General features: G+C 38.3%; 2 long non-coding RNA genes and 1 pseudogene across 2 annotated transcripts; 1 reads left to right on the top strand and 2 right to left on the bottom strand.

Moving 5' to 3' along the window:
• Nucleotides 1-73,587: 73,587 nt before the first annotated feature.
• Nucleotides 73,588-173,699, bottom strand: LOC140611268 (uncharacterized). The gene is made up of 4 exons (XR_012012545.1): nucleotides 173,650-173,699; nucleotides 86,420-86,468; nucleotides 84,776-84,939; nucleotides 73,588-73,682 (listed from the first exon to the last, which is right to left on the bottom strand). It is a non-coding gene; the product is annotated as an uncharacterized lncRNA (long non-coding RNA).
• A 10,624-nt stretch (nucleotides 173,700-184,323) lies between these two features.
• LOC140611266 (uncharacterized) lies at nucleotides 184,324-204,990 on the top strand. Its single transcript, XR_012012544.1, has 3 exons — nucleotides 184,324-184,474; nucleotides 184,996-185,038; nucleotides 204,560-204,990. It is a non-coding gene; the product is annotated as an uncharacterized lncRNA (long non-coding RNA).
• Nucleotides 204,991-241,952: 36,962 nt separating this feature from the next.
• On the bottom strand, nucleotides 241,953-265,902 carry LOC140611217 (transducin-like enhancer protein 6; annotated as a pseudogene).
• Between the last annotated feature and the right edge of the window lie 22,456 nt (nucleotides 265,903-288,358).

The following is a 288,358-nucleotide window of genomic DNA, read 5'->3' as shown; positions in this document are numbered from 1 at the left end:
GCAAGGTTCTTATCCCTGTGGGGTTGAAATTCTAGTGCTGTTTCTATTCTCAGACAAATTGCTAAGTCCCAATGAGTTTCAGATATAAAATGAAATGAAGACTTGCAGGTCTTCTCAATACAATTACCTAAATATTCTCCATAGTCCGTTTTTATATTTATATGTTTGTGTTTAGATTATTAATCTATTTTTCCCAGCTCACATCTACAGTGTGAGAAATGGACTGTAATTGTATTCAGTGAGGTCATGCCACACCAGAAAGCTGTGGATTTGGGACTGGGATATTGATGGTGTTTCAGGTGATCAATGAAGTAGTCACAGTACCCTTTCCCCCTTCTGAATGTGGGACTATATTCAACAGAGTCCAAGCAAGAAAACAAAACCTACCTCTGTTTATGTAACTCAACAGAGAGGACTAAAAATGGGGAATTAGTTATAATGATGTCCAAAAGAGAAAAAAAAAATGAAAAGGAGTTGCAATCTAGACATGAGTATCTGGAGGAAGCTCCTACCACCTTTAGGATTGGATGGACAAAGGAACAGAGTCAGAGGAGCCCATGAGATGGTGCCTCCAGCAGAAACACTGGAGCTCTCTGGAAGGCACCTACCCTAAGCAGTTAGAGACAGAAAAAAATATCCTGGCTTTCCCTCTCTTCCTGCCCTCCACCACCCTGCTAGCACCTATCTTTTCTTGAGTCAGCAAGAAAGTTGGAAATGTAGTTAGAAAGGTCATGCCTCCAGTAATGAAGAGAGAGTAATCAGCAAGCTAAAGGACATGAGGAAACAAACAAGCAAATGATCAGATAGGAACCAAATGAAAATTAAGACAAAGGAGACTGACACATGGAAATCAGAATATTGAATTTATTGCTGAGAAAGCTCTTTGGAGAGTATGACTTCAGTCTGTGGGCAAAACTGTTCCCTATGATTGCCCTGAATTAGATAGATTTACCTACCCTGTGTACTGGGCTGAGCTGGACCTCCAAAGGCCACCCCTCAAGGTGGGTGGCTCATTTTGTTGATGAAGTATATGTTCGTTAGAAGGATATGGTTCATATAGTTCTTTTCTAATGCATGGAAATTAATTCACTATCTTTGCCAATATCACAGTAATCACCTTTGGGAAATTGCAAGTATAAAAAGACTAGACTTTCAATCACAGGTTATGATGTCTGTCAAATCAAGGCAAAGTGCAACCAAAAGCTTTTCTTTAGAAATAAGAGAAAATTATATGATAATTTTTAAAAGACTTGTTTGACTTTGTGTTTCTATGGTGACTGCAGGGAGATGTTCAGAAGCAACCAATTTCTTGAGAATGTACTAGAGAATGACATTTAATAGTGAAAGGAAAGACAGCCAAGTATTTGTATTATGAGCTTAAACTCCAGGTTGCAGTCAGTGGGAAGTGAAATGATAAAAGAATAAGCTGGTGGAGGTGTGGAGAGTGAACTGAAGGGGGAGGAAATGGAGGGTAGGGGATTTGTCTGTGCATCGAGAGTCATGAGGACAGAAATGACAAGGCTTCAAATGGAAGTGGTGGCTCAAGGAAGGTTCAGTTCCTTGGATATATGTAACCATTTGTCCTTCAGGGATCTTGGATCTTGCATGCAACTATTCACATTTTCTGTTTATTCTGGGATCACATGTCATTCCTACTACTGCTCTCCATTCTCCAAGCCCATGCCAAATAATCATACCATTGCTTTCCAGAGAGCCAAGACATGGTCTCACCATGCTCCCCACAGAGCACTCTCACGGCTACTTTCATTTATTCCTATCAGCAACTTGCTAAGGAACATAAATTTTATCCCTCTATTGCTACACAGGCATAGCTTCTTTCTTAAATGGCATCTTTGTCTCACCTATTCCAACTCTCAGTTTCTTCTTCTAAAAACTAGGTATGCTAATAACAGCCATAATAACAACTATAGTTGTTAAAGTCTTAAATGAGGTAAATGGTGTCCCTTATGCCAGGCCAGCTAAGTAGTAGAAATTTTAAAAATGGCTATTATCACTATTCTTTGGGCTGAAGCCTGTTGGACATGAGAAGTCAATACATGCCAGTTCCTGTCCTCTTCCCTTCTTCTTTACCTGATCTGCTTTCTCATCTCTTCAAAGTCAAGCTCAAATTTGGCTTCCTTCTATCTAATTGGTTCCCTCACCTATCCCAAGCCGTATCAGGATGGATCTATGTACATGTTTGTGTCTTAGACTAGCTGGAAAATCACCAGAAGTTTGGTTTCATGACTTACCTCTGTATCCCAGTTTACTCACATATACTAAGTGCTCAATAAACTGTTTCACAGGTGAGAACATATATTTACTTGGTGAGTGAATTCCCAACACAGAATCTAGGAACTGTAGCCATTCTTTATGTGTAAAGGTGTGGTCCTTTAAGATAAGAAAAGCAAATATTATGAGCAAGGGGGTCCTCTATTTCCACTGCTATAGCAATAGAAGCCTCTAGAAATACTGAAGGGATTTCACAAGATAACATGCACACAGTATTCACCACTAAGCATGAGGCTAGTAAGCATTCAAGAAACATTAGCTCCATGAGCTTATTCAGAAGCTATGTTCTAGTGTTGCCATCATAGATGGGGCCAAATTAATCTCTTTTCCTACTAAATCAGATGAGCTACCTCCATTTCCTGAGGGCTGGACAAGCATTCTGACAGCTTCAGGGAGACCAGATAAAGTCCAGACTGGAGACACTGCTCCGTGCAGTCATCCTTCATAATAGAGCCACTTGACCAGGAGGCTAAGAGGAAATATGACTGAAAATTCTAAAAATCTAGATCCCGGGAAGCAAGATTCTTCTCACAAAATTTCCTGTTCTCTATGTTCCAATGAGTGTGCACATCCTTTAAAAGTAAATCAAAAGCATTATCTATCAAAGTTACTGGAGGTTTTGTCTGTTTGTTTGCTTGCTTGTTTGTTTACTTAAAAGTTCTGCAGTGCAGATGGAAGTTGCCTTAAGACGACTGTAAAAAGTAGCCCAAGACTGGATAGAATTCAGCCAGTCAGGAAAGAAATCAAACTGTGCCCTAAAAAAAGTACATAGAGGACGTAGATACAAAAGTTGTAAGGAAGGCTGATCAGTTGCTTCTGAAGTCTACTTGAAAAGCAAGATAGTACAGTTCCATGTTGCCCAAAGGACAGCTCCAGAAAACCTTCAATTGTTACCATATCCTTATGCCACCTCTAGTTCTTCCTTCATGTTTTTCTTTGAATCAACTCACTTAACATTTTTATTGTAGAAAGGAATCTTATGTAGCTACTGCAAATAAAAAAGAAGTAACACTTCTCATAAGGAGAAGGCAACTGTGAAAATAAATTCAATGGAAACAAAGCTATGTTATTAAATGTAACAAAATTTAATGGGGCTCAGTGTCTCTGTTCAACAAACATTAGCAAGCCTTCACAAAGGCACAGGTGGACACTGAACCAAGACCATCTTCTCGTTGGAGTGTGAAAGAATGAAAGAGAATGAAGAGGGAATGATTCTTCCAGCATGAAACCCTCTAAACTCATCTCAAGGATCACCAGTAAGAGTCCTGCACTTTGGTGTTGGCTCACCAGAAAGAAGAGAAAACGAAAGTAGGTAGTTACCCCAGTTCCACCATTACTAATTCACAGCTCCACCTCATGCAGGAACTTTCTCTCTTCCTTGACCTCCTGACATCCGTTTCTGTTAAATGGGAGAATAATTCCTATCTGGAAATAGAGTCTACCTGGCAGGATTTTTGTGATGACTATGTAGGGCTGAGCATGGAACACCCACAGTGTCTGGCTCTGAGCTCCATGAACATCAGCTCTCTCCTTTTGAATCTGCAAGGAATGTGAACGGGTGCACAAATCTCTAGAAAATTCATGACTGCAGAGTTCTGCTAGAAGGCCCAGTGTTTTTCAGTTGTTCTTTACGGAAGTGAGACAACTCCCAGCAGCCCACTTAGCTAGCCTCTGTTGTTGGGGTGTTTCTCATACATGATTGCTTCTCCGCATCAGTATTTGCATATGAGAGATCCTTCACTTTTCTTTGCACACCGGGCAGTGGTTCAGGGTGAGGTGGAAGCAGGCACAGGACCGATCGCTCCCGCAGACTGTCTGATGCGAAATGGCACGGCCTTTACCTGTCCTCCTCTTTTCAGAAATGACCTTCCTTCTTTCCTCTTCATTTTTGTACAGAACCAGCTACATACAAGGACTTTGGAGTCAGGCAGAGCTTGATTTTTCTTAACCCCTCTGTGTAGGAGTGTTCTTGTCCATGTGAGGATGATGTTCCTGCCTTCCCTGGGGTGGGAGTTGAAATGAGACCCAAGGGAGTGTTGAACTCGGCCCTTAGTTGGCTCTGAGAAAAAACTCTTTCCTTCTCAGCTTTCCTAGCAGAGGAGCACAGGTTCTGGCCACCAGTGACTTTCCATATCTTGGCTCTTGACGTTCTCACCTAGACAGTCAGGTGGACTGATGGCAGAAGAAGCCACGTATCCCATGATGCTTTGTACTGGGCCTGTGATTCCCTTTGAAATATTTCAGAGACATCCTAATATCCCCTGTGTGTAAGTTAGCATAAGTAACATATTAGGTATAGCTAGAATTTTGATTACAGGTTTTAAGATTTTATTTATTTATTTGAGAGAGAGCAAGAGCATGTGCATGTGAGTGGGCAGAGGGAGAGGGACAGCTGACTCCCTGCTGAGCAGGGAGCCAGACTTGAGGCTCCATCCCAAGACCCTAAGATCATGACCTGGGCCAAAGTCAAACACTTAACAGACTTAGCCATCCAGGAACAACTCCCTCCCCCCCGCCCCCAAACACACACAACCATACTTTAGAAGAAAAATCTTAAACTAGATATGTGATGACAGTGAGAACTCTGTGTCATCTGATCATCTGGGCTCAAGAATAAGCATGACACCTTAGGAAAACACATATTTGTAGACTCTGGGCTTAAAAATCCAGGGAAAAAAGTCTTGATTAATTTACCAATAATAATTCAATTCAGGCTTAAAATCCCAAAGGCAGCTCCTGAGGAAATGTTACATGTTAGACTTCAACAATACAAGATAATAGATGGTGTTCATTTAGTTATATATTATAAGGGCTCAGATTTTAATTACAGATGGTGTTTTCAATAGGTTTAGCATATAATTTCTCACTGATCACACAAGGCAGCACAAACTGGTGGCCCCAAATTAGTCTGGCAGATTTCTCTAAAGCACAGTCATTAAATGGAACGCTTGCCACCAAGGCAAGATGGTCACACATGTGTAGATAACACACACTCCCTCCCCCAGGTGGGTCTAGTTTCATGTGCTTCTTGAGGTAAAAACAGGTCTGGGATTAGGTACAAAGCAAGGTTATATTTATGTAAGTGGGATGGATATGTAGCTCTATTTGAGATTGCAGCTTTAGTTTTTATCAAACCTCCTGGGAACTAAAATGGGTAATGATGAGTCTTGTTTGTAAAAGAAGATGAAACAGTCACTTAGTCTTTGATATAAATCAAAAGGTGATGCACAGGACGGCTTTGGCTTCCTGAAAGACAAGTAGAAAATAAAATCTGCCTTCTTAATACAGGACAGACCAAACCCAAACAAAATAATCTTTCCTTTTATTCCCAGAAACCTTCTCAGTGATACCTGTCCATAACCTTTTATGTTTAAGTACAGAGGTACTAGCAACTGTGACAGGTGGGGGAACTTTCTGGAATTTTAAAGATAAGGGAGGATGAAGTCCTAGTGGGCACAGGTTGTATTTAGCATTTTTTAAAGATTATTTATTTATTTATTCATGAGAGACACACACTCATACACACACAGAGGCAGAGACAGAGGCAAAGGGAGAAGCAGGCTCCATGCAGGGAGCCTGACACGGGACTCGATCCCGGGTCTCCAGGGTCATACCCTGGGCTGAAGGTGGTACTAAATCGCTGAGCCACCCAGGCTGCCCTCTGTTTAGCATTCTATCCTTCCTTTCCTTTTGAGAATCATACACTCTTCTCCTCCTATGATAATTTCTGATGGTGCCAACAGAGCACTATACACATCACACTAGGAACCACTAAACCTTTCCTGAGTATCTTCAATCCCATTTCCAGTCTCCAAAGCTTACTTACTATTGCTGACTGAATTTATTCCTAAAATCCCATGGACCATCTTCCCCAATCCACAAGTTAGTAAATGCTCTCACTCTTTCTCTCTCACTGGTTCTGTTTTGTTTTGTGGCTTTAAGTTTGTCAATATGGAAGAGTTCTAATATAAAAGATTTGGGAGAAGTGAAATGGTTTGTATAATGTATACTCTATAACCTGACATACACACAATCCCTCTTGGATTGGCCCTACTGCCTTTCCAGACAAATCTTTTAAGATTTTATTTTTTATTTATTCATGAGAGACAGAGAGAGAGAGGCAGAGACCTAGGCAGAGGGAGAAGCAGGCTCCGAGGGGAGCCTGATGCAGGACTTGATCTCAGGACCCCATAATCACAACCTGAGCCAAAGGCAGGCACTCAGCCACTGAGCCACCCAGGTGCCCCCAAATCTCTTGATCCTGCAGCCCACTTCACACCACCCACATGCAAGTGCAGGCTTTTCCTTGCAAACACTTTCTACTTCTTCTTAATATGGGCCTCTATATATACTGTTTCTAATCTCTTGGAACTCTCCTATTTCCTACAAGTGTTCTAAAGAGAGGAAATAACACACACAAAAGCCAACTTTGCTTGACTCCTATTCAAGCTTGGCATCTGGGTTTCAGCTTAGATATAACTTCCAACATGACTGGGAAGTTGTCCCAGCGCCCAAAAAAGATGCAAAATTTATCTTCTGCAAGCTCTCACTCTACCATGCTTACCTTATATTTTAACATGTATCTCCCTGGTTGTAATTATGTATTTATTTACTTACTTCCCCAATAAACAAGAACTGTGTTATGTTCATTTGTATATCTCTAATGATGATGCCTGGAAAAAGACCTCAAATATTTGTTGAATGGATGAATGTCAAACATTACTAGCTAGAAAATCAATATCTGGATCTAGAATCTATAAATTCTAAGAAGTGAGTACTTCCCCTATTAGTTTATTTAAAAATATTTTAAAAGTGTATTAAGTACCATAGAGTTTAACATTGTCAAAGGGCTTCCTTTTACCTGGACCAACTGATTTTCAAAAGAGGAACTGAAGATGGAAGAAGATTTTCATTGCTCAGAGAATATGGGCAAATGCATACTTTTATCTTCTTTGAAAATTCTAGATTATTTAAATTTGTCCATTTTTTCTAATTACCTAAAAATTGGTAAACATCATGGTAAATCCACTCACTTAGGGAAGGTAGGCTCCTATGGCTCCCACCATAGTTCCTTGTTGGCGGGACTTCCTTTCTATATGGGAATGATAGTTTCAAGATGCCTTTGCAGTGAGTTCCTTAGGTGACCTATGATCAGTCAGGTTGAGACACCTCCATGAGACTCAGAACCTAATTATGAGCACTATGATGAGGTAACAGCCTGCAGGGAGAGTGGAGCTTCTGCCAAGCATGATGGGGAAGGGGTATATGGTTCTTATGAGGGCAGCTCAGGAGCAAGTCCCCAAGTAGCTGGTACCAAGTAACATGAAGGTCAGAAGAGGGATTTCATTCAGAACATTCCATGCTATGACTGAGCATTTCTCCTGGTCATACCATCTTGGTTATATAGATCCAAGCTTAGGTCCTGGTCCTAGAAATGCTGTAAACTACCTCGTGGTTTGTGATCATTTCCTCTCTGCCTAGCCAGCATAGGTAGATTCTGTTATCTGCAAGAACCTAGGTCTTCCTCACAACTTTTCACAAAATAACCTTAACCTTACTACCCACATGGTTTATCTGTGAAGTAGTGTAATCTACCTGAAATAATAGTGTTTCTGGAGATGAGAAAGTCAGGGTTTGGGGAACTGCATCAGCCCATAATAAGTCATGTCAAGGAAAGAAGGACTAATTTAATGAAGTGCTAGGATGAAGGTTCCCATTACAACTTATGCATCACCAAGAAACAGATTAACAGGGTGTATTATTTCTATTATATTTTCCTCATGAAAAGGTTCCCCCCCCCCTTAAATTATTATACAGCATGCTACCTGGTATATTTGCTTTTGAAGGAATGATTTTGAAACCAACATTAGTGAGTAAAATAAACAGATGGGGAGATTTATACTATGAGGGGCAAAGTATTACATTACATTTGAGTTAAAATGAATGGATAGAGAATGTCAACATTCTTGAATTAGAGCTTAGAGGCATTTATCTCACTTCCCAGAGAATATAAGCAAATGCATATTTATGTCTTCTTTGAGGATTCTAGATTATTTAAATTTGTTTAATTTGGGGCTCCTTTTACCTCTGAACATGTGCTATTTATTTCAGGCCCCTGACAGCAGCCCTTTATTTAAAAATTAATATCTTCAGTAGCAGCCTTTACATAGGTTCAAATAAAAAATAGGTGCTTATCTACTTAATTTAGTTTTATGCTGCAATGAATTTCAAATACCTTCCCTATTTTTAGTGCATCATTGCAGCAGTATGTTTTTAAAAACTTAATTGTTTTAATGTTAGATGGTTGATCAATTTTCATCTGACTTTTGTTTTTGCTGAGAAGGAAAAGGAATATAGAACTAATCAAAGCACTGAACTGGCTGTTTACCTAATAGGAAGTAGACATTTAAATTTAATGTGAATGGTGAATATGTAGGGTTTCTAAACCCTATTGTTTCCTAATGCACAGGTTTATATACATAGTAAGCTCATTCTCTCTCTCTCTCTCTCTCTCTCTTTTTTTTTTTTTTTTTTTTACTTCACAGTATGTCCACAGATGAGACATGCAGAATTATTAAGGGTGAAGTGCCTTAGCAATCATCTGGATTAGCCTGCTCTTTTAACAGATTAGGATCTCAAATACCAGAAAAAAAAAAAGGAAAAAGTCATCGAACTAAAGTCACATAATGGACAAGTATCAGGTTCTTGTCTCTCTGTGCAATGATTTCCAAAGATAGACCCTCAATTTCCCCCTTCTCTCCATCCCAGAAATCTGTATTTTCTTTTCCTTCCAAAGTGATCACCACCACTTCTCTTCAGACCCCTTCTTATTTCCTCTAAAATTTTGCTAAGAAGAAGGAAGAAGTCAACAACCTCACCTATCCTCCTATTGGACATTACTGACAATATTTTGCTCAGGTTTAGGACATGGTTTTTCCTATAAGGGCACAAATTTTCATCTGTTTTTCTCTGCTCTATTTCCAGAACCTAGAACTGTGGCTATTATTTAATAAATACTGAATGGAGGACTTAATTATTAAATGAATGAATTAATGAGTAAATGAATAGGTGGATGAATGAACACATGAATGAAAGAGGCAGAGACAGATAAATTAGAGTAGGAATAAAGGATCCACACATAATCTGGGTAAGACTTCCAGGCACTAACCTCACCCATCTCTAACAAGAGAAAGGCAAGGACCAAACAGGGTGGACTCAAGAACCTACATAAGTGCTAGCAAAGAAGGTTGTCACTGGGGCTCATTTCTCCATTGAGCAACTTTTCCCCCTCTGGTATTAACTTTCTCCCTTTGCTGAGAAAATTGTCTGAACAATTCATTTGATTCATCTCCTTATAGTAGACATTAATAAATTCTTAGACCAAAAGGATGAACCGAACATACTTCCTGGATTGGAGAAGCTTCCCCCCTGGGGAGGAACTGAGATCCAAAACTAGACTATCTGTACTCTGATGTCATAAAGACTGTGCCTTCAGTCCATATGGGATAAGGCAAGTATACATACATATAGTCATAAATATAGAGGTAGGAAGTAGATAGGAAAAGAGATGAAAATCTAAGAAAGGTCGAAAAAAAGAAGCAATATTTAATGTGGGCCTTGGGAGATGAGTTAAAGTTAAAGATGAATAAGAAAAGATAAAAGAGAAAAAAAGCATTCTAGGCAGAGGACACTCCTTGAACCAAATCACAAACAGTGATCCATACACCTGTCCCTGGCCCTCTCTCAGTTCCTCCACCCAGCCCTAGACTCATGTAATATCAATAATGTTTGGTAGTTTCCCAAAGTTGAAACCAAGGATCTGTCACATCCTCCTTTTGCTGGTGCTCTCCCCATCAACATGTCAGATCCTTTGTAGCTTCAGTTGACAACACCTCTTTGAATCTCTATCACAATCCTGGTCCTTGCTACACTAAACTTTCTTTTTTTTTAAAGATTTTATTTATTTATTCATGAGAGATACACACACAGAGAGAGAGGCAGATACACAGGCAGAGGGAGAAGCAGGCTCCATGCAGGGAGCCCGATGTGGGATTCGATCCCGGGTCTCCAGGATCACACCCTGAGCTGAAGGCAGGCACTAAACTGCTGAGCCATCCAGGGATCCCTACACTAATCTTTCAAGTGGCCTTCCAATCCATACTACAGGGAAATCATCTTGCTTGAAAATGAACCAATTTATTTCCATATTTCAAACATTTCAAAGGTGTTGTGGACTGAACTGTAACCCTCCCCAATGCATAAGTTGAAGCCTTAACCCTCAATGTGACTGCATTTGGCAACAGGACCTTTAGAGAGGTAATTAAGGTTAAAGGACATCACAAAGGTGGGTCCTCATATAATAAGAGGAATATGACTGGTATCCATATGAGAAGAGGAAAAGATGCCAGGGGTGTGCACCTATAGAAGAAAGGCTATATGTGGTCACAACAAGAAGACAGCCACCTGCAAACCAAGCCAGTCTTGATGGCACCTTGATCTTGGACTTTTGGTCTCCAGGACGTCAGAAAATAAATGTCTGTTGTTTAAGCCACTCACTGTGTGATATTTGTTCTGACAGCCCTAGCAGACTAACACAAATAGGTTTCCATGTATTTTACCCAAATGCATCTAATATCCACACATTTAATTTGGCCAGCAAGGTCCTACATGATCTGACCCTCACCTCTATCTCCTGCCTCACCTCACACCACAGTCCCTTCACACTCTATTGCCTCCAGAAATAGGAGTCCTTTACCCCCTTATGTATTCCTGACTTTGTCAAGTCTCCTGATTATCGGTGCTCTGTTCCCATTCTTTTCCATTGAATAAGATGTCTGTTTGATTCACATCTGTTTCCTTCACTAGGGTGCAAGTTTATAACAGTAGGAACCACACTTGTTTCTACTACCACAGTATCTTGTGCCTAGCATCTAACTTCATACTTTGGCATGAAGTTTCTGCTAATATTTGCTGGAGTAATACATTATACTTGTAAGTATATTAGGCCAGTTTAATCAATTTGAGAATAGGATAGTTGGTTACAGCATAGGATTAGGGGAATAGCTGGAAATGAGAAAAGATGGCTGTGGTTAAGTTGCCATACTAAAGAATATTGGCAAAATTTCAGAAGTCTGAAGATACCAAGTATCTTCAGATACTTAGGATCTCTTTAACGTTCCTGGTGAGCATATCAAATGGTATAATTGCTTTGAAAAACTAGCTTGGCTTCATCTTCTAAAGCAGTGCTTCTTAACCATGGGTGATTTTGCACCCACTGCCCTTAGTCATATTTGGCAATGTCTGAGGTTATTTTTGGTTGTCACAACTGGGGTGCAGATGCTACTAGCAGGCAGTAGGTACAGACCAAGGATCCTACACTGCACAGGATAGCTCCCAAAACAAGGAAATATCTGGCTTAAAATGCCACTCGCTAGTGCCAAGTTTAAGAATCACTACACTATACAAAGTACAATAGTCCTCTATCTTATGACATAGCAATTTCACACCTAAATTCTCAATGTGTTTTCCACATTCATAAGAGGAGACATTACAAACTGTTTATCTACTCAAAGAGAAAAAAAAATTGAATTATATCATACACCCATTAATAGGAGAATAAATAGTGGCATATTCACCCAATGGAATATTATGCTGCAATGAAAACAAATGAACTAAAAGGGTATAGGACAAGCTGGATAAATCTTAGCAATATAATAATAAGTGGGGAAAATTATATTTTTTATAATGTTAAAATGAATTAAAAATATGGGTAATAGTTTTATAAATATATAAAAGTATATTTTGTAGAAGTGTAGAGAGGCATTAAAATTACTGCCCCCCCCCCAAAAAAAAAATAAAAATAAAGGAAAGGAGTGATGAGCCCAAGATTCAGGACAGTGGTTTTTCAGTTTTCAAATGACAAGAGGATATAGTGGGTTGGGAAGTCATGTGGTTAAAGTGCTAGCTTTTGCTTGGGGTGGTAAGTTTGTGGGTGTTTATTATATTATTAAAAATCAGTATCTAGATACAAAAGCAGATCATGCACAGCTTAGGAATAACAGTGTGTTGTGAATCAAGGAACAAGATAAAATAAACTCCAACCCAGGACCAATTTAAAAACAGAAAATTCCCAGATATAGACTGGTGGTTCTTACAGAATGCTCTGAAAAACTGCCTTACAATAAGGAAGAACCTTTTATATGATTTAAATTGGTCTTCTGCCTATGATGTCATTTGGAAAAAAAAATATCTGCCTCTAAAATAAAATAAATGAAAAGTTTGAAAACACTGCTGTAAGTGAGAAGTCACTGACTGTTGTAAAAAGGAGGCTGCAATATCCCAAGATCTGTGACATGAAAAATCACACACTATAAAAAGGAGGCCCTTCTAAGTGATATTCACATTTCAAAGAAGAGGGTAATGGTAGACTCCAAAGAAATGACTCACAAATGGTGTAAACTCAAAAACTAAAGACAAGAAGGAAAGGGAAAGAAGATACTTTAAGGTACCTCAACCCCAAACACAGCATGGAAGTAAAAAGAGATTGGAAGAGCCAGATACAGACATGTAGTCAAATCCCTAGTAGTGCAGTGCTTTTATACATCAACATATAAAGAAGCTAATAGCCAGCCAGACCACCTGCTCTCTCATCTTTCAAAGAGAAATTATCAGCTAGGTAAAAGGAGTTTGAGAGGAGACTTGGAAGAAGTGACAAAATAGACCACCAACTGTTATGTGTTATATCTAATTGTTTTTCTTCATAGAGTTTACCTAAAAAGAATCCATTAATAATAAGCTGTCATTTCTTTCTGTAATCGCTTTGCTAACAACAGATTATTCCCCTAAAATTGGAGGAGGAGAAAGTTGAGATTATGTGTCTACCCTTTTCCCCATGAACAATCAGAAAACTCTGGAAATGCTTATCTCCTTATAAATAACAATGAAAGATACCCACTCACATTCACCCAAAGTCTACTTTGGGCCAGATGCATTCTATAAATCATCCTATTTAGTACTTCCAAGAGTGATGAAAAGTAGATATTATCCTCCTTGTTGAAATGAAGGGATAGAGGCTCAGAAAGGTTAACAGACTTATCTAGAGTCTCAAAGAGTAGGAGTAGAGACTTATTGTCAGTCTTATCTTGAACTTCATTAATCCTCATATCTAAGCCTTATGGCCTACATTTCACCATTCCCATGTTATAGATAACAGTTTAAATCCATACATAGTTTAGAGTCTTGTGTTCTTTTCACCTATTTAAACCTTTTCCTTTAGTAATATCTGAGGTTTCTAAATATCACTTTTGTCATAACTACAACATGACTATTTGCAAAGCCATTTGTAGTTTACAAATGTTTTTATGCGTCCTTAATTTCCATCTTCTCAACAGTCAAAGAGGAGGTTATTTTTTCTCCTAATGTTATAGATATAGACATTGAAATTCAGAATAGTTCAAGGAAGAGCTCACAGTAAAAGTCATGACTGGAACCTGGACCAGATGCAAGTGATGTTGCTATAGGAAAAAAAGAGCAGTTGAATGCATTGTTAAAGTAAATCCTATACACAAGCCCCTGGATTAGGCAAGAGATAAGCTGAGGAACTGACACTGTATGGTAATGCTGAGAAGACAGGCACAAACAGCAACTGACCAGGGTTTTTCTGGATTTAAATGTTTAGTTGGTCTTCAGATGGGAGCCAAATGATTAGAGATACAAGAACATTCAGCAGATTAGTTGTCAGTGAGGTTTCCTAGTCGGTACCGTTTCAGGCTTTCCAATTTCCGTGAGCTTCTAGGATTGTGTTAGTCCCATGGTTCTGCTTCTGGAACCTGTCAAGAAATGAGCCTACTTGCAAAGGATCATAAATGAAAGAAAAGCACTTCTGGATCTCCTCCCATGGATTCCTCTTCCCGCCCCTTCCTCCGTTGGAGAGCACTGGAAAACACTCTGCACTGATAGCCTGCTGCTTGGACAAGAACAGAGCCACATGCAAACATGCCAGGCAAATGCTCCATGGCTGGCACACACAGCCCAGGACCATCTGCTGAGATGGCTTCCAGCCTGCTGAGAAGATAGTGAGCTAGTTCCCTTGAGGCAAAGAAGCTAAAAATGAGCTTGTAAAGTCTTTGTCAAACTAAATATAATAACTTGTCTCCCAATCTTCCTAAACAAAGAATAATGAATCATACCTTGCTGCATCATCCTTTCAAATTTCAGAGCCCTCTGTACTCTCCTGAGAGAATTTCTGTTCTCTGATTAGCCTTTTTAACTTCTGATTCCTAGTGTTTAAATGGGATTTATAAGTTTTATTGAAGGTTGGGGCACCATCTTTCCTTATAATTATGTACCTAGGGTAGTATCCAGCACATTGTAGCAACTGTTTAATAAACATGACAGGTGAATGAATATAATATGATCACTTAATACAGCAAAAGATGTCAATACTGAGCTTATTTCAGACTAAATACCTAAATTTCAAAAGAGAATGAGTAAGAATTAGTAGCAATGCTAAGATTTCTTAAAGCATCACTTTCTAATTTTAGAGATGTACATTCTCCACCTATGTATTTTTGGTGGGAATAAAAGGGACTACCAGGCATCCAAATTATTTTTCTAAATTTGGAGAATCCCAAAAATTTACTTAGAGGGATCATATGCATACCTGTTTTCTGGTTATATCTTGGTTCTGATCCATTTTGCAAACCTCCTCTTCCCACTGACTCTATGCACTATACAATGGCCTTCCAAGAGATCCCCTTCCAAGTTCATTTAATCAAATTTGGTTTCAATGATTCACAGATAAGAGCATACTCTGGTAGAGGGAGTATTGCCAACAAGCAGAGTTCCTTGATTTCCTATGGGGTAATACATGCTTTGGAGAGGAAGTAAGGGAAAACTGTAGTATCTGGTGCTTGAGAAAGTTTTACCTTGCAGCCTGGTAACATGAGGGAATCAGGCATTGTATGCAGTAATTTCTTCACTTATGCACAAATTCTAGATGACTTTGACCCCGGGCCCAGTTACATCAATCATTTTTTCTTTCCTCAACAACTATTAATTGAGTATGCACCATGTACTATGATCTATGCTAGATACTCAAGATGTGAGAATAAGGTAGATGAGGTCCCAGCTTCCAAAGGTTAAAAATGTCAGTCCTGAGATCCAGCTGCTTGGGCTTGAATACTGATGTTATCACTTCCAGCTATAAGACCTTAGATAATCAACTTAACCTCTATATGCCTGTCCCATCTTCCAGTAGTATTAACAGGACCTGCCACATACCACTGTTGTAATAATTTTAATAATACCACCACATATATTCTTGGATTTAATTCATTTAATACTAACATGTAAATCTCTTAAAATAGTGACTCACATAAAAAAAAAGCAGTTACTAAATGTTAGTAGTAGTTCCTGTTATAAATGTATTATTAGCAAAATGATAAATGTTGGTAACAGAAAAGGCAAGAGGGAAACATTCTACAATTTGAAAAGTGACATAAGCAAGGATATTCAGAAGCATGTTGAAAACCTAAAAAAGTCATCCCAAAGCAAGCAATGTCCAAATTAAGACATGAATACTGAATAAGAACAACTAGTTTGAGTAGGAAGGGTCAAGGCAAAAGAGAATAGAATGTGTACAAGTCTGGAAGATCAAGAGGCCACATCAGGTTGACAGGCATGAACTACATTCAGAATGGTTATAGGAAAAGCCAAATGATAAATGGGGTGGTGGGGGTAGGGCAACAGAATAGTCAGCCATAAAGCTGAAACGTAAGCAGGAGCTAAGGTCATGTTGAAGACAATGCCCAAGAACCATGAACATTCAACTCCAGAATTTTAAGCCAAGGGGAGTTATTATCAGATTTGAACTTAAGCAACAACAGTGGACACAGTCTGGAGAACTGTTGGGAGACCCAGGAGGAGTAATTCAACTAATGTTTCACTAATGGAGTCAATTTATGTTGGTGAGGGGAGGGGGGGCGGAATTATAGGGATTTCACTCACTGAGAAGTGATAGGTATTTAAGATACATTTGGGGAGCAGAATAAGGAGACCTTAGCCATCTATTCAAAGTAAGAAGAGAATAGGAAAGGGAGAAAGCACACATAAAACCCCAGATTCCCTTACCGACCATGTGGTGAAAGGTGGTGCCACTTGGAATATGAAAGCAGAAGGAAGAAACAGATTCTGCGTTGAGGAAAATGGAAGGTAAATTCACTTGGGGACAAATGGAGTTAGGTGCCCTGGATGCATCTAGATGGTTAATTCCAGTAGGATTTTGGATATATGGGTTTCAAGATAAGGAGAGAAGTTTGAGCTGGTGATTTAGAAATGAATCTCCATAGCAGAGAGAGAATCGAAGATTTCATTCAAGAATAATATGTTGATTGAGATGACAGCCTAGGACAGAACCCAGAGGGGTAGCTATCATTGAAGGTCCAGGAAAGCCCATAAAAAAAAAGAGTAAGAAGGAACAGGAAGAGGATTAGAGGAAGCCAAGAAAAGGCAGCAATATCAAATCCAAAATGTAGAGATTTTAAAACGAGGTAGTCATCAACCCTGCGGCATGTTGCTGAAAGCTTAAGAATGGAAACTGTCAGTTGATATAGTGGTATCCAGTTAGAAAACCAGTATAAGTGATGCTGAAGATGCAAAAGCCAGGTAATAGGTTGAGGAGGAGTAATTGCAAGATGAGGAAGTAGAGACAAGGAATATTGACAATAAACTTTAATGATTTTGGCTATAAAGAACAGGAAAAATACACTGGTATTTGAAGGAAAGAATGGTATGGAAGACAGATATTTGATTTGTCCCTTGTTTTCTCACAACCTTTTCTCTGACTTTGGCAAAGCATATACTTATGCCAAGTCCAGCCATTGCTCAAAGACATTATATAAGCTATGTTCATAGTTTGGAGGCCACATAGGAAAAAAACCAAGTCTACCTTGGGCCCAGAATGGTGATCTGGAATACATCATGATCTTGCAGACTTAAAGCTTGTAGATATTCATGTATAGCCATAATACATTTAAAGTGATAAGGTATTTATTTCATTAATTTTAGTACAGATGACTTATTATGAAACCATCTACAAAGTTTCCTTAGTTTATACTTCTTTTATATTTTTGTCATCATTTGATAATGGGATGCCAAAATATTTGATTACAAAATATGTATTTTTATGTTTCTTGTAACATGCAACGTTATTCTCCTTCATGATTCTTATTTTTTTTATTTTATTATTAATATGTGTTTGTGCTTCAATATTTTGAAACCAGATGATTTAGTTTCATGAAATCCATATTTGGGGAATAATTAGACACGTATTAACATCGGATGCCTGGGTGGCTCCAATTGGTTGGGCGTCTGCCTTCAGCTCAGGGTGTGATGCAGGGATCCAGAATCGAGTTCCACATCGGGCTCCTTGCGGGAAGCCTGCTTCTTCCTCTGCCTGTGTCTCTGCCTCTCTCTCTCTCTGTGTCTCTCATGAATAAATAAAACCTTTTTTTTTAAAAAAAAAAAAGACATGTATTAACAAATATATAATAATATGTAATTGAAAATTATTTTTAGGGATCCCTGGGTGGTGCAGCGGTTTAGCGCCTGCCTTTGGCCCGGGGCGTGATCCTGGAGACCTGGGATCAAATCCCACGTCGGGCTCCTGGTGCATGGAGCCTGCTTCTCCCTCTGCCTGTGTCTCTGCCTCTCTCTCTCTCTCTCTCTCTCTCTCTCTCTGTGACTATCATAAATAAATAATAATAAAAAAAGATTATTTTAAAATTAAATATACCAATAGTGTTGCCTTTTGGAGAGATTAAATGAATAAAATCAGTTCAAATTTATTACAGAGGACATTTCCAAAAAAACAACAAAAAAGTTGGTTGAGATTTTCCTATCTGGAGTGTACTTAAAAATCAACAACTTCTTGCAAATTTATCAAGATAAACACCTAGATCAATGACTTTTTTTCTGGAAATGACAGCAAATGACATCTATTTGCATCTGATAAATTTAATTCTAATGGTAAAACTTTGAGGAGTTTTCTCTGTTATCAGAATATGATACTAGCTCAGAAGCCCAGCGTTGAGATAATGAATCCTTTTTGAGATCACTGGACATAAAGCTGGATCTCCTAGATGGAAGTTTCCATCTCTACATTCAATGAGTAAAGTATATTAGCTCAACCACCTCTATTTCAGGAAGGACTTTAAAAAGCTTGAATGTACTTTTTTAGTTAATTAAAATGTTCTAGTACTATTACAAACATTAGCAAAGACGTTTTGGAAAGGCAAGGTCTTAATTCATGAATTAAATTCATTAAAAAGTTAATTATACAATTTTGGTAGAGCACATACAAGTATTCATTGTAAAGTTCTTTAAACTGTACTATATGTCCAAATGTTTTCAAAATAAGGCATTGGAAAAAAATAGGAAGTTTGAAATTGGCATAAATACAACAGTTCATCTATGAAGATAACCACTAACAAAATGCAAATATATAGTTGAAATACTAAGTTAGCAGGAAATGAAAGGATTATTAATCTTATAAATGAAATGGAAAACAAAGCAAATGCAAAAAAATAAGTAATAGACATAAAAAATATGGAGGAAATAAGACAATATATCACAATAATGTTGAATGGCTACATCCTTTCATTAAGACAAAATAATAGCTAGCTATATGATGCCTAAAGTAAATACAACTAAGATGACATGTAAAGAAAAGTTTAAAACAATAAAAGAAGAAACAAAGAAAAAGAAATATTCAATAATTCTACAAAAAAACGAATTATTTAAATATGTGGGTTACTTTTGAATACAAACCAAAAAGGGATTAATTCCTTCTGCCTTTACAGATATTTCCCTTTTTTTTTTCTTCTTCTTTAAGCAAGTTAGGAATCAAGTTGAGCACAATACCAAGCAGTAACTTAAAAGGCTGGAGTTAAAAGCCTTAGTTCACTCTCAAGTGAATTTTATGAGCTTTGGTGTATTTCTCTCCGGAGTCAGGTTTCCTTTTTCTGCATCCTCTACTGTGAAGTGCTGTGTCTTAAATCTCAAAGGGAACAACATGTTTGATTTCCATTTCTTAAAGGACTTCCAACATTTTGCATTTAGGATGTTAACAGCTTTCATGCTATAGCACATTGATTTACCAAGTGCTCAATCCTCCTACCAACCCCGAAGTGTGGGGATAATCCCTTGTTATTGAACACCAAAAACAACCAGATGGAAGGTGGAAGACCCAGCCGAGTGGCCCTTTTGCTTACAAGGTATCACAACTACCTGAGAGCTTCCGGTACCAAAGGTATTCTCACCAAAAACCTCAACAAAACCAGAGATCTGCACGTGTCTCCATCTCTGACCATACCATATTAACTCTATGAAGGCTGTGTGGGATCAGGCTAGTTAACACCAAATCTTATAAAAAAAAAAAAATAGGGAACATTGGCAGGGGGTGCCTGTGAAAACCTTTTACTCTAGAATACATGGAGCTATTACAATTTAGTTCAGATGTCAAGATAAATGTAACATACATCTGCTCATAAATCTTGATGATGCACTAATAGAGGAAAAAGAAACAGCATTAATTAATTTTCAGTGGGTATTACATGTTGTTCTTAAAAAAAATAAGACAATAGTCTAAACATCTAAGATGACTTCCCAAGATTTATTAGGACTATTCAAGTACTAATAATTATTTTCTGTACCAAAACATAAAAATATTTAAATGTTTATTTTATGCCAGACACTATAATGATTTAGAAAGATTGTGTTATTTGGTCTTAGTGACCTTCTCACCAGTGAGTAAGCCCAATTGTTATCTCTTTTTATAAAGGAGGAAGCTGTAGCTCTGAGAGCCTCAAGAATGGACTTTTTTGTGACCTTAACAAATTTTAGGGCCAGGACATGGAGCAGATTCTGTTTGACACCAATCAAGTGATTTTTCCCATCAAGCTGTATAGGCTCCCCAAGAATGTCATGCTGGCTTATAAAAGTTGTATCACATACAGGGTTTGTCAGATATTAAACTTTCTCCTTCTAAATCCTAGCACAAATCATTTCTGAAAAAGAATCTTTGTAAAATATGGCATACTGCCAAAATTTCATAACCTTGGAATTAGAGTTGAAAGTATGGTAGGTTCCATATCTACTTCATATAATAATTTTAAAAAGTTTTTATTATTATATATAATAATATTCTATTATTAAATCAGTGCTTCTTATATTATTTTTTCTTCCCTGTTAGTTTTTCTTCTACTCAATGTCTTTTTCCCCAATGACTACATTTCTTTGGACTCCTTAAAGATAGGGAGATAATATATTCACAAATAATAGTGAACACCAGGGTTTTTTTGCCCTTAAGTTATTTCTGATTCCCTTGATAATTTAAGAGAACAAAGAAAGCTTAGCTCTTATTTCCAGGTTACATCAAAACAAATCATTTTAAAAGAGCAAATCAATTTTATGAATTGGGGATTTGTTCCAGACTTAAAAGAGTAAACAAAATGTAACTAAGTGCAGCCATAAGTTTCACAGTCATAATTATGATCAATATCATATATGTGGAAAATTCTGAAAAGTTATTATAAGCACTTATCCAGAAACTGCTTATCTGGCAAACCCTATCTATTCTTGAAACAGCCAAGAAAGGAGAAATAAAGACATGTGAGCAACCAAAAGAGAATTCTGGAAGTTACAAAATGCAGAGGCAAGGCAGGTGCTGCAAATGAACACAGGAGGATGGGGGAAGCCAATGGAACTGGTGGGAGCCATGAGAAAGTTACATTTCAAGGGGCAACAGTGATTTAGCTTCAATGGATTTCCACCATGTAGGAATAGGAGATAAAGGTCATTGGATCTCCCAGATTCCAAACAGAAGCAGGACTTCTGTGAAATTTCCTCATATTTAAAACATGGTGCAGACCAGAAAAAAGTCTTCTCCGCCATCCAAACTGGAACCAAGATAAACCAGTGGATGACTCTGAGATGGATTTCCTACCCTAATGAAGAATTGAAGCCTGGGCAGTACAAATAACTCACCCAAAGTCAGATATTTAGAAAGAGACTGAACTAGAAATAGAACCCAGGTTTGCTTATATCATCCTTATTTATGTCATAGTCTCAAAGGAGAAAACTGATGCAATTTTTACTGTGACTGTTTCTCCAGCACAGAATGGCAAGGCCAGAATTGGGCCACCATAAGGAATGAGTACAAGTCAAGCAATCTATATAGAGTGCTCCCTGCCCTGAAGCCCTCCTCTGTCAACAGTCACAGCTGCATTATGCTTTTGAATGGCATTTTCTACTCAGGAACAGCCTTTTAGCAGCAGTCAAGGGCATTTTTACTGAGGCACGTTCACCACTAAGTAAATCCAGAACCAGGCCTAGGGGAAGAATCACTGTTCATCATCATTGAGACATTATGCAAGGATAAAGGGAAAAAAATCTACATTTATTATTATCAAGTCATATGAAGGCATTTTTCTTCTCAAAGTGTTTTTCCAAATTATTTTAAAATACCAATTCTTACCTGTGATCTTATCTCATTACAAGTCATTGACAATTCATGCCTCCTTTGCAACTTGAATTCAAGATCTGAAAGCACTTACTCACAGCCACTTAAGCACTTACAGACACCCAGATTAAGAATATCTCATATGCTGAAATTCTCCAAAGGAAACTTTCATGGTCTGTCATGTACAATGACTTTTGTCCTTCCACCACCAGCCCTTGGCCTCATCCCAAGCCCATGGACTCAAGAACTTGATATATTCTCCACATTTTCCCCCGAATATGTTAAAATAAGTTCAAAATTAAGAAAAATAAAGCCTGTCCTCATGTCATCCAAAAATCCTCTTTTTTAACACACCCTTTGAGAAACTGATATAAACAGAGCTATTAGAAGCTCTAATGTTGTCACAGTTCCCTGATTCTTGACAATGTTACTTCATTATAGTAATATATCAAGAGTAAAAGGGAAATATGTTTCATTCATTACTGCAAATATTAAAAATAATAGCAAAAACACATAATGTTTAATATGTGTCAGACATTCTCACCATGACCCTATCAGATAGCAACTACTATCTCCATTGTACAGAAGAGGAAACTGAAACACAGGAAAGTTAAGTTGCCCAAGATTATCAAGCTAGAAAGCAGCAGAACCTAGGCTTCAACCTGGGCGTCTGTCTTCAGAGTCCTAATGCTTACTAAGACCATACTGTGTCACCACGAAGCATCAGGAAGCTCTGAAAGTCCGGTTCCCTCATATCTGCCATGGTAAACAGATACACCATGAGGAAGCCAGAGTCCTAGAGGTCCACATGGATTTGCGTCCTGTACTTGAGGCTCTACTCAGGTCATACCGACCATAAAAACAAAAAATTCAGGGCCAACTTTAATCAAGGTCCTGTGAACTTTGTCTTATTTCTGAGGTCACTGCAAGGCTCTGGGAACAATTCCACAGTGAAGATAAAGCCTGTCTGTGAACAGAGAAGATTACTCTGCTAACCCCAAAATACTCTTTTCCATCTCCAAATGGAATCCTGCTGAGATGGGGGCGGGATTTTGAATATAAAGCAGGCAGGGGCAAGAGCAGGACACTACTTTCTAGCCCAGCGGGCTACCTGCCAAACTCAGGCAGAGAAAGGGGAGAATGGGACAGGGCAGGGGCTCATAAAATGTCCAAACTCAAGTTATATATATATAGCAAGCAGTTCTCAGGCTCTCTCTTTTTATCCCTTTGGTAATCACCTGAAGTAGGTATTATTGTCATTTGACACATAAAGAAATTGAGGTTCTGAATAGCCATGTCATTTGACTATGATCAACTCTGTTGGTAAATAAGACAGCCAAAGAGCAGAACCTGAGATCTGTATGAATAAGTCCATGCTCTACAATAGGGGGGGGGGGGGGGGGAACTGCCAGTACTCCCAGACTTCAATCATTCGTGAAAAAAATGAAAGCAATATTAAGCCTAGATAGTGTGAAGGCATTTTCTCAGGACTCTGTTTATCTTTAAATCTGCATTTACATTGTCCATATGGCTCTGTGAAATGATCTCCATTTATATTCAGAGAAAATAAATATGTTGGTATTAAGTATGTTGGAACCAGGAATTATAGCATAAAAAGAAATAAAGCACTGGCCCTGGAGTTTCTCAAGGCAGGTATCCCTCACACTCAAATCCCCAGATTTATAATACATCAGTTCTCAAAATGCTAGGAACAACCATGAGCAGAAGCCAAACTCAAAGCATTGGATTACAAATCTCAAAACTTGAAGTGTCAGAGAGTATTTACCTCAATTTGCCTCCCACCCAAGGAGGTCAAAGGGGAAATCAGAGATCAACAAAGTGAAGTGCCCAAGGTCAAATAGTAAATCTGTGTGACAAGGACTAGAACCCAGGCCATCCTTCCTCTATTTTGAGGTTACAGTGTAGGAATTGTTAACTACAGTGCAGGGCTCTAAGCTCAGATGAGCCAGGTTTCAAGTTCTGATACTAATGCTAATTTGTGACTTTGAGCAAGTTATTTAACCTTGGATACACCTCAGTTTCCTTGTTAGCAAAATGGAGATTGTAATGGTGCCTACTTAATAGAGTTATGAAGCCTAAAAGCCAGAGTTTTCCCACACATAAACACTTAGCACACAGTTTGACCCAAAGTTGTGTTTAATAAATGTTAACAGTTTATTATGATGCTCATGAAAATGCATTATAAACTTTAAAGTGCCAATGGATGTTATTTATTACTGCAGCCTAATTTCCCTAACAAGGTAACATACCATTCTATATAAATCTTTTCTTCCTTATGCAACCTAACAGCATTTAGGCAGTTACAAGATAATCTGTAAAGCCATCTTGTTTCTCATCTTTTTTAATGTAAGAAATGCAAACTGCACACATAATCATTTCTAATATTCCTACATACTGCAGTCCAGACTCAGATAGTAAATGTCTCCTTTCACAATACTGCAGATTAGTCAATAAAACGAATGGTCTTCTCTGACAATAGTCTTTATTCAAAACAAAATTGAAAAATGTAAGGGGAAAAAAACCATGTTTTGGTCTTTGTCTAGAGTTCCTAGTATACAGCATCTAAAATGCTTGGGATTTCTAGAGTGACAGAGGTGTCTTTTGTTACTTATAAAAAGACCACACTTGAGTTTATGTGAATGAGAGGACCCACAGTAAGGCCCCCAGATAGCCTCAGATTAGGGGCTGTTCAACAAGAAAGATCAAAGATGATTCGAGAGTTGTACTTTTAGCACCATGCCCCCAATCTCCATCCAGGTAGAGGGGGCTATAGACTGAGTTCCATCACATGACCGAGAGTTCACCATTCATGCCTCTGTAATGAAATCTTGATAAAAACTCTGAAATACTGAGGTTCAGAGAGCATCCAGGTGGGCAAATACATTAATATTCTGGGATGGTGGCCTACCAGCAGAGGGCACAGAAGCTGTGCCTCCTCATTCTCCCGGTCCTAAACTATAATGGTGTAACTCTTTCCTGAGTTTTGTTAGTTGTTCTAAGAAATTATCAAACCTGAAGGGAGGCCATGGGAACTCCCCAATTTGTACTGAGCCAGGCAAGGGTGAAGGTGGTGTGGGACACCTGGGATTTAGGGCTGGTGTTGGAAGTAGGGGCAGTCTTGTGGAACTCAACCCTCAACCTTGGGGTGTCAGAGAATTACTGTTGGAACAATGCAAGAGACAACTGCCTTGGTTCTGAATTTTCCTTCACATGTTGGTAACTAGACTATGGTATGAACTCTAGTTTTTCTACCTCCTTTGTGATTTCTAGATTCCTCAACTGGAACAAAAAGAGAGACTGTCTACCCCCTATGTCCTCAAGCTGGGTTTGAGATTATGAAGATACAAGGCAGTCACTGGATATGGTAACACGGAGACAGAATTTGAGAAGCAGTCCGAATGACCTCCTAAGAACTTTTCTTGTTTGAGTCATCCTTGGTTTTGGCAAAACCCTTCTAGTTGTAAATTGAGCAAGAAGTGTTGGCTTCCAAGGTATTGTATGGGGATACAATTCAGCCAGAGACCCAGGTACTTCTAAGGCAGTGTGTGGGTAGGACCAGATCACTGGGTTTCAGTCTTGGTTCTGCATCTTACAATTTAAATGACCTCATCAAGGTCATACAGCTAAGGGGCCCCCATTTCCTAGTTCATGCAATGAGGCAGTTGCAGTTGCATGGATCTTGAAAATGTGTTCTAGGAGCCACCTGTGTTTGACTCACCTAGGTTGTTTATGAAGGCAGTTTATGTTCCCTCAGATCTGATGGCTCAGAATATCTGGATTTGGGGCCTTTTATTATTTAGAATCTATTATTGCTGACAAGTACCCCAGACAATTTTGATACCCAATAAAAATGGGCAACTATAATACTTAACCCCTTTCATTATATTATGGCATTTTATTGCATCTACTTTATCAAAATGGTTCTTAATTAGAGAAATGATTTATCTTTTTGGTGAGGATATTCACAAGGTAAGCATCATATATTGTAATACTAATATGTTTTGCCAAGTAGTAAGGCTAATTAGATAAAATCAACTCTTCTACAATGTGTCAACCTAGAAATTCTCTCTGATGAGTCCCCAGAACCTCCTCGTATAACTTCATCTTCGGGATGGCTTCTTTTGTGGGAGTTTTTTTTCAAAAAGTGGCATAATTTTTCCATTTAATTGGCCCACATAATTTCAGTCTCAGAAGTAAATGTCTCTCACAATTATATACAAAGCCAGGTGCAATCTTGTTGACTGATGCAGTAATTTCAGACAATGAGCAAATGCACTTAATGTAGTTAATGCTATGATGCATTAATTCAAACATCATAGATGTGCTCCACAGAGTAACAAAGGAATTTAAGTGATTCTGATATTAAAAATGCAAACACTTCTGAATCTAAAGATTAGCACTGACTCCTCAAATCTGTATCTTTTGAAGCCATCTGCTCTGCCAATTTCAGATTCTTGTTTTTTCTTTCTTCTTCCCTCCCTCCCTCCCTTTTGTCCTTTATTTCATGCAGTTTTTAGGTTGTTACCTTAATCACTTAGAGGAGGTCAGGGGTCTTATGCTCATTTTAAAGTCCCTGGCTTCTACACAGACCTTTTTACAGGTAGTAAGTATACTTTTTGAACCCTCTCAAATTGACATGTTGGGAAAACATAGAATGACTTCTATCGTCTGTTGGATCTGCATTCCAGCCTGTCTCATTTAAATGGCCATTAAACTGACATCCCAATGCATTTTATCTATGCCATTTGTCATAAGGTAATTTAAGGCAATTCCAGTTGGCGAGGAAAATTTGGTGAATCCCAGATTCACCAAAGATACCGTGTTGGGTAACTTAACATCAAGACTGTTCTGGATGGTAAAAGTCTTTCATTTTCATTATTATGAAAGAAGTCTCCTTAAGCTCTGATTAGATTTTTATGAACAAGAATATGTTTTTTCATGGTAGAACAGACTTCCCAAATGTGGCCCTAACCTCTTGGGACAGGATGGATAGGATGGAGGCACTCCCAACTTTGAGAGTATCATCACAGCGACACACCATCACCCTCCACCATAAAAAGGGACAGTATACACTGGACTGAGAACCTTCCTACATATGCTCTCAATCAGGGCTACTCAAACTGTGGATGGATAATAGGGGTGGTCTGTGAGTTGCTTGGTACTGGTCCACAGAAAGGTAAGTACTGAAATTGAGCAGAAATCATACAGAAACTGTAATAGAGACTTGAGTGGATAGTTTTATACTTGTTGAATCTAATACTATAAAAAAGGAGCTTGTACTTTGTATCTTCTGTAGTTTCATTTTTAAAAGCTTGTTTTGTTGCATTTTAAAAGTATATTAGTCTGCAATGGATTCAAAATTTTAAAAACAACAAAACTGACCCTTCCCCACAGTTAATTTGGGAAGCCTCTCTACATAGGAGCTTGCATTCCCTTCTCATGAGAAGTCTCAAAAATAATAGAAGTCCCAGGCCATGATATGCCAATCTGTAGAAAATCTATAGGGCTAGCAATCCCATTTATAGGATGTAGATAACCCATATAAGAGATGCAGCCACAGAGAAATAGTGGGTGATCTTGTGCTAAAATTTGATCAAGAGCCAGAACTCAGAATCTTCAGGATGAAAGAAGTATTCAGATGGCAGGAGACATAGGGCAAAGGTGAATTATACCAAAGTTGCAGGAGCCAAATGTGAGCCTCAGGTTGTTGAGCTGGATAAGTCCTTCACACCTCTGGGAGATGTACTGGACCCTTTGAGGAGATTGGTTAAAATACACTTACAAGTGGAAGCCTCCTGAGTTCTAATACCTTCGCTCAGAAGTCTTTAGCAGTGACTGCTGTTTTGGGGGCAGAGGTTGGGGGCTATAGAGACAATGTGTATCATGAGCAGGGGATGTTGATGTGCTCAACACTTCCCTAAATGGAAACTCATCCACTGTGGGAGCTGAGCATCCCAAGTATGGGGAGGCTCCTGATAACACACACAAATACTGGACCCAGTCCAGGAGCCTTAAGGGCTTTCTAAAATGAGTCCAGGGACCTCCCCCTAGACCCATGCTCACAGCAGTGATTCTCTAGGGGTGGGGGCTAACAGAATTCACAGGGAGGAGAACAGAGTAGTGCCCTTCAGCAGGACATGTCACATGACCAAAATCAAGAGCAAATACTCATGTGCTGAGTTGATACCCATTGCCTACCTCCACAGCCTTTGCAAATTAATCAAAATGCAGCTTTGCTAATGATGAGGATGACTATATCCTCTAGGTAAGTCACACGAACACAAAATAAAGTCCAGGAGAACACTTGATTTTACTGCTTTAGATATTACGTGCAAACACACAAACATGCCGTGCAATGAGAAACAGTAAAGCAGGTTACCATGCTGTCCCTACCCATCAATCTACTGCCCTCCCCCCGAGATGCACACTTCTCTTCACAAGCTTCTGGATAACTTAAAGCTCCAAGAAAAGATCACTTCCCCACTCAGGGTCTGAAGAGCTTACCCAAGGCTACACAGCTACTTTTAAGAATCCTCAAATGACAACCAGGGTCTTCCAACCTCAAGCCTCACACACTTTAAGTGTCTCTGATCTATTTTAAAAGTAAACAAATTCTGTACTTACTGACTCCAATTGAAGGCAGAAATTTCTTTAATTATTTATGCTCAGCAAATGCATTCCATGTCTTGGATCCTGTGAGAAACCTGATGAAATGTCAGCTTCAAATACATTTTTTTCTCAAAATATTAGAACTTGGTATTGCAATTTAAGTGTGTATGTCTGAATAAACAGGCCAATGGTTAATAATAATTATATATTCACAGAAACAAGCACAGAGATCAGTAAAGGAAAAATAATGGATCCAACATAGTTTCTCATTAAAAGCTGGGCATCTTCCAAGTGGTTATACGACAGCTCAGGAAAGTGTAGGACTGATAGACATGGAAGGAGTTGATGCTACCCTAAGCTGGTACATTGGCTTCAAAATGCCAAAGACTTGTATGTTTTCCAGAACCGCAAATCTCTGACAGACCTATTGCTGGGTGGGGATTTTATTGGTGACAGGGATAAAATGTCTACTTCTTGAGTATTCTTAGTTTTTGCCCTACTCCTTCCTTCCCCAGGGAAAATTTAGTCTTTGCTTTCCAGGTCTGACCCTTCTGTCTATTGTTGGCATGGACTTTTGCCTGGCATGACCTTTTCTGACTTTAAGGATCATTAAATTGATCCATGATAGGAGAAATTGTACAAACCTGAAGATCTTGTGGGCCTAACGTTGGGAATGGAAAGAAGTACTGAGCACGAAGAAGTAAGAGTAAGGACTCAGGGAGGGAAAGGAGAAATTTAATTGCCTATACAGGCTTTTGAGTCTGCTAACAGTGTGTATGCGATCAGGACAGACAGGGTCTGGTAGGTGAAGTATATTTAGAAAAATGCAAAAAGTGGGCAGCCCAGATTTAGCGCTACCCTCAGTCCAGGATGTGATCCTGGAGACACAGGATTGAGTCTCACGTTGGGCTCCCTGCATGGAGACTGCTTCTCCCTCCCCCTGTGTCTCTGCCTCTCTCTCTCTCTCTCTGTCTCTCATGAATAAATAAATAAAATCTTAAAAAAAAAGAAAAATGCAAAGAGTGATTATGAAATTCTATTGTGATGATGACCTAGAACATGGAAATCTGCTTTATTATTCAAATCTGTAACATAAGATGATAAGGAGGAACAGAGGCATTTTTAACCAATGCATGCGGAGACATGTCTTGACAGGTCCACTCCAGGATTAGTTCTCTGGAAGACTGTACCTGTTTGACATTGCTATTTATTGTTTGATTGGAGCCCAGGCACTGTGACATTACACATTAACTTGCAGATTTATGTCAGATAGAAAAGATATCCCCCCAACACTCAGGTTTTAAGGTTTTATAGCCTTATTGGACCTCAACCAATTTTGTATCCAACCTAGCAAACTTGGGCTAAAATTTTTTAATTCCTATCAATGCTAAATTCCTTGAATATTCTTATAACCAGCCTCACTATCTCATCTGTTTCCTTATTAATGAGTTAAATAAATTTGACACATGTTCATACTTTATTTGTATTACAGTCATGTTTTTAACATTTTGAAAATTGTACTTTGACAGAGTTAATATTGTAAAACTCCTTCCAATATCACTACCATTTGCTTTTATATTAAAGTCTCAAATTTTTTTCGTTATTTTTTCAGCTGCTAAACCATTTCTTTAAACACCAATAAAAAAAAAGTCCATTCCAGTTGCACGTAAGTTATAAGTCCTTTACATTTTTCCCAGCATGGGAGGCTGCATTTGGGGATGTCCAGAGACTGGGGGGTCAGGAAGCCTCATTTCTGGTAACTGCTTTATCTAACACTCTAAGAAACACTCATTCCTTCTCAGAGGCTCAGTCTCCCCATCTGTGTAATAATCTTGACGTTACCCCATTTCTAGATGTTCTCTGTTCTAGAGGCTTTTATTGTGGCCCTCTTATCTACATGATAATGCTTCCTCAGTTTCCCCTCTTCTTCCACAAAGTTGGAAGAAAAATCACCTTTGAGCCTCTACACCAACCAGCAGAGGTTGTACTGTGTCCTGACTAGAGAAGAAATTTCTCAGACCAGAGTGAGGCCCAGCAGAGAAAATCATAGTGAATACACAAAAAAGCAAAGAAAAGTAGCTGAAGGCTCTCCCAACCCTGCCAATATGTAAACCCCTTAGCAGCCTGCAAATGATTTTGTATTCACATCTGGGAGGGGGGAATAAAATGAAAAAACATTTCCATTGCCATCACTGATAAATATCGTATTTAGGTGCCAATATCAGCATAAACACATGTGGATCTGTACTCATTTTCCAGTCATTTAGAGTGTTTATATCTGTTGAATATGTATTATTAAATTAATGCTGATTGGAGTTAGGAGGCAATTTAGATTGAAATATATTTCATTGTGCTGTAGGTAAAGCTGAGTGTGGGAAGCAAATTATCTGGCAAATTGAACTTGCTGCACTCCAAATACCCATTCCTGGTGAATACTTGATTTCCTGATTATCTGCTTGGTTTCCTTCCCAGTGCTGACAGGCTTCTTCCAGAGCTGCCTCATGGGGAGGGAAACCAGCCTGAGGGGTGGAAGAGGATACAGGGGATGTGCTTTGGGTCCTGATATAGGGGCAGGGCACTCTTCATGGTCTTTTAATAAATAAGTCATGGATTGAGAGACAGGGGGCCAACTACCTGTGGGTTTAAATGAAGCCAGAGTTTTTTGTTTTTTTGTTTTAATTAAGTCAAGGGAATACGAAGCAGTTTTAATAGAGAAGGAACATGGATCCAAAACAACTTGGTAGGGGCAGCCCCGGTGGCGCAGCGGTTTAGTGCCGCCTTCAGCCTGGGGTGTGATCCTGGAGAGGAGGGATCGAGTCCCATGTCAGGCTTCCTGCATGGAGCCTGCTTCTGCCTCTGCCTGAGTCTCTGTATCTCTCTCACTCTCTGAATAAATAAATAAATACATCTTAAAAACAACAACAACAACAACAACAAAACAACTTGGTAGGGAAAAGATAGAGAGAGATCAGACAGAGTCAAAGCTCAAACAAACACAGGTCTGATATAGCTTAAATGGGGGAAACTGGCAGATTTTGCCTTTTAGCAAAGACTCCTACAAACTGCTAGGGTTTCTTGGGTATGACCCCTCCAAACATTCCTACTGTCCCCCCTTCCTGTGTCTTCTCACATCACAGGAGGGCAGGCCATCCCAACAATGCTTCCCAGAATGCTGTTCTCTGGCTCAACCCTAACCAACACCCATGGGTGGGGTGGAATGTGGGAGACCCAGAGTCAAGGAGACTCAGGCACTTCTTTAAGCTTCATGGTAAGAAACATGTTCTCTGCATTGAGTTCCATGCCCCAAAAATAGAGGCCTCTGTTACAAGGAAGATCAGATGCAAGAAAGAATCAACACAATAGCCAGTCCCCACCATGATGCTATGCCTGGCCAACAGTAAAAATAATACTATTTGATCTATCTATTTGCAGTGGAATTTGCCACATTTTCCACCATTAGCCATTAGCTTGGTGGCTGCATAGGCTCATCCCAAGAAAAAGAAGGAATTGATAGAATGGCCATTTCAAGAAAGTCCTATTCAATTATCTAGATAATTTTTGGCAAATAGAAATACAGACAACAAGATCTTCTACTTTCTTGGTAGATTTTTCTACTTTTACTTGAGGATTTTAGGTTTTGCCTAATTTGACCCGGTGGTCTGACCATATATTAAGAAGAAATAGAATAAGCTCCATTTTTATAAAGACCACCTGTGGTTCCACTAAAAAAAACAAATAACCATGGTACAAATGACAATAGCTATTTTCTCAGTGCCTAAGATGTGGCAGGCACTTTAAACGTTTACACAAGTGGGATCCCTGGGTGGCGCAGTGGTTTAGCGCCTGCCTTTGGCCCAGGGCCTGATCCTGGAGACCCGGGATCGAATCCCACGTTGGGCTCCCGGTGCATGGAGCCTGCTTCTCCCTTTGCCTATGTCTCTGCCTCTCTCTCTCTCTCTCTCTCTCTGTGTGACTATCATAAATAAAATTAAAAAAAAAATTGAATGTTTACACAAGTTATCCTCATTTCCTTCTCAGAGCTCGTGAGGTATTCTCTGTTCTCCTTTCCATTTTATAATTGAGGAAACTGAAGTGTGGAGAGATAAATTATCCCATTCAAGGTCATATAGGGGGCATTTTTGTCAAGAGACTAACAACTGTAACAGGTAATCCTAAAATCCTTGTAATGTAACACACTGAGGAGGTAATTCTTTTTGCAATAAAGCCCAAGTCAAATATTCCAGGTCAAGTCACCCCCACTCCTGTTGGGTGGCTCTTTTTCAAGTAAGGACTCAGGAATCCAGACTAGAGGCATTTGTGGAGCTAAATGTCCTGTGAAAACATCACAGGGGTACAATAAAATGGAGAAAGCAAACTATATTTTTAGAAACTTTCTAGGTCAGGATGTGACATGCATCATTGCCTCCCACATTTTTTTTCCCGGCATAAAATAAAATGGTCTCACCTAGATACAAAGGAGCTCAAAACTGTAATGGTTGGCTGGGCAGCCAGTTTCCAGCAACAATTCACCATTCTGAGCAGAGGCCATCAGCTCTGGCAATCAGCCTCCCTCTCTTCCACAGCTAGCACATGGTAGATCTTACATTTGAAATTCAGCTCTTTAAGCCCCCGCTGAATCAGTTTTGGGCACCAAACTTTGGGAGACCAGCATTGTTTTTAAGATACAGAAGTCTATATCCAAAAGAAAATTTCTAAGGAAAATGTTGTGCATCACAGGTGCTTGAAGCATCCAGCACATAAGTAAAACCAGTCAGGGGAAGAAAAGTGAGATACACTAGTTAAGGGCAACTGCTATTCAAGTTCAAGGCTGTGGGGGTGGGTATGTTAGTATGTTGGGGATTACGGAACTGTATCTAGGAGCAAGGACAAATACAGATCTACTATGGTTGAATTTTTTGGAGGGGGCAAGAAAGAGAAGATAGAGAGGACAGCAATGTGAACTTTTATGAGAAAGCTCAGATTTTCAAATGTTATTTCTGCTACCATCTCATTATCAGAAGAATTAGCATTGAAAGAGAGGTAATTTTACAGAAATGGGCCTAAGGGATTGCAACTGGTGTCCTGAAACACCTGGTGAGAGGCCTTCTAGCTAAGAGGAGGGGACTGCTCTGTGGCAAAGGCTGACCCACAGTCTTCCCTCAGAACACTCTTTGGCTCTATCTAGATGTCCCATCTAACATCCTCCAGAAACTCCTTCAAAAACCACTCTTCCCTCCATGAATCCCAATGCTTAGCCAAGTTTTGCCTCTGAATATTCTCATCTCTGTCTTTTCTTTTCTTCCTCTTCTCTGCCCATTGGAGATTCCTTCCACTCCTGGTCTCAAATATCATTCTAATGATGACTTACGAAACTTTGTCTTTAACTCTCCTTCTCCTTTAAGCTATAGGATGACCTTTACAGGAAGCGTCATCGCAACAAAATTCTTCACCCTGGCCCTCACCAAATCTGGTTTCACATCTTGATTTCCTTAATTGCATCACTTTGACTAGTGCTTCCCAAACTATTTTTTGGGGAGGGGGCACCTTTTATGTATTTAATTCTCTTTTCTCTCTCAGATTAATAATCTTTGGAGTTAATGCTCCATGAATATTTTTATATTTTTGCTTGGCTTAAGCTTTCTGTAAACTGAAAAACTTGGATAAAAGATGATTTAATGGCAAATAGACCCTTGGAAGCTGGAAATAGCATATTGCTCTGAAGAGATTTAGAGTCTTATCTCTCATGAAGCCATTGACTTTCTTCCAAACTAGGGAAGCTAGATATCTCATTTCCTTTGCTTCCTGGAGAATATTTACTTATGTTCCAGAATAAAGGTCTCTCTCTTTCTCTCTCTCTCTCTCTGGAGGGGAGGAGGAGCCAATATATCAATCACCATAAATAAACTCAAAGTCTCATAATTTCTGGGTTCCTCTCTCACCTTCATTGTATCACCCCAAGAGGGTTGGGGCTCGGGGAATGGGTACTAAAATACTTTTTCTGAGCAATAAACAATATGTTCTATGATTCAGAGACCCTGTTTTTTTTTTTCTGTAAGAATACTATACATATATTGCTGTTATATACTATATATATATGCATGGCCTCTCTCCTGTACTCTGCACAATTAGGGACTCAATGGATGGTGCAGTTGATTATCTTTCTATCTTCTTTCCACCTTTAAATTTTAGTCCTCATTTGTGTTTGAAGTTTTTAATAGCACAGTCTCCAGAAATCTCACCTTTGTTGATAAGAGCTCTTGTCTCATTATGGACCAGCTGAGGATACTGATACCACTTATCCTTTTCTCCCATCGTGCTCTTACCTGCAGCCTTCTCTACTAGAAAGTGGAAGATTGAGGGGTTATCATGGATAATTCAAGTCACAGAATGCTTTCCTTTTGATTTGAATTACCTGGATAATTGCCTTAAAAATAGTGTATTTGAGGCTTTGACTTCTTCTTAAAACAAGTAGTGAAGTATAGCATTTATAGATGATAAAAGGAAAAACTGAGATAACAGTTGAAAGTAAATCAGTTCGTTGGCTATGTAACTTTGTTATTATTGAGTACTTGCTTTGTTTCTCTTTGCACTACAATCTTGAAATCATTCTATCTCAGTTTTTTTTTAAGATTTTGTTTACTTATTCATGAGAAACAGATATATATATATATATATATATATATATATATATATATACCAATACATGTATGAAATGAAAAAAAGAAAAGAATTGCATGCTTAAAGAACAGATCTTAAAATTTCTCATCTCAAGAAAAACGTTTTCCTAACTATGTGTGGTGATGGAATTTAGCTACATTTGCTATGGTGATCAATTCACAATATATACAAATACTAATCATTATATCATACACCAAAAACTATTATAAAGTTATATGTCAACTATAACTCAACTGAAAATAAAAGAAGCAGCAGCAGCAGCAGCATGCAGGAACATCTCAGAAGTACAACAGTCCAAAATGTGAAGCCAGACAGCCCAGGTATGAATATTGGTTTTGACATTTATCATCTATCTGTATACCCATCAGCAACTTAAACTCTGTGGTTCAATTCCTTCATCTATCAAGACTATGGTATCACAACTTCACAAATATGTTGTGAAGATTCAAGAAGTTGGCATAGGTGGAAAACTTAGAAAACTGCCCACATACACTAAGTGTTCAACAGAAATGAGCTGTTGTTATCATCAAAGGCTATGAATTTTAGCTCCCAGGCTCTCTTCTCTCTCATAAGGGTCATCCTGGTCCCTTCCAACTAATTTGGGACAAAGTCCAGATCAAGTGGGCCCATAATTATTTGGGGAACAGGACTAGGAGCCTTAGGTAGACACTCAACTGTCCTGAACCCAGGTAAGCAGATTCATATGTAGTATCAGTACTCCCTAGAGAATCTTTACAAAGGCAGCCCCCCTTTGCCAGTTCTTAGATTAGATTAGATTAGATTAAGCTCTTTCCTTACAGGCAAAAATGAGTGAAGTTTCAACATGCCCTTATTATTTATACAGCTCCTTCTAAGCGTCCATAAGAATTCTTTGGAAGATTTCTCTTTAAAAATGTGAAACAATTTGATACTTAAGAAGAAGGGCGTAAGGCAAAAACTATTTAAATGAGCCCCAAGAAGTAGTATCACTGCTATTACTACTTCTATAGACTAAACAAACTGAATTTAGTGGGAGAAGAAGGCTTGAAACAGCCTCCAGATGCCCCCCAGAAATGAACTATGTGAAATATAAAATCAAAGGCATAAAGCACAGAGACCAAATTTTATTACATAAAGTCACTCTATCAATTTTCCATAAAAGCTTCTAATCCTTATCCTTACTTTTAGCTTCTCTGCTCACTGTGACATGGATCACTGCAGTTTGTGGGCCTACACCCATCGGTGGACTTTGAGTGGCACTAGCATGTACCACCAGCTGGCTCCAGTCAAACGTCAACATTAACCTATTTACAACTCCTTAATGGAGATAATATGGGTAGAACTTGGAATAATGCCCAGCACATAAGTAAGGGTTCAATGAATGTTAACTATAACATCCAACTATCCAACTCCACCCTCTCCTTCACCCTTTCTTTATAAAGAAGTCTCAAGTCTCGTTAAATTCATCATTTATTTTCTGTACTTATCCCTCCTTCCCCATTCCCATAGTCAGAGCTTCAGTTCTGTGTCAACATACCCTTACTATCACATAGCTATACTATTTCAATAGTATTCTAATCAGAAGCAAAAACAGCTCTCGAATATGGAACTTGGGTGTTTGGATTGTCAGTGATTGCAAAATCACCAGAAAAAAATAAAGAGCACACTTAGAGAGCCCACTGGGAAAGAAGTATGTATGGTCTGTTTGAAGAAAACACTGAGTTGAAGCAGTGCACAGCTAGAAGCCCACTAGACAGATGACTAATCCACCAACTCCCCATGGGACCGTGTCCACAAAGTCTAAGTTATGTCTCATTTTCTTCAAACACCAATTTCCTTCATTCATTAGATATGATACAGGAAAAGACCAAATAAAGGAGCATATCATGACTTCTTCATACATTCTCAGGCTGTAGCTCAGAACGGCATAGAAAGGTAAAGCAGGCAAAGGGCAGGAGTAAACATATTCCATTAAGGATAGGCTGGGTAAGGCTGAGCCCTCCTCTGCAAATACAATGATGTATCCACTGGGAGTGGTCACAGTGTTATAATAAATATATACCTCTCTCTGCCTCACACTGAACAGCTCCTGGAATCACTTTCAGTGACTTTGCCCAAAATCAATCTAGAAAGACTGTTGGAGTAGTAGAGGCCTCTAGGGGCAGGACTACCAGGTCATGGTGCTTAGAGTCCTAGAACTCAAGCCCCATGATGTTCCTAATCTACAGGTGGAGATTTAAAAGACTGAGATATAGAATAGCATGGTCCAATGGCAAGATCTCCTGAGGAATTTAGCAGAGAGATTTCACAAGTTCTTAACAGGTACCAGATGGACACCTGGATGCAGATGTCTATTACAGTGCTAGAAATACAGCTTAGTACAGAATCCAGCCTTGGAGAGAAGGTATACACAGAAAAATGACATGTTAGGAGATTGAGGGCAGATCCTAGTGGCATCTTTGTATGTAAGTGGGGAAGACAAGGAGAAACAACATTTAGAGAGGAAGAAGAAACCCACAAAAAATAATCAAATAATGAGAGTAAGGTATCAGAGAATTTATTTTCAAAAATATTATAAGAGGACAGGGATATTTACCTGTAGGAGAAATAAAAAATGGTGAGGAGCAGGAAGTTATTGAATTTAATTATTAGGAGGGTATCAGGGACCTTTGAGAAAGCAGTTGGAGGAAACAGGTAGTCAAGGAGTAAAGTGAATGGTAAGACGGATGACTTAAAAATGAGATAGAGGAGCACCTGGGTGGCTTAGTGGTTGAGCATCAACCTTTGCCTCAGGTTGCAATCCGGGGTCCTGGGATTGAGTCTCCCCACAGGGAGTCTTCTTCTACCTCTGCCTATGTCCCTGCCTCTCTCTCTCTCTCTCTCTCTGTTTCTCATGAATAAGTAAACAAAATCTTAAAAAAAAAAACAAAACTGAGATAGAATGATTTCAAGATTGTAGTGCAAAGAGAAACAAAGCAAGTACTCAATAATAACAAAGTTACATAGCCAACGAACTGATTTACTTTCAACTGTTATCTCAGTTTTTCCTTTTATCATCTATAAATGCTATACTTTACTACTTGTTTTAAGAAGAAGTCAAAGCCTCAAATACACTATTTTTAAGGCAATTATCCAGGTAATTCAAATCAAAAGGTACCTATTGGTTACCTAGCTGGATAATACAAAGGAAAGCATTCTGTGACTTGAATTATCCATGATAACCCCTCAATCTTCCACTTTCTAGTAGAGAAGGCTGCAGGTAAGAGCACGATGGGAGAAAAGGATAAGTGGTATCAGTATCCTCAGCTGGTCCATAAATGAGACAAGAGCTCTTATCAACAAAGGTGAGATTTCTGGAGACTGTGCTATTAAAAACTTCAAACACAAATGAGGACTAAAATTTAAAGGTGGAAAGAAGATAGAAAGATAATCAACTGCACCATCCATTGAGTCCCTAATTGTGCAGAGTACATGAGAGAGGCCATGCATAGCAGCTACATTCTCCTTAATAACCAGCTCCAATGCCAAGCCAGTCAAGCCAACACTCTGCTGCTTTTAGAGTGTTACATTACTAGACATTATTCTCCTACGTAGGATGGAACTTGGGAGTCAAACCAATTAATCAAACCTCTCCATGTCTTCAAGAACAAGAATTTTGGCAGCTTGAACTAAATGTTAGATGAGAGCTTAAAATCCTGCATATGAAAGTTATTGATTTTTTACTCAGTGAGGTTAAAAGAATGATTATAGTTAGACAACTCTTACTCTTAGGAAGCAACCTGAACTGCTTTGCCTACTCTTCCCTGACTCCTACTGGCCCCTTCATCTGGATAGAAGGGATTCACCTCCACCTACACATAATTCTGTTGCATGTAGCTCCTTTTCAATTTTGGCATTTCTGTATAAAGGTCATCTTCTTAACAAGACCATCCTCAATTACCATGTAAATACCACTTCATTTCCTCTGATCCCTGCTTATTCCCTTCAAACCAATTGTGTAAGGCATTTAACATTTTCTGCCTCTTTTTTTTTTTTTTTATAGCCAACCCCCCTCCATTCACATATATCCCACGTAGGCATAAGCCCTGTTTTTTCACTACTGTGTATTTTGAGAAATATTGTTGGAGGGAAATGGACAAGATGAAGTGAGGAGAAGAGGAGATTAAGGGAAACAGGAGTTGTAGTTGAGAGAGAAAGAAGGAGAAAGAGGTTGTATTAACTTCCAGTGTCTGAAGTACCAAGTTAGTACAATCCCACGGGCTTAAAATAATAGATTTATTATCTTACAGTTCTGTAGGTCAGAAGTCCAACGTGAGTCAACATGGCTAACATCAAGGTGGCAGCATGGTCACATTTCTCCTGGTGCCTCAAGGGTACAATCTGTTCCTTGCCATTTTTAGCTTCTTCCTTCCTTGGCTCCTGGCCTCCTTCCAGCAATGGTAAAACCTCAACCTCCCCTTCTCTAATTCGGATTCTAACTGCCCCTTTCTTAAAAAGATCCTTGTTATTACCATGCACACACCTGGATAACTAAGGTACTCTCCACAGCATTTCAAGATCTATAATCACACTGCATGTGCAGTCTCTTTTGCCATGTAAGATAATTTATTCACAGATCTGAGGATTAGGATATGAACACTTTTGGTGGTTCATTATTCTGTCTACCACAGAGGAGGAAAGGGAAAGGAGGAGAAGGAAAGGGAGGGGAGAAAAGGAGGAATGATTCTCTCCTCCTAACCCCTCACTCTACCTAAAACCTGATCCCTGAAAAAACTTTCCATTATAACACTATGTATTTATGAATCTGTTGGTCACTCTTGCCTTCAACCAAATTTTTTGAGTTCAGACTGAGGTTAACAAAATACCTTGATCAGTACAAATTTTTTATTCATTCTTTATTAATTAAATATATCATCTTTAATTATTTCAGACTTAATGAGCATGTTTGGTGGATGCCACAGCAAAATGAGCAATTGTCCATTCAAAAACAAGATAAAAGTTATGTTAGAAGCCTCTGGGAAATAGATCAAGTGGCAACAACTGGAAGTTATTCGATGTTTCTAACGGTAAGTGGCATCTACTTGTTTTTATGCTTGACATATTATTAGCTCAACTCAGTTGAAATGGACAATCCAAAAAACTGTCCAACATGTTCTTTCCAGTCTAAATAACACCAAACAATTATTATTATTGCTTTTCCCCCTCCATGAATTCCCCTATCTGCTTATACATTATGTAGAAAAAGCAATCAAGAGCAAACCTTGATGAGATCCCATAAATATAACTGATTAGAAATGGGTACTAGTTCTTCATAAAACAAGAGATTCTTTAACAATATCCAGCCTAAGTACTGAACAAGTGTTATCTAGTAGGATAAGCATCCCTAGGAGTCTTATCTTGAAATTTTCCAACTTATAGCTAGCTAACAGCTAATTTGCTAAATAGAAATTCAGACTTTTCTTAAGATTAAATTATCTCAATATCGTTTTTTTTTTTTTTTTTTCTGAGGCCAAGATTCTCCTCAAAGCCTCATGCTGGCTTTCAAATTAGGATGTGTTCTACATCCAGCAATCTCAATAAAACTCTCTCCTGCCTTTCCAGACCGTGGGCTCCATAGTTGATGGAGTATTTCATTATGTTGCCTGCAATTCTTGACAAGAGGTAGGAGAAAGAGGAGGAGGAAGACACTCTAAGAAATAATTGAAATGAGAAATGTCACCTTGAGTTTAGTGTCAGTGAGCTAACAACACTCAGTCTTGGCTGGAAAGTAGACAGTGGAAGTAAAATGGCATTTACAAAAAATACTAATCTTGTGCACGAATAAATCTATCTTTCATTAATATTTGATTTTTTTTTTTTGTTCCTGTATTGATTGCCATGACATGGCTGTCACCCAGCTGAGTCCCATAACTTCTATTGCAGGCAATTTCCTTACAGAATTACTTTCCTGAAAGGGCTGGATGTTATAGCAGACTTGTCAAACTGCACACATGTCAACAGCATTTGGTAGTGACCGTTCAATAATTAATTTACTAGGCTGACTGTCAGAACAATTTGAAAAGTCCCTGTTTGCTGTTCATGCTTCTTGAGGCCAACCAGCCCAGAATCATCATGACTGGGCCATGACAGCCCAAGTACTAGGCTATGCGATCTGATAAAAAAATCAACTCTAAATGTGTCCTGAAGAAAATGAGTTAAGAGTCATGGAGGTTTAGAGCTCAGAGGAATCATTATCCGTTACTCACTTTATGAATGATCCACTAACCATTCAATTCTTCAATTTTATAGAATTTGGGGCATCTACATTTGTAAAGCACAATGAGAAAAGTTTGTTAGCTGGGATATGAAAACACAGTTTTTATACACTATCATACACTGTGTGAGAAGGAACCAGCAAAACAAGACGTCAAATGATGAAGACCTGCTCAAGTCAGCCCTGCAGAGTTTGCTCTGCCTCACAGCACATGTGCATAAGACTGAGAACAAGCACGCTTATTTTTTAAAATAGTCATTCCAGTGAAGTCTTGCTGACTGGATAGTATTTCTAGTCCTGGCAGACTTAAAACATGACTGCAAATTATTTGATACTCCTCCCATTGAGAGGTGAGTCTAAGTCCTTCCCTTGATTCTGGGCAGTCTTTTGGCTGCTTCAACTAATTAAGTACAATAGGAGTAACACTATATGACTTCTAATATGAGGCTATACAACTTCTACTTTGGTCACTGGAACACTATGTACTGCAGTCATGAGCTTATTTAAGAAGCCAACTACCCAAATGGTACAGCCTGTGGGGAAGCCCAAGTCACCTGAGGGGTCCACATGTAGGCACTCTGGTTAACAGTCCCAGCTGTGTTTAGCTGTCCAGAATCATCCCAGTTCAGGTATGTAAATGAGAAAAATTGTAGGTGGTTCTAGCCACAAGCCATCAAGCCTTCCCTGTTGAGGTTACAGACATTGGAGAACAAAGACCAGGCCCATCTCAGAAACCTAGTAGTGGGTTGAACACATTTACGTTCTCAAGGAAAGATTGTGGGGTAAAGTGGGGGTACAGATAAATGAAAGGGGTCAGGAAAACAATTGGCATTCATTCATAAATAAAATAGTTAGTTACAGATGCCCAGAAGAATTCCTGAAGAGAAATGAGGGATCCCTGGGTGGTGCAGTGGTTTAGCACCTGCCTTTGGCCCAGGGCACGATCCTGGAGACCCTGGATCGAATCCCACGTCGGGCTCCCGGTACATGGAGCCTGCTTCTCCCTCTGCCTATGTCTCTGCCTCTCTCTCTCTCTTTCTCTCTCTCTCTCTCTGTGACTATCATAAATAAATAAAAATTAAAAAAAGGAATAAATAATCCTAAAAAAAAAAAAGAAATGAAAGTATCTTTGAAGGAGTAAAGTATGTGGCATTTCACAGCTACTCAAATACCTGCAAATAATTTCAGAAACACTACTTGAGGTTCTCATTTTGAGACACAATTTGTTCCTTACAACAGCTTTTCAATTGAATATTTAAAAGTCCCCTTCAGTTTAGTATATACATAGGCTGTGTGTACATGAATCACTATACAATGCTAACCGGCCTCATAAGATATTACATGTCAGTCACAAAGCTATGGTGGAAATTCATGAAGACTTGCTGCCTGCCCATATTTACCATTTTTACTATGCAAAGCACCTGGATCATCCAGGATTGGAAAATCTTTCACAATGGTGGAAAAATCATGTTATAATTTAGATCATATTACTGATCTGCTGAGAAGTCCCCAGAAGCATTTCATTGCCTGATTACTACAGTTTAATTTGTGTTTATTACCCATCATGGTATTCTATAATCTTCCTCTAACTTACTCATCCATATAATACTTTCTTTTATTTTCATTAACTAAAAAGAAGAAGACCTGCCATGTGTCAGGACCCATTCTCAGGACTCCATTGGTGAATAATGATAGAGAAAGTCCCTGCTCCAACTAAACCAATATTCTCATGGAAGAAGTCAGAATACATAGAAAATAAAATACTTCACAACCTTGATTAGTGCCATGGGGAAAAGAGGTGATAAGATGGATTTATTGGCTAGTGTGATTATGGAAAATAATAGATTTTTCTAAATTTCTATTAAAAAACTTTTGAAGAGTCAGCAAAGAAGAGAGAACATTACATAATGCTATCATGTTTTTGTTTTAAAGTAATTTACAGATCTACTTCAACCCTTCAATAAAGTACTCTTGGAAAAATGAGAGAATTTTCCCAAACAGCACCATAAACACACTAAATAGAAATGATAATTTCTTAATGTCAAATTCCCCACTATATTCAATCCAGTTATTCTCCAAAAGTCTATTAGGACTGATTTGTTCAAAACAAGATGTTAATAAGGTCCCATCTTTACGGTAAGTTCTATGTTATTTTAATCTAGAAAAGACCTGCCAGTCCTCTCTCCCTCTTTCCCCATGTTATTGACTAGTTCAGGATACTGGGCTAGTTCTGGATTTGCTTAAAGGTTTTATCATGGTGTTATATAACATGTTCTTTCTTCCCTGTATTTCATTAAAACTTGAAATTAGGCATAAAGGCTTGATTGTATTCAAGTTAGACATTTTTGAAAAGACTACTTAACAGAGTGCCTTGTGCACTTCATATTATGTCATGTCAAAAGGCACATAACATCTAGATGATCCCTCAAGCTCCTGGGGTAAGGCAGTGACAACCTGATTCTGCCTTCAAAGAGTGACAGTTCCTGACTTGCAACCAGCAGGTGGTACACAAAGGTAGTATGGCACCATACACATATCCTTATCAATCTTTCATTGATGAAACAATTTAATTGATGATCCCTGACTAACTAATTACCATTAGGTAATTTTAAAAAGGTCATTTTTCTAATTCTTTTGTCTTCTATATTTATTAGCCAAGCAATCTTCTAAGGAGACCCTTCTCTTATCAGATGGAGCTATGTGATCACCCTGACATGTAGCTTGCAGAGGAGAGCCAGAATAAATACCTCTTTACCTTTACAGCACTAAGGAATTTTTTATTGTTGTCATTATTTGGCTTTAATTTGGATTTGTTTTTTGAGAATTACTATGGACTTATAATTTTATATATTAATTATGCTAAAATAAATTATACTTTTCTTATTGTTATTTAAATTGTGACTGTGAATACTAAGATCCCCTCAAACAGGCTTCTTATCCTTTTTTTTTTCTTTCTAGTACATCTATGAGATCTCAGTGACACCCAATGCATTCTCTCCATAAGAAATCAGCCATTTCTCTAAAAAGGCCTTAAGTATTTCAGTAAGAAATAGTATTTAAAGAATAAAATCTAAATTCCATGCATTCTCAATGGTCCTGGGAAGTTATTGCTTCCAGCCTTTTTTAATGCAGAGATAGCAAAATTATCTTTTAAAAATTATGAGTACATACTGAAACTTCCAAGTCACATTAAGCCCTAAAAGGTTTACTTAATATTATTTTATAATTGTACCTCTTTTCTCTTGCATTAGAAATCATGGTTTCTAATTATAATAACATAATTATTTACTTACCCTGTAATTTAAATATAATGGTTTCAAGATAGCAAAACCAGCATTATTCCTACAAACACAACTGCTCCGTGCTGTTTAAAATTACCTTGCAGTTATGGTCCTTAGGATATATCTCAATAACGATACAGTCACTCAGTTGCTACTTTATCAGAAATCACTTCAAAGAGTCTCTTTTAGGGATGCCTGGGTGGCTCAGTGGTTGAGTATCTGCCTTCAGCTCAGGGAGTGATCCCAGGGTCCGGGGATTGAGTCCCGCCCGCATTGGGCTTCTGCATGGAGCCTGTTTCTCCCTCTGCCTATGTCTCTACCTCTCTTTCTGTGTCTCTCATGAATAAATAAAATCTTTTTTTTAAAAAAAAGAAGGTGTCTCTTTGTGGATATATTATGTTTTTTTTATTTACTTGGATTCATTTGCTCAAATGTTCTAGTTTAGTGTTTTATTTGTTTAGAAATCTTAAAAAATATCCCACTAGCCATGTGTAGTTAAACTAATTTATTCTAACGTCATTTAATAAAAATAATTTTATCTGTGTGGGTTTTTCACAGCTGTAATCATCTGCAATATCATCTGTTATGTCTGGATTTCTTATCTTTGCTAAGAGATTTTTCTCATGGTTGTAGGTTAGATTTTCTTGCTATTTTGTATGCTTTGTATTTTTGATTGGATGCTAAACACTGGATATTTCATGTTGTTAGTTGTCAGACTTAGCTTTATTCCTTTAAATAGTATTAAACTATTTTCCAGCTCTCAGTTACTTTGAAACAACTAAATCTATTAAAACTTGCCTCTACCCTTTATTAGGGAAGATATAAAGCTGTCTATCATCTAGGGCTAATGTTACCCTGTCTCTTAAGGTTACAACCTGAAGATTCAAATCAATTCCCCATGTACTGGGAGACTTTCCAAACTGGTTGTTACAACAGAAAATATTCCCAACTTGGAAGCAGCTGTAGAGTCATGATCCTGTCTCTGCTCAGCAATTCTCTCCCTGACCTTATCCATAATTTTCTGTTATGCACACCAATAGAGAAAGATGAATACCATATGACTTCATTTTTTATGTGAAGTTTAAAAACCAAAACAATAACCAACAACAGAAAGAAGAAACAGACTCATAAATGCAGAGAACAAGCTGGTGTTTGCCAAAGAGGGGGGTGGCGGGGTTAGAGGATAGGCAAAATAGGTCAAAGACATTAAGAAGTACAAACCCCCAGTTATAAAATAATTAAGTCAGAGGGATGAAAAGTAACGCATTGGGAACATAGTCAATACTGTAATACACTTATTACGGTGAGCATTTTGTAATGTATATAATTGTTGAGTCACTATATTGTGCCCCCTGGAAATAATTTAATGTTGTATGTCAACTATACGTCATTTTAAAAAAAGAAAAAAGGCCAGTACTCAGCCAAAAATCAGAAGGGATACCTCTACAAATCACCAGAGCTCTCTCTCTGTTTAGCACCATCTTCTCTGATATCCTGCCCTCACAAATTCTTGCTTCTTTGGGGTCCCAGAATTCTCTCTCCTATGTGTTGCTTGAAAACTGCCTGTAGGCAACTGGGCTCACCTCAATTTTTCCTCTTCAGGGATCACAGTCTTGTACTATCTGTTGCACAATGACTGAAAAACCATCATTTCAGAAATTTTGTGTTTCTTTGTCTTTTGTCTTGTTATTTAAAGTGGCACAGTGAATCTGGCCCTTCTTATTATATCATCTCCAGAAGTAGAAGTCTTTATAAATGCTTTTTTTCCTCATTTTCCCATCATTTATTGTTAGTAATTTCTGCTTGTTTTTAATTTTAAGAATTACAATTTTCACTGTTCTTAGATTTACATGTTTCAGAGTAAGAATACTAAAAATAAACTCATAGTAGTTTCATTTATGCCATTATGTCCTCACATCTATCCTCTAGATAACCATTTTATTAGTTTTTGATTCATCCTTTCAGTATTCAGAGTTTTCTGGAATAGTCTCATATGATGTAAAGAGACAATTCTGCAAAGACCCATGGAGATAGCATTCAAAACAGAGACATTGTCAAATACAAATGCCCTGATACTTTAAAGAGCATGGCTTACTAAAGAAAAAAAAAAAAGGAAAATTAAACCCCATAGTGTGACCAATGTATTATGGTGAGGAAAGAAGAGAAACCATTTATTTAGGGTTATAGAAGTCAGTAGAAATCTTATCAGGCTGGCCCTTGTGTGTGAGAATAAGAACCTTAGTTACCAATCTCAATCCAATAGGAGACAACTGAAGCATTTTAACCAGAAGAGTGATAGGATAAGGTTTTCATTCTTAAATTATAACTCTGATAAAGGAAGTATAGAGAATGGATAGCTAAAAGGGCAAGAATACCAGTAGGGAGACAAGTTTGGAGGCCATCGTAACATTAGGTGACATGATAATTTTATCCAGGTAAGTAACGAGAACACAGAAAGCAAACAGTAAAAGTCTTCAGATTACATATTTGCATCAGGACAGGAAATACTGATGACTTACATGTAGATGGTGAAGAGAAGGAAGGAATAAGGATGATAAAAGTGATTTTTAGGTACTTGGCTTGAGGAACTAGCTTGAAACTTGGTTTAAAATACCTCAAGGGGAAACAGGCTTGTGGGACCAAGAATTCTATTTGGGCCATGTTAGAGGTCGATAAGATTTTCAAGTACATAAAACAAGTAGAAGGTTGGAGATACTGGTCTGGAGCTCAGGGACTAAGGAATATAGAAAAAATTTGAGGGCAGCCCAGGTGGCTCAGTGGTTTAGCACAGCCTTCAGCCCAGGGCCTGATCCTGGAGACATGGGATCGAGTCCCACATTGGGCTCCCTGCATGGAGCCTGTTTCCCCCTCTGTCTGTGTCTCTGCCTCCCCGCCCCCCGCCCCGCCTCTGTCTGTCTCTCATGAATAAATAAAATCTTTAAAAGAAAACTGAGAGGCAATAGGCAAATCACTAAGTCAAAGCTTCCAGGGAAATTGTATTCAGACATAAGAGGGATTAGACCCAAACCCTTAAGACATATCAATATTCAAGAGTCTAGCGGAGGAAAAGAATACAGGAAGAAGAAGAGGAAGGAGGGGGGAAGGGATGGGGATGTCAGTCAGATGGGAGAAACCAGGAAATTATGTCATGGGAGTCAAAAGTAGAATGTGGGTCAAGGAGATAAGGTTAATTGTGCCTAACTCAGATCTGCAAAGAGCAGAACAGAGCAATCTCAAAAAGTAAATATGCTAGAATGGTTGATCAAGAAGACGGCCTAGAGAAAGAGGTCACCTGATTATCTCCAGTTCCTGTGATAGTAAATTATATTTATTACAGTTGAGATCCACACTATCCCCAATGCTTCCTACAAGTTCTCTTTAACTGATACATTCCAAGAGGATTTCCTTTCCTGATACTTATGAACACTATGATACCACTTTAGAAGAAGGAAACTGATCATTCTGAAACAATACATCCTATAAAAAAGATAAAGAAGGATTTGATGATGATTATAATTGGTAATTAGAGTCATAGGTGATTTTTTTAAGGTATAAAGTGAAAGGAATGGAGCACTGGTTATATGCCAGACATAAGATATACTTTACCATACTCTAAACCATTTAACCTTATAGCAACCATGGAAAATTAGAAAAGAAAGTATGGCTCAGTAAGTTTATCAAGTCTCTATTCCTTGATCTAAAGCAAATTTGTGGCAGAATCAACTCTCTAACAAAGTTTACTTTAAAGCCCACTGCACCTGACCTTCAAAATGATAAGTGAAGCCACTGTTTTAAAGTGCATGAAATATTCCTTCCTTTAGCAAATAACCATTTCTGGTGGGCAATGCCCCCTCATCAGACTTTATCTATGGCACTGAACCCTTATGCAATGCACAGAGAATTGGCTAACTGTCAGCTTCATTAGGAAAGGTCAATGACAAACAAAAATCCCTCCCCAAAACAACAGAAACCCAGGAAGTATGTTTTCTGAACACCATGCAGACTAATCTATATGCGACATCATGCATACACACACAAATTCCCAAAGTAAAGGTAGTTTTAAAATAGTATAAAATCATGAAAAGAATGCATTGAATTTAGGGGAGAAAACTTGCTAAGCACAAGCAAAAAAATCATAGCAGAAGAGATTCTATGAAATTCATCATCTCAGTGGAGGGGGTAAAATTTATAGATATACACACATATATTACAGAAATTATTATGCAAAAGAAAAAGAAATGTTGGGCTTTATTTAAATGGCATTGAAATAGCAGTACAAAAGGAAATCTCTGAGACTGGAAATCCCAAGCATTTTATTAAACAGATGTAGATACTGTGACCCAGAGAAGTTAAATGACTCGTCCAAGGTCAAGTGGTTGGTTAGTACTCAAAAGTAGAAATCAGGTGTCTCTCATTCCATGATTGAGCCTTTTCAAGACTTTATGAATTGAAACCCATGTGTATGCATAATTGATGATATTCATTTATAGCTCACTATAGTCATGCAGATTTAATTAAAATTAAAATGAGCTTCCTTGATTCCTGAATATCTACAATTCTAACTTCAAAAGGGAAAAAAACATTCTTTATTTCCATCACTATCACTTTTTTTTTAACCAAACCAAATAGCAGACCCCACATGTTCAGGAAGAATTTTTAAAGTGTTTTGTAGTTTAAATGGATGTGATAAGGCATGGCATTGTCAAGAGAAATTACTGTAGACCTATCAGTATGGAGAGGCTGGAATGCAAAAAAGATATATATTCTCAAAGGGGGGACATCAAAAGAGGTCAAAGAGCAAGTGTGCACATGGGTAGAGTTTTCTTGCCCTTTTCAAAGAACACTTGGCTTTTGAACTGCCCAGTTGCACACTACAAAGGTTTTAGAGTTGTCTAAAATCTTTGAAGGTTTACAAGAAGTCACTTGGCACTAAGGACTGCATATTATGAGCAAGTCACTGAAGCAGGCAAAGCTAAAAGCTTTCAACTACTCCAGAACAATGGCACTCATCCTACTGACCTTTAGTTGAAATGCTTCTATGGAAATCAAACAAAAAGTAGGATATCTGAGAAACCCCCTCAATTTCATTGCGAATCATGAGACAAAGTCAGTGTAGCAACAAGACAATGGCTGAGTAGAGCATCAGGTACCTAAATTCTATGCTCATGTCTGTGACAGTTTGATATGCGATCCTGTGCCTTTTGTGATCCAAGTGCCTTTTTCTCTCCAAGTAAAGTTCCTAATTACCAAAATAAGGAGGTTATATCAACCTAGTAAACTGGTCACACTCTTTGGGCCACTCTAAACAGTGGATAGGTTGTTCCAACCAATATCAAGTCCTAATCTCCTGCTGTCTATCAGAAATGCATTTTAAATATAAAGACACAAATAGGTCAAAGTAAATGGATGGAAAAAGAGTATGCAAACACTAATATTGAGAAAGCTGGATAAGAGAGAGATATATTAGATTGTGGGTTAGTTATATTGCCAGATAAAAAAGCAAAGTTTTTCATAATGATAAAAAGGGTAAGTTTATGAAAAGGACATAAAAATCCTAAGTGTGTATGCACCCAATATCAGAATATATATATATATATATATATATATATATATATATAAAACTGACACAACTAAAAGGAGAAATAGATATATCTACAATTATAGTTGAAAATGAACACTTAAAAAAAGAAAATGAACACTTAACTCTCTCAGTGATCAGTAAACAAAGTAGACAGAAAAAGTCAGTAGTAATTCTTATATATACAATGGAATATTACTCATCCATTAGAAACGATGAATACCCACCATTTGCTTCGATGTGGATGGAACTGGAGGCTATTATGCTGAGTGAACTAAGTCAACTGGAGAAGGACAATCATCGTATGGTTTCACTCATATGGGGAATATAAAAAGTAGTGAAAGGGATCATAGGGGAAAGGAGAGAAAATGAGTGGGAAAAATCAGAGAGGGAGACGGAACATGAGAGACTCCTAACTCTGGGAAATGAACAAGGGGTAGTGGAAGGGGAGGTGGGAGGGGGGTTGGAGAGACTGAGTGATGGGCACTGAGGGGGTCACTTGACGGGATGAGCACTGGGTGTTATGCTATATGTTGGCAAATCAAACTCCAATAAAAAATATACAAAAAAAAAAAAAAAAAAGAAGAGTAGAACAACACTATCAACTAACCTGACCTAGCAAATATGAAAGAATATTGCACACTTAGCAGGTTATATTTTCAACTATACATGGACTATTCACCAACATTGATAGATAATAGTTGAGAATTTTTCACAATTGAGAAAACATGGATTTGCTGATTTAGGAAGGACAAGGAGTTTTGAGAAAAATTAATAACAAATTCACAAATATTTTATAGTTAAACTATAGGATACTAAAGGAAAAAAAACAGCTAAAAAAAAAACAGAGAAAAAAAAGATCACTTAAAAAAGAAGAGTAGTAATTACAAGAACAGAAGACTTCTCTGCAGCAAGAATGGAAACCAGACTACAGTAAAATAACATGTTCAAAGGTCTGAAAGTAAATGGTTGTCAATTGGAATTATGTATCCAGCAAAAATCTCTCTCAAGATAAAAATGCTATTTTCAGATAAACCAAAATACAGAGTTCGCCGTATAAACCTTTCTTAAAGGAATTTCTAAAATACATACTTTTGGAAAAAGAAATATTGTACCAGAAAGGTTTGAGATATAAGTTATGAATGGTGAGCCAGGTAAACTGATGATTATGTGGGTGAATCTAAACAAGTAATGACTGTGTAAATGAATAATAGTGCTTGAAATTTTAAAACAGGTAAGATTTTAATACTGAACAGTAGCAGTATATAATCCTTGCAAAGGTGATTAGAATTTAAACATCCAAAGGTCCCTGTGTTGTCCAAAAGAATAAAGCTCTCTACTAGTTTACAGATTCATAAAATTAAGAATACATAGAAAAATGTCCAATTGTGAAATACAAATAGTTTTCTCTAAGTTTCTAGGTCTCTAAATTTTCTCTAAAGTACAAACAGTTCTAAAATTGATGTTGAATCTGAAGTTTGCATGGGTCAGCAAGAAAGGAAACCTAGAATTTTGGAAAGATCACAGAGTCCCAAAACCTCATGGACAGCAGAGAATCAAATAAATTGAAGAAATAAAAATTGGGGGTTTGATTTATATGAAGATTTGAATCATACTTAGGGGTAAGTTAACTGGACAAATATAATAGGATGATCACAGCAAAATGGGCCTATGTAGGGAGAGGAGGTTAGAGAGGCAAGTGAAAGAATCAGGATAAAAGCAAGGAAAGACATGGTTATTAACTGACAAACTGGACTTTCATCTAGATGCTGTAGATTCAAGAAGGTAACAAATGAAGACTTCAATCTCACTTGGGTTTTCTGGGAGGTACCTTGCGGTCTGTGGAAAATACAGGATAAGACTAGTGTTGGGGAAGATCGTTGAAAAGACAGGACTGCTGACTGACCTATGAGCTAGACCTAGACATTAGGCAGCTCCTCATTCCTCTGTCCTAGAAATGTGGGTTCCGCTTGCCTTTCCCATTCCCAGAGGCTGCTCCAAAGACACAGCCTTGAGATAGTGATGTGGTATTGAAAACACCTGCCCAATATATGAGCCTACACCCAGTTAGTGCCTCTTTGTAAACTTCTAAGATTTGGCACACGGGTACAGGGATCCCTTCACCCTGCTGCTCAAGACAAACCTCAGATGTAAGTTTCCTTTGCTTATTAAAACTGCCACCTACCAACCTGGAGCGACTCGTCTCCTTCTTGGATCTCTCCCTGGTCTCCACCATAGGGAGGGCCAGTTTCAGATTATACGTGGGAAGTTCCCAAAAGTGTTGTAAACCAACAACCAGGCAAGAAGCATGACCTCATTCATCCCTTCCGCCTCTGGAAGGCTGTCTGTGATAGAACCCACCTCCGTTTGTTCCACCACAGTTCTTAAACTCCAGAACCACCACTTCACAAGAGCCAGGCCCTAAAGCATGACAAACCAAGTTTTATTTCTAATATTAATAAGAAACCAGGAATGGCTAGTCCTCATCAAATCCTCAGGCATATTAATGTATATCACCCAGAATCTAGTGCATATTAACCCATGTCAATGCAAACTAAATAAACATTTTAGAATCTCTAACGGTAAAAAGATAGTTTTACTCGACCCCAAGTTAGGACAGTTGCCCAATAAACACACTATTCACAAGGAAGAAACTGTTAAGGAGAATGAACAGTTTTTACAGGGTTATAAAGGTTTTCCATCTTGCAAAAGCTCAAAACATTAGATTAGCAGATAGGCAGGAATTACGAGTTTTATCATAAAGAATGCAGGGAGTAGGAGTATTAATCGATATCTCAAAGACAAGATAGTTTTCCTTTAGGCCACTCATACACAAAGCAGATGTTCAACGCACGCATGTGTGGCAGGCCATAAATCAGGCCTTTGGTTTAAACAAAGTTTATCAACAGACACGTTGACTTAGAGACCTAAAATTGCATCCCTTGTATATCAGGCCTTTAGAGAGTTTTTCTCTTATTACCCAGAGAACCATTAAAACACAACCGTGACAAATCGGAAACAATTCATATTATACCTAACACACAAAAGACTCAGCCACCAAGGTCTTTTTTAAAAGTTGACTAAAAATTGTTCCTTTAAAGTCAGTTCTGAGAACTTAAGCAATAAAAATAGTCACTACAGTCATCAAACCCCCACCCTTTACTCCCCTAAAATACTCTAAGCACCATAGGTATAAACTGCCTTAGAGAAAAAAAACTACCAATTCCACAAAAAGAATATGCAAATAATAGGAATTCCATTCTGTTTTAAATATTTGCAAATAGATTCAAATAAGAATGTCATGGAGAGAAAAAAATCCATAATAAGTTCAAAAACGATGTTGACAAGTTGATGATTTTAATAGTGAATGGGATAGTTGGCTAAGCCATTTGCTATCTTCACTCAGTGCCCACCAGATACCACTGATGTCTGCTGCAAACACTCCATTAGCAGAACCAAAGGCCAGAAAACTCTACTACTGCCTTTTTACAATATACCTGATCTAAAAACCACATGGCAATTCTCATAATGCAATATAAATCTGTGGTGACATATGCATACGTGCACCATAGGCCAGATAGGAGAGCTCGAGGAGGCTCTCAGCAGAACTCTCCCATAGCATTTAATTACTCCTTAATCAACTCTATCATTTCCTAATCCTACCATCTAAACTGTCCATAAAGTAGCAATTTCCTAAGAATCCTCTATGCCAGGGGTCAGAAAACTGTGGTACATGGGCCCTATCTAGCCCACCACTAGGTTTTGTACATAAATGTTTATTGGAGCACAGCCAGGACCATCATTTGTCTACATCATATTGCCTACAGCTGCTTTCCTTCTACAAACTGAGTTAAGTAGTTGCGACAGACACCATATGGCTCCAAATGCCTAAAATATTTACTATCTGGAGGTTTATAGAAGTTTTTCCACCCCTGGCTTACACAACTGGGCTATGAAAATGATGGAGGAGAGAACTTAACAGCAAAGGACTAGGCATTGCTCAGCACGGCTTTGCATTTTCATGCCACCAGCCACCCTCAAGATGAAAAAGTAGGTGGTATATGGTATTTGTGAATGTAATGCTGGTGCTATATGGAATAGAGTTAGAGAACATCTAACCTAGCAAACGTGTCACAATTCATCTCTGGGGAGCCCAGACAGAACTTATGAAATAATCAGAAGATGCTTACCTCTAAATACTGCTGTCAGCTCAGAACCCTTTCCACACAGTTATCTAGGCAGCCAATAATTGATTGGGATTAGCATAAAAGATGAAGGGTTTTCACCATCTCTGGTCTAATTAATTCCCATGTTGTTTTTTTAAACCATTATCCTTTAATCTGTCCACAAAAATCTGACTTCCACTAACTTCTGTTGGGGCTCATTGGCCTGTAAAAAGTTGAACTCTTCTTAGAAATAGCAGTTTTACCAAAATTGGGAAAGTATATGTGTGAATGTGTGTATATAAAAACTGAAAAAAGAAAGGATTATAAGTGACTAAAAAAACTGATACAGAAGCAGAGGGGATTATTGGGAAAGTTCTATTTTCATAAGATAATTTCCAGTTATGTCTTTGTGTAGATTTTTCATTTGTTTGTTTTGGAGCAATAAGAACTCAAGGCACGGGTTACTGGTATGACAAACACTAGAAACTCTAGAAATGTGTGATCTTTCAATGAAGTTCTCGGGCTAATTATGAGTCGATATGGCTGTCTCCACTGTACATCTTACCTGTCTGAAACTTGCCTCTCGTGCTCCTGAAGGTGGGACATGCTGTGGGAAGGTCACTGCTGTCCTCCACAGGGTGAACACATTTCCAGCACAGGCACAGAGTACTGAGTAGCTTAGGGCTGCCCTCAGGTGCCTCCTGATGGAGCCTCTTGGGTTCCCTTCTCATTTACTCTTTATTTCTTCTTCATTAATCTACGCATATGCTCAAGACTCCTCTTCACTGCTTTTGATTCTAGGCAAAATGTTTAATCTCACTGAGCCATAGATTGTGACATTGTAAGGATCAAGACTAGGAAAACCAAGTCTTTAAAATCTGAGTCTCTAGAAGGAGGAGCCTTGGAGTCCATGCCTTTTCACTGACAACACATTCTAATGATAGGGCTAGTTTGGAAAACATGGCATTGTTAATGCCACGACCTCAAGTATGTATTTGAATCACTTGAATGCTTATTAAGTAGTCTCAAACCAAACCCAGTGACACTGACTCTCTTAGTGTTTGCACATTCTGGTACAAGTCATCTGCAGAAAGCTCTTTGAGACTAAAGCCTCACCTCAAGCCCTGATGCTCACAGTGTGGTCCTTGTTCACCAGGGTCAGCATCACCTGGAAGTTTTTTAGAACTCCACAAACTACTTAGGCCTTGCTGCTTCTTAATCAATGTGGACATTAATAATCACCCCAGGTGCTGCTTTGGACCTAACAGTTAGCGAAGCACTGACTTAAGTCCAACACTGAACCATAGAACCAAATTCTAAAAACTGTTCTGTACTCAAATGTTCATAGCTTGATTTAAAATGTTACCTGACCCACTTAATCCCACTTTCTAAATGAAAAAATTGATACACAGGAAACTTTAACAGGGAAAAAAGATGTCTGTCTTCAAAGCCAAGGCTGGCATGGCCAGGTGATGTGACACCTGCTCTGAGAACCCACTTCAACAGCCCAGGAGCTCTGACTACTTTCTGGTTCAGGATGCCTATGAGAGGAAGCATCACCCATTTGGAAGTTGGCAGGAACAAGTCCTTGAATAGGAAAAATGGCTTCTCATCCTAGGCCTTAGCTTCTCTATTTGTAAGAGGGGGACACTAGTGCCCACTTCAAGTTTGCAGAGAGGAAAAAATGATGCATATAAAACAGAGCATGGCATGAGGCAGAGTCCTATTGGAGAAAGGGAGTCAGTAAACTATGCAGAGGGGCAGTAGCAAAGGCCCCTGAACTTATAGTTTTAGTCCTCACTGGCATGCTTGTCTTGCCTACTGTTGTCTAAGAAGGGGGAAAAATACTTGTATTGCATTGGTATCACATCTGGAGATATATAAGGGAGGATAAAAGACAGGATCGTTTATGGGACAGGACAAAAGACATGATCATGGAAAATATTGTTCCTAGAGAAGCCACTTCTTATTTGCAGCCTTGTTGGCCTCTTCTTTTATTGTTCTTGATCCAAACTCTGAAATGGCCTCACATTTACTAACAACCTGAAATAATAAGTCTCTGACCCAAATCTTAATGGTTAAGGATTTTTCAATCTTAAACACTTATAACCAGCAGGACTATTTTTTTCTTGCCCTCTGCTTCCTTGCTTTTAACAGAAAATGAACACTGAACTACAGGTACATCAACACTTTTTCTTCCTATATGAATTCAAGCATGCATTGATCAAGCACTTATTATCTCCCAGGTACATGCTAAACTCTATAGATGCTTACTGTTTCATTATTTCGTTTTACCTTCATTAAAACCCGATATATTAAGAACTCATTTTATAACCTTTCTGTAGAGGAGAAAACTGAACCATGGTTAGGTAAAAAACTAACCAAACAAAAAACCTTACAAAGATCACTCCACTTAAGTGACAGGGAGAGCTATTAAGCTAAGTCTGACTCCAGACCCAATGTCCTTAACCATCAAGTGGGGCAGCTACTGTGTGCCTGGAATTGAGGCCATGAAAAGGGTTTATGCAGCTTTTGCCCTCAGAAGCTTGTGGCCTAACAGAAGACTGCAAATGCTAATTTAAGGATGGTAATTCCTCTCACAACTCATAAGCATTTTTACTTGCCTATAGGAAATATAACTAACTAATCCTAATTGTCTTTCCACTGAGTCTGGACTTGGTCACATAGGACTCCTAAAAACCCACCAGAAATCACTTGAAGTTGGAATTTGAGATGGCACTTTTTTTTTCCTATTCTTGCTCCAGTGGCAATAAATCTAAACTGGTTTATCATTATTGCATGCCACGCACATTTGACCTATAATAGAAGCATAGGAAGGTATTGATAGTATATGCAACTAACCATATTAGGTATTAAAGATTCTTGGTACACAGGCATAAACCTGAAAAACCTAAATAATAAACCTAAAAACCTAAATATTACAATATTACTGTCATTTTCTTAGTTTGTCAGGAAAGATAAGTTTACTTTACCCAAATTACTGGTACACAGCACCTCCTAAAATCACTAGAGTTTATGTAAATCACTTGCTTGAATTTTAACTTTTCAGGAATTAAAAAGAACAGGTTAAAAAACAACACAACAAATATGGGACTAAAACTAAGGCTGAAATGCAGATATAAGACAATGGCATTTGATGTCAGAGCCAGTAGGCCAACGAAGCGGAAATCTACCTTAGTGAACATATTATAATCCACCTTTCTCCAGTTAATTGAAAATGAGTTAATGCACAGGTGGGCTGAGGTAAAATTAGCATAAAAGAAAATCACTTTTCTGTTTATATAATTTGCATGCCTTTGTAATCAGTGAAATGACAGATCAGACAAGGAGCCTACCTGCTGCGATGCAATCTTTAATCTCTGTCATATATTAATCATCCCCCTGTAATATAATAAAGCTGCTTCTGTCATGATGGCATCGAATGTAAATAGTTCCAATTACTGGTAATTCTCAACTGTTTTGCAGAAGAAACCATGTGGTATGATACATGGGCTTTAGAAGGAAACAAAATAATAAAAGAAGGTAACTGAATTTTGCATCCAGGTTGAAACTTTTCTGGTGTCTCCCCAGATTCCGTGCTTACTTTTCTTGGATTATTTTTAAAAGCCAGAGCAACACAGATGCAGACCCATGGGAGGAAAACATCCTCTGGTTTACAAGGTTCAGGGTGATTTTAATAGGCTGAAAATGAGTAAGCAACTTGTGCTGTTAATTTCCTCCAGGCATTTTCCACGTTTTTACCATTATAGCGTGAGGCCTTTGAATAAAAAGGTTCTATTTGAACCAAATATTCTGCTGCTCTTGTGGCACAGAAGAGAGAAATCAAAATATCTCCAGCAGTGAAAGTGAGTATAAGACATGAAACTAATGTCATACCTGCCTAGCATCGTGATACGCTTTCCTCAGAGGTTCCCCCAAATTCCATCAGCATTTAAACCTTCTGACATTCTCAGCAAATAAATGTTTGAATGCTTCTTGAGAAGAAGTTCTTCAAAGAGAGATGACTTCTGGGATTCCAGAGAAAAGTTGTCATCCAGGATGGAAGGCTCAGATAAGGGTGACAATACCATTGCATTAGCTCTTCTTTCACCATTGGCAAACCTCACTAAAGGATCTCAATACTTTTTCACATTAAGCCTGGTGGCAGAGATCGCTAGTCATTTTTAATGCTTCCCCTCTCCCCCATTGGAAGCCACTTTAACCTTCTCCCCTCAACCCTCAGGATAACCATTAACAATGAACTGAAGTGGAAAGTAGGAAGTGAAAGACATTTGCTATCTTTCTCTCAGATTGAAATTGCTAACTAGAGACAATATTCCTGCGGCTCTGTTTTGAACCCCTTGTTCATTTGAAAAGGTACAATATCACCTTCTCAATTAGAGATCAAAAGGGGCAGGGGATGAGATTTTTTAAATGTTCCGACTTCTCCTGCTCCTATCTGCCCCTCATTTTCTCTTTAAGAAATAATAAAACTAATTGTAGAAACTCAAGGCAGGGAGTATGAAATTCACTACCAATGTTTACAACTGAAGATATTCCATAAGATTTTTTAAAGATTGTTTAGTTTTCCCTTATTTGTTATTTCTGTAACCCTGTCTCAGTTAACTAAACCTTCCATAGCTTGAAACATATATAGTATGTTCCAACTTCTTATTAAAAATATTTATCTTAGTTAATTTCAGGATTTACACAGTGAATATTTTGGTGGCCTATTAATGGTATTACAGCAAAGGACTTAAACACTACCTTATAAACATTTCCCCTCAAAATTAAGGACCCAGATGTAGACAAATCCAAAGCAGAAGGCAAATCAGATATTATTATCTAAGTCAGCATCTGTCATTGAGTGTCTCTGATAAAGACCAAGTTAGAGCCTCCAGAGAAAAACGTTCTAGGGGGATCCCTGGGTGGTGCAGCCGTTTGGCGTCTGCCTTTGGCCCAGGGTGCGATCCTGGAGACCCGGGATTGAGTCCCACGTCAGGCTCCCGGTGCATGGAGCCTGCTTCTCCCTCTGCCTATGTCTCTGCCTCTCTCTCTCTCTCTCTCTCTCTCTCTCTGTGACTATCATAAATAAATAAAAATTTAAAAAAAAAGAAAAACATTCTATTATTTCATCTCCCCAAATCCAAGAATGCTCAATTATTCCTGCAAAACACATGATGAGAGATGGACCTACCTCATAGGACTCTCATGTCCATTTATCCAATCAATTGCATAGACTAAGATAAATGTGGCATTTGCCTTTTTGTCACATGGTAACCATAAATCCAAAGGCCCATACAGTTGAGCTTAATTATGACCAAACATATTAGCAAATCTTTTTTGCTTTGAAGAAAAAGACTAGAGTATCTCCTCCTCGGTGATTATCCCAGTTTGAAATCTATACCTGCATCCCAGATAACCGCTATCCATCATTCAACCTCTTGCATGTCCTGATTCAATGCTGGTGTGCACCACTCAACTCAATATTTCATCATTATTTTGAAGTCTCTGATTGATTAACATTGATTAAACACTACTAGATTGTAGTGTTTTTCATGGTAAAGACAACTTCCTTCTGTGTATAGCACAGATTTTATTCATACTATATATTTCAATTGGCACTTATTACATGATAAATATTTGCTGATATGATTAAGATTACCTCCCATTAATAAATTAATTGCCGTTAATAAATATGTGAGTTATTTAATTATGTCTCAAAGGACCTGATGAACCTAAACATATCAAAGTTCTAATTGTTCTAAATTGAGAGAGTTTTAGAAGGGAGTACAGCTAACAATATCTTTAGAATATCATAATGAAAATACTGAATTTGTCTAATTGTAAGACCATCATGGAAAATTTAAAAATTATGTTAAGCTAGGGGAGGTGTTTTACTGAAGAGAAATAAAATCACATATGCACAGAAAATCACAAATGCACACAAATGTTTAATGAAGCTATATGCATAAGAGTCAAAAACTGTCTCTCTGTGTGACTATCATAAATAAATAAAAATTAAAAAAAAAAAAAAAGGGAACCCTGGGTGGCGCAGCGGTTTAGCGCCTGCCTTTGGCCCAGGGCGCGATCCTGGAGAACCGGGATCAAATCCCACGTCGGGCTCCCGGTGCATGGAGCCTGCTTCTCCCTCTGCCTATGTCTCTGCCTCTCTCTCTCTCTTTCTCTCTGTGACTATCATAAATAAATAAAAATTAAAAAAAAAAGAGTCAAAAACTGGATATACTGAAATGTGCATCTGCAGAACGGATAAACAGACTGTGCTGTCTTTATAGAATACGATGTAAAGAAGTGCATATATATATGCATATGTATATGCACATACATGCATATGTATATATACATATGCATATATACATATGCATATATACACACACATACAGACCCATTAATACATATATGTATATATATATACACACACACACACACACACACACACTCATATATGCAATATAGATAAACTTTTAAAAAACATGATATTGAGAGGAGGAGGCCAAATCCAGAAGAGTAGATACTCTATGATTCTATTCATGTGAAATTTTAGGACAAGCAAAACTAATCTCTAGTAACAGAAAGCAGATTAGTGATTATCTTCAGCAGAGGATGGGAAGGGTGACCACGAAGGAGCTCAGGGTACATTTAGGGGTAATGGAAATGCCCCATATTTTACTGTGGTGGTGGTTACATGTGTGTATACATTTGTCAAAATTCATTGTACTGCATACTAAAAGTTTGCACAATTCTTTGTATGCGAATTATACCTCAACAATGTTGATTTAAAACATCATGCTAACCTAAGAGAAAAGAAAAGCCTATAGTCACAAATGTTTGTAGGCCTACCAAGCAGGATAGAACCGCATGCTTTGACAAATGAGACTCATCTGGGAGTAGAAACCCCTGTCTCTCCTAGAATCATATTCAGAGAGTTGACTGATGGAACCAAGAGTAACAGCAATCATTTTTAATTTGTCTTATGTCGGATTCTAGCTGCTGTTTTAAAAATAGAGAGAAGCCGAATAAAGTTTTCAAATGGGCACATAGTTTGCAATCACACTGAGGTTTACAACCCTCTGAGTTATTGTGACACATTAGCATTTTAGAGCTTGACAAGTGGAAGCAAATACTCCTAGCTCTATTTTCTGGGAAAGTGAGAGCCCTTGGAACACCTTGGGGAGGTGGCAGGATTGGCCTTTGTATTTACCTTATTTTGATTGTAGTTTTATTTGGAAGAGAGGATAATGGCCTCATGTGGCATCCACGACGTACACCAGAACACTGGCCAAATGCACTAGAGCCCAGGGAAAGCAAATTAAAGAAACACTAGACGAGTCTCTCATTCCGGTGGCCCTAGAATGTAGCTTTATGTAGAAGAGCTGCCCATGCTCATAAAGAGCTTTGTAGGCCTTGGTAAAAAATGAAATGGAAAGCCATTTAAGGATATATCATCTAGAGAGAAGCTTATTCATGTCTGCATTTTTTAAAAAAGAATGACTTTGGATTTTGCATGAAATAGAGATGAAGAAGAAGAGTGGATGCTGGGGAGACCATTTGAGAGGCTATTGAAATCATTCCAGGGAAAAGATTGTGGTTTTGAAAAGGTGATAGCAGTATTGTGGAAAAATATTCATAAAGTAGAATTGACAGGACTTGTTAAATTAACTGAATTAGGGAGGTGAGGAAAAAAATGTTAAAGATGATATCTAAATTTATAACTCCTATAAATGGAAAGGTGATGATGTCATTTTTTACAAAAATAGAGTGGAGAAAAGGAGAAGAAATTTTATGATTATGTAACTTACTCATTCCAGTGAAAATTAATTAAACTGATCTAATTATAAATAAGATACATTTTTTAAAAGACCAAGATGATGTTACTCAAAGTGATAGTCTACACCAAAGATAAATATTAATTCTGATGATAATAGCAATAATACTTAATTTTATTGATTTCTGAATACCAAGTGTGCTAGGCAGGCTTTTTGCATTCATTATTTCATTTTCGATTTCATAAATAGCCCTATGACATGGATATTCTTATCCTCTTTTTACAGATGATTTAACAGTGGCATAGAACAATTAACTTTACCTGTGGTTGATAACATCAATGTTCATCAATATCTAATTCTCCTTTAATAAGGTCCTCAAGGATTGCCATCCCTTGCCCACTTGAAGTGTATCAATGTGACTTGCTTTGGCCATTGGAATGTGAGTGGAAGTGAAGTACCATTTCTGAGTGGAACCATGGAAGAGCCTCTATGTGACCCTGTATGTTCTCTCCTCCTTTGCTGGGTTGACCAAAGAGGCCATGTGTCTAGGTGGTATAGCTCTACATGGATGGTGGTATAGCTCCTGTGAGATTGTCCAGTAAAGACAATATTGACCTGATTCTCCCCTGGGGAGAGTCAACCCGTGCTGGACATGGAACATGTTGTGTTAAAACACTAAGACTCTGGAGCTATTCCTTACTGCAGCATAATCTAATTTATTCTGATTTAAATAAGTTTTACAGATTCAGGAAATAGATTAAGTTAGTACTAGAAAGCAGCCCTTTAACCACTAAGGCATGTTTACAAAACAAAGAAATTATCTCAACAATGAGGCAGCTTATTATCAGATCATAGACTTAGTAAAGGAGATGAAAGCAAGGCAACTAAGCAGCTTCAGCTTGCACACTATAGATCCTCCCCTATGAAAGATATCTTCTTTTATCTGCACTGTCTTTATCTACCTGCATTGGACTTCCTGCCTTATTTATGGAAAGCCCACATTAGTGTGAATTCAAGTCAAATAAACCAGTGGAGAGCATTACTAGCCCTAGACACCCACTCTAGATCTAGATCAGAGGAGAAAGCCTAGTTACCAAAGGATCATTTGGCCAATATACAAAATTTGTTCACTGCTCACCAACCACCCCCCTTTTTTTTGCAGAGCCTTTGCAATTTTTTAAGACTTTATTTTTTAGAGCAGTTTTAGGTTCATAGTGAAATTGAGGGTAAGGTAGACAGACTTCCTATATATCCTTGATTCCAGTATATACAGCCTTCCCCATTACCAACATCTTTCACCAGAGGGCACATTTGTAACAAGTGATAAATCTACACTGACACATCATAATCATCCAAAGTTCATTGTTTACATTAGGGTTTACTCTTGGTGTTATACATTCTGTTGGTTTGGACAAATGCATAATGATATGTACCTATCAGTATATTGTACAGGGTATTTTCACTACCCTAAAAATCCTCTGCTCCAACTATCCATCCCTTCTTCACCCCAAACCTCAGGCAACCATTCATCTTCCTGTTGTCTCCATAGTTTTGCCTTTTCTAGAACATCATACAGTTAGAATCACATAATATGTAGCCTTTTCAGATTGGTTTCTCTCAGGAATATGCATTTAAGTTTCTTTCATGTCTTTTTATGACTTGATAGTTCATTTAATTTTAGTGCTGAATAATATTCCATTGTCTGAATGTACCACAGTTTATCTACTTGTTCACCTGCTAAAGGATATCTTGGTTGCTTTCTAGCTTTGGCATTTATGAAAAAGGTGCTCTAAACATCTATGTGCAAATTTTTGTGTGGACATACGTTTTTAACTCCTTTGATTAAAAATTAAGAAGTACAACTACTAGATCATATAGTAAGAGTATGCTTAGTTTTCTAAGAAACCACCAACTGTCTTCAAAAGTGGCTATACCATTTTGCATTCCTACTAGCAATGAAAGAGTGTTCCTGTTGCTCCACATCCTTGCCAGCATTTGGTTGTCAGTGTACTCATTGTAATTTTATAAAACTTAATGAAAGATTCAACAGTTTTAACAAAAATGTACAACTTTGGCTATTAAATATAATATTTAGAAACATATTAAATATCTTTTATCATTTGGAACTAAAATCTCAGTGTTGATATGGTAGTTTTCTTTTGATCCTAATTTATTTATTTTATGATATACTTTGGCTACTTTTGATTTGTTCATACATTTTTAAATTTAAATTAAAATTTATAATTAATTTTTAACAAATTGGCTTTCAGTAGACTACTCTTGATAAAGTGACATTTGGGAAATTAATTTTTGGAAGTTATTTACTTCTACCATCCTGAAGGATGCTCCAAAATTAGAAATAAAAGCAATTCATAAATTTAGCTAATGGTGCAGTGATGAAGGGGCATATGATGTGGATGAAATAGATACCTTTGTTTTTTTCATTTTTGTCTCTTGGAATGCTTTCCCCCTTCTCTGATAATAGAATAGTCAGTAGTTTAGGTGGGAATAATTCCTCCTACTGTTGGCCACAGGATTATGCTAATACTTCTAGCCAATCAACCATTACACTTCTGATTCCAAATCCTGTATTTGCTCTTCATTTATGAATGACCAAATCTCAACTCAAAGAAGACTAAACAAAAAAGACATTTACTGATTTATAAACCTGGGAGCTTAAAGGAGCATCTAGGTTCAGATATGACTATATCCAGAAGCTCAGATGCCTCTTTCTTTGCCTGACTTCCTTCTGAAAGACAAACCATGCATCTGGAGGTATCAATAATAAACTTGGCTCCCAGGTACCATCTGTTCTGCAGCATGGTTCCAGCCTGTCTCACATAGTTGGCAACCAGACCCACCAAGAAGGATCGGTGAGTTTAGGGAGGGAAAGCCAGCTTAATGAGTATTCTAGGCCCTACACTCTCATTTGTAAACTTGGAGGAAAACCAAACAAACAGTAATAAGTCATTAAATATGAGATGACAGGCATCTTTACAAAACAAGTCAAAAGCAAAATAAAAGCCTTATTTATTGAAGAAAAAGGCAGTTCTCTTAAGAGTAGCTGTGATAAAATTCTCACCTGCTAAATCTTCCTGATAAAATGGGCATTGGGGTCATATTAGGCAATTGGTCAAATGTCTCTCTGCTTCTGATATCCTATTTTTCCCTTAGCATCTGAGTTTTGTCTATTTGTTCAAAGTCATTGGGAAGGGATGGAACTTCCCCTTATGTAATTAGCATGCTGTCAATGAATGAGTTAGAAGATCTTCAAACAAACCTCAAGTAGGAACCAACTAAAACTCAAGATATTTATGGAATTCCTACTGAATGCTAGGCGATGTGCTAGGCAGTCAGGATCAAACAGTAAGCAAGGTAAGATAATAGTTCTATGTTCTGAATAATCTACAGCAATTCTGATAAAGAACTCTAAATTCAAGAAGAGGGTGCAGGAGGAACAAAAAGCAGCCACTGAACCTACGAGGTACATCAAGGAAGGCTTCTCAGAGGAAGCAACAGCTGGAAGGATGGCTGGGAGTTATCAATGGAAAAAAAATATATGGAAGGTGGTAGTAGAGAGATCCAGAGAGAAGAAGCATGTACCAGATTCAAAGGCAAGTTTGCTTAGCTCTGTTGAAGAGTGGAATAAGTAAAACAGGAGTTTCAAAGGTAAATTGGAGGAGTGGCAAAAATGGGGATAGGGAGAAATCTGAGATCAGACTCTGAGAGATTTTCAATGGCACCATAAGAACTTTAAACTTTATCCCAACACAGTTGAGATGGTACTGACAGGTCTTAAGCAAGGGAACACATTCAGATTGTACTTTCCAAAGATCTCTCTGTTACTCTGTGTAAAGTAGACTGGAGGAGGGGGCACAGGTAGTCAGTTATTCACTATGACAGGCCTGAAGTGCATTCTGAAATCTTGTGGTGTCTTCAAATATTGTCTCAAAATTTAATGCAAATTTTTCATCTTTAATGCAATATATTCTTCTTTGTTTTGCTATTACAAGATATTCCTGATATTTACTGTAGTAAACCTCATTAATTGAGTAATAAAAAGTCATTTCTCTCCTCATTAACAGAATCAGAATTTCATTCAAGATGACAATGTGAAAAGTTCCAAGTACAGGATCATAATTAGTCTAAGCCAATTGAGACAATTGTGAATTCTGATGTATAATTGTCCCTATCTGTGAGGACAAAATATTGTCCATTTTCAGCAACTGAGGGTAAGATGGAATATTTAGGGAGAGGATCCTGGAAAGATTTTTTTCCCAGAGGCAACTAACATTGCCCAACCACATTGTACACAGCCTTGTCCATTGAAGTACAGTAGCTGTGTTGCAATACTAGGTGCAAGAAAAAAGACAAAAGCTGAAATGCAAAAGAAGGTGAAAGAATGGCTACTAGAGTAAAAAGACAGACAAAAATCTAAGTCCCTAAAAGTACCATCTAATGCTATAGATCTTGTTATGTAAGCAAATTATACTATTTATTTGTTTAAACCACTGGTTTTGTTACTTGCAGCTCAGTGTATTCCTAATTAATATACTAACCCTGAAGTAGAAAAAATGCTCCACTACAATAGATCTAACTTTATTGTGAGGTTTGATGTATTACCAGACACACTAGGCCACGATGTCAGGGACCACATGTATCCGAGACAGAAAAGCATAGTCTTGGGAAAACATCAACATTTCAAAGACTAAGAAAAATAAGGGGAATTCTTTTATCCTATGTCTGAGTTTACCTGAGCTCTCTGTTTAGGGAATAGCCATGACATTCATACATGCAAAGTGCTTTTTAGATTGAAGGTAAGAGGTAGTACACCAGCACAAAGAATATTTAACGTTCTTAAAGAGTTTTTCTATTTGTTTCCTTTGGGGCTCATGTACTTTTGTTCAAGAGCCTCTGAGTGGCCTGATGTATCAGCTTTCAGTTTTTAAAATAAGTTATGCAAGCAAAGACAAGAAGGGAAGGTGTCCTCTCAATGTGGTTTTCCTTACAGCGTTGACAACAGAGCAGCGTCCTTGCATCTAGTGGATGGACCAAAAGGGGTAGGGTGGTGGGGTGGGAGGGATGAGTCTGTTCCTGTATTTCTGTTATCTGAACATTCTTCCACTGCCCAAGAGTCCTAACGGTGACTGCCTTTTGGATAGCACAGGCATGATCATTTGATAGCTACTTATGAGCAAGTACTGTCTTTTCCCAGACTCCAGACAATTAATCTATTTCTCTAGTATTTAAAGACACAAATACAACCATTAGGAGGAAAGGGACTGTTTATATGATAAATGCAGAAATGCTGCAGCTTCATATGATTTATTATAGATGAATGTGAGAGGGAATATAAAAACTATTCCATTAATTTCATTTCCATTTTAGTAGGAAAATGTTATGTAGGCTTAGCTGCCTTGAAAATTATCTTCTCATTCTCTCAGGAGAGTGATTTGCAAAACTATACAATGGCTGGATGTGTTTTGGCATTAGCAATGGAAACATCCTTATGAAGCAAGTTCTCCTTGCTCCCTAAGCCCCAACCTCCTATAATGATTTCTGGGCAGTGAAAGATAGGTGTTTGGAGCCTTCTCTAACTCTTCATATCCCTGGTCTAATTACAGTGTCATTATCCCTTCCCACTAATTATACCTAGGTTATCACTTCATTCATTCACATTTAAGTCCATCTGTTCCTTGAAGGGGCTCAGTAATGTCTATACATGGAAACACTAATATTCTGGTTATGCTTTCATATCAGTAAAGCTCTTTTTAATGCCTTCATTGCATTTCAAAAACCCAGATTTGTAAACTGGACATTTAGAAGGAGTTGTTTTAAATTCATATCAATTCTACCAATTCCCAAAAATATCCTCATGCCAGAAATTCCCAGTCAAATCACAAGTTCTCACTCTATTTTAACATAACTGGCAGAAAAGCATTTTGCACTAAGCAAATGAGTAATAGTATTAAATTCTTGTTTTACCACGAACTTTACACTGTCTCAAGATTTATAAAACATTTTTTTTAATTTTAACAGCTGTACAACCCTTTGTGGTAGAGATAATGTTTTTGTATCTCTAGTATATAGGTAATATAACCAAGGATTTAAATTTCTTAAGATAATACATCTGGTAAATGGTGAACTGTGAATCTGGACTCAAGTGTTTAGATCCAGAGTCTAGGCTTTTAACTGAACTATGTGTTGCCTCACGTGGATATTTTCAAGAAAAGCTCTGTTTTCAAATGTATCAGTTATTGGTCCTGTATTTTCTTTGGTTATTTTGAAGAACAGATGGAATTTGTAGAGGAGTTGACATTTTTGGTGATCAGCCCAGCATCATTTTTACCCCCCTCCTTCCATTCAAAAGCATTATTTTATCCAGGTATGCACTCTGCTCTCATGACTGTAACTCCATCTGCATCTCAAGAAGTGATCCTTGATTAATCCAAGCCAATTGTGGTATTCTTGTCCTCTTTGATGGTAATTAGATTTCAAGCTTGCACTAGTCTGCTGTGGAAATTTGCTTGGTAATCATCCTTGGCCCAGGGATGGGCTCAACATGTAAGGAAGACTAATAAGAGTGAGGGAAGGAAATCCATCCTATAGTTGGATAAATTATCCTTTCCTACTAGAACAAAGCAGTGCTTTGCAGCTAGGGTTGCAGATGGCACCCATCTTATAACCATGAAGAAACCCAAGCTGAGAATGAAATTGATACAGAGGAGGAAAGAATCAAGAGAACAGTAGGGAACAGCTAAATCTCTCATCACTGGAACCTGGTCACACACCTCTTTCTACTAAGGCAATTTGAGTCACAGTATCTTTATAGCTCAATACATCTTGATAACAAAGATAGCCACTCACTTGGTATCATTTCAGAGGCATTGAGTGGCAGACTGTACCTATGTACCCGCTCCACCATCTACTCCAATAGATAAAGTTCCTAAAACTACAGGCAGTCCTTAATCTCCTGATGATGCTGATAGTCAACTAGGTCAAATTAATGCCTTATTTGAGGGGGATATTTAAGTGCATCAGGTTTACAGTTTAGTTCACGTTAACTTGGCCCTGCTTGACATCTTACCTCCCCATTCTCTAACCTCATTATACCCTGTTCTCTCCCTAACCCCTGCACTTCTGCCTTACAACCTTCCTCAGATCTTCCAATTTACCACATCCTCCTCTACCTCAAGTCCAGTGCGGCAACCATGCCACACACACAGACCTTTTGTTCATCTCAGCCGTTTGAGCTCAGCTAATACTTCCTCGGGGAAAAATTTCTCTGGTCTTTCTTATGTAGATTATCACTCCTTTGTTTTGGTTTTTTTTTTAACAATAAATTTATTTTTTATTGGTGTTCAATTTGCCAACATACAGAATAACACCCAGTGCTCATCCCATCAAGTGCCCCCCTCAGTGCCTGTCACCCATTCATCCCACATCCCATCCTCCTCCCCTTCCACCACCCCTAGTTCGTTTCCCAGAGTTATGAGTCTTCATGTTCTGTCTCCCTTTCTGATATTTCCTACCCATTTCTTCTCCCTTCCCTTCTATTCCCTTTCACTATTATTTATATTCCCCAAGTGAATTAGACCATATAATGTTTGTCCTTCTCCAATTGACTTATTTCACTCAGCATAATACCCTCCAGTTCCATCCACGTTGAAGCAAATGGTGGGTATTTGTCGTTTCTAATGGCTGAGTAATATTCCACTGTATACATAAACCCCATCTTCTTTATCCACTCATCTTTCGATGGACACCGATTACCACTCCTTTGAACCACTCTGGGCAATAAGGTAGCAGAGACTGTGAGTTGTTTCCTTATACATGTTCTTTTCCTCTTTCTCAGAAGTAGTACCCTAGATTTTTAGCTGAGCACACAGATGACCAAACTAAAGACTATATCTCTTGCCTCCTTTTCATCAAGGAGTGGCCACATTTTAAACTTCAAAGCTGATGCTGTCAGTGCTTGGTCCATTTATGCTCAGCAGCCAGCACTTCAGTACATTCTAACTTCATCTTACTGCAGTCACCAGATACTCACTGACTTGAGGGCAAGTGCCTGAAGCTGGCTGGAAATTCTGGGGAGTTAACAAAGCCAGGAGCAGCCTTTAGTCATTGTAAGATTGAAATAGGAGCATAAATACCTCAGCTTCCTCACCTTGTGCTTGGTACAACTCTGAATCATTTTCTGTACTACTTTCTGGAATCCCCCATGGAATTAAGCCTTAGTTGTCTATAGTGGTGACCTGTACTAGAACATGTTCTTTATTACTTCTCTCCTCTTCTCACTCCCCCACAACCCTACCAGTGCTTTCTGGGATCACTTCCCAAATAAATTATTTATACTTGAGTCCTTGTCTTAGGGTTTCTTCTAGAGAAACCTAATCCAGGACACAGTACTTTCTCCCTCCAAAGTTTTCCCTGACCTTACCAAAATAAATGTGGTCACCTTGCTTTTCTGGATCCATTTATACTTATTTTGTATCTGTCCTGTGACATTTTTATTATTCTCCATTTTGTTGGCTCATAGTTAGAATCTAAATTCCTTGAGTATCACATTAAAAGCTTAAGTTCTGGGATCAGACAAACTTGAAATCTCGACTCTACCTCTAACTAGCTTTGTAATCTCATACCATATCTCTCTGGGTATGTTTCCTCATTAATATAACAAAAATAATGATGATATCTACCTTTCAGTATTTTCGTGAGGTAATCCAAGTAAAGCATTTACAAAAATGCCTTCAAGCTATCAGTCAATAAATGTTGGCCACTACCATATTATTAGTAATAGTATTAGTATTTGTTTTGTTCTTGGCATCTCCCACAGTATATAATACAAGACATATTCAGCACATAGTAAACATTAAATTTATATTTGTTAATTAAATAATAAAATGGTGAAATAGAGTAGCACATTTTATTTCCATAATCAGCCTTGAGACTTGATTTGACCAATGAATTTTTATAGTACATACAACAGAAGTACTGTTAAACCACTCAATCCTAAAGATTTCTCACAGATGTAAATATAAACTACAAGTGATCTTCCATCTGCTCCATGAGCAATATACAGTTTGTCATTTTCCTGAGAAGTTCAAAGTCACAAAACACATGTTAGAGATCTCTCTTCTCCTTTTCATATACTCAGGATATGTTTAAAGGGATATACAAGCTACAGTTAGCACCTCTTTAGAGATAGTGGGTTTAGGAGCAATGCTGAAGCATTTATCTTTCACCTAGCCATGCTCTGCATCATGCCAGAGTGAGCTTTATAAACCATACCTGACCAGGTTACTCCTCTGCTAACACATCCTCAACAGTTTCCTATATCCTACTCTAAATATGGCTTACAACGTTGTCAGTTCATGGCAACATCTCCAGTCAACATCATTACAGCAAGGTAACTCTAGCCAAGTTAAACTTCTTGTGATTCCTCTGAAGACCATGCTAACTATTTTGTCAGAAATGCCCTTCTCCACCCTCTTTTTCTTTGTGGGAGGAGGAGAGAGCGAGTTGGTAAATACCTGCTTACTTTCTAAGACTCAGCTTGACCTCCATCAAGAAGCCTTCCCTATCTCCAGACTGCCAATCAGCAAAATTGACCATTTCCTTTTCTGTCTCCCCCAAAAAACCTGTCTTAGGACCTATGATGCTGGATGATATATATATGACTTATGTCCCACAATAACCAGGTAATCTCTACTATAAATAAATAATTCCTAGTTCCAGCCAAGTTCAAATGTACTTGGCATCTAAATCAAAGGATTTTTCTACTGTTCACATGGAATCATTTCAGACAGTACCCACTTTAGATAGATAAACCTGAGTCCTTCATTTCCCTTCTTAAATCTACCTCTTCTGCCTTCACCCAACTTCCTGATTTCATCAAACCACTCCCTCACTCTCTGTGTTTCAGAGCAGCAAGAACCCTGGCCTTAGATCTCTGAGGCTGGCAATGGTTGAGCCTCATATTGACAAGATCAATTCTCTTATGAATTATTTTTTTTTATTTTTTATTATTTTTTCTTATGAATTATTGAGCAAGTTATTTAATGTTTCTGTGTCTTAGCTTCCTTAACTACATATAGGATAAAAGCACATACTTCATAAAGAAGTTGTGAGGATAAATGAGGTACTATATAAAAAGTGCTCAGAAGAGTTCCTGGCAAATAGTGCTCAATAAATGTCAGCTATTATTTGTTTTGATAATATTATTATGATGAATAATTAATCAGATTAAAAGCAGTACAAATATTGATCACCTCTCAAATGATAAATTCCATGGATGTTTATGTTAAAAGATACTTACTTCCACCAAGCAGAAGGATGGAGGAGAATGGAAAGACAAAAGGGGATGAGACTATCTTGGACCACACATTTATTTGCTAATATAGGTACCCTATTCCTCCTCCCTCCAAGCAATCTAAGAGACTGTATGTCAGCTTTGGAAAGGAAGGGTTATGTCTTGCTTCTAGTTGTATCTCTAGCATCTAGCATGATACTAGGTCCAGAGTAGGGCATCAGTAAATGATTATTGTACTTTACAGTGACACCTGGACAACAGCCTCTCTACCTAGCATTGGCACCAGTAAACAAATTCCATTCCAGGGCTGAAGGCCCTGATCATGTATTGATTACATGTTATGTTTTAGGCTCTTTCATTCCTGGCTAGTGTTATATTCCTACTCTCATTTTCACAGAAGCACTGAGACTGTTTATCCAACCTGTTAAAAACTCTTTCATGACCATATTCACTTTTGTTTTTGATACCTAGAAGAGTATTTACATATAGAAGATGCTCAAAATAGGTATTTGTTGAATGGGTCCACTGACACTATCAGCTCTACAAGACTTGTAAACTAAGAAGTCAAAAAAGCAGAACCAGGACTTCCAGAAATAGGTTGTTTTAAAAGTGATTATGCACACCCCCAACCAAGAAGAAGGATTAGGAACTAGCTAGGGGCTATAACTCCAGAGCAAACAGATATATTCTCTAACATAAGCAGATGCCAAGGTAATTTCTGATTCTAACTCTTTTCTATTATATATTAATTTATTGCTGTATATTTACCTCTTCTCTCTTAAAAAAAAAAAAAAACTTTAAATGTACACATAGGAGCTTATGACAACAAAGACCAAAATTTATCTTCTCTATACTTGGGAAAATAATGAAATAACTGGAAAGCACCCCCTCCATAAAATATCTTTATGGGCAAATGCAAACTAACATTTATTATAGAACTAGGTATGCAAAGAGAAGCAGCAGAATAACTTTTAAATCAAACCTTGCACTCTTGCTTCTGATTCATCCCCTAACAGAGCAAATCTGAAACCAGATTTCTTGCGATCTCCCCATTTTTAAATGTTAGTAACTTATTTTAAAACATTTATGGCATCATGTTGTCTAAATAAAACATACCTGGGCCATATGGCTTCTATTATGGATAAGGAGACATAGAATGAAGACTCATTCAGAAGATACTGGGAGGCTGACATCATTTCAGGAACCGCTATGTTAATAAAGAAGAAAATAATACTGAGAATGTTTAACAACCAAAACCAGGTAAAGACAGATGGATTTATTCTCATTTGGCTGAGGGAATTCAGCTTCACTACCTGAACTAGCCATAGAAGTCAACACCAGGTTTGTCTCTTATTTTTCATTCTCTTTTTCCAGCTTTCTGTTACCTTTGGGTTAGAAGCTAGGAAGGAAGATTCTGGAATGGGAGGGTGGTGAGAGTGGACTTGGTTTTGAAATCAATGGTGAATCATGAAAAGTTTGTTAGCAGAAAGAATAGACAAAAGCAAAACAGTGCCTTGGAAGTATTCCTGGGGAAATGTATACAAAAGATTGAAGGAAAGAAATATTGAAAGAGATGGATTTGATAGACATCAAGAAAGAGAAATTGGCAAGACTTGGTGACTGAACAATTTGGGTCAGAGAAGGAAGAGTTATGGGCTTTTACACTTGAATGAATAGTAGCAACGATGGAGGTATAGATCTTATTTATAAAGCTCATATCTCATATCTTAGGGCTTATTGCAGGTCACTTCTGTTATTTAAGTTATTGGAACAGCAAGAAGTTAATCTGAAAGGCAGAGAATTAGATACAGTTCCTTTAAGGGGAAAGTGTAGAGCTAGGAAATAAGAAGATAATTTAACTTACATACTGGGAGAAAATAACTTTTTTATTAAAAGAATCAAGTAATTGGCAATAGTGTTCATATTTCAATGATTTAAAAAAAACACAATTCACACATCGATTTAAAGCCATCATATAGCTTTGTTTATTTTAAACTGGATGTTTTAGTATCAAGCAGGAATGTTTTTGCCATTGGTTATCTTATCTTAAAGATCATGTTAAATTTCCATAAATTAAAATTTGTGTACAACCTTCATATTTTTAAAGACAGCTTAAAAAATAATAATACAGCTTAAGATCTCTGGGGACATTACTTTTAAACTAGGATATGATTACAGATCCATTCAACTTTTACAGTTCCATTCCATGATCATCCTTCTGCTGGTGGTGTTTCTCAATTCAACTTTTTATTTTTTTTTTATTTTTTATTTTTTATTTTTTTTATTTATGATAGTCAGAGAGAGAGAGAGAGGCGCAGAGACACAGGCAGAGGGAGAAGCAGGCTCCATGCACCGGGAGCCCGATGTGGGATTCGATCCCGGGTCTCCAGGATCGCGCCCTGGGCCAAAGGCAGGCGCCAAACCGCTGCGCCACCCAGGGATCCCTCAATTCAACTTTTTAAATACTGGAATGATGTGTCAGACTTTTGATGTTTCTAGCCACATCCATGCTCTGATAATAACTCTCCCTTCCACCAAATAAATGAACACATGTGTGAAATGTAACTCATCCTCTTGGTCATAGCTGATTGGACCAGAGGTAGTCATATGACCCAAGTGAAGCCATTAGATGTTTTCTCCTAATTTGGGGCACAGGACAAGACTGGACCATTTGGCTATGGCAGGAGATTTGAAATAAGATGTGGATTCAGTGGCCAAAGGCACCATCTTGGGAGTAGCTATGAGGGCTAATATGCCAATGAAGCAGAAGAAGCCCTTCCTCTTCTGAAGGTAAATACAGAAATAGAAACAGAGAACTTGTGGCTCCAGAGAAGGTTAAGAATGAAACTTTGTGGCTCTCAGTGACATTCCTGTCCTGCAGAAGACCAAAGTGCATATACTTTCTATGCTTGAATTCTAAGATAAATCTCTGAATCATAGCAAACACCTGAAAGTTAGCTCCAGGGGTTGAAATTTCCCAAATTAAAAGAAGCTTTGCAACCATATAAGATAATTATGCTGGGTTTTTAGGGTTTGGGGGTAATGAAGTCTTGATAAGCACCCCTCCTTGATTTTAGCAACCCTCCCTGTTAGATTTTTCTGCTGCTCTTCTTCTCTGAATTCCTAGTCTTCCACTAATCTGCAAATGTTCCATAGGGATAGTTAACTCTTTCCTGCCTATGGTGTGTATAATTAACTTGAATCTTTCTAATAATTAGAATACTCTAATGAGCAAGGTGCAACATAGATTGATGCTTTGCTACCATAACCAACTAACATTCTGGTGTAAAAAATAACTACTAATCTAGTCAGATTAGCAAATCAACAATGTGAAAAAAATGGCTTGCATTAATTCCTTCTATCTCTACTCATTTTTTAAAAAGATTTTTTAAAATTTATTTACTCATGAGAGAGAGAGAGAGACAGGCAGAGACACAGGCAGAGGGGGAAGCAGGCTTCATGCAGGGAGCCTGACATGGGACTCAATCCTGGGACTCCAGGATCACACCCTGGGCTGAAGACAGCTCTAAACCGCTGAGCCACCCGGGCCGCCCCTATCTCTACTCATTTTTATGACTAACATGTCACCCCATGGATATTGTTAAGCAACCTATAAAAGATATAGTATCTTCTACTTTCATCTATTTATACATAAATTGCATCTTTCTGGCAATACCTTTAGCAATTTATAGACCTTTGCTGAATCACAAAATCAGTTAATGATTCTGGGAGACTCTTGCCAAAAGATGTTTAATACTTCCATTCTTCTTAACCAAGTTGACAAAGTCAATCCTTGGAACAGTGTGAGATTGCAAGTGTATATACCTGTGATTGTGTATTTTTCTTCCCATTTAAAATTTTCCAACCAGTACTATTGTCCTCCTTGACATTATAACTAAGGGAAAAGTCCTTGAAAGAGATGCTCCCATTATTTCTGGTCTCCTGATTTTGATAGCCTGGTGGTTATATAATCTTTCTAATATTTGAGATGCATAATGCATCAAGCTCTTTGACTGCCAAAGGAGCATCAGAGACAGATGGGATGTGTAATGAGAGAGAGGCAGTTGAGACAGATCTTGCTCAAAGCTGGCTGGTGGGGATAGTGAACTTACATCAGCATTTTTTGAGCTCTGCAAAGAATGCCACGAACTGCAAATGGGGGGATCCGGAAAAGGATCCATAAGCATGGTAGATCCAAAGCACTGGGGCCCTGACAGGTTAGGGCCCGACAGAGCTAAGCCTTGCGTTAAGTAGTTTAGAAGAAAGGCAATGCCCTGTTGAATTACCTGCCTCTCACATTCTTTGTGCCTTCCCCAAATTATGAAACATAAATACTTAGATCATTTGGTTGTATCACTTTCACCAAATTAATTGTGATGAACCTTGTTTGGATCCTGAGAAGGCAGTCTGAATATGCAGGCACCCTGGCTACCTGGGAACCAATAGATTTTGCTGTGGAAATTAAAGAAGAGAGGGAAGGAAAAAGGGATAGAAAAAAGAAAGAACAGATGTGAAATGCAAGAGTGAAATGATGAACAGAAGGAAGGAAGATGAGGAGGGACACAGAAGAATGGAGTAGGGAAGAGAGGAGAAAGAAACTGGTAGGTGTGGGATTTAACATAAGAAATGGGGCAGAAGGGGGTGGGAAGGAAGGAGATTAAGGGTGGAAATTGGGAAGAAAGGAGAGGAAATAGAAGGAAGGCAGAGAGATGGCAAGAAGAAAGGAGGAAGATAAAGTAACTTAAAGAAAAAAGAATGAAGAAAGGTGGAAGAAACAAGCAAAAAGGCAAAAGAAGAAACAGAAAATGAAGAGAGGGAAGAAGAGAAGGATCAGTCCACATAAGGTATCATGTCTAGTGTTCTAGTTGTCCTGAAAGCTAACTAGAGGAATTGGAGTGGGGAGACTCCAAGTCCCTCTGACCTGCACCTTCAGACTGATCAAAGAGAGAACTCTGGGTGATTTTGAAAAATGCAAAAAAATCATCTATCTAATAATGAGATAGTGGGGAAAGAAAAAAGTATCTTCAATCCTATTTCCCTTGGACTTGCACCCATGCTTCCAGGGAGGATATTTCTACCAATTAGGTTCTCCTACAGGATGGCCATGGCTGATGACAGATGACACTGTTAGCTACCCTTCAGGGACCAGGGCTTTCAATGTTCTGGTGGCTACCCAGGTGATATCTGAGGAATGCAAGGTGTGTCAATTGGGTCTGCAGAAGACTTGTATGGAGAAAGGAAGTGATACACTCACCACAATAATACTAGCTCATGACCAAGGATTAGTCTACTCACTATACTATTTCCCCCGGATTTTGTCATCCAAGGCATGAGCCTTGCCTGGTTAATTTCCCCCAATCTTGTAATAGCTCATTTATTTCCTCTGGGCATATTTTACGCTGGAAACTAATTTAAAAAGTGTGGAATCATTACTGGATGAACCTTTAACTTACTTCAGAAGGAAAAGTTTAGTAATAATACCAGGAACCAAAATGTTCTTGTGGCCAAAACCTGCTAATCAGTGCAAGAGCATTATTTTTACTATTTTATCATAGCACTTAGTTCGTAAACTTGTTATTTTTTTCTCCTTTCCTCATTCCCAGGTGAGTATAATGGGTCAAGTCTGTGCCCCACCCAAATTTCCTTTATTGGCTAATGCACTATCCCCAGCTGCCTGTATGTATTGGATCTCAGCTGCTTCTGTCTCCAAATCTGCAATACAAGAACTGTCCTTGGCCGAAAGGAGCCACCGCACCTGGAGATAGTCCACTTCTCTCCAAACAGAGTTGCTTCCTGATTAACTGACTTGGGGGGTACAAAAGTCTAGGTCCTTTGCCCCATGGTGGTGACCATGTCATGGTGCTATTAGCCACATCTCTTCCCCAGGTACCAATAATTTTTGTTCTCTGTATCTTCTTATTTTGCCCATATTTTTCCTTCAGTCCTCTCAAGTGCCCTCCCTCAATAAACTACTTGCACAAGATTTCTCATCTCAGGCTCTGCTTCTCAGGAATCTGAACTTAGAGAGATTACCACCAACAAAACTGCATGCCTAAAGGCAGGGAATTCTGAAAATACTCAACAGCATCCTGTTAACAATGTCTATTTGCCAAACCATTCCCATGTCTATAAAGTAACATTTTATGAATTGCAGCTGCCTCCAAATTATTTGAACCAAAATACTTCCAAAATACTTGAGTTGGAGGCCCCATGAAGATCCATGTAAAGGCTAACTTACCTAGAAACTCATTTGCATACTGTTAGAAAAAAGGTATTGTCAAAGAATACTTCCATAAAGTTTTCTTCTGCTCAATTCCTTATTCACTTGGTTTAGAAAATACTGCACTGATGTTGCAATAATATGAATGCATAACTTCTGGGATGAGTAGGAAAGCAAAGTACCCCAAATTACTTAATATAACCCTTGTGGTGATAACTAAACACTTTCCTCAGCATTTTACCGTTTATTGACTACATTTTATTTCTGCTTCAATAAGAAGCTGTCAAGTACTCTGAGAATTTCACAAATTCACTTTACCCTACTGACTACACTTTGCCATAAATTAATTACTGCAAGTGCATAATATTTATTTCTGCCTAAGGCAGTCTGCACTGGTATGTCTTATTAGCATTCATTGAGGAATATAAAAATAAAGAGTATAGTTGGCATGAAAAAAACATTTATGTCTTCACATCTCCAGCAATGAGGCTTAAAAATAATTTTCTACTTTATTTCTTCATTGAGTTTGTGCTATAGGCAGCCCCCTCACATTTTTAAGTTGGTTGTGTAAGGAAAATGCAGGTCAGGGGTAATTCAAGCTCTGTCTCCCATTGAATACCACAAAGTAAAACACTGTCGATGTTTTATCAATTTGAAACCAGTTTCCAGTTATTTCTATAAATCTATACTCTAAACTGTGATGCCACAAAGGGTAAGAGACATGTCTATTTTTTTTTACCTAATTCGTTTTTATGTCCCCAACAAAACACCCATAGTGACTTGCAATCAAATAGGTATCATTAAATGCTTGTTGAATGAATGAAGCCAAAAGATAGAACAAAAATCATTGGTATCTGAGGAATAGATTTGGCTACTAGCACTATGACACGGTCAAAAAAGTGTTAAGTACTTACCTGGCATTTACTTATCTTCTCTGAAGTACTGGGGATCTGAAACGTCCCTGGCAAATCTAAGTACTATAAGTGTTTGACCTCATTGACAAAGTGTTTGGGGAAATTCAGTAGTGGGATCAAATATCTCTCAGGTGGTTCTATTTCAAACTCTTCTATAAACCATGTTTCCATGAAAACTAACTTGAATAAGCCAAATAAAACTGGATCTTCCTGTACAAAATGATTTAAAGCATCTTGTTGCTCTTTGCTCCTCAAAGTGTGATTCATGAGAAGCATCAGTGAGATTACCTGGGAGATTGTTAGACATTCAGAATCTTAGACGCAACCCCAGACCTACTGATTATCCGGATCTCCCTATTACTGGGTAATTATGTTAAAGGTTAGGAGGTACTCTTGTAGCAGGGCTGTCAGCAAGCTAAGCATGGGCCCAGGTTTCCTTTATCATTTTTGGGTGCTCTCATTTCCAACAGCCAGAACCTGTGTGTCTCTTTCTAACAGCCCTGACCTCAGACTGTCAGAACTTGCTTTTCTTTTGCACACAGAAACATAGTGCCTAAGAATGCATGCTCCCCAAGGGTCAGTCCTTAACCAATAACTGATAAGTGAAAGTACAAATAATCCACATCACTAGTCCCTGAATGGACAACTTTGTTTTCAGAGATGCTCTGTGGGATTAAGACAAAGTAAAACTCCATAGGACTGTGTTTGATATCATACTCTTCTTTGGCCTTCTTCCTTTACTGGTCCTATTTCCTTATTCTCCTCTTATTCCCTTATCTCTGTAATGATTTCAAATTAATCACTTTCTCACAAATTCTCAATTAAGGGTCTATTTCTGGGGATCACAACCTGAAACACCTATCTATCAACAATATGCTGGGAAATTTTTAAGAACTAATTCTCTGGGTAAAAAAAAAATCTCACATTTTTAGTTTTTGTCAGTTGCCATAGTGTAAATACTCCTACCACTAAAGATTTCAAGCTATAAATATAAGGTCATGGAATTAAGAAATGCTCAAAATCTGTTCTCACAAGCCAGTATGAACTGGTTCTAGCATAGCACTGCATATTTTCATAGCCCACCTCATTTAAAACCAGCAACCCTTTCCCAAGCTCTCTTGAAGAACAATTATAACAGAATTATATAACAGAGCACAAGCAAATCTTTCTAAATATCCATCTATCTGTCTAAAGAATCACAGAGTACAAAAAAAAATGCTTCAATTTACTGATTCAACAAACATTTACTGAGCAATAACTATGTGCCCATACTTGTAAGGGCAGAAATAAAATCAAATAAGACATACATTATGTCAGTATGTGAGAACTTCACATTCTAGAGTAACAAATAAATAGTTTCAAACTGTGAAAAATACTAATAAAAAAAGGAGTCAAGGTAGAGTAAGGACTGAGTGAGTATAAGGAAACACACTTGAGACAGATTTGCCAATACAGGTCCTTGTGAAGAGCAGCTAGTTAGGTGAAGACCTAAAGCAGAAGGAAGCCTTGGCTTTGAAAGAGTGGGAGGAAAAGCATCCCAAGCAGAGTTAATAATAAGGGCAAATACCCAGAGACAGGAAAGAGCCTGGGATGTTTAAGGAACTGACAATAAAAACCTGGCATTGCATCAGACTGCGGGGGAAGGGGATTAAAACAAGATTAGGTAGTTAATGTCCATATCAGGCTGAGCCTTACGGGTCATGGTTAGAAGTATGGCTTTTATTCAAAATGCAAAGAATTACTATTAAAGAGAACTGGGCAGGTCGAGGAATGACTGATCTAAATTATGTTTTAAGGGATTCAGAATGTGTGTAAAGTAGATTGACAAGAGTGGAAACTGCAGGACCAATTAGGTGGCAAGACATGGCCCAGGAGAAAGATAATAATGTCCTCGATGTGGAAGTGGCAGCATAGATTCGGAGATGTGAATGAGCTTCAGATACATTTTGGAGATGGAGTTGAGAAGATTTGATAATGGACTTGATGTGGCCACTGAAGACAAGAAAATGAGTTAAATGTGTGACTGGAGATTGAAGGCTTAAACAACTAGGGACATTCACGTTTTATCTCTTTTGTTGTTGTTGTTGTTGTTGTTGTTGTTGTCTTTTCCTAAAAGAAGGACCAGTTCATTTAGCTATCTCGGTCCTTTTTTGCCCCACCTATACTTCCCAGAATTTTTCAACTAAAGATGGCAACATGTCTCTTTAAAATTTATATGAATTCAGATTCTCATGGTTTTGTCCAATTTTCTCCACTCACACATCTATTAACTCAATAAAGTCCCATAATCAGAACTGAGAATAATTGACAAAGAATTCTCAGTAAATACTCAAGTAAAGAGAGATTAACTCTAAATATGTATATTACTCTTCTGTCCCTGTCTTAAAGGAGCATGAATTTATCCAATAATGATATGTCATGCTTCTCAGACTTTAATGCATCAGCATCACCAAGAAAGTACTTAAACACAGGTTGCTGGGGCCCACCTCCAATTTTCTCATTTAGTAAGTCCAGGGAGTGTTTAAGAATTTCTATTTCTATAAAGTTCCCAGATGATGATGATGGTGGTAATGTTCTGGCATCTGCACTTTGAGAGCCATATAGATATACTATCCAAATTGCATTCAGAGGTATCCAAAATATACAAACAAGGAAATGGCACTACTTATGTATTATTTTTAAGATGTTTTCAGTCCTAATGTAATTTCTTTCTCTAGGTCTTAGGTAGTGAATTTCTCAATCAGACTGTTGACCTGCATGCGCACCTGCTGTATAAAGTGAGAACTGCAAGCCTTCAGAGAAGCAGAACATTCTGGGCACAGTGGTAACTTCTCATTACAAAAGACGAAAACAGATGAGTTCATCAGGAAGCCCCTTCAACTCCACGGAGGCTCATCATTCCTATTTCACGAGTTCAGACAAGCAGTTAATCTGCTGGAAACATGGAAAATGAACTGGCTGTAACAATCTATTCATGCCAGAGGGGACCTTACATTAAAAAGAGGATGCTCATGTATTATCATTAAAGACATCTAGGTTGTTCATTCAAGTATTTATATTGTAATGTTGTGTTTAGTGAGCCTGCTAGTCTTTCTCTTCTATGTGAAAGAGAGCCACAATAAAATTATCTTATGAGTGTACGCTACATTATAGTTTGTGAGGCTTTTAATGGATAATATATTTATTTTTAACCTTAGAGTAATCTGGTATGATAGAAATTATTCTCTCCACTTTGCAGATGAAGAAAGTAAAGCTCACAGAAATGAAGGACTTTCATAAGTTCACATAGCAAGGTGGTAGCTTAATTGAGACTTAAATTCAGGTCTTTTAACTCTTTGTGCAATGATCTGACTCCATGAGAAGTCTTCATGACTCTGTGGCTCCATGAGTTGATGGATTGACTTCTAACTCATGACTCTATAAATTAAAGAAAAGCCCTAATCTGATGGTTAATGTCCATACAATCATTAGACTAAACTCATCCTATGAAACACTGACTGAAGTCTTTACTTATGAGGGGCCAGTGGGTCTGAGTTTCTGATCACCAACCTTCGAGGTACATTTATTCTGACCAGCTAAGGCCATTGAGAGTTCCAGTCCATTTGCTTTGACTCCTGGGTGTTGTTCTCTTTTAACAAAAAGCCAACCCCTACATAAAGGCCACAACAAAAGTATCAGGTTGAAGCCTACGAAACTGCCAAATTTTGACTGTTTTTAACAGGCTATTTCACATTTTTCAGCCGTAAATAGTAGCAACTGTATCAGTACTTTCCATTAAGAATGATGTTTTGGAGAGGAACATGGCCTTGGAGTCAGAAGGTCTGGGTTCAAGTCAAACCTGCACATAGCACTTAATGTCCATAAGCCTCAGTTTCTGACCTGATGAGACAGGAATGATTATAATACCTACTTTATAGTATCTTTGAGAGGATGGTGTGAGATTATTCCATTCAGCTATAACTTATCAAATAGCTATCTTGTTCCAGGTGCTCCACTAAATGCTGAAGATACAAAAATAAATGAGAAAGAGTCTATACCTACAGGGATCAAAGCTTAGTGAAAGAAGCAAATAAGTAAATTAGCTGCTGCAAAATCACTCAGGAAGTCATAACAAAAGCACAATGAAAAGAGAGATGATAGCTAACTCTATGATCAGTGTAGGGCTTAGAAGATTCAGAGGTGCCAAACAAGAGTACTATCTAAATCATCAGTATCTAGAAATACCTGAGGAGCTTTAAAAAATACCAATGCCTTGATGCTCCTTATATAACATGTGGATAGGTGGAAAGAGGTGGCCCATTTTCACTTGTAGAGGAACAGATTTTATACAGTGAAAGGGCTTCACCATCTTAAGACATTATTATTTAAAATAAACAGAAGGCAAAGGGACAGGAAATTGTGACTTTTGTTTCTACTGAAAGTATTTACAGATGGAAGCATTGACAATTTAAATTTAGGATAGAAAAGGAAATAAACTTTTGAAATGGGCACACTGTGTCATTTTCCTGTTCATGGTCAACAATGATCATTTCTCAACAAAAGCTATCAAATTAACAACCACTTTTTATTGTTTTGAGTTTATTTTGGGGAGAAAAGAAAGATATCTCCCTATTAGGTATTAGCCAAGGTTTGATCTGTTGCTATGATATATCATCATCAGTAATTACAGCTGGATATGAGCGCAGCTCTGTTGGAAAATCTCTTGGGATAAGGTCACAATGTATAATTCTCTGAGTTGGGATTTTTGCCTGTGCAGATCTTCAGTTAGGAGAGTATACAGACATCCAGAGGTCACCAAGCTTTCCTTCCTGTCCACCACCTCAGGCTAGGGCAGCACTGAATGCTCCCTCAGATTGGCATGCAATGACTGGCAGTCACAGATCAGATCAGAATCACAGAAGGGATCCAGGAGGACCAATCCAGGACTAGATGGACCAGAATCTAACAGGATGGGTTCCCTGCCTCTTTTATTTCTCTTCCTTCTTATAGAAATCCCATTAGTCTGGAACAGTGGATGTTTCTTTACTATAAATTGATTTATCCTTAACCTGGAGGAAAACATTGATTTTCCTTTGGAGAACAAGCTCTTCCTCATAACTAGTCTTATAATTTGGATGGAACTGGAAATTATAGGGATAGATCCATCGTCCCAGGCAGGCTACTTACCAAATTTCATTCCTTTTGGCCATAGGAGTGGTCCAAGGCTGTCAAGTTATCCACGTTGGTTCTTTTACACTCAGTGTTGGTGCTTTTGCTGGACTAATTGGCAAGGAGATGCCATTACCCTATTGGGATAATGAGTCAACTATAAATCTGGGACTCCTGAGTGCCTGAGAGAAAAGCAAGATTGAAAGATAAAGATAGAGGGATTACTTCTGATGACATCCTTGCTTCTTAAGATCCACCTGTACCTAAAGCCAGTTATTCCTGGACTTTGCATTTAGAGTCAACATTCTACTATTTCATCCTAGATCATTTGTTTTTTTCACTCTAGATTGTTTCGTTTTGATTTCACTTATCTGTTACTGAGAGATTCTAACTAGAATATGAAATACTCCATGTTGAGGGATGGAATTCATCCACTTAGCAGATCCAACAAGAAGGGCCTTGCCTAGGACTGGCACCATATAGAGTAATGATCAGCAAACTTTTTCTGCGAAGGGTTAGATAGTAAATATTTTTGGCTTTGTGGGCTATACAGTCCCTACAGGAACTACTCAGTTCTGCCTTTGTAGTATAAAAACAGCCACAGATAGTATGTAAATGAATAAGTGTGGCTGCTTTCAATAAAATTTTATTTACGAAAATAATGGTGAGCCAAATTTGTTGATTCTTGACTAGAGGGTTTAACCTAAGGAAGGACAGCTACTGCATAAAGTGTCAGATTAGGTAGACTGTGCAGAACAGAAGATCTATGCTACGGGTTCATTTCTACCTCCTCTCACACCCATGGTGGACATCACAGATCCATCACGGGAGTGGGTTGGGGATTGGCAATGTTCTGGAAAGCTGCATGTTCACTCCACTGCTATCACTGTACCCTCTACATCTCTTTCCTCTTGAGATATTTCTTCTTTTACTTATGGAATTTCCAACTCTAACTGCCATATGAAAGTATAATCCAAGGAGCAATGACTCATGGAGGAAGAAAGAATAGGAAGAACTGAAATCCTAAAATGAAAAAAAGCTCTTGAGGTAATGGAGAGTTCTAGCCAACTTTGGATGCTGAGGGATTGAGGCTTCTCTCTGTGCCTCTCTGCCTCTGTCTTCCTCTCCACTTATACCTCTACCTCTATCTCTATCTCTATCTCTATTGCTCTATATATTTCTATTTCTTTTTCTTGAAACCCTTCATAGCTAGAAGCAGGAGGATGGGGTATATAAATGGGGATGGGCATTTCAATACTTTTAATATTTTTGTATTACCTAATAGGTGGAAATTTAAATTTACCTTGCAATAAAAATTGTACCTTTATTTTAGGAAAATCACTCTGATGTGGCTTTTAGCTATGCAAAGGTAAAGCAATGTGTTTTAGAATGTAGAAATAGAATGCAAAGACAATTTAAGTTTCTCTGAAATAGACTGTAAAAATTTTTATTTCATTGTGTTAACATTTTACAGATTATGCTTTCTCTAAGGATACATTCATTTCCTAATTCATGTGCTGTTCCTAAAATGTGTGTTTATTCTGAGAAGATATGTGTATTCCTATTTACGCAAAAAACATAAAGAGAGAATGATAGAGATTGTGTCAGCAAATTAGCCAGAGGGACTCTAAAAGGAACTGGATTAATAGTGCCAGAACCTACCTTGTTATGTTATATTGTTTGCCTGGTGGTGGTCATCACAAAGGGGTTCCTGCAAGAGAGTCAACCAAAGCCTTATTAATTTATTTTCTTAAAAAAATGGACATCTCAAGCAGCAGTCATCCTAGAATGGAGCAGATATTAAGCTAGACAGGGAGAACCTTGGAATTTAATCTGCGACTTCCGATGGGCAAAGGCAGCTGCTAGTTAAGAGATGAGCTGGATTTTGCAATTATTATTCATATTATTATTGTTGTTACTATTATTTTGTGAGAGAGAGTATAAGAAGGAGTGGGGGAGGTGGACAGAGGAAGAGGATCTTTTTTTTTCCAAAGATTTTATTTATTTATTCATGAGAGACACAGAGAGAGGTAGAGACATAGGCAGAGGGAGAACCAGGCTCCATGCAGGGAGCCCAATGTGGGACTCGATCCCTGAATTGGGATCATGCCCTGAGCCAAAGGCAGATGCTCAACCACTGAGGCACCCAGGGATCCTGAGGAAGAGAATCCTAAGTAGGCTCCATGCTCAGGACGGATCCTGATGTGGAGCTTGATCCCACGACCCTGAGATCATGATCTGAGCCAAAATCAAGAGCCCAACACTTAACTGACTAAGCCACCCAGGGGCCCCAGTTCTGCAATTATGATGACAGGCTGGGAGCCAGCAGGAGGACCTGGTAATAGTTTCCTAGAGATGTTATAACAATGTACCATAAGCCAGGTGGCTTAAAAAAAAAAACAAGAAATTTATTGTCTCACAGTTCCAGAGGCTAGAAGCCCCAAATCAAGCTAATAGCAAGGACATGCCTATGGCAGAGAATCCTTCCTTGCCTCTTCCTAGCTTCTGGTGGTGCCATCAGTCCTTGGTGTTCCTTGGGTTGCAACTATATCACCTTAATTTCTGCCTCTATCTTCACATAGCATTCTCTTCTCTGGGTCTCTCTCTTATAAGGACATCAATCATGTGGGGCTAAAGAGCTCGTGTCACTCCTGTATCACCTCATCTAAACTGACCTCATCCATAAGATCTTATTTCCAAGAAAGGTCACATTCTGAGTTACTGGGGGTTAAGATTTTGAAATACATTTTGGGAAACATAAATCAGCTCATAGTAGATCGTGCATCCTCCATACATCTTCCAGAGGAGGCTTTGGCCTATGAATTCTGAAATCTTCTACATTCGGTATCTATTTCTAGTCTTTGTGCTGCAATTTTCCTCCATTATTTAAAAAGGTTGCATCAGCCTGTATTAGCTATCTCTATGGTGAGTTAAAGAAAAGAATGTGCCCAAACCCAGACCTAGTTACAGAAAGAAGCCCAAGCCTGAGTGGACCCAGCAGCAGAGAAGGGCAGAGATCTAGAGCCAGACAGTTGGTGGAGATAGCCAATTGGATAAACGTATGAAATACTTAAGCATTCTCTGTAGATGTGCAGAGACACCTGAGGAAATCAAGTGTTGAAGACAGAGCTTTCTGCAAACATAAAAGGGGCTCACTTCCTAATTTTGATATTTAAAAAAAGGTGTTTAACTTTATTTTCTAACAGAGGCTGCGGGGGGGTGTCTGGGAGGCCCCTTGGGATACACTAAAATTTGTCTTTATCAAACTTTGAGAAAGCAAGCAAACCAATAAGCATGTTTAGACAACTGAGAGCTCACAATCTTTCTCCTTCTTTTCCTTTGACTGATGGCATGTTTCCAAACAGCACAAGAGTTAGTGGAAATAAAGGCTTCGAGAATCTGCAGTGAAGAAAACTAGCCCAGTACATTTGGAAAGAAGCCAAGAGGATGATGGTCATTCCCTAGAAAGGTAATGTGAGCCAAAGGTTAAGTGTTTTCTACCCAACTATTCAACAAACACAGAAGGGAGACCAAATTCAATGGCAGTTAATGGCATTTTCTAAATGCCTTAATTACTTGCATTTTTGGTTATTAGTTAATGAGCTGGAAACATGGGATAAGACAATATAAACTCATGAGCATCTGAATAATTCAATTTATATGATTAGGCAAGATGTTGCCTGGAACCCTGTTGTGATAAATAAAAATAAAATGTCTTTGGTTAAAAATTCCAAGGAAATATATATAGTCTCCCATCCTTCCAAATTGCAGTAGAGTAACTCAAAATGTCTAATTTTTAATTCCAATCTTCCCTGTCCTGACCATAATCTATGAAATAGGAGAATTCAAAGATAAACAAATGAAACAGGCATATATCTCTATCTTTGATTAGCCAGGAGTTTCCTCACTCCTACAGATATGCACAGAGCCCAATGAAAAAAGTGAATGTAAAGACTATTTTAGTGTTTTTTTATTTTTATTTATTAATTTATTTTAGATTTTATTTATTTATTCATGAGAGACACAGAGAGAGAGAGAGGCAGAGACACAGCCAGAGGGAGAAGCAGGCTCAATGCAGAGCCTGACGTGGGACTCGATCCCAGTACTCTGGGATCATACTCTGAGCCAAAGGCAGACGCTCAACCACTGAGCCACCCAGGTGTCCCAATGTGTTTTGTTTTTTTAAAGATTAAGTTAAATTCAGTATATGAGGTGACCAGACTCTGGCTTAAATATCTGTTGGAAGAGGCGGAGATCTAATTCCTGCACTCAGGAAGCTCACAGTCTGCTGGGGCACAGGATTTATTTACTACCAATATGACATGTGCAATAATAAAAGTATATAAAACGCACAGAGATAGCACTGGTGAGAGAGATGAACCAGGTGGGTTGGATGGGCAAAAGTTGCATAGATGGTTGTATCCCAGCCAGGTCTGGAATTTGGATAAGAGATAGCTAAATGAGACACCTGGGTAGCTCAGTGGTTGAGCGACTGCCTTCAGCTCAGGGCATGTTCCCTGGGTCCTTGGATGGAGGCCTGCATTGGGTTCCCTGCAGGAAGCCTGCCTCTTCCTCTATGTCTCTGTTTCTGTGTGTGTGTGTGTGTGTGTGTGTGTGTGTGTGTGTCTCATGAACGATTAATACAATCTTTAAAAATAGAGAGAGAGATAACTAAATGGACAATGTGGAACTGAAGAAGGCTCCAAAGATCTGAATAGATAAAGGCAAAGGCAGTAAAACAGAGTGGCACAAAGAAAAGCAATGCTAGGTTTTTTATGCATCTGCAATGTAGTATACAAGATGGTCTAGAATGATTGGCAAGCAGTCAATGGGACCAATGAAAAGTTTTAAGCAGGAGAATACAGTAAGAATTTTTAAAATTTTTTGCAAAGGAGACTATTGTTTGTGGCCTATTACTTGTAGGTTAGCAGGAAACGTTTATGAGGATGAGGTCATAGGCTTAAGTCCATGCAGGATGGTATGGCACAGGATGGTATGGCACAAACGCAAGTCTGTGACCACAGATATATTTCTGCCTCTCCTTCAGCCATTCTTGTTTGAGGCAACCCCTACATTAGGCATTTTATTGTTAGCAAGTTTATTAGCAGCAACAGCTGGGTGTCTGAATGAAGTCGACTTGCAAATGTAGGGACCACCAAGATGACCTAGGGAACTTGGAGCCAGCTTTTCATTATTATCAAAAGCTAAATTTTGTATGATGATATTGAAATTGCTACAGGCAAGAGACAGGAGGTGTTCTCATCTGTCCGTTCTGGCCTATACCCTGTTTTTCCTTTGACATTTTTCCTAGTTCCATTCAAACATAATAGAAAGGGGGAAAGAGAGTTTTGGACCCAAGATGCCAATGCCCGTGCATCAGAACTCTCTTTCTGAACCTAGGGAAGCATCACTAATTAATCATGGGACTCTTTCCACTAATTCTCAGTATTCTTTTGATCTGTCCAGGCTGCTACTATAAACTATTAGCATTGGCACAGGAAATGAAGCCTAGTTGCCATCTCTGTTTTAGAACAATTCTGCAGAATGGTTTGTTAACATTGGCTTTATGAGTACATAATCCCAGTGCCATGTTGTTTAAGGTGGTGGCATCTATGTTCATGATGGGCTTTCAAATGGCAAGACTAAAAGCGAGCCCTGGCGGAGTCAAGGCAATAGTTAAGAGGTAAAGGTAGGAATAATCAAAGAATATAGGTCAGAGCCCAGGGTCAAAGTCACACGCTCTCTCTCCTGCTTGGGATATCTTCCAGCTTCTCTTCTTTTGATAAATCTCAATTTATCTTTTAGGCCTCAGCTTAGAAAATGTTTCTTCTGCTCTGACCTTCATGTGAGAATTCAGTTGTACCTTCTGTTGTACTGACAGCATCCCAGACTTTCTCTATAATGGCAGCTATTACCATATGCAAGTAATATGGGCACTGCATACACCATCCAGGGGTGTATCACATTAGTCCAGCTCAACCTTATAACTAGCATAGCAGATGCCCCATTTCAATTTTACAAACTGAGCTGACATCAGAAGACAGAGAACAATAGGATCTGGCTCTCCAACCTGATTATTTCATTCAAAGGCTACATATGTATCTTGGTGACAAAGAACTAGAAACATGGAGAAATTGAAAAAAAAGTCTTAGGCAGAAAATCTTTCCTATTTTTCTTCTATAGCAGGGTCCTATTTTTTTCTCAGGACAGGACAAGCCCAAAGTCTGGGCTAAAAAGCCCAATTTATAATCTCTGGCAACTCCTGACATTTGCTGAATGAATGCAATCAGTAAAGTAAAATGCTATTAGAATCCAGCTTGTTATTACATGAACCTATATGTACTGTGTGTACCTGGATCTGAAAAGAACAATCTAATCTGGAAGAAAAATCTCAATTGTTAAGTCAGAAAGATCTGGACTTTTTTTTTTTTTTTTTCTTAATTGGTAGGGAAGGCTTACATTTCATTTTGTAAAAACTTGATCAAATTACTTAGCCTTTTTGAGTTTCTGATTCGTTGATTTATAAAACACTTTGAAAACTTGTTGAGATATCACATTTATCAAAGATGGTACAATGTTTGAACCATAAGGGATAGTGAAATAAATAAAATTATTGGTACTCATTTAAAAACTATTACTTGGAAAAAGACATAGGCATATGTCATCTCCTTCAATCTTTAAAAAATAAGCTATATTATTATTTCCAACTGATATATGATAAATTAAGCCTCAAAGAAATTCCCTGATTTTTCCCAAGGACATCCAAAGAGTAAGAGTGGAACTGAGATCCAAACCCAGACTCGTCTAATTCTGTAGCCTATGCCTACCACTATGGAATACAATGGGAAATATAGCTCTGACCTAGTCAGCTTATGGAGATGGTAAAGAGGATCTTTGACAAGCTCTAGATAAAACCTATATTTCCCATCTCCCTTTGACATGGTAGGCAAAAGTTCTCACAAAGCTTTCTAAAGGGAGTTCATTCCATGAGGATGAATACTTCTGCTACTCTCCTTTTCTCTGTCCTCCTGCCTAGAACAGAAATATGATGGCTGGAGTTACAATGGCCATCTCACAACAGTAAGTCATCCTTGAAGATATAAGTCATATTAAAGATGGAAGAGCAGATGCCAGGGTCACTGATTAATGTGGAGCTATCATACCAGCCCTGGACTGTCAATCACTGCTTATTTTTTTGTAAGAGAAAAAAAAATATCTTCTTTCTTAGTTAAGCTGCTGCTATTTGAGTTTCTTTCATATGTAGCTGAATTTAATCCTAACTAATACAGGCTTCCACTATATTTTTCATTTTTAGATTTCTCAGACTCCCAGATAAAGTAGACTGGAGACTCCAATTGTATTTTGAAATTTATAAAGCATAACTGAATCAGGCAAGGTGCCCACAGGAATAGTGAGGGAATACCAGAATGACAGAAGAATCCACCACTGCTTCTGGGTCCAGAAAATTGTAAGAAATGAAACGAAAAGCAAATATTCATTATTCTACTTTGGAGAACTCCAAATACTCATATTCTGCTCATAAGGGAAAGACTTTCAAAGACTGAAGCTTCTGAAATAAAATCTTGTATTTATCTCCTCAGAGATCATCCTACTAGCTAGACTTATCTTTCTGGATTCTATCAGGGCACGAGAAACAAAAGAAGCCCATTCATCTTCATGTTCTTGAGAGAATATGATCAAGAATGTCCTAAAGGACCAAAGGCAACAGTGATAGGGACAACAGCCACACTGTGGGAGACATAGATTAAATTTTATTCTGTTCCATGGATAATTCTAACTTCTTTACTTCTGCTTAACTCATTGAATTCTCAAAACAACCTTATGACCACTGATCTCTCCCATAAATCAGGATATTAACATGTAGAGAGATTCTGAATTAGGTATTCACATGAAAAAATGACTTCAAAAATAATGATAAAGCAATCATTTGAAACCATCTAATATTGTGGAATATTGTGGAAACAACAGTATGAGTGTTCTCTTTGAGAGAAAGAAAGGATGAGGGATTGGAAATATGAGTCCTCTTGAATAAGGAATTGACTGTAATTAAAGAAAGTCATCAAGTAAATCTCCAGAATGTGAAAGTATTTGTATCTTCTCATTTTAAATTTCTTCCCTGTGCAGATAGAAAGTCTATAGGATCCACCAATTGTAACCTGGAAAACACAAAGTATTTTAGTTGACTGACAAACCAGTTAATGCAGGAAGCTCATCAAACTTTTTAATCATAAATAAAAGGGTTCCTCAGTGCTATTTTTGGCCTTTTAATGCAAAGAAGTAAGAAATCACTCTCAAGTAATTTTACTATCATATTTGTGTAAATTCATCTGAAATATAAACCTCCATGTTGTTTAGGTATCAGAGTCTTTAAAATACATTTTAGAAATTGTGGCAGATTGTAAAAAATGGCTAGTTTAGAATAGAATGATAGTTTATAAGTTTTATCTTGTGTTAAGTACTTCAGATATAAATAAATTTATAATAAACATACATGTAAAAACCATATTACTTCTTTAACATCTAGAACTAATCCCTCTTTTTCTTCAATATTATTAAAAGTCCAGAACAATTTTTGAGGTGGCTTTTTAATATTGATGTCTCCCTGCTAGTCCCAACAAGCCTAGATGAAAATTAAAAAAAAAAAAAAAAAGTCACAACAATTTAAACCTAAACCAGATTATTAAGTTTGTTTCTTCTACATAATGGAAAATGATGTTCTAGAGCCTCCATTTAAAGCAGAGAGTAGGGATGCCTGGATGGCTCAGTGGTTGAGCAGCTGCCTTTGGCTTAGGACATGATCCTGTATCAGGCTCCCTGCATGGAGCCTGCTTCTCCCTCTGCTTATGCCTCTGCCTCTCTCTCTGTATCTCTCATGAATGAATAAGCAAAATCTTTAAGAAAATAAAGCAGAGAGTCAATATATAAGAACTAATTTTTTAGAGCCTGAAAATACCTTTCTAGGCTTTGAGCTACATGAAATGGAGACTTTTAGAAACAGATCCTTGATTTTCAAGGATCTTCACAAAATTCTGCTCATATGCTATTTCTTGAGTTTCCAAAAGTGTCCTGTAAGAAAAAAGGGATGGAGGTTAGACCTATTTCACATAAAGTGAGAGTGATCCATATAGTGATGGTAGATAGTATTGCCACATAAAAGAAATCTCGGCTTTTTGTTCTACACCTATTTGACCATGCCAAAATCTTCTTTTCTTTAGAGAAGGAAGACAAAGTTTGAAAGACTATTTTTTTTTTCATCAGAGTCATTGCTCTTTGAGGTACATCAAGGGTCTCTCCCCTGTTATATAATGTGTGGAATGCAGAAAGGCACACATGCCTCTAGACCTCTCACTTATCAACCAAGCCCAATGCTGGCACATCTCTCCATGAAAGCCATTCTGTTGAGTTTACTTTGAGTCTCCAAAATATACCCAGGAAAATACACATGACAATTGTTTGAAAAATGATGTGAATTCATAAGCATCCTTTACAATATTATCAGGGATTGATTGTTAGTTCACTTTAGTTCTTGAAGGACTAAAGGAAGAAAAGTCCCATCAGGAAAATCTGTGTTGATAAAGTGAAGGGGAGAGCTGGAAAAATCCCACAGTTGAATTGCTTAAGATCATTTCAGATGATTAGATGAAAGACAACATAAGATCCAGGCAGTAAGTGTGGAGATGAAGCAAGTGGCAGCTAAAAGGAATATGTGATCAGACTTCATCACCTTTCCTATATTGTCTAGGATTTGGCCTTGTACATATATGTAAGTAACAATATGAGCAATCACCAGTGCCAATCATAATATATAGATTATCAAATTTAATCTTCATCATAACTTTATGAAGTTAGGTATTATTATCTTTAGTCTTACAGAGGCTCAGAAAGACTAAGTGACTTGCTCAATGTCACACAAGAGGCAACAGAATGACTCAAAATCAAGTCTGTCTTACTCAAATAGTATGCAGGCTCCCAAACAATTAAAGCCTTCATTTATGGATTATTGCTTCATGAATATCCCATTTGGTTCTCATTACTCTAAGATGTGGTTATTACTGGAGAGAAAGAAACCAGAGCTAAAATAATTTTAAAAATTGGTTTAATTAAAAAGATCTAGTAAATGAATAAAGTAACTCAGCACCAGCCTTGTGATTGCAATGCCCATTACTTTTCTACAACGATGTTCACCCATTTGCTTAACAAAAAGTAGTGAGTGCTTCTCTATTCAGTCTATTAGGTACTGGGCATACAAAGATGAATAAAATATGGTCCCTTTCTTTGAATTTAACATCGTAGGGGAGCAACTGACAAATATTTAGAAAAATAGATTGTAACAAGGATATAGAAGCCTCTAGAGAAATCTGAAAAGACTTCATTAAAAAAGATCACAAATAGGGGCTCCTGGATGGCTCAGTCAGTTAAGCATCCAACTCTTGATTTTGGCTCAGGCTGTGATGCCAAGGTTGTGAGATTGTGCCAGGCATTAGCGTCCATGCTCAGCAAGGAGTCTGCTGCCTTCCCTCTTTCTCTCCCTCTCCATTTGTCCCTCCCCATACCCCCGTTCACACACACTCTCTCTCTAAAATAAATGAATAAATCTTAAAAAAATACTACAATTAAGTTAGTTCTTTATACTAGATAACCTTTTAAAGTGTCTCTCCAATTTATAATCTGTTATCTCTTCCCTAATAACTGCTCTATCACCACTATCCACAAATACATTCCCAGGAACAACATGGTTGCTTTGTATCTCTATTGACCAAACCTAATTTTTAAAAGAAATTTATTTATTTATTGTAAAGAGAGCATGGGTGGAGGGGTAGAGGGAGAGAGTGTATCCCAAACAAACTCTATGCTGAGTGTGTGCCTAGCAAGGACCCAATCCCAGGACCCTGAGATCATGACCTGAGCTGAAATCACAAGTGGGACACTTACCCAACTGTACCATTCAGGCACCCCTTGACCATTAGACCAGCAGTATGCATCTTACCAGAACTAGACCAATTGAATTATCTCCCTGGGGAACCTAAACTGAAACACACAGAGTATAGGGATTGGAAGGTAAGTCATATCGATGGTGGTGTTCTAGAGACAAATTGTCCCCCCGCTGGGGTATTGGAATTCCAGAAGCTGCTCAGACACCTGCCCTTCCTGGGCAGGAATTTGTCCAGTAAATTCCATTCTTTGCCCAAACTAGTGTAATATAGATTTATCCTACTTTCATTCAGTCAAGTTTCAGGTTGAAAGATGAATAAGAGCTACCCAGACAGTAAAAAGTTGGAACCAAAGTTTAAAGATGCTCAAATGCCACACTTCATCCTGGAGGTAAGAGCAAGCCAAAGAAAGTTTGTGTGTGTTTTTAGAAAGTGTTATAGCCTTTAAATGAGCAAATTAGTAATGGGCTAATGCCAATGAGGAATAAGATAAAGAAATGTTTACAGAGCAGTGAAAATCTACAAGAAAATGTCAAAATATTTCCCCTCAAATTATTTTGGAGTGAAACTATATACAACATTGCCTCCACCCACACATCCTGTTATATCTGCATTCCTTCTAGGTGATTGTGCTAAGTATCTTCTGCTTGTCCTTCCAGATCTTCTCTCCAATTTGCATCCTGAGTCCCAAGAGGCTGCCTAGTATAGGCCACTTCTTCAAGCTTCTCTGCTCTCTAGTTTTTCCAGTTTGGTTTGGATATTGGAGCACATCAGTGAGAGACTAGAGGAAGAAAGTTCAGGGCATTTATTCCCTGGGATGCCTCTCTGCATAGTCTCCATTAACTTGAACAAAAGGCGCTGCTCTTCTCAGACAACTCTCTCCATATACTCTCATCCTCGCTCTGATTTTTTTTCCTTTAGATTTTAAGAACCATTCTTTCCCAATTTCCCCTTCAGATGATCCTATTTCTAACCCTGGTTAGAATAGGGTGGTACCCAATCTGTCTTGCTTTCTTTGTGCCCTGACCAGGCCTTTGTAAATAGTCCCTTTCTAAAATTGTCTTCAAACTACAATTTGTATGCCATATGGTTCTTACCATAACTCTGATCAAAACCGGGCCCTTCTAATACCTTACATGTAAAGACCTGGATATGAGAAATGAGTTCCCTTTATAGCTCCCTAACTCAGGAAAGAGCTCGATGTATAATGTCCTTTTTAAGGATTATCCAGGGGAGTTCTAAGGTTATTGTAGCCATAACTAAACATGTTAACAGCCACAGGGGATCCAGGATTTCCCCAAGAAAAATTCCCTGTGCCAACCCGAGATGAAGAATACTTCACACTAAAATGAAAGAGGTAGCAGTTGAGTGATAACAAACAGGCAAGTCCAACAAGCAAGGAGAATCAGGCAGACACACCTGCTTTGGGATGGGAAGATGGGGCCAAATGACTGATAATTTGAACTCTTTAAGAACCAGTCACACCTGCTTAGGCAGCCTGTAGGGCAAAGAGCAGAAAAAAAGAGGGAAGGTAACTTAATTCACACAAACTCTTTATAACAATGACTTGAAACAGGCTTATCACAAAGTCTGTTCCAACAGTTTGTATTAGAGTTATTCCATTACATTTACATATAGAGTCCTTGATACATCTGCTCATTTAGGGAGTATCTCCATTGAAGGCTGATTAACTCTTTGATTTATTCATACATTCATTTCTTCATCCAGCCATCCATTCAACAAATAATGCCAGAGCATCCACAGACTATGAGACATGGTGTTACGCATGGGAGATACAAAGGAAATTAGGAGAGACAGTGCCTAATTACAATCAGGTTGGGCAGACACACAAAACAGATAAATGAGCAAGTTAGTGATTCTAGGATGATGAGTGCAAAGGTAATAAAATGCTAGGGTAAGGGGAGCACAGGGGAAGTAGACATGGCCCAGATTGAGGGGTTCCATGGTGATGGTCAGGGAAAGCTTCGTGGAAGAGGTGACAATTAAAATGTCTTACAATGTTAAATCTGATTTAAAAGGTGAAAGGCATATGGTATGGATCATAAGCGTCTTTGAACAGAAACTTCCAAAAGAGCAAAGTTTTTTTCATAGTGCCTTAAGTGGTACCCAGGGGCTAAAGTACCCTCATCCTCTTTCCAATATGTAGCTCGGTTGCTAGGCAACCACAACTGGGCTAAATCCAACCTCATTCTCAACTAATTTGGGAAAGATCGTTTGTTTTTTAAATTTATACCCTTGGAGTTTCACTTTACAAAGAAAAGGGAATAGCTTCTGGTCTTTCTATATGATTTAACTGTGAATTTCCTGACTTCTCTTCAATCATACCTCAACCACAATAAAGATTCAAAAAAGTCATATATATCACTGTGAAGAAGTACTGGTATCATTTTTTGATACAACTTTTTCCCAGATACACTTGCTAGAAGCATTAAACTTCTTGCACTCTCTTGGGAAAAAGAAAAGTGATTAAGATGGATTTTGAATGTCTTCTAAAAACAAGAAGATCTTGCAAATATAGAGAAGGTGTTTTGTAATTATGTATATTATGTATATATAACTTTAACTGCCTCTGGTTATGTAACCAACACAATGTCAGGTGCAAAGTGATGAAACAGCAATATATTTCAGAGGCTTCATCTTGGACAACTTTTAATGACGATACAAATGTGCTCCAGTCCTGCACAGTGAAGCATTTTTTTTTTGACTCCCAGAAGGACATGATCTTCCATGAAAGTTTTCAAACATCCCAATAAAAAATGAGATATAGTAAGACAAAATCATATACCTACCACTGTCAAAGCATGGAAAACCAGATTTGATATTTCATACATTTCATAAATGTATGAAAAATAATTTACAAAATTAATCACATTAATTAATACAAATTGATAGTTAATAGGGGAATGATTGCTATTCTAGCTCACCAGTTTACCATATGGAGCTTACAGTGTATACATAGATGTCTAGAGGGCACACAGTATGGAATATAGGTCCAGTGCTATGGATAAGTTCTTTTTAAGTTTGAATTAAGAAATTTCTTTACTCTTTATAGATAGATTCCCAAATGGAGTAACTAACACTGGAAGGCAAATGCTGGCACACACAGAAGGATGAAAATAACAAGTATTATAGAATGGTTCATGCAGAGAAGTAGTTAAATGAAATATAAGGTATGCATATAGTGAAATGTTTTTGAATTATCATATGAAAATAGTCTCCTTCTATGTTCTGAATTAGAAACATCTCCAAGAAAAATATAGGTCTGAGAACAATTCACATAGTATGAGACTGTTATTAGGGATATAAAAAACATATGTTCATTTGTTTATAAATGTAAATAAAAGAAGACAAAAACATATGCACCTAGCAGTCTTTACTATTTACTAATTACTTGACTATTAAGGTTAAAGAACGGTAGTGAGATTCCACATTCTGTATTGAACCACTTATATGGGAAGATGTACTTGAGTATGTATTTGAAATATGAACATTAAATATGCATACATACAAACAGAACATTTCTTAATGAGATTTCTTTCTCTGTGGGTGTGATGCCTATTTCCCCATGTTCCTTAAAGAGAGGGATAAAGACTTTACCAAAGACTTTGGAAAACTTCCTAACTAAAGGTTTTCTCTAAAATTCACAGAAGCTAAAGACTTAGCCAGTGACTGCCTGCCTGCCCTTTGTGTTATTACTTTAAATTGTAAATATATACAAGTATAAAAATAACATGATATTCCCAAGTGTCCAAAGCCAAATATAATGTTAATATTTCACTATATTTTCTTCACAACTCTCTTTTGTTTTGAATTAAAAACATGTTTTAAAGATTTTATTTATTTGTTCATGAGAGACACAGAGAGAAGACAGAGACATAGGGAGAGAGAGAGAAGCAGGCTCCTTGCAGGAAGCCCAATAATGGGAACTCTGGGATCACGCCCTGAGCCAAAGGCAGATGCTCAACCACTGAGCCACCCAGGTGTTGCTGTTTTTAATTAAAAATTATAAATAAAGCTAAACCTATCCTTTCCTGTCCACACATATACAGCAATAGTGAACCACTGCCCTACAGTTGGTAATTTTTATTCCTATGCAAGTTTGTGTACTTTTACTAAATACACATATTATACAGTATTGATTACTAGGTCTTTATTATGTACGTAAGTTATATCATAGTGTATATGCCCTTTCTGCCTGAACTGGACTTGGTGGCCTGTTTTACTCCATGTATTGATTTAAATGATGCAATTAGAGGCACCTGGGTAGCTCAGTCAGTTAAGATTCTGACTCTTGATTTCAGCTCAGGTCCCGATTTCAAGGTCCTGGGATCAAGCCCTGTGTGGGGCTCCTCACTCAGCAGGGAGTTTGCTAGATATTCTCTCTTTCTTCCTCTATCCCTCTCCCAACTCTCTATCTCTGTAAAATTAAAAAAGAAAATCTTTAAAATAAATAAATAACCCAATTAAATCAGCCTTACCAGGTCTATCTTGACAGTCAGGCAAAGAGGCTGCACACAGGGAGCAACAAAAATGCAAGGACTGTGATTAGAGCTACTGCTAGAATTCCAAGGTCTCCAAGGCAGTGATCAACAAACTATTTCTGCAAGAAACTTTCTTCTATATAGCTTTGCAGGCTATATAGTCTCCATGGAAATACTCAACTCTGCTTTTATAAAGCAAAAGCAGCCATAGATATTATGTCAATGAGTAGGTATGGCTATTTTCCAATAAAACTTTATTTCTAAAAACAGGTTATATGTTGTTTTGGATCTGGGGGCTATAGTTTGCCAATCTCTGTCCTACGGCAGTGAGACATGCAAAAGGAAATCAGCTGCCACATCTCTCTGTAGAAGCCTAGTGCTGGGAGGGCTGATCTAAGAAGCCACCTTCCTCCCTGATGCTCCAAGTGCATCCTTGCAGAAGTTGAGTGCTTTATGGAGACAAAACCCCATTAAGCAAGGACCACTACTTGGTCAAACTTAGCAGGGAAGTTCTGTCTCCTGCTAGACCCTGGTTCCAAGTAGGTGGAGCACTGTGTCTCCAGGGAAAGGATAAAAAGCTGGCAATCAGGGTACATGTGTTTGGGATTTGATTCCCAATTTTGTCACCATCATTGCTGTTGTCTGTGTTGTTCCAGGCAAGGCATTTCCTCTTGCTAGGCATGTTTCCCACTTGCAAAATGAGTGTTTTTGGGGCATATTATCTCTGAGGTTTCCTGCAAGATCCCACGATATTTGGGATGGTATAAATAAATACAATCTATCGAAATCCTCCAAATGTTCTTTCTTGCCATAGTATAGCAATGCTCTCTAGGAATCCTCCAGAAACATTAACAAAGAGGATGAATGATTGATTTAAATTCTAGAAGCTCCCTTTCCCTGCTAGTCCACAGAGAAAAAGGCTGAGCTACAGAGAGCAACCAGGAAGGTGGAAGAATTTCAAGTCAAGGCAAAGGGCCAAGAATTGAAGAACCAATGGGAAAGGAGATGTTCAACATCAAAAGAGAAGATTCACTATGGAAAAGAAAACTGGCTTCAAATAGAAAGGTAGATAAAAATCATAAATTAGAGCAAATTGTTTCCATACAATTGCAGAAGGGAGAAATGAATGGTATTTATAAGACGGACTTTGGTTCAGCTCAAACAAAAGAGATACTTTCTGGAAATTATAGATATCTGAAAGTGTAGCAGCTGTTATAGGAATATCTCACCCATAGACATGTGCAAGAGAAGAATGGCTAAGCACTTGGGATAGCACAAAAGGATTGAATGAGGAGTTGGACGAGATTCCTTCTAGCCCTGAGATTTTATAAACTAGTCCATAGAGGCTGGTCTTTGGGTACTTAGTACTGGGCCCGACTTCCTCCCTTCTGAAAAAGCTTATTGCATTTTCAGAAATACCCAGCTATTAGAAATTATTTCAGACAAAGGAGTTTTCTGCAATGTTTATGCCATTCCCCAAAACTCAGTACAATGTTGGGCACATTGTAGGTTCTCATTATTTGTTTAAGAAATGGAATAAAGGGGGCATGTGGGTGGAACAATCAGTTAAGTGTGGGCTCCCTGCTCAACAGGGAGCCTGCTTCTCCCTTTCCCTCTGCTGCTCCTCCTGCTTGTGCTCTCTCACTGTCTGTCAAATAAATACATAAAAACTTTTTTTAAAAAGCTATGGGGAAAGGAGCATGTAAGGAGAGTGACCAGATAGAAGGAACAGAGGTGCAGGATGGTTGCCTTTTTAAATAGGATGTCTGGGAAATTCTCACCCAATAGGGGATCTCTATAGAAAGTCCTGAAGCCAGGCCATTATCTAAGGGGTGGAGGGAGTAGTCCAGGCATATAAAACTGGGTGAAGGCAGAAGAAGTGTGCTGGAAGTGTCAAGAAAAGCTAGGAGGCTGCTGTGGCTGGATGGAGTAAGCAAGGAGGGGAGCAACAGGAGGTGGGGGAGGGGAATCCCAATCAGTGGGCTTTGTCAGCATTGTAATGTCTTCAGGCTTCTACTTCATGTGACCTGAGAAGCCTCTTGTCCTTATCTCTACATTCCTCACCTTCCAGATGAGGATGTCTGGGCAGACAAAGGATATGATCTAAACTGTATTTTCTCAGGATCTTGTCTAGGCCAATGAACTTTTTCACACTTTCTAAAATTTCTCCTCATTTCTAGTTTCCTTTGAAAAACCCAGTCTAAAGTCATACCCGCTTTTGCTCCATATCTTTTCTTTTAAGCCAAATCCACTTCTTTTCAGCTATGACTCCAATTTTGGGATCTAAATGTGTGCCCTTACATTACCTTAAGGATTAAAACTAATAAAAAGCTCATACAGTATTCTCACACTTAATTTTTAACTCAGAGATTTAATCTGACAAATTATACTTTATCTCATTTGTGGTGACTGGGATTCACCAACTTCCCCTTGAACTAAAGGATAAGTTTGTAAAATACTTCTTTAGGGAGGAGTGAGATACTATATTAGTTCCTGGGGTGCAACCATTAACAGCAAATCTAATGTCATCATCTAGCAAGTGCCAAGTACTACCTCACCACTTAGAGAAGTTTATCAATATGCACAGACTATGTCTTCTACCAGCATTGCTGGTATAATAAAAGAACATTTTAGAGTTTTCTCAAGGTCAAAAGAGAGCTCAGAGAATCCCTCTTGATCACGTTCATTCGAGGTTAGAGTCATAAAACAAAAGACTGATAAAACAAAATGCCTCACTATCATTTGTTCTAAAGAAGAAGTGTCAAAGGGTCTAATTTAATCATTTAGTGTTATTAAGTAGAAATTAGGTTTCCATGGAGGCAGTGGCTTTAGACTTGGCAGGATTCTGATCCTCATTTGCTAGCCTTTTTCCTCTGTAGAAGCGACTGATAATAATACTCCCTTCCTCAGTTTCAAAGATGCAGAATCCTGCAGGAAGTTTAGGTTCCTAACTGGCAAATTGGGTGATGGTCTCTCAGGTCCAGGTGCTTCTGGAAGGGAACTATCTACTGGTTGCAGAGACATGAGACAAAATGAAATGAATGTACTGCTAAGATTTATTATTGGCATTTTAGGAGTCTGGAATTATGATTCTGAAGCTTTGAGGGTTTTGATTGCTTCACCTGCTCCATGACAGTGGAAACCTTCTTTCCTTCCCTGAGCTGGAGTTAGCTTTCTCATCTGTTGAGTGGGGGAATGATATCTCTCCTACAAGGATTAAATGAGAAGATTCATTTTTCCGGCAGAAGCAGCAAGCACAGAAGGCATTCAATAAATACCAGTGCCCTTCTGTTCTGTTTCTGTATGAAAATATTTGCCTGAATTCTCTTGTAGGTAAGATCAAATAAACCATGTATCCAAATATGTTTCCAAAAGAAGTAACATTATTGACTACTTTATATTTGCTAACCTACTCAATTCATAGACATGACCCATTATACTCTGGGCGGGAAAAAGAATGGAATTTTTATTTCCCCATTTGGTCTTTACCTACTATAGCTCTCCTTTCCAAAACCACAGTTAATTGAGACTGGTAATACATAAGAATTCCTTACATGCCTACCCCAACATCCCAGATCTAAGCCTCAAGCTATGTCCTCCCCATAAGTGCTATGACTTCCAAGGGATCCTGCTGGTTGCTACAGAGGAGATGATCATGTTCATGCTAGTGCCACTTCATCCTGGAGTACATGGTGGGATGCTGCCAAGTTAAGAGTAGGGCACACCAGAGCTGTGACAAACCAAGTGTTGTCTACCAACTCTACCAACCCACTCTAACTTGAATAAACTTGATCTTGGGGTAGCACAACCATCCAGTTCAGACAGTAGATGGAGTTAAACCTCCCTCCCCTTGAGACAGAAAAGCAGGGAAGCTAGAGCTTCAAGTATGAATAGGAACATATAAACCATTTAATTATTTTCCTTTACAATATTGTATAAGTTCAATTTTTATTTATCTTTTATAGAGTAACTTCCAGTTGTTACTTCCTTCATTCCTTTCTCCCTTCCTTTATTATATATTTTTAAATAAATATTTATTTACTTATTAGAGAGAGAGAGAAAGAGAGAAGTAGAGAGAGCATAAGAAGAGAACAGGGAAAGGGAGAAGCAGGCTTCCTGCAGAGCAGGGAGCCCAACACCCACTCTATTCCAGGATCCTGGGATCATGACCTGAGTCGAAGGCAGATGCTTAACCAACTGAGATACCTATGTGCCCAAGCACTGGTCACTTTCTAACATAATAACTTATTTTACTTTTATTTTCTGCCACCCCTCCTCTCAAATATAAGCATTATGAGAGCGGAGACTGTTGTCTATTTGGGTCACTACTGTGTCCCAAACAGTCCCTGGCACATACTTGAATGAATGAAAGAAAGAAAACAAAGTCAGGAAAGGTTTTGAAAACTACAAAATAAAGCAAGATAAATGGCTCTTGTCATCCCCACTATTTCACTTAGCATGGGGGCTTATTGCGTGACTTCTTGCCCTTTGAAATGAGCCACTCATGTCTCAAAAGTTCTATTCAGCCTGAAATAGTTATAGCATCACAGCAGAGAGCACTGGGAATACATTATTCTCTGGGCTGTGACTGCTGTGGCAAGCTGTGTTCTCTGGCAGGGGCTTGCCAATGGCAGGGTGAGGCCAGAGTCTGCCTGGGCCCAGGGGCTCTTGGTTCACTGTCCATTCCACCAGGCTGCCAAAACATCTGGTAGGAATGGAAGGAAACACATACCCAGAGCTTGTGTCTCTTCATGCCAAGCAACAGATTTATCTAAAATGTCTACAAGACTAGAGGAACAAGAAGAATAAACACATGTGTATACCTCTGCAATCCCCTGAAATTCCTCTAAAATGAGAAAAAAATGGATTTTCAAAAAAGATATAAATCAACAAGGACAAACAAGATGGAAGAAGAGATAACAGTAAATATAAGATGTTAACCAGTTTGGGGAAGACTGAGAAACCGCGGGAGAATTACCATGTATTATCAATTCTAAAACATGCTCTCCTTTTCAAAACCAGAGCTAATCAAAACTGGTAACACACCAAAATCCCTTATATGCCTACCCCCAAAAAAGACTTTTTGTGAAAAAATCTTTTCACATTTTAACATTTCGGAATGGAAGATGACTTACAATCGGTGGTATCTTGCAATTGTAATTGGAAGCATCTTTTCCTTCTTCATTAGATAATAGATGGTACATAATATAATAGATCTCATCTTAGATGAAATTAAATATGATAACCATAAAGAGGAATCTGAATGGCAAAAGTTTGTAAAGGGCCATGTCACTGAGAGAAAACCAAGCTGCCTTGAAGAATTTCAGGAGGGACAAAGGGCTTGGAAGCACCAGATGCCAGGAAGGTGGGACTGAAGAACAAGGCTAATGATGGAGGGAAGATACAAAGTTGGTTTAAAAAACAAAAACACAAAAACCTATGGGCTCCCCCAGATTCCGGCCACCTTACACACTAATGCAGCCAGATTACCACTCCTGTCCTCTAATGATGTGGATGGGGTTGCCAAATAAAATATAAGGGGCCCAGTTAAATCTGATCTTCAGATTTGTAGGAGACATACTAAAACGGATTCCTTGTTTATCTGAAATTCAAATTTTCCTAGGCAATCTCTATTTTGTTTTTCTTTGACTAAGTCTGGAAGTTCTATCTAGGAAGAAATTGAATCAGAAGTATTCTAGGGCAGCCCAGGTGGCTCAGTGGTTTAGCGCCACCTTGGGCCCAGGGCCTGATCCTGGAGACTCGGGATCAAGTCCCATGTTGGGCTCCCTGCATGGAGCCTGCTTCTCCCTCTGCCTGTGTCTTTGCCCCTCTCTCTCTCTCTGTGTCTCTCATAAATAAATAAAATCTTTAAAAAAAAAAAAAAAGAAGTATTGCATCTCTGAGATGCAAGCCCCATGGAGACTGATAAAGAAAACCAGAACTGAAAACAAGTGGCTTAAATAAAATCATGTTGAATGATGACAGTCTCAGCAACACTTGGCAATTCAGCTCTAAGAGCACTGCCCATCACATCCACATCCTCTACCTCCAATCACCACTGGAAGAAAGCAAAGCGAGAAAGTTTAGGATATTCTGTTGGGTCCTTGTCTGTGACAGAGAAAACAACAACTGATTTTTGGCAGTCCCCTAATAAAGTAGCTCATCCTTTGTCTAATCGTGCTACAGAGCAGTCCACCGTTCTTTTTTTTTTTTTTTTTTGAGAAGCCCACCATTCAAGAAGTTTCCGTACCCTGCTTCCCCCACATGTAAGACTCACACTCTAGTTTTTGCCTGTTAATATGGACAGAGAGCAAAAGCCTGCCATATTTTTAAGGAAAGCCTCAAACATGAAAGACAGTAACTGAAAATAGCACAGAAAAAAGACTCATAAGGTGGAAAGGTAATATAAGGAGGGAAAAAAAAAAAAAAACCTTAAAAGATAATGAATACCTTGTTAGAAGAAAAGAGGGTCACCTGAGTGGCTCTGTGGTTAGGCGCTTGCCTTCAGCTCAGGGCATGATCCTGGGGGCAGGGAATAGAGTCTCACATTGGGCTCCCTGTATGGAACCTGCTTCTCCCTCTGCCTATGTCTCTGCCTCTCTCTCTCTGTGTCTCTCATGAATAAATAAATAAAACATTAAAAAAATAAAGAAAATGGAATTATCAAAGAATGTAAGGATATTATTTAGAACCAAAAACTATGAGTTTCTGGACCAACAGGGCCTGTGGGATACACAGGACCAAGAATGAAAAGAGTGCCACACCAGGCCCCTTGGCATGACCATTCAGAACACTGGTGCTGAAGAAAATTCTTAAAGAATTGAAGGGGTCAAGCAGGCATACAAGCTATGATTCAATAGTAGGTGGACACCACATTTTAGGAAAGCCAGTCTCAAACTGGCAGAATGAGATTGCCTACTCAGTGATCTCAATGACCTAGTCTAGCCTTCGAGGGTGCTATGGAATGATGGTGAGGGGTACATATAGTGAACTGGTCTGGAGTCACTCCTGAACAGAGGTCCACACTGCCTTTGCTCATGAGAACAATGCACATCACTTGGCTCTCATATTAGTGCAGTTAGCCTTTTATAAGGACTCGAGTTCAGATTGCACAAATGGAGGGTCTGGACTCAACACTTGCTTATACATACATGACACAGGGAATGAAGAAGAGTTCATTGGCATCAGAGCATTCAGAGGATTCATGTTTGTAAATAAAAACACTGTAAATAACTAATTAATCAAAATAATTAAAATTAGGAAACCTCACTTCAAAATCCAGATTTCTAGCTACTGAAGCACATGAAGTTCTAATATCAGGCTTCTCTTCTTATAACATTTTGCTGGAGTTTCATAGTAGATACCACTTTCAGATTAAGCATGCATTTCTAACTAGCCACAAACTATCATTCCCTATTATCCCCAAATCCTCAAATAGACAGTTGAGATCAACTGTCTATTGCCATTTATTATTGACCGGGCACTATTTATTTTTAAGAGAGTTGAATAGAAAATGACTTTTTTCCTTTAACCTGCTTAGCATCACCCATACTCATCACCAGCCGAACTTCTGTGTACATCTGAGTTGCTTGCCAATTTTAGCAAGCCACAGAATGGCATCTCATTACCACTGAGTCTGGCTACCATTCTAATGTTTTATCATAAAGATAGTTTTGCATATAGGGAATCCATAGCATGGGCCAGGGGTGAAAACTCACCAATGAGCTAAACAATCAATTATTCTGGACTTCAGTTTCCTTCTGCAAGAGGGATTTTGTGATATTATATTGCTAAGCCTCTGCTAATGTAGTAAGTCTACCAGTTTATTTCTACCAGAAAAAATATAGCTGAGAGCATAATATTTTTACTATTAAAACTAAACTCTCATTTAATGGCTTTTTCCTCATTTGTTTCAACTCAAAAACAGAACCCTCATTTCAGACATAGTATTTCATTGCATCCCTGACTTGTCCTTTCTACATTTTCTCAATTCAGAACATAAAGAAGGAAAAGAGACAGTAATTTATGGTTCAGTATCTCAGAGAGATTTAAGATTGTAGACTCGATTCTTCCATCTTAGTACAGAGACCTTTCACAAACTCAATTGAGGATGTCTCTGAAAATTAAGGAGAGAAAGAACAATAACCTGGTGTTACTGGTAAAAGCTGCTGACAACTTATCAAGAACCTGGTGCAACCATGTTTTGGCCATAACTAGATGTGGGGAATCTGTGAAACTCACCTGTCATTAGGACATCCCTAACTGTGGGATGTGGGGTGGGGTGTGCCTTAGTGCCCTTGCTGTGCTATTTTAGGCAGAGGAATCCAGGTGTGCAAAAACCCAGTGGAATGAAACAGTAGGACTGCTTAACAAACTCCACATTGTCCAGTGTGCTGCAGAGGGTGTGAAGCTTGGGGAATGAGATGCTATAGATGATGGGTCATAGCAGGGATTTTGCAGAACCACTGAGGAAAATGGTATAGAATATCACACGGAATGTGTTCGTAATCTGGAAATACACTCAGTTTTTAGAATAAATTGTCCTGTCTTGTTATATGTCTCTTCATTTATGTCAGCAACAATAACCATCTTATTGAATAGTAGGTGCTAAGAGTGCCTTTCACTCCATTAGGTGCTTTATATACATCTTTCCTGATCTTTTCAACTACCCTGCAAAGAGCATATTCACCCATCATTACCCAATTATCTACCCATCCTACATATGGTTTTTGGGTTCCAATGTCATGCCAGTGCCATTGTGCCAAGCACTGGGGATGCATTTGTGAACAAAACAGTCAAGATCCCTACATTCATGACACTTTTAACTTACATTCTGGGGAAGGATAGGCAACAATTAATTGAACAAAAAATGTAAGAAATTAATAAGCACTCTAAAGGAGATAGATGAGATAAACACACATTTGTGTGTGAACTGTAATCGATGGCATGACAACATAATGCAAAGGAGCTATGCAGGAATATATAATGAGAGTAAACATAATTCAGACTGGAAGGAGAGGTGTCAAAACAAACCTGTGTAAGTAAGTGGCATTCAAGCTTATACCTGAAGAGTATATGGATGAAGTAGGTACAGGGCAGGTTGGAGGGGAGGTGGCAGGTGAGTTGTAAGCAAGAGGAAGAGCACAGGCATGTGCCTACTGGAGTCACCAAAATAAGGCCATAGCAGGGACAGCAAGCCAAGCATGAAGACAAGATGAGGTGAAAAGAAAACTTCACAGGCCAAATCCCCATGTACACCCAGGTCATGCCTAAGGAAACAGGTTCACAGAGATTAAGTAACAGGCCCAAGGAACCTAAAGGTAATGATCAAGATTCGATCAGATAAGAATCAAACTACACAGTTTAGCACAGTCTCTCTACTACACATACTATCTTTCTCTGTACTAAGAGATAGTTAGGGCACATACACAAATATCCTTCTGATACAGGGCTACCAGTTCAAGACCAGATCCTTGCAGTCTGGATGTATGTGCTTTTTGATAAAGATGATCTGACCATTGCTGGCCCATTTCTTCCAGAATCAGAGGTCATACCAACAGCTGTGCACCTCTGTAAGGAGCCAGAAAAAACCGCGCAAGTCAAAACTGGGCTGGAAGTGCTTAATAACAAAACTTCCAGAGCCAATGGCAAGTCAGATGATAGAGGAATAAACAGAGTCATTATATTCCACTCTTGGTCTGTAAATCATCTGAGAGTCTCCAACATTTTTGTTGAGGTATTTTAATTGCTCTCATTTGCAGGAGCAAATTAGGTGTAGCATTGTTTTCTGGATGCTGTTCAGATTGGTGCCAGGAAGGAACAAAATGAGCAAAAAATGAAAACCCTTTTCCAAACAAAAGCCCAAACTCTGCAAGTGTAATTGATTTGTAAATCCTGTCAAGGTAGTTTCTAAGGAAAATCTGTTCAGTGCATCATGGGGTTTTTAATCAAGGTCGAGAGAAATTGTTAACATATGCATTTGACACCAAGAAAGGGCCCCTTGCATAGGACTGAGAGCAGGACTTCACTGCTGCATAGTCTCCATTTAAAAACTCAGGACAAAGTGATGAGTGTTTCCTACAGCCAAGCTATTGGAACTTTGTGGAATTAAAGTCTTCTCTAACACACGCTAAGTAAAATGGTGATTAGCAAAGTAATTTGGGGAATGCAGGCAACCCACACACCTCTCTCCATTTATCTGGGTAATGTATTTCTGTTTTCTCCCTACCAATTCGGGTTGTTCTGACTAATTTCTTGCTTAATGACATAACCACAGGAAGGTGAACAGGGAAAGGAATTTGATTCAATTCAACAAATTTTTAATGAGTGCTTACTCTGTGCCAGCTATGGAGCAAGGCTCTGGAGATATAGTCTGAAATTGGTGGTACAAAAACAGACGGCTGAGAATGTATGGCCACCTTGTAAACTTGCTGAGACACCCTTCCCAATGCCATTTGTAAGGACTTACACAGTGTATGAGGTAGCTTTGGAGAGCACCCATGCCAGATTTCCTTTAGTAGTTCCAATTTTAAGCCTTTTGTACTGTCATCCAGAGACTATCAAACAATTTCACAAATTCCAACACTTGAAGATCGAATCTAGACTCTTTCTTACCTGGAAATACGTAGGAAAACCATAGTCCTTTGTGTGACAATGTAACTTGAGTTTAGATTTTTAAACTACTTTTGTAGATAATTTTTTTGTGTATTTTTTATACATTTTGCATATTTTGTAAATTATCATCCATATGGGTCCTTCCACTGAGATTGTGGATTTCCTATAATTTAAGTGTACCCATCATTGGAGTATTGAGATTTTACCCAACTGTCTCAAACGTTGAGGATGGAATTTCTCTGGCAAAGCAGATCATTAGAGGTGTGAGGCTGGAATTAACTTAATCTAATATTAATTATCAAACAGTTCCACTTGCTCATAAGAGGTCTACCATAGAGAGTCCACAGAGACACTCTGGCAAGTAAAATTAGTACTTGAATGAAGGACGAGCCTAGTTAAGTCAGTGATGAGGGTTAGGAAGGACTGTGAATCAGGAACCAGAATATATTACAAATTCCTAAACAGCTCTCAGAATGAAGCTTTATGGCAGTGTCCCCAATTTCCAAACTATTCAAGTACAGCTATATGAGATTGGTATTTTTATAAGATAGAAGTGGTCAAATATTAGCAATTTCATGTGGTTCAAATCAATATATTTAGGCTAACTCTAGGTTTATGAAACACTCTTCAATAGATGAAGAGAGGTGTGGGGTGAAGCTTTGATCAAATATTTTAGGTAAATCTTGTAGATGAAGCATCCACATTAGCATATTTAAGTCTCTGAGAAATTTTGAAGTAAATAAACCTATTAACCACAGTTCCCAATGGTCTTTGACTTTGGAACTCTTTTCCTCCATAAGAATTCTTAGGGACGCTTCAGAAAAAAACTGCATTTCAGTATTCAAATATGTCATTAAGAACAGTTGTAGGTGACATAATGGCATTTGGGGGTGATAGAGTGTTTGTGTATTGAAAAACATGGCCTTGGGGTCTCCAGTTGTTTCAGTACAATGTCTACAGATATATTTACCAAGATAATCAGAGGAATTATGCGTGGATTGTAAATGAGTTATCTTCCTGAGCAAGATATCTTGAAAAACATAAAATCCACCCTCATAGATGTAAGATGACAATCTGAGAGCCATAAATTCTCTCATTTTTCGGTTGAAATATCCCTTAGTTCTTATCTACACATATTCTCAAGTGAACAGAGTACAGTGGGTAAGAGTGATTTTTCTCTCCTCCTATTCATAATATTTACACCCAGTATTATTACTTAGGGGGAGCACAGAAATTATCTGCAAATGATTTGGTTCAGGAAAATATTAAACAGTGTTAGACAAAGTAGAAATCTCAACAAACTACAAAGTTTGTGCATGAAGCACTCAGAGCACGGGAAACAAAATACATTCTGGTATTATTAAAACAATAGCTATTGCTTTGGAAGACTGCACTGAAGATCCGTTCAATACACTCCCAGGTGCATTGGGTCTAAAAGGCTCTGTCACTTAATAGATATGTTAATGATTTATTGCTGGACTTGATTTTCCTCATCTGCAAGATAAAGAGGAATGTCCTAAATACCTCTGTGTGCTTCACTGAATTCTCATTGGCCTTTTTTCCTTCTATCATATCGTTTGTTTGGTTTTTTTCCCCCAGTATCTGTCTTTTATCGGGTTTATTTATATGCTTATCCTTCCTTCTGGGCCTTCAGGACATAAAGAAGCAAGAACTCTGATTTGTATTTGTAGTGCACATACCACCTTATGGTTGTTAAAGGTATAGTTCTAGAACAGACAGCCCGAGATGGAGTTTTGATTCTATTCCTGACTGGCTGTGTGACCCTGGGCATTTGCCTAACTTGTGCCCCTTAGTTTCCTCAAACATGATATTGGTATTATAATCATCTGTGATATGGTTTATCATATTCAGGCACTATACTTAGAACACTGAGTGATATACAGTCAATCGTCAATAAGTGTTAAGTCTTTCATACTTTTATCAGTTACTTTCTAAAAAGATTTTATTTATTTATTCATGAGAGACACACAGAGAGGCAGAGACACAGGCATAGGGAAAAGCAGGCTCCCTGAGGGGAACCAGATGGGGAACTTGATCCCAGGACTCTGGGATCACAACCTGAGTCAAAGCCAGGTGCTCAACCACTGAGCCACTCAGGTGCCCCCTTTTATTAGTTACTTGATAAGTATTTGTTGATTCAGTAAACGTGCAGGTGATTTATAACAAGTGCATATTGCTTCTGTATCATGAAAATAATTTTTCTATTCTAAATAACTTTTCATTTCTCCGTGTCTCCCTCTGAACAGTACAAAAAATATTGTTTTAATCCTGGCATTCTCGATAAGGTTATCTTAAAATTTCAGTATATCTTCTTACATCCAAGCTCCCTTATTTCCCTTCTCATCTCTTGAAAATATGTCTTCTTCACATTTTGCTATAAATAAGATCTCTGATGAAGAATGCAATTTTATACGAGTAGCACTGAATCATATTTTTTGCTAATGTTGAATTAATAGTGTTAATGTTCCACCAACTATATGCCTGGTGTACTGGCTGGGAGCTTCTGCAGAGATCAGACCAAGACTATTTATGAGAGAAGATGACCACTGTCAAGGTATTCCTTCCTGCTGACTTCATCCCATTCTGGCCCTTTCTAGATTTTATATAGCTGGTTAGCCCCTGTAATTCTCTTTCATTGAAGGTTCATAGTAGATTAGAGATAAAACTCAAGATTTATTCTACACCATGCTGTTCAATAAAGTAGCCCCTAGTCATATGTGTTTATTGAGCATTTGAAGTATGGCTTGTCCAAATTGAGATGAGCTCCAAGTATAAGATATACACCAGTTTTAGAAGACTCTATACCCCCCAATGTAAAAATATCTCATTAATAATTTTTATATTTATTACATGTTGAAATGATTAAATGTTAGCTTGGATGAAATAAAATATATTATAAAAATTAATTTCAGCTGTGTTTTACTTTTTTATATGTAGCCTCTAGAAATTTAAAATTTCGTGGTTTCATTTTTTTTACTGAACAGCACTGAGCTCATGTATAATCTAGATATAGAATATTCTCTGTGACAATCCCTGTTCTAAATTCCTTATATGTATTCTTTCACTATAAAAGAAGTCCAGTGAGAAATTCTTACTTTAGACTTAATAAAATTGGGAATTTTTGGAGGCTAAAAAATTCATAAGGAGCAATGCGAACATTGAATTTTAAGTTTGTCTGTCTCCAAATTCAGGTTCACTTGGTTGCACTAGACTATATTTAGTGGCAAACTGGCTCAATTTTAATGTTAAATACATCAGTTTGGTTGGATTCTCCAGAAGCAGATGCTGCAATGGAATTTGGGTGTAGGGTGTTTATTAGAGATCAACACTTGTGGAAGAAAGGGGGGAATTAAGATTGAACAAACCAGGGCTGCCTAGGTGGCTCAGCTGGTTAATCATCTGCCTTTGGCTCAGTTCATGATTCCAGTGTCCTGGGATCCAGCCTCGCGTCCCACCTTGGACTCCTTGCTCATGGAGTTTGTTTCTCCCTCCCCCTGCTCCTGTGCTCTCACTCTCTCTTTCTCTCTCCCTCTCAAATAAATAAAATCTTAAGAAAAAAAAAGGATCAAGCAAACTATGGTGACCAAGAAAGCCCTGACAGGAAACTCTACTGCTAATAATGCCGGCTAGAATGACCTCTCCTTACGTCAAAATAGCAGACCTAATACACCTGACTCAGTTAACTGTATGTGCTGCTCTGAGAAGGGCATAACCTAGAGTAGAATGGCTCTCTGGAGCTGAGACAGACTCTACAGGAGCTGATAGCTGAAGGTTTAAACTGTACATCCTATAAACCCTTGAAGGGTCTGAGTGGTTTATTCCTTATTGAGCAAGGTATTTTAAAATGTTATTTGTTTTAATTCCTCTTTTATTCTTCTAAATACCTGCAGGAGACTTACCTCTCTCCCCACCAAGACAAACACAAAGAAGTAGTGGACTTCAGTTCTCAGAGATTTGGCAGGCAACAGAATCTAGTTATAATTTAATACTATTAATTTGTTTTTAATTACATATAATTTTTAGTTGTATTCCACTTATAAAATGTGTATTGGTTTTCTGTGCATGATTATATAAAGTTTTCTTATTTTTATAAAGAAGCAATTAATTTAAATATACCAAGTAGGGTTATTTAAAGAAAATTAGACACCTTAGTGGCCTGGGACTCAACATGACAAAATCTGGAGAGAGTGAGTTCACTCTTCATAAGAGAAATAAGGCCTGAGTGGATATTCCAGGTCAGGAGATGAGGATCACCAGTGGGGGTTGGAAGTCAGTGAAAAGCACAAAGCAAAACACTGATGTCACAGTTTTTTCTGGAATTGGACCACATGAGAATTAACTTTGCCACTGCAATTTTGCCACCATACATTCTCGTCAGTTCCTTCTCTTAAAAGACTTGGGTTTCTTATCAGAGTCTGTCATCTGACATTGCATCGCTGTTATGTGATATTCTTCTTAGTACAGAGTTTGTTTTTCTAGCCTGATGCCCTACTGAGGTATCCAAAACACTGAAGCAGTTGAGACCAAAGCTGAGTAAAGCCTGTGCCCTTATATGAAAAGATTCATTAGACATTTTAATTTTGTAGGACTGGGGGTAGGGCCTCTACCTCTTACTCTCACATAGATGGAAAAATACAAAAGAAACTGTGAAAGGTAATTACCTCTAGGGGGTAGGTTGAAAACAAGAGAAATTGGGGCAAACGGTGTAAAAGGAAAATATACTTATTTTTCAATACTATTGTTTTAATGCTTCTCTGACATTATGCATTACAGTTACAATTGTTCACACTGAGATAAGTTAAAACATAAATGAATACCCAAAACCATAAAGCTGGCTAGCCAAGGATATACAGCCAGAGGGTGCCGCTGTAAGCCCATGGGGAGATACTCTCTCACTGGGATGTTTAAAGATAAAGAACTGTCTAGCAGCAGAGCATCAGAAGAATTGCTCTGAGGATGAGAGAACCTGAGGAGACACAGCAGGATCTTTGTGAGTTCCTGGGACCTACCAGCTGCTGACCATGAGAGTTGACACGGGAGAGCAACAGAGGAGACAGCATGAATGAACGAAGCTTCTGCTGAGGGCAAGTGCTCATCTGCACACAGTATTCACAGGGAATTCCCACTAGCTTAGTCTCCACTGACACAGCAGACAGGCTGTGAGATCCAGGTGCATTGGTTCTTAAATGCAAGGCTCTCTGTCATCTCTATCCCTTATTCTGTTTTAGTTTTTCAAAGCAGTTATCACTATGTGGCATTTGATTGACTGATCATTCCTCACCCCTGCCATCATCCAAACATAACCTTATGAAAGTAGAAACATTGACCACTTTTTACTGCTTTGTTCCCTGAGTCTAAAGCAATTCCTAGAGTCTCAATAAATACGTGCTGAATGAATTAATACACTGAGAGATGAGACCTTGCTTAACCAGCATCCCTATCCAACCATGAAATATGTATAAACATAACTCAACAAACATGTCTGACTCAGTTCCAAGAGGCCACCAATAAAACTGAGACAAGTGTTGCTCTAGTTTCAGCCCGGCCTTAATTATAAAATACAGTGTAGGAACCATTAATTAAGAGGTTTTTGTTATTAAAACATATCACCGTAATAAGTATGATAATGAAGTTTTCTTGTTATATGAGGAGGAAAGAAAATTCCCAGGTAATGATGTAGGTTTTTCCATCCTCATTTACCAATATGTCTCTATATTCTTCTGAAATTACTAGCTTCACCATAATTAGGTTTCATTCTCCCCATTAACATAAAGTAGATGTTCAACTAAAATTTGAAACTATTAATACAAATTAACAAAACCAAAGAGTTAATAAATTGTATTCATTACAAGGACCAACTTAGGTTCTTCTTCTTTAAGACGTTTGTTAATGTAGTTGTAAGGCACAAACAGTTCCTCGGGTTTCCCTTAGAGTTGCCCTCTGATCTTTCCGACCATTCTCATCCAGTCTCCTTTACTGCTTTCTCCTCTGCTCATCCTTGTAGATGTCAACATTCACCATGCTTTAATCCTCAGATTTCTTCTCACCTACTCAGGATTCCTCATCCCCATAATTTTACCAAATATCAGAACAGCCATCATATAGCTATTTCAAACCCCCAACTTCCTCCCTGATATTTCTACTAAGCTCTTAACCCCATACCTCCAATTTTTCCAGCCTCAACAGGGAAGTGCTTTCATACTCAATATATTCTTTTTCCAAGCTCCTTATTCACATTTCTTACCCCTGTTCTTCCTCCATGTTCTCCATGTCAGTGAATGGCATCAATACTGGTCCTGCCTCTCCATCCCACAAAAGCTCTTACATGGACTGTTAGGAAAGTCATAGGTTCAAAGACTTAACTATTTCCACTCTACTATGTTTTCACCATGTACTTCTAGAGAATGCAGTATATAAAACACTGAAGCATATAGATGATTCTATTTCTTTAAAACCTGCAAGAGCCACAGGGCACAAGACCAAAAACAACACTTCTCTGCATGGTACTATTTCCTGGCTTATCACAGTTCCAGTTCCCACTATATCAACTCACACACCATTATCTTTCAAGCAAATGGTTGCTCTTATGCAGACAGAGTTTTTCTCTCTTCTCAAACTGCTCTGTCTACCTTCCCCATCTGCTGAATGATGAAGGGTTCATCACTCAAGATCAATATCAAAAATCTCTTCATAATGACACTTTCTTCCACCCCCTTATCATTCATCTAACATATTATGATTTATGTTCTGATAATTTCATGAACCTTTACCCTAGAGGTTATCACATTGTATTTTAATGAATATTATGTTGATACTATTTTTTAACCACTCCAGAGGCAAGATCCATATTTTAGCCTTTTTTTACCTTTTTGTATTCTTAATGTAGCAAGTGTCTGCATATAGTAGGGTTGTTTGGGATGTGTACAAAAATAAGTGAATAAGAAAAATGAATGGGCAAATCAAATAACTGTGTGTCCCCAAGGAAATAGTGTAACCTATTCAGGGAGCTGTGAACAGTATGAAGAGATCACTCTTCAACCTAGAGATACTGCTTTGCCTACTTCCTACTTCCCCTGACCCCAAGCTACTTCATCATTCTCCAGATCATAATTCTATCCAAATTTAGCACTACAGGAGTCAGACAGAATGAATCTAATTCACAAGATGGAGACTCTGCATATCAGTAGTCCCTTGCACACGACGAAAAATTTGGACTTATTAAGCTTTTCCCACCCCTTACAAAGCTTGCCTGGACATCAAGTTTCTGATACTTTCACAGCTCAAGTATTAATGTTTAACACTCCTCCCCTGGGCTGGGTAATGACTGTAGCATAGCAATCTCTCTTTGTTACCTCCTGACATTACCAAATTATCCAACAACAAATAGCTGGCATTCATTCTGTGCCTGACATTTGAATTCTGTATTCTTTGTAACGATTACCATTTATCAACGATCAGCTATTGATTACTCCCATCTGGGTTTGCAACTTGAATGAAGGTAAGGTGGATGCAAACACTTTTTACGTAGGCTTGGTGCCCAGAAACCCAGCCTGAGCTGGGTAAATGAGGTGTCCAGACACAAAATGAATAGCACCAATCCAAATTATATTAACTTTTAATGAGCCAAGATTAAAAGAGCTCCAGGGACTCAGAGTTCTTGGGGAGGAATAAAAATCTAGGCTGATTAAATACCATTTTGACTAGCTTTTGCAGAGGTTTGAGATTCTGTTTTCTCAGAATTATGCACATCTTCCATACATTTGAAATACCTATCAAAATACACACTTCACAGTGAATGTTTGTTTCTTAGCACCTCTTTAATGGAGGCCACAGAGGGATGAGATTCGAATCAGTGGGAAAGAGATGCCCCGGGAAACTCCCTATATAATTAAGTTCAGTACTGAGACCAGCTTGGTGGCATCACAATGAGGTGAAATTTAGGTAAGTTAGAAAATTAATTGCAGATTAAAAAACTTGGCCAACTGTTATGTGTTTAAAAGAAATTCTGGACACTTTGAATTCGGACCTCCAATCTGCTGCTCTTAAAAAATGGCAAGAGAAATAAAAGTCATACCTGAGAGCACAAATTTATGTCATAACAGTCAAAATTTAAACCAGTTTAATCCCTTAAAAGTCTTTGGGTAAATTACTTGATCTTTCTACTAATCTATAGAGTGGAAATAATAATGACTCTATTTGAGGAGTTGTTGATGGAACTGGTTGACATGACTATACGTACTGTGTTTAACAAGTTGTCTAGAACCTAGAAATAATTCAGTAAAAGGTTGTTATTGTTATTTATTCATTTTCCAAATATTTATTGAATGCCTACAGCATGCCACGCTCTGTGCTGGAGTAACAATAATGAAAGGAAAAACAAATAGGTAAGATTCCTACCATCATGTTAACATTACTTCTATCTGGGTCTGCAACTTGAATGACAGTAAAGTGGATACATACATTTTTCATGTAGCCTGAGCTGGGGAAATGAAGAAATGAAGTAATTGCAATTTGCAGTAATTGTCAAGGAGATGTCAAACAAGGTTTTTTGTTTTTGTTATTTAGATTTTATTTATTCATTCATGAGAGACACAGAGAAGGAGGCAGAGACATAGGCAGAGGGGGAAGCAGGCTCCTCATAGGGAGCCTGGTGTGAGACTCAATTCTGGCCCCCAGGATCACACCCTGAGCCAAAAGCAGATGCTCAACTGCTGAGCCACCCAGGCGTCCCTGTCAAGCAAGGTTTTAGGGTGATATAAAAATAGAGGTAGACCTGTTTTAGGTAGTTAGGGCAGGGAACACAGCTCTGAAGCAGTAGCATCTGAGCTAAAAACTTAGGGGCAGCCCTGGTGGCTCAGCGGTTTAGCGCCGCCTTCAGCCCAAGGTGTGATCCTGGAGACCTAGGATCGAGTCCCACGTTGGGCTCCCTGCCTGGAGCCTGCTTCTCCCTCTGCCTCTCTCTCTTTTTCTCTCTCTCTGTATCTCTCATGAATAAATACATAAAATCTTAAAAAAAAACTTAGTAAAAGAAAAGAAAACTATGACAGAAGTAGGGGAAAGAGCATGTTCAATGATCCTGAGGTAGGTAAATGTGTGGGCTATATGAGGGACCAAAAGAGAACAAGTATGGTTAGAACATTGTGAACACGAAGATTGCAGAGATATGTATAGACCACATCATGAATAGCCTTTCTGGCCATAGTAAGGAATTTAGACTTTATACAAAGAATAATGGGGAGCCACTGATGAATTTTTAGGGCAGAAGAGGATGTTCAAATGTGCATGACAATTCAATATTCTCCCCCAAATATTTGTTTCCCTTACCAGATTTATTTTATTTTTTTTTTTTTTGTAATCTATTTTGTGGAATCACCAGGTTAGAAGTAAGCAATAATTTTCTTTTTTCTTTTTTCTTTTTTTTTTTTTTCTCTTTTTATTTTTATTTTTTTTTTATTTTTTTTTTATTGGTGTTCAATTTACTAACATACAGAATAACACCCAGTGCCCGTCACCCATTCACTCCCACCCCCTGCCCTCCTCCCCTTCTACCACCCCTAGTTCGTTTCCCAGAGTTAGCAGTCTTTACGTTCTGTCTCCCTTTCTGATATTTCCCACACATTTCTTCTCCCTTCCCTTATATTCCCTTTCACTATTATTTATATTCCCCAAATGAATGAGAACATATAATGTTTGTCCTTCTCCGACTGACTTACTTCACTCAGCATAATACCCTCCAGTTCCATCCACGTTGAAGCAAATGGTGGGTATTTGTCATTTCTAATAGCTGAGTAATATTCCATTGTATACATAAACCACATCTTCTTTATCCATTCATCTTTCGTTGGACACCGAGGCTCCTTCCACAGTTTGGCTATCGTGGCCATTGGTGCTAGAAACATCGGGGTGCAGGTGTCCCGGCGTTTCATTGCATTTGTATCTTTGGGGTAAATCCCCAACAGTGCAATTGCTGGGTCGTAGGGCAGGTATATTTTTAACTGTTTGAGGAACCTCCACACAGTTTTCCAGAGTGGCTGCACCAGTTCACATTCCCACCAACAGTGTAGGAGGGTTCCCTTTTCTCCGCATCCTCTCCAACATTTGTTGTTTCCTGCCTTGTTAATTTTCCCCATTCTCACTGGTGTGAGGTGGTATCTCATTGTAGTTTTGATTTGTATTTCCCTGATGGCAAGTGATGCAGAGCATTTTCTCATATGCATGTTGGCCACGTCTATGTCTTCCTCTGTGAGATTTCTGTTCATGTCTTTTGCCCATTTCATGATTGGATTGTTTGTTTCTTTGGTGTTGAGTTTAATAAGTTCTTTATAGATCTTGGAAACTAGCCCTTTATCTGATATGTCATTTGCAAATATCTTCTCCCATTCTGTAGGTTGTCTTTGAGTTTTGTTGACTGTATCCTTTGCTGTGCAAAAGCTTCTTATCTTGATGAAGTCCCAATAGTTCATTTTTGCTTTTGTTTCTTTTGCCTTCGTGGATGTATCTTGCAAGAAGTTACTATGGCCGAGTTCAAAAAGGGTGTTGCCTGTGTTCTTCTCTAGGATTTTGATGGAATCTTGTCTCACATTTAGATCTTTCATCCATTTTGAGTTTATCTTTGTGTATGGTGCAAGAGAGTGGTCTAGTTTCATTCTTCTGCATGTGGATGTCCAATTTTCCCAGCACCATTTATTGAAGAGACTGTCTTTCTTCCAATGGATAGTCTTTCCTCCTTTATCGAATATTAGTTGCCCATAAAGTTCAGGGTCCACTTCTGGATTCTCTATTCTGTTCCACTGATCTATGTGTCTGTTTTTGTGCCAGTACCACACTGTCTTGATGACCACAGCTTTGTAGTACAACCTGAAATCTGGCATTGTGATGCCCCCAGATATGGTTTTCTTTTTTAAAATTCCCCTGGCTATTCGGGGTCTTTTCTGATTCCACACAAATCTTAAAATAATTTGTTCTAACTCTCTGAAGAAAGTCCATGGTATTTTGATAGGGATTGCATTAAACGTGTATATTGCCCTGGGTAACATTGACATTTTCACAATATTAATTCTGCCAATCCATGAGCATGGAATATTTTTCCATCTCTTTGTGTCTTCCTCAATTTCTTTCAGAAGTGTTCTATAGTTTTGAGGGTATAGATCCTTTACATCTTTGGTGAGGTTTATTCCTAGGTATCTTATGCTTTTGGGTGCAATTGTAAATGGGATTGACTCCTTAATTTCTCTTTCTTCAGTCTCATTGTTAGTGTATAGAAGTGCCACTGACTTCTGGGCATTGATTTTGTATCCTGCCACGCTACCGAATTGCTGTATGAGTTCTAGCAATCTTGGGGTGGAGACTTTTGGGTTTTCTATGTAGAGTATCATGTCATCGGCGAAGAGGGAGAGTTTGACTTCTTCTTTGCCAATTTGAATGCCTTTAATGTCTTTTTGTTGTCTGATTGCTGAGGCTAGGACTTCCAGTACTATGTTGAACAGCAGTGGTGAGAGTGGACATCCCTGTCTTGTTCCTGATCTTAGGGGAAAGGCTCCCAGTGCTTCCCCATTGAGAATGATATTTGCTGTGGGCTTTTCATAGATGGCTTTTAAGATGTCGAGGAATGTTCCCTCTATCCCTACACTCTGAAGAGTTTTGATCAGGAATGGATGCTGTATTTTGTCAAATGCTTTCTCTGCATCCAATGAGAGGATCATATGGTTCTTGGTTTTTCTCTTGCTGATATGATGAATCACATTGATTGTTTTACGGGTGTTGAACCAGCCTTGTGTCCCAGGGATAAATCCTACTTGGTCATGGTGAATAATTTTCTTAATGTACTGTTGGATCCTATTGGCCAGTATCTTGTTGAGAATTTTTGCATCCATGTTCATCAGGGATATTGGTCTGTAATTCTCCTTTTTGGCGGGGTCTTTGTCTGGCTTTGGAATTAAGGTGATGCTGGCTTCATAGAACGAATTTGGAAGTATTCCATCTCTTTCTATCTTTCCAAACAGCTTTAGGAGAATAGGTATGATTTCTTCTTTAAACGTTTGATAAAATTCTCCTGGGAAGCCATCTGGCCCTGGACTCTTGTGTCTTGGGAGGTTTTTGATGACTGCTTCAATTTCCTCCCTGGTTATTGGCCTGTTCAGGTTTTCTATTTCTTCCTGTTCCAGTTTTGGTAGTTTGTGGCTTTCCAGGAATGCGTCCATTTCTTCTAGATTGCCTAATTTATTGGCGTATAGCTGTTCATAATATGTTTTTAAAATCGTTTGTATTTCCTTGGTGTTGGTAGTGATCTCTCCTTTCTCATTCATGATTTTATTAATTTGAGTCTTCTCTCTCTTCTTTTTAATAAGGCTGGCTAATGGTTTATCTATCTTATTAATTCTTTCAAAGAACCAACTCCTGGTTCTGTTGATCTGTTCCACAGTTCTTCTGGTCTCGATTTCGTTGAGTTCTGCTCGAATCTTTATTAACTCCCTTCTTCTCTTGGGTGTAGGATCTATTTGCTGTTTTTTCTCTAGCTCCTTTATGTGTAAGGTTAGCTTTTGTATTTGAGTTCTTTCCAGTTTTTGAATGGATGCTTGTATTGCGATGTATTTCCCCCTTAGGACTGCTTTTGCTGCATCCCAAAGATTTTGAACGGTTGTATCTTCATTCTCATTAGTTTCCATGAATCTTTTTAATTCTTCCTTAATTTCCTGGTTGACCCTTTTATCTTTTAGCAGGATGGTCCTTAACCTCCATGTGTTTGAGGTCCTTCCAAACTTCTTGTTGTAATTTAGTTCTAATTTCAAGGCATTATGGTCCGAGAATATGCAGGGGACAATCCCAATCTTTTGGTATCGGTTCAGACCCGATTTGTGACCCAATATGTGGTCTATTCTGGAGAAAGTTCCATGTGCGCTTGAGAAGAATGTGTATTCAGTTGAGTTTGGATGTAAAGTTCTGTAGATATCTGTGAAATCCATCTGGTCCAGTGTATCATTTAAAGCTCTCGTTTCTTTGGAGATGTTTTGCTTAGAAGACCTATCGAGTATAGAAAGAGCTAGATTGAAGTCACCAAGTATAAGTGTATTATTATCTAAGTATTTCTTCACTTTGGTTAATAATTGATTTATATATTTGGCAGCTCCCACATTCGGAGCATATATATTGAGGATTGTTAAGTCCTCTTGTTGAATAGATCCTTTAAGTATGATATAGTGTCCCTCTTCATCTCTCACTACAGTCTTTGGGGTAAATTTTAGTTTATCTGATATAAGGATGGCTACCCCTGCTTTCTTTTGAGGACCATTCGAATGGTAAATGGTTCTCCAACCTTTTATTTTCAGGCTGTAGGTGTCCTTCTGTCTAAAGTGAGTCTCTTGTAGACAGCAAATAGATGGGTCCTGCTTTTTTATCCAGTCTGAAACCCTGCGCCTTTTGATGGGGTCATTAAGCCCGTTCACATTCAGAGTTACTATTGAGAGATATGAGTTTAGTGTCATCATGATATCTATTCAGTCTTTGTTTTTGTGGACTGTTCCACTGAACTTCTTCTTAAAGGGGAATTTTCAGAGTCCCCCTTAAAATTTCTTGCAGAGCTGGTTTGGAGGTCACATATTCTTTTAGTTGCTGCCTGTCTTGGAAGCTCTTTATCTCTCCTTCCATTTTGAATGAGAGCCTTGCTGGATAAAGTATTCTTGGTTGCATGTTCTTCTCATTTAGGACCCTGAATATATCCTGCCAGCCCTTTCTGGCCTGCCAGGTCTCTGTGGAGAGGTCTGCTGTTACCCTAATACTCCTCCCCATAAAAGTCAGGGATTTCTTGTCTCTTGCTGCTTTAAGGATCTTCTCCTTATCTTTGGAATTTGCAAGCTTCACAATTAAATGTCGAGGGGTTGAACGGTTTTTATTGATTTTAGGGGGGGACCTCTCTATTTCCTGGATCTGAATGCCTGTTTCCCTTCCCAGATTAGGAAAGTTTTCAGCTAGAATTTGTTCAAATACATATTCTGGCCCTCTGTCCCTTTCGGCGCCCTCGGGAACCCCAATTAAACGTAGGTTTTTCTTCCTCAGGCTGTCGTTTATTTCCCTTAATCTATCTTCATGGTCTTTTAATTGTTTGTCTCTTTTTTCCTCAGTTTCCCTCTTTGCTATCAACTTGTCTTCTAGGTCACTCACTCGTTCTTCCACCTCGTTAACCCTCGTCGTTAGGACTTCTAGTTTGGATTGCATCTCATTCAATTGATTTTTAATTTCTGCCTGATTAGCTCTAAATTCTGCAGTCATGAAGTCTCTTGAGTCCTTTATACTTTTTTCTAGAGCCACCAGTAGCTGTATAATAGTGCTTCTGAATTGGCTTTCTGACATTGAATTGTAATCCAGATTTTGTAACTCTGTGGGAGAGAGGACTGTTTCTGATTCTTTCTTTTGAGGTGAGGTTTTCCTTCTAGTCATTTTGCTCAGTGCAGAGTGGCCAAAAGCAAGTTGTATTGGGAAAAAGAGAAAAAGAGAGGAGAGAAAGAAGGAAAGAAAAGAGAAAGAGAAAAAAAAAGGGAAGAAAAAGAAAAAAAAAACAAAAAAAAAAAGAAGAAAAAGAGAAAGAAAAAGAAAGGAGAAAAAAAGGGGGTGGGGGAAGGAAACAAATCAAAAAGCAAAACAAAATAAAAACAAAAACAAAAACAAAAACAAACAAACAAAAAAAGAACCACCGGGGAGTATCTTCTGATTCTGTGTACTTTAAGTCCCTTGGCTTCTCCTGGAAGTTGTCCGTCTAGCTGGTGTTCTGGGGGAGGGGCCTGTTGTGCTGATTTTCAGGTGTTAGCAGTTGGGGGAGCTGCTGTGCCCCTGCCTGGTGCAGGGCTCGGTGGGGGTTGTTTACCCCGTGAGGCCGCAGGAGGAACAGCCCCAGTGGCGGGGCAGCTCTGGAGCCCTGGATTCAGCTCCGGCAGGAACTCCGTCTGCAGGGCCTGGAGGCTCCGGGGCGGGACCGCTGATCTGCTCAGCTGGGGCAGGAGCGTCCTCGCTGTCCTGGGCCCTCCCGGCTTCTGCCTGTCCCGGGGGAGGCGGGATCCTGGGCTGTGTCCCGGCGCCCTGTGCTCCGGAGCCTGCGCTGGTGGATTCGCGCTCCCGGGCCGCGCAGCCCCCTCCGCGGAGCCGCCGCGCGAGCCCCTCCGAGCTGCTCCTGGAACCGCGCAGCCCCCTCCGCACGGAGCCTCTTCCTCTGCCCGAGCCCCTCCGAGCTGCTCCCGGGGCCGCGCAGCCCCCTCCGCGGAGCCGCCGCCCGAGCCCCTCCGAGCTGCTCCGGGTCCCGCCGTGCGCGCTGCAGCCCTTAGGGAGCTCCCCCTTACCAGATTTAAGTCAATATATAGAACGAAGTCTGTTACTCTCATCTCAGTGCTCATCGCCTACCCACTATGGGCAACAATGCATTTTTATTTTTATTTTTAAGATTTTATTTTATTTATTCATGAAAGACACAGAGAGGAGAGAGAGGCAGAGACAGGCAAAGGGAGAAGCAAGCTCCATGCAGGGAGCCCGACACAGGACTCGATCCCAGGTCTCCAGGATCACACCCTGGGCCGAAGGCGGCACTAAACCGCTGAGCCACCCGGGCTTTCCAACAATGCATTTTTACTACCCAGATTTTCCTACTCCCAAGATGAGGGAGAGATGCCAAATGCTACCTTAGAGCAAAACTTAACCAACATACAGAGTGGTGGATCGATCGAGAGTTTGTTGAATTTATTCTCAAAGTGGCGGGTTAATCACCACAGGCTTTGAGTTAATTTATAGCCTACAAGAGCAAATTTAAGTCTCTAAAACAATCATATGTTACAGTTTATATGGACAAATGGATCTTTCCAAAACAATTCTTTTTTTTTCTTTTTTTAATTTTTATTTATTTATGATAGTCACAGAGAGAGAGAGAGAGAGAGAGAGAGAGAGAGACAGGCAGAGGGAGAAGCAGGCTCCATGCACCGGGAGCCCGACGTGGGATTCGATCCCGGGTCTCCAGGATCGCGCCCTGGGCCAAAGGCAGGCGCCAAACCGCTGCGCCACCCAGGGATCCCCCCATAACAATTCTTTAAAAGTTTTGTGAATAGTAGCCTTGTGGTAAAACATTATACTCCTTGAGATTACACAAAACATTCTAATAGTCAATTTTAAAGATAAAAACACAGAATGTATAGATTTAAACTTCATTAAGACTTTTAGCTCTCCTAGATAGTCCATTTAAAGTACTTCTCCCTCTCTTGCCAAAAATGGCAAGTTCAACAGTACTTGAGCATTTTGTTAGTAACATTATTCTCAAGTCTTCCTACCAAATATAGTTATACTTCTTTTATAAGAGTCAAAGAATTTAAACTCTATAATCCTCAGCTTCCACAAATTATCTGATGAACTCATTCACACTAAGGCATGAAGATATAACTTTGCCAGGCATATTCAATTTTGAAGAGCAAGAGGATAATGCCTAACCTCCTGTTGGAACTTACTACGGGAGGAATTTCTGAGATCAGTTACAAGACAGACACGAGTAAATTAGTGTGACTGGAACTTTCCAAGTTACTTGAATAAATTCCTTTTTTGACCATGCTTAAGATACCTAACTGGAACATTTTGCTTGAATAAATTTCTGGATATTCTTCTAATGTAGGGAAGAACTGAAAAGAAAAATAAAGATATGATCCCTCCAGAGCTACTAGAAATCAAATTGTAAGATTATTGGAAGCAGAGATTGTTCCATTCTCATAAAAACTCTATGCCACCCTAAAAGGTCTAGCCATTCCAGTTGCCATCATAGGAGCTATCCAATAAATAAATAATGTCACCTCTACTGGCATAGAATGTTTTGGAGTACTATTATCTAGTGTTGGTTGCCTTGTCCACTTACTCATGTCCACTGCTGATGGAAAGATAGACACAGATCACATGATGATTTCCTGAGAGAATGATGGGAAGATGGCATGGGACACATTTCTATTACCTACTTCCGGAGTATATCAGCCTCTCAGCCTTTCCCAGCCCTTCTTCCTTCTCTGCCAATCTGGTCTCCACTAATATCTGTATCAATATTAATCCTTTGGAAATCCCCTATTCCTCTACCCTTTGGCCCCTCTGCCATATACTTCCTGCCAATCTCTAACCCTGAATCCATCCTACATATATATTTTCTCTGCAATTGCTTCCAGGATTCCCCACAAGGGTGACAGAAAATCACAACTACACTCTCTTTGCTACATCATGTTTTCTGACCTGAGTGATGTTTATCATGTCTTAGCCTTTCTTCACATTCTGTCTCATTGTCCATGGGGTCTGTTCCAAAGTTTACCAATCCAGTCGAGCATTTAGGCTCTACCTCCACCTCCTTCCATTCACAAGACAATTTTAACTGTTCCACAGAGAAAATACAGGCCAGTGTGCCACTACTCCAATTTTAGTGATCTTCTTAAGCATGCTTACTTTACTCTCTCCTGACCCTGAGGAAGAGGGTTTCCTCTTCCATCACAGACTAACTGTTCCACTTGCAGTTTTTGATATACTGTTCTCCAGGCTCTGCAGTGATCTCTTCTCTCTGTATCATTTCTATTCCTCTTTCTCAACCAAACCCACCCCCTTCAATAGTGTTGAGGTATCCCAATATTTTTAAGTTACTTAACTTCCATGTTGCCCTGCCCCAAACCTGAGGTTATTACCTTTGTCTCTTTGTCCCTTACTTCCCAATTCCTTGAAGAGCTGTACACACTCAGTACTCGATTTCTTCACCCCTTCTCTTCTCAGCTGAAATTCAGGAGTTTATTCAAACCACTGTAATTAGACCATTAATGAACCACTAATTGCTTCAACTCTTAGCTCATTTCAAGTTTCAGCCTTCTTGGCATCTCAGTGGTGCTCAACATTGCTAACCTGGCCTATCCTCCCAAAGATGTCCCTTTTCCACATTTTCATGAAGCCAACCTCTCTTTCTGTCCCTAGCTCTGAGGATCCCTGCTGTCTCTTTCCTTAACATCAGTACCTGTTTTTCTGCCATCCCTGAAATATGGGATTCTCTAAGCCTTCACTATTGACCTCCTGATTCTACATTTATCTATGAGAGTCCTTCCTTAATTCCCATGGTGTCAACTAATACGTGTCTCAAGACAAAAAAAAAAAAAAAATAGGTCATATTGTCTCAAAATTCTTTCCCTCTCCAATTCATTGTATCACCTGAACAAACTCTATACACAGATTTGACTACTGCCTTAAAAATTCCAGTGGGTCTTGGCCTTCAGGTTGAGGTCACCTTCTTCATGAGGACAACCAGTCCTTTCCAAGTCTGTTTTAATCTTTTCCAAACTCCATCCCTTCTCACCCTTCAATATTTGTTGGATTAATTTGGTTTAGCAAATATTATCCAATACAGTGTGGTCTTTCACACTTTGATGTCTTTGTCATTCTGCCTGCAATACCTTTCCCTATCCGCACCCGAACCCATGAACACTCCCATTAATCTCAAATAAAATATTCCAAAAAAATAACTAATCATAGCTGGTATTTACTGAGTGCTCACTACATGTCAGAGTTGGTGAATTCCTCACATGCATTATCTCATCTAATCTGTAAGGAAACTTGATAAATAGGCATGGTTATTATTATTCCTTTATATATATAGGAAAACTTGAAGTTTACAGGGATAGGTAACTACTTTAAGGTCACATGGCTAGTAAATATATTTGATCTGGCTCCAGAGCTTTCTTCCCCCAGCACATGATCCAAAGTCTTTGTGTTTCTTCCACATATTTCTGTTTCTATTCATATCATATTCCTCCTTAACTACTCATTCTTACCTTCATCTTCTGGTACCATATTAAAAGCCCCTGGTTTTCTTCATTTGTTCCCTTTCCCTATCCTTCCAACATGCCTGACAAAGACTGGAGGTTCAACAAATGCTTTCTACATCTAAATTTGAAATGAGTGTCTTATACATACTGACTAAGGAGTAGAGAGGAAATTCAAGGCAAAAGATCTAATTAGCCTGACTGTGTGGGTGAAAGCCAGCATTATGAATGAACCATTTGTTCTTGAGTCCCAGAAGATGACAAACATGTACGGCTCATTCTCTGTCCCTAAATCTCTAAACCTCTTGATATAGGCTTTCTATGCAGAACTATTGAAATTACAGTGACTTTACTTGAAATAATTTTGTTTATAAAATTCTATGGTTTTCAATTTTCTATAAGATGAACACTCAGAATAGTGACTTAGCAGCCCTGTGAAACTGAGATATTAAGGCCAAGTGACCATTCATTGAAAATATTGCAGAGGCAGAAATATAGCTATCACAGATTGCAGTCACGATAACAGTTTCTTATTCTCCCTAGGATATTCTGTGACATCTTACATTCACCTGGGATGGAGAGCTTGTATACCATAAAGTAAATGGTAAAAGAAGGGAGGAGATGGTCAAATAAGCAGAAAAGCATAAAATAGAGATATCACCATGCTCTCATTGCATCCATTTCTTTCTCTCAAATATAGAACCTGGATGTCTCTCTACACCTCTTCAATACGTTGTAACAGAGTGGTTTATCTTCAGCTCTGTCCTGATGCTAAGTACTCGCTTTCCAAAATCCACTGATGCTTGACTTTTGAAATTAGTGAGATGTAGCTGAATTTTACTTGGGAAGCAAATGGATTGATTCCTTCAACTGGATGTAAAAAGTGTCCTATTTTAAAAGCGCTAGGAGATATTTCTTTTAAAAATCAAGGCAAACTTGAAGCCAATGTGCTATAACTGCCTAATGGTTTGAGCGCTCACTTTATCTTCTTGGAGTTTAGTCCTCCATCTTTTCTCTCCCTGATCTCCATCACTCCAGTAGGAGGACAAAATAATGAAAGGCATCATATGTAGGCTCAAAGAGTGTCAGAGCTGATAGAATGTGAAAATACTAGTTCAGATTCCTCATTCTGCAGATGGGAAGAACGGAAATTAGAGAGAAGGAAATTCCCTAGATTCCAAAATATTTGAGAAAGTCCTGCTGAATCTGGCAAGAGTTAATACTCTGCATCTCTTCCCAACTCTGCATTCAGTAATATCATGTTGATATCATTGGTCACAGTGGGAATATGTACACCTATAAAACACTACAAATCAGGGTGCTTTCTCCCCACCCTGGAGAACTGGATTACCAGCACACCACTGTTAGATATTTGTATATACGAAACCCAATGATTTGTCCATATTCTCAAGAGTCATGCCTTCTTTCTTTCAACCTCTTTTCTTGCCTGGTTATCTGCTTTCATTAATTCATAATTACTTTTTGTATGCCAAGCACAATGCAAATAGTTGCAGATTAAGTGGTGAAGAAAATAATCAAGTTCTACCTTCATTGCACTTAGTATAATAGGTGACATAAGCATTTAGCATATGACAGTTATGGCTATAAATAAAAGGCTTAATATGTACTATAAGAGCATATATAAGAGAGGCATAATCCAGGCTGGGGAACTGACATATTTCAAGGAGATCTTCCTATCAATCTGTCACAAAATGGTTTATGTGAATCCAGAATGTGCTTTGTAGCCAGAAAGAACTGATTTTGAATCCTAGCTTTTGAATGTTCTTTCTGGGTGAGCTTGGACAACCTCTCAAAGCCTTAGTTTTCTCTCAACCAAAATGAAGATTATCTTAGCACCTACTCCATAAGGATGATGTGAGAACTGAATTGATAATCATATGGAATGTTTAGGTTCACTAGCACATCATTGATGTTCAATAAATACCACCTCTGTTTATGATTAGGATTATTAGTATGACCTTTTCTTCCTACTACATGTCTAGAATGTTCACTGTGTCCATGCCTTTACAGGACATCAGCTTTGCCTCCATGTGTATTTTCTCTGAGAATGTGGGGACTTGCAGAGGCCATCTGGCAATTGTGGACACTAGCCAAATCATCACTAATTGCCTAAACGCTCTGGCTCTCCTTGGTAATGGCTATGGCGGGTCTAATTAGTGCAGACCACATGACATCTTTGAGTTGCTGCTGTTGGGAGCTTGAGCCCAAGCCAGCAGTTCCAGGTTCCTCCTGAGTTTGGAGAGGAGCCTTCGGAGAATCATATTTAACAAAGAACTGGCAGAGGTGGGTCTTGTCTGCTCCCACGCCCTCCATGTGGGAGCTTGCTGTGACTAAAAGAAGCACAGAGGTTGTGATTAAAGGGACAGATGGAAAGTGGGAACATTCACTTAGCAAATTTTAGCGACCTCTGAGGGGCAATCTTTAAGCAGCTCCAAGCTCTTGGCCTGGGTTTTGATTTGCAAAGCTAAGGCCAGAGCCCCCCAGCCTAGGGTAGGAAGCATATGCTAATTCCAGGATTTACCTACCATTTAGCCTCACAGCTGCCTCTCTTTGCCTTGCCATATGGGGTCATACCTCAGTCTCAATAACAAACACCAAGATATATGTTTATCCAGCATACTGTCTGGCACACAGTAGGAACTCTGCAAATGTTAGCTGAATAAACAAACAGGAGAATTACTATGGTATCCTTCACTAGGTCTGCTTCCTGATTTTTCCACCTCCTATCCACGCCCCCCTTTGTTTGTGCTGATAGTCAAACATAATACATGAGGAATGTATGGAAAACACTTGCATGGGACATGACAAGTGACCATACGACTATATTATCGTGTGGTATTTCCCAAAGACAATCAACAAGATGATGTTTCTCTAGGGTTAGCCATGGATAATGTCAACACAGATGACACCAGCCTATGTCCCTGCATTGTGGCCTTGTCTGAGTTATAATGTATTCATACCCTTGGCTTTTCTCTTATTGAAGGTCAGAGGAAAAAAATGTTAGCATCGGCTGAGTCTTGGGTAGTACAGCACTTAATATTTTACAAGGCACTTTCCAATGCAATTGTCTCACTCTGCCTTCCCCCAGCCCTTTTGATTTGTAAAAGGGGATTATTAACTCTATTTAACCTTTAGTAATCAGTAGAGACACAGTCTCAGTCACCTAGCCAAGGTCACAGAGATCACATAAGCGATAAGAAAAACAGAAAACAATGCTAAATTCTGCAAACTCTTCACGCCACAACACGCCAGGGTGGCACTTTTCTTTTTCCAGACAGATTCGACAGTCACTAGTATTTACTTATACCAAAGCAAGAGAGAGAGGTGCTTACAAATGTTGCTTGATTTCTCATTGTCAAAGTAGCCTGGCTGAGGGAAACCACATGAGGATTTTCAACCAGGGGATGAAAAAGGATTTTTAGATACAGAAATATGGTCAGAAAAAAAGGGAAGTCACAAGTAAAATAGCATATGTATATATAATCTGCCTCAAAGGTACACCACAGAAATAAATAATCAGGCTTAAATGCGTCCCCTGCCTAGCCTGTAAGTCCTTGGAGAACTGTGATTAAGTATACAATGGTCCTCTAAGCACTCATGCTCTCCATCCTAGCTCCAGTGCACACAAACCACACACAAACTGATAATTTGTACACCTGATGACAGTGGGGGCCAAGTTGCCTTCACATTTTCTTTACACCAAGACTTACAAGTTCCCAGAGCAATTCTGTAGAAGGCAATTTTTCCACTTTTCCAAAGGACTCCATACTCACTTCTATAATTCATTCTGGCTTTAAAGTAGTGAGGAAAAAATATTACAAAGCTGTTTCAGTAAAGGCCAAGTGTGTGAAGAGGGGAGGAGGATGGATGGGGAAGACTGCAGGATTCTGAGATCAGGCAATACTAATGACATTAAACAAATTCTTAATTTCTTGCCCAGACCAACACACAGATATTATAACAGGTTTGCTATTGGGGATTTTTATTATTTCAGACAAATCCAGAGTCTGGCACCTAAACTCTCTCCTAAGCAATGGCTCAAGTTTACACATGGTTTTCAATAAAAAGCAACCTAGAATGCAAGAGTTGGAATGGTGGCTGTGGAGACAGATTGTGAATTTGAAACCAGAATCTCCTACTGAATGTGACTTCAGGCAACTAAGTTCACCCCTCTGAGCCTCAGTTTTCTTATGGAAAGTACACCAATGTAAATCCTGTATTTCAGCCATGGCTGAGGCAAACAGGTCCACATGGGATGGGACTTTGGAGAAATGCAACCTGATGCTCATACATATCCCTCTGGGTTCCCAGGCCTCACTGCCACAGTGGTGTAAGATGCCTGCAGGAAAGTGACTGGTACTCACAAGCATGCAACCTGGATTTGTGGGGTCATCCTTAATTGATTGGGGGATGACATCTCTGAGCATTTCCTTAGGGCTCTGCAATGAAGAATGTGCGCTTTTCTAGGACCCTACACTGTCTAGACTCTGGAGTATACCCCTCAGTTATCTGATTTTACATAAAGTATTTTACAACTCTCTGAATTATAAGTGACTGATAGCAATGCAAAATACTGCTTGTCCGTAGACAAATAAATTCTGTCCTGCTGATAAGACTTTCTTTTCCACTGTGGCAAAAGCAAGTTTGCCTCCGTTTGCACATTCATTTTAGTACTTCTCATCTGTGAATATATCTGTTCTTTGGATTTTCTTTTAAAGTGAGTAAAATTGTTGTCTAGTTGCCTCGTGGATTATGAGCTAAATACTTAACATGTGTTCATTTTGATATCTGTAAGAGAATCATGATTTACCCTACTTGAAGAATTATCTTTTAACAGTTTCTTAGAATATTCCAAGGGATTAAGTATCAGTAGCCTCTGTGTGTAACACAAATTTGTATTGTTTTTCCCCTTCCCTACTCTGTTACACTGCCCCTTATGCCTTACTTCTGGCTCTTTAATATCACATTCCCAAGTAAGCTACCTTATGTAAGCTTTTGTTTTGGTTTCTGCTTGGAAGAGGTAAGGAGTGGGTTGGGAAGGAGGAGAGGACATGGAAGTTATTCTATAAATGTTAGTTATTATTTGAGTAAAGTAGTAAAGTAAATTGGAATCTTACAATTGACAGTGTAAGCCATAGGAGCGCCTAGGTGGCACAGTCTGCTAAGTGTCTAGCTCTTGGTCTCAGCTCAGATCCTGATCTCAGGTTTGTGAGATCAAGCCCCACATTGGGTTCTGTGCTTTGTGTGGAGTCTGCTCAAGAGTCTCTTTCCCTCTCCTCTTGCCTCTCCCCGCTGCTCGCTCACTCTCACTCTCTCTCAAATAAGTAATTAAATCTTAAGACAATAACTACAATAACAATGTAAGCCATATACTGAAGATGTCAGAGCAACAGAATAAAAGGAGCTTGGGTCTCCAACAATCATGGAACCATTATATGAGCCCTAGTTTGTGTTTACACAAAAGAGAAGCAAACATCTGTCTTATGGAATAAGTCAGGATATATACATGTTGAGTTTTCTGTCACTCAGGACTGAGCCTCATCCTGATACACTACCTTTTCCCCTAAAGCAGTCCTTGATACTAATAGGCTTATGCATCTAAATGGAAGAGGTGGAGCTGACATGAGGAGGCCACCCATAACTAAAACAATACCGAACTCCGCACTGAGCTATAATTCTGTCCTGGCTAAGACGTGGCTTGAATGGACTCAAAAGGAGTAGGTAGTATTTAAAGTAGCAAAAGGGATGGTGTAAGAAGCTCAAGATAGAAAGTAGCCCGAGGAGTTACAAGAAGGTGGCAGGCCATGGAGGGGGAGGGGGAGAAGACCATGTTAAAGGGGGCTGCAGGGCATGGAGGAAATGTGTGAACAAGTCTCAGAGTGCCCCTTCTCCCCCTGCCCACCCCCAAGGACAGCTACAGGAGCCCTGCAAATGCTCACCTCCTAGAACCCCATGACAGTTCCATCACTGCCTCTAGATACTCGTGACTCCTTGCTTTCATCAGCTTCAAAGGGAGTTCTTATGTGGGGTCAATGAGAGGACCTGTCAGGATGTCTGTTAACACCCTTTTTTCTTCCTTCCCTTCTCTGATGACACCTCTCTCCACACAAAGTTCAGTCCTCAGCAATTTGTACCACAGTTTCAATATCTGATTCCTAATGGTGATAATTAAGCCATCTAGCTTGTCTACAGATACCAACTGGCATATTAAGTCTTTTCTTCCTATACTTTAAAAAAATAATACTGATCCTTTCATATCAAACACTCATTACAAAAATAGTTCCCAAGCCTGGTATTAATTGTGTCTCTTGTTATACAGTTATAGATCACACTGATTCTCGATCATACCATGTGATTATTTTTATTCATTAATAGCCAGCATTTAAGAAGAAATGGATCCTACTTAGTAATTGTGGAAGGGTGCTTTTTGATGCCCTCAATGGGCATATCATCAGTAAGAGTCAAGACAGCTCAGATTTTGCATAATTATAGTTTATATTCTCTAACATAACAATATTTGTCCATGTTGTTGAGGAAGTTTATTCAAGGAGTTCAGAAAAGGAAAGGTATAATCCTATATGGCCCAAATTTTTTAAAAGAGAATTAGCAGGCAGCCCGGGTGGCTCAGCGGTTTAACACCGCCTTTAGCCCAGGGCCTGAACCTGGAGACCTGGGATGGAGTCCCATGTCGGGCTCCCTGCATGGAGCCTGCTTCTCCCTCTGCCTGTGTCTCTGCTTCTCTTTCTCTCCCTCTTTCTCTGTGTCTCTCATGAATAAATAAATAAAATCTTAAAAAATACAGGGAGAGAAATACCTAGGGACTCAATGTAGGGAGTTCAGCTAGATGATTGAGAGAAGCATCTGAACAGCATGGTTTTCAGACATCGTTACAAATGAATCACTTGTGTGTGTGGTGTGTGTGTGTGTAAAATAGAAATCTTCCAGGGTCTAGATAATGAAGGGGCTAGTTTTCAAAAAAAGAAAGAAGAAAGAAAGAAGAAAGAAAGAAAGAAACAAACAAACAGAAAGAAAGAAAGAAAGAAAGAAAGAAAGAAAGAAAGAAAGAAAGAAAAGGAAGGTAGGAAGGAAGGAAGGAAGGAAGGAAGGAAGGAAGGAAGGAAGAAAGAAAGAAAGAAAGAAAGAAAGAAAGAAAGAAAGAAAGAAAGAAAGAAAGGAAGAAAGAAAGAAACTACACACACACACACTCACACATTTTTCCCTAAAGAGCCCTAAGGAAATGCTCAGAGATGTCATCCCCCAACAAGTCAAGGATGACCTCACAAGTCCAGGTTGCAAACGTGTAAGTATCAGTCACTTTCCTGCAGATATCTCACACCACGGTGGCAGTGAGGGCTGGGAATCCAGAGGGATATGTGTGAGCATCAGCTTGTATTTCTGCAAAGCTGATCCCAGTCTACGTGGACCTGTTTGCCTCAGCAGCAGCTAAAATACAAGGTGGGCTGAGAAGAATTGCATTGGTGCTCTTTCTATGTGTTGTATCATCAGTCTTCCAATAACCCTTATTATTGGAAAAACTGTGACCTTCCCAAGGTCACACAGCTAATTCAGTAAGAGACTCAGCTTCCAGTTCACACAGACTGTGAACATTCTAGGTTGCTTTTTCTTTGAAGACCACATATAAACTTCAGCCATTGCTTAGGGGAAAGTTTAAGAGCCAGATTCTGGATTTATCTGAAAGACTAAAAATCCCCAATAGCAAAACTATTATAATATAAATGATTCAGCTTGGGCAAGAAATTATCAAGCGTGTGTTTAATGTCATTAGTATTGCCCAATCAGAGAACCCAGCAGGCATTCTCCCTGCCCTCCAGCACACACACAGCTTTTGTTTGTTTTCAGGATGTCCCCCTTTGAGAAATGTGAACAACACAGAAAAGAGAAGACAGCTCATGTGCTCTCAGCATCCAGGAGACCTTCCTGACTACAGTACCCATCTACAATCATGAGTGAAATACAGTGATGTTCAAGGCTCAAGCTCAAGTCAGAAGAGTCAAATCTCTCCCTGCTCCTGAAAAACAATATCCTCACAGGGAGAATTATGAGAAAAAAAAGAGAACATACCTAGAATTTCTACTTTTCTACAATTTTGTCCTGGTTTTTCTTTTGAAGAGGTACTAGGGTTTAGATTTGTTTTCCCTTTAATCTTTTATGAAATTCCTCTTTCCAAACGTTTATAACAACCAAGGAAATAATACAAAGCTATGTAAGAAAAACTATAGCCTTTCACCCATTTCTCATACCAGTCAGAATGGCTAAAATTAACAGCTCAGTAAACAACATATGTTGGCGAGGATGAAGAGAAAGGGGAACCCTCTTACACTGTTGGTGGGAATACAAGCTGGTGTAGCCATTATGGAAAACAGTATGGAGGTTCCTCAAAAAGTTGGAAATAGAGCTACGCTATGACCCAGCAATTGAACTACTAGGTATTTATCCAAAGATACAAACATAGTGATTCAAAGGGGCACCTGCACCCCAATGTTTATAGCAGCAATGTCCACAATAGCCAAACTATGGAAAGAGCCCAGATGTCCAACAACAGATGCATAGATAAAGAAGATATGATAGACACACACACACACTGGAATATTACTCAGTCATCAAAAAAGGGAAATCTTACCATTTGCAACAACGTGGATAGAACTAGAGAATATTATACTAAGTGAAATAAGTCAATCAGAGAAAGGCAATTATCATATGATTTCACTCATATGTGGAATTTAAGACACCAAACAGATGACCATAAGGGAACGGAGGGAAAAATAAAATAAGATGAAATCAGAGAGGGAGACAAATCATAAAAGACTCTTAACTACAGCAAACAAATTGAGGGTTGCTGGAGGGGAGGTGGGTGGAGGAGGGGGTCACTGGGTAATGGGCATTAAGGAGAACACTTGATGTAATGAGCACTATGTGTTACAGGCAACTGATGAATCACTAAAATCTACCTCTGAAACCAATAATACACTATATGTTACTTAATTGAATTTAAATTTAAAAACAACTATAGCCATCCAACCCATTTACTCTTTTTTTCTTTCATTCTTTACATCTAAGACTAAAGGATATTAATAGCCTGATGAATATCTTTCCTATTCCTGTATGTAACAAAAACATGAACATGCACACATGGATTTTTGTCATGTGGTTCTTTTTATGCATCTTACCATTTGCACTTTGCTGTAACTTTCTTTCTTAGGCAATAATGCATTGTCAACACTCCTCCAAATGGTTAGAATATGAGTTTCTAAGTTTTAGCATATACATAATGGGCTGTGATATGACTATATGGAAATCCAATAGCTAATCCTATCCCCACCTCCATTCTTCAAGTGCTTTTCCCTCCATGGATCTTGTCTTCCCCTTCCTGGCTCATGGCATGCAGACAGAGCCAAATCAACTTCCTGTGATGAGGGCACTTCTGATGGTTTCAGGTCTAGAACACTGCCCAGAGTCATACAAGTTCTCCTTGATTTTCAACATCTATTGCTGAAGCAAACACCAAAGTTGAATAGAATTGTGAGGAGGACAAAGAAGGCTTCTGCTCTCAAGAACTTCTAATTATACCTAAATCACACAATAAGGGGGAAGTCTCAAGATAGAAGAGAATTCAGGGTGTATCCAAAAACACAAATTGAATTAGTGATTCAATACAGAATCTCCCTACCCCATGGATAGCATCCATAATTGAGTTTGAGTACCTTTCCAAGTCTTCCACTGATCACAGAAAGGACACTTTAAAAATGATAGATGATGAAGGAGCACCTGGGTGGCTTAGGTTAAGCCGGTTAAGCCTCCAACTCTTGGTTTCAGCTCAGGTCATGATCTTGGGGTCATGAGATCAAGCCCTAAGTGGGGCACCATGTTTGGTGTAGAGTCCACTTGAGATTCTCTCCCTCTGCCCCTCTGTCAGTTCTCTCTCTCTAAAATAAATAAATCTTTTTTTAAAAAAATAAGTAAAAATGATAGATGATGGAAAGAAAGATAATTGCTCAATTTCTATTGTACCTCTGCCTTTTCTGTCAGGCAAGAATGACCGGAAGATAATGATAAGAAAGTAGATATGGAAAGATATTGATACATCAATTTCTAACTCTATCTATCATATACCAATAGCTATTGATACAAGATGTGAAACTCAAATTGAGTTTGGAGTCTTTAAAACACTTTTTGTTGGGGTACCTGGGTGGCTCAGTTAGTTAAGCATCCAACTCTTGGGTTTTGGCTGAGGTCATGATCTCAGGGCCATGAGACTGAGCCCCACCTAAGGTTACTTGATTGGCACACAGTCTGCTTGACCCTCGCCCTCTGACTTTGCCCCTCCCCCTGATCTCTTTTCTCTCTAAAATATATAAACAAATAAATAAACAAAAACTTAATAAGTAAATAAATAAAACACTTTTGTGTTTATGTTTCTGATAAACAGCATTTGAGGACTCCCAGAGAACTCAGAGATGAAATATGTGAGTGGCTACAAGGATCTATAAGGAATGCTGGAGAAAGGACAGCTTATTCATTCATTCATCCAGCTAACACATTTGTTGCACATTTCCTATTTGCCAACACCTATGATTCAAAGGTGAACAAAAAGACAAGAACCATGTCTCTGCATTTTAATGAAGACTTAAGGCAGTGAACAAGGAAATAAAATAATGTAGGATTATAAATTGTATGAAGAATATAATGTCTTATGTGCTCCTAAGCTACACATGAAATGTATCACTCAGATTGGTTGCCACACCCTCAGCTGAAGGCTGACAAAATAGAATATACCTAAAGAGACAGATCTCCATGATAAACAATCTGGGAGCCTTGACATTCAAGAAATCAAAGAAAGAAATGATGTCATGTGGAATAGAAAATTCATAGGTAATGTGACCCTTGTCTTTAAATCCTTCAACTGTCATATATATAATCTGTTTACATATAAAATCATATATGTATAGTCATATATATGTATATATATACACATATATGACAAAGTTCTATTAGAACTATCTGCAAATGGACCTCTTTGCTTTGGAAGATAGTACATACTCTATCATTAGAGGAAATGAAACTGAAGTAATAGGACCACCACCTGGAATATTGTGGAGAGGATGTGTATATAACTAATAAAAATCTACCTTTTACTTCCTTCCCCTTCTAAATGTAGTCTAGGAGAAAGAATCTTAGTCCAAGAACTTACAGTCAAGCCCCTGGAGGACATCACCCTGAGCATTATTGGGAAGACCTTGAAATGAGTAAATCTCTCCACATAAGAAAGGGAGAATAATTGTTTTGATTACATTTGGGGAAGTATATAGAAGAGAGGACAAAGAGGGAAATAAAATTAAAGACAGTGGTAAGTATTGGAGAAAAAGGAGTCTTATTTCAGGCATACCTCAAAGATACTGTAGGTTTGGTTCCAACAACCACAATAAAGTCAATACCACACTAACTCAAGTGAAATGAGTTTCCCAGTACATGTAGAAGTTATTGTTACACTATACTTTTAAGTATACAATAGCATTATGTCTGAAAAAACAATACATACCTTAATTTAAAAATACTTTATTGATTTAAAAAAAAAGCCAAGCATCCTCTGAACTTTCTATGAGTCATAATCACTGATCACAGGTCACCAAAACAAAATAATAATGGAAGAGTTTGAAATATTGTGAGAATTACCAAAACTTGACAGAAACACAAAGTGACCAAATGCTGTTGGATAAATGATATCCATAGACTTGCTTGATGCCAGGTTGCCACAAATCTTCCATGTATAAGAAACACAATCCAAAAAGCACAATAAAGCAAAACACAATAAGACAAGGTATGATCGTACACTGTTAGCAGAAATATAAATCGATTCAGCCAATTTGGAAAAGAATATGGAAATTCCTCAAAAAAATTAAAAATAGATATACTGTATGATCCAGCAATCCCACTTCTGGGTATATACCCATAAGAAATGAAAATAGGATATCAAGGAGATATTTACAGTCCTATGTTAATTATGACATTATTCACAAAAGCCAAGGGAGGAATGGATAAAGAAGATATCATACATGCACATGCAATTAGAATTCAACTATGAGAATAAAGGAAATCCTGCCTTTTGCTCAAGGAGGGATGGACCTTGAGGACATTACTTTAGTGAGATGTCAGAGAGAAAAACAAATAATGCATGATATCACTTAGGTGTAAAATATGAGAAGGCAAATTTGTAAAAACAGAAAGTAAAATATTGCTGGCAAGGGGCTTGGAAATGGACGAATAGGAGACATGTTAGTTAAGGGTAAAAACTTGCAGCCAGTAGTAAATAAGTCCTAGAGATCTAATGCACAGTGTAGTAACTATACACAACAGTATTGTATTGTAATAATCAAACTTGTAAAGAAACTAGGTCTCAATTACTCCCACCACAAAAAAAGAAATGGTAGTTATTTATGTGTTGTGGTAGAGACGCTGTCACTACAATGGCAATTACATTACAATATATAAATGTACCAAATCAAAACATTGTACAACCTAAACTTATACAATGTTATATGTCAATCATATTTAAAAAAAAAAAAAGGAGAAAAGAGGAAAGGGGAAAGAAGAACATCTGGAACCTGAATTGATGAAATGCTCCATGAACTGTTTGAAGAATAGTTAAGTCTAACATTCAATCTTAATTTGTTAGTAGAACTGATTTTAGAAAGTACTCTGTATGTGCACACATGTACACACAATTGCCTATGTGTGTGTGTATGTGTGTGAATGTGTGTTTAAATTAGGAAACAGGACTAAGAACCTTATTTCCGTTGATGTGGAAAAACAGGAACAACCAAGTTTTGTTCATTTATTGATTCATGTATTCATCCATTTAACAAATATGAATGAGGCACCTATAATGTTTCATGAAACTCAGTTCTGCAGGTTTTTAAAACTGATATGTATTGATCTAAGATGATATTGATTGTAAGGTACACCATTATTTTATGTAATACTACAAGAAAAAAAATGCTTCCAATTAGACTACAACTTTAAGTTTGATCTCATTTTCAGAGATGTTAAAATGTGAAAAAATGTGCATTTTAAATTAAAATATAATAGTCCTTTATCTTTCAGGATCTGCTTGGAATAGCACATATTAGGTAGGTAGAGCTATCACATTTTAAGCAGCTGATGAAAAGGAAGTTTTCCAGAGGACACTGATACTTGGATAGAATCAAAAACAGAAAAGCAGAAGAAAAATATCCATACACACAAGAATATAACCAAAGCAAGAACATAGAGCTGGAGGTGTCCCTCAGTATTTTCAGAAATCTTTCCAAGTATCTGGTACTTTCTTTAATTCACAGAGTAGGGGTTTCAACCAAAAGCTAAGATATCTTTAGGAAATATAGGGAAAAGATATCCCAAAAGAGTATCACATGGAATCCTGCTCTGCAGAATGTTTAAAAAGGCAATATTGTTTATCAAAAAAAGTTTGGAAAGGATTAAATTACAACAAAATTGAGAGGATTATTTATTGCAGTTTTCAAAACACTTTATATGCAAATGTATATTATAACCAATATACCAAGGAGTAGTTTTCCCAGTTTTTGAAAAACTTTTCGTGATCATACACTAAATATTAACATATTTAGAATCTTTATTCCAGAAAACTTCAAACTGTTAACCACTGATATAAAGTATAACTAAGTAGTATTGTTCAAGTGGTATTTTATCCAGACATACAATTTGTATATTAAAGTGGGGCTGCTTTGATTTAAGGCAAATAGAAGGGCTATAGGGAGAGAAAGGCAGTGGCTTGGAGGTTAAGGCCATCTCCCTGCCCCCAGGAAAGCCCTTGAGTCCTCCCCAGGGACAGTTAAATTCTACAACTTAAAGTTTGGAATAATGCAACTTCTAAGGTTCCTTACAATAATAGGCTGAAGTTGCCTACAAGTGATTCTTGAGAGTCAATTCTGCTCATATCTTCCCAACTCCACTCTCAATGATATCAAGTGTAGCATGAACCAGCCATCATAGGAGTATTTATACCACAGAAATGGGCAAACACCACAAATAAGAGTTTGTTTCACCAGAAATTCAGTTTTCCAGAACACTACTGCTTGAGATTATGAGTCCAACCTACCACAAGTTTTTGAGGTGAAAGAAAGGGCAGACAGAGATTGAGGATGCCGCCATGATGCCTTCCTTTGTCTGATTTCAGTCTTTTAGACGTAAAGAGCTATCCTTACATGTTTTTGCTGCCAAGTTTTCTTCTCTTGTTTTCAACTTCTATGATGCTGAGAACTCATCAGGGGTTTTAGAATTACAGAAAGACTTACCACATTCACATACACACATCAATATTTTCTTAATATTAAAGTATAAATAAGATCATGCATGAAGCAATTATATGAGATAGAGAGAAATTGTCATAATCGAAGCAGCTAGGAATCATGACTTAGGGCTATACCACAAATGTATTCTATCTTGTATGGTATGCCATTTTGATTGTCTTCTTAGACTCAGTCTGCTGAGGCTGTTATAAAAAATTCCATGGACTGAGCAGCTTAAACAATAGAAATTTATTTCTGTCAGTGCTAGAGGTTGGAAGTCCAAGATCAAGTTTCCAGCAGAGTTTGGTTTCTGATGAGGGCTTGCTTCCTCGCTTATGAGTTGCTACCCCTCACACATGAAGAGGGAGAAATCTCTTTCTTTCTCTTCTTATAAAGCCGCAGGTCCTATTGGATTAGGTTCCTACCCTTAAGACTTCATTGAACCTTAATTACCTTTTAAAGATTCTATTTCCAAATCAGTCCCACTGAGAGTTAGGGGTTCAACATATGAATTCAAGGCAAGGAGGGGACACAACTAGGTCCATAGAAAACTGCAAGGTCCTTGAAGAGAGAGCATAGCTTAGCCGTCTATATTTTAACAAATCACTACAGCATGGGATATGTTACAGCTGGTTAAATATATGGTAATTGAGAAAAGACATTCCACTCCCCAATTTCCTATCTCCATGCCTACTGCTCTTTTCTAGGATTAGATAAACTTTGAGGGTAAAAGGAATGAAGACACAGAGTCCTACAGAAGAGAAGGATCTAGAAAATCAATTTTACTTACTTCCTGGCACAGACTAGGAACTGAGTAGTATTGTTAACTGGTGGACTGAATGTCCTAGGTCATCCGCTGAGTGGGGACAACAGTTCTTAGGGATAATAGTTATGTCTTACTTATTTCTGTTTCCCTAGTGTTTAATACAGTACCAGGTTCAGGTGTTCAATATATTTTAGTCAATTAATTAATTGTTTGTACAAAAAAAAATTGTTTGTGACAGCAGAGAAGTCCCTCTTACCCCCTTTGGTATAGTTAGGTCATCTGTGCAATGGGAATAATAATGTCTTAAAGACAGCAGACTTCATTAACCGATCTTTTAGTCAAATTTAGCACAGAACTTTCTGCTTCTCATCATTAACAGAAGAAAAGATGATGTAGTATTGGAAGGAAGCTAAAGGGAAAGGCAAGTTTCTTTCCTTTTCCTGCATATCACAAAACTGTCCTGTTCCAAGTCTTTATTCCCTGCCCCTGTTCACTGCACTCTCAGAAGGTGTTTATGTGGTTATAAACTGACCAAAGAATGCTACAACTTAAGGTTAAGATGCTTTTATGCGACACAGGAAATAAAAGATAGAAATCAAAGTATATGTCTTCCTTGGATGATAAGGTTCTCAGCTATGATCTTGCCCAGAGTCTCCATGGCTGTGCATCAACCCATCCAGATGAAAAAATTAAGTGCCCTTGAATCACTGCAGTCTTTTGTTATGGCTCAGCTGGATGGTGGAGAATTACAATTGTGCTTACTACTTATACAGTATTGTGACACTCAGCAGACCAGCCTGACTTAATTTGTAATCTCCATAACCACTCACCTGCAATTATATTAGAAATATCTTTTTTCTATCTATTCTCCCAAGAGCAAAACCTTTGGATCTCATTTGTCTTAAAACATACTGATTGCTTCCTGGGGCCCTTCAAGAAAGAATAAAACCCAACATAGCCCAGCAAGGGTTGTTTATAAGGGGTGCCATTTCCTCTCACTCCAGGTTGGGAGTAGCAGACAATTGAGAATCAAGAAAGCCTGTCAACTTTATTTAATTACAATGAAAAGAAAGAAAACCCACTTTAACATTTCTAATCAACAGGAGTCTAATGAATCATGTTGGTTCCTGGAGTTGAGACACAGTAGGGCATTTTTGGAGCTAATTTGCTTCATTAATATTCAAAGGATGTAGATCACCCATATTTTCTAGGCAGCATGAGCCAAAAACGTCAGAGGTAAAGTTTTATTTTGCATGTGATGTTAGACAGATGTTCCACAACGAACCAACTATTGCATCTACTATAAAATGTCCATTGTAATAATTATTTTATTTCCTGCCTCAATCCCACTTTCAAAATGATCTGTAACTCTTACTTCTAAGATTTCTCAAATTTTTAGACTTGACACTGATGCCACTAACACAATGGTGCCCGGCTTTGGCATAGTGGAAATCATTTGGCCTTTGGAGCCTCCCAGCCTGGGTTCAAATTCAGATCTATTCAACTTCCAGGTGATATTTTTGTAAAGATTCATTTATTTGACAGAGAGAGAGAGAACATGTGAGTGAGGCAGAGGGAGAGAGAATTCTCCAGCAGACCACCTGCTGAGCACAGAACCCAATGGCAGGGGCTAAATCCCACAACCCTGAGATCATGACCCAAGCCAGAATCAAGAGTAGGACTCTTGATGGACTGAGCCACCCAGGTGCCCCATTCCAGGTGATATTTTTAAAAAACAATTTAGTTAACTTGTCTTTGGTTCAATATTTTATAAATATTTGTTAAACACCTTAGTGCTAGGCACTAGAGCAACAGGACAATTGAAGCATTATGAACCTCAGTTTCCTCACCTGTAAACTGGAAGTTCAATGTTCTGTTTCATAGGATGGTAGTGCTAATGAAATGAGACAGGACATAGAAGACACAGGGAGAATAGCAAACATGCAATAAATGGCAATTTTATCTCCTCCAGACCAGGATCATCCATACAGCTAACTACATTCAGGCATTTACTTGCAAAGTTGTGATTTGGGGCATGGAATTGCATACGAGGCTGAAAGATAGGGTTTCAGAGGCCAATCTATGGAGTACAGATCAGCAGAAACTCTGTGAGGGGGAACCTACATCTTGTCATTTGATCTAACAAACAAAGTATAAGTCAATGCTAATTCTATAAGCAACTAGTCCTTAACATGGGATCTTACATATAGCATGCATTCGGTAAGGGTTTCATTAACAAGAATGACCCAACGAGAGAGAGTGAATTACATTCCTGCCTAATAATAATACTCTCCACAATTTACAAAGACTTTCACATTCATTCAATTCCTACATGTTTATCTATACGTGTATATCTATACACATGCACACAGATCTACTATGTTTAAACATAGTTCTAGGGACCCCTGAGTGGCTCAGCGGTTGAGCATCTGCCTTTGGCCCAGGGCGTGATCCCAGGATCCAGGATCAAGTTCCACGTCAGGCTCCTGGCAGGGAACCTGCTTCTCCCTCCGCCTGTGTCTCTGCCTCTCTCTCTGTGTCTCTCATGAATAAATAAATAAAATATTTTTTAAAAATAAACATAGTTTTAGACATTGGAATTATTTAGTAAAGAAGACAATGTCCCTGCCTTCACAGAGCTCATTTCTAGTGAGAAAAACAAACAGTAAACAAAACAACTAGAATGTCAGGTAGTGAGTGATAAGGAAAGAAAATGAAATACTCCAGGTACCTCATACACTCCTTTCCCAGAGTCTTTTTGAAGGCAACTAAAAGAATATGAACAAAACTAAAGGAAACTAAATTAATATGATAAGAAAGAGAGGTGTGTGTTATTTTTTGACAAGATGGTCAGGAAAGAGGATCTCTGAGAAACTGTTGTTTAAATGAAATCCACAGACTAGGCTAAAATCTAGGGTAAGAACATTTTAAGAAAAGGGAACAGCAGGGCTGGGACCCCAAAGTGCGAACAATATTTGCATATTTGAAGAAGAGTAGGGTGATCTGTGTGTCAAAAGGGGAGGGAAAGTAGAAGAGAGGGAAGAAGTGGTGGAAGATAACATTCAGCCCTAGTAAGTCATAGTGAGAATTTTAGGTTTGATTCTTTATAGGGTGTAGTAATAGTACCCAAGTGTGGCCCTAACAACTCATTCCCTCTTTGTTCACACATGTCATTTCTTGAATTAAGAGATGAAACTAGTTCTCATGCCCTTGCATCTGGGCTGGCCATGTGAGAATTCTGACTAGGAGTAGGTAAAGCAATGCTCTGGGACTTCAAGTCCAAGCCTCAGAAATACCAGCAGCTTTGCTTCCTTACTCCTTTTTTTTTTTTTTTTTTTAGGTGATTTTCATCATGATCTGATTCCTGTTTCTCTACATCTTCTCCACTGAATATACATCACCTCTGCATCTGCTAGATGCAGATACATGCTCACTTTTTTTTTTAAATTTTTTTTATTGGTGTTCAATTTGCCAACATATAGAATAACACCCAGTGCTCATCCCATCAAGTGCCCCCCTCAGTGCCCATCACCCAGTGACCCCCACCCCCTGCCCACCTCCCTTTCTACCACCCCTTGTTCGTTTCCCAGAGTTAGGAGTCTCTCATGTTCTGTCTCCCTTCCTGATATTTCCCACTCATTTTCTCTCCCTTCCCCTTTATTCCTTTTCACTATTTTTTATATTCCCCAAATGAATGAGACCATATAATGTTTGTCCTTCTCTGATTGACTTATTTCACTCAGCATAATACCCTCCAATTCCATCCACATTGAAGCAAATGGTGGGTATTTGTGGTTTCTAAGGCTGAGTAATATTCCATTGTATACATATACCATCCATTCCTGATCAAAACTCTTCAGAGTGTAGGGATAGAGGGAACTTTCCTCAGCATCTTAAAAGCCATCTACAAAAAGCCCACAGCAAATATCATACTCAATGGGGAAACACTGGGAGCCTTTCCCCTAAGATCAGGAACAAGACAGGGATGTCCACTCTCACCACTGCTATTCAACATAGTACTAGAAGTCCTAGCCTCAGCAATTAGCTTCCTTACTCTGAGTACTGGGAGCATTTTCTCTTAGAGTTTAGCTGCAATGTCACATGGAGAGGCCACATGAGGAATTCAGTTGGTATGCTCAATAGCCCCAAACGACCTCCAGTTGACAACAATATCAACTTCCACTCATATGAAGGAGCCATCTTGAACATTCCATACCAAGAGAGCTCCCAGACAACCCCAGTCAACACAAAAATGAGTAGGGGAACTGCCCAGTCAACCCACAGATTCATGGAAGATACTAAAATGGTATGTCTTAATTTATGAAATTCTTAGGGTAATTTGTTACACTATAACAGAGAACCAAAATAGATGAGAAGCCATTAGATATAAACTCCATTATAATATTTAATTAATTTTCTCATTCTCCCTAAGAAGTAGGCTTCAATAACAGGTATACCTTGGAAATGTTGCATGTTCAGTTCTAGATCACTGCGATAAAGCAAATCAAACAAATTTTTGGCTCCCCAGTACATATAAAATTATGTTTACACCATACTGTTGACTAGTAAGTGTGCAATAGCATGTCTAGAAAATGTACATATCTTAATTAAAAAGCACTTTATTGCTTAAAAACGATAGACATCATCTAAGCTTTCAGTGAATCATAATCACTGATCACAGATCGCTACAACAAATACATTAATAATGAAAAAGTTTAAAAAACTGCAAGTGCTACCAAAATGTGACCCAGAGATACAAAGTGAGAAATGCTGCTGGAAAAGTCAGCCATTAGACTTCCTCAATGCAGGGTTGCCAGAAACCTCCAGTTTATAAAAAGCACAATACCTTCAAATCACAATAAAGCAATAAAACAAAGTAAATCTGTAACTTCTATTTTATAGGTAAAGATACGGAAGTTAAATATGACTTCCCAAAAGTCACAGAACAGCTAAAAGGCAGAGTCTGGCCTCAAATATAGGCCTTCTGTAGGGTTCCTTTCCTTGGATATAGCTGAACATTGATCCAACGAAACAGAGCCACCTAAATTTAATGGACATAACGGGTAATTCCAGATGCTCCATTAATCACATTACTATATACCTAAAATGTGCCTACTAAAGTATCTAAGATTTAAATTTAAAGCCAGAATTTTTCTACCATCTGCATCAGACTATTTAATACCCTGACTAAAATCACTCTGGGGATGTGAATATGTGAGATAACTGAAGACAATGTCTGCCAAATGCTTTGTAGCTGAGGGAGAAAAATGAACAAATTCATCAATTAGCCTCTGCTTATTCTGAAATTCCAGACTCAGTATTAGTCATCTACATTAGGAACTTCCATCCTGAACAGAGACTTCTTATTTGAAAGTGTAAGTGAAGCTATTCCCAAGGGGGAGATGCAAGACTTGTGAAAATTAAAAGGTGTGAAGAGTAACTATATTTAGAAAGTTAGGTTAAGAAATCAACATTCAATTTGTTTGCTGAGAGGGTAAACTGAAAATACATGCATGACTATATTTTCCTTCTTTCTAGTATACCAGGAAACACAGAGAAATATAAATGTAATTTCCACCACATGCACTGTGCTAACAGCCTTTAAAGTATTGCTCTTTTTTCTCAATACAGCATCTAGGTGCAGGGGACACTCCCATTACATGGAAAATTGCCTAGTGCTTAGGGGCCTCAAAAAATATTCCTCTATTGAAAATGTCCCTCTTCCAAGACTCAGTTTCTTCATCTGTAGAATAAGGATATGGCCCACGAAGGTAAGCATGTGCCTTTACTATTTTTACTTATTGTGGACATATTCCAGCCTGACACTTTCCATTTGATCCCAGACTCTACCTTAGACCCTTTTTGAAACAGTACTTGGTTATCGTACCAGTTACTCACAGTTGGCCCTTGAAAAGGGACCATGTATCCTTTGCTAGGCAAGTATACCCTGCTCTCCAATCTCTGAAATTTACAACTCCATGATCCCAAAACCATGGAAACCTTTAACATAAATTCTTCTTAAGATGTTGTCATTTTAACAAAAGAAAAATGATTTTAACAGCAACTGCACCAAACTACTCACCATGGACTGAGTTGGGTGATTAATTACTTAAGTACTAATTATCACTTCATTCTTCACTGCAGTGTTTATAGCATCTTCATATATTTAGCATGTAGAAAGCACTTTAGCTGTTTTGAATGACAAGGTGAGCAGAAGTGCCTCTCTATTAAAATTGTCTCTATAATTTGTGAGTCACAACAAGTCATGTTTTTATCTAGACTTGAGTCATCAAGCTAGAAAGTCACGATGTAAGAAATGGTGCCACTAGTTATAAAGGGGTGAGTGGCAGAGGGCAGAGGAGAATACTAGTAAATAAAAGCATAGCTTTGGAAACAGTATCAACTATATCCAAAACACTGTGTTAGGCCTTTAGAGAACTCAAATCAGAGTATGACAGTGTCTATTCTTCAGGAATCCATTGTCTACATGGATAAATACAAATATCAGTACTCATTGTGCTAAATGTCAGATAGGTAGCAGGATATACTGCAGAGATTTGGAGGAGAGAAAGGTTAATGTGGACTGGGGCTTGGGCAAAGAACTTAAAGACAACTCCCTGGAGGATAGAGGACCTATTTATATAACCTGTAGCATCTAGCTAAGTACCTGGTACATAGTTGATGCTAAAGAAACATTTGGAGGGACACCTGGGTGGCTCAGTGGTTGAGCGTCTGACTTCAGCTCAAGTTGTGATCCCAGGGTCCTGGGATTGAGTCCTGCATCGGGCTCCCCGCAGGGAGCCTGCTTCTCCCTCTGCCTATGTCTCTGCTTCTCTCCGTGTGTCTCTCATGAATAAATTTGAAAAATATTTTTAAAAAGAAACATTTGTAGAACTCAACAGATATAAGTTACAATTAGTCAAGTAAAGAAGAGTACATCAGAGCTGGGTACATAGCAAAAGCAAGCCAAGGGTAGTTGCTCTTGGTGAACTCTGGAACACAAAAGTCAACCTGGAGTAGGAGGTCCAAAAGTGAGAATAATAACTCTCTCCTCAAAAAAATGTTACCTATGACACAAAAACACCTATGATACAGACTCCCATTTGTTACTCAAATTCCACTCCAACAAACTTTTACACCCTCCTCTGAGACAGCCATGGGATATCTCCCTTGGAATATCTCATTGAGTCCTCAAAGTCAAGTAGTCTAAAGCTCTTTTAAACTCCCGTCTCATTTTCTTTTCTTTAAAATTGAGAGGACCCTCACACCAGACTGGAAACTGTATTAGCATCTTCAACCACCTACTCCTCAGGCATATTCTTGCTGATTCTCCATCAGTTCCTTTTGTAGTTACCCATACCCTATTCTCACTGATAGTCCCCAATGGCACCCAAGGTTCATACCTCCCTGTGTCTCCTTTGATCAATTTTATTTGATTTCATTATCTCCAGCCTGGACTCACTACAATCCCTCCTATCATATTAACCTCCCAACAGAAAAACTTGGATCATAGCATCTTTCATGCATGTACCTATTACTCTGAGTAAGCACCTACTATATGTGCAGCTCTGTTTTTTCTGATCACCACTCCCCCACACACATACACACAGAATCAGAAATAATTTTTCATTCTTCTTCCTTTGGATCACATTTACCTAATCTCTCCTTTTAAATCTGTGAGCTGTATTGACTATGTCATACAGTCATTGTCATATTTGACATGGTCATATTTGTCATGGTATCACTTGAAGCATCCTAGCACACAGCCTTGCATACAGCTGGTGCTCAATCAATGTGGCAAAAAAAAAAAAAAAAAAAACTAAAATTAATGCAGGATGCCAAGACCATAGGTATTTAGCCTTCATTCTACAGGAATTTGAGAGGCCTTGAAGGCTTTAGGTTTATTAAGAGCCACCTGCTAGCCTAGGCATTAGAAGATTATTCTGGCATCAACAGATAGGGTGATCTGAAGGAAAGAATCCTCTGAGTAGAAATAGCCTTGATTTTCTAAAGAATTGTGACACTTTAGGTGAAGGAAAATTGGTTAAGAGAAAATAATGAGAAACATAAAAATGAAAATTGAGAAAAAAAAGTCTAACATATATAGAGTATCCCAGTAATTCTAAAAGATTACATGAAGTATTTTTCAGTTGTCTGTGGTAGTCAGGCAGAGTGGATAGTGTTAATATAAAACTATCTTAAATCTTTTCTGGGATAAGGAATAGTAAAAATAAATTAACTAACTATATGATAAAGGAAATAAGTCTTTGTTATGTCAAGATCTCTCTCTCTCTCTCTCTCTCTCTCTCTCTCTTTCATACCTTTATCATCATTATCATCTAAGGTTAGAAAAAGTAAATTTAAAAAGTAGTGTAGCTAAATTTATTTGCCCTGACCATCAGGTGACAGAAGTATATGTGAATATAGAAAGGGTTACAGAAAATTCAAATAGAAAAGAGGTAAACTAAGTTCTGTGGATGTGCTCTAGAATGTATCCAGGTAAATTAGAAAGTTGTATGATCCTCATGGTCACATGAAATGTACACCAGGCCCAAAGCTTTCCTTATGATTGACCACAAAACTTAGCCCTATTTTCTAGGGAACTTGGCTGATATAAGAGTGAATGAAAAGGACAGCCCAGGTGGCTCAGCAGTTTAGCACCACCTTCAGCCCAGGGTGTGATCCTGGAGGCCCGGGATTCAGTCCCACATCGGGCTCCCTGCATGGAGCCTGCTTCTCCCTCTGCCTGTGTATGTCACCCCCCCCCCCGCCCCCTCTCTCTCTCTGTGTCTTTCATGAATAAATAAAATCTTAATTTTTTTTTAAAGAGTGAATGAAGATTCCCTCCAATATCCTAATATGAGTGATATGCTGACCACCTGGGTTTGGAAATGGACTCTCTTTTTTGTTTTTAACCTCAAACCAAGGCATATCAAGCTTAGAGATGGACATTTCCCAGCAATTGCTTTCTAAAACACCAGTTGTTGTTGTTGTTGTTGTTGTTGTTTTGTTCAGAGACATGCTACAACCATTTAGCCATATATAGCTAGATATTGCTTTAGTGAAGGGGATCCAATGGTGAACCAGACAGACTTGATTCCAGTCCTCATGATATTACAGACTCTTGGCTAGCCAAGAGAACAGACGTACAACAAGTAAGTAACATAACTTACAATGAGTGTGGTGACTAGGAAAGTACCACAGGACCTTATGGGGTAGCCAGCAGGGGAGGGCTACATCAGGAAATAGCCTAGCATATCAGAATATACCTCCTTCTAGAATTGATGTTTAAGCTGAGACCAGAGGGTAAAGAAGAGGTAGGTAGCAAATAAAGTGGTTGAGGAAACATCCAGCCAAGGAAATGCCATGTACAAAGGTCAGGTGTTCTGACAAACTAGAAGAAGCTCCATGTGGCTGGAATATTGAAAAGAGGGTGCAGAATGATGAGCATTGAGAGCTGAGAATAACAAAAGGGCATATGACCTTCAAAGTGCATGAAGAAATCCTTGACATGCTTCAAGCAGAGGATTGACTGTGTCATATTTATCACTTATAAAAGTCATCTGGGAGGAAAATGAACTAGAAAAGAGAAAATGAGAAGCCAACAAATGAAGATGCCACCATCTTCTGCCATCTTGAATTAATTCTTTCAATGTGCATATATGGTCTCCCTGGTTTAATTGCAAATATATATAAACTGTAGGCTTAAAAAATCCCATTGGCTTGGAGATTATGTCTGAAGTAGTAACTACGAGCTACTTGGGGTAATGCCATGAAAAAGCTACTAGAACCTGAGGAATTCTCTTATTCACTCACTCACTTATCCAGATATGCACAAGTAAACAAGACCAGGACATAAGTGAACTGACAATTCCAATACAATTGGATAACAGCTAAAACAGAGAAAGGTTTTTCAAGTCATTGGACAAATCACAGAAGGAAAACTAATCCTTTTGGGGGATGTCAAAAATACTTTCAAAAAACGTGAGGCTTGAGCAGTGTATTTAATAAAAATTATGGTATTGTCAATATTATGAATAATAGTATTATGAATAATAAGAACAATTATTGATGAAGTGCTGACTGCTAAGCTGCAAATGATTTTTCTTGCATTATCCTATTATTTGCCATGAGAGCCCTACAAAATAGGCATATTTAAGTTGTTTTGCAGATGAAAGAACCAGAAACGCATAATATTAACCAACAAGATAAATAGTCCAGCTATTGTATCCAAATCCAAAGTCTGATTTCTTTCCACTGCACTATGCTCCCAGGATTTAACCAGGTGAACAGAGATCGAAAAAGTGTTACCGGAAGATAGAACAATGTGAGTGAAGGCATGGAACAAAAGAGAGCATGGAACATTCCGGAAATGAATGTGATTTCTCTGCATGAATACAAGATACATATGCAAATGTGTTGAGCAACTATAATAGTCAGATCCCAACCAGCCAATGGGTTGGTGCTTTACTCTGAAAACAGCAGTGAGTTTTTGCAGATTATTGAGCCAGAGGGTGGCAAGAGTAGATTAGCATTTTATAATGGTCACTCCATTGTCAACCTTATTGGAGGGAACGTGGAACTTCAGGCAGGGAGAATGGCTGCCGGAACACAGGGGAGAGAGCTGGGGGCTGTCACTAGGACACAGCAATGATAACAGAGAAGATGGATAAACAAGAAAAGTGGATAGAGAAGTAAGTAAGTTTCTAGTGGAAAAAAATAAAATTTTGAATATTACTCTTAGAAAGGAAAGCTTTCATTATCAAGATCATGGTAAAATCAAGTAAACTAATATATTGAGAAATATCCATTACATAACTGTGCATATACATGATAAAGAAGCACACATTAAAGATTGGTGTGTGTGTGTGTATGCTGTTTGTGTTCATCCTTAAAATATGTATCTACATCAATGATCATATAATAGGAAACACTTGGGCCAAATACATCAATAAGTCCAAAATTGCCTTTCTCTTCCATATAATACTCTGTAAAATGGGTTAAACATCTAGCATATTCCAAAAGTAGACATTATTTTGACAATTTATTACAAATGAACCCCATTTTAACATAATGATATCCCTAAATTCCATCTACAATGCTTCATCCATAGACAAAAGTAAAAACCAGTGATTCTGAATGATGTCAATGCCCCAGAAAAACAATCTTACTGGAACTCACGGAAGGTTTCTCACTGTTGCCATTTAAAAGGAAGCAGTAAGAAATAGGGAGATACATATAATGAGTTGCTTTGGGATGGGGCATATTACTTCACTGAACTTCCCTGCTTCTCTCTTTTTTTTTTTTTTTTTAAAGGACATAATCCTTTTTTTTTTTTTCTTATGATAGTCACACGGAGGGAGAGAGAGAGAGAGGCAGAGACATAGGCAGAGGGAGAAGCGCTCCATGCACCAGGAGCCCAACGTGGGATTCGATCCCGGGTCTCCAGGATCGCGCCCTGGGCCAAAGGCAGGCGCCAAACCGCTGCGCCACCCAGGGATCCCTGCTTCTCTCTTTTTTGACTTTGATTTTCTATTTGCATTTTATCATGCTCTTGTGGAAAGAGGCAAAGGCTAAAATAAATCAATGAAAATGTTCTAAGTATTGACAATGGCTAGATAAGGAGAAGTGTGCTTGGTGCAGAGGCAAAGTGGTAACAGAACACTATAATGAGTTAACAACAACTACCTCTCAAAAAAAGCATTCCTTTGTATGTTTTTCTCCACATTATCAAAAGCCCTTGAGACCAAGGACCAGGCTTAATTATGACCTTCTCTCTCCTTAGCACCTATCACAGGTCTTGAACCAGACACAATGACTCAATAGCCATTGTTTCTCACCTCAACGCAGGGACAAGAGTTAACTTTCTAGGCTCATCAATAATCAGTGTGCAATGTCACAATTTCCTCCCATAGCATTTGAGAGAGAAAATTCTACAGTGAGACTTTGAGACATAATTTGTGCAGTGGAAAGACAACATTTTGAATTTTGTTTCAAAATATATTACATCATATTTATATCTAGGTTTACTGGAATTTTGTAAGCAACTAGAATCTGTGCCATTGTTCCTGGTTTAGATTAGAATTTAAATAGACTGGTTGTCTAAGAGTTTATGATTATTCAGGTAGACCTCTGCAAGTAGGCTTTTTTTAATTGTGGTAAAATATACATAAAATTTACCACTTTAACCATTTTTAAGTGCACACTCCAGTAACTTTAGGTACGTTCACATTGCTGTGTAATCATTACCACTATTTATTTCCAGAACTTTTTCACCATCCCAAATTGAAACTCTTCATGTATTAAGCAATAACTCGCTGTTCATCCTTACCCAAACCACTGGTAACCACCATTCTACTCTCTGTGTCTATGAATTTGACTACTTTAGGCATTTCATGTAAGTGGAATCACACAATATTTGTCTTCTTGTGCCTGGTTCACTTAAAATACCCTTTTCAAGGTTTATCTATGTTGTAACAGAATTTCATTCATTTTTAAGGCTGAATAATATTCTCGTGTGTGTGTGTGTATGTGTGTGTGTGTGTATACCATGTTTTGTTTATCCATTCATCCATTAATGGCCATTTAAAGGCTGTGGCCACCTTTTGGTTTTTGTGAATAATGCTGCTATGGAAATCACTGTACATATAAATATCTGTTCTAATCCTTGCTTTAAATTCTTTAGGATAAATACCTAAAAGTGGTATTTCTGGATCATTTGGTAATTTTATGTTTAATTTTTTTTGAGGAACCACATCTTTTTTTCCATAGTGGCTGTACCATTTTACATTCCCACCAGGAATGCACAAGAGTTCCAACTTATTCACATTCTTGACAATAATTATTATTGCTGCTGTTTAAACAAACCTGTTTAGAGTTTTTTGATAAGAGTCAAAATGATGGGTATGAAGTGGAAGCTCCTTGTGGTTCTGATTTGTAATTCCCTAATTGTTAGCGATGTTGAGCATCTTTTCATGTCTTTATTAGTTGCAGATCTTCTTTAGAGATATATCTATTCAAGTCCTTTATCCATTTTTTTAAAACTGGGTTGTTTATTTTTTGTTGCTTAGTTCCAAGCAGCTTTTCACAACAAGGAAAAAATTTCTTGAAACGGACGTTGGCAAACTATGACAATGAGCTCTCTGTTCACTATACATAAAATCTTATCTGATCACAGCCACATTCATTGGTCAAGGCATCGTCTACAGCTAGTTTCATACTGTGAAAGCAGATTTGAATGACAGCCATAGAGACAGTATGGACCACAAAGCCTAAAATATTTACTACCTGGCTTTTACATAAAAAGTTTGTCAACCACTCTTCTAAAAATGCCATCTGGTTGAGCTATTTTTTAAAAATACCTGGGGCTAAGAACCATAATTTTGTTCTTCTTTTATGATATTTTGTCTGCATAAGGTAGTCTATGATCAGCTCTATGGTTTAGGGTTGCCAGATAAAATAAAACATGCCAGTTAATTCTGAATTTCTGATAAACAATAAATAATGTTTTCATATAAGCATATGCTTAATATTTCATGAATCATACTTATCCTAAAACATTATTTGTTGTTTATATGTATATCAAATTTAACTGTTTATTATTTGTTGTTTATATGTATATCAAATTTGTATTTTTATTTACCTGCCATGATAACTCTATTATAGTGTCATAAAATTGGGGTCAGTGATGAGTCCCAAAGTTTTAGAGAAGCAGGAATAGTTTTGACAACTTTTACGCCTTTTCCACAACTGCAAGCATTTTTTCCTACTGTTCTCTCTGCCTTAGAGGCTTTTTCCATGTTGCTTGGTCAAGTTCTGAGACTCAGAACCATTTGAAGCCTTTATTGACACCCCCAAGGTTAAGCTGGATGCCCTTTATGATTTTACTGCACAGTGTTAACAATATAATAATTATTATATTAGCATAGCACAAAAGTTGAGCTGGAGTTGCTTATTTCTATGTGTGAAGTGCTCGAGAACATGTAGTAGGTCTTCAACAAATAGTTGATGAGGAAACCTAAATCAAATAGGACAATGCATGAATTAAATCACTGATGGGCACTCCTTTCCCCCTCCTGTAATTATCTTACACAGCCCAGACTTGTTCCCAGCTGATTAAGAAATTGCATGATACTTGCTTCTGGACCATCTCTCCACAACTACACCCCAGCACCCTCGCCCTCAGCCTCAGATATGCAGTGTTCTTCCTGCAGCATCTAGGACCGTAGCATCCCCATATGCCTACCTAACCCTCTCCATCAAAGCAATCCATCCTGTAGCAGCCCAAATCCTTTCAAGCCCCAGCTTTTGTTCCTCAGTGAAAACAGGTACTAGAAGATTTGCTACAAGGGTATAATTAGCTACGGTACCCTTGCTTGTAAGGTGTGGGTGTACAGAGTATATGTAATATGACCCACGCATGCATTGGCATGCTTGCAATGAAAAGTGCCTTTTTTGAGAGGTCTCACAAAGGGTGTTGATTTGGGGAAGAATTTTCTGATTGAATTTTTTTAACTAGACTCAGAGGCAAAAACTGGGACTACAAAGAAAGGAGAAAACTCCCCTACGTAGCTTTCCTCCAGTCTTTGCCTTCTCATCCATTCCTTCCCTAACCCTGCTCTTCTGTCCACTGCTCCAGGGCTGACTCTATAAACTACATTTCTCAAACTTCCCTGCCAGGTGGCTTTCCATTAGGTTCAGCCAGTGGGAGGCTCCAGTGGGAGAAGCCAAAGGCATTTGTCCTCTTCCCTCTGTCACAGCAGCATCTCTCATAGAGGCTTTGTCTCCACCATGATTGCAGTTTGCAGGGCAGCCGTGGCTCCTAGGCTCTGGTGACACTACCTCCTCTGTTTGTTCTTCAAGCTTTGAAGTGACAGTGGATTCCTGCAACTGTAAAACCCTGAGGTGCCTCATCCCATTTGGCTTTTGAGCCCTCCCAGCAGCCTTCTAAGAAGTTGCTTCTATTTCATTTTTGCTACTGAATTGCTGGCAAGTTCTGTTTCCTATGCTGACCCCTGTCTGATAAAGCAGCCCTTAAGAAAGGAGAATGCAGCATGTTTGCCATCATTTCCCAGGAGAGAGCCAGAGCCAGGGGAAAAGGGACTGTTCTGTATTCCCAGGAAATTCTAAACATGCCTGTTTGCTCATTCTAGATTTCAATGGGATAAAGTAGGAGGAAGAGGATTAGGGAAGAAGGACAGGGATACAAGTGACTAACATCTGTTTACCAATTAAATGCCTAGGATTTTTAATTAATCCTTAGATCATACCTTCTAGGTATTATTATCCTCAAGGATTGAAGACCCACTTTCAAGGTAAGCAATGAGAAGCTGTTGCTTTGAAAGACTGAGCTGCATTTCCAAGGTTACATAGCTAAAGAAGCCAGTACTAAGATTAAAGCCTAAAATGGTCTTTTTCCCTTCTATCCTACTGACAAGATAATTTTTATAAATGCAAAAACTGGAATTTACAAAAATCAAATCAGGTAAAAAAAAAAACAGTTTGCTCAACTCTGTCATGATTGTGAAATAATTCCATATGCCTGTTTTTTTTAAACACTAACATGTAATTAAGATGTATCTTCTATAAAACAAATCAGATTTATCTAGAAAAACAACTTCAGATAATACTTAGATACTCTCAAAGGTAATGTCCCATCCAAAAAACTTACTATCTCATAGTATTTTATGATGCCATTCCAGGGCATTGTGAGCCTCTGGATCTGTCCACAAAGCCCTGGCTGACCTAGCTCCACCTGACCATGAAATTAGGTACATTTTTAGCTGACCACTGGGGGCAGGTCAATGATGGACATAAAGAGTCACTCAAACTCCATGAGACATTTGAACAGAGAGGGTCAGCTTTTCTACTTTAGATATTGAGTAATGTTCCATCAGTTTAGTTTAGTTCAGGTAGCTAATTCTAGTGAACTCTGAGATGAAAATAGAAACTTTATGTTTTAGAGTTCAAGGTAATTCTGTAATTATTCTAACATTTCCAAACCATTGAAAAAGTGAAGACAGCCTATTTTAACACTAAAAATAGAAAAAATCATAAGCCAAACATGCAAATGAATACCATTTTAACCACCTAATATATGTCCTACTGTATACACTGTATATACACACATAATATATACTAAAAATAACTAGAGCTAAATGGAGTGTTAAAAACACCTAGTATATATCCCTAACTTCCATTTGACTAAAGGAAGTCAAGGTACATACACAGAATATATTTATATATCATGTGTGTGTGTATATGTATACACAACACACATATATGCATATACTCGCCTATACATACGCACACACTCAGACACACATATACGGAGAGTGAGAATGGATGAATGTGCATCTGTACATTGATTAAGGTACATGTCAGTGAAGTGGTAGAAATGACCATCAAAATAGCAAGCACAAAAATTTTGTTTGGAAGAGAGATTGTCTTTAGGCTGAGGAGCCTTTTGAAAAGGCGAGGCTTTTATGAAATGGGATGGGGAAAAACAAACTGCTCTGAAGAGGAAATAAATAGGATGTGGGGGTGGGATAGAAGAGAATGAAGACTGAAGAGTCATTAGTGAGCAACATGACAGTCAAGAGTTTTATTTATTTATTTATTTATTGGGAAGTCAAGAGTTTTAAAAGCAGACATTTTAGGTATTTAACTTACTTAACATGTTTAACATATTTGTGGTTGCTCTAATGTAAGAACCCTCCAGAATCTCTAACCCTCAGCCAAATCTGCAACATACACAAGCCTTGTGTATGACTTTGGGATAAAATTAAGGTAAAGAGATGGAGTTCTATGAGTAGGTGGCAAGGAAACAGACAACAGGAGGAGAGATTCGGAGAAGGTCAAGTGCTGGGTAGGAGTAGAAACTCACCACCAGCAGGAAGCATGAGTTTGCATGGTCTACCAAAGCTGTGGAGAACTTGGGAAAAACATGCGGTCCAAGGCTTGAGCTGACTGCTAGACTGTGCACACAGGCTTCATGGACATCCCATTCTGGCTGCACTAGGGATTTGGGCAGGATTTGGTCATTTCTGGGCTGCTGGCAGCAGAATCTGAAAAGGTGGTAGTACTGTTTGAGATTTAAAGCTCTTCTGGGGTGGTGAGCTAAGAGGAGAGCCACAATCCCACATTCCCAGAGGGCTGACCAGGAAGATGGAGACTTGACAGCCATGGTGGAATGCCTACTGGGGGCAGAGGGAAGCTCTCTCCTGAAGCCACAGGGAGTGCTGAGGACAGTGAAACTATGGAATTACTGCCCAGTCACCTGACTGTCCTCAAATACCAAGCCCATATTTAGCTTCTGTTATGGATAGTTAATATCATCTCAGTAAATCAGCAAGATCTGTGTCCTAAAAACCCAAATTTATTTTTTTTTAACTTACTAGTATTTTTTTAAGATTTTATTTATTTATCCATGAGAGACAGAGAGAGAGAGAGAGAGAGAGAGAGAGGCAGAGACACAGGCAGAGGGAGAAGCAGGCTCCATGCAGAGAGTCCAACATGAGACTCGATCCCAGGTCCCCAGGATCACACCCTGGGCCGAAGGCAGCACTAAACCGCTGAGCCACCAGAGCTGCCCACAACCCAAATTTCAAGCTAAAAGCTACACACTACTATCAGAAGGGAAAGGAAGATAGAGAGACAGACCTGTTTAAATTGAGCCAGAGGGTCCACTCCAGAGGACTGTGAGTGAGGGACCACATCTGGACATCTGAGCTCACACTAGCTCAGTGGGGGGAAAAAAAACGTGTTTATCTAGTTGCCTTCTCCACTTGTGCATGCACATTTTAACTCGGTTCCTTCCTTATACATTGCTGGGTGGCTCTGGATGGTAGATGTGGTAGGAATTAAAAGGACAGCCAAGACATTTAAAAAAAAACACACACACACAAGATAATTCAGAATAGTTTAAATGAAAAGGAAGTGTACTGAGTCAGGTAACTGGGAAGTACAGGTGTGGTGCCACCTTTGGGCAAGAATATAGCAGGTGCTATAACAGAGTAGGGCTTGGTCTCTCCCTCCTGCCTTGCCTCTATCTCCCTCCATGTTTTCCACTGACTGCCTTTCCCAAGAAGGGGAAATGGCTTTCAACACTCCCAACTTTATCTCCCACTTAGCAACTCTTTTGGGAATGAGGACCCTTCTCTCTCCCAATATCCTTACTAAACAAACTCACAATGGTCTTTTGGTTAATATTTGAGACTCTTCATTCTGTAAGTACTTACTGAACTCTTACGATCTTCAAAGCACTCTTCTACAACTAACAATATGAAGCCCTACTTCTTATGAAGCAACTATTTATGTGCCTGTGCTGTTCCCAGGGAGAAGGAATACTATGCTTGGAATGATCTGGACCAGATACTTGCCACTACGGAGCCATGGTAAGCAGTTCACACTGTGACTGACATCATGGAATGAGGAGGGACAGTTTTCCAAAAGATACAGGTGTTTCAAGCATACAGAACAATCAATGTACCATACACCATCTCACTTTCTATTTTCCTTCTTCATAAATTCCAGAACTGTCACTTCAAGCCCACCAGCTGCATGTAAGCATTCAGACAGGAAAGGATGCCAATGGAGGCTTTTTTCTGGAACAGCTCTCACAGTCCCTGATAAAGCAGCAAACACACAGGTGTTGAACAGGTATGAGGAATATTGCTACAATCTCCAAGTCTGCAAACTTAGTAACTGTGTTGGCATCTTGGCAGCTGATCTTGTTTGCATTTATAAATTAAGTTTTTAATACTCACATTAGTAGAGGTGGGGTTTTTTTTTGGCTTTTGACTTTTGTCTTGAAAGCAAAATGTCATGGTATTTTTTAAAGTGCATAAAATTGAAGCAAATGCAAGGCAAGAGTCTTCTGGCTTAGAAAATAATTGGAGTACACTCATCCTGAAATGGGATATAATGAGGGACCTCAAAAGATCTATATAATTTCTTCTAACAGGGGCCACACCTTGGCTTGCCCTTTATTCTGAAATTCAAAATACTTTTAACAGTGCTTATGTCTACAGGAACAGCATATATATAATTCATAATGCCTGGGAGATTAAGGAAAGGAGATTATATACACAAAGGGATAGGAAAGTCTTACAGGTGTCACAAGCACTTGTTGGGAAGTTGCTAAAAAATAGCCTTTTTGTTTCACTGGATGTCAGGGAAAGTCATGTGACTATGAACCTGAAGTAGAAGGATGATAGGAATATTCAGTGCATGACAAAAAGAGTGACACCCATCAACAGCCCTGGGCATTGCCCTTTATGAACACCCATCTTCCTGTTTTATGTCTGCTTGATCACTTCTCTTTCTTATACTAGATTCTAAGTTCTGCAAGGACAGAGACCAAATGTTTTACATACTTTGAAAATCACAAGGCCCATCAAAACACTTGGCACATGATGATGAGGATGAGGGTGACAATGATGAAGACAGCCAGCATTTACTGAGTACTTCTTATTTTCCAGGAACTATTCCAATCACTTTAAATACATTCTTTTAACCATCCTAATCTGTGTGAGGGTATTACTACTACTACTTTTCCCCCACATTATAAAGGTTCATTGAGTTAGAATGATTCTTCCAGAGTTACATAGTCTGAAATGAAAGAATAAGATTGAAGTCCAGGTAGTATGATAATTTGATTCAAGAGCCTGAGCTCTTAAATATCTATTGAGTGGATGGTGAAAGGCCTCTAACAATCCAATTACTTTACTTTTTGTCCCATGGGGGGAAAGAAAAGAATGAAGCATTCTGGATACTGTCTGTGAGTAGAGATTGGGAAAGTAAAACACCTTTGGTAATCTCACTTCACTAAAACCATAGTGGCAGATCGAAAAGTTTTAAAACCAAAGTAATACATTCCTTGGAAGTAAAGTTCCTGGCCCACCCTTCACAACCTCAGTCCTGTTTAACAAAGACACCCATTTCAGCTCTTAGTTGTTGTTGTTGTTGTTGTTGTTTGGTAGTTTATCTTCATATGACTTGAACCTCATAATCAAGATCAAATTTATCATTATATATTGCCTGCCATAAAATAGGGCAGGATTTAGCTAGCTTATACCACTACTACCTCTCCCTCACTATTTAGATATTTCATCATTTTTTAGATTTTCCATCAGTCACTTTTTAGTTTGAAAGCATATCCTAGCATTATTATCCATCACTAGTCTCTCAGGGATGCTTCATGATGTCTACATCCTTCCTCTTTCCTTCAGGTCTCCTCTTCTGTTTTCCACCAACTTTTGCCCTCTGTGCTTCCATTTTCATGCAATTAAGTTAGATAACTTTTATATTTTGTCTTTCTTGCCAAATCTAGAGGTTTATCTTAAAATTGCATATCAATAATGAATGTTGATTTTTTATACTTTGGAAAATTATTCACCATGGAAATCATTTGTGTACTACTATTTATAAAATAATTTTTCTCTAGCGTTTCTCATTATCTTTACTCATTTTTTTCATTTGTCATATAGCTGTTTTCTCCCCAAATCCTCTTTATATCAATATGTTCTATTGACTTCCTGGGCCCTCCAACTGCTGTCCTTAGTTGAAATGCTTACTGCACAGCTATAATCTTAGGAATTGGCTTTATATGTTTTAAACAATGCTAGACTCACTGTGTCATGAATCTGACATCTTCCCTTTTCTTGGTACTTTCTCTGTATCCCTCAGAATAGACTTCTTTATGCTGAAGTCACAACAACTCCAACCTCCATGGCTCAAAACTGCAATTTCATTGCTTGCTAAGAGTACATATCCACCACGGACTGGTAGTGGCTCTGTCCCACATCACCTTCATTCCAAGACCCAGGCTAGAGAAGGGAAAAAGAGCTTGGCTAATCATGCACTGGTTCTCAAAAACTTCCACTTGGAACTGACACATGTCATTTCCACGTACATTTCACTGGTCAAAGCAGGTCACATATTTAATTCTATCTTTACAAGGGGGAAAGTTAGTACGGTCCTTCCACATGCAAGAAAAGAGGAAAAAGGGGATATTTGTGAACAGCCTTAATGATTATTATACTCTTTCACTTTGTTGAAGTACATCTTCAAGTAGCTTCCTAAGAAATGCAACAGATAAATGTTTGAAATTTCAGGTCTTAAAATTTTTTGAAAAATTTCACTCTCAAAGGGAAGTAAAAGTAAAGAGGGCATGCGCTGTCCTGCATTATGTTATAATCTACAAGGAGGAGTTGACCAGAGAGAGAAAGTAGAATACACTTTGGAAGACTCATGCCATTTATTGTCCTAAATAATTTGAAAAGAAGGCAAATGGGTTAAAATTTCTTTCATTTGGCTATAGAAAACAAGATTAAAACTTTCTTAAAGCAAAGAGTGGTGGATAAGAAGGTTTTAGAGAAGCACTATCTAATGTAACTTTCTATGATGAAGGAAATATTCTGTAATGTATGCTAGCCAATATTGTAACCACTAGCTCAGTGTGGCTATTAAGCACTTAAATATGGTAGGTCTGACTAGAAAGGTGTAGAAGTGTGGCCAGTGGCCATCATGTTGCACCAAGCAGTTCTAGAGATTCTCCCTAAAATGTAAGTTCAATAGGATGGCCTCAGAAATGACAGTCTAATATTGTGGTCCTAAAAATTCTGGATGAGAAAAAGAAAACCATGGGCCCAACAGTAGTATTTTGTTGAGTTTACAGATTAAGAAGGACACGTGCAATGATGAAAAGAAAAGCTATGATATCAAAGAATAACAACAAAATAAATAAATAGGGTCAAATGTTGTATACCAAGTTTCTTGGTGCATTAAACAATGACAGAAAAAGAATATTTTTTGTCTTTTGATAATGCAGAAGAAGGAAAAGAGGAAGAGATGGTATGAGGCCTGCTGCATGGAGTCCACAATATGGTTAACCACCCTAGAGAGAGTCGTGTCCCAGTATGTGCTCATCTTTCTCTTTTCTGCCAAAGAGAATTCATGTAGTTGAAAAGTAAAGGGGCAAGTGGGCTGGAAAGTGCCTAAATCCTCTAATGGAGTTAAATTCTCTGACCCAGAACTAGAATAATGATTTTCAAACACAGAGGCACAAAAGAATTACCTCATCTTTGAAAACCATGCAAGTTACCCAGAAACAACTCTGGGAGATTATAATCTAGAGGATCTGAGACAGGTTTCAGGGATTGTCTTAGGGGTAGAGCAGGACAGATGTTGGAAAATCACCAATATGACTGTTGAAGGAGTCTCTAAGGTGGGGTGGGAGCACTGTCAATAGGACTACAGGAAGAAAATGTCAGCCCTCTCACTGGGGAATTTCCACTTTATTAAAGTTTAATACATGACTTGGCAGGAATATTTGTATATAATTAAAAATAAATATATAAGTTAAAGCTACATGATTGAAAGAAAAAAATTTTAGGGGCACCTGGTGGCTCAGTCAGTTGGGCATCTGACTCCTGATTTCGGCTCAAGTCAGAATCTCAGGGTCAGGGGATTGAGCCCCATGTCAGGCTCCATGTCAGCCAGGAGTCTGCTTGGATTCTCTCTCTCCCTCTCCCTTTGTCCCTTCACACACTTTTTCTCTCTCTTTCTCTCTCTCTCAAATAAATCTTAAAAAAAATAGAAAAAATTTTAGAAAGTAAATTTAAAAGTTTGGAACCACTACAAAGGGTCATGCAGCAAAATATATGTCTCCTTCCCACTTTTGGCTCCTATTTCTCAAACTCCCCTCTCCAAGTTGACCCATTAGCTCTAATGTCTTCTCTTTCTAGCTTGAGAGTCTGGCCATACACAAATATCTAAATCTTTTTTCTCTGGACATAGATGAGAGCTTGTTAAAGACATTGACCAGTATCTTGCTTTTCTTTTTTCACTAAAAAATATAAGTTGTTGGCTCTTTTTTATCAGCACATGCTAATGTGTCTCATTCTTTCTAGGTAGAGAGAAGCAACATAATGAAGTGGTTTTGAGCACTGACTCAAGGGCTAGCATTGCAATGTTATCTTTGCCACTAACTAGCTGTGTGACCTTGGGCAAGTGGCTTAGGCACTCTGAACATTTGTTTACTTATCCGGAAAATAAGAATAATAATAACAGCACCTATCTCAGAGGACTGAGTGAAGATGAAGCTAGTCAACTTACAAAAAGTAATTAGAACAGTGTCTTGTGCATAGTAAGTGTTTATTAGTATAAAAAAGGATCAAGTGGTTCTGATGGGAATGTGTCAAGGAACATAATTTGAAAATCCTTACCCTAAATTAGGAAGGTTTCATAATTCATTCATTCATTCATGTATTAAACACTTAGCATGTGTCAAATGACAAATGCATAGATGTGAACAAGAAGAACCCACTATTGCTTTCACAGAGAATCCAAAGAGATGAATATCTAAGAGTAGAATTTTAGGATGTATAACACTCATCAAGGATGTTTCCAACACATGGCTTAATGTAGTCAGCCTTGATAATAACATCCCCCCATATGGTTGCTAGTCTTTTAAAATTTACAAAGTCCTTGCACTTTTTATTTACCAACACTTGTCTATGGGCTGAGTTCACTATTCCTGTTTTACAGAGTAGGCAACAGGGAGACAACACATTTAAAGAACTTGTTTAAATTCAGGATGCTAAAAAGGGACAGAGCCAGAATTCAAACCCTGAGTTTCAGCTTTGCTCTCTAGCTGCCTTCCCATCTCATTGTGGCCAACTCTTAATGGGGGCAAAGACTGAGGAAAGAAGACATGTTACTAATATAACCCGCCTATTGTCTCTGAAAATCATACTCCCAATATTGTGGCGATCAGTTATGAATTCAATCATCTGTTCCAGAATCCTGCACAAGGCCATGATGGATGTAATTCACCAAAGTACAGGAGGGTTGTCTGTGATCTCAACTGGAAATACATTCTCCGTGCAGCAAGCTCCCTAATTCAATAGTTTTAGGCCAAAAAAAACACCTCTTCTCTTGTTTCTGTAGCTGCATTGCCCTCTAGTGGGAAAAGTTGGCACAATGCCCTGAATGAGAGTGTCCCTCACTGAACTTTCTAACAGTGTTAACAGTTACCAGCATAAACTCTGATTTATTGAAACTGGGCATAACTCTGCATTATTGAAACATTGGGTCACATTCCCATATTAAGGTGTAAGAATATCTTTAAAGCCTTAGAATGTAGAATTATATCACAGAGTATTTTCCCCTTTTTATTTTAAATTATGTGTATTCCCTTCATTTCAGGGGACTGCCTCCTTTCACAATACACAGACATGAACCATAGGAAGTAATAGCTGAATTTAGAAAGCATTTGGCTCAGAAACTGCAGAAACAGGTGGGATTGGACTGTGAAAGTGTTTTTGCATGGCCTGCACGGTTCTTTTTGCTTATTCACTTGTTATTTTTCTAAAATGAATCTAAACATTTAAATGCCTTTCAGTAAATTTGTACTCTCCCGTTATCCACAAATTTTTATTGTTATTGTTTGTTTTTATCACTTCCTATTGTTTTAGCTTGATTCCCCCAAAACAGATCCAAGACAATGACTTGGATACAGGTGTTGCGTCTGGGAAAGGATCTGGGATGCCGTGAGGCAGCGGGGAAACTGAGGCAGTAGGGAGTGCAACATCAATAAGGTATGTGCTATGGGATGACACCCAAAATCCCTAAGTTGGAGTGCTGACCCTCAGTACCTCAGAAAGTGACTTCATTTGGCTAGAGGGTCTTTAGAGATGTAATTAAGGCAAAACAAAGTCCTATGGGCAGGGCCCTGATCCTATAACAACTGGTATCCTTACAAGCAGAGGAGATCAGGACACAGACACACATACAGAGGAAAGACCATGTGAGGACACAGGGAAAACTTGCCCATCAGAAGCCAACAGAGAAGCCTCAGAAGAAACCAACCCTGCTGACACTTTGACCTTGGACTTCCAGCCTCCAGACTGTGAGATACATTTTTGCTATTTAAGCTACCTGGTCTGTGGTCCTTTTTTATGGCAGCCCCAGAAAAATAACACTGTATGTGTGAATGAATGAAGGGGTCATCACTATGGGCAACTGGGGGTCAGTCCTGCTGAGGACTCTCTGAGAAACCAATGGGGAATACATCTCAGAACTGTGGCACCAGAAAATGGAAAGGCTGGGGCATTTGCCCTGGCATGGGTCCCCCTTGGCTGAGGGCTGTTCCCAGGTGCATCGCTGATTACCCTGTGAAAGATGGAACAGGTTTTCCTGCTGATGGAGACCAAAGCCTGAAGGCAGAGAAGCAGACAGATGCAGGCAGTTGAGATGAGAAGCTTTCATAGTGTTAGGGAGAACTGCCCACCTTCCCAGCAGGTAACCCAGAAGTGGACCACGTGTCAGCTTCACCTGCTACACTAAATCCCTCCTATAGGTATTAATCTCTACTAATATGCTCTGCTGCTATCTCACGATGAACAGCTCTGCACATTTATATCAACATAAATGCTCCTAAGGTGATGTGTGCTCTTTTGTACTGTCCCTCTGCCTTGAGCACCTATCCCCCTGCTCCAATGTGTCTACTCAAGTCTCACTCAGTTGACATCTCTTCCAGAGAAACTTCCTCTGACCACACCAGCTCATGCTGCCCACCCCAGGTGTGCTTGACAGGCCTGTCCAACTTGGAATCCCTGTCACTCCCTCCATCCATGCAATTGTGCACATGGCACCAAACAAACCCGAGCCTTTGCACATGGTGCCTTTTTTTTTTAAAGATTTTATTTATTCATGAGAGACACAGAGAGAGAGGCAGAGACACAGGCAGAGGGAGAATCAGGCTCCATGCAGGGAGCCTGACTTGGGACTCGATCCCGGGTCTCCAGGATCACGCCCTGAGTGGAAGGTAGATGCTCAACCGCTGAGCCACCCAGGCATCCCATGGTGCCTTTTATGAAGATTTATTTTATTATATGAGGTTTCTGAATCTTAATGAGGATAGTGTTTGCCACTGCTGTACAAAGCAAGTATATGACAGCAATCACTTTGGTTTTTTTTTCCCCATTTGTCAACTTGTCACATCCCCCTTCCAAAGACAAACATTGTTCCTTTAGCATTTGGGCAAAGCTAATGGTAATGCCCTTGTATTGAGTGCTGCTTCTCAGCCACAGGACACTTTCAGATGTATCACTTCAGGAGGCTCTCAGACACACTGAAGAAACACAGCAGAGGAGCAGCATCACCCCCACTTTCTAAAGACTTGCAGACCAGAGACCAGAGCAACTGTGATGTGTCCCAAGGCCACCCAACAAGGTTGCAACAGAGCCACACTGAGAAACCAGCTCTCTAACTTCCCACTGTGGAGTCCTTCAATTTCCAGATGCTGGTAGGAAACAAACTCTTACTTCACACACAACAGTAAAGGATAGTTCCGGGGGAAATAAAGCGGAGCAGCAAGTCTGGCTTCAAAGGAAGTTCTCCCATGAGAATGTGACCCTTTCATTGGCTGGGGATTCTTCTCTCTCTCCATTGGAATTGTTTTGTTGTTTGGTGAACAATGATCTTCAGCTGCCTCTGTGCAATTAAGCCCCTTTCCAGTTGAGAAAGAAGTTATATGCTAGAATACTTAAGGAGCTTATCTCTGCCCCCACTGCCCAAAGAATCTATTGACATATTTTTCTAAAGTTTGTTCTCCAACTAAATGATGTTGCAGACAATAACCAACTATCCCACATGTAATCATGCCAAAGGCATCTCAGCTTCTTTCTTTGCGCTTTTTCCCACCTTACACAGCTGTCAAAGTGACCCTTTGAAACCATATGACAGAGCAGGTCACTGCTTTGCTCAAAACTGTTTCCCCTTGTAAGGAGGGTAAAAAATCAAAATCATTACTAGGCTCTACATAACCTGCTCCCTGACTCCTGCTCACCTCTTAGAATGCATCTGCTATCCCTCTCCTCATTTATCCTGACCCACCTTCACTGGCCTCCTTTCTGAACACCACAACTGTGTGTGTATGTGTGTGTGTGTGTGTGTGTGTGTGTGTGTGTTGTTTAGGGCCTTTGCACTTGCTGTTTCCTGTGATGGAAATTTCTCCCAGATTTGTGCAAGCCTATCCTGTGCCTCCTTTATTCTTTGTTTAAACATCATCTTTTGGGATCCCTGGGTGGCGCAGCGGTTTGGCGCCTGCCTTTGGCCCGGGGCACGATCCTGGAGACCCGGGATCGAATCCCACGTCGGGCTCCCGGTGCATGGAGCCTGCTTCTCCCTCTGCCTGTGTCTCTGCCTCTCTGTCTCTCTCTGTGTGACTATCATGAATAAATAAATAAAATCTTTAAAAAAATAAAATAAACATCATCTTTTTAGTGTACCCCTCCATGCACGAAAGGATTTGCTTGTTTGATTTACTGTCATAGCCTCAGCTTCTATATCACTCAATAAATATTTGTTGAACCAACAGAGTAAAAAAGGACATATATGTAGTTTTGGGGTTGTTGTCATATACCTCATTTAAAATAATTCCAAGATAGAACCTAAACATATGCTATGGATAGATTATGCCTAACTCTACTGTAAAAATCTTTCTTACATACTGATGATCTCTTCTGTGGCAGGAAAGTGAGAGCAAGTCTCTGACACTAGCAAAGAGAACTGACGGTCATTGAAGTTTCAAGCTCAGATGTCAGCTGTGACTTACCACTATCAATAAGTCATGTAAAAAAGAGAAAAAGAAAACATGTCTAAATGTATATGCAACTCCTAAAACCTGTCTTTTTCATAATCTGAGATTGCATAATCTAAATATCTGACTTCAATCTCTCATATTGACTGTTCATCAAGCACCTACTATGATTTTAAAAAAGAAGAAGAAAGCTCTTAGGAGGGAAACTGTTGTTGAGTTTTTTCAGAGCAGATTCTGAAACAAAAGTTTGGAGGGCATGTAATTCCTTTGGGAGGTGATGCCAGGAATCAATAGTAGAAGAACGAGAGATAAAACAGGAAGGGGAAGGAACGGGGGAAAGAAGGAGCCATAACAAGCAAACTACTGAAAACAAATGGACTCAGTCCTGCTGGGAACTCTAGGAAAGAGAGCCTCTGGGAAAGGAGAATGTATGATGGCCTAAGTAGCAGAGGCGGGCATGAGCCACAAGCACAGAGAAGGGTGAAACCAAGTCTGTCAGAGCTTCAGGAGAGGTCCTGAGGAAGTGGTGGTCAAGAAGAACCTTCCCAAGCAGAGATAATGGAGAATGGCATTTCAAGTCCTGGAGCCAGTATGGGCAAAACACAGAGGGTCATTGAGGCAGATGTCAATTTATATACCTGGGTGCTCTAGACATGTGACTATTTCTCCAGTAGTTTAATTTTTCCTTTGAACCCCATCCACTGGGTGAGAGAAAATCAATCTAGGTCTCTCCTCCCTCCCAGTCCAGGGATTTGTAGAAGTTCCAAACACAGTAGTTAAAGTATCTGGTTCTTTGGCTTGGGATCCCGATAGTTACTTTTACATCCCAACTTGGTAGGAGGTGGTACCCGGTATTTGATCAAATATCAATCTAGATGTCACAGTGAAGGTAATTTTTAGATGAAATTAACATTTAAATCAATAGACTTTGAATAGAACAGATCATCCTCCATAATGTGGAGGCTATAAGAGAAAAAAAAACAGACTTCCTGAAAGGAAGAGGAAATTATGCCTCCAGACTGCCTTCAGACTCAAGCTGCAACATCAATTCTTCCCTGGATCTCCAGGCTGCCAGCCTATGCTGCAGGATTTGGACTAGCCGGTTTCTACAGTCACATGAGCCAATTCCTTAAAATCAATCAATACATCTCTTTCTCTTCCTCTCCCCCTCTGTCTCTCCATCCTAGTGGTTTTATTTCCCTGAAAAACCCTGAGTAACATTGACCATCATCTATTTGCTTTGGAATTCTTGGAAACGTTACTATTCCCTCTGGCCTCCCATCATACTTACCCAAAATAGACAGTAACATGAAAGGGTCTGTGTTGTGTAGGAGGGACAGAACACCTGGAAATTCTCTTGAGTATCTCTGGAACCAGAAGAGTCTCTATGAGGTATGTGAGGTGTGTGTGACCTTCTCTGCTTGAGCATACCTTGGCAGCCTTTCTATAATACAACTTTCTCCCCATTCCTAGTGCAGGGGAATCTTACCAGCCTTAGCCCAGGATGCTCTGGCTTGAATTCTCCCAAATTCATATTCCCATTCCCAACCCCTTGCCAGAACTAGATGGGGAAGGGACTTGCAGAGGATGTGGAAGGAAGAAGAGAGGCAGGTTCATTATCAGGATCCATGCTAGCAAATTTTTCTGGCTACCTCTCTCTACAATTTTTGATTGCCATTTGCTCCCGTTTTCTTCCTCACAGGATGTTTTTATAGTTGTGGGCTAGTCCTTCTTAATTACTCTCTCTTGGGTAAGATAAGTTTTCTTGAACCATCTATAGAGAAGAGATCAGGGTATGTTTCAAGTGAGCAGGTATTTTTCTTTCACCCAAGTGTTTACACATGAGTTTCCTTGGCCTTTACATCTCTTCAGGTAAAAAAAAAAAAATGGCTACAAGACTGTTCATATTGTAAATTCTCTCTTTTCCACTACCTCAGTGACATACTGCTGTCCATACACATGGCTGCTCTGTGTGATTCTTTGCTTAGACCCACTCCTCAATTTCTCAGACTGAGACTGAATTCAGGGCAACCCCATCTATCAGCCCAAGGCCTTGTTTGCCAAGCCTACTCCCAAGGAATTTTTTTGGTTCACATTAAAGTTTGTTTACTCCACTTCCAGAATCATCCTTTCCAGGCTTTTCCTGAGATCTTCAGTTTCATAACTGCACCCCTGCTACATCTCTCTTTCATAAATCTACCTTTCCACCAACTTCATGGTGTGGGGTTTCAGCCATCTCCTTCCATTGAAGGTGAAATTTTTGTCTCTCTGAGTAACTTTCTGCTGCTGTATTCAAACCAAATGTCTCTTATGAGCTCATTATCTAGTCTGAGAGGGCAGGAAAACTGGCTCTGCCCAGTCATATCTTCTTCTGTGCTTAATTGTTTATGTTTGCAAATATATGCCCTGAATTCTCTGGACTTAGTTTCAAAGGTCAGATTCTTACAACTGAAAAGCTTTTCTTCTCCGAACTTCCCTGTCTGCAATGGATTAAAAGTCTGTTTTCAAACTCAAAAGCCAAGATTTCACTTTCATGTTACCTGAGATATGCCTAAACCACCATGTCCTGAATCAATGGATGTTTCAATTTTTCTGCCAGGGCAATGGCTTTTTAAAATTATTTACTAGGAATAAAAACATACCAGCTAACATATCAAATTATTAATCTGCCACACAGTGTAACAGATAATGTTTCAGAACCTATGCACTACAGCAGGAGCTAATTATCTTTTATTATGGTGCAGCGAATCATTACAGACAAAAAAACAACTAAAAATAAATAAGTACCACGGAAGTGCAAGGACAGCATTTTGGCAAAGAATCTTTTAACCATCTTTCCTAGACCAATCAATCTCTCTCCCTGTTGCTCTTGCTTGCTTGCTCTCTAAGGTTGTCATGATTTAAAACATATTCCTAAATACTTTATCTCCATTTTGCAGTAATTTGACCACATGTCAGAGCTGTTACATAAAAGACATGATACAATTTATAATGATTTGGTCAGAGGCAATATCATCTAGAAATCATTAATAGTATAAATAAAATTATTTTATAGGCATCTACTCTACAGATATGTATTACATTTCTCCGCTCTCTCTCAGAAAACTATTATTTTCAAAGCCTGCAAACTATAATGTAGTGTATATTTAGAGCCAAACTAAAAATTTCTTGGTGATAATATTTAGTAGCACTGACTAATTATTTTTATATGTTAGCTACTCTTTCTCTGACACAGAATGGAGGTAACTTAGCATATTTCTCTTGGCACTATCTTATCTGAAAAATAAACTCTGAGAAGTTGTTTATTTGTATATGCAGACTACATTTTATTCAGTTTTGTATGAAATATCACAACCTTTATTGCAGAACACATTGCAACTTTTTATCTTTGGTCTGAAAGTTTTGTAATGGCCTGTGCCCAAAGCAATACAATTCTGACATTTAGATGGAGTCAAACATCTCAAACGGGTTGTTTCGTGTTTATTTTTATTTATTTATTTATTTATTTATTTATTTATTTATTTATTTATTTATTTGGTCTAAAGGAATCCAAGGTGATCCAGAAGCTTCAGTGGTTAAAAGTGAATTGCAAAGCAATGTCAATGACTCTGCAGCCACAAAATGAGAAATTCAATTGAAAAAGTATATCAGGAGAGAAAGTCGGACTGAGAGATTGACAAGTATGAAGAAATACAAAGCAAGGGGCCCCCAAGGACCCAGGTTCATGAGCTCATTCAAGTTAACCAACCTGGGCCTTATTTTTCTCATTGTAAAATGGGAAACTAATAATAGCTCCCTAGCAGAACTATTTTGAGGGAAAGTTGGCATGTGAAAAACACTGTGCATGCTGTGAAATATGTACGTCAGCTGCCATCATTATCAGAAACTGCATTTTATTTAAAACCACAAATAAAACATTGCATCTCTTTGTTCTGTCTTCAGGTTATCTCTGACTTAGGTTGACATCTCTAGAAGGAGAGTCTGAAACCAGGATGCTTCTTGAGGTGGAAAACTGAATAGGGTAGGAGGAGAAGGCAGGAGAGATGAGGTTTCAGCTACAATCCAGCCCCAGCCTGATCCCCTGGGCAACTGCAACTGTGAAAGTGTGAATGATAACACAGGGTCATCTTCACTTGAGGCAAAGGGGTCTTTTGTATCCTTACATCTATCACTGGCTGTGGGGAAGGTGGATGTGATGTTCCAGATATTTCCATGTGAAGCAATTCTATCTGTCAAGGGCAATTTTCCAGCAAAGAGTTTGATTGCGGACTGTCAGCAGCCAACCCTTCCCCACCTGGGCAAAGGAAATCTGGACTAGGGCACTACAAGCATCTTCTATAATCACCATTTTGACCCCAAAACATCCAGCCTTATCCAGATGTTTCTTACATTGACCCCCTGTGTAGATCAAATTCTCTGCTAGTCAACAAATTCCCTGCTAGTCAAATATTTCTGCTGCTACAAAACCAGAAGCAGCTTAAGATAGAGAAACTTAAAAAGACTATAAAGTCACCAGCTTTGTATTGTTGAATCATGTGACTCACAGGCAGAAGCTAGACATGAAAATAAGATTTGCTCATGTTTATAGATTCAGCTGTTGTTTATTGAAATCCCACTATGTGCCAAGCCCTCTGCTAGTTACTTCCATATGGTAACTCATGCTACCTGTACAACTGTCTTGTAAAGTTGATAGATATTATCTTCCTTCTGCGCACCTTGTAATTTTATGGTTCAGGAAAACTGAAGCTCACTTGAAGAGTAGTCATTTGAGGGACAGAATTGAAAATGTTAATAGCCCAAATGGCCAAGATTACTTCTACTTCCTAGGAAATGTTAGAGAATGTTGAAAGTTATCCTTGGCATTCCAATTCCACAATGTGTACCCTCTATGTATTCCAAGTTTCATGTAAAGCAATGATGCACAGAGCAAGCAGACATGGTCCCTGCCTTCTTGGAGTTTGAGGTTGTTGGTGGCACAAATGATTCCTCATTAATGGTGGTATCCCCAAAGATAGACAAGGAATTAATTCAAAATGCCTTTACTGAACACTTAATAATGTGCAAGGCCTTGAACCCAGAGTGGGATAAGGTACATTTAGGAATAAGCTACAGTCCCTGCTGCAAAAGGGTATATGGTCTATTGATCTGATGTGTTCTTAATTTTCAACTTCCTGGCTCTTAAGCCCTATCTTAAAATCTAATCTAATCTTATCTTTACCTCAATGTTATGTTTAATTTATTCCAGAATGGACATCTTAGTAGGAGTCCCATGGGCTACATAGTTCCACTGACTCATTCACATTCAATGCATCAAGTCTTTGCTAGAGAATAAATACTGACATTCATCCTACAGGGACCACATCAGGCAATAATAAGAACTAAATTAGATATTTTCACTTTAGTAAACCCAAAAAATTACATTCCTAGAGATGGGGGTTAAACATCAGCCATAATCTGGAATAATCTGAATTATAAGAGTTGCCATTTTAAGTGTATATTTTGAATTTACTGGAATAAAAACTTTGATCATGTCAAGTATTTATAGTATTCAAAAATGCAAACAGTAACATCCCCCTCTTTCATTAGACTCCATCTTGATTCAGAAAACGAGGTCATTTCTTTCTCTGAACCAAGTGGGGATTTATTTATGACTAATGGCAATGGTCAATTTCTGGCTCACATTACAGATATTTTTATACATTTATTGTGTCTTATCTTCCTTAACATATCCCCTTCTGTATTTTCAGCTCCCTGAAGTAAAAATATTTGTTCTAGTTAGTCTTAGACTCCTTTGTGGCATACAGAAGGCATTCAATCAATGATGATTGACTCGCTGGCTGGAGTGACGAAAGGATGGATGAATACAGAAATGAAAAATGTTGCATTCTTTGCCAGTGTTGTCTTGGGGCTGATAAAAACTGCAGGGTACAATGTGACTCACCCAGAGAAGAGAATGAAGAGAAACTTAGAGATAAAGCACTTGCTGGTGGAAAAATGATTGGCAGAGAACATAAGCCTTGTACATAGTATGTACTCAAGGAGTTCCCTCTGAATTGCATAGGTGCAGACTTGGATTTCCTGAACATGTATATTAGGAGCCACAGGCTGGCTGAGCAAACCAAAAAAAAAAAAAAAAAAAACAAGCAGGGAGCTGTCTTAGTATCACCCACTACACCTCTGTCCCACTTGTGCTCCCTGACATCTAAAACTCTTTCTAGAAAAGGCATTTAGAAATAAATATTAACATCTAATTCTTCTGGGTGATTGCATTGGATATTTACTCTCTGGCTTCTCCATATCCATGATCTCTTCTGCAGGAGACAGACAGCCTTAACTTTCATTTGGGAATTCACTTCTTTCCAGCTTGAGCCCATAGAATCTAGACTTGTGGTATAACCCATGATGTAGACCTAAGACAGCTGGTGTATCACGTACCCTGGGCCATAGTGGATTGGTTCAGGAGGGGGCATGTGATGGACAGCAATTCAGTAAGAATGAAGTTTAAAACTTTTACCGGGCCTTTTAAATAAAATGTTCACTTTTTCGTTGGGTTTAAACCTAGAAGAATAGAGAACCAGGTGCTGTTGGCAGCCATTTTTGACTATGAGGAAAGAGCCTTTTTGAAAAGAGAGGCACAGTATAGCCAAAATGAAGACAACTGGGTGCATGAACGCTTACATCATTTAGCACCTGAAATAGGCCTTCGTCTGCAATTTTCCTTTTACATAATCCAACAAATTCCTTTTGTTGGTAAAGCCAGTTTGGTTTCAGTTTTCTGTCACTTAAAACCAAAAGACCTGAGAGAGGATAGAAATGCCTTAAAGGAACGATTACCATATGACTAAAATTCACAGTTAAAAAAAAATGGCTATAGAAGACACAGTTGGTGTCCCCCATATCCATATATCCACTCAGACAGAGGTGAAAAATGTAACTTCAGTGGACAAAAATCATACATGCTAAAGGCTTCCTATCTCAATGGCCTGTATTTCTGCCTGAAGGCTTTCTCTGGCCACAGAAGCATGATCATTCCATACACAGCAAAATGGGAAGTTAACGTCCCCAGAAGTGAACTTTAACCAGTGAATGATAGCAGTTGCCACCCCTCAGTGGGATCATTCTGATTTGTTTTAAAAAAGTGTATCTAGTAGGAGCGCCTGGGTAGCTCAGTTGGCTCAGCATCTACCTCAGCTCAGATCACTATCCCAAGGCCCTGAAATTGAGCCCTGATTCAGGCTCCCTGATTAGTGGGAATTCTGCTTCTCCTGTTCCCTCTGCCTCTCCCCCTGCTCATGCTCTTTCTCTCTCTCAAATAAATAAATAAAATCTTTAAAAACTATATCTAGTAGAATGGAGTCCTGGTTTCCCACAGTAGTAACTCATTCACTGAAACAGCTTTTACTGATTTTCCTTCTATCCTGCCTGCCTCCTTATTCCCTCACTGTGCTACCTGGGAATCATCTCTCAAATAAACAACTTGCACCCAAATCTTTTGTCAGGTTCTGTTCTGGGGAGGAACTCAACGAAAGGATGGATGAAGTTGATAAAAATTTGTTTGTAGAGGGCAGCAAGAGGAGGGCAAGAGGGACTAGAAAGTGCTCCCATGAAAATACAAGGTACAGAGAGAAGGGATATGAGAGCAGCCACTATCTGTGAGCAACAGCCCATACCACAACTAGTAGTGTGCAAAGGTAATCTTTGTCACCCAAAGCCTTCCTTTCTTTTTTTTTTTAAGCCTTCCTTTCTCTATCAGAATGAACAGAATATGAAATTTAGAACCTCAAGATCTTATAGCTCTACTACTTCCTATTAGTGTTAATTTTTGGCAAGTAGCCTAACACTTTTAAATCTTATTTTCCTCATCAAGGGCTAATAATACCTATTGTAATGGTTTTGGATCAAGGAGCAAAGGACAGGAAAATAATTTGGAAACTATAAAGCATTAGGCAAAAGCAATTATTTCTGATTCTCAAGTACAGAAGAGGGTAACATTCTAAGACTATAACCAGATCTCACACAGAAGAGAAAATCACACTGAAAATGCAAAGTGAAAATATTCCACCCCAGGAGATTCCCTAGACTTGAAAAAGGTTAACCACAAGGCACAAAGGTGTTAATATTAGATGGTGCCACTTCAATGGTTACCAGTTCATGTTGATCCTTCAAGGAAGAAGAAGTAGAGTATTAATACAAACCCATACTTTATAAATACTGCAAAAGTAAGATTGCTCTAAAAGAAGATGGTAGACATTATTCTTTGAAGGTCCCAGATGGATATTTTAGAAAAGGAAGTCAGCAGTAAAAGTGTTTTATAGCTTTAGAAACTTAACTAATTTAGAATCAGAAGTTTACTGTTTCACCAATATTTATGGGATTACAAATTTATCTAAAAATTTGTTTTTGTCCCACACACCCAAAGTTATTAATGAGCCAGCTGCTGGTTATTAATCTTCATTTCCTAAAACAAAACTGGCCCTATGTTTCTTGCAGATTGTACATCACATACAGAAACCATATCCTGGAAGCCAAATTAAGCTTGAGTCAATAGCCCATTACAGCCAAGAGTTGTGGGCAAAAGCCATAAGGAACTGCATGTCTAATGTTGCAGTGACGGAACCACATTTAGATGTAGAAAGGTTTTGGAAACATTCTATTTTTTCACTTAGAAAATAACTTAGGGCTTTACAACTTGTTTTTTTCTTCTTTTTTATTTCACCCTATTTTTTGTCCAAATGTTTCCTTTCCTAAAAATTGGGTTTCAAAGACAAGGTGAAAAGAAGGACTGAGCCAATACCCATCTACTGACAGGTGAGAGACAAAAGACAAAAGTTCATATAAAGAAGAATACTAATAGCATAAATATCGCTATTGAGTTTAGTTTGCTAAGTGTTTTAGTTGCCATTTATTCTCCATTTCACAGATGTAGAAAGTGAGACTCAGAAAGCTTTGGTGATATGCCCAAGGCTAAACAGATCATTCGTGGTACATCTCATATCTGAATATAGTTTATTCCAGGGCTCTGTTCTTAATAACTATGTCATCTGTATCACCCACAAAAAAACAAACTAATTGACGTTCGTAACCCTGTTGACCAGGAGGAGTGACAATGCACTAGAAAGTTGCAAACTTTTACTACTCTTTGTCAGGTTAGCTAGGATTTTACATAAACTTTCATACTGAATTTGAAACAGACACATTGCAGCCCATCACCTACCACTAAGTGCTAAATCTTATATTGTGTGTCACTGATGATCTATCTACCAGATACTAGATGCTTGGAATGAGGCTGAACAAGATTGGAGTGAAGGAACTTTCAGAAATAAGTCCAACTTCCATCTTTTGTCATGCAAGAGAGGAGTTATTCTGTATGTAAGACAAGGGAAGGAGGTAGAAATGTCTAAGAGGGGCACAGAGTAACCTCAATCCTGAGCCTACCTCCAGACACCCCTCCACTCACTGATTCGTCAAATTCTGGCCATTTTTACTCTGGTGACATTTTAGTATCTTTTTAACCCTTTCAACATAGCTGTTGCTTATTTGGTTATATGAGGCATCCTCTCTTTTGGAACTTGATGTGCCAAATACCATTACATTCATTCAAGAAATATATCAAGGCAGGCAAGAAAGATAGGACCTCTAACCCTATATAACTAGCATTTAGTTCTGTTTCTATACTCCTCTTACATATTACTTCTGGATTGACATGTGCTTCTCTAAGATAGTGAAATGGAATATTCTCTGTAACAAGAAACTTCACATTAAATATACTTTCAAAAAATCTAAACCCAATTTAAACTTTCACTTGCTAGGGTTGGCTCCTTCCCCCTCCTAGGTGGTACAGAAATCCCAAAGAGATTAATTTGGCATAAGAAATTTGGGGAAGGGCTTTGGTCCTCACTGAAGTGTTTGCTGATTAGGGCCATTTGGTTCATTCAAAGTGTAGGTCTCCAATTCCCCAGCATTCAGACCTTTCATGTTTAAATTAACTACTGAACTTTTGATGCCAAAGAATTTATGGTCAGTTCCCACCCCTGAGGACTCACACTGTCCTTGGGTGCTACATGAGGGTGGGACACAAGGCTACATCAAGTCTCCGGACTGGCCACCTTTACTTTCCTGCCCTAATCTTAGAAACTCTAAGTCTTAATCTCCTTAAAATGAAGTTGGACTTCTTTTAGCCCTCCCTTTCTCAGGGAAAGAAATACTTAATTTAACTTTCTCCTGGGAGGCTCTTAGAAAGAAGCATGGAAACATGGCTCTCATTTTTTCATGACAAGACTACAAAAAATAAACATAGCTAGTTTTTCAGTTCTATTCCCTTGCCACTTCTATTTGTATCAGGCTTCATGGACTGTTTTTTTCTCTTTACAGTAGGGATGCAGCTAGGGTGAATAAACATTCTCTACTCAATCCTTCTTACCTCTGATGCCCACTCCCCAGATGAAACCACTAGAAACTTCCAAGATTTACTTTCATATTTCTATATACACATCTATCTGTTGATTTTATAGTTTTTCCTATTATTTGTTGGCCTAATACTTTTTTAAATGAAGATCTCTTTTACATGATCCTCACAAAACATCCTGCCCCCCGCCCCTGCCCCCCCCCCACACACACACGCTGACACAGTGACTCCTATTATTTTGGAATAGTTGTATTTTACTACTTAGATATTAAACCAATATTCAGTGGCATGACTATGTAAATAATGTTCACAGTTAAACCTTATAACATTCTATGCTTTCACTGTCTTCCCTGTATACCTTTTTGCTTCACTTTTTTCCTTTTTGTTGTCCATCTCGCTTTTGATCTTCCTACTAGTAAGTTATTGCTTCATCTTCCAGAATACATCTCCTCTCAATATACTTTAATCATATGAGGTAGTCTGTCAGTTTTAACTTTTTTTCTTGGAAAAATTTTGAACCTTCTTCCTGTAATCTTTAAACTAGGACTGGATACTCTCTAGCACTACTACATACCTGTCATTCTAACACTTCACCTAACCATTATCTTGGGAATTCCCTCTTCCTTCTTCCTGCTGAAATTTGGAGATGAGAATGGAGATGGAACAGCCTTCCTACAACTTGAAGCAACAAGCATGAGCACAAAGGCCAATCTGCCAAGGAGGGAAAAATGAAAAGAACAAGCTTCAGTCCCCCAAAATACTGTTAGGCCACTTTATAGATTGTAGTTTGTCTTCCAGATGTCTTTGTCTTGTTTTTTTTGTTTTGTTTTGTTTTGTTTTTTAAATAGTCCCTTTTTTCCTTTGAGCCACTGTAGTTTTCGGTCACTTGTAGCAAAATGCATTCCAAACCAAAACAGACACAATGAGATGAAGTGACTTGTCCTAGTTCATACAATTACCAAATCGATGGCAAAAACAAAATTTGACCTTCATAAGTCACGCAAAATACTATAACTAGTACTACTACTATTTACTAGTACATTTAGTACATTGCAAAGTCAGAATTTAAACTGTAGTATGTCATCTAGGTCTGTTTATGAAGACACGTAATACACGATTTTTCACTAAATGGTTCAGTTTTGTTGCTTTGTGTCTAAAGAGTCATTGTAGATTCATAATCATTTTGGATTTTTGTGCTTGACATTTGCAACAGGCAGCCTCTAAGGTGGCCATCAATGAGCCCTGGATCCTGGTATTCATGCCTTTGGGAAACCGCTTCCCTTTGTATGTAGATCTGTGGCTTGCCTGTAACAAATAGAATACAGCAAAAGTAATGGGATGTCACTTCCAAGATGAGTTAACAAAAGACTATATCTTCCATTTTGCTTATACCCCCTGTCTTGCCATCTTGCTTGCTCTCTCTGATGATATAAGCTACCATGTTGCAAGCTACCCCATGGAAAGGCCCATGTGGCAGAAAACTCAAAGGAATCTTGTGTGCAACAGCCAGTGATGAACTGAGGCCTTCAGTCCAGCAATCCTTGAAGAATGGAATCCTGAAGACAATCACTTCGGTTGGCTTGGAAACAGATGCAACCAGAGTCAAACCATAAGACAAGACAGAAATTTCACCCAATACTTTGATTAAAGCCTTGTTGGGTACCCAGAGGACTCTGCTAAGTCATGCCCAAAGTTCTAACCCACAGGAGCTGTGAGTTGCTTTAAGTCACTGATTTTGGGGGTAATTTGTTAAATATCAACAGATAACTAATACAGCAATGTTTTTACATGTGTACATCTGTAGGGCTTAGGAAATCCACAAGAAAATAACCAACATAATTGTGAAAGTTAGGATTTTGGAGAAGAGCTTTCCACCAAGATTACCTCTAAACAGAATGAAGTATTTGCAACAATCCGTTTTTAAATGCAAAATTTATACACTTCTTTTAAGATGATGCATTTGGTTGGAGTTCTTGCCACAAAGAAGGTTTTCCATCATTCTAGGGAATTTTTTTAAGTCATTAAAGGAATAAATAGACTTTCACATTTAATGATGACTTAGGACTATCCTACATAATCAATCATAAAGCTTTTTATCCATAATAAAGTAATTAGCATGGTGCAGTGATATTCGCAATGAAGTTATGTTTTCAAAATGTGTATTATTTATTTCCTGTTGAAACAATGCATCTTTGTCTCTTTCTAATTTCTTTTCATGGGTTGTTTGGAAAGACATCACTTCATAACCAAGGAATTAGAGAGAGACCAATGACAGGTAAATGGCTTTACTAAATGCTCACAAGTTCCTCCAAAGATTTTAGCCTGCAAGGAAGATGAGTCATTGTTGGTTCCTAAGAAATAGCTTACTTAATATTGCTAGTTTATATTCTAACTTAATGAATCGAGAGAGATGCACTAAGCAATAACTACCTACTGTTCACAAATCCTAATGACTATGTCTGGACATTTTATTATTTTGTTTTCCCATACTTGCTTTCATCTTCTGAGAGAGCTTTCTAACTTATATTCAGGTCTTACTAGAAAAGCAAATGGTAAGAAATTCATTTTGAACTGTGTGAGGGCTGAAATGTGAATGATGACAGTTGATATGAGAGAGGCAAGGACCTAGAACTGTTGAATATCTGGCTTTATTTACATCAAGACCAGAAGTTGGGTGGCTGGGTGGCTCAGTTGGTTAAGTGTCTGACTCTTGGTTTCAGCTCAGGTCCTGATCTCATGGTTATGGGATCAAGCTCCACATCAAGCTCTGTGCTCAGTGAGGAATCTGTTTGAGATTCTCTCTTTCTCCCTCTGCCCCTCTCACTTGTGCTTGTTCTTTCTCTCTGAAATGGATAAATAAATCTTAAAAAAAAAAAAAAAAAGACCAGAATGTGGGAGGATCTGGGATGTAGTATTCATTAGCATGGCTCTAAAGGAGAAAGTGAAGCCCAGTGTCCTGGGTGAATACATCTCCATATTCAGTTCTTGAAAAGCCTGGTACTAGGTCTTAAAATGTCTGTTTCTTTGTGGTCTTCTTGCTAAGTAAATAGACCCATGCTTACTGTTTGACCTTGTCATTAGATTTGAATGGTTTATTTTTTTCCTGTATGGATTTTTCAGAAAGTGGATTATCTAATCAGAGCATTTCTACAGAAACTCCACATGTATCACCAGAGATGGGGTTTGTGCTATGAGGCTTCAGCCATCTGTGATGGTGATGGGCCAGCATCTGACTCCCCTCCCCACCAGAGAGACTGTGTAAGAGAATTCTGAGGTCAGTGCTTTGATGAGACAACATGCAGAGCTATAGCTCTAAGTCCTAAGATCCAGCTGCTTCTTTGTTTGGGTCACATTCACAGTTTCTGCAGAACTGCAAGGCTGTCACTCAACATGATGCATGGTCATTAATTCACTGGTCAGTCCAAGCATGGGGGCTTGTCTGGGACAAGGCTGTGGTGTCAGGAGGGTGAAAATTCATGGAGCAGAAAAGATGCCAGGACTTGAAGACAAGCCAAATCGAAAGTATAGCTGACTGTCAAAATGTCCAACTGTTAGTGTACAATTTACTATTGTGCCCAACCTTTTTGATGTATTATCTCATGTAATTTTCCCAATGACCCTCTGAGACAATGGTATTTGCTATTTCTCGCCACAGTATCTATTCATAGTTGAGAAAACTCTGGCTTAGAGGGGCAAAGTGACTTGGTCAAGGCCAGAGTTCACAAGTGGAAGATGTTGGATTTAAACCTGGATTTGGGGATCCCTGGGTGGTGCAGCGGTTTTGAGCCTGCCTTTGGCCCAGGGTGCGATCCTGGTGATCCGGGATCGAATCCCATGTCGGGCTCCTGGTGCATGGAGCCTGCTTCTCCCTCTGCCTATGTCTCTGCCTCTCTCTCTCTCTCTGTGACTATCATAAATAAATAAAAATTTAAAAAATAAAAAATAAAAAAATACACCTGGATTTGCCAGCATGTAAAGCCATACTTGCTATCTTCTGAAAATGTTATCTCAAAGGGTTAGAGAAAGACTCACAGCAGGACACCATCCAGGAAAAGAAGGGAAGGGAGGAGAGCAAAGCCCACTGAGGACCCCTGATCCAGTAATATGGTAGCTATGTTTGTATCAGACAGGGTTCCTCAAACTCCACTCAGCAAAGAGATTCTAGGAAGAGCTACTGTGTCTCCAAGAAAGAAAAACAAGGACATTAGTTCATTAATTCTGTCAAGTTTCCTGCTCTAACAAGTGTATGTTCTGATACAAGAGATAGGTAGGAAGATTTATAAGTTTGCAGATTATTTCAAATAATGGTGAGGGCTATGAAGAAAATAAAACCATTAACAACATAGGTTAATACACGTATCTCAGAGTATCATGTAACATGAGGTGTAAGGGAAGGTTTCACCAAGCCGAGAGATAAATTAAGAGCTTGCTAGGGTCTGAGGTCAAGGATGAGAATTACAGGCAGGAGCAGCAAGTGCAAAGTCCTGAATTTGAGGCAGGTATGGCATTTTTGAGAAACAAAAGAAGGTCAGTCGTTTTGGAGCACAGTGAATGAGAGGGAGACAGAAAGACACAGGCAATAAAAAGACCTTGTTGTATTAAGATAAGTATGATGAGAAACCACTGGAGGGTTTGAAGTGGGAGACCAACAGGATTTTAACAGAGCCTGGAAGCTCAGAGGAATGGAGAATAGTAGCCACAGCGTGCAGCTAGTGCTATGATGCTAGGATGCTGGCTGAAGAGTGTGTGGTCAGGGCTAGGCAGCCACAATACAGGAACAAGAAGTCACACAGTGGCCTTGTGGGAGCAACTTGAGGGCCAGAGTCAGACTTGGAATCTGCAACCTAATGCTGTTCCTCAATGTTCATCGATTCTACATCATGTGCACTGACATTCAATCCTGGGTACAGGGGTCAGCACACCCATCGAGTTGATGTTCTAGTAGAAGAAAGAAATTAAATAACTATGTTAGATAATTACATTCAATAAGTAGTGTTCCAAGATAGAGTGGCTAGGGACGGAGCTTCTTTAGATCCGGGAAAACTCCATGGAAAAGGTGACTCCTGAAAGATACAACTCATAGAAGTGAAAGTGTTCTAGTCAGAGAAAACAGTGTGGATGAGGGCCCAGAAACATGTAAAACTCTGTTATGTTTGAAGAAAAGGAAAGCAGCCAGGGAGCCTGGACCTTGGACAGCAGAAGGGGAGATAAGTGGTAGATGAAGGCAAGAGGCTGGTAAAGGCAGCTCAAATCATCACGATCAGAGCTGAGAATCTATTCTAAAGCACAGAAAGGTCTTCTTTTGAGGAAATAAATGCAAAATTCACTTTATAAAAAAGGGATGATAATTAAAAGTTAACCAAGTACTTGCTATTGAGTGAATATTGTGTCTGTTGTTGCCACTATATGCCAGTAACTATTGCAAGCATTTTACTTACATTAAGGCTTTTACTCAAAACAACTCTAGAGCTAGGTACTCTTTTCCTTATTTTGCAAATGAGAAAACTAAAGAACAGAGAGGTCCAGATGGTTGCCAAAGGTCACACAGCTCACCAACAGCTTAGCCAGGACCCAAACCAAAGCATTTAACTCCAGAGTCCTTGCTCTGATATATCAAATGTATTAATATTTTTAATATTCAAATATATTTGAGTGCAGGAGATCACAGGGAGATGTGAAGACCAAGAGCATTGGTAGAGTAATCATCTGGGTTCACCCTGAACACAAAACAAGCAGAGTTATTCTTCACTTTTTCCCCTCTTCTATGTATCCATTCAAAAGTGTTTATTCAGTATTTACTATGTATCAGACGCCATGTTAGACAGAGGTCCTCCTTGGTGCACTCTCAGTCTGTTGTGATGGGACAAATATATTAAATAAGCACAGAAATAATATGAAATTAAAACAGAAATAAGTGGTGTAGGGGAGAGCCAGATGCTGCTCCAAGAGTAGATGACAGAGCCACTTTGAAATAGTAAAACTCAAGGAAGGATTATGCATCTGGAAGGCCTTTTGTTTAGAAGGTACTTTTGGCTTTAGATTTCTGAGTGGGGATAGGAGGGCTCAGTGGGAAGGGGTGGGAAGATGGTTAGCATGGGAACATACCAGGCTTCTCAAGGTGACTCTAAGGTCTAGAATTATAGATGAGAAATAAATTATATCTTTAATCACCCTTCTTGGTTTTCCAGGTCAGCTCAGTCCAACAGATAAGAGAGCCAAACTCAGGATAGATACTTAGACCAGGAATAAATGTGATCTTCAGCTGCAGTGTCCTGTGGGCCCCATCACTGGTGAAGCTGGTTCTTCCCCCAAGGGCATGGAACCCCAGTGGGAGAAGGAAAACAGCTCTCCAAGGGCTGTTAGTTACCCTCTCTGGGATCTTGGCATTTTAGCATGAGCCAGAAATAGTGAGGCAAAGAATGAGCTCTAGGAAGCAGAGTAGTAGGTGGAAAAAGTAAGTAGAACTCTGGAATCTGACTGACCAAGCACCTATCTTAGTTTGGGTTTCACCCAGAAGCAGAGCCTGAGGCAGTGATTCCAGTGTAACTGGGAGTAGAAACCCAGGTAGGGATGTAGAAATGGGGGAAAGGGAAGGCAAAAAGGATGTGTTTTCAAGTCTGTTACTAATGAGTCAGTTACTAAACCCTGTGCATTTAATTCTGCTGGAGAATCCAGTGTGAAACACGCACTTCCAGGTTATGCCATTCAAAGGCTGAGAGAGATGGGCTATTTATCTCCTAATTCCCATCAGTCACTGGATGAAGGCAGCTCCCAGAAAATGTTAATTCCCCAGAATCTTCTACCTGCCCTGATTACAGGCAGACAAAGCTCAAGTGGGCTACAGAGAGAGTCCTGGGCATGAGCAGATATAAATTAGGCTGCATGCATTGATAAAGTAAATGCCAAGGGGATAATGGCATGTTACCAATAGAAGCCTCTATAGACCTAACTTCCCAGGGCCTCAGTTTCCACACCCATAAAAGGAAAATAATAATACCTCAATCTCTCAAGATTTGAGTCCAGTAGAAAGGCTGTTTTACAAGAAAGGATGCTATTTTCAGAATATTTACAGCATATCAATGGTTCCCACAAATATTTGTTCATTGAATGAATACATGCAGGTGTATGCTGGAGCCAGCTTGTCCTGGCTCACAAGAGGAGATTGTTAAATATTCAGGAATTTTGCAAGCCAATTGTTAAACTGTTGGTAGCTCAAAACCAGTCATAATGGTTGTCTTTACACACTACAAAACCAGCAAATACTGCATATCAGATTTTTGGTTTTTATTTTTTTTTCCTCTGAGAGCCAGCTCACCAGAATGGGAAAGTATTTGGCCTAGCATCAAAAACATAGGACGTACTCTAAAATGTATATTTTCTTCCCTTCAATGAAATCGAATTTGGTGATCAAAAAGCTACCCTTTTCACTGTGTTTTGTTTCTCATTTCTAGTTGCCAGGAAGTGCTCATCAAAGTGGGCAATTATCTGTAATTTTTTATTCATTTAAAGAATGAAAAGGGAGGAGTAAAGTAAATATAATGAAATATTAAACCAGAGTAGTGTATACATAGAAGTTTATTGTTCTCTGCAATTTTTTGAACATTTAAAATATTTCATAATTTTAAAAAGGAGGGGAAAAAACTAAAGATGCTGCTCAGCTTCAGTTCTGATACCATGGTGCCCTGGGAGTGATCAGAATGAGTTTCACCATCAACACACACTGAGAAACAACTGAACAAGCATAAGTGTCATCATCAAATGTGGGACCAAAGCAAGGCTGCAATTATGCCTTCATCTATTTGTGAAACTGAGCACATTGAATTTCAACAACTCCTCAGATTCAGATGGGGCCTTCATATAATCCATAATCAGAGGTAAAGGCTACCTCTTTAGAAAAAATAATTAACATATATCATAGACACCTTATAAATGTCATTGAAAACCATATTTGAAAAATCCAAAATTTGGTACTCACTCCATGGTAATTAATCATTACAAATTGCCTAAACTGATGAAATTTTGCCATCTTGGGCTTGGTTTCTCTTGCTTCTAGAATTATATCCATGAATTTATGATATTCATGGAAATGTTGCCATCTTGGGCTTGGTTTCTCTTGCTTCTAGAATAGATTATATCTTTAATCATATATGATATGGCTGTGATATATGATATATGATATTATATGGTACATATATGATATTCATGGAAATGTTGCCATCTTGGGCTTGGTTTCTCTTGCTTCTAGAATAGATTATATCTTTAATCACCCTTCTTGGTTTTCCATGTCAGCTCAGTCCAACAGATAAGAGAGCCAAACTCAGGATAGATACTTAGACCAGGAATATCATGAATATCATATATGTAGGGAATTTCAGAAGGTATTTCTTTTCCTCTGATGGGCGATATTCCATCAAACTTCCAAAATAATAAATTCTTAATACCAAAAAGTTTGGCTAGTATCTTTAGACTCACTTCGCCATTTCTCCACCAAAGAGTTATGAAGACTTCAGGCATTATTAAACCCAACCCTTGTCAAGTTGGACGCATCTGTTTTGAGTCCCTGTCAGTGGGGCACATCCAAACTCTACTCAGATCCTTTTAACTTAGATGTGCTAATTGTGCTCATCTGCCTCAACAGATCACTTACTTACCCCACCCAAATACGAATGTGTCCTCCTAGTCTGATGTCTTCAAAATTTTCTGAAGTGAGACATTTTTTCCATACTTCATTTTTCTGGTCTTTCTCCCTCAAATGCTCTCTATTTTAGACATATCTATGTTTCTACCACCTGGTAGAAACTTTAACAGTTTTTGTCACTTCCTGTTTTTTTCTCATGGTGTAAATTGATTTTTTTTTTTTTTTTTTTTTTTTTTTTTTTTTTTTACTATGGCTGCTTTAACATAGTTTCTCTGTTCTGTACAAAATAATTTTGCTTGGCTTAAAATGTTTTAGATAGATTAGAGTAGGCAAGCATATGGGTATTTCAGAACTTTCTGTGAGCAGATCTGGCTCCTGGATCTGCCTCCATCTTGATTTTCTATTTCACCTTGCATAAGTAACTTAACCTCTTTGGGTCAAATTTCTTCATTCACAAAGTGCATTAGATTTCAAAACTGTTCATGTTTTTTGAAAATTTGTTGTTTCTGTATTTTTACATCTGATCTAATGAATGAAAAATCCTGGGGTTGGGGAAGCAGGAAACTGTATTTTCCAAACCTTCTGTTGGTATTTCTCAACAAACTGACCCATGGATATGTGTTAAGGAAAAATAAAAACATAACAACAATAACTAACGCGTTGCTGAGCACTTTACACCACAACTCTTTAAGTCAGGTATTATGTTATCTTGCTTTCATAGCTAAGGAAATCGAGGTCCAAAAATGTAAAAACAAAACATAACATAATATAACATAACAAAAAAAAAAAAAAAACTTGCCTCAGGACATACAGCCATGAAGTGGGAAGCTGTGGTCCCAACCTAGCCAGTTCATTTTCAAAGCCCATGTTCACCACTGCTGCAATGGACTATTCCTGGTAACCACTGAGTGAGACAAATTTGAAATTCTTTCAAATATATTAGCAACTTTTATTTTTCCCAGTAACTTTTTACAGCCTTTGAACTGATTTCTGAAGATTCTATCTTGTTTGCGATGTCTTTTTTTTTTTTTTTTTTTATGATAGTCACACAGAGAGAGAGAGAGGCAGAGACACAGGCAGAGGGAGAAGCAGGCTCCATGCACAGGGAGCCCGACATGGGATTTGATCCCGGGTCTCCAGGAACCCGCCCTGGGTCAAAGGCAGGCGCCAAACCGCTGCGCCACCCAGGGATCCCTTGTTTGCGATGTCTTAAGTATGTTTGTAAATACCTTCTAGGCACAAAGGGAAAATTCTTTTACCATTAAGAAAATGGTCCTTTGCAAATGTTCCTGCCTGGGATGCTTCCTTCCCCATTGTAGCCACCTTTGTCTTGTCTTCCAAGACCCCGCATAGATGCTACTCCATCCAGGAAGTCTTACTGATCCTATATCCCTACTAATTAGTATATATTAGTGATTAATGTAGGTATGTTATCAGTACTAATGATGATGTATATGTCCACGACTTTTCAGTGCTTGGGCTAAAGTTATGGATCTTGACCAGCCTCCCATTTGGCTTCTTCCTAGGAAATACATCCAAAGGAACTGAGGAGTAGATAAAGATAACCAGGGGTCCAATCCAATCCTCACAGCTATGTACTTTGCTCCTTATCTTCAATGTCTGGTCTTCAACTTCCACCAGCTCCTCTCAGATGGTTTCTTCACCATCTAGATTTTGGGTCTATGGAACTCTATCTTCTGCCAACAACATTTGTATTCTGAGGTTATGATCTACAATAAGATACACACACACACACACACACACACACACACACACACACACAAGCATCATCTAATTAGGTAACAGTCTTTCCGTTACTTCCTTCCCCTTAAAGAATACAATATCTTCAAAATAAAACTCAAACATCGGACTCCAGATTCATGACCACCATCTTTCCATTAGGGCTGATTCTTGCCCTACTATTTACCCCAATGTCCTAGGCATCCTCTTTCACTCTTCCCTCACATCCAATCTATTCCTATTTCAATACAGGCTACCATTATCTCTTATCTCCAACAGTCTCCCTGCCTCTCATCCCACTCCCCTTCATTTCATTCTAAACAGAGTGATCGTTTTTAGATACAAGTTTGATGATGCCACTCTAAACCTTATCAGGTGTCTCCCTTTGCCCCAAGAATACAGTTCAAATTCTTTAGCAAGGGAAATATGGTCATCAACATGTGGCCCCTACCTATCTCTCCTTTTACCCTCAAGGCAATTAGCCCTTCAATTTTGCTGAGAAATTGTGTTTTTCTATATATTCTCTATCAAGTGGTCCTTTGTATGAACCTTTCCCATTTTCCATTCTGTTGCTAACTACTTTCTATTTGCTTTTGCTTTTCACTATCCAACTTAGTTGTCTTTTCATCCAAGAAGCCTTTGCTGACACTTTCTTCCCAACTCTTACCAAGAAAGTTATGATACCTCTTCTCTATAGTGTCTGTGATTTCCACTGTCCACACTTTGTTTTCATCAATGGCTGATTTTACTCTTCACTCCAAGCTTTTTAAGGAAAGGAACTATATACCCTCTTTTATCCTACTTAACAAGTCCAGCAATCAGTAGATATTTGGCAATCAGGTTGTCTGGTGAATAAATGAAGATTTGTTTGCCTTTAATCTGCCAATGGTATTTGGTGCATTCAATATCCAAGATGGCCACCAGGCTAGAACATTACATGAAATATATAGAAATGATAGACACAATTTAGTCTCGTACCTTCCAGAAAGGTATGAAACTCTGAAACAACTAAGCTATCTCTTTAGATAAATATTATAAGATGTGAATAGTGTTCTATTTTCAAAATAAAGAACATCTTTATTTCCCTTGGATAAGGCACAGTGAAACCCATTTCTATTCTGAAAATAAGAAAAAGAACAAGTTTCTAAGTTAATATCCAAGAACTTTCTGTGGAGGCAGTTTTAGCAGCCATAACTTGACCCAGAGTATATCTGAATCCTTGTGATAACATATAACATTACAGCAGGTTTGTACTTTTAGAGCAATGTGAAATTCAGCTAAATTTATGATACTGCAATAAAATGATATAGATTCCAAAGACTATTTCCTGGGTATGGATTTCAAAGACTACAAACAAAATATGGGTTTTCCCCCTCTATTTCTGTTTACCTTAACAAATAACTTATGAAGAACTGCTCTAAGATATAATCATCTCTACCACCTCAGGGACTATTAAGAGACTGTATACTTTGACATAATGCAGAATGGAGGCCCAGATTTAAGGACACTGAAAGTTCCATAGGACTAATTCCAGTTCCTTCAGAGGACACATTTCTTTGGGGTCTGAGTCAGATAGCCTAGTGGCACAATTTTCTTCCCAATCATCTGAATGGCCAGCATTTGAATCTTGGTTCATTTAGCAGCAGGGGGACCTCATTAAATGCTGTGTACTCAAAAGGTCAACAATTTCTTACACTGAAAAAGGGAAAAAACAGAAACCCCTCCAGCAAAACAATTGAATAATACTGTAAATGTTAGTAAATGAAAAAATGCAGGAAAGTCCCTGCTGGAAGCAGATACTGGACAAAACATTAAAGCATGAAGGGAAATTCTCTATCATCCATCATGGTCCAAACTCATGTCTTCTGGTTAAGCAATGTTTTAATTAATCAGAGATATACTACCTGTTCAGATGTCCAGTTTTCAAAGAAATATGATAAAATTAAATAACACTCAAGGTAATTTACTTTCCCTTGTGATTCAGAGAGCTTCAGGATATGGCAAGAACTCAGAGAAATCCAACAAGCCAAATTATTCCTTTATTCTTATTTCTCTCCATGAAATCATGTTTCTGCAAAATTTCTTACCAGTAACCTAATAGTCAGCTACACTAAACCTCCATGTTGCCATTTGAAAAACGAAGGTGATGGAGATCTGCGTCCCTCTCAGTTTTAACTCATAATAATATATTCCTTTGGCTACAAAGTTAAATTTACACAGGGAAAACACAGTTATTGGTTTCTGTAATGACAGTTTTTTTTTTCTCATATAGACTGCTAACATCTTTTACCATTGCTAAATTTCTTAATGGTGGTTTTAGAAAATCAGATTTGGAAGGCAATTTGTTCTGTTGTTGGATCAATTAATTCAGAGGAAATCATTTGTAATTTTAAGTGTGTTGAATTTTTCAAGTATTTTCTCAAATATAGTTTCTCTATCACATCCTTGTTGTCATTGTTAAAATTAATGTTCTGATGTTAAAAAATCCAGAGTGGACTCAACGGGCAAAAGATATTTGACAAAGTGAATGAATACAGTGTCTAAGGAGTATACAAATGCTGTTGTTTTTTTAAAAATTTTTTCCAAAATGGTTGTAGCATCTATCAAACACCATTTCAAGGAGGCAGTACATTTATTATTAGCCACTGAAACCCAACCTTCTAAAATTTTCCATATTAATGACAGCTCCTAGGGATTATTCCCATTTAGGAGGTTAGGAGTCATTACACTTTATTATCTTCCATGTCAACAAATATTATTAGGAACAAGTGAATTAAAATATTCAAGACATTTAATGCATTTATTTACAAATCCCAAGAATGAATTTATTCATATCGTTCCATTTGGATTCATGCTTCATCAAGCATTAAAAAGCCTTACACCACATGCCTTTCATAGTTTGACAAGTCTGTCAGCCTGGCTCTACCCATGTGCATGAATAGGTAAATCTGTAAAGACACAAGGTGAGCTTAAAAAAAAAATCTTAGTTGTTTTCAAATGACTGCACTAATCATTCTAATTGTGCTTTTTCTGAAACATCTCCTTAAAGAACTCCAGAATTTCATATCCACTATGGCCAGGACAGGAACAAATTCTCCTTCCACATTATGTCAATACCCAATTACCCATAAATTTGATATTCAGTTTGTCTTTTGTTTTCAAATCTGTGGATGATTTCTTTAAAATGAGCCACCATAAGGAGGAACAGAAAATATGGGTGGTAGTCTTTTAAAACAGGTATCTAAATCACTGAAAAATCTTTGCCTTGTGGGAAGGTTGATGTGTACAGTGTCAATTCATTTGGTGCTTCTAAATTTGATTTTTTTGAGTGGGTTGGAATCTTGCAAGGCAAAAATTCTCTTAGGCACCTGAGATGTTTTTTAATCAACATATTAGGGCCATGTTGCAACAAATATAAAAGAACACTGAATGATCACTGCTTCTAACTGAATTTCTGGGAAATCAGATAAAAGTTGACTATGAAGGCTATGGGAAAATACTGAAAATATTCAGGCAAAAAAGGAAGGAAAGTATAGACAACCAATGAGAGAATACAGGAAGGTGTACTTTTCAGTATTTTCTTTCTAAATATACCATCAGAAATGCTTGTGATTATTCTTTGAAACTAAACTTACAAACGGCTCACTTTTATGTCTTAATGTAATATTTCCTCATGACACCTAGTAGATGAATTTCTGAGAAGCTCCCTTACAGATCAAACTATAAGAACATGTGACACCAAAAGACAGATCTGGAGGGAAATTAGACCTGTAGCCATGACAACCAGAGTAATCAAGCAGCACATTTTCTAACTTGGGAATAAGAAAAATTCAAAACATTACTAAGTGGGAGGGTGAGGGGGGGCAAATTCTTTCCTAGTTCACCATAGGGTGAGTGATGATGGAAAAGAGTAGGTTTTGATGGATTTGTGTTGAGTGAGAGAGTCAAAAGTAGTGTAACAAAGCTAATGTAGGATTTTAACACATTAGGCAGCCCATACTCACCCACCTATGGAAGGCACAGAGTCACATTTAATGTGCTTCCTCTGACAGAAGAATGTTCAAATTGTAAAGCCTCAATGAAATTGAGAAAAAAGTAATTCTTGGCAAAGGGAATGCTCTTTTGACACTAGAGGGAAGGTAAGTGCTGGTATTCTTATACCCAGTCTTTCTATACACACACACACACACACACATACACACACATAGTATATAGTATGTATATATAGATATAGATGTAGATATAGATATAGATATAGATATAGATACACATACATTATCATACATACTTTAGGCACTTGCAGCATTGGGACAATCCAATTAGATGATGGCTGCCTAAATGATAAAGTGACCAGACGATGAGTAGCAAACCAAAGAGACCTTTCTAGAAAGAAAAGAAGTCCTCTGTATAAGGGTATAGAAGCACAGGACTCTCTTTAGGCATCTGCTTCTGGCCCATCAGAGGATGTTCTCCCCCTCCCCATCATCAATATTTTTGTAACATGGGACCCTACACATGTGAGCCTCGGTCAAAGCCAATAGCTGATTTTCAAACATTAGCATGCATAAGAATTATCTGGGAAATCTGTTACATATATAAGTCCTTGAGTCTCAACCCCAGTGGCTCTAATTTAGTCGGTCTGAGATAGAATTCAAGAATCTGCATTTTTAACTTCAGGAAATCCTTGGACCTCAATTTGACAAACAATGCATTCTCGCTTTTCGAAAAGATACCCAGTTGGAAAGTCCTGATAATATTAGGCAGAATGAGTATCTTTCAAACTTGGAGTGGGGGAAACAAAAGGAGAAAGAAAAACATTTGCTTTCATTAATAAATGATAATTAATATATGTAGTACGACTTAAATTTTAAGTCCTGATAATTAGATCATCTCAAGCTTATGCTGGAAAAATTAGACATCTTCTACACTTAGTTATGGTGACTGTCCATGAAAGGTCTTAGTCTGATAAAATAGTGGTGTAAATGAATGGGATTTTGGAACTCATACTTGGTCTTCAGAAAGCCTTAACTGTAGCAAAACCATTCCTAGTAGAAAGTCTTCACACATACAGTAGCCAAGTCAATTGTTTTCCTTTCTGTATCAAGAAATTATCTATGAAGATGGGATTGAATTCTAAACTATAGACCCTCTTGGCATGACCAACTGAAACGAGAATAATACTGGAAAGAAAAAGATACAATAGGGATCCCTAGGTGGCGCAGTGGTTTAGTGCCTGCCTTTGGCCCAGGGCGCGATCCTGGAGACCTGGGATCAAATCCCACATTGGGCTCCCGGTGCATGGAGCCTGCTTCTCCCTCTGCCTATGTCTCTGCCTCTCTCTCTCTCTCTCTCTCTCTCTCTCTCTCTGTGTGTGTGACTATCATAAATAAATAAAAATTAAAAAAAATTAAAAAAGAAAAAGATACAATAATAAGCACTTTTGATCTATTATCAATTATAGGGAGTTTTCTTGGAGTTAAGCTCACATTACAATTGTCTGACTTCTACTTGAGTTGACTTAAGGAAAGCTATGACTATCTGACCAGTTTCAGATGGGAAAAAATTAATGAAATTTTTTTAAAGATTTTATTTATTTATTCATGAGCGAGACAGAGAGAGACAGAGGCAGAGACACAGGCAGAGGGAGAAGCAGGCTCTATACAGAGAGCCCGACGTGGGACTCGATCCTGGGTCTCCAGGATCACTCCTTGGGCTGAAGGCAGTGCTAAACCACTGAGCCACCCAGGCTGCCCTAATGGAATTTTTTAAATAAGACTTCTACACCATTACAACAGTTAAGTTTACAACGGTTAAATTAAAGAAAGTCAATAAGATTTTATTCAGTGGTTCGTATTTCTAAATAATCTAAGATAGTTGGTGATTTGGCTGAATTTTATAGTAAAATATGAATATTCATTCCTCAACTAACTGTTTTGTTACATCTGACCTTCCAAACAACAGATTTTGACTCTCTGACTCCTGAAGCACAAAGAAGAGAGAGAGAAATGTTTAAAAATACTTTTTAAAATTGGGAGCTCTTTAAATACAAGGAATTATCCAGCTCTCTCTTCAGTAGGTTCATTATTGTTGCCCTATGCTCCTGGCAGTGTTGTTATAAGAGTCTTAGATTCTGAACTCCTAGAAAATTGAAATTGTACCTTAGCCTATCATTGTATCTTAAAAGTCTCATTAGAGATATGCCCTCATGATTGGAATAACCCACACTGGTTTCCACTGCACAACCCTGACCTAGAAAAGCAACTTCATACAACAGGGGAGGTAAGGAGAAATAAATAATAGCCATCAGTAGAATATCATCATTTAGCTATTTCCTGTTGCTTCTGGGGTCTTTCCTCAAAGACAGTTTGAACTTATTAGTCCATGTACAAGACAAAGTTTACAAGCTATACAGGAAACTAGTTGACATTTTCCAAAGTGCATTTATATCTTTTCCCACTTACTCAAAAGTACTACTTGAAGGCACCTAGAACATAAAATATTATTTGCCAAGGAAATAGAAAAAACTCAGAGTACAGGAAATGACATGCTTTGCATAAGCTATAGATGGCAGAATTAGGGCTAGAACTCATATAACCTGAGGTGCAACCCTGTGAGCTCTGGCCAAGCCTCTTATTTTCCTACCTGTTGGTGTTCTGTTATTAAAGTTCCTCATTCCTAAGGCTTATCATTAAGCTTTTATTGAACATCTACCATGTGGCAAATACTTAATTCAGCTGCATAGGTCAAGATCTCTTTATGTTTTCAACTTTCATTATCTGAGAGGCCAGTATCTTCATCTGTGCAAAAGAGATGAACTAGATTGCCTCTAAGGTTTCTTTCTTTCTGAGACCAACACTGTAGTTTGTTTTTAATATATAACAAGAAGGAAGATAATACAAGTTACTCAGGCATAATTTTAAAAGTTTGCCTAATTGATTCTAATTTAAATTTCTAAGGAAGCTGGAAGATCCAGCATCTTTACGTGTTTCTGGTGGGTTAATAACTTCTACATTATATAAAACAGTAGGTTGCTTAATGATATATCATAATAAAGGGTTGTAATAACCAGAGGGTGCATGCTTGTTCTGACCATTTGTTCTGCTGGCTTGAAACCATTTATTTCTCTTAGTCATCATGTTATGGCCTAGGTTTGTACTTGTCCTGTTCCATAAATCAGTAGTTTAATTGGGAAAGAGAGATATCAGATCCCTATTAATTGCAATTATCCTTCAAGACTACACCCCCCTTCCAAACACACACACACACACACACACACAAATCCAACAACAACAACAACAAAACAAACAAACAAACAAAAAACAGATGAACAGATGTAGTCTAGTCTCTATCTGGCCCTCTATATTCTAAATAATTTCAAAAGAAATTGCTCTGACATAGTACAATTCTGATGTCATATCCATTTGTATACAATAAGGACAGTTAAAATGTTTTTCCAATAAATGCCTAAAACTGAAACCCTTTCTCTTATATCTTTGCTACAGCAGAGGACTTGGATTCAGAGGGTCTAACTTGTACTTCTGAGGTTTATCACTTATGCTGTCAGCATTCTTTATTTCTCAAAGTGCTTTCATGGTTTCCCTCTTGATATATACCACAACCCTAAGAGGGAAAGAAGGCAAGTTGCAAATGGGGAAGGTGCAGTATTTACCTAGGACTACAGTGAATGGTCTGAGGTCTTAAGTCAAAGATGGAAATCAGACCTAGCACCTCTGACTCCTGGTCTAGGGGCCTTTACCTTTACCAGTGCTATGATTTTTCCCAAAATGAGGTGAGTGTTACGTAATGAGTCACAGCAGCTTAGTGTCTGGGCTCTAACTCAGTCTCTCCATCAATGGATCACTCCTATCTTTTTCCTTCCCTGGTGTTACTCCATCACCCAACCAGGTTCACACTATGGAGCTGAGCCATTGACAAGCAGTATTAAGATTTATTGTACACACTTCAACCCAACCAAATGACAACCCAAATATTAAAGTAGAAAAGAAGCATGAGAACATCCAAGAGTGTTCTTGGTTTTCTTAAATGGCTACTTGGATGCTTGCTTTCTCACACTAAAATTTTTACAAAGAATATTTTGGAAGGGTCCCCTGCTTTGTAGATACTCCAAGCATGTATGCATTGTGCTGTCAAAATCAACCACTTGGCAATGAATAGTAAAGAACACACTCAGACACACACACACACACACACACACACACTTCTCATCCTATACAAAATCAATGCCTTACAGCAGGGGCCTCTGCCAAACCAGTGCCACTTCAGGCCCAGCTCCCTGCAGGGGTCTGTTGTCAGATCTCTAAGGAAAGCTTCCATGAAGAAAGGCACAACAAGCAATGTGCTTCCCTGAGGTGCCATCCTGTCAACTCTGTTTCCTTCCACCAGGGCTAGAAGCCTGGGTGCTCTTCTAACTGAGTCAGAATCATTTAGCTCATGAATAATCCTGTCACAACTAGTGATACGCTCCACTAGAATCATTCAAAGTTAATATAAGTATAACATTGATAAAATCCAAACAGAGCTTCCTTGCTGGGAATGGCAGTGGTAGCAAAGAGAGGAGTTGTGGGCCCAATTACTTGATAATAAATATACCCCTCAAATTGCCAATGGGATGATACAATTCCCATTGTGTCCGTTAACTCAGGAATTGTTCCTTCCATTTGCAAGTGAGTTTTGAAAGGAATAATTTACATTTCCAACCACAGTGTCTCAAGCCTGAGACAAGATTTAAATTCCATATCAGACTTCACTTTGATAACTGTATATTATCCCGCCCTAACTCTTCGATTAGACATTTTGTTATGGATCAATTTCTCTAGTGGTAGTTAATTCTGTATGGGGGAGGGGAGGCAGAGTCATGCATTGCTATGTAGCCCCCATTGTTTGCAGCTCTGATTTGCTCATCTAGACATGCCCATCATACATGTGTTCATGTGGCAGCTGGCCATAATGGCTCAGTTATATTTAACTTCAAAGTACAAAGTTTAACAAAATATTATTCATAGTTCACTATGGAAGAAAGCCAAGTTGATAGCTAGCCACTTTCACCATAAATAAGCAAGATAATAACCAGGCAGCACTTGTAAATGATAGCCACTATGTATTTTAAGCAGTGATAGTATCACTGCTAAAATAATACTTTATTCTAAATTATGTTTCATCTGAGACCAATAATATTGGGAATGAGTCATTAGCCTCTGTTCCCCTTTGAAAAGAGCTGATTGTGTGATATTGATTTCAAAGACCTACCTGTAGTTAAAGCTGAAAGATGCTCTCTGAAGCTATCAGGATACTTGCCTTGCCAGAAAGAACTTTCCGCACAGGCCTAGTATTAGCTGCCTCCATGGACTGGGTACCTGTTAACTGCAAGGTTTTTACTTTTGGAAACAGAGAATGAACCCATTGTAACCTAATTTCATAGTAGCCAAAGGATTACCTAGTAGATTTGGGAAAGAAAGGAGATAGGTTTTGATGGTGACTGACCCACACTGTTTACAGTTGTGCTCATGCATGGTGCAATTTCAGCCCTGCCACCTCCTTCTCACTCAGCCCTCCTCCCCTGCATGTACATTTCTGTAGGCTCAATCCCATCCTAAATTTGGGATTAATCCTGAATTGAGGATCAAAGGAGGAAAGAGTTGGCCCCTATCTCATCCTCTGAAAGGCAGCACCTTCCTCTGTTACTCTAGTTTCCTCCTGGAATGCACAACAAACTGATAGCATCATAAGATAGAAAGAGTCTGGACCCCTGAAAAATCAAAATGGAAAAGAACTTCCACTTAGTTGCACTGTAATTTACCTGAGCAGAAAGCAAACTCTCCTATGGTAATTCATTGAAACGGGGGATTAGTTGTTAACTAACCATCAAATAATACGCACCTCTTTTCTGGACCCCCACCAAGCACCATCATTTAGTCAGCATGATATATGTGCTATCATTTCAAATGCCAAACCTACCCTTTAAAGTATTCCTCAATCATTAGTCTTCCTTTGACTTCTGGCAGCTTTCTACCGCCCAATGAAATGTTGGCTGTCCCTCCACTGTGTGATGGGGTCAGTAAGAAATGAAATGAATCAAAGCTCCTGGCTGTGCCCCAGCAAGTCAGCTGCAAGTACAGCCAGTTTTAATTGATGGAGCAACTTACTGAGTCTCTAAATTAAAATATTCGATTTGAGCCACATGATATCCTAGGATCCGCCTGACCTCTCTCTGGAGCTCAGAGGTGGTGACATCAGAATACAGCAGCCAGCAGTAAGTGCACCTGTTCTGTAATTAAGGTCCTTCCTCACCCTCCAGGGAATGGTGCCAAAGCTTTAACTTGAGACACAGGGCAGATAAAATGTTAATTGCAATCATGTAGGAGGAGGCACAAGGTATGAGCTGCACTGCTCACCTTGCTCAGTCAGATTTCAAGAAGGTGGTGTCTGAGAGTTGACGGCTTTATTAGCATTCTTATTGTGCTTTCCAAGTCTGTAATATTTGCAGAACTCTCTCCACCAAACACATAGTTAGGAAAGAAAGAAAAGATGACCGGTAAGTAAGCGCAATGGGGCTCACAAGTGGTGACAGCTTATAGGACTGGGGGATGTTATATGTGCAGAATCACTATTATTATGCTTTGCGCATTAAGTCTGTCTGGGCTGAATGCTGATCCAATTCTGCCAAATACAGAACACAAAAAGGCATATGTTCTCAAAGGATGTTCTCTTAGAAAATGTCCATATGAAGATACCCACTGGGAAATTTGTAAGCATTTTGTCTCTTAGTAAGTATATCAATAGGTATCGAGGAATTGGAACATGCAACTTTGAAAGGCAAAGGAGAAATCGTTGGTGTAGCTTTGCTAGTCCCTTCACCTTTAGGAGAAAATTGACCCCTGTCTTCTGCTTGCAGCCCAGTGGCATTGCACTATACCTCTCCCTGGTATCACAGTGATCGCACACTTTCTATCAATGAAGTTAGGATGTCAAATATATGGCCTCTAAGTAGATACTATCTAACTTCACTATGTCATATCTAGCTAATTAATCTCAGCACTGCTGTTCAACCACATTCTCCAGATGGCCGCTACTAATTGACCAAGGTTAGTAAAAGAGATGAAACCAATTGTTCATTCAGATACGAGATGCTTGTATTTATTTTTCTGCAAATAACTGGTTGAAGCCATCTCCATTACCCCAGATTCTCCCCGACAGTCTGCTCAGGAAGTCAGGCTGACCTGGGCTTAATTACCTTCATCAGTCTTTGGCTATGGGTCCTGGGAAAACTCACCTGGCTCTTCTGATCCTCTGTTTATTACTGAAACCATGCCTCTTAGGGTTAATGGTTGAAACTAGCAGAAATTTTAAAGCTTGTTTTTCAGACAACTGTTTCTCTAATCAGCTATTGTTCCTTTTCAGACCCCACTAACAAATCTACTAGCTGTCTCTGCAGAAGCCTGGACTCAAGGTCAACTGGAACAAGCAAGGCCCTGCATTCCTTACCTGAAATAACAAGCCCAAGACCCTATCTAGTTTGTAACATCCCTGGAAGCAGGTCCATAACCCCTTCTCCTTGCCCTAAGATAACCTCCTCATGTCAGGGCCTGAATTTTGCCTCTTTCTAATGTTCTCTCCACCCCAAAGTGAACAGGGACTATATGGCACATACATGTTTGATCATTGTACATGTTCCAACATTCCTCATGAATAGTCATAAGTTCCCCCATCCTTTTCATCAGTATGTATGTCATTTCAACTGCTATGATTATAAAAAATCTGTTCTCTCCCCTTTCAGGGAGGCAGATTGGAAACCTGCCCTCCTGTCTCCTCATCTGACTGCCTCTTGAATAAATCCCTTCCTTGTTGTGTACCTGATGTGTCAGTGATTGGCTTTGCTGCATCTTGCACACTTGGTTTTGGGTTCAGTTACATTACATATAAAATGAGAAATAATGAAATCTTTCGTACAGTGTGTGATTGGGAGGATTATATAACATAACATATATGAAAACACCTAGCACAATGCCTGCCATATCAAAAGTGCTTAATACACACGTGTTCATTACGTGTTTCAATCTGAAAAACATTGAGACGCCGTCCAGGGACAAAGAGAACTTGCTTGCAGGTTTTATTTTTCTTTTACCCCCCCCCCATTATGTTATACCTATTAAGTAAGAAACATAAACTTCATGACATACTTCATACTTAGAAACAGGATTAACATTAGTGGTGAAAATATGAAGGCATGCATGCAAAATGATTTTTCAAATACTGATTTTTTTCCCCAACAACATTGGCAGAGGAAGTGGGTATATGCTAGAGGGTTTCATGAATTACTAGAATGGCATCAAAATCTCTTATGTTTTCTTATAGAAGAAGGAGATGGAGATGCAGATGGAGTCTGGAATCTTTGGCCTGTCTTAATTAACATAAACAATGCTGGGGAAAACAGATAAGGAAGAGGAGTCTTGTGTTTTCCTAGAAAAATAGTTGAAATTTGGAGTCTGTAGAACTCTGCCTGCAGCCCCATACGTGCCACATAAGTCAAACAGATTATCAAAGTCTGGCTTTGAAATGAAAAGAAAAGCAGCAAGGCTAACAGCTTGCTGTCTAAGGACTGCGACACAGCAAGATTGAAATCCTTGCCCAACAGATAATGTCAGCTCCTTCAACCAATGAAAAATCCCCAGCACCATAGAGGAGACCCTTAAGGTTGGAGTAAGTCAGGTGGGTTAAGACAAAAGAATACCTGTTGCCATCTGAGAGGCATGTTAAGGCAGAGTGCTGAAGGCCATTTCAGTTGTTTTGCAAAACCTGTAAGACAAATTCCCACTTCTAAGCATAACCTACAAGGCCTTCCATGGCCTGACCTCTCCATTTTCTCTAGTCTTATCTCTTAACCACACTCTGCCACATAGAGCCGCCCCATGCTACTTGTAACTCTGCATACCGTGATGTTCCTCCTCCTTGACCCTCTACTCATGCTCTGCCTTCCACCTGGAAGGCACTCTCCTCTTTTTCCCTCCCTCCAACCAACTTCCTCGAATTCTCCTGCTTGTCTCCTTATCTTTTAAAACTGGGCAATCCCAGGGAATCTCCCACAAGCTGTGTCACATGCTTTCTTTATGCATCCCATAATTCACTGAACATAAGTTCTGTCACTGCCCTTACCATCCTGCTTTATGACTAAGCACTTCTGAATCTTCCAGTCTAGACTATAAGCAATAGGAGAGGGGCCACGCTGTGCCTTTCAGTGCTGCAGTGCCAGTGAGTAGAAATGGTTGGGCTTGCTGCAGAGCAGTGCAGAAATGGTTACTGGATGAACAAACACCTGAATGAGGAATTAATGACTAATGTACCCCTCAGACATGGAAAGGGGGAAAGAGAGGGAAACCCACATCTTGTAGACCACATCCTATCCACTCCAACCAGCGCCACCCGGAGATTCGGAAGTGCCCAGGTGACTGTATGTGGAAAACAGTCAAGACTGGGGTTTCTAGGATTGTTACACTCATTTTCACACCACAGAGAGGCAGTCAAACTCTCTAGCCCTGAGTATATCCAGTTTCTTCCTCCAGAGATGTCTTTAGAGTTATATTTTTAATCCCTTTTGATATGAAAAAAAAATCCCTAGTGCTCAAACACTAATCACAGTAGACTGTTTGTCACTTTAGTCAACACCAGAGGTAAAGCTATGCCCACTCCAGCCTCAGCACACCATCAAACCTGATGACTGTTGTGATGATAAAAAGTGACATGAGACACGGCTGGCATACACACACCACTCACTCCTGGCGATGTAGGAGATTTAGCTGATAAGCATTTTAGGTGCAAGAGGAAAGGAAGGCTGTTTCTCAGAATTTGTGGTTGGAATAAAAAGGATAGGTAAAGTACTCTTCAGACAGCATCATGATACAAACAGTATTAACTGATGTAGTATTTTTCTTGAGCCATTGAACCCATTACTCCCTGACATAATAATAAATATGTTACAAATATCCGGTTATATTACAACCTTGCTTTCCTAGGGACCAGTTGATCAGTTATTTATATCACCCAGGAGTCAATATGGGAGCTATAGGGGATAAGAAAATGTCCATTTTATGGTTTCTCAAAAGTTTATCAATTTAGCCTATTTGCGACAATGCACACTTCATTCCACTAATACATTTAACAAATATTTGCTGAGTGCCCACCCTGTGCACACAGCACTGCACTAAGTACTAGAAGTTCAGTTGGGTCAACAGGGAGAAGGGAAAATAAGAGTAGAAGGGTGAACTGACATCTAAAATACAAGTTGAGGGATCCTGGGTGGCGCAGCGGTTTGGCGCCTGCCTTTGGCCCAGGGCGCGATCCTGGAGACCCGGGATCGAATCCCACATCGGGCTCCCGGTGCATGGAGCCTGCTTCTCCCTCTGCCTGTGTCTCTGCCTCATTCTCTCTCTCTCTCTGTGACTATCACAAATAAATTAAAAAAAATCAAAAAACAATATATTAAAAAAAATAATAAAAAAAATAAAATACAAGTTGATGAGATCCTAAAATAAATCTTTCTTTGGCAATTTTTTTTAGTGGTGTTTCCTTTAACTTTGTGGTTCCAAACTGGGATTGCAACATTTGTGACAGTGTGTGCCAAGTTAATGTTTTGTCTTTCCTAAAAGGTGAAGTAGAAGTACCTTTTGGATATAAGCAGAAATCTTAACCCAAGATGCAACAAAAATTGGTTATTCATGAATGGAAGATATAGCATCCACGGTAACCTTATCCAAAATATTCTGGTAAGAAAACTAGGAGAAATGGAAAGGTAATGAAGAACCTCCAGGAACTTCAGAGAATTCAAAGAATAAGGAAAGGTGTTAAATGAATAATTAATGTCCAATAAAATTAATACTATTTAACAGCAAAGTGACATTTCATCTTTAACACCTGATACCAGATGTCCTCCTAGAGAGAGAATTAAAATTATTGGAGAAATGATTTATCAGGACTTGAGTATGGTGCAAGCTTAAGGTTTGGGACCAGGATATCTGAGAAAGGCAAAAGAAATGGGAAAGAGTTGATTTTTTCTCCTAAGGGCAGAAGAGATGAATAAGAGAGAAAGTAGGGAAGGCAGTGCTGCGACTGGGCATAGAGACACATGCCAAGAGAGCTACTGGCACAGATTTGGCTCTAAAGAGTTTTAGGAAGGAGAAATTCTAATATTCAAGATTAAAGTTGTTTCACATGCAAGCCTGGAATGTCAACCTCTCCACTGTCCCTCTAAAACGTATGAAAGTTCTCAAAAGAATTTAGGATGCCAGAGTTTTCCTGGAACCCGAAGAGTTTTATAGTGAATTACACAGAGAAACACAGAAAAATATATGTGTATATGTGTTGGAATGGAATCCCTGAGGCAAACAAAGGCAAGGGAGTAAAATCTCTGCAAAGAATTCACTGAACTCTTGAAAAATCCCACAGACACAGAAAACTCTTGCAGTCAGCCTGCTAACTTCCAGGTTACTTTGCTTTATTTCATGTGAGAACTTTTGCCTTCAGTGGTAACTGAAAGAAAAGTTGAGACTATTTCTCAAATCTCTGGGGCCAGTGGTAGTCGATACCAAGGGCACAATTGTTGGGCATCTATCTGCAGGTTTGTGATTGTGTCAACTGGCTTTCAAACAATCAAAATCTGCAACGCCATCTTTTTTCCTCAGCAGAAAAAAAAAAAAGATTTCTAATCAAAAACAAGACTTTGCAATTAAAAGCATTGTTGAATCTTAATCAGCTGGAATGGTCAAGTAAATGATACATTTTCTTTCCTAATCTGCCACTGAGAGCCAAGACGCAAGAGAGACAAATGATTTATATGAAAGTTTGTATAATATGACCACAATTTTTAAGGGGAACTTGAAACCAGCAATCGAAATAAGCCCAATTTTTCTGATCTACAACATAAAGTTATTAATGATGAGATTTGAATAAGGTCTGTAGTCTAGTTAATAGCACTGCACAAATGTCAGTTTCCTGGTTCTGATTACATATAGAGTTATGTAAGATGTCCTTATAAATTGGGTTAAGGGTACATGAGACCTCTCTATACTATTTTTATAACTTCTTATAAGCCTAAAACTACTTAAAAATAAAAAGTTTGAAAGAGGGATGCCTGGGTGGCTCAGTGGTTGAACATCTGTTTTCAGCCCAGGGCCTGATCCTAGAAACCTATGATTGAATACCACGTCGGGCTCCCTGCAAGGAGCCTGCTTCTCTCTCTGCCTGTGTCTCTGCCTCTCTCTCTGTGTCTCTCATGAATAAATAAATAAAATCTTTAAAAAAAAATGTTTGAAAGAAATGCTGTTAATAGTATCTTTCTCACAGGGCAGTAATGATTAAATGGAATAAAATATGAAAATATACTGTTAAATTCCCAAAAGTGCAGGATTCTTAGTGGAGCCTATTCTCCAGATCTTAAAATCAATGTTCTAGTAACTTTTCTCAGGGTAATAATAGCTAATATATGTACCTCTTACACGTGTTAGTTATCACTCTCAGTTTTTATGTCTGCTATCTCATATAAGTCTCTCAACAGTGCTATGAGAGACTAATAATGGTTTTCCTTTTTGCAGGTAAGGAAAATGAGGCTCAGAGGGATGAGACATTTGGTAAAAGTCACAGAGCTTATAATTGGATAGAACTGGGTCACAAAGCTAGGTCTAAGATTCCAGTGCTGGAGATCTTAAATGCCACATGCAATGCTTCTCCTTCTGCTGTCTTACCTCCCCCAGGTGCCAAAATAAAAGAGATATGGTTTGTATTCATTTTCTATTGCTGTACAACAAATCACAGCAAACTCCGCGGCTTATAGCGACATTCATTTATTGTCTCATTGTTCCTCAAGTCAGAAAGTTGAGGCGTGGCATGACTGGGTTCACAGCTCATGTTCTGAAGGACTGAAATCAAGGTGTCTGGGTAGCTGCATTTTCATCTGGAGCTCAAAGTCCTCTCTACACTCAGATGGCTGTGGCGGAATTCAGTGCTGCACAGTTGTAGGACTAAAGTCTCTACTTCCTTGCTGCTGCCAACAAAAGGACGCTCACAGCTCCTCAAGGTACCTTCAAATCATGCCATGTGGTGCCCTTTATCTTCAAAACCAGCAATGGAGACTCTCCCTAAATGAAATCCCTTTGGATTTCAAATCTCAATCCTCAGGAAGAGTCCAGGCCCTTTTAAGAGCTCACCTAACTAGATCAAGTCTGCCCAGGATATTGTCCCTTTCTTAAAGCCATCTGTGCCACATAAATAACCTAAAGATGGTATGACATATATCAGAGTCACAGCTTGGGAATTACCCCAGGGTAGGGATCTTTGGAGCCATCTTAAAATTCTTCCTATCCCTTGGGCACCTGGGTAGCTCAGTGGTTGAGTATCTGCCTTTGGCTCAGGTCATGATCCTGGGGTCCCAGGATCGAGTCCCGCATCAGGATCCCCACAGGGAGCCTGCTTCTCCCTCTGCTTATATCTCTGCCTCTCTCTGAGTGTCTCTCATGAATAAATAGATAAAATCTTTTTTAAAAAAATTCTTCCTATCCCAAGACTTTCTCTGCTTTTCCAGCCTTGTCAACCCTCTCCCTTAACCTTGATGGACTAGCATATGAAAAGATAAAAGACCATCTCAAGTTAACTCAAATGCAATTAACTGATTAATCCAGCCCTTTAGTATGTATTACACAACTGAGCAAAGTGGTGTGCTGTCTAGCTCCCAAAGTTGCTTGATGAATGGAGATTTCAATGTTCACTAAAAGTCAAAATTCAATGTTTTGTCATTGTTTGCTGTCACATTTTGACTAGGACAGAAATCCATATGAAAAGAATACAACAAGGAACACTTGGGATGACCACTTCTCAGGATAACCAGGAGAATCCAAACTACATTGAGTCATGTGATTTGATTACTCTTCAGCGGATTCATTGGGGCAGGACTCTTTAAACAGAGTATTTTGAATATTTGTCTGGCAGATGAACTGCTCCTACATGTAAGCATAAAGAGGCCAAAAATAGGGCAGCCCCAGTGGCACAGCCGTTTAGCGCCGCCTGCAGCCCAGGGCGTGATCCTGGAGACCCGGGATCAGGTCCCACATCGGGCTCCCTGCATGGAGCCTGCTTCTCCCTCTGCCTGTGTCTCTGCCTCTCTCTCTCTGAATAAATAAATAAATAAATCTTAAAAAAAATAAAAATAAAAATCTAAAAAAAAAAAAAAAAAGAGGCCAAAAATATTAAAGCATCAAAATCTTTAGGCCTCCCCCTCCACCAGAGGACAAAGAGAATGCTATATTCGCCCTTAGCTCTTCTTCCTCTTCGCCTATACCTTTGAGACCTCCCACTCTCCAGGAAAGAAAACCAGCACCAGACTGGTTACTTGATTTGTCAGTGCATCATTAGAGAAGGGACAGGAAGACATTAGACTGAGGGAGGTAGAGGTAGGAAAGTCCTTTACAAGAAATGCTAAGTCAATCTGCAACGTAAGAAGCTGGAAGAGAAAGGAGAAGTAAGACAGAAAATGTGTGCAAGCTGAAAGCAGAAAGTAGTGGGGACAGGTGGAATTAGAAAATGAGATCCTGGAGAGAATATGGGATGGGAATAACTAGGAACCTTTTAATAACCTCTGGAAAAAAAAATTAACTTGCTCTAAATAAGCTTTAATTTGCTTGAGGGTGGACAGTGTTCCTAAATCCACTAAAATGATAAGTAAAATTGTGTGTGAATATACTTTTTTGAAAATTATTCTGTAACTTCCATAAGAAAGATTATTTGACCCTAAAAATGTTGTGAGAGAGATACCATGACTATGGGAAAAACACCAGAAAAGGCCGGATTCTTCTGGAGAAGATACAGGATTATATTACAGTAAAAGATTCAGATAATCTTAGGCATACTGAGGCCCTGAAAATGTAAGTCACTGCTTCCAGGTCATGCATAGCACAGGACATACCCAACACATACATCATAAAAATGTACAGTCTTTGATTATTGAGAAAGCTGGCCTAGTAGATATTTTGTTGTCACTTGATGTGGTGGCCAGCTTCCAAGATGGCAATCAGTGATCCCTGCTTTCTGATTTCCACACCCTTTCATATTCTCTGTACAAGCTGAACCAGGGATGGCCTGTGTGACAAATGGAATACAGAACTCGTTATGTGTGGGTATGGAGGTTAAGTCATGGAGGTCAGGTATCATGGCTTCTGCCTTGGTCTCTTGGATTGCATACTCTGAAAGAGCTAGAAACCATGTCACAAGGCCACTCACGTTGCCCTGTAGAAAGTCCCATGTGGAGAGAAACAGAGGCCTTTCACCAAGAACCAGAATCAACTTATCAATCACATGAATGACCCACACTGCAACTGGATCCTCCAGTCTCTATCAAACCAAATGACTGCAATCCTGGCTGGTGTCTGAATGCAATCTCATGAGATACATAAGCCAGAACTGCATAGTCATGCTGCTGCAGAATATCTGACCTACCTATGTTGTAAGAAGTAATCAATTATTAATCTATAAGCTAGTAAATTTTTGGAATAATTTGTTATCCAGTATTTAGCTAGTTAATTCATAGGCCAATGTGCAGAGGTGGTACTCAATTATCACTTATTAACATTGATATTCAATCTAATATAAACAAAGGTAAACATCTAATCTAGTTAAAATAAGTAACTTATAAACACGCGGTAGTATATTTTTAACATTGACAATGTAGTTTGATCCCTTCTGGTTACAGTGGGAAAATGCAAAGCTTATATTTTCTCTTGACATATTGATTTCACAAGTATACTATAGATCCCTCTAACTCTGGAGTAAAACCACTACTTCTCTAAGAACAATAACAATAAAAAAAAATCCACATCCTATTTACATTGCTTGCCTTTACAATAACAAAGAAGAAAGCTTATACTAATCTTTAGCTGGATTTAGAAACCAAAGAAAGTGATATTTGGCAGTATCTTAGTGACATAATAATGAAAATCATCAAATCGGTATTAATACTCTTGATGGAATTTGTTTAAGTAATAAATTTAAATGTATTCATTGCACACCTTGAAAAATATGATATTCTCTACAATCAAAAATTAATAAGCATAAAAGTCTACAATGTATTTATTTCTGAAAAGAACAAATACAATGGTCTCGTAAGAACAATTGGGTAATCTCAATATTTTCTCTCTCAAATCTAAAGCAATTAAAGATGAGCCAACCAGGAAGAAATACAAATAATTACAAAGTGGAAACTATTGAGGAGAAACTCACAAATAAATGATGGATTGTGTAAACTAGATCATTAAAGCCTAGTAATTTCTAAGGTTTGCTAAGCAGATAAAGTATTATTTACAACATGAGGAATTATAGTTCCTCACTTTTGCAGTACTCTGGTAATGATAAACAGTGTCATTTGGAGGTGTTTCTAGAAGGCCAACTGTATATTTCTAGAAGTAAACTATATTTATGTTTCAATGAGAAGTCCAAAAAAAGACAGGTGATTGCTGAGCTATTATTGATAATCTTTTCAAGTATCTAACAGCAGGGATGAACATATCTGCAGCAAGTGACAAGAAGTAAGGTAAACTAGTATAGGCAATAATAAGTAATAAAATAATAATAGCAACATATAGTGAGGTTTATGAAGCATTTAGTATAGATTGAAAAAGTGTTTATAACCATTCCTAGCTCTCCCTCTATTCAGACTCTTTGCAATGTGACAGCAGATTTTCCCATGAAGAGGTAATCTACTTCCCCACTTCACAGATGTGGGCTGGCCTCATGACTTGCTTGGTCTAAGCACCATTGGAGAAAGGATATGGGTAAGCTGCTGGAGGATGTGACCATGTAGAGACAAACTGAGCCATGTCAGAAACTGAAACTGACCACGATACAGGAGTGAACAGAGCTGAGATCAGAATAACCACACAACAGAACCCAGCCTAAATGGCCAACCCGCAGAATTATAAACTCAATTGATGGTTGTTTTGGGTCACTAACTTTGGAGTAGTTTGTTATGGAGCAATAATTAACTGGTATATCACAGGCACTACTTGAAGTGTTTTACACACATTATTTAATATAATCATTGCTACATGCTATAAAGTAGGTAGTATTATTATTCCCATTTTAGAGGTGAGAAAATGAGGCATAGAACAACAAAGGGAATTCATTGTTCAATGTAATTGGAATATCCCAAGGAGATGATCCAACTGGATTCAGGTAGGACTGATTCAGAACTTCAGGCAATGTCACCAGGACTGTGCTTTGATTATTCTCCATTTTTGTCTCCACTTGTTTCATCTCTGTATGGATTTATCCTCAAAGTCTCTCTCCCTGTGGCTGGCTATCTGGTCATAATCCAAAGGAAAATAGTTCAATTGGAAGTCGAGGGGAGCTCTGACTGGCTAGACCTAATCATGTGCCCAATTCAGGGACCAGAGGGCAGGTGAAGCCTTGTGATTGACATCAGAAGGCTGGTATATTCTAAAAATATTCAGAAATATTCAGTCCCATAAGAATCACCTGGTCAGGATGGGATGGGAGAGGAATAATTCTGTGATGGATAAGTGAGTATTGAGCACACAGTAACACTATGTCCTCCATAATGGCTCCCAGATTCACTAAGTAGATCCTAAGGCCCCTGAGGGTGGAAGTGATTGGAAACCTCTGAACTATAACATTGAATCCGTCTAGAACCTGGTATACCCTCCAACACACAAAACCAAGGATTCGACTTCCCGTTCCCAGGCACCTTTCTCTTCCCACATTTCTCCATGTCACCTTGCCACAACTCCTCTCTGAATAATAACACTCTCTGGCACTTTTTTAGTTTTATAGATTTAGCTGATGTTTGAAGAACAGCATTTTCTCCACAGCTAAATTGGAAAGTGGATTATTTGCTTTACAAAAGGATTCTCGACTTTACAAAGGATTTCCCAGAAGAGGACTTTAAATAGCAACCTCCCCCTAGTGCATTTAAACTATGATTCCATTTGCAAGCTATTGCTTCTGAATACCTCAAATTTAGTTTACTTGAGGGGATGGGCTAGGCAGTTTCTAAGAGGCTTTCCAACTTAAAAAGTACACAAGTCTGTGACCAATGGCTCATAGAGCAAAAAGAGCAGGGTGGTGGTACTGAACAGCTAGCACTCTAAGACTGGCTCTGTCATTGATTTACTATCTGTGTGACGACTTTGGGCAAGTCACTGAACCACTATAAGCCTTAGTGCCCCCACCTGTGAATGGTTTATTAGAATGTCACCTATCTCAGTGGTATGTCGTAAGGATTAAATAAGTTAAGATATATGCAACACCTAGCACATCGCTAGTACAAATCAGGTAGGCTGCCTGCAACTACTTTGACATTTTGTCTTCTGTAGCCAGAGGGATCCATTCAAAACATAAATTTTACCTTGTCACAAAATTCTACTCAAAATCTCAATGGTTTCTCAATGCTGCAATTAAAAACCCAATTCCTTGGAATATTCGGTTAGGGCCAAATACCTGGCCTCCCCCTGGCTGCTTAGTTATTATGATTCATCATGCTTATTCTCATCTTTACAAAAAAAATCTATTTTTTTCAAATTACAAAAAATAAAAAATAAAACTTCTCTTGTTCTAGCTACTCTTGTGAGCCTCAGCCCAATTTCTGTGCCCTCCTTTACAAAGAAACATCTTGAAAGATTTGCCCATATTCATGATTTTTGGTTGTTCTCTAGCAACTGCCTACTTGACATCTCCACTTAGGTATAATATGTAAATCTCATCTCGGCATGTCCAGCAATGAATTCCTGGTTCCTTCCTTCCCTAGCTTGCCCCCTCTGGACTTTTTATCACATCAATTGATAGCAACTCAACCTTCTGGTTGCTCAGAATGAAAATCTTACAGAAATGTCAGACTGTTCTTACCTGCCATCCATACCCATCAGCTAAGCATACTGCCTCACCTTCAGAGTACAAGTGAAGGATGACCGCTTCTCACTATCTGCACTGCCTTCAAATGGCCTATGCTATGGTCATCTTTTGTTGGAATCACTGTAATAGTATCCTCATGACCTTGGCTTCCACCCTTGGCCCCTATGCCTTTATTTCCAGTATAGTAGTAAGAGAAATTTTTGAAACAGAAGTCAGATCATATCCTGACTGCTCAAAACTCTCTAGTAGCTGCTCCACTCACAGCAGAAGCCCAAGTCCAATAATGACCGGAAGGCCCTCTGTAATCTAACCACTAACCAGATCCTTTTGGCTTATTTCCTACTAACCCTCCAACTGGTCCACTCTACTCCAGCCATGCTGGCCTCCTGCCTTTACTGAACATGCCAAGCATACTCCCAACTTTCAAACTGGGGTAGTCTCTCTACCTGGAAAACTTTTCCACTGGGTATTTATACAGCTCACCCCCTGACCCTTCAGACTGTCACCTTCATAATGAGGATCACCTTGATCAGTCCATCAAAAGTATGAGTTGCCCCGACCTAGAGATACTCATGATTCTCTTTACCTACCTCCATCCTTTTCCCTTATTACCTTATAATGTACTATATAACTTAATTATTATGTTAATAATTAATAATTATTGTTAAAATATTACTATTATTACTATGTATTATTATGTTATTATTAATAATTATTATGTTAATCAGTAATAATTATTTATTATTATATAACTTAATTAATTATCCTTCATTGACTCTCCCTTTCCCAAATATATAAGCTCTTCAAGGACTGGCATCTTAGTGTGTCTTGTTCATGCATCCTACACATTCAGAAAAAAAGATTCTATATATAACTAATGTTCAGTAAATAGTTGTTAACTAAGTATATGCTATTGCTATGTGGTCTTCTTCCGTTCTCTCAAAACTTGAGGCTGTAGCTCACATATCACTTCTTCAGAAAAACCTTCAATGACCTCCCTGATAAACTTCCTCAATGACAGACATAATGTCCCTCATAGAACTTTTGAGAGATTTAATTTATATTTGCTTTGTGACAACCCAAGCTCTGTCAGGACAGGGAAAACTCTGTTTTTACTTATGAACTTATCACTAAGAGTTTTTGCATATAGTAGGTATTCAATAAATATTTATTGAATAATTGAATAGTGTATGGATATTCATATCCATGAATAAATAAATAAAATCTTTTAAAAAGTAAAAATAAAAATAAACAAACAAACCTTAGTCCCAGTGGATGATAAGAGAGAAGAGTTTTAATATGGGCATTTCTACCAATTATTTAAGAGGCAGTCTTTGAAGGACATTGTCATCTCTAAAATGTATTTAGTCAAAAAAAAAAAAGAAAAAAAAAATAATAAAATAAAATGTATTTAGTCTTTCATACCTTCTAGCATTGCTTCTCCCTAAACTATTTCAGTTTGGGCCTTCAGAAGGCTCAGAATGAAGAGACATGGGTTAACTACTTATGTATTCCTAGCTTTCTTCCCAGAACATTTACATAGTGTGTCCCTGTTGGGATGCTCAAGATTGACTGCTGAGCACTAAATAGTCTGGGCCCAGCCACAGGAATAGATTACTACATAGAGGCTTGATGGAATTTTCCTCTGAAGGAGAGTTCTACTTCTCCTTCCCACCCTGCTCTGAACAGACACTATAACTTTTGTGTGTGTCTGACGCCTTGGTAAATAAAACAGTGGTAGAGAGGGTGGGCTGGGCATCTTACATTGGCCAAGGACTCTTGAGAGAAAAAGAAGACACTTTAACAATTTTACTACCAAATATTTCAAGCATATAAAAATGTATACAACATAATAAAATTAATACTCTTACACCCATGATCAAACTTTGCCAACTCTTAATATTTTGCCTTCTATCAGAGCTATAGAAATAGAAAAGGAACATGAGAGATGTAGTTGAGGCTCCCTGAGAAACCCACCTATACCACTCATTCATCCACCTTCTCTTTGAGATATGTTTGCTTTCTGGAGAGTAAAGTTTACATGAAATATGTTGTTTTGTCTATAAAATTTTGTTATACATTAAAATTGTTAACTATAAAATTTAGTTCATGTGTGTTTTAAAACTTTGTACAAACATTATCATATTCTGTATCTCTCTGCAAGGTATACAGACACATACACACATGCATACGGACGCACACACATGCCTTGGCTCACTGTTCTGTTTTTTGAGATGTATTCACATTAAAACATGAATAAACAACATTTCATTTCAGCTGCTTTAAACTACTGAATTGCATTACAGCATTTAAACTCACTGTTGATATACTCATTCTCATGGTTGCGGTATCTGTTCATGATATTTCTTTTTCCTTGGGGGAATAGGGGGCAGGGGTAATCGTGGTAGGAGTGAGGGAAGAATAAAGAGCTGCTCTTCCCAGTGATTCCAATCTGTTCTCTGCAAGAAAGCCTGTGTGGTTAAAAGATGTCTATGATTGTTAATTTTATGTGTCAACTTGGCTGAACCATGGTAGATTTTTGGTCAAATATTATTCCAGATGTTTCTTGAGGGTATTTTATGGATGAGATTAACATTTAAGTTGATGGAATGTGAGTAAAGCAGATTGCCCTCCATAATGTAAGTGGACCTCATTTAATCAGTTGAAGGCATTAAGAGAAAAAAGACTGAGGTTCCCTGAGCAAGAAGGAATTCTCCCAGCAGACTGCCTTGTCTATGTCCAATAAACAGCAACTCTTCCCTAAGTCTGCAGTCTCCCAGCCCATCTGGTAGATTTTGGACTTACTGAACCTTCACAATCACATAAGCCAATTCCTTAAAATCAATCAATCAATCAATTTTTCTTTCTCATTCTTTCTCTATATATTTATATACATCTATACACACACACACATGCATATGTGAATATACACACACATACATGCACATACATACACATACATTCTGTTCCTTCTATTTTTCTGGAAAACCCTAATATAATGTCAAAATACAAATTATATTTGTTTTTATTTATGTCCCTTTGGCCTTTAGAGATAAAAAACTAAAGGAAAGATGCAAGAATATCAAATAGGCATGGAGCAAAAATTATGGAGATATTTGTTTAGTGTATTCTGTTCTAGTTCACCCAAACTTATACTTTCTACCCTGAACCATGACTTACTTTCTCTACCTACTGTCTGTGCTTGATTAGAAAATGTAAGATTAATCTCTGTACCCTTCATAGGCACTCAACTAATGTTTGTTGAATTATTAGGTGAATAAATCAGTGGTGATTTCAGAGAGCCAAACAAGGATAACAGTAATAAAGGAACTAGTTAACCAACAGATCCATCAGTAAAAATACATCTGTGGGGCATGGTCATATATTTATCACTATGCTGGGAATGGGCAATGGGGTCCAAAGAGACTTGGAAAAATAACTGCAATGGTAACATTTAAGATAAAAATAATAAAAGCAACCAAAAAATGCTGCCATAAAAGGTATACATGATAAAAGTAAATATAAAAGGAGTCATAAGAAAGTAGTGATAAAAATGAATATGAAAGCGAGTATAAGAGGAATGAGAGGTAGCATGACAAAGTAAAAAGAGTGCTGGATTTGGGGACCTAAGGTCTACATTCAAATCATTAACATTGCCCCTCTCTGTCCCATATAACTCTTGGCCAGACAATTAACTCTAGCATTAGTTGCTTTTTCTAGAGGATGGCTTTCAATTTTCTCTCGCTGTGTTCACCTTCTAGATTGCCCATGTGTTGTCTGGTGAATAAGTTAGTTATTATACTAACATCAAGTACTAATTTATTGATTTCCCTCTACCCTCCATCTCTCCGTCACAAAAGCTAGTCAGTTATTCAGGCATAGCGGCATTCAGTAATCAAAAGGGTGCCATCTCTAAAAGAAACTATTGATCTCTGTCAATATCCGGTAACATGACCAAGTATAGGGTGAACCGCCCCATTACCTCTTAAATGATTTCACATTTCACATCCTGTTCTGGAAACTTCAGAATCTTTTGACATATCATATAATGAAACATGGGTCACATAAGTGCCATCAAGTTGCTCAAATCAGCAATCCTGTAACAAGATAGGCAGTCAGATGAAATTATCAATAGCACAGATGGCACTCAATTGTGTTTACTGCAAGAGAATTCTTTCTCAAAACATGCAGGGTAGAGTTCTCCTTTGTGCTACCCTTTGTGGAAATGTTTTATGTTTAATCAACTTCTCTTTGCCCACATGCCTGAGAAATGCAATTCCCTTTTCAATAGGGAAAATTGGCCCCTGACTGATTTCCATTATATTTATATATCTTTAGCCTTGCTGGGCATGCATCAGTTGGGTCTCTGCAATGACAAACTGATGGATGGGGCTCTCTGAAGTGGAGAGGAGATGCATCTCTATAGGACCAAATTTCTCCTTTCCATCTATCTATTCTGAAGGTATACCATCTCCCAGCTGGAAGCCATAGAAACACAACACAAAGATCCTGAGACACAACAAAGTGCTTTGAAAAAGAGAACTGAGAAATACAAAGTATAGTCAAAGGGATCAAAGCATTCTGTTACGTCCTGGCTGTGCTGCTAGCTAAATAGGTGACCTTGGATAAATCACATAAACTCATTAGTAAAATGAGATTTTATCTCATTTATCTTAGGAAACAACAAAAAAATGAAAAATAATATTATAAATGCAAGTTTTTTGATAAATATTATCATATACAGTCTACTAGGAATAAAATCTCAAGATGCCTCCTATGGTGTTATTTAACCCACAGCAATAGAGCCTTGTGGTTACATGTGAGAAAGAGTGTTAGAAGTGACCTGCAGGGTTTTAAATCACACCTCTGGGATCCCTGGGTGGCTCAGTGGTTTAGCCCCTGCCTTTGGCCCAGGGCGCGATCCTGGAGACCCGGGATTGAGTCCCACATCGGGCTCCCGGTGCATGGAGCCTGTTTCTCCCTCTGCCTATGTCTCTGTCTCTCTCTCTCTCTCTCTCTGTGACTATCATAAATAAATTTAAAAAATAAAATAAATAAAATAAAATAAAATAAAATAAAATAAAATCCCACCTCCAACTCTGTATGTGTGACCCCAAGTGAGTTACTCTAAATAATCAACCTTCTCTTCCTTATCCACAAAATAATTAGCTCATAGAGTTATTCTCATGTTAGTTCCATAGATGACAAAATTAACATAACTGAGTTTATTTAGTTCTAGACATTAATTTTGGACATGGTGATGTTATTTGGTGCAGTGTTTGTTTAAAAGATTGAGAAGTGGGGCACCTTGGTGGCTCAGTTGGCTAAGCATCTGTCTGCGGCTCAGGTCATGACCCCAGGGTCCTGGAACTGAGCCGTACATCAGGCTCTCCACTTGTGGATAAGCCTTCCCACTTGTGGGAAGCCTGCTTCTCCCTCTCTCTCTGCCTGCTACTCCCCCTGCTTATCTCTCTTTCTCTGTCAAGTAAATAAATAAAAGCTTAAAAAAAAAAAAAAAAGACTGAGAAGTGAACTTACAGAACTCTATCACAACAAATCATGGCAAAACTCCTTTTTATGCCCAGTGTCAGCATTCACCCCCAGACCTTTCTTCTCCTTCCCTGCTATCCCTTTAGTGAGCTCAAGTTCAATGGAATTCTAAAGCAGATCTTTCTCCATACTGCCCATTATAAGAATGAAATGTAGATATAAGACACTGTCCTCCAGAATGTGCATCTTTTGGGACCAAACGCAGGACCCAAGAAAATCTGGAGGAAAAATTCTAGAGTGTATACAAAAATGCTCAAGACAAAGAAATGAAGCAAAGGAGATGAAGAAGCAAGGGAATTATCCTAATGGGATATTGGTCACCATGGCTATACTAGACATAATCAGTTATGTTCTTTGAATGTCTACTATGCAAACATTGTCCAACATACTTTATTTATCTCATCCAGTTCTCACAGCACAACTTCAGGGTAAATATTATCATTCCCCCTTTAAAAAGGAGGAAAAAGATCATAGTGATGTGTCCTGGCTGAAGTCACACAGAAGTAAATTATGAAAAGAGAGTGAATCTGTGACAGGCTTTTGCAGCCATGTCTTACACCCATGCTCTCAGGTTTTTAAAAGTTCATTTAACTGGTGACGTAAAATAATTAACCCCTAAGTGGTCAAGGCAGTCTTCTGGACCTTGGGCTATTATTTTCCTGCTTTCTTTGACCCACTGAAAGCTTCATTTCCCAAAAATCTCTAGTAAAGAATGGCTCCAAAGGCTCCCTGAGTCTAAAAGGGAGAAAGGAATAATAAGTAGACAAAATCCTAATTACACAAGTAAAAAGTAAAAAATATTGGCAGAATAGACCACTAAAAATAGGAGCTAACATTTCCCAGAAAATGAGGGGAATGAAGTTTTATCTTGAAAAAATAAAACTAAAGTGCATTAAAAGGGGTTAATTTTATATTTAATAAGAACATGAATTATATTGCAATTATTTGATGATTAGTAATAAAGAATATTTGAGATTATTTTCCAAAGAAATTATATAATTGCATGCTCATGATACCCTTTAATGTAAAGGGAATCATTTTTGCAAAAAAAAAAAAAAATGAAATTTCATCAATTTTCCCAAAGGCCTCCCTGCATCTTTTGATATTCAAATCATCAAATTATTCTCCTTTGAAGCCTATCATGTCATGATCTTCCTTGTCAATTTCTCTCTTCTTCAATTATTAACTGGTCTAGCTTTGTCAGATCCTCATTTGTCAATTATCTTGCATGTGATTAGAGAAATTCTCCATCATCTTCGCAAAATCCTCCAACTTTTTCCAAGACGTGCAGTTTCCTTCTGCAATGATATTGGAATATATATGTGCTCTGTCATCAGATATTTGAGAGCACCCAGAGAAGGTACCAATACTGTGAATGTAGAGAGAAGTGTGTTAAGATTCACATGGACACTAACTGTAATGAGTGGACTGTTTATTCGAGCATGCTGTCATGCACCAATGCCTTTCATCCCACTCTCCTATATAGCTGCAACTTTAGGGTTGATGGTAAATAATACTGGGATAAAAGGATTCTCTGTAGTAGAAAGAATAATAACTCCTTACTCACGGAAAGCTCTTCACAGACAGCAAGCTACTTTCACATCCATCACCTGGTGTCATCAAAACACCATCCATTAGAGAGAGGTGGAGCAAGTATTTTTTTTTAAGATTTATTTATTTATTCATGAGAGACAGAGAGAGAGGCAGAGACACAGGCAGAAGGAGAAGCAGGCTCCCTGCAGGGAGCCCTATGCGGGACTTGATCCTGGATCCCAGGATCCTGCCCTGAGCCAAAGCCACCAAGTATTTTTATACACAATTTAAAGATGAGGAAACTGAGACTCAGCAAGACAGATTTTTTTAAAGAGTTTCTTTTTTTTTTTTTTATTTTATTTTTTTAAAGAGTTTCTTCCTAGCCTACTATCTATCTGCATAGTAGTAACTTTCATTTACTGTTCTATTGCTTGGTATTGAGCCCTGTGCTAAGTACTTATATATCACCCCATTTATTCCTAAAACTGTCCTACTGAATGATTACAATTAGCCATTATTAACTTAATTTTACAAAGACAAAACTAAGGATAATCAAAGTTACAGAACTTGCTGTGTTAAGTTGGTTCTTGCTACAATAATGCTGCATAACAAATGACCCTGAAATCTTAATGGTTTCCAACAACCATCATCTATTTCTTGCTTAAAGAATTAGTTGGAAGACTGAGGTGACTCTGGTTCAGGTTGTGGGTTGGGTTCAGATCTGTTCCATGTGTCACTCATTTGTGACCCAAGCTGAAGTTGCAGTAGCTATCTGGGGTAAAACCTCCTCATGACATGTCAGCAGTACATGAGGCTATGTTCATGCTATATCCCCTAACCTATCACTATCCAAAATGAGTCACTGGTTAAACACAAAGTCAATAGAATAAGGATGTAGAATCTGTTTACTCTCCTAAGAGGCACTGAAAGTCACATGACTAAGAGTATATGTGGATAATCCTATTACGGGGCGGAGGGGCAAACAGTGTAATAGTTAAGCATCTTCAACAATGGACCTATTTTACTACTGGCTCAACTTCTCTTAACAAGTTCTGGCTCCAGAGTCTATGCTGTTACCTACCTCAGGGTACTTCCTTAGAACTGCACCTATTGCACAAAGGTGAGTCCTTACGGTCATGTTGATATTATATCACCTCTTCCTCCTGACCAAAGTTGTTTGGCACCTGCTGGCTGAGCCCTCTTGATCCTCCTCTGTATATATGGCCCTATGTAGCTCAAAAACTGACCCAGATCTGGGTGATTACTTTCCGTATCTTTAGTATAGCAGCTAAGTAAAAAGAAAAGATTTCCTCCTGGCCTGCACTGACCTTACAAGTATTTTTTTTTTAAGATTTATTTATTTATTCATGAGAGACACAGACTGAGAGAGAGAGAGAGAGGCAGAGACACAGGCAGAGGGAGAAGCAGGCTGCTCACAGGAAGCCTGATGTGGGACTCGATCCTGGATCCCAGGATCATGATCTGAGCTGAAGGCCGGCGCCCAACCGCTGAGCCACCCAGGTGTCCCGTATATTGAAATAACAATTCTCAGTTCACATACATTTCCATAGGTCTTATCTCGATGCCTCCCCCCCTAATTTTTAGGAGGTAGACATCATTATAGAGATTTACAGATTTAGAAGCTTAGACTTAGCAAGATAAAATGACTCTCCAAATAAATAGCTCCTGAGATCCATGGTCTTGATGTGACCTGCAACCTTCTGTGTAATGTACTTCTATCATCTGGGCAAGTAACTTACTGAAACTACTACAGATGACTTCATTTAATCTTCTCAGCAGTGAAATGGGAAAGATGTTATTAACCCTTTCTGTACATGAAAAGTGATAACAATTGTTTCAGCTCATAAGCTAGGAAGGGACAAAGCCAGAGTCCAGCCCAGCTGTGTCACTCAACTGCTTGAGCCCTTAAACTCTACACTATTTTGCTTCTTGCATTCTTGTCTCACTTCTCTGCTTAGTAATCAGCTATCGAGAGCTGGATAGTCTTTTGCCTTGAACCCTTGTGATACAGCTAAACCATGGTCTGGTTCCCCATCTCTAGGCTCTGTCCTTGACTCCATGCCTGAATCTCTCTTTGCTTTCTTTTCTCAGACACCTGTTTACCCTGTCTTTTAATTCCATCTGGATCAGTTTCTTTCTGACCCCTGGGGCCACTGGATAGATTCTGATGTCTGTTGCCCTTCATCCTGCCACACAGAACTCTCCCTTAATGTTCTATTTTAAGCCATTTTTGCATTCACGACTTTATCAATTGGATTGGAATGTCTTCAAGTTCAACTTTGGGACAAACAGGTTGACCATATGTTTATAAGAATAAATCTATCATCGCTGCTTTTGTACACAATATATCTCATATATTTACATTGTTATTTTTATTTATATTTACATATAATAAAATTAAACCTTTTAATATACAGTTCTATGGCTTTTAGCACACAGATAAGTTTGTATAACTACTATCAGAATCGATATACAGAACCATTCTATCAGCTCCCAAATTTTCCCTCTGCTTTCCCTTTATAATTACACCCTTCTTCAGTCCTAGCAATTGGTAACCACTGATCAGTTCCTCATTACCCCAGTTTTGTGTTTTCAAGACTGTTGCATAATTGGAATCATATAATATGCAACCTTTTAAGACTGGCTTCTTTCACTCTGCATAATGCTTTTGAGATGCATCCAGGATGTTGTATGTATCAGTAGGTCATGCCTTCTTAGTGCTGAGTAACAATCCATTGTATGGATGTAACACAGTTTATCCATTTCCTGTTAAAGGACACTTGGCCAGTTTCCTGCTTGGAGTGATTATGAATAGAGCTGGACGAACATTCACATATAGATGTTTGTATGAACAGAAGTTTTCACTACTCTAGGAGGTCTCCAGGAGCAGATTGCTGGGTCATATGGTAGCTGTATTCTTAACTTGATAAGAAAGTGCCACAAAGTTAGAGCTAGTTTTCATACCTACCTGTATGCCATTTGATTCAGGCAGATGCAATTACAGTACTTATTCCTGCTCTGTCCTCCTCCAGATCTACTCTTGGCTCTTCATCTTTGTCCATGCTCATAAGATTAGTATCTATGACTGCACCAACTGGGTCCCTTATCTTTTTGCTTCCCATTGGTTTTCACTTGTGGTAGGCACTGTCAAGATTGCAGAGGGAAGGAGGAGAAAGATGTCTGGATTTATTTGCCTGATTCCTCCCTATTCTGGTTGCCAGAGTTACATCTCTGGTTGTTTGTTACATCTCTCTAACAGCTGCTGCTGCTTCCAGGCCACACACTTTCATTCCCTCACCTCCATTGGCCTACTTTTGGTCACTGTCCCTGGGGTGCACTGTCCCTGGTCATTTTATATTTAGTATTTAACATTTCCAAAATCATAAAATAGGAAGATAGGTGTGAAAACAGTTTGTCTAAGGTCACATGGCTATTAAGTAGCAAAGCCAAGATGAAAATCCAAGTCTTTTGACTCTCAAGCCCATGCTCTAACCAATAAGCTAATTGCACCCCATTTGTGTCAGTGGTCTTATTATAGATCTCTACAAATAATTCACTGCACATGCTGGAAGCATTAAAATAAACTAGCAAAAGTCTTGAATTCAGGATTGCATAAATTGTATGAGCAGATTGTATCAACATAAATTCTCTTCTTATTATCTGTTTGCTTTTGTTTCTTAATTCCTAATACCCAAGGTACCTTTCATATCAATTCTAAGCATAATAAAAATGTCCAAAATTCTTGAATAAAACACAGGAAGACTAAATAAAATACTTTCATTTTTTAAAGTGAATATTGTATAATGCTAATATGTCCCATATTCATTATATCAATGAATAACTGAACGGATTAATAATTTCTTTTAAACTTCAGATATTTTAAAATAATCATCTACTGACATAATTACCAATGGTGAAGCTGAAAGCAACTGATCTTGTTTAAACTACCAACCAATGCCTACTGTTGGTCTGGTCTTACCTCCTTTAGGGAAAAACATGAATATAGGTACAATTGAAGTTCTGTATGCACAGTCATGTATTCATTCCTTTGCAAATAATTATTGACTTCGTTTAAGCCCTTTACCCAAGGTCTCTCTGCTAGTAAAATGAGGAGCAACTTCTCTTGATTTTCACATCAGGAATCTATTTGCTACATGAGCGTAATTTTAACTGGTATCTGCAGAACACAGGGCTCTTGAGATGCACTCTTAAGGATCTTCTAGGTGCTCTTAAGGGTGTCCAATCATCCCAATTTGTCCAAGAGTGAAGGCTCTTCCTAGGATATGAGACTTTCCGCACTAAAACTGGAAAAATCCTGGGCAAACTGGAATTAAATGGTCACCCTAACTAGATAGCATATGTTTGAATTCAATTATAAGGTCACCTAGAGGATTTGTTTTTTATATATACACACACACACACACATATATATAATACACACTCACACACACTATACATATACACATGCACTATACATATATACATACATAGGTTATATATGCATATATACATATATTCATAGTACTATTGAAATTATGCGAACAAAATTATTTTAGCTTCAATTCTCTACCCTACCACCTTTCTTTCTGCTTATCCCCAACTCCAGAGAAGCCAGAGCAGCAGGCCGAGTTGGGAAAAAGACAGAGAAAGGAGAGCAAAGAACAGCCTGCATTTCCTTCCCTATTGCTAATCAGTGGAATTCAAGGCAAACCTAAACTCGAGTGAGCAAATCACCTCTGAATAGGATGACAGATTGGACTCTTGAGTTTTCTATCTCTGAAAATTATATTGCTAAAATATCTGAAAGTGACCAAAAAACTAATGGAATCTGCTTAACATAGCATCTGGGAACAGAGAAAGGAATTCTACAGAAGATATCTGAAGGCAGAGCTGGGTATAAAACAAAGCCATTGGGGGATCCCTGGGTGGCTCAGCGGTTTAGTGCCTGCCTTTGGCCCAGGGCACGATCCTGGAGTCCCGGGATCGAGTCCCACATCGGGCTCCTGGCATGGAGCCTGCCTCTCTCTCTCTCTCTCTCTCTCTCTATCATGAATAAATAAATAAAATCTTAAAAAAATAATAAATGGCATTTCATGATTATTAAAAAACAAAAAAAGCCATTTCTTAACTGTTCCCTACCAAGGCCAGCCTGCTTTAAAAAGTAGTTATGGAAATGCAGGTATCTCTTTGAATATTGATTACAAATTTTGGGGGTGAATTCCCAGAAGTGGAATTGCTGGATTACATGGTAGTTCTATTTTTAATTTTTTGCAAAACCTCCATAATGTTTTCTATAGCAATTGCACCATTCCTGCTAACAGTGCATGTGTTCCAATTTCCTCCCCCACATTCTCACCAACACTTATCTTTAAAGTTTTTTTTATTTAAATTCAATTTAATTAACATATACTACTGCATTATTAGTTTCAGAGGTAGAACTTAGTGATTCATCGGTTGCATGCAACACACAGTGCTCATTATTTCAAGTGCCCTCCTTAATGCCCATCACCCAGTTACCCCATCATTCCACCCACCTCCCATCCAGCAACCCTCAGTTTGTTTCCTATAGTGAAGAGTTTCTTATGTTTGCCTCCCAGTTTTTGTCTTGTTCTATTTTTCCTTCCCTTCTCCTATGTTCATCTGTTTTGTTTCTTAAATTCCACATGAGTGAAACCATATAGTATTTGTCTTTCTTTGACTGACTTATTTCACTCAGCATAACACTCTCTAGTTCCATCCATGTCATTGCAAATGGCAAGATTTCATCCTTCTTGGTGCCTGAGTAATATTCTATTGCATGTATGCATCACTTCTTTTTTTCCATTCATCTTCCATGGATATCTGGGCTTTTTCCATAGTGTGGTTACTGTGGCCACTGATACTATAAACACTGGGGTGCAGGTGCTCCTTTGGATCACTATATTTGCATCCTTTGGACAAATACCTAATAGTGCAATTGCTCGGTTGTAGGGTAGCTCTATTTTTAACTTTTTGAGGAGCCTCTATACTGTTTTTCAGAGTGGCTGCACCAGCTTACATTCCCACCAGCAGTGTAAGAGGGTTCCCCTTTCTCCATATCCTTGCCAACATCTGTTTCTTGAGTTGTTAATTTTAGCCATTCTGACTGGTATGAAGTGGTATTTCATGGTGCCTTTGATTTGATGTATTTCCCGGATGCCAAGTAATGTTGAGCATTTTTTCATGTGTCTGGTAGCCATGTGTAGGCCTTCTTTGGAGAAATGTTTGTTCATGTCTTCTGCTCATTTCTTTACTGAATTGTTTGTTTTTTGGGTATTGAGTTTATTAAGTTCTTTATAGATTTTGGATATAAGACTTTTATCTGATAAGATATTTGCAAATATCTTCTCCCATTCCAAGGTTGCTTTTTAGTTTTGGTGACTATTTTCTTAGCTGTGCAAAAGCTTCTTTTCTTGATGAAGTATAATAGCTATCTTAATGGGTATGAAGGGATATCTCATTATGGTTTTGATTTGCATTTCACTGATGATCAGTGATACTAAGCATTTTTCACATTCCTGTTGGCCTTTTGTATGCTCCATTTTGCAGAAATGTCTATTCTAACAGACAGAAATGTCTGTTTTTTTTTTCATTTTCATTAATCAGATTATTTGGATATTTTTGCTATGGAGTTATAGGAGGTCCGTACATATTTTGCATATTAACCCCCTATTTAATATATGGTTTGCAGCATTATTCACAATATCCAAGATACAGAAACAACAAAAATGTTCATCAGTGAGTGAATGAAAAAAGAAAATGTGATATATACATACAATGGAATATTATTCGGCCTTTAAAAAGAAAGAAATCCTGTCATATGTGACAACATATGGAGAACATTATGCTAAGTGAATATGTCAGTCACAGAAGGACAAATACTTCATGATCTCACCTATGGAATCTAAAATAGTCAAACTTATAGAAACAGAGAAGAGAATGGTGGTTGCCAGTGGCTGGGAGAAGGAAGAAATGAAGAGTTGCTGTTTGACAGTTGTAATATTTCAGTTATACAAGATGAATGCTTTATAAATCTGCTGTACAACATAGTACCTATTTTTAAAAATACTGTAGTATGTACTTTAAAGCTTGATAAGGGGAAGGCCTCATTTCAAGTGTTCTCACCTCAATTTAAAGACAGAAAAAGTAGTTATGAAAGAATCAAAGGCCCCAGTGAATGATTTAGATGTGGAAAAGGAGAGGCAGGTATCAGGGTTCTCAGCCTACCTATGGGAGACATTGGAGAAATAATGAATTTCCATGTGTTATGAAGGTCAAGTATATGGAGATGGAAGGCTTGAGTTCAGTCTCCCTATGTAGTAACACTTCCTGGCTGTGGGATCTTGGGAAAGTCATGAACTAATTTAAGTCTCATTTTTGCATCTGTAACATGTAGATGGTAATAGCCACTACACAAAGTTCTGGTGAGGGGAAAATATGATAGGGCATGGACAAGTGCTTTGTAAATATAAAGCCCTATGGAAACATGAGATATTATTATCAGCAACAGAAAATCAAGAGAAAGGGTCCTAGTATGGCATAGACAGCCAGGTTTCTCTATGGTCTTTCCCAAATGATAAAGTACAGAGGAGTGGATGAATCCTACAGACAATAGAAAACAAGACGAGAAGTCAGGATCAGGGTTGTTGATTTGTGGCTTTCCCTAGAAAAGGAGAGCCACAGTCAAGTATTTTGTACCACATCCTGCCATCACTCTCTTGCTCACTATCAATTCATCCTTCTGATTCCAGCTCAGTGAGCACTTCCTCAGGGAAGATTTCTCTGAACACCATCACCACCCCTCAGACAAACTCCACTTCAAAGTCCACTGTCACATTTATTTTTTCAATTACTTGATTGATGCCTGTCTCCACTCAATGCTAACTATGTAGCAAGCTCCAAGGATGAAGGAATCAGAACCATGTATGTTTACTTTTACATCCTTATCATCAAGAAGATTGGCTGATGTGTAATAAGTGGATACTAAAAACCTGAATGAATAAGTGAATAATACAGCCTGCCCCATCTGTCCTTCCTGATCTGCCTAACCACGCTACCTACCAACTATCCCTGAATTCTGGAACTTTATTATATCTGGCCTTTTATTGGATTTCTAGTCAGTGTTATGCTTCTCCAAATTGACTCTCTGCTCCTTAAAGATAGATGTTGGTTTGTCTCTATTTTGTACACCTCGTAACGCCCAGGATCTGGATAAAATCATAGGTGGTGCTCAGCAAGTGCACAGTGGCTCTTAGCTCATGAATTTGACTGTAGGAGGGAATTGCCATTTTCTCCATCATCCTTGCCAACTGCACCCAGAGGAGAACCTATTTCTGAACTTGATGCCAGCTGGGTCTCTAATTAAAATAAATTACCGAGATTCTGACAAGGCCTCCAAATGCACACAGAGCTATAGAGTTCTTAGTCCAATGGGTCTCAAATGGTGTATCCCAGAGTTCCAAGGTTCACTGCAGAACCTCACAAACTGAGCAAAGCAGCTTGGTGAGGAGCCAAAGGGGAAATTTTAAGTTTCCTCATCTTTTCTTTAAGCCAGGCAGCTCTTTCCTCTGTTCAATACATTGAGGTTTTAGGTTAAGATTTTAGTGATTGAAAACAACTGCTCTAGCCCAATCCTTCCATTTTACATAAGAGAGAATTACCCAGGTAACAGAGGGAATTGGTGGATAAAAACTGACAGCAGAATGCTACCCATGAGAAAACTATAATGATAATCTCCTTCAAGCAGAATATTTTCCAAGTTTCTATGTGATCTGAGCCTCACTTCCTATGAAAACAACAGTCCCCAGAGTCCTCTCTGTATCATACATTCTACAATTTGGCCGATTTGGCAGCATTATTAATAATATAATTTAGAAGGTATGATTTCATAGTCATCAGTAGTAACTTGCTGAGTATCTCAGTGTGTGGGCCTGTGCGTGTGAATTTCCTCAGGGGCGTGGGTTTAGGTGTCTCTTCCATACAAGTAATCATCCTGTCATTAAGTCTGTGTACTGCCACACTTGTCAGCAGTAATCACGGCATCATCAGTAACCAGCAGAACACAGAATAGATATTTTAGAGAAAATGGACACATCCAAGACTTTACAAAAATAGAATGATCTCTAGCATTTGCATTTGTTATTCTGTGTATGTGGTTTCTATTTTCATTGACAATGCTTTTTTTTTTCATTTATTCTTTCTGGCTTCTTTGTCGCATATAAGTTTATAATACTATTTTTCCATTTCATAGTCTTACGTGCTGAATCTCTGAAAGCATAAGATTAAACCAGCAAAAGAGTAGGAACCTATTTTAGGAGCTGTAAGACAGGGAATACAGAAAATCTCCTAGGACAAGGGACACTGGTTTTTCTTGAGAAGCATTGCCATTAATCTAACCATGAAAAGATATTTTCCAGACCTAAATGCTCATAATGGAAAGAAACAGAGATACACACAGACACACACACACACACACACACACAGAGCAATAGGTCACTGAGAGAGAAGTTCAGAAATAATGGGGGAAAGTTGGTGAGCAAAAAGCATGAGTCTCAGAGTTTATTGAAAGGAAAAAATTATTTAAAGGAAAAATAGCCCTCACAAATCATTTCAACCTCTTTTGGTCTCAATACTTTATGTACTTAAAATCTATTGAAGACTTCACAAAGTGTTTGTTTATGAGACCTGTATCTTTTAATATTGACCATATTTGAAATTAAAATGGAAAAATATAAATATATTTATTAATTTATTTTAAATAACAATAAACTAATTACATTCATAACACATTTCTATGAAAATGAAAAACAAAAATGGCATTAAGCCTTGAAAAGCTATCAAGCTCAGGCTGGCAAATGTAAATTTTCCAAAAAATTCTACAAATGGTTGCATGGACCCTCAAATTTGCCTTTGGCAACTAATGCTGTCAGTTGTTTTTCTTGAAATGACAAGCTCACTTCGTTCATTTTAGAGAAAATGTCTGCCAAATGCCCAAGACCAAATACCAACAGTTTTTCAGTCTTTCAAGTAAAAATGGCATGCAGTGAAAAAAGCAAAGAGTTCAGCTCACAGCTTAAACAACTGCAAAAGTATGTTTCCTCAAGATAACCATTATACTATACCCGGCTTGCAACAGAAATATTTCACGTGTGTTTCTTATTTCTTTACACAGAATACTTAATAAAAATAATATCACTGCCTCATCAAGGATAGTTCTAAATGAAACTAGCATTTTTTGAAACTAGCATTTTTCAATACTGTAAATGCATAGTTTGAAGAATATGACTCCACTTATGATTTGATCCCATTGCCTTGATTTGTACTAAAGCAACATTATTTTTGTAATAGCAATGCAAATGTCAGTGGAAAAAAACATATGGAAAAAAAAGGAAAAAACATATGGCATCTCAGTATTACTATGAATATATTTTTTACCTCAGACTCCCTGAAAGAGTCTTGGAAACCTCCAGGGCACTACAGTGATGACCACTGTCTTCAATTCTTTCCTTCTTCCCTTTCTTTCCTCCCTATGCTTGTGAACAAAGCAGGTTGAGGCTTAGATCCAAATACTAATGGGTTTCCACAGGCAAATACAACCTCTCTCCTGTTCCCACAAGACTCTAGTCTTCTTGAAAGCCCCATCTTCTAGTGACACACTCCCTTTCTTCTCCTACTGCCCTCTGTTACTTGAAAAAAAAATCCCTAATCAAACAGAGCATTTAAAAGACCCAAAACAGATTCTTCAGGTTTAATTCCATTCCATGGATTTTCCATAGCCTATTTTATCTATTATTTGTATCTATAATCTATTAGCATTGATTAATTTATCAGCATTCAAGCACTCATTCTCATTCCATTTCTTATATTCTGCAACATGGATATGTTTATTAGATTGAATTAGATGAAATTTCCATTTTTGAGAGTGTCAAAAATGGTCGAATGACATCAATTTCATGCAGTTCAATCTAACAGCCAAAGCATTATTTTCTATTATTGGAAGGGAAAAAGCAAAATACATCAGCTGAAAGAAAACAGGCTATTCCCAAGTGATAGGATGGGTATTTACTCCAATAAGAAGGATATTCAGTGAGATAAAGATCACATGACTTAAAATGTGTCTTTGTTGGAAAAACAAGGCCATTTTGGACCACCGTGGTTTTATTCAAAGATTGAACTCATGTGTTTTGTGTTTTTATGACCCTATACTGTTGAGGAAGACAGATCTCCCATCGCTGATGTACATCCATGTGGACGTCCAGCTTCTCACCATCCCACACTCCTCCTCAGTGGGAAATTTGAATTAAAGTACAAGGCTTTTTCTGGACTGATCTCCCCCTTTCTCTTAGGATGACAAATTCAAGTCTACTCCTCCAAACTATGCCATATACAGGGCAGCCTCCTAAGTGGGAGGAGGAAGTGGGCTGTGTTGGTGCAGCATGTCTTCAGGTAGAAAATTTTATAGTAATCTAGGGTTCACAGTAAAGAATCACACTATAACCACACATCCAAAGTACTTTCATACTTCTCAATGGCTAACTCTCAATTTGGCAGGGAAATAAAGATTAATTTGTGACTCTTTAAACATCAACATAGTGCTGTTCATATTTATTCACCCAGTCCATAACATAATGCTTGGCATACAGCAGCCTCTCAACAAATATTTGTTGAATGAGTGAATGCTTGCAAATATGGAGCTTCTTAAGAATTAGCCTCTGTGGCTTATTGATGCATGAAGGCCAAGGGAAGAAGTTTATATTTTATATTAAGGATGTTAAGGGAGTAGGAAATTACTGAAGGTTTTAAGCAGGAAAGTACATGATCAAATTCATGTTTAAAATGTTAATTAAATAATTGTGAAGACAAATGGGAATTTGTTTCTGGTGGAGATCCAGACAAGGGCAGGTGGTGGTGAGTAGGGGAGGAGGATGTCATATGGGTCTGTTTCCGCCTCATTACTTTCATGGTCCTCTTTCAAGAGATGAAATGGGGAGACCTGCATCCTGCTTGATCTCTGTAGGTGGATGGTGTTACTTTTGTGACCTGCTTCACAATATCTGGCTGTTTGTCCTTGATACAACAAGGCTTCTCTGAAGGTTATGACAATGATGTCAATTATTTTTCCCAGAGGGAAAATAAAATTGACTGTAGAATTTTACTGATGAGTTTTGGCTCTCTGCTTCTCAGAGATAAAAAGCCTTCCACACATTATATGACTGGCAATTTAGGCACTCTTTCATAGTCATTGTGGTCTAGTGATCATGGATGTCATCTGGGGACAAACCATTTATTTGTCTTTGCCTTCTGCCTCAGAACTCTCTATAAACAAACTGATGGAATATTCCAGATATGGCAAGAGGATTTGAGAATCTGCTGTAAGGTTTTAAAAGTAACTTCACTACTTGCCATCCTCAAGTAAAGAATTGGTCTCTTTTCTCTTAGAAGTCATCATCTTTAGTAAAGGCCACATCACCTACAACATAGAAGGAGGAAGAAAGTGTCAGTCTACCCAACTAGATCAGCTGGATTAATCTTGACCACTTGTAGGGTGACAGAGATTGGTGAAATCTCATATTTACAGCCAAATTTTAAGAAAAACTCAAAATTAAAACCGATAGTGACCATGAGTAAATGAAAATAGGTTTGACATTGTCACAAACTCATGAGACTATGTGTTATCACATAGAAAGGTAAAGAGAAAGCATAATAGCTACTGATACTGTTTTTCCCCTTAATCCCAAGACTTCAAACTTAGATTCCTGATGAAAATTGGTAGGGTTTAGATCATGCTGCCAGTGAACACAAAAAAAGTAAACCCATACCACCTTTCCAGTCTCTAGCATAACAGGACTAAGCATTCTCTTTTACCAGGGCCATATTCATCACAGAAATGTTTGCTTACAACTTTAGCTGTGCAGTTTTTTGCATGGATAAACCATAGAATCTAATTCTTAAGAAGCTAAATATTTGCAAACATTATTCATTCAACAAATATTTACTGAATGGCTGCTGTGTGCCTTGCATTATGTTATAGATTAAGTAAATAAATATTAACAAACCAAATATAGCCTGTGACTTTAGGATTACATATAATGCAGGCATGTGCAGAATATGGAATTTTCCATTTATAAGCCAGATACCAGAAGAGCAATTTAACCTATCCAATTACACAGATGAGAAAACCAAGGCCTAAGGATTTAGGCCTAGCATCACACAGTAATAAACAAGAGCATTGGTGGTGATAATAAGTACCACTAATCTTCACTGAGTACTAACTATGTGCCAAGTACCTGGTAAGCAAGTTCTTGACATGGGCTATTTTCATGAATTTGTATACAATTTTTCTCAAATAAGAAGCCTGAGCTATAAGTTCATAGAGCTGGGAAATCAATGAGCTAAGGTTTATCTAGGCCTGGTGACTTAAAAGTGTTACTAATCATTGTCATACTGCAAAAGTATGTCATCTCAGCAACACATCCTCTTATCACTAGCTGAAGTCCAACACCTGCTAATATCCACAAAACTAAGGAAATTTAGCCAACGTATAAAGAGATGGTGATATAGAAACCATCTGTTTGCCTGCATTAAAGCCAAGAGTGGCCATGAAAAATAAAAATAGGTTTGAGATTTCCAAAAATGTCTGAAATCTTGATCACTGGTATATCAAATTTTCATGTAGGAATTATACATGATGCTAGAAAATGAGTATTCTTAACAATAGAGGTTGAAACCAAAGGTTGACTTTCTATAATGATGAGTATCCATTTTACCAGAAAGCTCCTCCAAGCGGGCCCTTGAAATTTTATGACTTTCAGTTCCCTCAAAACTTATATTTGTCACTGCTTTACCCAATATAGAAGAGAGTTATGAGAGTTAACTCTGACTTTGAATTGACCTTCTATGAGGCTTTGGGCAATTTATCTCTTAGAATCCATATTTCCATATCTACTAAATGGAAATATATACTCGTTACATAATAGGGTTGTTGGGAGAACAAGAGTGGCCATGTTCATACAACAAGAAAGATCAATGGTACATGTTACCTCTATCCTTCTATTTCCTTGAGAATAGCTTTTATCCACAATAACAACACCTCAAGACACAGTGGTTTAAATGAACAAGGGTCCATCTTTCTCAGCTAATAAAAAGTCTAGAACGAGTCTCAGAGATGTCATGGGGATCCAGATTTTTCTCTTCCTTTGTGTGGACTCCATCAGTCTCAGAATGGCTTTCTATTCCAGACATTGTGCTTGCATTCCAGGAAGAAAAAAGGAGAAGGGAACATGAGGTATGCCAGCTGGATTCATCTCCTTATAACAGGAAAATACTATTCCAGAAAGTCCACTGTGCAGAGAGAGAGTTAATTTGTAGTTGATCTGTGATAATTCTATTCTTATCTTACAGATAGCTAGAACCATGCCAGAAGCCATGGTACGGACCCTCAGACAAGAAAGGGATTAAACACACTAGCTAGCAAAAAAAAAAAAAAAAAAAAAACACACTAGCTAGCGGTTTACAATATTATGCTTAAAGTCCAAAATTCCCCAGGAGGCATGCTATACCAGCTTCTTTACACTGTTTATTGAAAATGTATAGATTGATAGGCTGCAGTTGGTTTACCTGGTTTTATAGCCTACTTGACCAGTGGGGTATAAAAAAACTGCTCAGGAAACCTGTACATCAGCTTCCCAAGAATAAGCTATTTCACAAGTATCTGGGTAGTTTATGATCTGGTGAGAAAGTACCTCCTCTGAGAATGAGAATCTGTACCTAGATAGCTCAAACCTCCCTATGCTTCTTTTTTCTTTCTATATTGTATTTTAAGTCTTCTTTAAAGATACATATATGTGTGTGTGTGTATATATTTATAGATATAGATATCTTTAAATATATAACCACTCTATATATTTGACATATAGAATAGATATATAGAGATAATATCTATGTAGCAAGAACCTAAGTGTGTATATATATATGTACATATGTGTGCATATACATACACATATGTACATATATATACACACACACATTATATGATCTTTGTTTACATTAGGGTCTATATTTTTATATTACACACACACACACACACACACAAAGTTGTTTTAATGAGCCAACCCTGTGTAAATGTTGCAACCATCCAGTTATATATCACTGATAAGAAGTGAATCCCATGAAATCTCAGCTCTAGGGGATCTGAGGTGGTAATAATTTTTAACTGTTAACACTTCTTAAACAAAATTGGAGTTCTGTAAACATGAAAGAGAAAGTCATTTACCTAGTATAGGGTTCTCAAACTTTAGCTAACATCAGAATTATAGATTTTCAGGCCTCATCCTCAGAGTTTGATTCAGTAGATCTGGGATGGGGCCTGAGAATTTTAATTTTTAACAGCTTTCCAGGTGATGCTGTTGCTACTGGTCCAGGGATTATACTTTGAATGCCTAGCAGGAAAAAAAAAAAAAAAAAGATAGGATTAGCTTTACTTGGTCTTTGACAGCTTCTACTGGGTTGATTTTATGGTCCAAGCAAAGCAGAAAATAAATGAAGAAACCAATATTAAACCTGGATGGGGCTTATTTCTATTTTTTCTGGGGAAAATGCCACATAAATATCAGTCCATTTCATTCACTTTATTTGGTCTGGAGACCATAAGGGTGCTAAGGAAGAGGCTGGCTATTTGGCCAAGGATTTTTAGACCCATCTCAGCAATGAAGAGTGAGCACTTATGCCAACTGCCATAGAAGAAACACAGAGGAAAAATGACAGATGAATCCTAGGGACAGCCAGTTCTGAAAATGCTATTTTCCACTGCAAAATATGACCAGAGAGATCATGTATTCTAGAAGCTGCCAAGCATGAGCAACAGGAAAAAGGAGAAAAGCTAAGAATTGATGCCCATAGCTTTGTATTTTAGGTCTTCATTTACTTCAGCATAATGTTTGTGTTCTGGCTGTCATGGGAAGGAAATATGGGGTTCTCTGACAAGCCACTGGAGGAAGACACTAGACCTAACTTGGCTTCACTTGAGAAATGCTAGACCTATCTCTTCTCTCCTAAATTCTAATGACCCATTTCCCTATATCTTGTTTAACAAAGGACTATGATTACTTATCCACAATTCTAAAATCCAAACTCTCTGAAAACCAAGAGTTTGCAATCCATTTGTGGTAAAACTTGACCTGATTACATTTGGCAGCAAAGCCTGATTTGAACTGACATAAAACTCCTCATAGTCTAAATTTTCTTACTTGGTATGAACAATTCTACATTTTACTGCAAAAAAAAGATTAACACACTTGATTATAAGGCTCTACCCAGACATGCTGGAGAGGTTTTACATAATCAATGAAAAATGCATCATGATACCTTTCAAAGGAAGAAAAATTCTGAATTCCAAAGCATATATAGTCCCAGGAGATTTTAATATGGTATTGTGGACCTGACCTTTGTTTTGCCTGTTCATCCTGGTTCTCATTTTTGATGAATCTTTCTGTCATAACCTTGCCCAGATCTCCTTCCCCTGCGGTACTTTTTCAATACATCCAGATGTTCTTGAGTTCCTTAGCAACTGGAGATGTGAGACCACTAGTCCGTGGCTGAATCCTATTCTGAACTCAGCAGGAGGTTTTGCTCATGAAGTCCCTTCTCAGTGGACTGAAACTCAGGAGAGGAAGTCTGAATCTCCTGACTTGACTGCTTACTTTGAGAAAACCACTTTAATAATTTAAGTCTTCCGGGATCCCTGGGTGGCACAGCGGTTTGGCGCCTGCCTTTGGCCCAGGGCACGATCCTGGAGACCCGGGATCGAATCCCACGTCGGGCTCCCGGTGCATGGAGCCTGCTTCTCCCTCTGCCTGTGTCTCTGCCTCTCTCTCTCTCTCTTTGTGACTATCATGAATAAATAAAAGTTAAAAAAAAATAATTTAAGTCTTCCATTTCTTTCCCAAGTCACATTCCCAGCAGTATTTTTATATACAAAGCAAAGAAACCAAGACTCAGATAAATGAACCAACTTCTTATATTACTGCCCTAACACGATACTAAGACACAGTATTGTAACCAACTTAAGGGAAGTAACAGATTCCACCATCTTCTGTACAGAACAAGCAGCATAATTTGCAAGCCCTGTGAAAACAAAAGTGTGGGATCCTTTGTCCAAAATGTACTAAGAATGTCCAGATGGTAATATTAGAGCATTAAACCCAACACCAAGTGCTTTAAGTGTGAGGTAGTTCATAGGTGCACAAGTTCCACGCCCATGAAGCCAGCACTGCTTCTGTATTTTCCACATCACCTGATAAAGTATGACTTGATGAAATAATGTTTTAATTGAATATCATCAATGAAAATCAATGGAAGATAATGCCAAGAAATTACATCCACAAAATATTATAAAGTTGACTTCACATTATTCCTCCCTACTTTAGTACTAGCCATTAGACAGTCTGGTTAACTTGCAAACTGCTTTTTTATGCATTGAAACACCACTTCTGTAGCAGGCATATTGCCCAGGAGATGGCAACACTGCTAAAAACCTATCTGTGCTCAAAGTAATTTATTATCCTTAAAGCTTTTCCTTCCTTTTATACATCAAGTTATAACCTCTTCCAGAAACCATTACCCAACACTTTCTCAAAACACTTTCTTCTGGTTACATTGTGGATGTGATGGCATGTCCATTTGTCATGGTGAGTTTATAAACATTCAACTTTTTTTCACTGAATATTCAACTTATTCAAATACTGCCAGCTCATGACAAGAAAAGCAAGCTAACCAGTGAGTAAGGCCAGAGTCGACACAATCATGCCTAATTGGCAGAAAAGGTTGGTTTCATTATGAATAAACCAGTAATGTTCAATTATCTGTACAAATGAAAGGAAGCAGAAGTATTTAAAATCTAAAATAATACATAATTCGAAGATCTCTTTTGTGACTGCAGAGTTGTCTTTTTTTTTTTCTGTATTCTCATCAGCTGTGCTTTGTGTATGATGTGTGAAGAGCTCAATAAGCCAAAGACTTGTCTCGTGTCCTCTTTTTGTGACCTTATGCAACTCTAAGGACAAAAAGATGCTCAAGCTTTGGGAAACCTTAAATATAAATAGTCCCCACTTCCTCATATCATGGAGGGAAAATCTGAAGCTCAGAGAGGCTTCTTCCTGCAGTCCTATCTATACTGGAAACTGGAATCTGATTCTTGTCTCCTCTACTCTCCTCAAACGTACAAGGTAGTCAAGAGCTTGCCATCTACTATATTGGCCTAGGTTCTATGTCAAATATATAGCTGAGCTGTCAAGGAAACTGTTAAAGGCATATCAGGAATCATGGCATTTTGACTTTTGAAGTGTCCACAAAAGAAGTTTCTAAGAGTGTATTAACTGTAATAAGGTCAAGCTATTTACCAAATCATTAAATAGAACCAATCTCTGGCTAAACAGCACTCTGCCAGGCACTGAAGGAGTTAACAACAACAAACAACTAGGCAGTAATATACTCTTCTTCCTCCTGAAAAGAGTCAACAACCAATTTGGGAGACAAAGTGGGTTCTCACCCTAAGTTCCTCTGGAGCAAGTTCTGTGTGCCTATTTTGTTTTTTTGTTTTTTGTTTGTTTGTTTTCCACTTTTTCCAATTGCTTTATTACGCATATATTACAAAGATCTTTGGCCCAAATGTGCAATGGGAAAGAAACCCAGCCCACCCACCACAATGCCGCCACTTTGTTGGAGGAAAAAGACCAAAAAAGGATCCCAAATCAGAACCATAGTGCCAAGCCCCTCAGTAGGTGATCTGGTACACCGAGGTGTGGTCATTGGACCCTGTGACAACCAGGCAATTACTGAGGAACACATCACAGCATAGGACGGAAGAAGTCTCCAGTACCTAGAACTCTGTGGTCACTGCAGGCATGCTGTAGATGCTGACTAGGTCATCCATCTCAATGCTCACCCACCACTAAGCAAGAGGGGAGAACTTGAGACCCAAGATGGTTTCCTCTTTATACCCCACCACATGCTTCTGGCCCACTTAGATGGACTGCAGCCGGTTGGCCATTGGCTATGCCCACCAGCACCCAGTCCTCCTGAGGACTAGGGGATAGGCTCATTATCTAAGACTCAAATTGGTATTTCTTGGGCTCCCCAGTGGTTGTCAGGTCCCAGCACCATAGGCAGGTGTCCAGATCCATCCCCACTCCCCGTACCCCCAGTCCAGATGTTCTGGTCTTTAACAGCAATGCTCTTGTCTCCATTTGGGTGGCCCAGGGTCCTTGATCCTGACTGTGCCATCAAGTGAAGCCAATGAAGGCCAAGTTGTCTTCAGGGCAGGAGGCCAGGGCCTGGCAGGTAAGGCGTACACAGGGCAACTCATCTTTCATATGCAAGGAGGGCACTGTCAAGCCCCACATACACATACCAGCCAGGTTATGGCCACTCATCAGCATGGTAATGCTGTTTGAGGACAGTAGGCAGGTGTGCAAGTACACCTGGTGGGTCTGTACACACAGGTGGCTCTCAGGAAACCTTTCCTCTACGACCTGGTTGACCAGGCTCCATACTTTGACACCACTCTCCCCATAGATGAATCCATGTCACATGAAGCTGCTGACAGCCCTGGCCAGCACTGATTCCCCATGTTTTAGCATCTCCATCTTCTCCATTTTATGTGGGATGGTCAACTTCTTGGATTGCCAACACAACGCCTGGTCTTTTCCACATGTCCCCAAAGTCCTCAGGGTCCCAGCATATGGGCTTCAGAAATAGATAGATTCTCCAAGCAGACTACTGGGCCACATGGGATAGCACCCCCTCTGCTTTGGTGCCTGGCTCTGTGCTCCCTTCTTTAGGACCCTCAAGGGGCACTGGGATTGGAAGCACAAGTAGGCTGAGAAGAAAAGTGTCTTTGGTACATGGCTCCAGTCCCAAGTAATATGGTCCTGGCATTCCAGGCCTGGTGCCTGTTGTGTCTTCTTGTTCTATAGCTAACCCACCTTAATGTGGGTCTCAACAAATTCTGCCAGAGTAGCTCAGTCACAACATCCTGGGGCTCAGAGGCTCTGGAAGGCTGCATGTCCAGCTAGTGGACTAGAGCAGCATCTGCTCTAGAGGGCTCCTTGGGCCAGTCTGATGACCTTGTAGCCATGACAGCTCTAAAGTGTGGCCCCTGGAGACTGGAGGGCTGTGGGGTCTTGACCACGGGGTACAGGGAAGCCTGGGGCAGTGTGGCCCCTAGCAATTCTGGTGAGGCTGCTCACCAGAGGAGACTGAGCTCATCTGGTACTCCCTGGGCAGGGAAGCCAGAGTTTGGCTCCAGGTCTCCATGGTCTGCAGGAAGTGTTCTGCCTGCTTATGATGTTCCTGAAGACCCTGTCAGATCTTCTGGAGTGTGTAGTACATGCTCTCCATCTGTGCCATCAGGTGAGGGAGGAACCTGGGGAACTGCTATTGGAGCTGATCCAGGACACCCCAATAGTTCAGTTCAGTTCAGAATGAGCCAAAGTTCCTAGGAGCCTCCTTATCCTTTGATTGTGCTCCTGGGAGCTGAGATGGCCCCAATAGGTCTTCTTCAGGGAGTAGTCATAAGGACTTTTGTCAAAGACTCTCCTTGAAGATGGAAGCCCAGGACAACAGGGAGGAAACTGTGGAGGATCATCCAAGTTCAGACTGAGAATGAGCACCCCTCTGCTGTCTGTTTGCCTTTTACCTCTGTGCAGCCAGAGCAATCCTTCCAAAAGGGAAGTCTTCACAGGTTTCCTCTGCTTTCAGAATAAGTGCCAAATCTTTAATGCTATCTTTGAGGTATGGCACAGTATAAACAAGGGATCAGGAAACTTCTGTGTAAAAAGCGAGATAGTAAACATTTTCAGCATTGCCAGCCAACCAATGCCTCAGAGGTGGCAACCTTTGCATTACACCACTGCAGCAAGAAAGCAGCCAGAGATACTTCATAAATGAACAGGCAAAATGGTGGTCCAATAAAACTCTCTACATAAACACAGGCAGAGGGAGGATCTGGCCTGCATTCCACAGTTTGTGGACTCTTGAAATAGACTATGTCTCAAATAATATGCCTACTAATCACCTGAGGATCTTGTTAAATAGGGATTTTAACACAGTAGGCCTGGGGTAGAGACTTAGAGTCAAGTTTGCAGCTGATGCTGGTGCTTCAGGTACAGAGAATAGTGACTCCACTTTTTTTAGCCTCAGCTCATACCCAGCTTCCCTTCGCTTTCTGTGATGGTCCCCAGTGGACCTGTCAGTTCCTTCTTCCTGTCAAACTCCCTATGCTCCAGGGCCTTTGTGCATGCTGTCTTTGGGCTGAATTGTTCTTCTTTTTTCTTAATCTATTCATTTAAATCCCATCTCAGGTGTCCCCATCCTTAGAAAAGATGTTCCACAGTAGGTCAAGCAAACCACCCATATGTTCTCACTGGTCCAGATACCTCTCCATCAGAGTGATTATCACATTTGTCATTTTATATTTCTTTATGCCAAAGCTGATTAAGGGCTATCTCTTCCACTGGAATGTAAGCTGCTTGAGAAGAGACACTATGACAGTTTGGTTATTTTATACCATGTCCCAAGCATAGATTTCTGTATTAGTTGCTATTCCACAATACTGAATAAATCAATGGATCAATTAATCAATTGCTATTGATTAGAATGACCCATAGTAGACAGGTGCTCAGTGCTCTGATTGTTGAATAACTTTTAGAAGGTTTTGGAATTCCCAAGATTTTTAAATTTCGGAAGGTTTTTTATTAGACGCCTTTACTGTTCCCCTTCCCTTCCTTCTGTTCTCTATTCATGTCTCTCAAAACCAATCATGTCCAGCAGAACTTTCTACAATGATGGGACTGCTCTGTGTTGTCCAGTATGGTAGCCAACTATGCTCCTGAGCATCTGAAATGTGCTGGTACAACTAGGGAATTGAGTTGTAATTGCATTTAATTTGAATTTGAATTTGAATTTGAATTTGAATTTGAATTTGAATTTGAATTTGAATGGACACATGTGATTTGTGACTACTATATTGGACAGCACAGCTCTAGATTTTTCTGGAGTGATTATGTCTATTATAAAATCAATGGTCATCACTATGATGCTAGTTACTAAATCTTTTAGAACTGAATCACCAGGAGTACAGGGAATATCTTGTTTTGGAATCCATTGTATTGTCCTCTGTCTGGCATCAATTGTAGTATGCTTGTAGCTTGAAGTGTATGTGAGTGGCACATTTTATGACTTCCCAGTGCCCAAACAGTTCCTTTATAAAAATCTGAGGATGCTCTTCCTGCTCTTACTTATTTGACACAATCACATCTACTCTTTTTTAAGGGTGAAATAACTTGAATATGAGTTTTTATCATACTTTTTGAGACATAATTCACATACCACAAAATCCACACCTTTAAAGTGTACTATTCATTTAATACTCTTCATGACATTGTATAATCATCACCACTAACTCCAGAACCTTATAATCACCCCCAAAAGAAATCCCATACCCATTAGCAGTCACTCTCCATCTTTCCTTCCTCTGAAATCCTGGCATCCACTGTTGAACTTAATATTTTCTTGGATTTGTCCATTCTTGATACTTCATATAGATGAAATCATATAATATGTGGCCTTTTTTAGTTAGCTATTGTCCCTTAGAATGAGGCTGTAAAGTTCATGGAGGCTGTAGCTTATATTGGTACTTCATTATTTTTATACTTCTTAATGGCACACCACACTTTCATTATCTATTAATTATTAGGCACTGGGGTCATTTCCATGTTTGGATCATTATGAAAAATGTTGCTTTGAAATTCCATGTGCAAGTTTCCTGTGAACATAATTTCATTTCTCTTGGAGATATATCAAGGAGTACAATTTCTGGGTCAAATGATAGCTCAATGGAACTGCCAAACTGATTTCTAAAGTGCCTGTACCAATCTCCATCTCCAAAACAGGATGGCCCCAATTTCTCTACATCTTAATGTTTGCTATTACTGTCTGTCTTTTTTATCATAGCCATCTTAATGCATGTGAAGTGGTATCCAATTGAGATTTTTATTTGGAATACACTAATAATTAGTGATATTGAGCATTTTCATGTGCTAATTGACTATTTTGGAGAAATGCCTATTCAAATCTTTTCCCCGATTTTTAATTAGGCTTTTGTCTTCTAATTTTTGAGTTGTAAAAGCTCTCTATATATTCTGTATGTAGTTCCTTAACAGATATATAATTTGCAAATATTTTCTCCCTTTCTGTGGGATGTCTTTATGCTCTCTTCATAGTATCCTTTGAAGAATAAACATATAAACTTTAATGAAGTCTGATTTATCCATTTTTTTCCTTTTTGTTGTCTGTACTTTTAGTATCATATTTGCCAAACCACTGCCTAATCAGTGGTCAGAAATATTGATTTATACTTCTTTTCTTTTAAGTGTTTTTTTCATTTTAGCTCTTACCTTTAGGTCTTTGATCCATTTTGGGTTGATTTTTATTAATGGCATGAGGTAGGAATCTAACTTCATTCTTTTGCATGTGGACATCCAGTTGTCCTAGCACTGTTTCTTGAAAAGACTATACTTTCCCCCCATGAATCATATGGTATCCCTTTGTTTCTTTTTCTTTTATTTGTCTAAAATTGATGAGAGTGGACTTCCTTGCTGTTTTTCTGATCTTGGGGGGATATTTCAGTTTCTCACACTTAAAGTATGATGCTAATTTACTATGGGGCTTTGATGGATTGAGGAAGTTCCTTATCAGGTTGAGGAAGTTCCTTTCTATTCATGGTTTGTTGAGACTGTTTGCATCATGAAAGGATTTTGGACTTTGCAAAATGCTTTTGCTGCATCTATTAGTATAATCAAATGTATTCTTCCCATTTGTTCTATTAATGTTGCATATTATATTGATTGACTTTTGTATGTTAGGCAAGCCTTGTATAGCTGTGGGATAAATCCCACTTGATCCTAGTATATAATCCTCTTTATATGTTGTTGGATTTGGTTCACTGATATTTTGTAAAGGATTTTCATTTCTATATTAATAAAGCATACATTTTTTTCTTTTCATTCATTTCAAAGTATTTTTTAATTTCCATTGTGATTTTTATCTTCAACTCACTGGTTATTTAGGTTTTTCAGGAAGATAATGTTTAATTTCCACATATTTGGAAATTTCCAAATATCCTCGTGTTGCTAATTTTCTATTTCATTACATTGTCATCAGGGAACAACATACTTTGTGTGATTTCAATTCTTTCAAATGTATTGAGACTTGTTTTATGGCCTAATATATGATCCATTCTGGAGAATGTTCCCAATGCACTGAGAATTCAGTTACTGAATGAGAACCCTATAGATGTATTAGGTATAGTTTGTTTAGTGTTGATAAAGTCTTCTTTTTCCTTGTTCATCCTCTATCCAGGTGTTTTAGCTATTCTATAAAATAGAACATTGATGTTTCCAACTATTAAAGTTTAATTGGTTGACTCTCTTTCAATTCTATCAGTTTTTGCTTCATGTATTCAGGACTATATTGTTTAGTTTATAAGCGTTTATAATTATTATACCATCTTGGTGAAATTAACCTTTTATAATTATAAAATATCCTTCTATATGTCTAATAACAAGCTTTATCATAAAGTCTATTTTGTCTACTATTAGTAGAGCCACTCTAGATTATGGGGTTATTTTTTTATGGTATATATTTTTCTATTTTTTTACTTTCAATCTATTTGTGTCTTTGAATATAAACCATATCTTTTTAGACAGAGTTCAGTGGAATTATTTTTTCCAGTCTTAGTGAAATAATTGACATACATCGTTGTGTAAGCTTAACATATACACCATGATAGTTTGATTACTATATATTATAAAATGATTACCACAAAAAGTTTATTTAACATCCATCACCATAGAGATACAATTTTTAAAAAGAAAAAAAGGAAGTAGCCCGTGTCCATCGATAGATGAATGGATAAAAAAGATGTGCTGTGTGTGTATATATATGTATGTATATGTATGTATATATACATATATATAACAGAATATTATTCGGCCATCAAAAAGAATGAAATCTTGTCATTTACAATGATACAAGTGGAGCTAGAGATTACAATGCAAAGCAAAATAAGTCAGTCAGAGAATGACAAATACTATACGATTTAATTCATATGTGCAATTTAAGAAACAAAACAAATGAGTAAAGGAAAAAAGAGACATAAACCAAGAAACAGACTTTTAACTAAAGAGAACAAATTGATGGTTACCAGAGGGGAAGTGGGGGGGATGGGTGATATAGATGACAGAATTAAGGAGTAAACTTGTTGTGATGAGCACTAGATAATGTACAGAGTAGTTGAATCACTATATTGTATACCTGAAATTAATATAACACTGCATGTTAAGTATGTCAGAATTAAAATAAAATTTAAAAGATACCAAAAAATTTATTCATGGATGAGAACTCGGGATTTACTCCCTTAACAATTTACCTATTTATCCTATGGCAGTGTTAACTATAGTCATCATGTTGTACATTACATCTTAATATTTATTTATCTGATAGTTTGAATCTTTTGACCACCTTCATCCAATTCCCCTGCTCCTCCACCCCCTGCCTTTGGTAACCACAAATCTGACTTCTTTTGCTATAAATTTGGTAGCTTTTTATTATTGATTCCACAAATAAGTGAGATTATATAGTAGTGTCTTTATATCTCTGACAAATTTTACTTGGCATAATACCATCAAGTTCTAGCCATGTTGTTGCAAATAGGATTTCCACATCTCTTATGGCTGAATAAAATTTCAGTTGTACATATATAGCACAAATTTCATTTATTAATCCATTAATGGATACTCAGTTGTTTCTATGTCTTGGTATTATTAATAATGGTGTTATGAACATGAGAGTATAGCAATCTTTTCTAGTCAGTGTTTTTTTTTTTTTTTTTCTGTTGGCTATTTTCCCAGAATTCAAATTCCTGGATTATATGGTAGTTCTATTTTTAATTTTTTGAGCAATCTCCATACTGTTTTCCATAGTGGCTGCACCAATTTACAATCCTACCAACAGTGCCCAAGGGCTCCCCCTTTTCTCCACATCCATGCCAGTTTTTTTAATTTTTTTTTATTCTAGCAGGTATGAGGTGATCTATCACTGTGGTTTTAATTTTTATCTCCCTAATGACTAGCAATGTTTAATACCTTTTCATGTACATTAGTCATACATTCTCTCTTTGGAAAAATGTCTAGCAGGTCCTTTGCCCACTTTTAATTGGATTATTTGGAGTTTTTTATTTGCTATTGAGTTATAGGAGTTCTTTATATATTTTGGATATAAACCTTATCCAATATATGGTTTGAAAATATTTTTTTCCCATTCCATAGGTTGTCTTTTCACTTTGTTGATGGTTTTCTTTGCTGCACAGAAAGCTTTTTAGTTTGATGTATCCCACTTGTATTTTGTTGCTTGTGCTTTAGGTGTAATTTCCAAAAATATCATTGCCAAGACCCATGCCAGGAAGTTTTTATTCTATGTTTTCCAAAGGTTTGTCAATTTTGTTTATCTTTTCAAATAACCAGTTTTTAGTTCATTTCATTTTTTCTATTGTTTTTCTATTCAATATTTCATTTACTTCTGTTCTAATCTTTATTATTTCTTTCCATCTGCTAACTTTGGGCCCAGTTTTTTTTTCTTTTTCTAATGTCTTAAGGTATAGGATTGGGTTATTTATTTGGATCTTTCTTGATTGTCTTTCCTCCTTTCTTTCTTGATTCTTAATGTAAGTATTTATTGCTATGAAATTTCCTCTTACAACTGCCATTGCTGCATCATTCAAGTTCTGATATGGTGTGCTTCCATTATTGTTTGTCAAGAAACTTTTTCTATTTCCCTTTTAATATCTTCTTTGATCCATTGATCATTCAAGAGAGTTTGTTTAATTTTCACGTATTTGTGGATTCTCCAGTTTTCCTCTTACTATTGCTTTCTAGTTTTATGTCATTGGAGTCAGAGGAGATACTTAATATAATTTCAATCTTCTTGAATTTGCTAAGATTTGCTTTGTGGCTGAACATATGGTCTATATCTTAGAAAATGGTCTGTGAATATTTGAGAAGAACATGTATCCTACTCTTGTTGGATAGAGTGTTCTGTATATGTCTATTAGGTCCATTTGGTTTTTAGTGTTGTTCAAACCCACTATTTCCTTACTTTGATTATTTATCTGATGTATTCATTGATGAGAGTAGGATATTGAAATTCCTAACTACTATTATATTGCTATTTACTTCCCATTTTAGTTCTGTTAGTTTTTGTTTTACCTATTAGGTGCATCAATGTTGGGCACATATTTATAATTGCCTGTGAGGTGAGTCCAGAGTAGAAGCTCTTACAGAGTAACTCAGAATGCTTGGGGTTTTGATTGTTCCCCTGGGCAATCTTTTCCAACTAGAGGAAAAGGAATTCCTTTTGCATTGTTCAGAACTGACGTAGAGAAAGAGCCATGTGGTCAGCATTTAGCTGTTCCTCCTCCCCTTCTAATGTAGTCCATCTTGGTCTCTTTGGTACAGGAAAATGTTTCAGCCTCATCCCATGTTCTAGAAGTCTCTCTATGGTGTCTTGTTTATAAATACTTGTCAGATGTTTTTCTTGTGAGGGGGAGTAAAGTGAGGAATGACCTATGCTGCTATCTTGGTGATGGTACTCTGGAATAGTTTTTTTTTAAACTCATTCAGCCAATCTCTGCCTTTTTTGGAGTATGCAATCCACTTATAACTAATGTTATTACTGATAAAGTAGAATTTGCACCTGCCATTTTGCTATTTATTTTCTGTATATATCTTATGGCTTCTTGTTCCTCTTTTCCTTCACTTTTGCTTCCTTTTATGTTAAACAGATTTTTCAGTGTACTGTTTTAATTATTTTGCCATCTCTTTTATTATTTTTTATTAATGATCACCTTACAGATTACAATTAACATTTTAGTTCATAACATTGTAGTTCAGACTAATACCAACTTAATTTCAATAGCATATGAAAACTTTGTTCCTATAGATCTGTATTTCCTTACCTCTTCTTATACTGATTGTCAAACAAATCACATCTTTATAAACTGAATGTCCATCAACACAAATTAATAACTATTGCTTTTTGTAGATGTCTTTAAATCAAATGAAAGAAAAAGGAGTTATAAACCAAGCATACATTTATACTGCCTTTATATTTACTTACAAATAAAAGAGAACCTGCTAGTCTTCTTTATTCCTTCTAATAGATTTAGGTTACTCTGTAGTATCATTTCATTTTAGCCTGAAGGACTTTGTTATTTCTCACAGGGTAGGTCTGCCAACAAAAAATAGTCTCAGTTTCTACTTACTGACAATGTCTTCACTTCTCCATTTCTGAAATACAGTTTCGCTGGATATAGAATTCTCAAATAACAATCTTATTCTTTCAACATGTTGAATATGTTTTATGGGATCCATGTTTTTAATATGAAGTCAACTTTTGTTCTAATGGAGGACACCGTGTACATGATAATTTTGTTCTTTCTTGCTGCTTTCAAGATTGTCTCTGCTTTCAGCTGTTTTGCTATAATGTCTCTAGGTATTATCTCTTAGAGTTTACCCTACTTGGAATCATTGAGTTTATCCGATGTGTAGATTAATGTTTTGTATCAAACTTTATCCATTATTTCTTCAAATATGTTTTTACTTTCTCTCCTCTCTTTCTAGAACTTCCAATAAGAGTATGCTGATGTGCTTTGGTCTCCCACAAGTCTCTTAGGCTTTCTTTATTTTTCTTTATTCTTTTATCTGTTTTTCAAACTGAATCATCTCAATTAATCCATCTTTAAGTTCATTGATTCTTTCTTGTTCCTAATGAAATCTGCTGTATAATCCCTCTGGTAAATTTTTCATTTCAGTTATTATACTGTTCAACTGCAATTTTCTATTTGGTTCTTTGTTTTAAATAATTTATATTTTTTATTGATATTCTCTATTTGGTGAAACATTATCTTTACCAGCTTGGGCTGTCATAACAAAATACCATAGACTGGGTGACTTCAACAACATAAATTTATTTTCTCAGAGTTTTGGAGGCTGAAACTCTGAAATCAGGGCTCTGGTGGGGTATTTCTTCCTTGCGATGGCTACCTTCTCACTGTGTCCTCATGAGGTATGGTCCAGTTCTGGTGGGGTATTTCTTCCTTGCAATGGCTACCTTCTCACGGTGTCCTCATGAGATAGAGACGTGAGGTAGCTTTCTCAGAGAGAGAGAACTCTCTGCTATCTCTTCTTTAAAATCACTAATACTGTCACAAGGACCTCATTCTTATAATATCATCTCATCCTAATTACCTCCCAAAGACCCTATTTGCAGATACAACCACATGGCAGGGCGGGGGTGCTTAGAGCTTCAACATAAAAGGAATGAATACAGAGGATCTGGAGCTGATTGCCATTCTAAATACAAATCCCTAGTTCATTTTCAGCCTACCTCTCTTTGTCCTATGCTGCTGAAGCTTCAAAATCCTTATCTGTCTCTGACCGGTCTGTGTCTTTGACTTTTACGTTTGAAAAATCTGGCTCTAGAACATTCCAAATGAAAACTAAATGAAGATATAAAAGAATAATTTCAAAAACATTTGTTATTGAATTCAACCCAGCCAATGAGCTTTTGATGAAGTATTTCCATGGTTTTCCCTGATCTTCCCTGTAATCTTTTGCTTCTGTCCTACTGAATTAGCCTCCTTCCCACTACTATGTCTCCACTTCCTTCTACATTTTTTTAAATTAACCAAGGACCTTCCTTTCCAACAGAAAATGCCCTATAGGGTGCTCATTGTAAAGTGTTAAGTCATGGATGATATAGTAAAAAGGAAAACTGAAACTTAGTTTCCATGGATTACTTTTCTATACAGACTTAGTCCATAATTTGTATTGGAAAATTTTTTTCTTCCCTCTGTGCCTCAATTTCCTCATCTACCACATGAATATATTGATCTCCACAATTGTACTTTTAGTGTTGCATAAGTCTGTTATTATTCAGTCATTACTTCTAGATACTACATATTTTTAAGTATATGCATTTAAATGAGAATAAAGAAAGATGGCAATGTTATATCTTCATGCAGGACTTACCAGTGGTAAAATTTCAGGTACTACATATTTATTGTACCAACATTTACTAAGGGTGCATGCTAAAGACCCTCCCTATGTGTTGGTAATACAGATAGTGTACTTACACAGTGGTCACTTATCTGTAAGTGACCTATGAAAGCACAGTCACACAAAAAAATCCATTTTTGGAGAAGACTTAGTCCAACCAGAGTGGTAAATGAAATCTTAACTCCCTTGTCAATTTTACTCTATTAGTAATGCCCACTTTAATAATCATTTTAGCTCTTCAAGATAGACTGCTAGAAGTAGCTATGACATATCTGTTAGGCATACAGGTAATACAATGGTACTACAGATTTCCTATCCCTACTCTTAGACTACTTCATGTACTGACTGACTGACTCTTTGCATTAGTTTTCCATCTCTTCCCATTAGTTTCCCTTATTTTTCACTATGCTTTACCTCGTTGAATCTTCTCTCTCATCTAAAGCATGGGGATAATGATAGCACTTACTTTATGGGACTACATGAAGACTAAGTTAGAAGACATATGTAAAACAAAAAGCAGAGTCTGACACACAATAGGAAACCATTATCCTCTAAATCAATGTTTCTCTATTGGTTTGGAGCAGGAGGTAGGGTGGGCTATTCCCCCCGCCCCACCCCAGGGACATATGGCAATATTTGGAGACATTTTTGATTGTTACAACTTGGGGAGGCACACTACTAGCCTGTACTGTCTATAACCCAAAGATGCTGTTAAATAGCCTGCAATAGACCAAACAGGCTCCCCCCCACAAATAAGAATTATTCAGTCTAAAATGTCAATAGTATTAAAGTTGAGAAACCCTGCTCTAAATTAGTACTAGGAAAAAACGCTAAAACAAGTTTTTACTATAAGATATTAATTTTTGTTAATTCTCAAACTAATTATCTACTTACTTTTCCTAAAATCATAATACATGAAACTCAAAATGTATGCTCAGTGGTGGACACCAGGCAACAAAGAAAATAAAGCATAGCTTTCCTCCCTCCTTACATCCTCTATCTCTTCCTTCCTCTCTCTCTCTCTCTCTCTCTCTCTCTTTTACCCAAAGTTCTGCAAAGATGGCTGCTAGGTGCAAGCAAAGATTTGCAAAGAGTATCAAGGCACATAATTTGCATTTCAAGTTCACCATGAAAATTTATGTTCCTGCAACAGGCAGGAAGCCTAGGAAGCTGATTTTCTCTGGTGACATATGCACTCCATAAGGCAGAAATTGTTGTTGTCAGAATAACTGAGCTAAAATATCAGGATATTTGCCTAAACTCAGAGAGCTTGTCATATAAATTGCCACTGAGCAGGGACTGCATATGGGATTAGAACCTGCCTTTTGGAGGGGCAATTTGTCAGCCCAAGCAGCAGAACCAGCACAGTAAATAACACTATAATGAAATGAGCTACATTCTCAGAAATGCTGTACTTTATGTTGCGATGGGCAGTTAGGGAAATAGAGATAAGTAATGGCTGCCCACTTCATGCTCACATTTCTACCCAACCATGGCCTCTTCAGTCACAGGTACTGTGTATCAGCATGAAGACTGACCATGGGTCTGACATCCTTGATGGGGAGGAACTTGTGCATAGAGTTAATAACATGCCAGAGGAAAAAAAATATGGAGCTTTAAAAAAAGAAAAGAACATAGTGCCATGAGTGGATAAAGAAGGTACAACTGGCTGGGATTAAGTAGGACTTTGAGAAAGCATGTTTGAACTCAGCTTTAAAATATGTATAGGATCTAGATAAGAACTTCTTGAACTCTTTGAGCCTTTGAGTGACTCTATGAATTTGAATGGGAAAAAAAAATCACATCTTGATTTTCACCAATCTCTGACATTTAACATTTCCTTCATTTACTAATATAAGCCATACACATAATAGTTTTGGTAGAACCTGTGATTCTGTCAAGTAGAAATCACAGGTACTCTCATGGCATGTTCTATATTATAGATAATTGAAATATTATTTATGTTCATTGCTTCTTTGAAATTACAGTAATTATTAGGCCAATTGTTACATCTTATTTATGAGTCCATTAGAAAAGCACATACATTACTCTAACACAAATTCAGTTTTTAAACTTTTGTTGATTATTTTTAAATATAATTCATTTTTTGTGTAAATTTATGGATTTTATATTGTGCATTTAAAAATGTTCTGACAACATCTTAACAGACTTCACCAGATGCCAAATGGACCCAGGGCACAAAGAAAACTAAGAATTCATGATAGAAAACAGAGACATATATTTCTCACATAACAGTAGAGACAAAGGTACAGAAGTATGACTCCATAACTTTGAGAAATGACTTCATGATATCCTTGAGAATAACAAGAATAAGATCTGACATTTTTACAATGCTTTACGGTGGGTCAGACACTACTCTATATTAGCCAATTTAACACCCTCAAACTTTATGAAGTTATGATTATTTTCCTCATTTTGCAGATAAGGAAACAAGGACAGAGAGGTTGCTATAGTCACACAGCTCTTAAGAGGTAAAGGTGGCCAAGCTGGTAACAACTGTTATACTGGTACACAATAACAACAGCAATCCTAATGTTAGCAATGATCATTTTCTGAGTGCTGTCTAGGCTTTAGGTGCTGCATTAACTGCATTACAAGTATCATATAGTTTAATTCTTATGATCATTCTGGAAGGTGTTTGTTATCCCTACAGTAGAGAAAGTGAGGCATAGAGAAACTATGAGATTTTCCCAAGTCAGGCAATTAGTGACTAAAGGAGAATGTCAAATCTGAGCTTTTAATGTCTGTAGTCATGCCAAGAAGTTTGATTTTAGCTTATGGCAATAAGCAATTACTGATGACTTTTGAGCAGAGAACCTACATTATATGCTCTATATTTTAGACAGATCAAATTGATAATAATATGGAAGATACTAGGAGGAACAAAACAATGGGACCAGTTAAGTAGCCATTGGAGAACCTGTCCCAGGAAAAGATAAAAGTGAGAACAGATAAGAAGGACATTTGGGGGAAAGAATTTAATATGGTACAGATCAGATATTACAGAAGGCAGTATAAAAAGTAGAGAAGTCAAAGATATCACCTAGTTTTCTAGCTAGTGATTAGGTTGAAGATAGGGCTACTAAATGGAAAAAGAAACATGGGAGGACAACAAAACAAAATACAGTTATCTCTGAAGGGCAAGGAGAGTAGAAACACCATGAGGTCTTCTTTGCACATACTGAATTTGAGGTACCCATTAAATACACTAGTGGGTACACTCAATTGAAAGCTGGAAGTTTGACTGTAGTCCTCTACAACTGAGATTAGCTCATATACTGGGGATGTTCCTGCGTTTCAAAACTAGATCAAAGAAGTGGATCCAACAGAACTGAGAAATGGACAGACAGGTAGAAGATGCAGACATCAAGAGAAGAAACTGCTCTTAATAATGGAAGGGAGTCGTGGAGATAGCGGAAAATGAAAGAGTAATAAGACAATGAAATAGATCCCCAAAAAAGATTTTGAATTTCCTTTTTTGGAGGCTCTTTAAAGAAAGTAAGAATAGGCTTCTTGGATTTATTTAAGTCCTTATTTGTATAGAGGCAAAGGGATGGAGAAAAAAATACTACTAGGTCCTACCTGACTCAGGTACAGATTGAAAATTCAAAGATAAATAATGAAAGAACCATTTGGGCTCCCACACAGAAGAGAGGTTAAGGCAGTGATTGGATACCTAAGGAACTCTCTTTTCCATTGGAAAACTGGAATGACAGAGGCATGTGTGCATGTGCTTGCACACGCACGTACATGTGTTTTAGGGGGTAGCCTTAAGTTGTTTACATTTATATGCCAATGTTACAACATTGTACAAACTCTGGAAACAACTTGCAGAGAATTTAAACCATGATAACATAAAAAGAGCCTGAATGTGAATGTGGTAATTTCTACAAAAAGCCATGATTCTTTGTGAGAGGCGGAGGGGATAGAGAGTGGTAGATAATAAACTACTCAAGCAGGTGAATCATTTTAAATACCTGGGAAATCTCAATAGCCCAGGAGAGGAAAGAATCCTGAAGTTAAGAGATTAAAATTTATTACAATAAAGAGGAACATTAAAGGAGATTTATAATATAGTCACAAAGCCGATTATTAAATTTGGCAGGGCAACTTGGATATGGAAAGGAGAAGATAAAAAGACAATACTGTAGGAAACTGTTTTAATGAAATTTCCCCTCTTACTTGAGGCTTGGATAAGATTTAAAGAGTGGAAATTTAAAGAGATGCAGAATATTGGTAATCAGTGACCAGAATTTACTTTTACAAAAACAGAAAAAGAACAACTAGAAAATACATCTGAGACTTGGAAATGCCAGGTAGTCTGAACCAAACAAGACGTGCCAGATAATGCCTGCCCATTCATATATAGATCCCATCAATGCAGAGAGTGAGCACTAATCCTCCTTGTGTCTGACTCGATTAGAAGTCTTCTGATTTGCCAGTAACAGAAAATCAAATCCTCTGTGAGGAAAAGAGAAAATTCTTGACTTCTGAACCAGGAAGTTCTAGGGCTAGCATTATATTTAAAGTCAGTTTAAGACAGAGGCCCAAATAGTTTCTCAAGAATTCTGTTCTCTTTATCTCTGAGACATCTCTGTTCCCCTCCTCCTGTGATTTCTTTCTTACACAGGATCTCTCCTCCTGGTCTCAAGGCGGTTGTCAAACTCTAAATCTTAACTCTTCTCAGTTTCCTAACCAGTGGGAGAAGCACTGCTCTCCCTACAATGGTCAGACATGAACCTGGGATATGATGCTCACTGACCAGACGTGGGCCTCCTGCCCATTCCAAGTCAATCACACTACGCTCAGGAAATAGGGAAATGATAATTGGCTTAAACCAATCTGAGCCCAGCCCTGGACTGGACTGGTAGAAATTAAATCATAAGAGTTAAAAGGGAGTGAGAAGTGGTTCCCCAGCAAAAAGAAGGGGAAGTTTTTTACAAAATGGGAAAAAGAACAAAAAAATAATAAATGTTCACTATAGTTTACAACCTTTAGTTCCCAGAGAGTCCCACCTTTTGAATCACTTAAGCTTCTTATGCTAAAGTTTTAATCTAGTCCATTTAGATCAATGATAGTATCAAGTACACATCAATATGCAAAAATCCTCATTTTTGCAATGGAGAAAAGTCTTTTGATACTTCACATGGGTGGTCTGCCAAATTGAAGTAATTCTAGTTATTGCAATTGAGCTATTCTCATATTTTTTTCAAACTTAAGGAAGACAATGGTGGAATACATATTTAGGAAGGTAAAATCACCCATCCACACAGTCATCAAATTATCATATTGCTTATTGTATAAAGAGCTTTTGATCCTTTATTTGAGTTCCTCTGGTGATCACCTGTGCCTCTGTACTGTGAGATGTCCACCATTCACTGGCTCCGCTTCACAAGTAAGGTCTGATCTTATTAATTACAACCTACTAGACCTCAGTGCAATTAATGCTGTTGAGAACATCAAATGTCTTGGAAAATAACTAAAGAGGAATGGTGGTTAAGCATTGTAAAATTTCTGCACAGCACACGACAAAGCAGCACACACTCATTTGTTAAAGAGAATGTGATTTTTAAACAGAATGTGATTATCATGCAGAAGAAATAAGTCAAATGGCACTGGATCTCCAGCTCCGCAGGTGGGGGTATTTGAACGCATTAACACATTAAACTTTTTTAAAATCTAGGAGAAGAGTTAACTCTCTCTCCACGTTATATTTTCACAGTGTATAATTACAAATGCCAATCCAGACACAGCAAAGGCTGCCCTTGAATATATTAAAGGCAAAACCATGCATCTCTGGGGGGAAAGAAAGTAAGAGAAGCAAATTGCATTGTGTCATCCATCAGGCAGGAGCAGTTCTCTGCATTGAGAGTACAGAAGAAAAAAAATATACATAGGGAAAGGTCCCTAAGCAGGAAGGTAAATATCAGAAGTGGCATTTCATTCTCTCTGTTCAGTCTCACCTCTTTTATCCCATACTTCCCCTTTTCCCATTCCTAAGACAATCTTGACACAAAATAGCTAAGATAGAGGAGTCATTAGAAAAATATACTTCTTCATAGAAACCAAGCTCTCAGTTCTTAGAAGCTTCCTTAAAATATGAATTCTTTAAAAAAAAAAAAAAAAAAAAAAAGCTCTTTCCGGCTGTCCTCACATTGTGTTGTCAGCTTTCAAATACAAAATGAATTACAATCCTTTTGTGTCACAAAAAGCAAAGCAGATAGAAAAATCTTCCAAGAGAATGTATTCAAGACACTCAGCAAATCATGTAATACAAATAGACAAGCAAGATCCTGCCCCAGAAATACACAATCCAGTTCTTTGTCAGTTTCTACAAGCAAGAGAGGGATGTTCAGAATCAGTCTTCCTTAATTATTGTAGGCAGCTCTGAAGCACATTCATTCACTTACTGAGTGAACATTGGTTGATGCTTATTATGTGCCAGGTACTGTGCTGTTTACCTCCACATACTGTTTCGTTCAACCCTCACTTTATCCTCTAAAATGAAGATAAAGAAATGGAAAAACTAGGGGCTCAGAGAGGCTAAATAACTTATCCAAATACAGAAACCCAGACAGTGTTAGAGCTAGATTTTGAACCAGCATCTGCCTGATTCAAAATCTTCCAAAGCTCATGTATTTCCAGTATACCATGTTGTCTATCAGGGAAAGGAACCTAAGAAAAATTTCCATGCCTACTGTGGTGTCAAGGACTCATGAAGAGGATGCTACCCGGACCTGAAGATGATGATCACCTGGATGATGCCCCATGGTGAAGACAACTCAGCTGAGACAAAGGATCTATTTCAGGGCCTCTAGCCACTCTGCATTCAGCACTCTCTGCATCTAGGACCTCAGGAAGAAGAGAGGAATCTTCCTTTAGGAAGCAACATCATGACCTGGGCAAAGGTGGGTCCAAAGGGAGCACCAAAGCTCCCCCGGCTTACTCTCAGGAATGAAAGAAGAGAGGCCAAGATTGAGGAGACATCCATTTAAGAAAGAAAGTCATAGACTATAGATCTTGGCCAGTGGCTTTGGGAATGCTTGGAGACCTATGGAATTTGCTCCTTCCCTTTACATCTTATTCACATCATTTCCATGTTTAGATAGCAACATCCTAAAGCCAGGAAGAAAAAAATGCACAGATTATTTGCCTGAGCAACCAGGGAGGTAAAGCAATAAAAATGGCATTCACCTCCACAGCCTGTCCAGGGGAGGGTGCAGTGACTTAAAAAATAGGTCTATAAACTGAAAATTCTCCCATGAAGAGGTAGAGACTACTGCCACTCCCTTGGAGGGTGGGCTAGGCTAAGTGACTCACCTGTAATGGAACGTAGAATAAAGCAGAAGTCACAATGTCTGACTTCCCCAAGATGAGGTCATGAAAATGGTACTATGGCTTCCATTTCAGTGGTACTTTCCCTTGAATCACTTACTTTGAGGGAAGCAAATTTTCTTGTTGTAAGTAGCCCTATGTAAAGACCCACATGGCAAGGAACTGAGATCTCCTAACAACAGTCACAGGAATAAGGTTGGAAGTGAATCCTCCAGCCTCAGTCCAGTTGACACCTTGACTACAACTTCATGACAGACCCTAAGCCAAAACTACCTATGTAAGTCATTCCTAGATTCTTGATCTCAGAAACTGTGTAAAACAATACATGTTGTCTTAGGGCTACATTTGGGGATAATTTGTAATATACCAAATAATAAAGAATTCAGAGAAGAACAGGGTTGAAGAGTAAAGGAAAACTGGATGATGCTTGAGTCTTTGCTGATTCCTAAAGCATAGCTCCAAGATCCAATCTAGAAGGAATGAGACTCCCTAGTTTCCTTACCTGGAGACAGACTGGAGAGGTTCCCACACTAGTTACTATGTGTCAGGTCCTGCATTTGCCTCTGGACAGATGACATAATGTCAGATACAGCTTCTGCCCTCAGGATCTTGAAGTTTACATGGAAACAGACAGATAACAAGATTCCTTAATACTACATGTGGTGAGGAATAAACACTGGATGTTCATAAAAGTATAGAACAGGATGGTAAGAAAATCATATATATGCTTCTAGATAATTAAATACCAAAGTTTAAGGTATGAAACAAGAAATGTGGACACTGAGAAGTCTTAAGAAGGGAAACTTCCCAGTAGGTTGTGATTATTAGAGAAGAATTGAATGGAGAGGAAAACTTATTGGCCCTTGAAGGACAAGCAGAGGAAAATGGTAAGGAAAATAGTCAAAAAAAAGTTAAGGAGACATGTCATAGAGACCCTTTTACCAGACTTAAGTCTTTACATATGAGAGTATTTAAAATATGGGAAGGAGCATTTGAGAAAGTCAATGTATTACTTTACTCTTACTGCAATAATGCTGTGTAACACACAACCCCCTAACACAGGGACTTTGTGACAAATTCATCTTTTTCTCACTCTTGAGTCTTTGGCACAGACAGGGCAGCTCTACCTCAGATTATAGGTTGGGCTCCAGTTCACTCATGTGTCTGCACACTGGGGCCTAGCTTACAGGGATAGTGCCTGCCTCAGGCATGCTTTTCTCATCATAGCTCACAGAGAGGGAAATCCATGCAAGCAAAGTTCTGTTTGCATCATGCTTACTCATCTTTACTCAGTCAAAGCAAGTCACACAATCAACTTCAACAGGGTAGCAAGTATACTCTACTTACACAAAGAGATACTGCAAAACTACCTGGCAAAGGCTGGGATTTACAAACCTATTGTGAAAAATGGGAAAGAGTAGTCCAATTTATCCCAGCCAGTCAGAAAGTTTTTAATTTATGTTCCAGGCGGTAGAGACCTATTGAAGTTTTTGAGCATCAAAGTGGCAGGCAGTGGAAACATTTTGGTAGGACGTAGATTAGAGATTGGAAGACAGAGGAAGCTAGTGTCACAATTCAGGTATACAGTAATAGAAGTGGTAACTATTATATAACAATGATGATCAAGGAAAATGAAGAGCTGGGGAAATTGCCTGAAGGGTGGACTGAGAGGACTTTAATGACTGATTGGAAAATGATGATGACAGGCAGAAAAAGTAAGAAGACAAGTCCAAGATGATTCTAACGTCTCAGATTTGGACGAGCAGAAATTCTGTATCATGTTCACTTAAAGGAGTGGAGTTGATTGGAAGATAGGAAGAGAGTGTTGTATATAATATGGGATCCTATGGTATGTTTTATGTAAATGTGAAGTAGCCATGTTGGGGTTGCCAAGAAATGTCTAGAAGTTGAAAAGTTCCCATTATCATCTGGGAGAAAGGCCAGATTTGAATGAGTAGAATTAAGGTCCTTCCATGTGAAGGAGTAGTTGGGATTACCAAGTATGTGAACATAAATAGAAAGGACCAAAATTTACAGAAAGTGGATATGGGGGTGAAGTTGATGAACGAAGAGGGTAAGACAGGACAGTGACACTCTGCATTAAAAACAGTAACTCGGGACGCCTGAGTGGCTCAGCAGTTAAAGCATCTGCCTTTGGCTCAGGGTGTGATCCCAAGGTCCTGGGATTGAGTCCCGCATCAGGCTCCCTGCATGGAGCCTGCTTCTCCCTCTGCCTCTCTATCTCTCTGTGTCTCTCCTGAATAAATAAATAAAAATCTTTAAAAAATAAAAATAAAAACAGTAACTCTGTAGACAATAATATATAGGCAGCAAACTTCTCAATATAATTATCTTAGAAATGTCTTTGTCCACATTAAAATTACTCTGGAATTTTAAAACAGATTGTATTTCTGTGCCTTTGTAGAACATTATCTGTGTAACAAGAACATGTAAAGATGTGAATTTATGGATGTTAAAAAGCTAGAAGAGAAATGCAGCAGCTGGAGTGTTAATGAAAGCATAATCTGTTATGCGTGGAAATAAGCAACATACATTTGCTGTGATGGGGAAACCCTTATGAAACTTCACTGCAGTAAAGTGAAAAATCTGAGCAGAGAAACTTCCAGCCAAAAGGGAGAAATGTGATGAATTCTTTTAATTTTCTTTAAACTCAAATGTTCCCTTGCATATGCCAGTATCACAAGAGAAGAACGAAATTGGCTGTGTATTGGAGTTGTACACTTCTTTAAAAATTAAGTAAGTCCACTTAATGTATTAGATAATCATCATTTATTCATGACAATGTTATATACGATGTCAAGTCTGACATATATAATTGAATCTTAATTGAACCATGGAAACATGCACAAGTGAGACAACGTTCATCTATTATTTGGGAAATGCAAACTATGGTTCACAAAACAGTTTTGTACACATGATAGTCTTTGATCTTCACACAATAGTCTGAGGATATGTTCTTACCCAATTTACAAATGAAGAAACAAAGCATAAAACTGATTAAATGATTTGCCCAGTATCATGTAGCTGGATGGCCAAAGTGGCTTTGAAACCCATGTTTGGTGTCCTTCTTACACATCAAGCTACTTAGCTATACAAAAAAGAGTCCTCCTCTATCCCTCTACCTCCTCCCCTCCACTAAGACCTCTATTGGCTAGTTACTGTCTATCAGATAGGGTTCAACTTTCTTCACAGAGCATTCAAGCATCTTCATAATCAGTCCTTTTACAATTCTGATCTCAACCTCTGTCACCATCTTCCTATCCACCTCATCACACTGGTTTCTCCACCATGATTATCTGGTGACCATGGGGCTCCCTCTGGTCCTCTGTGGTACTTAGTGCGTAAAAAGAACCTGGGTCATCAACTGTTTCTTGTCAGGAGAGAGTGTAGTATGGTGAGATTCCCTTACCAGTGTCCCTCAGCCTCCTAGTGACTCTGAGCAAAGAAGTGAGTCCTAGGTCTTTAGGGACAAAGAGATAGCCTGGCCTAAGCCAATTGCCGTAACCAGGTCCCTTTTTCTGGTTCTGCTGGCTCATCTGGGATTTGGAGGTCAGGGAAGAAAGAGCCTGCAGGTACAAAGAAGTTTCCTGGAAACTTGCTATACCTGGGTTTCTCTTGCTAGTTCATCCACCTTTCCTCTGTATCTCCTGGTAAAAAAGTGGAGTTCTAATCTTGGTGTGGAAGAAGTGGCCCCTTGTTTCTGGCAGAGTTCTCAATCTATCCTTTTTCCCAGGGGCATCAGGCTTACCCGATGTTGTGAAAGGGACTTCTGTTCAATTCAGGCTTTCCTGGACTCTCTTATGTTGCTACATCAGGAGTCAGGAAATAACAGGTGTGTGACTTTCTGATGGGTGAGAGGACACAAAACCTCCTACCATTATGTCATTCTTTTAGACCTAGGATCCAAAACTAGGTCATCTTCTTCTTACCTCCTAGCAGAGTTATCCTCTGGTTGTGTCTTATACCATTTCTAGGCTTTGTAGTTGTGCTTAACAGAGAAGAACAGAAATAATGGGTCTGTGACATCTTGTTTGAACCAAAAGCCAACCCATGTTATTTTAGCATATCAATGCCAGGATTTTCATTACTGTAATTTCACTATTTCAGATATGACACAGTAATGTCCTCCATTTCTCATTTCTCTCTTCAATACATATCTCCTGCCCTCTCCCTGCCTTCTTGCTCCCATCCCCAAAGCTCTCACCACAACTCTCCCAGCCATTTTATTTCATTGAGTTTTCCTGTCTCCTTCCATCCTCTCTTCAACTCCTACATAATAAAAACTCTACTAATTATCATTATTATTTAAAATAAAGCTTCTGGGAGTCACTTAGAAAAGCATATATAGTCACCAAGACTATGTGGTAAGATATGGACTAAGGGCAGAGATGACCCTTGAGGTCAACCAAGAAAGAGAAACCAAAACTACTGAGGACTGAAGATCAAAGATGCTGAGCACTAGTACAGCTAAAATTTAAAATTAGAAATATGTATGTTTGTTTAACATTTGTATTTTCAAAAAATTACATTTTACATGTGTTTTGAAGTGTTCATAAATTCCTAGTTTGAAATTCACTCAATATTTAGTTTCGTTTGTTAAATTTGTGAATTCTAAAGCATTTAAGACAAAATACTAGTATTAACATTACTGTTTTAGTAATATGTGGAATAAATAGTAAAATGCAGGTAGTGATACCTTCTTCGGTATTGAAATTGCTAATCACACATAGCACTACTCTTTGAACATGTCAGCATTTGAGCATTTTAATCTTCATCTCCAATCTTTTCACAAAGTAAATTCTTCTACTGTACATTGAGCAAGACAAGAACAGCCTATGATCATTTAGATACTACAAAAATTTGGACAATACAAGGGGATCCCTGGGTGGCTCAGCGGTTCAGTGCCTGCCTTTGGCCCAGGGCGTGATCCTGGAGTCCCAGGATCCAGTCCCGTGTCAGCTCCCGGCATGGAGCCTGTTTCTCCCTCTGCTCTCTGCCTGTGTCTCTGCCTCCCATTCTCTCTCCCTCCCTCTCTCTCTCTCTCTCTCTATCATGAATAAATTTTTTTTAATTTTAAAAAATTTGGACAATACAGAAAACACCAGCTCACATCAAAGTTTGGCATACCCCTAGGTTACTGTTCAGCGTGGCAATCAGCAATTCTTCCTTGCACATTGTGAATGTATTACTGTAGAACCCTACACATTCACAACAAAATCAAAGATACAAGTTAATGAAAACCCAAGGGCTTTGGGAATGTTGAGTGGGTAAGCAATAGGTATCATAAAGTGCCACGTTGCATAATGGAAAACAACTAAGACTATTGTGTAGAACAAAGATATTATACCATTTCCAAATGCACTTGCTAAAAATACGGATACTATAATTTCAGTAAGTGGATTTTATAACTATGGCCATGTGACTTTTTTCCCATGAAAACTCATTAAATCTACCATTCTATTTTTGTGTTTGATAATAATTACTTGAGAAAAGATAAAAGGTGAATGCTGAAACTGTTCTACAGTTTCCATTTACCACATCTGGTGACAATGACTAATTCATAGAGATAATAACAAAAAGTAATTCCCCGAACACATACATATACATTTTTTTTTTACTCCTTATTGTTCATTCCAGCTATACTTCTGTTTCCACAGAAAACAAATTGGCAGGAGAGAAACAGCTGCTCTTATCATACCCATTCCAAGTGGATTATGCAAATCTCATCCTCTTTTATTTGTTTTTCCAAAAACTCTCTTTAGAATCCACTTTGATAGAATACTGCACCTCTAGAATTTTAAGGTCTACACCTTTGTTCATGATGTTATCTGATGTAGAAGAAAGGCTCCATCTTTTCCACTTCCTCAAATCCTTACCTGAATATTCCAGCCACCAAGAATGGTTTTGTCCTCCCACTCCTGCAGAATGACTGTCATAAAATCAAAGAATCTCTAAATGGGACAAGATCCTAAGTATTTTAGCCTCCCCTCAATATTTAGTTTCATCAATTTATCTAGTTTTCCATTCAACAAGCATTACTTAAGACTTACTTCATTGTGAGGCACTGTTCAAGACATAAAGATAACTGTGAAGAGACATACACGTTGCATATCCCCAAAGAGCATATCTGCTTACCTTCTCTAGAACTGAAATCTGTCTGCTATTTAGGGTTACCTTCTTTCAGCCCTTAAATAGCTCATGATGGTAACTTTGTCCCTGCTCTTTCCTTGATCTGAATATCTCCAATTCTACTGAACCACTGCATTTTATTTTTAATATCTGCCTACATGTCTGCCTCCCCAACTAAACCGTGAGCTTCTAAGAGCCAAGTTTCACATATTATCTCTATTCATCTAGACAGGCTTTTATAACCTCAACATTATTGACTGGATAATTCTTTTTTCTAGATAGCTCTTCTGTGCATTGTAGGATGTATAGCAGCATCCCCAGCTCCTCTCACTAAATGCCAATAGGAACCCCCTTTCCAAATGAGGCAATTAAAAATGTTTCCAGACTTAGTCAAATTTTCCTGGGGACAAAGTCATAACCCAGTGACCACTGCTCTAGCACTGTATCTGGCAATGGACTACACACTGATATACAATTCACATTTATAGAGCAATTTACCATTTGCAAAAATTTTCAAATATATATCTCAGTGATATTCATTAGATTTTCTGAATTATGTCTTTGTGCTTATTTTGTATTTGAGATTCAAACCTGGGTCATTTAAATCCAGACTCAGCACTTTGAACCTAGCTGTATAATCTCGGGGAAATTACTCAATATGCCTAAATTTCAGTTTCCTCATCTATCAGATGGAGGAAAATAGACACACCTGTTTCAGAGTGTTGTAGTGATGATTACATGAGATAAATGTAGCACATAAGGGCTTCAAAAAAGTTGGTTCACTTTACTATTCCAATAAATACAGATTTGAGTGAGTGTGGCCAGATAAGTGTTCCATTAAATCCTCAGGAGAAAAAAAAAAGTTATCAGGATAGACTATAACTCTTTTTGGAATCTCAAAAAGTGTTATTAAGTTATAACTTGTGATTTGATATCACATTACAGTTATCTTTCCCACCACATGAAAATATCCTATGACATTAGAGAAGTAGGACCACATCCAAAGATAAAGAGACAAGAGATGAGAGAGAGACACACAGAGAGCAAGAATGACAAAAAATTATTGACATTAAATGCATACAACTAGTTATGCCCTTCGACTCCTTAGTACTTGAACTAATACATCCCCTTTTGTGCTTAAGCTAAGTAAAGATGAATTTCTATCTTTATCATCTGAAAGAAACTTGACTAATATAGACATTCAGGATGACTGTTTACTCTCTCCCAAAGAAAACTGTTCTCTTATAATCATGAAACCATGACAGAGGTTATAAGTTGTTTATTATAGTTCAAAATCAAAGAATTTTTGTTGAGGGGTAATGATATACCCTCGTTTGCGCTATACAATTTGTTTAATTCTACTTTTCTGTAATTATAATGGACAAAGTTTTTCAGTTTGAATGGCCTCACTATTTAATTAATACTTACTACTACAAAACAATTTTGCAGGTCTAATGGTATAATGAGAAAATGAGGTCTTCTCTAACCTTACACGCAACTTTCTAGAAGGAAAACAGATAAACTTCAAAGACAACATATTGAGGCATAAGCAGAGTTCTTTGGAGCCAGAGATAAGACTTTAAAAAAGGAATTTCAATATATGACTGATGCCAGTTTCGTCTCTCAATGTAAATATTCATGCATATTATACATGCACACTCATGCACACACACAGATATCCTCAATTTAAAAATTCTCCTGATCAAAAGGAAGAACAGACAGAAATATACAAAAAAAAAAAAAAAGCAACATGAATCCATGAAGATTATGACCAAAGAGAACAGTCAATTCAAGGTGTAAAGAAGTTTCATTCCATCATTGGCACCTCAAGCATAGTCTTTGATTTGTGGCCACCGTTCTCATGTACTGTTTGCATGCTAGAAATTTTAGTGTCAACCAGAAAGGAGCTGGGTTGAAGATAAAAATCAGAGAGTTGCTTAAATACAGCTGAGAAAATTAATCTTCATACTCTAAAATTGTTCAGCCAGAAGGTAAATTTGTGACTAGCAAGTCCTCTGAAAACCTACAAATATGTTTTCTTCTCAAACTATAATTCCCCTGCTTTCTATTCTAGCTTTTGCTACACCTCTATGGTATCCCTATTAATTTCATATTTCTTCTACTGAGTACTGTTTTAAGTCTGTAATCCTACAGCTTTCTAATTTACCATTTCTCAGTTGGCAAGCAAAGAAAATCTTCTTAGGCAAATATCTCAAGTAAGACAGAGATTAACAAACTAAGCTACTGATCAAATTTATATACCTATTTATATATATGCTTAATGTGGCAATGAGCACATTTGAACATGAAGAGAGAATCTGCTCTCAAAATTGAATGTGTCTATTACCCTGGCCCACCAAGTCCAGGGGAGCAAAATGTGATGCCATAATAAAAATGAACATTTTTACAGAACATTCAAGTTGAAAAATGCTTTTTCATACCCATAATTTGATTTATGAGAGTTAGGAATCAGATCCAAGCCTACTGGCCCTACATTCCATGATATTTACATCATATCTACTGACACTTTGAGCCTTAATTTTGAGAGAGCAGATAGTGCCTTCCCTGGTGATTGCTGGTGAATTTCAGCAATCAAGATGGATAACAATGGGGGAAAGAAGTTTGAAGTGATAACACATCAAGAGTCACCATCTACCTGTGAAACTAGGAGAAATCATGATCTGATCTTTAACTATCCCTGTCCTGCCTACATTGTCTCCCTGAGATCAGTTATCATATGCATATACATTCTTCCTACACCTATATGGTCTATATATAAAACTGCTAAAGTCACATATACAAGTACTCATCTCATTCTTGGTCATTTAAGAATTGATTTTTCATGAAAATAGAATATTATAGAAGAAATAATACTTCTTTTGCACTTAGCAGGTAATTTTTTTTGGTAATTAATAGAAACAGATACCTTAATTCTAGATTTCTGACACAATGTTCACTCTACTCTGTACCATTTCCCTCTCTCAGGGGGAGATGCCTTACCATGCACTGCATGGTCTATGGGCATTTCCTTCTTTGTTGGTATGTGAGTCTGTACAAGTACAGGACTTGTCTTCATGAAGCTTAATCTATTAATAATCAAGAAATCCCTCCACAGAACTAGTCCAAAAAAGTGATGAGTCTGGAAAATACTTCAGGCAAATGATAATATTATAGGGAAATATCACTTTGATAATTAGATTCAATACAAAGAATGAGCTTGAAAATAAAAAGTCAGACATGGGGATGGCTAGATGGTTCAGTCGATTAAGCATCCAACTCTCGGTTTCAGCTCAGGTTATGATACTGATGTCACAGGATCAAGCCCTGAGTCATGAACTGGGAGTCTGCTTAATATTCTCTCTTGCTCTCCCTCTGCCCCTCCCTCAACCCTGCATATGTGTTCAACCTCTCTCTCTCTCAAAAAAAAAAAAAAAGCAAGACATGTATGCCTTCATACTTTGTCTCCATCTTCAGGGGTAAAATTCAGGCCAATTAGTAAGCAGAGACATAGGCCTTTCCCCAAAGAAATGGAACACATAAACTATCTCACCTGTGGCAGAGCATGGGTTGAAGAGGGAGCCACCATACAAGTAGGTAATAAGTCAGCTAAAATTTTAATTCATTCATTAAAGGCTAATTATAGGCTATAAATGTCATTCTGTGATACTTCCAGACACAAGGGGAATCTACATTTCTCACAGCTCTTAATTGAGGACTCATAAGAAATAGTGAAGACAAAAAAAACAAAAAACAAAAAACAAAAAACCCCGGAGAAACTCTTCCTTGGTACAGAATCTCAGTGCAAGGGGTGATCAGTAGCTGCTGGGGGAGAGGAACAATGCCCTTCCCACTTCCTCAGATATCTCTTTCCAACAAACCAAAAACCTTAAGCTGCTGGAAGCAGGAAAATAAACTTTGTCACTGCCAAGGCACAGCAAAGAACCATTGCAAATGGAGGTTGGGTGGATGAAGCCTCTACCCCTAGAGAAAAACTGGAAACATCACTGGTCAAAAATCCTACACCAAGCAGAGATTACTATGACTGAAGATGAGGCAGGAAACTACCACTAAGACCAACTATAGATCCAAGTCAGAGTTGGGTTCTCAGGGAGAGGAAGGAAGGAGAGCCAAGAAAGCATCAGATGCATGGGGTCATATAAACCTGAGGCAGGGCCAGAACAACAGAGCACACTTCTTACCACCCTCCTCCATGAGGCTAAAACTGAGGAAGGAGCAACAGCAGCCCCATGTTAGGAGCCAAGAACCTGGAAACGCCACCTATGCCACAGTGTGTAGAAATAGCTAAAAGCTGAGTGTGGGTATGCAAAATATTAACCCACAAGTTCCTACTGGTAGAAATCAATAGTTAAATACACAAATAATCAAATAATAAATGGGGAGAGGAGACAAATCTCTGTGCAGAACTCTAAATCATTTACAGATATCCTACCCTAAAGGAATGAAACATAATTCTCCACACCTTAAGTGTGGGGTACACATGATTACTTCTTTAAAAAACAAATACAGTATGGAAATGGGTAAAATAGGAGAAACTCTTAGTGTTGAAATCTGGAAAATACAACCTCAGCCATGACAAGGTCAGTCTCAACAGTGATAAGTCCTATTAATAGCAAATACGCTTGGAGTGGTATGATGAGAATGGCAATTTACCTCTGTGCTGTTCCTCCAAAAAATCCATAACCCCAGTCTAACCATGAGAAAAAGAATCAGAGAAATCTCAATTGTGGGACATTCTGCAAAGTAACTGGCCAGTACTTCCCACAACCATCCATGTCTTGAAAATTACAAGAAATCTGAAAAACTGTCACAAACAAGATGAGCCTAAGGTGATATAGGTCAACCAAATATAACATGGTGTTCTGGACAGGAGTCTAAAAAAGGGACATTAAGTAAAAACTAAAAAAAATAGCCCATAATAATAATAATATAATTAATATAAGTCCATTAATTTAAATAAATGTGCCATGGAGAAATTACAATATAATTTTTATAATTTCCCATTTTATCTCTTACATGTAATTTATATCCAAATAATAATAATAAGATATCCATATTGTACCTAAATGTAAGATATTAATAATAATAATTGTTATTATTATTATTGTTAGATGTTAATAATAAAGGAAAGTGGACATAGAGTGTATGATATCTTTCTTTACTACCTTTACATTTTGTCTATCTAAAATTATTCCCAAATTAAAATTTTATTAAAAGATAAGGTCAAAATAAAGGACTTCTCAGAATAACAAACATATTTTTATTGCCAGCATACATGTTAGCTAAGAAATTGCAAAGGATGTTCTTTGAGCAGAAGGAATAAGATCCCAGACAGAAATCTACATTTGCATAAAGAAATGAAGAAAATCTGGAAATGCTCCCAAATAAAGGTAAACATATTTATATTTTTTTACTTTAAATGGCTCTTAAAGAAAATTCACTGCCTAAAGCAAACTTCATTACATTGTTTTTTGCCACATTTATAACACACATACAAATAAGTGTATCAAGACAACAGCACAAAGGCTGGGTGGGAGAAATAGGAAGGTCACTATTATAAGATCCTTGTATGGTACATGGTCCTATAAAATTACCGGAAGGCCAACGATGAGAAGTTTAAAATATAAATAATGTAAAAGACTAAGTAAACTACAAAATTACAGTTAGTGTCACAAAATTAAATCATGATTCAAGGAATGAGACATGAAATTATTTAGAAAAGCACTTGAGCAAAGACCAAAAGAAAGGAAATTTAAAAAGCAGTGGTCACATTACTTGGTTTTGGAGGGTTTGAGTTTTGTTTTGTTTTGTTTTCCTGTTTTTTCTCTTCTGACTAGAGAGATAATAACATATAGAATCAAAAATCCCCAAAAGACAAACAATATAATGATTTTACTCATAAAAATTTTGGCCTATAATTTTGCTTAATGCCTGTTTGGCTTATGCCTTGTCTGGGGCAACATGACTTAAAGATGTTAAGCAAAGGTGTGCACTTTCACAGGAGTTCAAAACTCTGGGCCTTTCTGAGAGTAGGGGAAGATGTAGGAGGTGACTATTTACAGAGAGGAATAAAAAAAGCAAGCACAAGCTGACCAGGACAGTTTCAGCTCCTGATTTAGCCTCTTCAAGGGGTGACCTTGGGCAACATTTGACTTTACAGAACTCTCAAGTGCTCATGAAATTCTGAGGCTAACACCCTCCACTTTGTAGGTTCATTTTAAGGATGAAATGAGGCACTCCATTGGTCATCAATAAATGATAGCTTCCCTCTCTAACAAAAAAATGCCAATGAAGTATATTTTACTCAAAACTAGGGATGAGACTGAAAACATGAAATAGCACCCAATCTGACAGTTATCACAACCAATCAGAATGGATGTTGCCATGAAAAACTTCACCAGACTTTGTCAAGTCAGGCTGGATGATTATCAGTTCCACCTGAAACTATAACTTATTTTGATTTCTGATGTCGGCCTGATTATCCTGTCATAATTACTTCAAATGGAACTGTTTCCTATTTTTTGTTTCTGTGATAAGCAAAGCAAACACCATTAAAGAATCTATCACCACAAAAAGGCTCAATTTTAAGTGTTTGGCAATAAATGAATTGCAGTTTTATATCATGTTGTGCAAATTTAGTGATTTCTCTTCTAAGTAGAAGCCAAGGATAGCATGTGGGCCTATTTCTAAATTTTACTAGTCTTCTCTTCAAGTTTCTCCTCCTCCTTGCCCTCCTATTCTCGTCTTTCTCCTCCATTTTCCTTTTATCCTTTTTTTTTTTACTTCCTCAAAACATTAACATTTTGACTCATATGGTAGGTTTATATTCACCAACTATTTAATTTTTCTCTGATTTTTTCCTTTGCTTGATTTTAATTCATTTTGTCCAATTAATAATTACTTAAGGGGGTACCTGGATGGCTCAGTTGGTTAAGATCTACCTTCAGCTCAGGTCATGATCCCAGGGTCCTGGGATGGAGCTCCACATCAGTCTCTGCTCAGCAGAGAGTCTGCTCCTCCGTCTCCCACTGCTGCTCCTCTGCCTACTTGTGCTCTCTCTCTGTCAAATAAATAAATAAAATCTTTAAAATAAATAATTACTGAAGATAAACTACAAGATTAAACATATAAATACATATATGAAGTCTTAGAAAAAATATCTTGTAGGTAGACAGATTAAGTAAGCAAATAGAATGTTTGCCATCAGAGTTAGACCTGTTCAAGAGAGTTGGAATCATTGTTGGCAAAGTCATGCTTAGATGGAGAAGTCGGGGGATCTAGGTGGAGGAGATAAAAAAATCAACAAGAAGTGCAGAGGGATTTTCTGAAGAGGCATAGAAGCTCTATTCTAAGAGGCTTCCCTGAATGGATGGATCATAATCCAAGAGCCTAAGCCAAAAGCCCAGAGTTGCCTGACATGGAAAAGTTGACTCTTGCCAAACCAATATAAAAGCCTGATTCACATAGACCACAAGTCAGTTTGCTAGTTTCCAGGAAGGTGTATCCTGTTCTAATCCCTAGAAATCTTAGTCCCCCATCTAGGTTCCTTCTCAATTCAGAAGCCTGAGACACTAAAACGTTGCTATGTCACAGACTGAAAGTTTTATTTTCAATGCCAAGTGCCCAGAAATCTTGGCAATTCCAATTCTAAATGCCTTGGATGGCAAGCCCAAACTGCCCCAGCAATCATGAAAATCACTGTGGCCCAAACCAAGGAGACACTGGAAATGTAGTAAAAACAGAAAATAGGAAATGTGTTATTTCCTTTTTAAATACACATAAATTGGGGCACCTGGGTGACCCAGTGGTTGAGCATTGGCCTTTGGCTAGGTTGTGATCCCAGGGTCCTGGGATTAAGTCCTGCATCAGGCTTCTCACAGGATCCTACTTCTCCCTCTGCCTATGTCTCTGCCTCTCTCTGTGTCTCTCAAAAATAAATAAATACAGTCTTTAAAAAATAAATATACATAAATTTTCTTTTCCTTCATTCATCTTAATTTCTAACCTTCTACAGTAGCTGAGATGTTTAGTAATGCTCAAAATACCCGAGTTTTTCTGCTGCCTAAAGACTTCTCAGTGGCTCATTTCATCATCATTCCACCCATTTATTCAGTAGCAACTGGAGGTATACCTCTTTTTATAAATGGACTGGCCAATGTGTAAATACCTGGCCATTTTAAAAGACTTTCAGAAAGTATAATTCTGGACTAAACAAAGCATCTGTCAACCTCATGGCAGCCAAGGATGATAAATTCTCATGCCACTTCATCATCAGAGCATCAACCTACAACCTGTCTTTCTGGAGATTATATAATGAATCAACTGACAAATATTTCAAATAAGGCCAATTTTAGGCTGGACCTTGGTCTCTGAAATGACTAAAAACTGGACTCTGTTTCTGCTCATTGAGAGAGTAGTCCTGCAAAGATAAAGATCACTTTGGTTCAATAATTCATGTCTTGTTTAAGAGTTTGGTATAGTCACATTTGCTTTTGGCAACACTATAAATGGAAAATGGAACCAATGTCGATCCAGATCCTTCAGCAGTGGAGCCACAGATGGAGAAATTAGGGAGTATGAATTCACAACAAAGGGCTGGACATTTTTAGGACAATTTCATTAAGGCTACAATAAGAGCTCATGGACTATACCTGAGCTGCAGTAAGAGTTGATTTTTGCCACTAGAAGGTGCTGAACACACACTGCCAACAAGTAGCTCTGGGATTTCTATACTAGCTCTACCAATACCATTCTCTTCTTACAATCTTTATCTGTTCCTATGTATTTGCTTATATTTTCATTTACTATATTACAATCATTGTTCTGTTCTATCTCCTGAGACATGCAGGCCACCTGGATTGGATTTTTGCTAACTTCCTAGTCATTTACATATCATTTTTTGGTCTACTCCCTCAAATGGCTAATTCTATACACTGTGCCTATATTCTTTCAGATTAATTCTGAGATGGCTGGTGTTCCTCACTATTGACCTCAGGAATAACTACATAGAGTAGTTTCAATTTAATCTAATTATTTGTATGGCTTTGTACAAATAAATTTATCTATCTCACTTTGGTTTCCTCATCAGTACAGGAAGAAGACTAAAATCTATGATCTAAAAGTTTTTCCAGTCCCATTATTTTGTGGTTATATAATGGTCCTTCTTTGCCCATCATGAGTACTAAAACAATAAAGAAATGGGGTAGGTAAACATGATATAATGACCATGTATTTATTATTAAGAGGTAACAATTCTATGTCTGCATTAAAAAACAAGGCAGTGTTAAAATATTCATAACCAAAAGAAGTGAATTCTTTCTAGAAACTTATAAAATTGCTGCCTTACCACAAATCCAATTTAATGCAAGACACAATAATATCAAAGATATATTACTCTGTGTGTTTCCTTTAAATACTGCTGTTAAAACTGTTTATATCCTTGAGCATAATTTTTATTGCTCTAGGAGCCACTGTTTTCCTGTGGGAACACATCTCTGAAATGTTGTCAATACAAAGCAAAGGTTCAATTTACAGAAATTTGATTTACAAACATCTCTTGAGCTCTTGTGGTGTCTTGGATGTCCCCTGGTGGCCACCTAGAGTCAATGCAAGTTTCATAAGGTAGTTAATTCTATGTGGTACCACCACCTGCTCCTCTGCTTTCTCTCCTTTGCACAAAAACTGCAGCCTGTGTTAGGATCTATTACCACATACTACATCTGAAGATAAATCAGATGTCATCTGCCTCCACTTATTCATTTTAAACAAGAGGACTAATTGCAAAAGTCACAAGAGCTTTGCCCAAGATGTTAGAACTAGTCATAAGCTGGGACGGACTGGATTCCAAATGAGGTGACCACCAGAGGTCTCACAAAGCTTTTTATGAGTTCCCATCTCTCAACATACCAAGAAACTTATGCTTTTTTGTTTTCTTCTTCTATTGTGAATATATGCAAAACAGTAAAATTGTAATTGCAAGAATTGTATACCCTCATTGAGCTCATTTGGTTTAAATGCAGAGTGCTATGATTCTTGTTGTTTATTATCCAGAACTAAAACTCCTTCATGTGTTTTGAAAAAAATAAATGAAACAGCAGGATCAGGATGCATAAGTCCATTTAATTATTGTTTACAAGTCTCAATGAAGCAGTATGCCAAGAGTTTCCTTTGCCACCCAGCCTGTATTTTAGATGAAGAGCCACAGCCTTAACACTGCAAGGAAGTTTGAATAGTCCTGCCAGGTTTTAAGTAAGTCAATCCATCAAACTGGAACTAAGTGAAAATGTGCTGAACACTAGAATTGCTCCAAATATGAAAGGAATGATGGAATACATAAGTCATTTGAAATAATTGTCTTAATACTGGACATCTCATGGGAGATGGTTCAAATCCTAGTAGTGCTTAAGTTTTGAATCAGGATTATATGCTCCCAGAATAATTCTCTTCACCATCATAATATAGGGCCAAGTGATCCTCAAAAGGCTAATAAGAACACAAATGCCATGGGACACAAAAATAATAAAGCCTGGGGAATGAAGGTGTTGAGATTACCAAAATATCTTTCTATGACTTACCTACCTTAGATCTATGACCTTTTTATCTTTGGATCCAAAATTTAAATTTCTGCAAATATTCTTCTTTTTAGATCATCAGATTTCAAAGAGGTTCTTTCAACTCAATCATTCCAATTAAGTGTTTAACACTCTTGAACATCTCCAAGAATTTTGTTTTTTCCAGGAATAAAATTACACAAGAGGCACAGTAACAAGCAAAGGGGAATTTACAGAGACTGAGGAATCAATCAGACAATTGAAAGATCTTACTACACACCCCACCAAAGTAGATATACAATGGCAAGTGGGAATATGAAAATATGCTCAGTAGTATTTGTCATTAGGAAACTCTGAGTTGAACAATGAGGAGTTACCACTACACACCTATTAGAATAACTAATTTTTTTATCTTTTTATTTTTAAAGATTTTATTTATTTATTCATGAGAGACACGGAGAGAAAGAGAGGCAGAGACACAGGCGAGAGAGAAGCAGGCTCCATGCAGGGAGCTGAACATGGGACTCGATCCCAGGTCTCCAGGATCACACCTCAGGCTGCAGGCAGCGCTAAGCCGCTGCGCCACTGGGGCCGCCCCTAATTTTTTTTAAATGGACAAAACCATGTTGACAAGGATGTAGAGCAACAGGAACTTTCATTCATTTTCATTGCTGAGAGGAATGCAAAATAGTACAGCCACTTTGGGAGATAGTTTGCCAGTTTCCTATGACACTAAATGTATTTTTACCACACAGTGCAGTGATCACACTCCTAGGTATTTACTCAACTGATTTGAAAACTTATCTCTACATAAAAACCTGCCTATGAATCTTCATAGTATAAATATCCATAATTGTCAATAATCGAAAGTAACCAAAATGTCCTTTAATAGGTGGATCAGTAAACAAACTGTGGTATACCCAGGTAACAGCATATTACTCAACAACAAAAATAAATGAGCTATTTAAGTATGGAAAGACATATATGAATCTTAAGGCATTTTGAAAAGTGAAAAAAGCTACTTTAAAAATGCTATGTAAGCCAAAAAATAAAAAATAAAAAATAAATAAAAATGCTCTGTAGTATATGATGACAATTATATGACATTTTGGAGGGGGCAAAATCTAGCAGAAATTAAAAAAAAAATCACTGGTTGCCCCGGGTCCAGAATGTGAGGAGGTAAGCTGGATTAGATGAAACACAAGAGATCTAAGGTGGTCAACTGTTCTGTATGATACCATAATGGTGGGTAATGACACTATGCATCTAAGGTCAAAACCACAGAACTACAGAGCATAAACTATACAGCATAGAACTGTAGTGAACCTTACTGTACAGAAATATTTTAAAAATCATTTTAGAGGTTGGAGATTCCAGGATGGAGTACAGAATATGACATACAATCTAACTGCATTATAAATATACAAAACAACCTAGGGGTTGGGGGAAAAGGTGCTCATCTAAGGAATTTTAGCAATGAGTAGAGTCTGTAGGATTAAAGGAGGAATAAATTGTACATAAGCCCTGTGTTCCCACTGATAAAGTTTTGTCCCATGAGTACAGGTTAACAATTCTGATATTTCCTTACATGTATACTAGAATTAAACTATTGAGTGAAAGAATGACAGATGGTAGGGGCAAGTTTTCCACTACTACAGAGGGAGTTTGCAGATAAATGTGGGGACAAGGCCAGAATGATCTATGTGATAATGAATTAGAGTCAGAGACATCAATATGAACTCTTTTCCACCCTAACATAGATATAGTTACAAAAAAATATTTATAGATATGTGTATATACACAGGTTGGCATACATACATGTAAGTCCTTCCTGTCTGCTGAAAAGAGCTAAGTGCAACAACACCCATAGTAAGGTGTACTCCTAGCATTCGGGTCCTGGTTTTTTATACCATTCTCCAATAAAAGGAACAACAACTCACTGGCTCACTCTAGGACTGGGGTAGGAGATAAGCTGAGCTTGGAGCAACATCTTCTAGTGGAAATAAAGTAAGCGTTTGCTTAATAAAACACCCATACTGATGTTGGAAAATCAAAAGCATCCAGGAACCAAATGACAGAGCTCAGAATAAAGCAAGTTTGAAAAAAAAAAAAAAGAATAAAGAAATTTTGGCTGCAGAATTATGTGGTATTGGGTTATAACCTCACGTAGAAAATAAATATCCATGAGTCCATACTAATGCAAGTCAGTGGCTGAATACATAAATAGTAAATGGGGGAGAAGAAACAAATCCTCCATGTAGAACTCTAAATCAATAATATACTCTACTGTCAAAAAGATAGAGCATAATGCCCCACACCATGTGAGGTACACATAGTACCTGCTTTAAAGAGACTATAGTATGGAAATAGGGAAAATAGGAACAACTTTACAGTGTTAGAATCTGACAAACACCACATCAGTCATGATCAAAGTCAATAACAAGTCATAAATATTTCTAGATTAATAGATAACATAAGAAGAAAGTGGCACTTTACCTCTATGGTCTTCTTCCCCAAAACCCAAAACTTCAGTCATATCATGAGAAAAGCATCAGAAAAATTTCAATGGAGGGATATTCTTCAAAATTCTTGACTAATATATAGCTCAGAATTGTCAAGGTCTTCAAAAATAAGAAAAGTCTGAGAAACTGTCACAGGAAAGAGAAGCTAAAGAAGACATGATGCCTAAATGTAATGTTGTATACAAGATAGGATTCTGGAACAGAAAATGGACATTAGGTAGAGACTAAGGAAACCTGCATAAAGTATGGGCTTTAGGTAATTATATTGTATGAAATTTGGTCCATTAATTATAACTTAATATATTATGCCCAATGACGTTATTGACCAGGTGAATTGCCCTGTTGTATGTTTTCATTACACCTACACTTACTCTAGTAGCACATAACACATTTAGTGGTAATCATCTGGTCCACGGTCTGACTCTTCCACTAGACTCTGATTTCCATGAGGACAGAAAACATGCTTATCTTGTTTATACTTACAGTCACAAGGCCTGGTGTTTGAACACCAAGCAAATACTATGGAAATGAAAGATTTACTAGCTCTTCCAACAAACTATTAGCTACTGTGAACGTGTACAGTTGTCTTTTTATTTTGTCTCCCCAGCATCTATTACAGTATCTGGAATATATTAGCTGAAAATAATATAGCTGAGTTTGAAATCGATGAGATGACATCAAGAAGTCAGGGAGAAGAAACTTCCCCCTAAAGATGGCTTTTTAGAGCTTCCTTCCTCCAATTCACTTCACTCAATAATCACATGCTCAGGTTACTCTGTGTTATGTGCAATTTCACAAGAATGTGAATTATCTATTAAAAAAAAGGAAAGGGGGCAGCCTGGGTGGCTCAGCGATTTAGCGCCGCCATCAGCCTAGGGTGTGATCCTGGAGACTCAGGATGGAGTCCCACGACAGGCTGCCTGCAGCAGGGAGCCTGCTTCTCCCTCTCCCTCTCCCTCTCCCTCTCTCTCTCTCTCTCTCTCTGTCTATCTTTCATGGATGAATAAATAAAATCTTTAAAAAAAAAAAAAAGGAAAGGGTCTATTGAGGTACTGAGCAGACCTAAAAATCCTTAAGGATGACTATTTATGCTCCTATTTTTGTAACTATATCAAAGCCATAACCCATGTGCCCCAACTCAGTAATATCAAGGTTTGAAAAATGTTCAACAAAGTATATTTTCAAAATAACTTCAAAGTCTTTACCTCCATTTCTCAAATATCAGAATACTTTTTAGCACTGTTTATTTTCATTACCTTCCCTTCTACACCATTACCAGCCTTGTGCTTTTCTCTCCAAAATGTTATTTAAAAAAAAAAATCCTTCCTTCCATGAAAATGATGAACTATTGCTTTTCTTTTTTTTTTTTTTTTAATTTTTTTTGAGCGAGAGAGAGAGCATGCTTGAGTCGTGAGTTGGGTAGGGGTTGACAAAGGGAGTGGGGAGAGAATCTCTGGGGCAGAACAGACTCCTCTTTGAGTGTGGAGCCTTACACAGGTTCAATCTCACGAACCTAACATCATAAACTGAACTGAAATCAAGAGTCAGATGCTTGGCCAACAAGCACATGAGAAAATGCTCCGCATCATTTGCCATCAGGGAAATACAAATCAAAACCACAATGAGATACCACCTCACACCAGTGAGAATGGGGAAAATTAACAAGGCAGGAAACAACAAATGTTGGAGAGGATGTGGAGAAAGGGGAACCCTCTTACACTGCTGGTGGGAATGTGAACTGGTGCAGCCACTCTGGAAAACTGTGTGGAGGTTCCTCAAAGAGTTAAAAATAGACCTGCCCTACGACCCAGCAATTGCACTGTTGGGGATTTACCCCAAAGATACAGATGCAGTGAAATGCCGGGACACCTGCGCCCCGATGTTTCTAGCAGCAATGTCCACAATAGCCAAACGTGGAAGGAGCCTCGGTTTCCATCGAAAGATGAATGGATAAAGAAGATGTGGTTTATATATACAATGGAATATTACTCAGCCATTAGAAGCGACAAATATCCACCATTTGCTTTGACGTGGATGGAACTGGAGGGTATTATGCTGAGTGAAATAAGTCAATCAGAGAAGGACAAACATTATATGGTCTCATTCATCTGGGGAATATAAAAAATAGTGAAATGGAATAAAGGAGAAAGGAGAGAAAATGAATGGGAAATATCAGAGAGGGAGACAGAACATGAGAGACTCCTAACTCTGGGAAACGAACAAGGGGTGGTGGAAGGGGAGGTGGGCAGGGGGTTGGGGTGACTGGGTGATGGGCACTGAGGGGGGCACTTGATGGAATGAGCACTGGGTGTTATTCTTATGTTGGCAAATTTAACTCCAATAAAAAATAATAATAATAATCGAAAAAAAAGAGACGCTTAGCCAACTGAGCTACCCAGGTGCCCCAACTATTATTCTACTGCTTTCTCCCAACTTTGTCAAAATGATGGTCAAGTTATCATATCCCCAGGCCAAAAGAGTCACCCAACTCCTGTTGCCACAATTCGGTTATATAAAAATGGTGGAAAGTACACTCAATTGGACTATTCATTTTTCTGCTTTAATATGTTTTGGAATCAATTGTTACCATATAAGTGTTACCAGTTATCTTTTTCCTTTCCCTTTCCCATTAAAGAAGGAAAGTTTTTCTAATTCATTTGATGTCTTCTCTGTCCTTCAAATTACTTATGTATTTATGTAAATATAGTTCCAGGAACTATACCTTCAGGCCCAGACTTAAATCTTATCCTCTGGGACTTCCAGTGAGACTGTAAATACCCTGAATTTACCTAATTCCCTGAATTTCTGACAAATAAATCAAGAATAGTTTATATTTCCTAAAACCAAAACTGATTTACTCAATCCTAACCAGATTTTTTGTTATGCACACTAAAGACTAGCATCATAAAGCTAAACTGAAGGAACGAAAGGAAAATCTACATGCACGTAGGCAGGCCCTTTAGAGAACTATCATATCCCTACCAGTGACAGAGGATGGAAGGAGAATTCTAAAGTATCCCTGGTACTAGCAGGTTTATATCATACTGTTTACTAGCAACTTGTATATACTAACAGAATTGTCTGTGCTCATGAACACTGAACCGGATAGTATAGCCACAGCTGAGTATTAGGTAGATTTAAGTCAATTAAATTAGAAGTACAGATGAGTATTTCTTTTGCATCTTTTCAAAGTACCTAGCACAGTACTTTGCTATCCAGTGAACTACTAAAATATTCATCAGAAAAATTCAAAAGTCTTCCAAAGGAATAAAATCAAACCTAATTATATCCACGTAAAAATGCTTTCATGCCCTCCTAACCCCCTCCCCATACAGCCAAGACTCTTGAATCAAAACACTAGATATCCTACTTTCTGCCAAGTTTTAAGTTTTAAAGTCTTTCAAAATCTTATTCTAAATATAGTTACCAATTTCCAGTAAACAACAAAAAAATTTTCTAGTTTTAAATCTTGAGAGGAAAACAAGCCCAACAGACATCCACCAGAGAAAGTGCATGCTATACTAGAAAAAAAAAAAGATAAATGTTGGCACATAAAATATTAAAGTTTTTCTTTCCTAGAAGTGAGAATGCTCCATTGATTTTCTTAAGTCAAAACCATCAGGTTAATTAAAGGTTTAATGATGTAATCTAGCTCTCTTTAGATGAACTCACTTCTTTCTTTGAGCCTTTTGTTTTTTGCATTATAAATGTAAAACCTGCTTCAGCAAGTCTGGGAACAACTTCATTATTGATCCTCCAAAACCTATTACTTGGGAGTTGGCCTTTTAGATCCACGGTAGAATATGTAATGTCTACCTGAGAGTTGCTGAAAGCCCCATCCACCATTTGAAATTAAAATCAAGGCACTATACAAGTGTACAGGGAAAGATGTTGTGAAAGAGATATGGGAAAAGAATAAATGGTCTTTGAACATTCTATCATATCTCATGTATACAAAGTAGAAATTACCCATCTTTTCTCCCATTTGGGACAAGGATCATTCTTTCTTATCTTAGAGAAAGGAAGAACAAGAGCAGAAGATTTGCATGTTGCTTCTTCCTCATTGGTCCCATAGATTGTGAACTCCTCAGTCAGACGAAGGAAGCAGATCTTGACCTAGACAAGCATACAACAGGACTGTAGAAGAGTGCTCTTGAGAACACCTGAGGAAGAGATGGATAAAAAGCACAACTGGGCAAAGGGAAGAGCTAGGGTGCAATGCAGTCTCAACCAATGCCTCAGCCAACCCTATGAGGAACTCAGTCACTGGGACGGCCCTTCATAGTTAGACTCTCAATCTAGTCATTACATATGGGCTACACACTACTCCTTGCCACTTGCATTTTCTCATGAACTTTAGTGCAAGGGTTGTGAATGATTTAGGGTAATGCTATTTCAAGAATTGAGAGGCAGAAGAGTGCTCTGAGAATTTCAATTATCATGAACAGATGCAGATCTTATGATGATGGCACTCACCTACCAATTAAATCTTTTAGAGTAAAGCATATTCACAAGAGAGGAGACTTGGGCCATCTGTAAGGAGACATTCTCCAAGGGCTGAATTATCATACTCTAGCCAAGAAGAGCATGATAACTCTTCATTTTGCAACCCATCTGGGGGGCTCTTTAAGCAAAGGGCATTGCCTGGCTATGTCTAGTGCTCCCTGTCCCGTGGGAACCTCAGAACATGTTTGGCCCTGAGCCAGCACCTGTGAGGAAATGGAGACATTATCAAGAGACCTACCACATAACAAATCTGCCTCCAGATAAAAGAGAAGTATGGTGAGAGAGCTCTTATGATTTTAAAATTAAAAGACTTAAGCATCCACATGGAATAAAGCCATTAATTGTCTACAAATGTTGTACTTATAATATTGTTTTTTTTTTCTAAATTTCATATAGAAAGAATTGTAGAATCATGGTGCAATGCTGGGTAATGATATTCCCTGTATGACTCAAAGTATCCCAGAGTATATAGACCCCAAGGAGCACAGACAATATATTAAATATGAAATCATTAAAAATGTGCCTCCCACTAAGAAATGCAGTTCCTCTATATTAGGTTAATTAAGATTCTAATGGGGTCTTGTAAGAGGTTATCTTGAATTAAATGGTCCATTTTCTATGGAAGTTCTAGGTGCAAAATTGCTCTGGGGGCCCCCAATAAATCTTTGTCAGATGCCTTTATAAGAAGATAAGACCCTGATTAGAAGAAATCAGGGTGACCTGGGCAAATGACCCCCATTGGCCAAAGCAGAGATGGGATTTGAGGAGGAAGTATGCTGAGTACTGCTTTGCAGACTTGCACACATGATCTGACTGAAGCCTGCCTCTCCACCCCGTGTCACGACAAGTTGCTCACCAAACTCACACTCATCCTTCATAATGCAGTTATTGGTGGGAAACAAATGCCCAGCCTGTAATTACATTTCTTAGTGCCCCTTGCATCCAGGAAGAACCAAGGAATAGCAAATGGCATCTGCATGGAAGTGATATATGTTACACCATGCCTGGACCATAAAAATCCCCCGCACAATCCTGCCTATCACTTTCCCCATTATTATAACAATGGATAGTGTAGTGAGCAAAAAATAAAATTTTATTTTGTTAAGTCACTGAGATTTGTGATCATTTCCTATGGCAGTGACTCAATCTTGACTAATACGCCAAAGGAGAGTGAATCAATGAGGAAGGAATGGTCAGTGCCCAGTCCTTCTGAGGTCAAGTAATATGAGAACAGACTAATCAATCTGCAAATATGGAGATTTCATTTCTTTGTCAAAGAGAGTTTAAGAAGAATGGAAAGAAGAGAAACCAAACTGGAGTGGGTGGAAAAAAAGAGGAAGTAAGAAATGGGAAACAACACTTGTGAACAATTCTTTTGCCCCTGTGGCAACAATGTCTGGCTTGTTTTCTCTGTCCCTTGTAACTCCTGTAAATTGGTAGTTAGACCTGGCTTGATTGATTTGTGATTAGTATTTTGACATTTCTTATTGGTGGTTTTTTTGTACTTCCATCAGGAGGCATATAGAATTCAGTTAGCTGTCTCTTTTTTGTGTGATTTTAAAAGCACTGATGATCGCTTCCTACATCTGTTTCTTCATTAAGGTTTGCAAAATAGGGATGCTCTAATCCAGTGGTTCTCAAAGTGTGGTCCTGGACCAGTAGCCACAGCATCACTTGGCAATTTGCTAAAAATTGATTCTCCAGAGGTGCCTAGGTGGCTCAGTAGATTAAGTATCAACTCTTAGTTTTAGCCCAGGTCATGATCTCAGGGTCCTGGGATCAAGCCCCAAATCAGCAGGAAGTCTACATGAGGATTTCTCTCCCTCTTCCTCTGCCCTTACCCCATGTACATTATCTTTCTCTAAAATATATATATACATATATGTGTGTATATACATTTAAATATATATTTAAATATATATTCTCTTTCTCTCTCCCTCCTTTCCTCCCTTCTTCTCTATTTATTTAGGTGCTACCTGCAGAAAGGTGAATTAAGATGGGAGCTACTCAGTTAACTTTGAATCTCTGGAGTTCTGTGACTCCATCAAAAGCCAGGATACTTAGATGATGGTGAATCCAAGTATAAGCCCCTACAAAGGAAGCACTAAAGAACGTTAGCAGGACTCCCAGGAAATGAAGTGCTCACCACTTCTCAGCACTTCTGATCTGCCTTTTCCATGCAAGCACATGTTACATGATACATGCCAGGCCTTATTAATCCAATTTCCCTGTCCCTATCCAAAGGAAAGGAGGGCCCTAGTAATGATCAATACCCTTACTGTGATGATAAACAAAGACAGATGAGCCTGTGAAGCCTGGCTGGTATTTGTAATTACTGCCTCTGTAGACATTCAATTACTGCTAATGAAAGGGTGACAGGGCTCCCCCCCTTGCTGACAGAAGACCATTTATGCAGACTCCCTGGCATGGCCTGCAGCTGACAGCGGTCTCTTCTTTCCTCTCACAATTGCAGTTCACTCCACCAGGGCAGTTTCCCTAGTATATGGAACTCTAAATGCCATGACACTTCCCCTAATGGAATTTTTAAGGAAGAAGTCCATTTTGTTCATAATTCTACCTTGTCAAGCTATTCCCAGGCCTGCACGTGGACTGTCAGCATGATTCACTGGCATTCTGTGACGTAGGTGATTTGGGCAAAGACAAGGAGGTGAACATCACTGCTTGTTGACTTTCTGCTCAAAGCTTTTACTTAAAAGACAGGCACCAAGAAGGCAGCTTGAGCATCTGTTTCTACTTTTCAATATTCCGGATCAAATATATGAAATTGCATGTTATAACTTCTTCTCATCGAAAGAGATGTCATTAAGTGATGATCAACTTAATTTCTTTTGCTGAAGAGCTAAATACAAAGGACATCTGCTAAGTGCTAGAGCAGCACCCATTTTCCTTTCTGAAATTTTATCTTTCAAGACCATGCCTCTTACTAGAGACTGATGGAGCCCTGCCCTGATGGCCTGACCTGTTCACTGGTACATGTGGCCATCCCTAGCTGCTGTATGTGTTGGCCAGTAACAATGTACAGCTGCCTCATTCCCTAAAGAACTGTCCTCAGTCCAGCAGAGCTGCCTCCCTCTACCACCACCAGGCCTCACCCAATGAATGACCAGCATGGGGTTATAAAAGGTGAGCTCCTGGTCTCACTGAGTGGGATCATGCTGAACCTGGTCTTCACCTGAAACCACATTCTTGTTTATCAACTTCCCACTTCCTTATCCCTCTCTCCTGATGTAACCCCCAATGAAATCAACTAAGACTCTTCATTTCAGACTTCACTTCTGGGAAGCCTTCTCTCACATCCTTAGAAGTTGGAATGGGATTGATCCCACCCACCATCAGAGCCCAATGAAAGCACTCCATTCCTCTTAAGCATCAATGATTGGTTCAGAGATGGCATGGGACTAATGCCAGACAATACAACCCTATCGGGTAGAACAATTGTTAAACTAACTATTTTGGAATTGGTGGGAGTCCTTCATCAGGGCTGAGAATAAGGTGAGGTGAGAGAGACATTTACCTGAGGTGCAAAATCTAAGGCTTACCAAAAAAAACCAAAACAAATAAAATTGGAATGCAAATTAGTGCAGCCACTATGAAAAATCAAAACATTAAAAATGGAACTACCCAATCCCACTTCTGAACACCTATCCAAAGGAAATTAAAACGTAATATTGAAGAGCTACCTGCACCTCCATATTCACTGAGCATTGTTCACAATTGCCAAGATAGGGAAACAACCTCAGTGTCCATCAAGAAATAAATGGAAAAAAAAAAAAAGAAATAAATGGATAAGGAAGATATGATGTATACATACAATGGAATAATATTCAGCCATAAGAAAGAAGCAAATTCTGCCATCTGCAACAACATGGATGGAGCTTGAAGGCA

The sequence above is a fragment of the Canis lupus genome, chromosome 19 (genome assembly GCF_048164855.1).
Source record: "Canis lupus baileyi chromosome 19, mCanLup2.hap1, whole genome shotgun sequence".
Classification (NCBI taxonomy): domain Eukaryota; kingdom Metazoa; phylum Chordata; class Mammalia; order Carnivora; family Canidae; genus Canis; species Canis lupus.
This window is presented reverse-complemented; position numbering and strand designations above follow the sequence as displayed.